A 288,358-nucleotide genomic window follows, 5' to 3' on the forward strand; every position below is an offset into this window, starting at 1 on the left:
TTTTTTCCTCATTATTTTGAATCCGTTTTTATTGCTTTATTTTAAAAATGGAAAAAAACACTCTCATTAGCTACAGAGTTAAATAGATGACATATAGAAAACAGGTGTTGTTGTGCTGGATGAGAAGATCTTATTGGCATTTCTTCAAGATAACCTCATATTTTAATTGTGATTTTGCTTCTCTTGAATCACTCCGAATCATGAGCATAAGATCTTCCATATTACCCTACCTGCTTGAAGCACTCTGGGTCTTTGATTTTGTGTACTGTGTCCTCTAAGAAGGTCATAAAACATAATCTCTCAGATGCCTGAACAAGGTAGCCCGCATTTACAAAGCCTGCTTAGTTCCCTTCTGCCATCCTAGAAACCCCATATCTCAGATTTGGAGGACATGAGGACTGAAGTCAATTTCTGGCTGGAATCTACATTTCTTGAATTTTGAACTGACAGTCTAGGCACTCAGTCCGCATCTTCTTGACTGTCACGTTGACAAAATACTGATGTAGGTTACCGAGAAACGCATCTCCATCCCTGAACTTACTTGGAAAAAAAGAACAGGTCACCATCTGTCTTGGCTGGCCTCGGCAGAAGGGAGAGAGCTGTACCTCATGAGCATTTGAGTATGTTTTTCTCACCTCTTCAAACCCACAAGCCTGGCTGAGCCAGAACACTCTTTATCAGATACCATCAAGGGGGAGTTCTAGTTGAAGAGTCTATGTGCTTAATCTAGAATCATGCCTGATTTCCTCTAGACTGTGAGCTCACTGTGAGCAGGGATTTTCTCTCTTCATTGCTGTTTTGTACTTCCCCAAGCGCTTGATACAGTGCTCTCCACACGATAAGCACTCAATAAATAGGATTGAATGAATTTCCATTTGTCATTAGAAGCAGTGTGCCCTAGTGAAAAGAGCACAGGCCTGGGCATCGGAGGACCTGGGTTCTAATCCCGGTTCTGCCACTTGTCTGCTGTGTGACCCTAGGCAAGTCACTTCACTTCTCTGTGCCCCAGTTTCCTCATCTGTAGAACAGGGATTCAGTGCCTGTTCTCCCTCCTACAATGATGGCATTTATTAGCACTTACTATATGCAAAGCACTGTTCTAAGTGCTGGATTGTGAACCCTGGTTGGGACAGAGACTGTGTCTGACCCGAATGCTTTGTATGTTCCCCAGCATCTAACTTAGTACAGTACTTGGCACATAGCGAGCGCTTAACAAATACCACAATTATGACAGACTTGACTGTATTCTAATCTTAGCTCTGTTTGGTAAAAAAGCTTCCAATGTGGTGTTGCTTCAGCTCAGCCTTAGGCTGCCCATTACAGTTATCCAGCATTCTCCCCCAGCAGATATCCAGTAACCATTTCCAGAGCAAAAATGTCTGCAGATTAAAAAAAAAAAAACAACTCAAGCAAAGATGTTAATATGGATGAATAAAATGAAGGCTACCACTCTTGTTGCTTCGAATGCAGAAAGGAGGGGGAAAGCTCTTCAGAATGAGTGGGCTCTTCTCTGGGATCAGAGGGTTGATATGCAGAATTCATGGATTTTGATGGAGGCAGGTGTTTGCATGGAGAGGATAAATGAAATCCTATTGTTTTGAAATGATATCGCCCCCTAGTGGCTAGAAACCAGAAAGGTGTAACGCTGTAATTATTACCAACTGTTCAGAGAAATCTTTCTATTGTTCCCTGGCTGCAGGCTCACCAGCGGCCGCGTCCTTTTTGAGCCTGAACGACAACTCTATTCTTTTATTCTTCGGATAGTGCCACTGACTTTAGACCAAAGTGGTTCCTATTGAAAGCCACCCTCTCTGCTGACTCTCTTGGGTGTTCTTTTTTCTTTCTCATTCTGATCTGTTGCCCTTTTTTTCTCTTTTATGGTATTCGTTAAGCCCCTACTATGTGTCATGCACTATACTAAGTGCTGGGGTAGGTACAGGCTAATCAGGTGGGACACATGGCACTCACAGTCTTAATCCCCATTTTACAGATGAGGGATTAAGACTGCCCCTCACCCTATAACATCTAGTAGTGAAAGTAAAGAAAACATTTCTAGCGGGAACCGTTCCCACCACCCCGGAACGCCCTTTCTGAGACATTTTCTTGCATCGGAGTTGCGTTCTGCTTGGTTCCAGCCCCTATATCCAGCCCCTTTAACTCTACTCCATATTTACCAAGCCTTCTTAACAGTATAAACCAGAGATGGTAAGGGAGAGGCTTGTGTTCCTTGTAGAAAACTCCTCCATGCTTGGGTCTGACACACAGCTCATCACAGGCATTGTTATTGTGTTCTCAGCTGTGACAGTTCTCTCAAATGAGCTTCCCAAGAACTCTGTACAGATGGACATTTCGTGAATGCTACTCCAGACCCTCGTTTCTCCTTCCCCATGGTTTGCTGTCCTATTTCTCTTTCTAACTGTTCTCGTGGGATCAAATGTCAATTTCCAAAGTGGTTAACCGGGATAAACATTCATTGTACATTGACTCTATACAGGCCCATTTTCCTCAAGGGATGCTTTTACATCCATCTTCTCATTTATTCTTTCCCAGCCCTTTGAGGAAGGATGAGGAAGGGCAGTGGTATTTTATAGGTAGGGAAACCAAGGCACGGCAGAGAGGTTACACGATTTGCCAAGGAGTTACTCAGGGGCAGGGGTGGAATAAGAAACCTGATTTCTGACTCCTATGTCAGTGCTGTTTTCCCCAGACCCTGACTCATTGACTTCCCCTCTCACTCATTGAAATTAAATAAGAAAAACACTCCTTATTGAAGCTCAGAATGCAAAACCATGAATGTTTGCTAATGTTCTGTAGTGATAAATCAAATCGTATTACAGCCCATGAGTGGCCTCCCACAGACTTCCCCTTTTGTCTGTGGGTTTCACATCAATATCGTGACTTCTGGTCTGATTGAAAAAGTTTGAAAACAGAGATCGAAAAGAGTTTTTTGGAACATCAGCAAAAGGCAAATCCATCATCTGAGGTAAGGGTGACCAAATCGTACTAGAAAAATAAATGAGGACATAGAAGTCTATAATCAAACAGTAGTATTTATTGAGCATGTACTCTGTGGGGAGTGCATAAACTAAGCACTTGGGAGTGTATAATAGAGTTGGTAGGTAGACACGATCCCTGCCCTCGAGGAGCTTACAGTTTAGCTGGGGGGACAGACGCTAAAATAAATTTATGGTAGAGGGAACCAACAGAGTTTAAATGTATAGACACAAGTGAGATGGGGAGAAGTAGGTGCGATGAGTCCCTAAGTGCTTTGGTGAAGTGGGGGCGGGCAGCGAGAGGATGGGGAGAAGGCTTCCTGGAGATTTTAGTAGGGCTTTGAAGATGGGAATGTCTTCAGATATGAAGTGGCAGGCTATGAGCAAGGAGTTGATGGCGAGAGAGATGCGGGATTCAGGCACATTAAGTAGACCAGTGTTAGAGGAGCAAAACGAATGACCTGGGGTGGAGTGGGAGAAGAGTGAAGTTAGAGAGAGTGCTGATTGAGTGCCTTAAAGCCCATGGTGAGGAAATTCTGCTTGATGTGGAGATGAATGGGTAACCATTGGAAGTTTATGAAGTTGGAAGACATGCACAGAACATTGTTGTAGAAAAATGATCTGGGTGGCAGGAAGGTCAGTGAGGAGAAGTGTTCATTGATTTTCTACTCTGAGCAGGGACATACAAATGGACAGAGGGCAGGGATCCCAGGTACTAGAGCTCGTGAAGGCCTGACTAGTGTGTTCCGAGCCTATGGAGCCAAATTAGACCGCTATAATGCTGTGAACCCAGTTTTAACCCAAGTTTGGATGCCCTTCTGTTGCCCCTGCAGCCCCCCATTTTGAGGTATTGGAAGTGAGTCTTGACCAAACCAAAAACAACCTTGACCGCATTCTGAGGGGACATCGCTCTGCATGTGTGGTAATTAACAATAATAATAATAATAATAATAATAATCGTATTTGTTAAGCACTTACTATGTGCTAGGCATTGTTCTAAGTGCTGGGGTAGATACAAGGTAATCGGGTCGTCCCAGGTGGGGCTCACAGTCTTAATCTCCATTTTACAGACGAGGTCACTCAGGCTCAGAGAAGTTAAGTGACTTGCCCACAGTCACACAGCTGACAAATGGCAGAGCTGGGATCAGAACCCACAACCTCTGACTCCCAAGCCCGTGCTCTTTCTACTAAGCCATGCTGCTTCTCTAATTGAATCAGAATTGGAACTGGGACTGCAATTCCCAGAAATCCAGAGGCCCAGCAGCAGCCCCTGGAAGTGAGTCCTGGGCAGTTCCCCAGAGGCTGGGACATGGGCCAGATTTAGCCGACAGAGTCAAGGGCTCCAGATGGGTTGGTCAGGCGGGGTAGGGGCAAAGGTAGAGGTAGAGGCTGGAATGAGGCAGGCTGGGTTGGGGCAAGATAGAGATTTCCATCCCACACAGGACTCTCACAGCCCTCTCAGTCCAGCTTATGTCTGCAGGCTCAAAATAGCACCCACCTGCTCAGTTCCCCCTGACACTTCACCACGGCTCTGGCCACCTTCTGCTACATCATTTGGCACAGCTTGTGCCCCTATCTTTAAACCAATATTCCAAGAATTTGGACTAAAGTACTTAAAACCGGGACTGCCCCTACCTGAAGGGAGAGGGGTTTGTGTCTTTCCCTGGGAATGGGGTGCAGATATTGAGTCTTTCCTTGTTTCAAAAGAACCGGTAGCAGAAACTAAATAGACCGTAAGCCTGTTGTGGGTAGGGATCGTATCTGCCAAGTGTGTTGTAGTGTACTCTCCCAAGTGCTTAGAACAGTGCTCTGCACACGGCAAGTGCTCAATAAATTCCACTGATTGACAGATTTACTGTCTGAGGACATCTTAAGTTCCAACTGCAGAACCCATTAGGATCTCAACCTAAATTTCATGATGCCTGCCTGGCCAGGAGACCCCTAAATCTTTCTCTGTGGATAGAGCACCAATCCTCAAATGCAGGATCTCTCCTTCTCCCTCCCCAACTCTCCCTCTCTCTGTTCCCTGTAGTGATGAGGCCTCCCTCAGTGGGGAACTAGCTTGGGGGAAGCAGGAAGCTGTCTCTGTCTCTGTCCCTGTTCTTTGGATAATCAGAAGGTTTATATCCCCAAAAGGAAGTCTAAAACATGTCATCATGGAAGTTTGTTGTTACAGATTATTCTGTGCAGTAAAACCTCACATGTCATTGAAGATACCTCCTTAGAAATCACCGGGTCTTAGGAAATCACTTTTTCTGAATCACTGAGTCCATGGGAGAGGGGAGGTTAAGTTCTCAAGGACTCAGATGATTCCTAAAAGACTTAAAAACTAATTTTTGACCAATATGTAAGTCCAGTGCCTGAAATATATGTGAGAGAGAAGAGGTTGGTCGCATATCCTACGTATCTTCTATTCCCCACTTTCTGTCTCCTCCTGTTTCCTCACTTGTCTTCTTCTGACTCATGGTCTGAATGCTGACCTGCCCAGAAAATACACAGACACCATTTCCCAGGACACCAGCCACGGAGGGGAGAATGACTCCTAACTCTACCCCTGCACTGCCTCCCCAACCGCCCACACACCCCACCTGCTTCCCAGAGCCAGAGGATTTAGCTCAAGGGCAATACTTACTATGGCCCAGGACAACCCACTGGCCCAGGCCAGAGAACAGATTTTTAAGCAAATATTTCCCTTTAGCATTCCTCTTAGGGGTAAATGATTTTCCTCCATTTTTTTCAGGTTTCATAATAATAGTAATAATTATGGTATTTGTTAAGCGCTTACTATGTTCTAAGCACTGTACTAAGCACTGGGATAGCTACAAGGTAATCAAGTCAGACACAGTCCCTGTCCCACATGGAGCTCACAGTCTCAATCCCCATTTTCCAGATGAGGTAACTGAGGCACAGCGAAGTTAAGTGACTTGCCCAAATCATTCTGTTCCAGCTGAGGCTTTAAAACCAGAGCGAGTGAATATTGCAGGAGCTCTCTCACATTAAAATTTTAAAGCACTGACAGAGAGTCAATCAGTCAGTGTTATTCATTGAGTGCTTACTGTGTGCAGAGCACTGTTCTAAGCACTTGAGAGATAACAATACAATAGAGTAGGTAGACATGATCCCTGCTGGCATGGAGCTTTCAGTCTAGAGAATAAAGCAGACACATATGTTGCCAATTTGTACTTCCCAAGCACTTAGTACAGTGCTCTGCACACAGTAAGTGCTCAATAAATACGATTGATGATGATTACAAATATTATAGATAGGGGAAATGGGAGAGTACTGGGATATGTACACCAGTGCTGTGGGGCTTGGTGTGGGGTAAATATCAAGTGTTTTTTTTAATACGGTACTTGTTAAGTGCTTACTATGTGCCAGGTACTATACTAAGCACTGGGGTAGAGATAAACTAATCAGATTGGACACAGTCCGTTTCCCACATGGGACTCACAGTAGTAATTCCCATTTTACAGATGAGGTAATTGAGGCACAGAGACGTTAAGGGGTACAGTTAAAGGTGCATAGTCGATGCAGAAGGGAGAGTAAATAGGAGAAATGAGGGCTGAGTCAGGGAAGGCCTTTTGGAAGAGATATGATTTTCAGAGGGCTTTGAAGGTGAGGAAAGTGGTGATGTGTTGGATATGAAGAGGGAGGGAGTTCCAGGCCAGAGAGAGGATGTGGGCAAGGGGTTGAGGGTGAGATAAATTAGATCAAGGTACAGTGAGTAGGTTGATGTTAGAGGAGTGAAGTGTTTGGGCTGGGTTTTAGTGGATCAGCAAGGAAAGGTACAGGGGGCCGGGGGCAGTGTCTTAAAGCTAATTGTAAGGCGTCTCTTAAGCAAAGGGGGATGGTAAACCACTGTAGGTTTTTAAGGAGTGTGAAGATGTGGACTGATCTTTTAGAAAAATGATCTGGGCAGTGGAATGAAGTATTGACCGGAGAGGGGAGAAAAAAAGGCAGAGAGGTCAGTGAGGAAGCTGATGTAGTAGTCAAGGTGGGTTAGGATAAGTGCTTGAATCATCATGGTAGCAGTTTGGTTGGAGAGGGAAGGGCAGATTCTAGAGATCTGGGGAAGATAGAACCAATAAGATATGGTGACAGACTGAATATGCAGGTTGAACAAGATGAGTCAACGATAATTCCAAGGTTATGGAGGATGGCATTGTCTACTGTGATGGGAAAGTCTTGGGGAGGATAGGGTTTGGGTAGGAAGATGAGGAGTTCTATTTTGAACATGTTAAGTTTGAGGAGTCAGTGGGATGTCCAGCTCAAGATGTCCTGAAGGCAGGAGGAAATATGAAACTGCAGAGATGAGAAAGAACAGGGCTGGAGAGGTAGATTTGGGAATCATCCACATAGAGTGGTAGTTGAAGCCGTGGGAGTGAATGAGTTCCCCAAGGAAGTGGGTGTAGATGGAGAATAAAAGGGACCCATAACCGAGTCATAAGGGACTCCCACAGATAGGGGGAGGGAGGCAGAGGAGGACCCGGTGAAAAAGATTGAGAAGGGGAGGCCAGAGAGGTAGGAAAAGAACCAGGAGTGGACAGTGACAGTGAAGCCAGATGTTAGATAATGTTTCCAGAAGAAGGGGGTGGTTTAGTGTTGAAGGCAGTTAAGATGTCAAGGAGGATTAGGATGAAGTAGAGGCCATTGGCTTTGGCAAGGAGGAGGTCATTGGTGACCTTAGAGACGGCAGTTTCCATGGAGTTGAGGGGGTGGAAACCATATTGCAGGGGGTCAAGGAGAGAATCGGAGGAGAGAAGGTTGATGCAGTGGGTGCAGACAACTCCAACTCACTTGAGTAGGTTGTAAATGAATGGTAGGAGGGAGGCAGGGTGATAACTGGATGGTGCCATGGGGTCAATCAATCAATCAATCAATCGTATTTATTGAGCGCTTACTGTGTGCAGAGCACTGTACTAAGCACTTGGGAAGTACTAGTTGGCAACATATAGAGACAGTCCCTACCCAACAGTGGGCTCACAGTCTAAAAGGGGGAGACAGAGAACAAAACCAAACATACTAACAAAATAAAATAAATAGAATAGATTTGTACAATTAAAATGAATAAATAAATAAATAGAGTAATAAATATGTACAAACATATATACATATATACAGGTGCTGTGGGGAAGGGAAGGAGGTAAGACGGGGGGATGGAGCGGAGGACGAGGGGGAGAGGAAGGAGGGGGCTCAGTCTGGGAAGGCCTCCTGGAGGAGGTGAGCTCTCAGTAGGGCCTTGAAGGGAGGAAGAGAGCTAGCTTGGTGGATGGGCAGAGGGAGGGCATTCCAGGCCCGGGGGATGACGTGGGCCGGGGGTCAATGGCGGGACAGGCGAGAACGAGGTCGGTGAGGAGATTAGCGGCAGAGGAGTGGAGGGTGCAGGCTGGGCTGTAGAAGGAGAGAAGGGAGGTGAGGTAGGAGGGGGCGAGGTGATGGAGAGCCCTGAAGCCCAGGGTGAGGAGTTTCTGCCTGATGCACAGATTGATTGGTAGCCACTGGAGATTTTTGAGGAGGGGAGTAACATGCCCAGAGCGTTTCTGGACAAAGACAATCCGGGCAGCAGCATGAAGTATGGATTGAAGTGGGGAGAGACACGAGGATGGGAGATCAGAGAGAAGGCTGATGCAGTAGTCCAGACGGGATAGGATGAGAGCTTGAATGAGCAGGGTAGCGGTATGGATGGAAAGGAAAGGGCGGATCTTGGCAATGTTGCGGAGGTGAGACTGGCAGGTTTTGGTGACAGCTTGGATGTGGGTCAAGGGAGAGTTGTTTTTTTTTAACCTAGGGGATACATAGGCATGATTGAAAGCAGTTGGGAAAGAGCCATTAGAGAGTGAGCATTTGAAGATGGCAGTCAGAGAGGAAAGACTGGAAAGGGCAAAATTTTTAATAAGGTGCAAAGGGTTGGGGTCGGAGGCACAGATGGAGCGGGTAGATTTTAAGAGGAGGTGGGAGATCTCCTAACATCCTGTAGGGTTGAAGAGAGGGCAGGAGGAGGGTGGGGCTGGAGAAATTTTAGGGAGATGGTATTTAAGTGCTTACTGTGTGTCAAACACTGTTCTAAGTGCTGGGGTAAGTACAAATTAATTAGGTCAGGCACAATCCTTGTCCCACACGGGGCTCAAGGTCTAAATAGGAGGGAGAACAGGTATTTAATCCCCACTTTACAGTTGAGGACACTGAGGTACTGAGAAGTTGTGACTTGCTCAAGGTCAAACAGCAAGCAATTGGCAGAGCCGGGATTAGAATCCAGTTCCTCTGACTCCTGGGTTTGTGCTCTTTCCATTAGGCTAAACTGCTTCTTTGAAGAAATAAGTGCCAAGGTCATTAGAGGAAGAGGTGGGAGAGGCAGGGAGATGGGGTTTAAGGAGGGAGTTAAAAGTCTGAAACAGTTTTCATGGGCAACAGACATGGAAGTCAGTAATGCTGGAGGAGGATTTTTGCTGGGTGGAGGAGAGGACAGTTAAATCAATGGAGGATGAGATTGAGATGAACAAATTCAGCCTGATGTGTGGAGTTCCACCAGCAGTGTTCCACAGCTTGAGCCCAAGGAAGCATACTGTGGAGGTGATCCAGTGCTGTGGGTTCATTCAATTGTATTTATTGAGCGCTTACTGTGTGCAGAGTACTGTACTAAGCACTTGGGAGAGTACAATACAACAACAAATAGACGCATTTCCTCTCCACAATGAGCTTACAGTCTAGAGGTGGGGAGACAGATATCAATACAAATGAATTAATTTCAGATATATATATAAGTGCTGTGGGGCTGGGAGTAGGGAAGAACAAAAGGAGCAAGTTCGGGTGATGCAGAAGGGAGTGGGCGAAGAGGAAAGGGTGGCTTAGTCTGGGAAGGCCTCTTGGAGGAGATGTGCCTTCAATAAGGCTTTGAAGGCAAGGAGAGTAATTGTCTGTCGGCTTTGATGAGGGAGGGCCTTCCAGGCCAGGGGCAGGAGGTAGGTGAGATAAGCCAGGGGCAGGAGGTGGGCGAGATAGGCGAGTTTGAGCAACAGTGAGAAAGTTAGCATCAGAGGAGCAAAGTGTATGGGCTGGGTTGTAGAAGGAGTAAGTGGGTCAAGATCTGTAATTTTATTTATTTTTTTATTATTGATTTATATTGATGTCTGTTTATTTGTATTGATATCTGTCTCCCTCCACCCCAGATTGTCAGATCACTGTGGGCAGGGATTGTCCTTTATTGTTGTATTGTACTTTCCCAAGCACTTAGTACAGTGCTCTGCACACAGTAAGTGCTTAATAAATACAATTGAATGAATGAGATGGATGGAGGGCAGGAGAATGAGAGCATTAAGTTCAGTGGAGAGGCAGAATTAAGGGTATTTGTGCATCAAGAGAAGGTTGGTAGACAATGTACCTAGGTTCTAATTTCTCTTTCCCATTCTTTTCCCCCAAATGAATTTTGCAAAATTCAAAACCATCTGCATAGTGAGTGAAATAATGAAAAGACCAATAAATGTTAAAAAAACCACGATCCCTACCTTAAGGTAGCTTACAATCTAATGGGGATACAGGCAACGCAGACTTATTTACAAATAATTGGAGCAGAGGGAAGAAACAGATAATAATAATAATAATAATAATAATAATGGTATTTAAGTGCTTACTATGTGCAAAGCACTGTTCTAAGCGCTGGGGAGGTTACAAGGTGATCAGGTAGCCCCACAGGGGGCTCACAGTTTTAATCCCCATTTTACAGATGAGGTAGCTGAGGCACAGAGAAGTTAAGTGATTTGCTCAAAGTCACACAGCTGAGAGTTGTTGGAGCCGGAATTTGAACCCATGACTTCTGACTCCAAAGCCCATGCTGTTTCCACTGAGCCACGCTGCAGTTTGGTGGTATCCAGATTAATGGAAAAATGAATAAATGGATAAATAAGTGATTAAAACATACATACCAGGGGTGGCTGTTGGGATAACCCTATCTTGGGTGGTAGAAAGTTAAACAGTGAATTCTTCCTATAAGAGGCGAGATGTCAGGAGGGTTTTGAAGTTGGGGTGATGTAGAATCTGGTGGATTTGGAAGGGGAGGGAGTTCCGGGTAGGGAGAAAGGTGTGAGTAACAGGCAGGAAGCAAGCGAGTCAAGAATGTGGCACAGTAAGGTCACCTTCTTGGAAGTAAAGAGCGTGAGCTGAGGAGTTTTGGGTGAAGAAGGTGGATATATAAGAAGGAGGAAGCTGGTCGGTAACCTTGAAAGAGCAGGAATTTTTCTTGATGTGGAATGAAATGGGTAGCCATTAAGGGTTTTTGAGGTGTGCAAAAGGATTTGTTGAATGAAGTTTTGGAAAAATTAATTTTTGGTATTTATTGAGTGCTTACTGTGTACAGAGCACTGTACTAAGCACTTGGGAGAGCACAGTACAATAGAGTTGGTAGGCATGATCCCTTTCCATATGGAGCTTGCAGTCTATAAGGAGATACAGACATTAAAGTAAATTACAGACAGGGTAAATTCATTCATTCATTCAATCATATTTATTGAGGGCTTACTGTGTGGAGAGCACTGTACTAAATGACACTGTAAGGATGTGTATATAATTTTTGTGGGGCTGGAGTGAATAGCAAAGTGCTTAAAAGGTACAGACCCAAATGCATAGGTGACACAGAAGGAAGGGCAAATGGGAGAATTGAGGACTTAGTCAAGGAAGGCCCCTTGGAGGAGATATGATTTTAGTAGGGCTTTCTGACGACAGGGAGAGTGGTGGTCTGTTGGTTAAGAAAGGGAAGGAGTTCCAGGTCAGAGGGAGACAGACAAGATCGAGGTACAGAGACTAAGTAGGTTAGCTTTAGAGGAGGAAAGCGTGTGGGGTGGGTTGTAGTAGGAGATCAAGTAGGGAAGGTCGGGGGGGGCCTGATTGAGTACCTTAAAGCCAATGATAAGGAGTGTCTGTTTGATGTAGAGATGGATGGGCCACCATCGGAAGGTTCTGAGGAGTGGGGAGATGTGGATTGAACTTTTTTTTAGAAAGATGATCTAAGAAGCAGAGTGAAATATGGACCGCTATGGGGAGAGACAGGAGACAGAGGTCAGTGAGGAGGCCGATGCAGTAGTCAAGGTGGGATAGGATAAGAGCTTGAATCAGCATAGTAGCAATTTGTACAGGGAGGAAGGGACAGATTCTAGAGATGTTGTGAAGGTAGAACCGACAGGACCTGATGACAGACTGAACGTGCAGTTTGAATGAGGGAGATGAGTCAAGAAATAAATGAGTGAGATGATCCAGGTAGAAGAATGTAGAACAGACTGAAGAGGGAATGTATAGAACCAAGCAGAATTGTCTCCCAGCTGCCAAGTGGGGGTTGGAGTGAGAGAGGGCTCTTGAGCTGGAGCAGAGGGCAGGTGAAAAAGGCAGGGCCTCTGTCAATATTTAGACAGTTGGGGACTTGGCTATTTCTGGACTGGGACGGGGGAGGGAGAGGAGAGAAATGGGTTAGTTTTGTTGTTTTAAATTTATTCCTCTGGGGTTGTCTTCCCTCCTGTAAACGCCTCATGGGCAGGGAATATGTTTTTTGTTGTATTGTGGTACAGTGTTATGCATAAGGTAGGCACTCAGAAAATATTAGTAATAATGATAATAATACTAGCAACTTCTCTGCTTCTAGACCCAAATGCCTGCTACAGACTTTGCATCATCTCAGATGCAGGGAAGCTGAGTTGTGTAAAGGCTCAATTACCGGCCATAGTAGATTGGTTTTGTCTGTTCCCGTTTTGTGTCAATTTCCACATTAGTGTTCCCAGGGTTCTGCCCACAGGTCTTGGGACCGAGCTCTGGCAGAAGTTAAATGCTGGTTGAGTCCCACTAGAAGGGTCCTGAAGTGGGGTTTTTATGGTATTTAAGTGCTTACCATGTGCCAGGCACTGTTCTAAGCACTGGGGTAGATACAAGTTAATCAGGTTGGACAGTCCATGTCCCACATGGGACTCACAGTCTTAATCCCCATTTTACAGATGAGGTAACTGAGGCCCAGAGAAGTGAATTGATTTGCCCAAAGTTGCACAGTAGACAGGTGGTGGAGCTGGGATGAGAACACGGGTACTTCTTTCTTCCAAGCCCGTGCGTTATCCACTAAGTCATGCTGCTTCTCCAAATGCTCCAAAGAGGTCACAGTGACTGGAATTCTGAACAACTGAGTGGTGGCAGCCATGTACTGTGGGTTCATCAAACAAGGTGAGCTGACCTTTTCCCCCAGATGTCCTTTTGACCAGTAAGATATTCGGTGATGCCAAGGATAGTATAGGGAATGGAGAGGGTGCTCTCAGAGGCTCACTGGGCAATTGCCCTGGACTAATCACCCTCAGGATACTCCCCATGGTCATTGGGATGGTCCACTGTGGTCTGGCCAAAATTCTCTTCTCAGCTCTTACCCTCACCATGGACCTGCCCCAGATTTTTACAATCACCCTAGTCAACATGGAGTCACAGGCACAAGCCATCCAAGGACGGGGAACAGAAGGTGAACTTTACTTTCCACTGCTCAGGGCCTCACTAGTCCTGTTCAGGGGCGAATCACTTCCCCAAGCAAAAGTTCCAATGCACTCGACTCCTTTTGCTTATTTAACCGGCCTTCAAAATGCCAAAAGCCCTTTCCCTCTAGATTGTAAACTCCTTGTGGATAGGAATGTGTCTACCAGCTCTGTTGTACTCTCCCAAGTGCTTACTACAGTGCTCTGCACACAGTAAGGGCTTTATCAGTGCCATCGATTGATTGGTGGAAGAGAAACCTTCATTGCCTTGCCAGGGCTTGATTCTGGAATCCTAATCCTAGGTCAGCAGAGCTGTAAGCTATATTCTATGACCCCTTAAAGGCATGAAATAGGAGGAGGAAATATGAGGCCTCAGGGAATTACTTATATTCCATTCTGGGGTGTATCTTATTCTGACTGCTCTGAAAAGAAGTTGCTCGGCAAAACTGTCCTCAGCAGCTATTGTTGGCAAGCCTGAGCTGTCCTCACAAGTGGCACTTAGCAATATAGCTCTTATATTCCGCTACTTGAGTTTGGCCTTAGATCTCACCCAGTCCATTTACCTTGACCTTCATCTCCTTGACCTGGTGGAGGCAGAGCCCACTTCACTCCTGGGATAGTATGGGGCAGAAGACCCAGGAAAACAACCAATGGAACCAATTATCATTCATTGAATAAAATAGCATCACTTTAAAAATCCATTCCCTCTGAGCTTGTAATGATTTACAATAGGGGCCACAGAGCAGCAAAAGCTATTTTCCTAGTTGTTTTATCTGTGCACCGACCACTGAATATAAACCAAAAAATTGACCCTGGGATTTGAGACCTTGCTATATTTTCCGCCCCACTTCTCTCCCACCTGTGAATGTCTTACCCACACCCCCCCGTATATATACATATATATATATATATATATTCAAATGCACAGTCAATTATTTATTCTGCTCTTTCTATTTGTAAATACTTCTGTTTGTCTCCCCTGTTTAGAGTATAAGCTCCTAAAGGTCAGGAATCGTGCTTAATACATTGCTCTGCACACAGTAAGCACTCTGTAAATACCATTGACTGATAGATTGATTCTTTCTGACACACTTTCCCAAGTACTTAGTACAGTGCATTATACTCAGAAATACTGTTATTACTACTTCTACCTTTTGTATCAACCTCCAAGTCTCCTGGCTCCCCTCCAATGAGAGTGCCTTTAGCGGCTGGGCCCAGTTCAGAAAGAATGCTCACTAGGGTAATTAAAATTACCCATATCCCTCCTGCATTTGTTTCCATGTTGGCCTCAAAATAAAGGAAAAGCTCAGGAAGGAATACAAATGACTTATGTTTGTGCTTAATATTGTATCACCCAATATGTGTTATTAAATAAAAACGCAACGGGCCGACACGACTTTTCCACAGCATCTCTTTGCTCAACAGCAAAGTTCTCCCCAGGGTCATGATTTTCAAAGAAGGTTGACTAAGTAAGACACCTGCTCTTTACTCAGGCCCCAAAGAAGAGCTCACATTTTGATGTCCAGCTTTAGCCCTACAAGTAGATTGGGGTTGGCCCAGATGGCAACACAGTACTGGCTCTTCTAGAGAAATCAATCCTACAAATGCAGTGGATTCTCTAGAAAACAAAGGCCAAGGAGGAGTGATCTTTTGGTACTTACCACCCCATAGGAAATAGGGCTGTCTCCCATTCAACACTGATGTTATCATTCCCCTGACCTCACTGTCAATTTGCAGTAACATTAAAAAGGGTAACATGTGACACACCTTAATGCCAAAGAATGTTGAATACAATGTACTCACTTCCTTGGACTTTCTCTTTCCTCCAAGATCAGTTCTATTTCACTACTGTGAGCCTATTTTTGGGTAGGGATTGTCTCTGTTGCTGAATTGTACTTTCCAAGTGCGTAATACAGTGCTCTGCACACAGTAAGCGCTCAATAAATATGATTGAATGACTGAATACTGTCATTCATTCACTCATTCATTCAACTGTATTTTCTGAGTGCTTACTGTGTGCAGAGCACTGTACTAAGCGCTTGGAAAGTACAAGTTGGTAACATATAGAGACGGTCTCTACCCAAAAGCGGGCTGACAGTCTAGAAGGGGGAGACAGATAATAAAACAAATCATATTAACAAAATAAAATGAATAGAATAAATATGTACAAGTAAAATAAAAAAATAAATAAATGGACTAATAAATATGTACAAATATATATACATATATACAGGTGCTGTGGGGAGGGGAAGGAGGTAAGGCGGGGGGTTGGGAAGGGGGACAGGAAAGAGGGGGCTCAGTCTGGGAAGGCCTCCTGGAGGAGGTGAGCTCTCAGTAGGGCTTTGAAGGGAGGAAGAGAGCTAGCTTGGCGGATATGCGGAGGGAGGGCATTTCAGGCCAGGGGGAGGACGTGGGCCAGGGGTCGACGGCGGGACAGGCGAGAACGAGGCACAGTGAGGAGGTTAGTGACAGAGGAGCGGAGTGTGCGGGCTGGGCTGTAGAAGGAGAGAAGGGAGGTGAGGTAGGAGGGGGTGAGGTGATGGAGAGCCTTGAAGCTGAGGGTCAGAAGTTTTTGCCTGATGCGTAGGTTGATTGGTAGCCACAGGAGATTTTTGAGGAGGGGAGTAACATGCCCAGAGCATTTCTGCACAAAGACAATCTGGGCAGTGGCGTGAAGTATGGATTGAAGTGGGGAGAGACAGGAGGATGGGAGATCGGAGAGGAGGCTGATGCAGTAATCCAGTCGGAATAGGATGAGAGATTGAACGAGCAGGGTAGCGGTTTGGATGGAGAGGAAAGGGCAGATCTTAGCGATCAATCAATCAATCAATCAATCGTATTTATTGAGTGCTTACTGTGTGCAGAGCACTGTACTAAGCGCTTGGGAAGTACAATCAATCAATCATATTTATTGAGCACTTACTGTGTGCAGAGCACTGTACTAAGCACTTGGGAAGTACAAGTTGGCAACGTATACAGTCCCCACCCAGCGATGTTGCGGAGGTGAGACAGGCAGGTTTTGGTGACGGATTGGATGTGAGGGGTGAACGAGAGAGCGGAGTCGAGGATGACACCAAGGTTGCGGGCTCGTGAGACGGGAAGGATGGTAGTGCCATCAACAGCGATGGGAAAGTCAGGGAGAGGGCAGGGTTTGGGAGGGAAGATCCGTTCAGTCTTGGACATGTTGAGTTTTAGATGGTGGGCAGACATCCAGATGGAGATGTTCTTAAGGCAGGAGGAGATACGAGCCTGGAGGGAGGGAGAGAGAGCAGGGACAGAGATGTAGATTAGGGTGTCATCAGCGTAGAGATGATAGTTGAAGCCGTGGGAGGGAATGAGTTCACCAAGGGAGTGAGTGTAGATAGAGAACAGAAGGGGACCAAGAACTGACCCTTGAGGAACCCCTACAGTAAGGGGATGGGATGGGGAGGAGGAGCCCGCAAAAGAGACTGAGAATGAACGGCCGGATCAGTGGGGAATGAATTGCTTATTCTCGGTCGTTCATTCAATCGTATTTATTAAGCACTTACTGTGTGCAGAGCACTGTACTAAGTGCTTACAGTTCTTTTCAAGTGTCACCTAGTCATCCCTGTGTCCTTGATTTGCCCAAACCTTTTTAAAACAACAGATTTTTTTTCCAGCATGGTTGTGGCTTAGTCTTTTTTCAGACAGTTTCCATTATTTTCCTTATCTGCCCTATTAGAGTGTAAAATCTGCCAGACTATAAACTCCCCGAGGGCAGGGATGGTGTCTTCTCTTTCATGCTCTCCCAAACTCTGTACACAGTTGGCACTGTTGGTACATGCTGTTGATAATAATAGTGATAAACTTCTTGAGCCAGAAACACTCCTGTATGTTCCCCAAGCACCCTGAACAATGCAATGCTCTGCATAAAGTAAGTGCTCAATGAAAACCGCTGATGTTATTGATACGGGCAGTACTGGAGTTAAGATCTTTCAATGAGGGTGAATGAAACTTTCAGCACTTCTAAATTTACATACTGTTTTGATTTAACAGCACCATACTCCTTCTTGTTCTGGAGGTGAGGGTTGTGGTCGAGGTGACATACAGGAGCTTCAGGTAAATGGGGAAACAATTTTAAAAGCTGTACTGGGAGGAGGGAGAGAGGGGAAAAAGTTTAAAGAGGGCAGGAGAAGTAGAGTAGGAGATGCCAGGGTGATGGAAAGGGGAGTCACCTGATCTGCCAGGCAGATCACCCGGGAGGGTCCACACATCCATTTTACAACCGGTGAAGTCAAAGTTGGCTACCCTATCTTGGAACTTCTCTGACTCAATATAAATACATTAATGAATTAATGTAGCTATATTATTCATCTAGAATTGAGTACTCAATTCTGGGTAATTTTAGTCAAAGTAACGTATCCAACTTTGGTTCAAGAATCAATCTCCTATTTATACCATTATCTCTATGGGTAAACTGGTTCCAATGTTCATTTTTGTATGGTATTTGTTACGCATTTACTATATGCCAGACACTGTACTAAGTTCTGGGTCAATACAAGCTAATCAGGTTGGACACAGTCCATGTCCCATATGGGGCTCACAGTCTTAGTCCCCATTTTACCAAATGAGGTAACCAAGGCACAGAGAAGTTAAGTGACTTGCCTAAGATCACACAGCATACAAGTGGCGAAGGCGAGATTAGAAGCCAGGTCTTTCTGACTTCCCAGGCCTATGCTCTATCTACTAAGCCACGCTGCTTCTCTAATTTTATCTACATTTCAACTGATCCATAGTTTTCAGGAATCAATTGTGTCATAAGCCCAAGTATTACAAGGACTTCTCTCTGTCTTTTATTTATTTTTTGTTTTCACAATGGAGTCCGTCTTCAAGCACTTTTACGTTTCTCCCTTTTGTCTTCTCCTCTCTGTATCTTATATTTAAGATGTCATCAAGAACACTGCACACAGGTAGTGTGAGAACTGAATGAAAGGCAGCTATTAAAAGTATAAAGTTACCTTACAAATTAGCTCCGGCTCCCAAGCTCATAGGTTCCATAGGCCTACAGCCCTAGTGCCTGAAAGCAATCAGGCTGTGGGCAGGTGGGAGAGAGGACATTATGTCCCAGAGGAGTGAGGTGGATATTATTAATCTAACCTTACTATTGCTTATATTCCTTCTGTATGTTTGTTTCAGGCCCAGTACAGTGCACTGAACACAGTAGGTGCCCAGGAAATACCATTGACTGACTGTCAATTGCCCCTTTAAACATACAATTCAGTCATGTGATGTGCACAAAAAAGTACCATCCCTTTGAAAAAACTGATGTCTCTGCCACTGATTTTACCCCTGAACAATGAACTATAACGTCAAAAATACTGAAGTTGCTAGTCAATGATTTGGTAGAATAAAATAATTTTTTAATGGTAAAGAATTGTGTTACTGTGACCAGGTTGCATTAGAGAGGGACTGTACATATGGACTGTGCAGTAATGTGGTTTATGATACTGCTACTAATAATAACTATGGTATTTGTTAAGCACATTCAATGTGTTAAGCATTTTACTGAACGCTGGGGTAGATATAAGATAATCAGGTTGGACACAGTCCCTGTCCCACTTGGGGCTCACAGGCTAAAGAGGAGGGAGAACAGCCCGTTGTTGGGTAGGGACTGTCTCTATATGTTGCCGAATTGTACTTTCCAAGTGCTTAGTACAGTGCTCTGCACACAGTAGGTGCTCAATAAATATGGTTGAATGAATGGATAGTGAATCCACATTTTAACTTGAGGAAAACGAGGCACAGAGAAGTTAAGAGAAATTAAGAAGTTAAGTAAAACACCATTGATTGATTAAATGACTTGCCTAAGGTCACACTGCAGGCAAAGGCAGATCTGGGACTAAAAACCAGGTCCTCTGACTCCTAGGCTCACACTCTAGTGATCACTGATATTGCTTAGGAAACTCAACCTGATGTTGAGGGTCAAACATCATGTGTGTGTTTTCTAGGACATGGTGTTTGCTTTTCAGTATAGTATTTCAGCATACAGCTCTGTCTAAAAGCAACGGTACAGTATCTAGAATGTGCATTACCTCCATGCCTCTATGGCTGGGGGTGATAGGGAATTTGGTTGGAATAATTTGGTTATTTCCCATCGAAACAAAAGTTCTCAAAATGCCTATTTTAACAAAAACAAAATTTTCCAGGAAGCCAGCCTAGCCTTATCCTCAATTGCTTCCCCTACGGTTAATGTATTTTAATATTTCTCCCCCATTAGACTGTAAGCTCCCCCAGGGCAGAGATCGAGTCTACCAGTTGTATGATACTTTCCCAAACGCTTAGTATAGGCACAGAGTACAGACTCATCAAATATCATTGATAAGCAAACTCTTATGAATGCACTGGAAGGCATTAGAGAGGGACTATTGCCCAATAAATACTTAAATACATAGTATGAATACTTCATTCATTCAATCGTATTTATTGAGCACTTACTGTGTGTAGAGCACTGTACTAAGTGCTTGGGAAAGTACAATACAGCAATAAAGAGTGACAATCCCTGCCCACAACGAGCTTACAGTCTCGGGTGGGGGAAGAGGGGGAATGATCGAACCTGATGTTTGTTCAGAGGATAAGTCTGCCTGTAACACGTTTGCATGCATTACTGTGGTTAGTTTTAGTCTGTAAACTCCTAGTCAGAGGGGCAGGAAAATTGGGTGATCCCATCCCAGCAGCGGGGCAATGGTAGAGGCCAGTGTAGCACAGAGTAGGGGCAAGCCAGGCAGAGAGCTGGCATAGAGTAGCAAATACACATATCCACAGGTGCAGAGGATGGGAATACATAAATACACAAGTACTAGAAGTAGCTTTTGGGTTGATATGATTCGGAGTCTGGGGGATTAATCGGGAAAGTCTTGCTGGAGGAGATGCAATTTTAAAAGGGTTTTGAAGATGGGGAGGGTGGGGGTTTGGAGGGAGTTCCAGGCCGACTGGATGTGCATTGGCTGCAGTTAGGATAGGAAGTAAAGGATGAGACTCTTTAAGCAGGACTTTACTGACGATCTCCGAGAAGTGTTTCCTTGTTTCCCCAGCCTGCCCTCTGGGCCTCTCCCCAGAGTATCCGAGGAATCGTACACCCCAGAACCCTCCTTTGTTTTGTCTGCACACGTTAGAGAGCTGGGGTGGGGAGGGGAAAGAATATTCTTTTAAGACGATTTGAAACTGCGGTGAAAAATATAGCTGTGCGGGGATGGGGGTGGGGGGAGACGGAGGAAGTGGGGGAGGCAAAGGGTTTCTCCCACTACTTTCAAGATGGGAGCTGGACTGTCTGGTCAGAAATCCAGCCTGTACAAAAAGTTGAGGCAAAGTACTGAACAGTAATTGCTCTTCTGTCTTTGGAGCAGACTCCTTCCCTTCTCCTCCTCGTTCTTTCTCTCTTCGTCTTTCTGCTCTGAACCCAGTCTCTAGTTGGCTCCCTTTCTTCATCTCCCTCCATGTAATTCGGGGATCGCAACTCGGGGTTCTCCTTATCGCCCCCCTCCCCTTCTCTGTTCCACCCGCAGCCTCTCGGGCGGGAGGAGACGGCTCCAGTCCCGAGAGAAGAGACGCAGGGAAGGGGGTGGGGGGGAGGCGAGGGAGAAGGGCAGGGACGGAGCCCGAATCCCTCCTTGGGAATTTTAGGAGAAGGGGTGGGAGGGGGCGCCCACGGAAATTCCCAATCGAGCCCCCCACCGCTCAATCCAGCTCCTGGATAATCTAGTCCCAACAGAGGAAATGCTACAATGTTGCAAGCTGACGTAAGGAGTTGAGCAGCCGGAGCGAGCGCGGCGCGGGTTCGGATGCCAGGACTCCGCTCTCCGCTCTCTGTCATCGGCGCCCGTGCGGGCGGGCGGGCGGGCGGGGGCCCGGGGGGTCCGTGGCTGCGCGCGCCCTGCCGGACCGGGGACAGACCCCTCACCATCCAAGCTCTCGCCTCTCCCCGCCTCGGAAAACTTTGTAGTCTTCATAGCCACCCCCTAAGTCGCTTCTGCAGATGCATTTTCCCCTTTCTATTATTATATTTTTGGTTTCTTCGAAACACTAGGCACGCATTCTTTTCTTGCCCTCGCGTGCCTGAGGTCCGGGCGAGAGTCTATCATCGCAATCTTTAAATCTGGGGATTTAGTCGTCATTGCCGAAACGAAACCCATCAATCTATCTAGCTCGCTATCAATCTGCAGATCTAGAATCTATTTACATCCCTCCCCCTTTTCCGGGGGGCTGGCGAGGGTACGGAGAGCGGGGGGAAGGTTTGTTTGCTTGTGGGTTTTTTCCCTTGCCCTCCCCCCTTTTGGAGGCGAGGAGGAGCGGCGGCGGCGGGGGTAGCAGGAGCAACCCGCCTGCCCGGTGGCAGCAGCAGCAACGGCGACGGTGGCGACGGCCCCAGCCCCTTGTCCGCCGCTGCCTGAGGACCGAGCTGTTGTTTCCGAAAGCGAGAACCGGAGCTGGAGCGGTGCAAAGAGCGGTGGCGGCAGCGGCAGCAGCAGCAGCGGCGGCGGCGGCAGCAGCGAACAGCAGCAGCAGCAGCAGCGAAAAGCAGCAGTAGCTGCAAGCTAGCTAACATGGCGACTGTGCCTGTCTATTGCATCTGCCGGCTTCCCTACGACGTTACCCGGTTCATGATCGAATGCGACGCCTGCAAAGACTGGTTCCACGGCAGGTAAGCTTCGCCCGGCCCGACCCAGCTCGGCTCGCCTTGGACCCGGGTTACATAGGGACAGAGAGGGTGGTGGAGGGGAGATAAAGGAGGGGGGCCAGGAGGAGGACGGGGGTGACGGCTCTCCCCCGGGAGTTAAGCTTCCTCTCCCGATTATTTTTTTGTATTCATTGAATTTATTAATTTAGGAATTACGGTGGCTTTTAGTATTTGGACGCTCTCCCCGTCCATCCTTTCTCCTTCGTTACCTTCTACCCTCTTCTCCGATGCCCACATAAAATAGTAATAGATCAATCATCGGTCCGCGGTGCTGGGAGCCCGTTCCGATTAACAGAGCCCCCTCCTCCTTTCACTCGCTCTCTTCCTTTTCTCTGTCCCCCACCGGGCCCATCTCGGAGAGGAGAAAGGGAGGAGTTATTGTCCTCCCCCCGCCCCGCTAGTGTGTTTTTGGGGGAGGGGGGTAGAGTCCGTGGAGCCCCAGCCTCCTCCTTCCCTTCCCGTCCCCGACGGGCGGGGCTCCCCTTTGTGCCGGGGGCGGCAGGGTTATTGTCTCGCCCAGGGAGGGGGACGGGTCCGTCCGCCCGGCTTGGCTCCTGGTTTTCCCCTTCTTTCTCCTTCTCCCTGGAAAGGGGTGTCCGGGCGCTCACTGGGAGGGTGGGGTTGGGGGTAGGAGTGGATAGTTGAGGGGGTGAGGAGGTTGCAGCCCCGAGCCCTGCCGCGCACAAAAGCAAGAGGAGGGAGGCGGGGGAAGAGGGAAGGACGGAGGGAAGGCCGGGGAGGTGGGTTGGGAGTGAACAGTGTAAACAGCGGGGCCGGCTCGGCCCGGCCCTCTGGACTTCGGTCCCTCCCCGAGGGCAGCCAGCGCCTCGGCGGCTCCGGGGAGGGCGACCGGAATCCCATCAGATCGGCGGAGCTCTGCGGGGAAAGTTCGGGGGTTTTTCGTCTGCAGGGGCGGGGAAGAGTGGGTTCCCCCGCACCGCGTCCCGACCGGGCTCGGTCCGGCTTCTGGGCGGCTGACAGCTGTTGGGAGTGGCGGGGGGCCACCTGGGAGCCCGGGGTCAGGGACGGGAGTTGGGGCTGGCTTGGGGGAGGGGGTACCCCGGCAGGGTGGGTAGCCAATAATTCGGCTCTTCCTTCCCGCTTCCCCTCCCGTCTCCTCCCCCTGCGAACTTGCCGTAACTTTCCCTGCGAGGGGTTTGGCTGGGTCAGGAGCTAGGCAAGTGCGCTGCGACCGGGGGGCCCCGGGAAGGCGGGAGCTGAGCGGCGGCGCCGCCCCCCCCCCCTTTGGAGCCCCCGAGGCTGGAGCGGGGGGAAGGCGCCTTCCCGCTCTCCAGCCCTGCCAGTCCGGCCTTCCAGTGCCGTTCCTCGACTTCGGGAAGGGAAGGATGAGAGGAGGGTCCGCCGCAGGGACGGTGGGGGGCGAGGGTGTGTGTGTTTGTGTGGAGGGGTGTGTGTGCGCGTGTATGTGTGGATATGTGTAGAAAGACACCCCCCCCCCCCCCCGCCGGTCTCCTCCCCCTTCCCACACCGGCAAGTCTCACGCTTGTCCCTGCTCAAGGTGCCAAGATTCCCCTCCTCTTTAGGCATCATAGGGTGCCCCTCTTAGCTCAGACCTCTGCCCAGCCGAATGGGTAACAGCCAAACAAAACCCCCACTTGCCCGTTTGCTACCTCAAGGTCAGGGTCTTGGACGGAATCAAATACTGGAAGCCCCTTATGGGCAGGGGACGCGTCTGCTAATTCTGTTGCCTTGGGTTCTCTCAAGCGCTAGTATCGTGCTCCACATCTGTAAGCGCTCAATAAATACCACTGATTGATTACGATTGGTTCTCAATGTTGTCTGTTGCAGTTCTCTCTTCTCTCCCCAGGGGAGGTGCGGTGTGACCTGGTGGGAGCTGAAATCTAGTAGGTTTTGAAGGGGTGTGCTGGAGTGAGGAGGTGGGGAGGGATTTGATCGTGGGCTCATAGAGTCGCTTTGGTGTTCTTGTTGTTTTCCCACCTCCTCGCTCATTCCTTTCAGCGGGAGTGAATAATTTCATTATGACACTATTGCTGGGTGGCATTTCCGTGGGTTTACAGGGTCTGGGCAAAGGGATGGGGTCTCTCTGTGGACCAAGGCTGATCACCCAGGTAGCCTAATAGCCTGGAGCATGAATCTTCCGGGGGGTGGGGGTGGGGGCAGTCTGAGCTGTGTGTACTCAGGATCGGGGCCCTCACGCTTACCCTTTTTTGTTGTTGTTGCTTGGAGCCTCAGGTTTGCCAAATCCTGGGTTCTTTCCAGAGGAGAGCAGTTAGTGTCAGAGTAGTAAGAGGGGGTGGCAGAACTCCGTGCCCAAACTGCCCAGACTGGTTCTGTATGCAACTCATTCTGCTATCAGGATGTTGCTTGCTGGGGGATGGTAAGAAAGAAGTGGGGGCCAGGGGTGGAGGTGGGGGAAGAGATGAGAGGGGAGGGATATAAACTGGGGTGGCCCATTTAATTTATCCCCTTCCTAGGTGGGGAGGGTGTTTAGAAGGGGTGGTGGTGTTAGGATTGTTAAGGCTCCATTCATCACCCTGCCTTCTCCAGCATTTTGGAGAGAAAAAGTCAAAAGTACGTGGGTGGGGGTGGGGATTCCCGGTGATTTCACTGCCGGTTTGAACAGTTAAAATTCTCCTCAATAAATTAGGTCCCTCAATGCAGTTATGAGGCTGGGGAGATAATGACCTTCTTTGTTATCCAACTTCCCAATCCCACCAGTTCTCTATCTCATAACCGGACCGATTAAACTAGGGGAAGGTGGGGGATGAATGGGATTAAACTCTTCATTTGTTACCTAATGTTCTATTGAGCCCTGGCTGGATTCCCAGGGCAGGCCTGAGATGGTGGCAGAAATGGTGGGGCCCAGATTCTGAAAAACAATGGTCAGGGGGAAACTGTGATCTTTCTTTCCATGAAGCTTTGGGCTTTTTCTTTTAATTGGATTTGCTATAGGAGTTTATCCAGAAATGTTGGGTGGTCATAAATGCCAAGACCCAATAGTCCTTTTCCCCTGCCTCTGGTTATCTGCAGGGAAGATTACATTCCTATGGTTGATTTGAAGCTACCTTTTGAAGATCACCCTGCAGTCATAGCCACAGCTGCTGCCTATGTCCTAAATGAGAGGTTTGCTTATCCTAAACTCCTTGGGCCACCTGGCTTTGTATCAGCTGCTTAATCCACTTTTGGGTTCTATTCCACAGACTTCTCGTGTTCGCGGGATCCTAGTTTGAGAAGCTAGATTGGACCGGGGAGGCAAGAGGAAAGGGTTGCTATCCGTGGTTTTTAGGATGATCCTCCCAGGAGCAGTGGGAGGGCATTTTTTGGAAAGAATTCTTCCTTGAAAATCTCATTTCTTCGGGGTGGATTGTTCTGAACTGGTAGGCTCTGGACCTCTTTTTCCCAACCCCTGCCATAGAGAAAAGCTTTGTTTAGCTTTCCCAGGAGATGTGGAAGAGTAGAGGTCCCTCTCCATCCACCCAGTGCAGTGTATTGAGCTCAGACTTCCAAAGGTGGGTGTTATCGGTAGATGTAGCTGCTCTGTTAATTCTGGGGCTGTCAGGGTGTTGGTAGCTGCATTATAAGATCTGACCCTACAACACATTTGATTTTTCCATGGGATTGATGTTTTGTAACACCACCATTGTTGCATCACCAGTAAGTTTTCATGGAATGCCAATAAAACTATTATGAGTCGGTCGGATATTCATTGTGTTTCTGCCAGAGGAACGTGAGAGATGGAGACAGCATTTTCATACCTTGCTTGTTTGGGTGGGAGTGACTTGAACTACACTGAGGTTGAATATGGAGAGCCAGGGTTCAGTTCGGAGAAGCCACTTCTTAGAATGGCTCCTTCCATGTCCCCTTCTTTTGGTCTTAGATTTGAATTGGGCCTCGAGGGAGGCATGTTGTAGCACAAAATAATAGCAACTAATGTATAATTAACTTTTGTTGTTTTCCCTCCTATATGGAAAAAGGCAACATCATGAAACCAAACTTGACAAGCAGTATCAATGTATGTTTGTTTTCAAATGCTATGCAGTCACTCATTCTTTGATCAGGTTTCTAATTCTCGCTTACTGTTAGCTTTCCTTTTTACAATTTAAGTAATTTTTGCTCACCTGTTTGCATCTACTCTGCCTTTAGACCCATTTATACATGTTCACATACTCAGATACACACAGACATGTTCACACATACACTCTTATAGACATAGTCCTATACACTCATATTTGTACATTCAGACACTTAACAGTAAAGCACATGCACAGACATCCTCACAGCCATGTTCGCAAGTAGAGACCTGTTTATACACAGTCATACACTCACTATGCCTGTGCACGTGTGCTCATACACATTCATGGTCATAAGACCTGCTAGCTTATTTTCAAATCCCTCTAATTCAAACATACACACACATCCATATCGGGTCCTAATGTAGCATGCCTAGGAGTGCTGACCCAGGGATTTTTGTAGAGAAGAGATTCTAGGGGATCTACAGGACCGTTTGAATGTGGGTAGCATTGAAGTCTGGAGAGAGACGTGTTCCCTCTGTGTCTAGCTGGTGACTGCTTCTCTCAGAACCTCAATGCTACTGATATGGTTAAGACTTTCCAGGGAGTGTCTTTCACTCCTTGTGTGCCCAAGTTTCTTTTCAGGGATTTCCCTGAGTGTGGTTGCCACTTGGGTGTGAAGGGGGAACACACTCTTTGGGTCTTTTCTGTGCTCAAGCTCTGAATTCAGGCGTGCACATTTGACTCAGGATTGGATGTCATAGCCAGGCAGTTATTTATTTTAAAAAACAGTAACAATAACAAAAACATTGGCTAGAATTATATGGAGATGAATACGTTCCAACTAGGAAAACTCAGAACAGTAAAAACTATGAGACCAACTATTCCAACAGACCTTATTAAAATCACATTGCCTCAAATCTTCAAAACCCAGAAAAAAGGGAACAAAAAGATGTGGGGAAATTTGGAGCACCTGAATTAGGTAAGTGTCGGGGTATGCTGGTGGTAAGACCTAATATTTAAAAAAATGTGAGTTTTGGTGATTGGAGAGCCAAAAGGAAATGGGAAATTTTAAAGGTAAATATGGAAACAGTGGAAGGTAAAATAGGCCCTTTGACTACACTGGCAAGCACTTCCCAAATAAAGTGTTTTTTGAACTAAACATTTTGTTCGGGACACATCTTAACAGTCAAAACATTTGCATCTGTTGAAAATGTTTGTTTTGCTGTCAAACAGATCCATTCTAGAAACATTTTTTTTGGAACATTTTGGCAGAGAAACAAATGCTTATTTTGAAGCTATGTAAGGGTAGCCAACATTGTAGCAAATACTTCCACCTTTCACTTTGAAGGGAAAGTGTTTCCACAGGGCAGCATTCACAACGTTGGTGCAGTTACGTCAGCCCAAAGATTTGCAAAGGTGTCTGCTTGGCAAAAATACAGGTCCAGTGAGAACACAACCAATGAGGAACTTGCTACATAACGCATACTGGGAGTCTCGTCCCTCACTAGGCTGTGAAAGAGGAGAAAGAGATAGATCAGAATGATTAAAACGTTTGATATAATCACCTTAGCAGAAAGCAGTTGGAAGCCGTGCAAACTAGGTGACCATCTGAATGTAGCAGAAATCAGTAATTTGGGTACCCTGCCCAGGTTTAGACTAGTATTTCCAGGTCCAGGCCTAGCCCGCTTGTCTGTAGCGAGGTAGCATCATTTTGGCATTTGATAATACTATTTTACCATTGGTCGAGCCTATAGGTGCAGTTCCTGTGTTTTTCATCCTGATCCCTCTCACCAACTGCTTTGGGTGCTAAAGTGGGAGAACAAACCAAAGTAAGTCTGTACTGGGCAGAGCTCTTCCCAGGTGAGAGTTATTCAGGACCCCAGTTTCTATTTGGTTCTTCCTGTAGCTGCATAGTGATCAGTAACCTTTGCGATCCATGTCCTTGAGATGGAGATGCTGGCCCTCTATTTCTTCTGAATTCCTTACCTCTCTATCAGATGACAATCAATTCCTGAAATGACACACTTGCTGTATGCGCACTTATTTTGACTAGTGCAATGGAATTATTCATTTCTTTTAACCTTTCCCAGGCTTAGTGGCTAATTTTAAAGTCTAATAGGATTAAATAGGACTGGTTCTCATTTATTAGCAAACCCTTAGAATTTTTTAAAAAACAACAAAAAGCAAACCAAAACAAGAAAACAAGCCTTTGCTGAGAGCCCAAGGACAGCTCTCCAGTCTTGCCACTTTTGGTGTTGTTTTTGGGTTACAATGTGTAACACGTATACCCTCTCTCATCTTCAGACCACAATGAAATGGGGGCATTTCCCTGCCCTCCGAGGGTCCATGTCTTCAGAGCAGATGGGCTGAGGAGTTTCAAAGATGCCCGGCGGTATTTTCATTCAACTGCCTCTGGTTTTGTTGGGGCCTCTGTGACACTGCCCTTCCCGGGGCCCTTTTGTCTGAGGATTTACAGGCACTCATTCACCGACTCTCACCCCATGCCACTGAAGGGAGTGGGTGGCAGACCTTGCTAGTTTCATTTCCCAGAGGGAGAGGGAGACCGAGAGCCAGGATGGAAGCGTGACATGCCGGCGGGACACAAAGAGGCCAACTGGTGAAGGGGCTAGGGACTGGAGAGAGGTATCTCTTTGAATCAGCAGCCAAGCAGTGCAACAAAATGGCTCTAGAGTTGGAAATTAGGATTTATGGAAAAAAGGTCTAAAGGAACTGAAATTATTTCGTTAGAGGAAAGGAAGCCTGGGGTTGGGGTGGCAGGGGAGAAGCCATGACTGAAAAACTGTTTTCAAGTGCATGAGGGTTATTAAACAGAGGGTGGCGAGCAGCTGTTCTCTACTTCCTTGAAACCCGAACAAAAGGAAATGAACTGAAATAACAGTAGGAGGTGTTTAGGTTAGACTTCAAAAAGAACTTCCTGACAGTGAGGGTTGTCAAGCACTGCAATGAATTACCAAAGGGAAGTGGTCGAATCTCTTATTCTGAAGGGCTTAAGACACCCAGGGAAGCCAGTCTGGCAGGAGGAGGTTGAATTTGAGGTTGGGGGTTGGAGGTCTTTTTCAGCCCCAAGAGTCCCAAATCTGTGGCCTACCACTACACCTCTGAAAGAGAAAGGTGGATTGATTATCTCAAAATAGCCATTTCTGTGTTGATGTATATTTACACAAGCACACACTGAGCTTAGTCTCGCTTGCTTTCTTTTTGATTCGCTGCCCAGGTATCAAGCTGGCCTTCAGTATTTGTTACCAAGGTGCCAAGGGCTGTGGAATCAGAATGCTGACCTTTAAGTAGAGCAAACTTGCTACTCCTGAGTGATGGTTTCTTTGTTATTTAGGTTCTGGCATGGGCATTTGCTGGGCATCTCTTGGTGTTTTTGTGATTGTCAGTGGAGGTAGGGATGCTCAAACATCGTGAGAAACCACGCTTTCCTGTTGGAAGGTATGGAGTTGGAAGTGCAGGTGCCCGGATGTTATATAACCTCCGGCCCATTAGAGGAGGAAATCTTTTAGAGCACCTCCAGTCTCCGGTCTGCACCCCTGTAGAGTGACTGTGCTTAGGGTGGCAATAGCTAATGTGCATGAGACATCTCTATTTCAGACTTTGTTGGTGCCCTGTGGAGGATGGTAATTTGGGGAAAATGCCTACAACTAATGCTTAGCAACGGCTTAAATCACATTTTCAGATCATTGTCATTATCGTAATAAAGTACTATATTGCGAGATCTTGCTGAGAAACCACTAGTTGCTGGTCACTTTACAAAGTGTAGCTATGGTCAGGGTTCCTATTCTGGAAGGAATTCACAGTCTAAACTGGATACAGACCAGCCTAGCCTCATCCACATGCAGAGTTAGGCTTTCTAGAGTGACAAAATGTAGTGTTTTTCAAGTGGACATTTTTCAGCTCCAGGCATCCTATAATGACATCTCTTAGGGGTGGGGGAAAGAATTCTGCCACAGTGCAGGTAAAAAATGACTAGCCTGGCCATTTGCGGCACCTTTAAGCCCCTCTGTTTCTCTAGTGGTGAGACTGTTAAGAGACCTTTGTCCCTTCTGAAAAGGAGTGAGCACAATTTGAACCTTATTTGGAGATGGGGAAAAATGCGGTATTGATGCTAGGCTTGGAACTGGCCTCCAAAGGGGTTTAAAATGATAAAAAAGTCCCTTGTTAATTCTTCCAAATTCATTTCTTCCTGCTCATGTCTTGCCCCGAAACATTCCACCAGTGTGTTGGTCTTGATGAGCTCGTGTGGCATGGCATGCTTGGGGATGTGGGGCTTGGTGACTTCTCCCTGTCACACTAACTGCAAATTCACTTTGGATTATTGAGAATCGAAATTCAGTTGGGATGCCTGGAACAGCCAGCCTCTGGTTGTTCCGGATGAAAAGTTGTGGCTTTCACTGAGTGAATGCAGTTGGCTGGGCAAGTGCCGGGGAGGGGAGCGCTAAGGAAGGCCAAAGGAAGGTGCAGCGGTATTGTTTGGTTTGCGGAGCAAATACACATCTGTTTTCCAGAAATTGTCACTGTAGGTCCCTGTGTGATTTTAATGCAGAAGGTGGATTGGCGATTGAGAGGCTGTAGGTACCCTGTCCTGCTTAATTGGGTCCGTAGTAAGCTGACTACCTCTTTTTAGGCTGCTGAAATCACATGCTGCTGTTTGTGTAGCCAGAGTGAGTCAATTTATTAGCAAGTTGGAAACCGTGCTCAGTGACACCATGTTAAACCAGCTTCAGCGACAGTTTCAAAGAAATTAGTCTCTGTCGACATTCACATCAGCTTCCTCCCAAGGCCTTCCTTTCCAGGCCATTTTGGGATGGCTTCTCCATGCCCCCTCGCACCTTCGGTATTTGCTCAATGAGAAATAACATGCTGGCTGTGCTTGCGTGGCAAGTTGATGGAATTTCACAGAAATTTCACAAAATCTAAGTGCGTCTTAACAGTTCCTGTTCCATCTCACAAATGAACTAGGTACCATCAGGTTCATTTGATACTGGTATGTTCGTGTGAGCCTGTCTTCTAGACTGTGAGCCCGTTGTTGGGTAGGGACCGTCTCTATTTGTTGCCGACTTGTACTTCCCAAGCACTTAGTACGGTGCTCTGCCCACAGTAAGCGCTCAATAAATACGATTGAATGAATTTGACCTGATGGGAGTCCTAAGTGTCAAAATAAGGTGCTTGTGGCTGGGTGCTCTTGCCATGAAATTGCATCTCTGGGTGGGTCTCCTCCATCTGCTGCTCAGTTTGCCTGACTGACAACTGCTTTGAGGAGGTGCTGGCCCCAGGAGCTGATTCGAAGAGGGCAGTTTACCCTGTGGCCCAAAGAGTGGGTGGTTGAGTGCCATTTTGCCCCTTACATTCCCTCCTGCCCCTGTGGGTGCAGCCTCTGGCTCCTTCAATGCCCTTCCCTACAGAACTAATTGGAACACCCAGGGTCTCCTCTGAACTGGGCACTTACATTCTAAATAAAGTGCCATAGAGGGGAGGGCATGTGATGAACTGGGGGGTGGGAGGGAAGGGGCACAGGGTGTGCCCCTTTGGGGACAAATTTCCCCAACAGTCAGCCGGTCAGGGGGTGGTTGAGGCAGGGAGGGAATGCCAATGAGCGGTTCATCCCCTAGAGTTCATTTGGGTTAAAACTGATGTGCTCCCCACAAGTTCTGGCAAAAATGGGCATTTCCTACAGGAGAATTACTTTTAAAAAATGTGTCCAATCGAGGGAGATATGGCTAAAGATGCATATATTTGGAGTTCAAATGTAGTAGTAATAGGAATAACGGTGGCATCTGCTGAATGCATTGCCTAGCATTAAGTGTTTGGCAAAGTGCAACAGAAGCACAGGATGCTTTCCCTGTCTACAAGGAGCTCACACTCTAGCGGGGGAGGTGGACTGAAATAAAAAAATAAAATTGAACATTCAATCAGCTACATAGATACCAAGTGCGAAGGAAAGACATAAATGCATAAGGTCAACATTTTATTTGTGTGTGCGAGTGTTGCTAAAAGGATCCATGTATGGCCAACATGTGTGTGAAATATCCTTTGTAACACTGGCACATTTTCTACTTGCAGTGCCTGGTGCCTTTTTTGACTCTGCCTTTTCGTGTCACAGTATTCTCAAAACCCAGGTTTAAGAGAATCACCCCATTTTTATTTGTATTTGCAGGCATACCCCATGGTGTAGCTGGACTGTGTTCCTTTAAAGTATGGTTGAATTGTGAATGACTGTTTTGTGGGGTACATTTTCCTGTAGAATTGCATGTTTTAAATTAGGATCCATCCCAGAACCTCTGGAAAAATAATATGAAATCCCCTCACGTGCTATATACTGTAATGCGAAACATCCCTAAACTATTGTTCAATCTTTGTTAAAGTGATTTAAAGCCTAGCATGCCATTAACACTAGCATTGCATTTTTCAATGGCAAAATTCAAAAATCTTAAAACCCAAAACAAAACAACCTGCCCTGCCCAGCCTCTAACCCAACCTTAGGATGAAGCACATTGCTCAGGATTGTCTTTCTAGATGAGGTGATTGGAGTCAGGTGGGGGACGTTACCAGTGACTGCCACGCTGGTCCCCTCGAGCCACTGCCACCCCATCCCACCCCACCCATCCCGCCCCCATTTGTGGCTGCCTTTGTCCCTGCAATCCTGGCTGGGGGAGGGAGCAAATGGGAAGGGATGGGTTGGTGCAGCAGCAGTGATTGTCTTGGCAGCTGCAAGGGCTAGAATGAAAGGTACCACACAACATAGTTCACCCCTAAGGGAGGAGCCTGAACGCTCTGTTACCACTGTCATGGTGGAGGTGAATCTGATGGTAGTAAATGTCAGTGACCTAAACAAGTGCAGTGCAGCAGTCAGTCAGTGGTATTAACTGCTTATGATGTGCTGAGTACTGTAGACTCTAGACCGTGAGCTCCTTGTGGGCAGGGAACGTGTCTACTAACTCTGTTATATTGTACTCTCCCAAGCATTTAATACAGTGTTCTGTACACAGTAAGCATTCAATAAATATGACTGAGTACTGTACAGGGTGCTTGGGAGGGCCCTGTATTGTATTCTACCAATATAGTAGAGTTGGTAGAGGTGTTCCTGCCCACGCGGAGCCTATCGTTTAGAGGGAGAACCAGACATTGAAATAAATTACTAATGGGGGAGTGGGTGAGTATAGGATTATATACTTCAGTGCTGTGGGGCTGGCGGGGGGTCAGGGAGGGAGGGACTAATAAGGGGTACAACTTTGAGTGCATAGGTGATGTAGAAGGGGGCGAGGGCGAATGGGAGAAATGAGAGCCTGGTCAGGGAATGTATTGGAGAGGCTGGACAGGGCACGTTGCTGAAGCATCTTGGAGCATAGAAGGGCAGTTCTGTTGAGGTTCTTTTCAAAGCTGACAGTTGCTCCTTTGCGTAAAGGAAGCAAAGGGGAATCAGTGAGTAAATTCTACCTTCCTTTGGAGGAGTTGGCCATGGCAGCAAAACTGTTCAGATTTGGTTAGGTTCCCTGCCAGGGTTAACAAAATTCTTATGCATTATGAGGAATTTTCCAGGCCTCTTCACTGGCTGGGCAACCTTTTATTTCCCTGACTGTTTTCAATCAGTTTGGGTTGTTGTGTCAGAGTGTTAGCACACTTTCAAATGGCATGGATTAGCACCTGGGTGGGTCCCTGGTTTAGCTTTGACCTGGTTAGAGAGGCGCTTTTTGGGTCATGGTTGAGAACTCCTAGTATGGGGGAAGCTTCTTGAGGTCTGTCCTGGGGTTGACTTGCACTTTGGCCTACTGCTTGGAACATATTTCCTTTCCCCAGCTCCTAGTTCATCTAATTTGATTTAGCTATTAATCCCAAGAATATGTGGCCATTTTCTACCAGCCTTCTCATTTTTCTTGCATCCTGGGGAACACCCATAAATTATGCTTTCCATTGCATCTAATTTTTTGATGGCCCTCTTTCCTTACTCCAAACTTAGAATTGCCTAAAACGTTTCTGATGTGCTTAATGGGCTGGGCAAAAATAGGATGCTTACCTACTTTAAAATTCCCGGGCAGGGAATTCCTGGTACCTGGTATCAGTACCAAAACAAATATTGTGTGTCGTAGGGCCCTTGAAAATTCCAAGAAATGTACTTAATGCTGGCAGATATACAATTCTATTGCACTAGCTGGGATTTATTAAGGTTCCCACTTTTTCTATCTCCTGTGGCTTGTGGAATGGTGGACTGATTTTTTTTGGACTTTGGCATCCCTCAAATTTAAGGGTGATAGAGTGGAAACTCCTTGTGGGCAGGGAATGTGTCACCTGTTTTATATTTCCCAAGCAATTAGTACAGTGCATTGCACTCAGTGGGCACTCAAGAAATGCACTTGCCACTCCTTTAACTACTGTTACTACTGCTAGTACATGCTTGACAAAATGTGGATTTTTTTTTTTTCAGAACTCAAGTTTTCGTTTTTCTTCCTCGCTCCTTACAAGAAACCCAGAGTGAACACCACTGGTGGAAGTTTCAGGATCTAAGTAATAATAATAATAATAATGATGGCATTTATTAAGCGCATACTATGTGCAAAGCACTGTTCTAAGCGCTGGGGAGGTTACAAGGAGATCAGGTTGTCCCACGGTGGGCTCACAGTCTTAATCCCCATTTTACAGATGAGGGAACTGAGGCCCAGAGAAGTTAAGTGATTTGTCCAAAGTCACACAGCTGGCAATTGGCAGAGCTGGGATTCAAACCCATGACTCCTGACTCCAAAGCCCGTGCTCTTTCCACTGAGCCACGCTGCTTCCCAAAGTGGTTGCAGAGCTATATTTGTCCAGCTAAACTTTCTGAAAATGCCTTTTATTCATAGAAAAAGCATGTAACTTAGCCCATTGCTTTGGTAGGATTTCTACTGACTTCAGCCAGAACTGAATTGACTGAATGACAATGCCGTAACTTTGCACCTTGATGATGGCTTGCCTTCAGGCAAGGAGATAGTTCAAGCAACGCATTGGGGGACCTCCATTAGGGGGCTATATCCAGGACAAGTGAAGTATGGGGAACTTCCCATGCAGTTTTAATGCTCATGGTAGTCATGTGTCTGAGTGCTGGAAAAGTCCCCAGTGTCTTAAATTGTCTTCGTTAGAAATAACAATGCCAAACAGTGTCTTGGATCAGCGTTTAAACTGCAAGCAAGGCACAATCTTCAGAGCTTGGAATTAGGTTCAGCAAAGAGCACAAAGGTATGATTTTAGGGCTAAATATGGTATTTACTCGCATGATTCCCCCCCCCCCCCCACACACACACTTTTTGAGGAGAAAAGATTATTTTTATAAGCAGTGATAGCAGCACTGCCTGGGAAGGAAGAGAAGGGTCAGAATGCCTTTATGCCACATGCAGGCTTATGCAGGGGATGAACTTTTTTTCCTGAGGGTGTGAACTTTAGGGTAGGAAGGGGAGGGTTAATACATTAGTATTTTTTGTATGCAGTCCTTGAAGGGGTGCAGTAGAAGTAAGAGATGCAGTCTCAATTGCCCACTTAGCTTTCTCTTCTTTCTTCCCTCTTTACCTATTTTTATCTTCCCTTTTTTCCCTCTGGCTCCCCTCATTGCTAGTAATTCTTATATCACCCCCAATTCTTTGCGAATAGTGGGCCAGTTATGCGAGTAAATGTGGTACACTGTATTGTGAGAGCACAACACAATCAATCAAAGGTATTTATTGAGCACCTACTGTGTGCAGAGCATTGTACTGAGCACTTGAGTACAATACAGTGTAATTGATAGTCACAATCCCTGCCCCTAAGGAGTTTACAGACTACAGTGAAAGATCAATATTTGAGAATCCAATGTAAATATTACAATGCCATTTCAATAGTTCACACAATATTGGTTCTTAATGAGAACAGTTCCCAAACCTCAGTACCAAAACAAATGTTCTGTGGCAGAATATAATGGTACTGTAGTGGAAGGATCCTGATGTGAAACTAAATTCCAACTAAAGCTGAAATGCTAAACATTCGGCAAAAAAGACTTGTCTTCCATTCCACCTTTCTTTATGTGCCTTTGTGGCATTCTCTAGGTCTCTGTCTCCTGACTTTGTCAGAGTAAATTGGACTTCTTTTTGATAGCAAAAGGACAGCACACCTTCCGATTTTCTCTCCATTAAAGCTCTCCAGGCTTTATTTAGTGCAATGCTTGTGGGAGGAACCCTGACAAATCCCACATAACCCAGACCCATCCATTTCCGTACCAAAAGGAGATAAACCATTTGATGACTTCCTGGTGGTAAATGGGAGACCATGTAGCAGACTTGGAAGTTTTCTATACAGGCTGTTTCATGGCATGGCAAGTGTTAGGGCACTGAATGGGCAGCACTGCCCACTGGTTTGGGGTTATTTTCCTAGGGGAAGCAGCGTGGCTCAGTGGAAAGAGCACGGGCTTTGGAGTTAGAGGTCGTGGGTTCAAGTCCCGGCTCCGGCACTTGTCAGCTGTGTGGCGTTGGGCAAGTCACTTCATTTCTCTGGGCCTCAGTTCCCTCATCCGTAAAATGGGGATGAAGACTGTGAGCTCTTCGTGGGACAACCTGATTACCTTGTATCTACCCCAGCACTTAGAACAGTGCTTTGCACATAGTAAGTGCTTAACAAATACCAACATTATTATCCCTTAGGTCTTTGCCAGGGTTATCGCTAGGATATTTACTGCCTTGCGTTTCAGGGAGTGTGTCTGTTATATTGTTACATTGTACTCTCCCAAGCGCTTAGTACAGTGCTCTGGGCACAGTAAGCGCTCAGTAAATACGATTGACTGACTGACTGATTTCATCAGGCTTCTACTACCTGTGAGCCCTTACAACGAGCCATGAAAAACAAGTGCTATCCCCATATTTAAGCTGAGCAGTTGCCAGTAGTTCAACACTAATAGCACTCCTGATCAGGAGGCAAGGAGACACCAAAGCAAAGGTTGTTTTAGGTGCTTTTGCCTGGAAGTTCAAGTTTTCACCATCATTTTCCAGAGAGGAAGTGATATTTTGGCTGGCCTCTCTTTTCTAATGAGGTCATAGCCCAAGATTGGTGAATGCTGCTACTGATGAGGAGGACCGGAATGCATTCTCTCTGAGTTCATAGCCTTGGTCATTTCACTGATGGAGCTGAGCTGTATAATTCCACAATGTATGCGTATAATGTATAGAAATACCTTGAAGGTGGAACTATTAATCTGTTAAGTCCAAGAGAGTACCCAAACACCTTCCTTATTCAAACTCGAGACCACAGCACTGTGGTGCATGCTGCCTGAAAAAGGCCAGTTATAACATTTCAGCCACTTTTTAGGGCCAGATGCTCAGTTTTTGACACCAGGGTCACAGAGTCTGTGGTAGTTTACCACCATGGTAAGAACTCTCTTGGGGCTGCAAGTTAGTGCACCCAGAAATTGCCCCAGTGGTTTGCCTCCACCATCCCCTGACTCTTCTGTTTGGCATTCCCAAAAGGCACAGGAAGCATTTGGGATTCAATTGCTCGGTTCTGCACCCCAAGGGCTGGTTACTGGGATTTGGAAGGATTCCCTATTCCCGCCCCCTTCCTTTGTAGTAAGCACTCAATAAATAGCATCGATGATGGCAAGTCTTTCCAATTTAGCAGGTTCCACACACATAGATTACTCAGACATTCTATTTGGCTAACTGGCGTTTCCCTGGGTTAAAAGGTTCCAACAGCCGTAGTAGAATAAAATATTTAACAGATCGAGGAATATGCACTTAAGCCTGATTGGCACTTGTGTCGTACTTCCGTCCTGGGGTTGCCTATCCCCTGAAATCACCGCTATAGTTTCCTTAGCAGCTCCTCTGTGATGTGCAACCACAAGTCTTTCCTTGGTCATTGATCACTGCTTTCTTGGTAGTCCCTTGCCTGAAAGCAGTGCCCGTGATTACAGGGCCATGGGCAGGGATTAGAGAGGCTCTGGAGAGAGGTGAGCGAGGCAAGAGTCATCCTGGGATACACTTTAGGGTCTGAGGATTTCTGTCAAAAGTGCCATATGACATCATTATGTGATGTTGTGTAATCTTTGTGGCACATGATGTAGTGTAAGGCTGTGACATCAGTGGGTAAAGGTGCATCCTGGATCCTGGAGGGCCATCAGGAGCTGTGAAATGTGAAATGATTAATATGTGTGTGTGTATGTGTGTGTTTTGCTCTGGCCCAACCCATGTGGGCATCTTGGTTCATTTTGAAAGAAGCTAATGATAGAATCATTTGCCATTCTGCTATTTTCTGTGTTCCAGTACTTATATTTCAAACCGTATTTTTCTCAACATGGCCACAGCATTGGTCCTCTTATTGGGCTGCAGTTTTGCCAAATCTGGACTGTTTTTAATGTGTTCAAATTTATTTAGTGAAGGAAACTTGTTTTCTTTTATCTCTAATAGAACCAGATAATTGTTGTTTTTTTTTTTGCTAAACCCTTTTGAGTGTACATGAATGGTAAAACATATTCCTAAAATGAAACAAAGATGTTGCACACCATCATTTCAGTTAAAACCCAACCATCATTCAGCAGTGCAAATCATCATCAATGGCATTTATTGAGCGTATACTGTGTGCAGAGCGCTATATTAAGCACTTGGAAGAGTACAACAGAGTTGGTAGACTCGTCCCTTGCCCATAATTGTGCTCCAAAAGTGTGATAATGCAAGTTTAGACTTTGGGGTCACACTTCTGCCCACCTCCACTCCAGTAAGGAAGATCACTCTCCTGAGGACCAAGATTCCAGCCCACAGCAACAGTGTGGGAGAAACGAGCTTGATTAGACAGTTCTTCTGTCAGCCTGTTACCCTTGAGGGCAGGAAATGTGTGTCTCAAAGGCTTAGTACAGTGCTTTGCACACAGTAAGTGCTTAGTACCATCGATTGACCCATTTTCTCACTCAGAGCATTTTCTGATCTGATTGATTGATTATCCTTGCAGTAATGCCCAAACCAGGGAATGTAATTAAAATGAGGCTCAAGAAAATCAACTAATGCCAGCTTATCAGCATATAGCTGGAAGACATGGAGAGAGGGTATAAAATACCTTACTTCAGTAGTGCGTACTATGTGTAGAGCACTGTACTAAGCGCTTGGGAGAGTACAATACAACAGAATTAACAGACATGTTCCCCTCATAATGAGCTTACACTCATTCACCCATTCAGCTGTTTCATCCCAGTGTTCTTGTACTATTTCATGTTTTGTACTCCTTCTTCCTCCAGCTTTCACAATTGGTAAATAGTTTTTGTCTGTCAGACTGTAAGCTCCATGAAGCCCAGGAATGTGTCTTGCTACTGTTGTACTCTTGCAAGTGCATAGTACAGTGCTCAGCACTTGTTCAGTAAATGGCATTGATTAGTTTGAGGGGACATAGTAGACCATGTCCCTCTTTCAGTTATGATTCTAGACTTAGGGGCTTAGAATTTGGACCTCTGACTGATTCCCGTGCAAAAGATGCATTGCTGTTTGTTGTGGATCCTCTATTTCTTTACTAATTATCAATCAGTAGTACTTGTTGAGCATCTGTTGTTTTCAGAGCACCGTTTTAACCACTTTGGGAGAGTATAACAAAAAGCAGCACACAATCCCTGCCGTCAAGGCATTTAGAAATCTATCAACTCAAATTTATTATTTTCCATTACTTATTTTAACTGGCAACACAAAGGCTATCTTTTGCTTTCCAGGCTACCAGCTTCAGCAGTGGCTGATGAATGCTTTACTGATTATAATGGTCCTTGGATCCAGAGGCAACTTCTTGAAGATTACAGTTTTAAAAACAACAAAGGAATATGACAAGGGGAGAAAATTATTTCCAGGATCTTGTACGAGACGGGCATCGAGGTTGTTATTTTGTACTCGGGGTAGGGGTAATGATCATAAAATTAACCAAAGTACCGTTATAGTCGATTCGACATAATCACACATTATCAATCATTAGTATTTACTGAGTGCCTGTTGGGTGCAGGGTACTATACTGGGCGCTTAGGAGAAGACAGTAATATTAATAGACATGGTTAACCTAAGGAGCTCAAGCTAACAATCTAGGGAGAAACAGACCCTAAAGTATATTACAGATAAGAGGAAGTAATAAAGATACTATACATAAGGGGGGCATTGTGGGTGTTTGTGCTGACATGGGAGTTGGGGATTATAAAGTGGGGAGATTAGGAATTGATTGGGGAAGACCTCCTAATAATAATAATAATTAATAATTATAATAATAGAATAGTGGCAGCATGGCCTAGTGGCAAGAGCACAGGCTTGGGAGTCAGAAGACATGGGTTCTAATTCCGGCTCTGCCTCTTGTCTGCTGTGTGACTTTGGACAAGTCACTTAACTTCTTTGTGCCTGTTACTTCATCTGTAAAATGGGGATTAAGACTTTGAGCCCCATGTGGGACAGGGACTGTGTTCAACCTGATTACCTTGTATCTACCCCAGTGCTTAGATAAGTGCTTGGCATATAGTAAGAGCTTAACAAATACCATTATTATTATTATTGTTATTATTATTATTATTATTGGAAGAGAATGAATAAGTAGGCAGGAGAGAGCTGATTGAGTGTCCTAAAACCAATAGCCAGGAAATTCTGCATCACGCCAGGACCAGCATGGTGGCCATTTGGATGGAGAGTTTAGGGATGGATTCTGGATATGTTGTGGAGGAAGAAACAACAGGACTTAATGATATTCTGAATGTGAGGATTGAAAAAGGAGGTGTCAGTGATAATGCCACAGTTGTGAGAGGAGGAGGAGGGTGGCACTGTCAGCTGTGATGGGAAAGTTATGTGCAAGAGAGGATTTGGGTGGAAAGATGAGTTCAGATATAGGCATGTTTACCTTGATGTGCCAGGAGGGCCATCTATATAGAGATTTCCTGAAGGCAGGAGGTAATGGGAGATTGCAGAGATGGAGAGAGTGGTCAGGGCTAATGAAGTAAATTTAGGAGTCAGTCACAAAGAAATGGTAGTTGAAGCTGTGGGAGGAGATGCGCTTACCAAAGGAGTGAGTGTAGATTGATAATAGAAGGGGACTCAGGACAGAGCCTTGAGGGAAACCCACAGGTAGGTGTTACAAGGGAGAGGAAGAGCAAGTGAAAGTGAAAGCATCAGACAGAGATGTAGGAGGAGAATCAGGAGGGAAATGTTTTAGGGGGGGAAAAAAGTTAAATAGTGTTTCCAGGAGGGATTGTTCTCAGTGTTAAAGGCAGCCAAGAGATCAAGGAGGATTAGGATAAAGTTGGTTAGATTTGGGGAGAAGTAGAGTATTGGTAACTTTGGAGAGAGCAGGTTCAATGGTGTGAAGAGGGCGGAAACCAGACTGTAAGGGGCTCAAAACGGAAGTTGGAGTCAGTGATCATATACAACCTGTTGGAGATGCTTGGATGGGAATGAAGGTAGGGAGATGGGGTGGTAGCTGAATATGCAGTGGAGTCCAGAAAAGGCTGTGACTCTAGAGCTTCAATACCTGGCCCATTGTCGCCGGATCTGGATTGGAGGGGTGGGGGGCAGGCGGAGAGGCAGGTAGGTAGCTGGTTCCTTCTCATACAGCTTTCAGGTGGGTGTGAGAGGTATGCCTTGAGTCCAGCTCCCATTTACACTCAGTCCTACCTTCCTTATAAGGACTGGAAATGAAGCATCAGTGTCCTTACCTGCCTCTTCCTCTCCCTCTTCAGCAGGAGGCAAGAGGTAGAGCCGCGATCTTGACTCCGCCTCAGGTCCCTTTCCAGGACCAAGGGGTGGAGCAGGTTATCTCTGGTAGACCACTCTACCCAAAAAATTGTGGAGTTGGCGTCTATGCCAGGTCATTTCACATGCATAGACGTAGCTCCATATTCTCCTTCTCTTCCTTGTCCTCCTCATCAGTATTTATTGAGCATCTTCATTGTGCATTATGGGGAAATTACAAAAGAAGAATAAGCTATGGTCTCTGCCCTCAAAGAACTTTAAAGGCCATGGGGGAGACAAACACCAAGACACTATTAGGTAAAAGAACAAGAGAATAAATAAATCAAATGTGAGAAAAATTCAGAGAAATATATGTAGCTGTTTTTCAGATCTGCAGATGATGCTGATTTGGAACTTTAAAAAAAATCAGTATGTGGTAGTGTAGCTGACAAGACAAATGTGCGACTTTCCATGTGACAAGCATTTAAAGATTGTCCTTTGGGGCACTGCTGCAGTTGCTACTCACCATTCCAAGTGCTGTTTTGGTTTCTTCCCCTTGGTGTGAAGATCTTCCTAAAGCTTATGTTCTCCCATTTCTAACTTCTCTATGCCAGTCTGATCTGTCTTCTGTCTCTGTCCCACCTGTCCATGGCTGGTCCACACCATTTGAGGTTTTATTTCACTGTGACTTCTCAGTATTTCTTTCATCTACATAGTTTATGGTAACCTTATTTTCAGCTCACTTTAGGGAGCTGGATACAGTTTGGATACAGTCTGCTGTTGTCCATATTTTCCTCACATTATCTGCACAGTGAAGGTAAGTTGCTACGAGCATTGCTTCAATATTGATGGATTCATGGTGTTCCCAGACCACATTACCTTGTGTCTTTTTTGCATTGCTACCTTGGTTTGATAGGAAGTACAGAATAACAAAGTGACCCTTTCATTCCTCACAAAGAGCTCAAACTGTAAGATGGCAATAATCTTAACACACCCTTCACCATGGAAAATGAGGGCCTTCAAAGGTAAAGAGAAGTTATATACAAAGAATAAAGAACCTGTCATCATGTGAGACTATGGCCCTTATTTCAACCTTTGAGGAACACCCCCCTCCACCCCCACAGTAAGTACCATGAAGAATGGTGAGGAACTAGTGGCGTACTTTTTTTCCTGTATGTAAAGCACCGTACTAAGCACTTGGAAGAATAAAATATAATAGTATAATGGACACATTCCCTGCCCACAACAAGCTTACGGTCTAGAGGGAGAGACATACATTAAATTGTCGCACACCCCCAGTCATACCTGTCAGGACTTTCCTGGACCTGGGGAGCCTCAGTAACATGTCAAGCCACATCTGTGATCACCAAGGTTACTGTGGAAAGTTTTTTACTTAGTTTTACCAATGTGCAACGGAGTGACATATACACACACTCACTCCACCAAGGGTCTAATGCCAGTGTGCTGGTCAAAGGAACACGGTCTGTTGATGCTTCTTCTTTCTACTTCCAAGTGCTGCTCTCCTGCTGCTTCTGCTCTCTCTCGGTGCTTCTGTGTGGGCCTCTGTACTGCCTCCTGCATGCCTCCTCGCAATTCAAAATGACCACCTTTTATCTGCCTTAGGCGTCGCAGCTGGGGCTCTATGTGGCAGTCATGGATTGATCAAGGCCCGCTACCGGGTAGAACAGGGAGAGAGAGCCATGCCTCCCTCCGTGTTCCACCCTCACAGGCCAGCAATCACCTGCCTCAGGTAAAGCCCATCAGTGCCTTCATGAGTCTCTTCCTTGTTGTTCGCGGGGATCACAGACAGTCGGTAACAAGGCAGCTTGTTGTGGGCTCACCACAGAAATAAATTACAGATGTGTACATAAGTGCTGTGGGGCTGGGAGGGAGGTTGAATAAAGGGAGCAACTCAAGGCAATGCAGAAGGGAGTGGAAGAATAGGAAAAGAGTGCTTAGTCTCAGAAGACCTCTTGGAGGAAATGGGCCTTCAATAAGGCTTTGAAACTGGGGAGAATCATTGTCTGTCAGTTACGAAGAGGGAGAGCATTTCAGGCCAGAGGCAGGACGTGGGTGAGAGGTTGGCTACACGATAGATGAGATCGAGGTGTAGTGAGTAGGTTAATATTAAAGGAGTGAAGTGTGTGGGCTGGTTTGTAGTAGGAGAGTAGCAAGGTGAGGTAGGCGAGGGGGCAGGGTGATTGAGTGCTTTAAAGCCTATGGTAAGGACTTTCTTTTTGATGTGGAGGTGGATGGGCAACCACTGGAGGTTCTTGAGGAGTGGGGAATCATGGACTGAGTGTTTTTGTAGAAAAATGATGCGGGCAGCAGAGTAAAGTACAGACTGGAGTGGGAAAGAGACAGGAGGCAGGGAGGGCAGCAAGGAGGCTGATCCAGTAACGGAGGCAGGATAGGATAAATGCTTGGATTAATGTGGTAGCAGTGGCATTTGTTAAGCACTTACTATGTGCCAGGCACTCTTCTAAGTGCTGGGGTAGATAGAAGATAATTGTGTTGGACACAGTCCCTGGGGACAATCTTAATCCCCATTTTACAGATGAGGAACCCGAGGCATAGTGAAGTGAAGTGACTTGCCCAGGGGCACACAGAAGACAAGTGGCAGAGCCGGTATTAGAACCCAGGTCCTCTGACTCCCAGGCTCACGCTCTTTCCACTAGGCCAGGCTGCTTCTCTAGAAAACAAAGAGCATAGTTTTGTTCATATTAAACTATGGTACCTGGACTCCTATAATACTGCATGCAGTTCTGGTCACTGCATCTTACAGCTGGAGAAAGTGCAGAGAAAAGCAGCCAGTATAATCAGAGGAATGGAGTAGTTCTATGAGGATAGGCTGGAGCGATTAAGACAGTTTTAGTCTGGAAAGTTGAAGGTTAAGAAGGGACATGATTGAAGTTTACAAAATCATGAAGGGTGTGGACAGGGCAAGGACAGAATTTTACAAAATCCTACAACACCAGGCCTAGGGATAGTCAGGGAAAATTGAAGTTGCTAGGTTCACAACAAACAAAAGGAAAAACTACTTCTTGCAGCTGGTGACAAACATATGGAAAAGAAGCAGCATAGCTCAATGGGAAGAGCACGGGCTTGGGAGTCAGAGGTCATGGGTTCAAATCCCTGCTCTGCCAATTGTCAGCTGTGTGACTTTGGGCAAGTCAGGGCCTCAATTACCTTATCTGTAAAATGGGGATTAAGACTGTGAGCCCCACGTGGGACAACCTGATCACCGTGTATCTTCCCCAGCGCTTAGAACAGTGCTTTGCACATTATAAGCGCTTAACAAAAACCATCATTATTATTATTATTGTTATTGCCACAGGAAATGATGAGGGCCAAAAATATAGTTTCATAAAGGATTTTTGAAATTGCAAAGATGTAATTATATAATTAACAGTGTTTTGTGCTTTCAGGAGGAAAAAGGAATCATATCAATTGGAGGTACTATTATGTGCCCTAGTTCCCTTTGTTCTGGTAATGATTTTTCAGTATTTGATTTGTTTATTTTGTTTGAGGTATTTGCCCACTAGGCAGCGGAGCCTGGTGGAAGGAGCCTCGAATTGGGAGTCAGGAGACCCAAGGTCTAATCTCAGCTTTGTCACAGGCATGCTGTGTGATCTTGGGCAAGTCACTGAAGTGCTCTGTGCCTGTTAAAGAAAGCTTGCATTTCAATGTAGCTTTGCAAGGCAGAATGTGAGAAAAATAGGTGGCAGCATGCTAGCCAAGAAACACTGTTGAACTGTCAACACCTCAAAGACAGGTGCGATATCATTTATTTTTATCATATTTTCCCAAGAGTCGGGTGGAGTGTTTTTCATACTTTTGGAGCACTGTTGTGAGCAGGGAACGTGTCTACCAACTCTGTTATATTGTACTCTCCCAGGTGCTTAGTACAGTGCTCTGCACACACAGTAAGCACTCAGATACCATTGATTGATTGGTGACTCTGCACACCTTCCTTCTCGGTTCAGAAAAGACTAAATAGATCACTTCCCTGCTCCAAATAACACAAACCTCTTAGCCAACTTGATGTGCTCTGTTTAGATCTTCCTGCTCCATACCATTTGATCAAATCTTATGTCCATAGTATGGCATCAGAAAAAAGCAGTGTTCTGTCCACCAGTTATCACCTTCGAATAATCAATTTTCTTCTAAGTCTCTATTGAGGACCCTTATGAACTTCCTACAATTCTCTAAGATGAGTAGTATGCCTTGCCGACTAGGTGATCTTTGCCCACTAGATGTTCACAGTCTGAAGTTCACAACTCCCCCTCCCCATCCCCCGCCTTACCTCCTTCCCCTCCCCACAGCACCTGTATATCAATCAATCGTATTTATTGAGCGCTTACTGTGTGCAGAGCACTGTACTAAGCGCTTGGGAAGTACAAGTTGGCAACATATAGAGACGGTCCCTACCCAACTATGGGCTCACAGTCTAGAAGGGGGAGACAGAAAACAAAACAAAACATATTAACAAAATAAAATAAATAGAATAGGTATGTGCAAGTAAAATAAATAAATAAATAGAGTAATAAATACATACAAACATATATACATATATACAGGTGCTGTGGGGAAGGGAAGGAGGTAAGGCGGGGAGGATGGAGAGGAGAAGGAGGGGGAGAGGAAGGAGGGGGCTCAGTCTGGGAAGGCCTCCTGGAGGAGGTGAGCTCTCAGTAGGGCCTTGAAGGGAGGAAGAGAGCTAGCTTGGCGGATGGACAGAGGGAGGGCATTCCAGGCCAGGGTGATTACGTGGGCCGGGGGCCGACGGCGGGACAGGCGAGAACGAGGCACGGTGAGGAGATTAGCGACAGAGGAGTGGAGGGTGCGGGGTGGGCTGTAGAAGGAGAGAAGGGAGGTGAGGTAGGAGGGGGCGAGGTGATGGAGAGCCTTGAAGCCGAGGGTGAGGAGTTTCTGCCTGATGCATAGGTTGATTGGTAGCCACTGGAGATTTTTGAGGAGGGGAGTAACATGCCCAGAGTGTTTCTGGACAAAGACAATCTGGGCAGCGGCGAGAAGTATGGGTTGAAGTGGGAAGAGACAGGAGGATGGGAGATCGGAGAGGAGGCTGATACAGTAGTCCAGACAGGATAGGATGAGAGATTGAACGAGCAGGGTAGCGGTTTGGATGGAGAGGAAAGGGCGGATCTTGGCAATGTTGCGGAGCTGAGACCCGCAGGTTTTGGTGACGGATTGGATGTGAGGGGTGAACGAGAGAGCGGAGTCGAGGATGACACCAAGGTTGCGGGCTTGTGAGACGGGAAGGATGGTAGTGCCGTCAACAGTGATGGGAAAGTCAGGGAGAGGGCAGGGTTTGGGAGGGAAGACAAGGAGTTCAGTCTTGGACATGTTGAGTTTTAGGTGGCGGGCAGACATCCAGATGGAGATGTCCTGAAGGCAGGAGGAGATGCGAGCCTGGAGGGAGGGGGAGTGAGCAGGGGCAGAGATGTAGATTTGGGTGTCATCAGCGTAGCGATGATAGTTGCAGCTGTGGGAGCGAATGAGGGAGTGAGTGTAGATCGAGAACAGAAGGGGACCAAGAACTGAACCTTGAGGAACTCCTACAGTAAGGGGATGGGAGGGGGAAGAGGAGCCTGCAAAAGAGACTGAGAATGAACGACCAGAGAGATAAGAGGAGAACCAGGAGAGGATGGAGTCTGTGAAGCCAAGGTTGGATAGTGTGTTGAGGAGAAGGGGGTGGTCCACAGTGTCAAAGGCAGCTGAGAGGTCGAGGAGGATTAGGATAGAGTAGGAGCTGTTGGATTTGACAAGCAGGAGGTCATTGGTGACCTTTGAGAGGGCAGGGTCCGTGGAATGTAGGGGACGGAAGCCAGACTGGAGGGGGTCAAGGAGAGAGTTGGTGTTGAGGAATTTGAGGCAGCGCATGTAGATGACTCGTTCAAGGAGTTTGGAAAGGAATGGTAGGAGGGAGATGGGGCGATAACTAGAAGGTGAGGTGGGGTCAAGAGGGGGTTTTTTTAGGATGGGAGAGACATGGGCATGTTTGAAGGCAGAGGGGAAGGAACCAGTGGAGAGTGAGCAGTTGAAGATGGAAGTTAAGGAGGGGAGAAGGGACGGAGCGAGAGATTTCATGAGATGAGAGGGAATGGGGTCAGAAGCACAGGTGGCCGGAGTAGCGCTTGAGAGGAGGGAGGAGAGCTCCTCTGAGGATACTGCTGGGAAGGATGGGAGAGTAGCAGAGAGTGTTGAGAGCCGGGGGGTTGGAGAAGGGGGGGAGTGACTTTGGGGAGGTCAGACTTGATGGATTTAATTTTATTAATGAAGTTGGAGGCCAGATCGTTGTGGGTGAGGGAAGGAGGAGGGGGAGGAACCGGGGGCCTGAGAAGGGAGTTGAATGTACGGAAGAGCTGACGGGGATGATGGGCATGGGTGTCAATGAGGGAGGAGAAATAGTTTTGTCTGGCAGAGGAGAGGGCTGAGTTAAGGCAGGAAAGGATAAACTTGAAGTGAACGAGGTTGGCATGGTGTTTAGACTTTTGCCAGCAGCGTTCGGCAGCTCGAGCATAAGAGTGAAGGAGGCGGACAGTGGCAGTGATCCAGGGCTGTGGGTTAGTGGTACGAGAGCGGCGAAGGGAAAGGGGAGCGAGTGAGTCTAGCTGGGTAGAAAGGGTAGAGTTGAGAGCAGTAATCTGATCATCAGGATTGGGTAGAGAGGAGAAGGAGGCGAGGTGGGGTGTGAGGCACTCAGAAAGATGAATGGGGTCAAGAGAGCAGAGATGTCTGTGAGGGAGTAATATGGATTTACAGTAATATGGATTTATATGGATTTATATATATATACGTATATATGTTTGTACATATTTATTACTCTATTTTACTTGTACATAGTTATTCTATTTGTTTTATTTTGTTAATATGTTTTGTTTTGTTGTCTGTCTCCCCCATCTAGACTGTGAACCCACTGTTGCGTAGGGACCATCTCTATATGTTGCCAACTTGTACTTCCCAAGCACTTAGTACAGTGCTCTGCACACAGTAAGCACTCAATAAATACGATTGAATGAATGAATGAACTCAGATGTTGTGGAGCTATGAAGGTGACAATTCCTGGCCACTCCCAAAAGAGAACATCTTGGACACCCTTAAAAGCAAATCAACAGAGTCAGAAGCATATTACAAACAGTAGATTGCTGAAACTAAAGGTTGGCTACCTAGGTGTAAATGGAACTTCCCTCTCAAACCTTTTCCTCCTCCTACCTCTCCTCACACTGTTGACAACACACCTGCCTCTGCATCTCAGAAGTTTACCATCCTGGTTTCATATTTGACTCCTCTCATTCTTTTACTTCCCACATTCAGTTATAAATTTATTGTATTTTTTGAGCCCTTACTGTGTACAGAGCACTGTACTAAGGGCTTGGGAGAGTACAGTATAACAGAGTTGGTAGACATATTCCCTGCTCATGAGGAGCTTACAGTTTAGAAGAGTTCTCTAAAGGCTTGGGGTTCTTCCTCTGCAATACTTCACTGATCTGCCCCTTTATCTCCATCCTTACCAGCTCCACTCAGGTTAACTACTTCATCACTTCCAAGCTTGTTACTGCAACAGCCACCTTATCGGTCTCTCCTCTTCAGTCTGTCCTTTCAACAGCTGCTCAACTGTTGAAGATGACTTGTTCAAACTTTCAAAACACCTCTCTCACATCCTTAAAAAAGTCCAATGTCTACCCATTTTTCTCTGTAAGGAAAGCAAACTCCTAACCATTAGCATCAAGGCTCCCTATCTATCGATCAGTGGAATTTGCGTAAAACTTAATTGTGTACTAAGTGCTTGGGAGAGTGCAGTAATTGGTAAACATAGTCAGTGCTCACCAGGATCTTCTTCATTCTGTTCTCCCACTACACCTCAGATCACATTCTTCACTCCTCCTAAGGTAAATTTCTAAGTGCAACTCTCCATGTGTGACCCATAGTTCATGCTTTCCTCTTGCATGGGACTCTCCTCCCCCACCCCCTCCCCCACCCCCAATTTGCTCAGCCATAGCCCTCTCCACCTTCAAAACCTCTCTGAAAAGTAATCTTATCCAAGAGGAATTCCCTGATGAATAATTTGCATCTTTGGTCTTACTCTTTTACCCATTATATGTTTCAATTTCTATCCATTTATCTCCCTCACTAGATTATAAATTGATCAAGGGACACTGATTGCAGATGACTAAATTCATTTTTTAGTAAAGGATGGGACAAACTCCACAGTACATTTCAGGGTGCTGCATGCACTTGTTGTGTTTGCAGGAGGCCAGGAGTACTTTTTGAGACTTTTTATAGAGGTAAACTTATTTTTGTTCCTGACTCTGCTTTGGGAGTAAGACTAATTTCAAGGGCCAAGCTAATGTTAGTGGGGATTGGCCCATACAAACATTACTGTTATCTCACCTCAGAACCTGTCTCAGACACCCTGACATCAGCATGTCCGGTAGACAATCGGTAGATTGCTGGATAGCATTTTGAGGTTTTCCAGTTCCCAGCTCTGTCCTCCATCTCATCCCCATTTTACTGAGGAGGGAAGCAACATCAGGTATTATCACCCTTTATTGCTGTTTTGTACTTTCCCAAGCGCTTAGTACAGTGCTCTGCACACAGTAAGTGCTCAATAAATACAATTGAGTAAATGAATGATAGCAACTAGCACCCTAGATGACAGCAGGTGTTATCACCGCCCCCCAAGCCTATCAGGCACAAGAACATAGTCTAAGAGGGGGAAAAAAAAAGCAAACCAACTAGCTGGAAATTGGCTAGGGAATCAGCGGGGTAAGGGATGCTCTGAGAGAGGAAAAAGAGAGAGCCAGGAGGCTCAGGTTTAGTCTTTACTGAGAGCCATACACCCAAATTGTTTTTGTGGCAGATAGCTCAGAGGAAGTGAATCAAATTATGGTGACCACATAAGATGTTTTAGACCAGATTGATAAACTAGAGACAAGCAAATAATCAGGATTGGTTGATATCCTTTAGAGAATCCTGAAGAAACTTGGAGGGGAGGTTATAGAACTACTGGCGAGAGCATCTAACTGATCTTTAATGTTCTTGATTTGTGGACATAAGATAAAAAATGATGCCAGCATCCAGTTCAGGATTCTGTCTCAGACCGTGGCAGCAGGAAGCTTGGAAAAATCAAATGAAGATTGCCCTCCTCTTCCCCTCTATCAAATTCCCAATTTTACCTGTAATACATTATGTTTATCCAAATCCCTCTCAAATCTGCTGATATTTTCTTCCTGCACAATGTACTGAGGTAACAGATTTCCACATACTGACCACCAATTGTATGGAGAAGTGTTTCCTTTTATTTATTTTGAACCTAGCACCTTCAAGCTTCAATGGGTGCCCCCCTCCTCTTGGAGTTCGGGGGTTTAATGAACAGCAATTCCCTGTTTGCCCTGTCCACACACTTCGTAATTTTATCGATTTCAGTCATGTTAGTCTGTGCCTTGGGGGCCCAGCCACTCTATTCATGACATTTGGAACTTTGTTTTATTGTTCATGTTAAGCAATTATGTCAATACTAATGCAGACCAGTTAGTATATTTTGTAACACGAGAGCCTTCCTTGTTTGAGCCATTTGTACAGATTCCTCCTATTAAATCTTTGCAAAAAGGCATAGAGAAACTGCTGGTTTGTTTTGGAAGACACTAGTGATTTTGAAGGTTATTGATGTAAAAATTAACCAAGTTGAAAGGTGACTTCGAGAACATACTGTGTTACCTGATCCAGATATGATTGAAAAAAATCAGATGTAGTTTGCTTGTGCTAATTAGAGCTGTTAATAGATAGGCTGTTGTTCTTAAATTATTCTGATTTTTATTTCTGGAATTTTAAATAGACTCTTCACCACCCCACCCCATCCTCCACCCCCTTTAAAAAATGGTGGAGGTTGGGCCAACATCATAGCAGCTCCAAAATCACGATGAGCCACACTCCTCTTCAGTTTTCACTATTTCCAAGTTTCCCTAATCCTGCAACACTAAATTCTTATCATTGATTGAAAAACAGCATGCAGTCAATTCATTAGGATGTCAGGTGCAGATATCTGAATTAAATTAGAAGTAGAGACTAATATTGTTCTCTTTGTAATTCACCTATGAATTAGACACAGTAATTTTGTTCTTTATAGGAACACTGTGTCACTTAATGTATCTGAATTAGTCAAGATGCTTGGATGCGAAGCTATAGAATATTATTAGTGCAAGTACTAAGACACTGCACTGAATCCAGAACACAGATGGCAATTAGGGAGTGGTAGATGTCCTCTAGGAACAGAAACTGTAGGGATTTTACCAATATGTACATCCAGTTCTCTTAGAATAATGCTCTGCATACAGCAAACGGCTCAATAAGTACCATTGATTGACTGATTATAATGCAAGCATTACACTGATGAAAACCTTGCATTAAGGAGAACTCGTGCTCATAGTACTCACTTGTTCCAATGCTACGCATATGGGCACGAGCAGTTTCCTTGCTAATGCAGCACACTGAGTCCTTTTAACAGGTTTGTGTCAACAAAAGAACGTTCCCTAGTTCTTTAATCATGGTCTGACCAAAATGACAGAAATGAATATATTGATTGTAAAATTGTACAGATTATTTACCTTGGCTTGAGGCATTGAACTCATACTCTTCTTTACATCCTCATATGTCCTCATATGTTCTTGTACATGATTCTGTTTCCCATAGAAATTACTGTAAATTATGGAAAAGATTTTAATCCTCTTGGTGTTCAGTAGCTTGAACTGGATAGTTTGGTTGTTAACTTGCAGCATATTAGAATTTTAGCATTAATTAGTGCCCTAAGCAAGGTCAACCTAATTTTATCCAGCATTTTTCTTGCTACAGAAAAATCTGTGAATCTAAAAGGGAAGTTTTTTTTTTTTCCACGAAGTGTATGTCATGGATTTGGTTGCCCGTTGTTTGGTAGTGATGTGGTGTAGGAGATAAATGACAGTATACTGTGTTTCCTGAGAATGCATCAGAAGATTTAGCATACATGTTGTTATTGATTTTGTTGGTAACAAAAAATCAGTATTTGGAGTTCTAGGGCATGGTCTCCCTCCTGCTGAGACTGTGAGTCCCATAGGGCACAGGAACTTTGTCCAACCTGATTATCTTGTATCTACCCCAGTGCTTAGTAGGGTGCTTGGCTCATAGGAAGCTTTTAACGGATATCATGGTTGTTGCTATTATTATTATTGTTGTTGTTGTTATTATTATTAACTCAACTGTAATCACCTAGACTTAGACTGGGTTAAGGTAGCACAAGATGTTTAACAGGATGTCCAAAAGGCCAAGAGTCAATGAATCAAAGGTATTTATTGAGCACTTACTGACCTAAGAGTTTGGGAGAGTACAATAAAACAGAGTTGGTAGACACCTTCCTTGCCCATGAGGAGCTTACAGTGTAAAGGAGGAGACAGACATTAAAATAAACAATACGCACGTACACAAGTGCTATGGGGCTGAGAGTGGGGTGAATATCAAGTGCTTACAGGGCACAGAGCCAAGTGCATAGGCAATACAGAAGACAGAGGGAGTAGGGGTAATGAGGACTTAGTCGGGGAAAGCCCCTTGGAGGAAAGGTAATTTGATTTTTCTTTCCCATTTTATCCAGTGCCTCTAGAGCTTCATACAGTGAATATCCACTCAAGGGGAGCCCAGTAAATATTAATCGATGGGGATTTTATATTCATACTTTATAAGATGGTAAGATAGAGTCAGGCCCCCTAGAATGTGAGGGTCACATTTTGGATGAACCCTGTGTTCAAAGAAAGCTTGCATTATGGTACTCATACTATGACCCACATCATGCACATTCACTTTGCCTTTAGTTCTGAATCCACATGGTGTACCCAGGCAGACTTGCATTGACGGAAGAGCTTCCCTTAATTCTGCCATTGTGTTCTAGCCAAAATATATAGTGAAAACGTGTTCTAGGAGAACTGACTACACTTCTCCGAAAGGACTGAGGCAGTTGGTTTTCTGCAGGAGTGAGTTCCTAAATTGCCTTTTTAGGTCTGGATGTTGTGGAAGAACTGTAGAGTGTGTGCCAGGAACAAAGAGAATTACATGGAAGAGCAAATATATTCAGTCAATTGTTGTACCTCTAATGGTATTTTAGCAACCTTGTCTTAAGCCCTACCGAGGTACTAAAATCTATTCAGAATCGGATATCTTCATGTAATCAAATTTGGTTGATGGAGATACGAGAGATGTATCGTTAATTTAGGTAGACCTTCCTGTTCAGAACTGACACAGCTATTTTTTTCCTGCAACATTATTCATTATTTTTTATCTTCAATCTCTTTTCAAAAGCCTTTTGAGGCTTCAAGCTCTCCCCTTTTTGTGTCAATGAAAGAACATTTGTTTTTCCACAGGCGACCCGTTGCAGGATCGACTGAAGCAGTACTTTGCACTCTCATCACTCCCTTTTGCCTGTTGTTTCTTCCAAACCTGAGACTAGCATCCCGATTGGAGTACAGTGAGAAGCAAAAGCTTTTCATGATCGAGCCTGATTGATTCTCGTCTCATCCAGGAGGGATATTTTAGCTGCGTCAGTTTGGTGGCTCTTGGAATATGGGGCAATAGTGAGGAGACGGGATGAACCCTTGGGTGGGAGCTGCCAGAGGAAGGGAGGGAGAGGGAGGGAGGGAGAGAGAGAGGGGTCAGGAGTAGCCGGTGCTTATTGTACTTTTATGGGAAAGTTCCTCAAAGATGAACCTGGTTGCAAGCACGGGAAACTACATAGGGTGCTGCTGTGGAGAGGATCTCAAAGGAATTTAAACATTAACCTGTGCCTCATAGCTGCCCTGGGGCTGAGGTTTGGTTTGGAGTTCTGTTTGGTTGAGAGTGTTTAAGCTTTTTTTTTGTGGCATTTGTTAAGCTCTTACTGTGTGTCAGGCACTGAACAAGCACTTGGGGATAGATACAAGCTAGTCAGGTTGGACCCAGTCCCTGTCCCACATGAGGCTCACAGGCTTAGTCCCCATTTTACAGATGAGATCATTGAGGCACAGAGGAGTGGAGTGATTTGCCCAAGGTCACACAGCAGACAAGTGGCAGAGCCGGGATTAGAACCCACGTCCTTCTGATTCCAAAGCCTGAGATCTATCCGTTAGGCCAAGCTGCTTCCCTTATCCAGAGTTAGACAACTCCCAGGCAGTTCTAGAAGTAACACCCAACATCCTGATTTCCAATTCATTCATTCAATTGTATTTATTGAACGCTTCCTGTGTGCAGAGCACTGTACTAAGTGCTTGGGAAGTACAAGTCGGCAACATATAGAGACGGTCCCTACCCAACTACGGGCTCACAGTCTAGAAGGGGGAGACAGACAACAAAACAAAACATGTAGACAGGTGTCAAAATCATCTGAACAAATAGAATTAAAGCTATATGCACATCATTAACAAAATAAATAGAATAGTAAATATGTACAAGTAAAATAGAGTAATAAATCTGTACAAATATATACAAGTGCTGTGGGGAGGGGAAGGAGGTGAGGAGGGGAAGGAGGTAGGGTGGGGGGGATGGGGAGGAGGAGAGGAAAAAGGGGGCTCAATCTGGGAAGGCCTCATGGAAGAGGTGAGCTCTCTAGGGCTTTGAAGGGAGGAGGAGAGCTAGCTTGGCGGATGTGTGGAGGGAGGGCATTTACTGCTTTACTTCTTAGATGCAGAATTCCTTAAGGGTAGGTTCCATTGTTTTCTTCATGCCCTATAAACTCTTGAAACCCCTAGTACAGTGCCGGGCATGGTGGGGGCAGCGGGGCACTCAGAAGTGAATTTGGGTAAATGCCTCTTGCAAACAGATTCCAAGAAAATCTCAACCCACAAAAAGTCTCCCGAGACCCCATCATACTTATGATTCATTCATTCATTCATTCAATCATATTTATTGAGCGCTTACTGTGTGCAGAGCACTGTACTAAGTGTTTGGGAAGTACAAGTTCGCAACATATAGAGACTGTCCCTACCCAGTAACGGGCTCACAGTCTAGAATGATGTGCAGGTGGCTAGAAGTCTGGTACCAGTGCTGTGATTTGGCTCTTCATTTGTAGTTCAACTCCTTCCTTACCTCAGTTTGGTTCTTGTAGCCAAAGACTATCGTTCAGGCCTGGAGGCCCAAGCTAATCTGTACAGTTGTGTCATCTAGGCTCTCGGTTTGTTCCTAGTTCATTCAAATTCTGTTTCAGTAGAAGACTTCCCGGGCTTAGTTTAGGATGGATAAAATCCTGAGCAGTTTTGGAGTGATACCCAGGTGATTCAACCCTGAATCCACCAAAATCCAAACATCTCTTAGAATCTGAGTGCTTGTCATGGGGGAGGACATCATTCTGACTCCCAGAGCATTTTGTGTTGGTAATCTGTGTTTACTGTGTTTTTGCTCTATTTTTCTCTGGATGTAGTTAGTGCCAACAACCACATTCACGAGCTGCTCAAACCCTTCTGGACATGCTGTTTTGATGCAGAGCAACACCATAAGCCCTGAAGGTTTAGCTTTAAGCTTCAGGATACTCTGGAAAATTATACTCCTTGGGTAATGTTGGTGCGTTACTTGGATTTTATTTGCCCCCAAACGTCCATGGAAATCAACCTGAACAAAAATGATAATTACCATTTTTTGCATTTTGAATGAGCTTCATTAGCAATTAATTTACATGAGCAGCACTAGGGACACACAGACGCGGCTTTTGCAGGCCACAGCTGCTTTGCTCCCTCTCTTGTCCATCTGCCTCCTCAGCTGCCTCAGCCTCTATCTTTGTTGCATCACTTTCCTGATCCCACTACTTGAATTCAAAATGATCCATTTCAAATACCAGACAGATTTAGTTCTTGGCCCTTCCAGCCCCGGGTTCAGGGAGGCTGCCAGAAAGACTATGCAAATATAAACTCCATGAGGTCAGGGGTAGCATCTTGTCTGTCCACCATAACTATCTCAGTGCTTAGCAAAGGTGTTTGCACACAGTGGATAGTACATACTACTGGCTTGAGATACCCTCTCAGACCGAAGGGACTTGATCTCAGTTACAGTCATACAGTGTTTATACTGGGGGATCAAGACATCTTCAAGCCTTGAGAGTCTGGGGGCTAAACAAGGAAAAACAATAAAGGAACTCATAGAAAACAATCAAATTGAAAGGTTAGTGTTTGGAAAGTGCATTGAACATAGATGGGAGAGGTCCTCTATAAATAAAAAGTCTTACGATTTTCCCCCTCTTCCACCCCACCCCCCCACAGTTAGAATGCTCTACTTCTAGTGCTTTTCCACAGTAACGCTGTTGAAATCCTGGATGTACTCTTTCACTTTGTGATAACGCTCTGGTTCTGGCATGCATGCACTATGAGCAGCATCATAAGTGTATGCTATGTGTTATGCAAACGTGGGGCTACTTCTTAGCAGAATACACAGCTGCTACATTTTGCATTAATGATGGTATTTATTAAGCACATAGGGTGTGCCAAGCACTGTGCTAAGTGCTGGGATAGAAACAAGCAAATCACTGAAATTAGTTACCTCTGAAATAGATATAGTACCTCCAGGATATCATGGCCTTAAATAATGCTATAGAGTAACATTCTCCTGGAAAATAGCAGAGATCTATAGCCTGGCATGCCCCAGGTTAAATTAGATGTACTGATGTTTCTGGACTTAGACCAGCATCACATCAACATGAAAAACTTTGGGAGAGGACAATTTTTTAATATATACATATGTTGATATTTAATTAAGTTCATAATCTTTTATTATAGGTTACATATTTACATTAGTAAGAGTCCAAGAATCCATTTTTTGGCTCTTGGGAACTCAATGCACTTTTACATGATTTTCTATGAAAAATTATACTTTCCATGCTCTTTTATTTAACCACTCTATTTTAATGGAACCAATTAAGAGAGCTAACAAGGTTTTTCAGTATTTTTTATGGTATTTGTTAAGCTCTTACTGTATGTCAAACACTGTTTTAAGTGCTAGGGTAGGTACAAGTTAATTGTTAGATTCAGTCCCTGTCCTGCACTGGGGCTCACAGTCTAAGTAGGAGGGTGAACAGGCATCCCCATTTTACTTGCTATTTAAGATGTTAATTTTCACCTATAAATGTAAATGAAAAACTTGTTGGAGAACACCAAAACTTCTCTGGACTTTGTCCTTGTCACTAATATGAAGAACCACGGTTGGTTTCCTTTTCAGGGTTTCTGTGGCCTTACTAGTACTCAGAGTGGCCAGTTTTCCTTATAGTGTGGCATTTAAAAGAGATAGAAAGCGTATTTTCAGGTGGCCTACAATAGACCATTGTTGGCGGGAAAACTGTCTTGTTTATATACCGTTTGGCTTTCCAAACTGAATACGACTAATTTCAGGAACATTAAAACATTGCTGCCCATCTGTGGGTTTCGTTTTCTGGTAATGACTTTCTTCGAACCCTGAAAAAGCCATCAGATTCCAGGTAGCACTGCTTTTTTTTTCACAATTAAAAATAAGAATTCAGTAACAAGTGCTACAGTAGAGACAAACTTTTTTTAAGTTATATTAAGTGCTTACTATGTGTCAGCCACTGTACTAAGCAGTGAGGTAGGTACAGGTAATTTGGATGGACACAGTCACCATCCACATAGGGCTCGCAATCTTAATCCCCATTTTACAAATGAGGTAACAAGCACAGAGAAGTGAAGTGACTTGCCCAAGGTCACACAGCAGACAAATGTTGGAGCTGGGATTAGAACCCAGGTCCTCTGACTCCCAGGCCTGGGCTCTTTTCACTTGGCCATTCTGCTTCTCATTCTCAAGGAACTGAAAACTCAAGGGTTAGGGATGTTAAGAATTTAAGACCAGTAATTAATTGAATCCTTTTTGCTGCCTGTGCAACTGTGTATTGCTAGGTCCAAGCACTGAAAGGTGGTGGAGAGACACAAGTTGAAATAGTGTTATTTGTGCATTAGAGAAACTTCCCAGTCCCAAGTATGTACGTCGGGGGAGGGTGGAGAGAGGGGAGAGAAGGGACCTTGGAGAGTGGGTTCTTTACACCTCTCTAAAACACTCAGTATTGAGCTTCCCTTCTGAAGCCAGAGAATACTGCTGCCATGCTGAATCAGGTACTTATCCTATCCCGTCTTGATTACTGCATCAGCCTCCTCATTGACCTCCCTGCCTTCCGTCTCTCTACCTGTGCCACTCCTTACTTCACTCTGCTGCCTGGAACATTTTTCTAAAAAAAAGTTCAGTTTATGTCTTCTCACTCAAGAGCTGTCAGTGGTTGCCCATCCATCTCCATATGAAACAGAAACTCCTTACCCATTGGCTTTAAGGCATTCAATCAGCTCGCTTCCTCCTACCTCACCTTGCTGATTTTGTACAACCCATCCCACATGTTTCAGTCCCCTATTGCCAGTCTACTTACTGTACCTCAATCTCGTCTAGCTCACTGCTAACCCAGCCCTCATTTCCCCTACTACATCTCCCTTCTGCGTTGCTTATGCACTTGGATCTGTACCATTTAAGGATTTGATATTTGCCCCACTCTCAGCCTCACAGCACTTGTGTACACATATGTAATTTATTTAAATGTCTGTCTCCCTTTCTAGACTGTAAACTCCTTGTGGGCAGGGAATGTGTCCGTCAGCTCTGTTGTAGTGTACTCTCCCAAGTGTTTAGTACAGTGCTACCCACACAGTAAGCCCTCAATAAATACCATTGATTGACTGATTAATGAATCACTTTGTTGCCCAGTGAAGGAAAAGCAACTCCCAAATGGAAGGCAGTAAAGTGGCAATGACCCACATCTCCATAAGATGGTGAGATTTGTTGACCTGAGCCATTTTGTGGAACCAATATCGGGAGTAAGTCAAATACCTTTATGATATAGCATGTGCTAAATTGATAACAAATGTATGTATGTGTACACGATCTTACCCTGCAGTGCCATTCAGGGATGAGAGCTCCACAGGGTATCTGTTGAGGATAAAGCTCAGCTTAGTCTGCCAAGGTGTCAGGCTACGAAGCCTAGACGCTCTATCTTCAGTTCTCAGCTCAGAACAGAAACCTGCTTGTTCAACGGAAGCATAATTCTTCATGTGCTTCAAAGACCTCAGGAAGACCACTCTGCTCAGAGCACATTGAACACAGCAAGAGCCGTACCTGTAAAACTGTAAAGGTTATCTGGCAATGTTGATAAGGCTGGGAGTGGGATTTGGAATGCAACTTGGATCTTTAAGTCAGTTTCAGAACTTGTTGGTAACACAATAGCTGTCTTTTGGGGGTTTTCTGAAACCTGTAAGTGAGACTAACTTGGAAAAATGGGGTGCCTAATTTCAATTCTGCCCTGCCCTACAGTTGTGAGATTAGGGCAGAGACTTCCGAGGAGGCCAAGTGCCAGATTGGGAAGGGGGCTAGAGTGCAGAAGGAATGGAAGGAATTTTAATAGGGAGCAAGTTTTTTCATGATCTCCTTTCAGGCTCAGAAGTTGAAAGGTCAAAATGACGTTTCACTTTTTCCTGTCCCAAGTTGTTTTCTGTTTCAGCTATTCTTCTGGTTTGATTTGTCCTCTTCCTCTTCTGGAACTTTGAAACCACGTGAGATTCAAGTGAAAACCTCTTTTATCCCTTTGAGGACATTCATGATTTTTCATATTTAATCTCCCAACTCCACTCCCTGGCAGTTTAATCCCCATCCTTTCATGAAAGTGAACAGGCAAGCATAAAACATTCACCTCAGCTTTTTGAACATTCCGACAGTGTGGTCTTAAGGGAATTGAAAAAAGAGTTTCAAAAGGGTGAATTCAAATTGTGGGCATGAGGCATTTCCTCCAGTTCTGTCCCTGAAGCTTGGTTTACTTACAGAAAACCTTTCAAAACCCCACCATCGTTGGAATGAAAATGTATTGTGCTGTTGGAAAGATTATTCAGTGATAGGGCTACAGACCACTTTGTTCCTACTCTCGTGCTCTTGAGTGGGAGAAAAGCAAAGGTTTAGATAGTTGCAGGTGAATTGGCTATTAGCCATCTTAGCACTCAGCTACTTACCCCTCATTAGGAAGGTGCAGGTGGCTGGTTATCTCTCTTGGTACCTGCAGGAATTGGGTTCACAAGGAGCCGCTCTTTTAGACTGTGAGCCCACTGTTGGGTAGGGACTGTCTCTATATGTTGCCAAATTGTACTTCCCAAGTGCTTAGTACAGTGCTCTGCACACAGTAAGCGCTCAATAAATACAATTGATGATGATGATGATGACTGCTTAGTTCACCGAGCTTGATAATATAGTGGTATTCCAAGTTATCACTTCCATGCATTTTGGCAGGGCCAGAGCAATTCCAGCATGTCATTTAAAGCCTGGTGTATTATGATTCTGACCGTATTCATTTTAACATGCTTGGTGTATTATGATTCTGACCCTGTTCATTTTAACACGGGGCACAGGTCGGCTCCCCATTTGGTGTTGAGAGTTTGGTGTTGGCCTGAAAAATAGATAGGAGGGCCCATGAAGAAGTCCATTGGAAAAGGCAGCATATGTACTTTGGAACTGTAGGGAAGGGTGGAATCTGGACCTCATTGACTACAGCTGGGTGAATGTGTTCCCAGACTTTAGCATTTTTACTTAGATGTCTTATTTCTCTCTATGAGACTAAATTAACTTTTAATTCTGTATTCCAGGATTTATGAGAGTGCATGAAAACTGACCTGAAATATGACAGGATTTATTGCTTCCCTGATGATAGCTTAATAACTTTGTAAATGTGGTGTCCTTGTTGAAAGAGCTTTCCTCTGGCAATTCTTATTAACTGTCCAAATAACGTTGCCCTTGAACAAGTGTTGATAGTTCTAAGATCAGTGCAGTGGGAGGACTGTTTAAGCACCCCCCTGCCGCCCCCAAAGAAAACAAACAAAATAACCCTCTTTAACAAAAGCAGAATATTTACATTAGATGCTTTAGGAAAATACCAACTTTACCCTTACCAGAAGTAATCAGCATTGCACATTGAAGGGCTCCAAGAATCCAGGTGTGTGAACAATCAAACATATTCATTGTGTTTGAGACATTTAATCTATATTTCAAAATGTAACATGATTACATTTTTACAATTCTCTGGTAAATGGAAATCTGCTATAGAAATTGCTTTCAGTAAGTGTCAATTTGCAGGCTTCTGAATCAGTTATAGCAAATAGCAATTTAGTACAGAGAGGACCAACATCCATAACAATATGTAATCGTGCCAACATCATTCAGTTACTCGTGACAGCTCACGCTACCAGGTATTTTAGGTTGTACTTGAAAATGTGCCTCTGGAATTCAAAGTAATGTCTCATTAAGAAATATTTAGGTATTTGTGTACCAATGTGGAGAAAGAGAATTTCAGAGTTCCAAGAGCAGCAATTTTGGAGGCATTAGCAATAATGTATAAAGAGTTAAGAGTCGTAGCAGGTTAACACACTGTGTGCTTTAGAATGTAATAAAGTTGATTTTCCAAGGTGTTTTGGTTTACTGCAACAAATGCAAAGGAATAAACTGGGTTTGGATTGAAATATGGAATGTTTTGCATTGTTCTTTTAACCAAACAATTCTTCCCCTCCCGCAAGGAAAAAAAATCCCAAACCTCAAGCATCAGGCAGCACTATTACTTATTCAAATAAAAATTTCAAAGAGGAATTTTGTCCAGTGACAATTAGTTGGGTTTGGGCATGAATCACAGTGAAATGGAAATTCACAGGTGTTTTGAGGAATTGGAGTAGGACCCCTTATTTGATTCCTCTTTTTAGCAATCAGCCAGAGCTTTACCAACTAAATTCCCCAGCTCTCCTTTGTGGTAGCTAAATTGTAGTGTCTGACTAGTCTGCAGATGAGGACCATGAGACATTGGAAGGTTAAGTGTTTTGCCCAAGGTCATGGAGGAAATGAGAGGAAGAGGTGACATTAGAGCTCTGATTTTCTGACTCGACTCCTTGGATATGACACTTCATTATTTAAGTCAATGTATTTGTAACATAAGGTATCGTTTTGAACAGTTTAAAGTGGTGGTAACGAGTCATTTGGGACATTTTTTGCTAAAATTTCATAACAAATATACATCTTCATTTTGAGATCTCTGATTCTGTAGAGTGCATGTCAGATTGCCTAGAATATATGCCCTCCCTTTAAATTGCTACTGCTCTAACCCTTTGTGGAAAAAGTTATTTACATGCTGTCCTTGATATTTCTATAGCACCAATCTCTGAGAGGTTTGGAGTCCTTTCTCAATTATGTTTTGTGGGTCCTCAACTACATCCATTTCTGTCAATGGCTGGAAGTGGGGAAAAGTAGAAACTCCTTGTTGACCTCCCAGCTTCCTGTCTCTCCCCACTCCAGTCCATATTTCACTCTGCTGCCTGGATCATTTTTCTACAAAAACGTTCAGTACATGACACCCACTCCTCAAAAAACTCCAGTGGTTTCCCATCCACCTCTACATTAATCAAAAACTTCTCACCATTGGCTTTAAAGCACTCCACCATCTTGCCCCCTCCTACTTCACCTCACTGCTCTTCTAGTGCTAACCTTCTCACTGTGCCTTGATCTTACCTTTCTCGCCACCGACCCCTAACCCACGTCCTACCTCTGGCCTGAAACACCCCTCCTCCTCAGATCCACCAAACATTTACTCTCCCCCACTTCAAAACCTTATTGAAGGCACATCTCTTCCAAGAGGCCTTCCCAGGCTAAGCCCCACTTTTCCTTATCTCCCTGACTTGCTCCCTTTGCTCTTCCCCCTCCCAGCCCCATAGCACTTATGTATGTATCGTGGCTCAGTGGAAAGAGCCCAGGCTTTGGAGTCAGAGGTCATGGGTTCAAATTCTGACTCTGCCAATTGTCAGCTGTGTGACTTTGGGCAAGTCACTTAACTTCTCTGTGCCTCAGTTACCTCATCTGCAAAATGGGGATTGATTGTGAGCCCCCCATGGGACAACCTGATCACCTTGTAACCTCCCCAGTGCTTAGAACAGTGCTTTGCACATAGTAAGCGCTTAATAAATGCCATTATTATTATTATTATTAATTTAATTTTATTTATTTGTATTGATGTCTGTTCCTCTCCCCTACCCCGAGACTGTAAGATCGTTGTTGGCAGGGAATGTGACTGTTTACTGCTGTATTGTACTCTCCCAAGCGCTTAGTACAGTACCCTGCACACAGTAAGTGCTCAATAAATGATTGAATGAATGAATGAGACCGATTAGCTCCATTTTGCAGACAGGGAAAATTGGGACACAGAACAGTTCTCTGAGGCTCCCCAGCAGAGCCAGTTTCCTTTTGTTGTATAGTTTTGCCCTTGGCCCACCAGGTTGGACCGCAGTTCAAAAGGCAATCAAATCTAGTTCCCTCTCATGCTGAGAGGTGTGAGATTTTGGCCCAACCAACCTTTGATTATCCCTGATGCCAAGTGAGAGTGAAAATCCCTAAGCTGCATTTTAGAAAATATGTAGTTTCAATCCCCTACCTTCTGCTCATGATAAGCAAAGGGAACTGGGTTGAGTGTCTTCTGGGTTTTTGGATTTTTTTTGTCTTCCTTCCCTATGATGGAGGCGCTTATGAGCAGGGACTTAGCCAAAAGCACAACTGGGTTTGGGCGTTTCCAGCACTTGGGGCATAGTAAGGATTTTAAGACCTGGCTTTTCCTCAACACCAAGTTAGGGGGCGTGGGGAGGGCTGTTGGGTGATCTGTTGATTTGTAGGGCACTGCTAACTAGCTGGTTGGAGAGATGATCTGTGTTGGGAAAGGAAAGGGATGGTGATTGGGGTAGACCTTGTGCCCCTACCACCCATATATGTACTCTTTTCTTTATCTCAAATGTATAACTCAACCACCCGCACCCTTCCACACACCACAGCAGCAGGGGAGGAGATAACCTTTTATGCCCCTAAGGATGTGGTAAGTGTGTAGTCAGAGGGTGAAGCCCACAGTCAGTCAGTGGTATTTATTGAGTACTTGCTGTGTTCAGAGCACTTGGGTGATAATATAATACAAGAGTAGGTAGACATGATTTCTGCCCACTGAGAATTTACAGAGTAGAGGAGGAGACATATGATAAAATAAATTACAGGTAGGAAAAATGGGAGAGAATGTACACCATCCCACATCATTCAGCAGAAGATTCCATGATGACAGGCAGCATGGCCTTGTGAAAAGAACACAGGCCTGAGGGTCAGAGGACCTAAATTCTAATCCTGCCTCTGCCACTTGTCTGCTGGGTGACCTTAGACAAGTTATTTAACTTCTCTGTGCCTCAGTTTCCTCATCTGGAAAATGGGGATTAAACCCTTCTCCCTCCTATTTATACTGGGAGCCCAGTGTGGGTCAGGGACTGTGTCCAACATGATTATCTTGTATCTGTCTCAGCACATAGGACAGTGCTAGGCTCATAGTAAATGCTTTATACATACCATAATAATAATTATTATCATTTGCCAGGAAATGTGGTAGCATCACCACAAGCGCAGGGTGGATTAGGATTATGGAATGCTTAGCTTCTGTCTCAGCAGTTTAGATTGGGAGCCCTATGTGGGACAGGGACTGTTTCAGACCTGGTTATGTTATCTACCCCAGCATTTAGTACATAGTAAGCACTTAACAAATATTATTATTATTTTTTATTAACTAGGTAAATGTAAGACATTTATTGTTTTGGGTCTCAGTTTATCTGTTTGTTATGTGGAGTCAGTGAAGCCCCTTTGTTGTGCTTACCTGGGTTAATCGGAAAAAAGAAAAAGAAATCCCAAACAGTTGTTTTTACTCAGTCGATTTACCTAGGACTATGAAGCCCTAGTCTAAATGATGCCAGAAGAAAAACATGCCAGTTTCTTTAATCTGCCTAACTTGTTGGGAATCAGTGCTGCTAAACATGCTGAGAGCTCTTCAGATGAAAATACTCTAATTAATCATAAATACAATCTGTTATTTTAAGGCTCTCCCCAAACAGATGAGGGGTGGTGATTTTGGGGGGCTTTTTTGGGCAAGGGGGAGCCAATTATATTTCATGAGAGCATACATGTTATATAAAATACAACTGCTACTTACTCATTTTGAAGCTCAGTATATTTTAATGCCTTGTTCTCATCTCTCCAACCACTGACCACTTGCTCACGCCCTCCCATCTGCCTTCACAACCGGCAGACCACTGTTCTCCCCATCTTCAAGGTCTTCTTGAAATCATCAAGAGGCATCTCCCGATTAATTTCTCATCTCCACCCTCTATATCCTCCCCTCCATCTGCCACTTCACTTCTGCATCACTTAAGTGCTTCAGTAACTCCCTCCCACCCCTTAGCATTTATGTACATCTCTTTATATTCTTCAGCTTCCCTCTGCCTGTAATTTGTTTTAGTGTTTATCTCCCCTGCTAGACTGTAAGCTCCTTGAGGGCAGGGATCATTCATTCATTCATTCAGTCGTATTTATTGAGCGCTTACTGTGTGCAGAGCACTGTACTAAGCGCTTGGGAAGTACAAGTTGGCAACATATAGAGACGGTCCCTACCCAACAGTGGGCTCACAGTCTAGAAGGGGGAGACAGAGAACAAAACAAAACATATTAACAAAATAAAATAAATAGAATAAATATGTACAAATAAAATAGAGTAATAAATACACACAAACATATATACATATATACAGGTGCTGTGGGGAGGGAAAGGAGGTAAGGCAGGGGAGATGGGGAGAGGGAGGAGGGGGAGAGGAAGGAGGGAGCTCAGTCTGGGAAGGCCTCCTGGAGGAGGTAAGCTCTCAGTAGGGCCTTGAAGGGAGGAAGAGAGCTAGCTTGGCAGATGTGCAGAGGGAGGGCATTCCAGGCCAGGGGGATGATGTTGGCCGGGGGTCGACGGCGGGACAGGCGAGAATGAGGCACGTTGAGGAGATTAGCGGCAGAGGAGCGGAGGGTGTGGGCTGGGCTGTAGAAGCAGAGAAGGGAGGTGAGGTAGAAGGGGGTGAGGTGATGGAGAGCCTTGAAGCCGAGGGTGAGGAGTTTTTGCCTGATGCGTAGGTTGATTGGTAGCCACTGGAGATTTATGAGGAGGGGAGTAACATGCCCAGAACGTTTCTGGACAAAGACAATCCGGGCAGTGGTGTGAACTATGGATTGAAGTGGGGAGAGACAGGAGGATGGGAGATCGGAGAGGAGGCTGAGACAGTAGTCCAGACGGGATAGGATGAGAGATTGAACGAGCAGGGTAGCGGTTTGGATGGTGAGGAAAGGGCGGATCTTGGCAATGTTGCGGAGGTGAGACTGCCAGGTTTTGGTGACGGCTTGGATGTGAGGGGTGAACGACGGAGCGGAGTCGAGGATGACACCAAGGTTGCGGGCTTGTGAGACGGGAAGGATGGTAGTGCCGTCAACAGTGATGGGAAAGTCAGGGAGAGGGCAGGGTTTGGGAGGGAAGACAAGGAGTTCAGTCTTGGACATGTTGAGTTTTAGGTGGCAGGCAGACATCCAGATGGAGATGTCCTGAAGGCAGGAGGAGATGCGAGCCTGGTGGGAGGGAGAGAGAACAGGGGCAGAGATGTAGATTTGGGTGTCAGCAGTGTAGAGATGATAGTTGAAGCCATGGGAGCGAATGAGGTCACCAAGGGAGTGAGTGTAGATTGAGAACAGAAGGGGACCAAGAACTGAACCTTGAGGAACCCCTACAGTAAGGGGATGGGAGGGGGAGGAGGAGCCAGCAAAAGAGGCTGAGAATGAACGGCCGGAGAGATAAGAGAAGAACCAGGAGAGGACGGAGTCTGTGAAGCCAAGGTTGGATAGCGTGTTGAGGAGAAGGGGGTGGTCCACAGTGTCGAAGGCAGCTGAGAGGTCGAGGAGAATTAGGATAGAGTGTTAGCCGTTGGATTTGGCAAGCAGGAGGTCATTGGTGACCTTTGAGAGGGCAGTTTCTGTGGAATGTAGGGGACAGAAGCCAGATTGGAGGGGGTCAAGGAGAGAGTTGGCGTTGAACTATATTCTATCCGGAAAAGCTAGGAAGAGAAAGCTGCATCCTGTCTGTCACTTTATTGTACCCTCCCAGAAGTTTAGTACAATGTTCTGCCCAGAATGAACACTCAGTAAATATTATTGATTGGCCTTGATCTTAGTCTTTATTTCTCAGGCGCTTACAAACCTACTTGGAGGTCACTGTGGGTACTCACACTCCTCTCTCCCAGCTACTTTGGCCATCAGGCACATTGAAGTGGTGAAAGTTATTACAATGACTTCACACTACCAAAGTGACAATACTGAGCATAGAAGCATGAGGTGCAGAAGGTTGGGGAGGAAATGGGTCAGACAGCAAGAAGACACTCACAGAGGGTTCGAAACAAGGAGGTGAAGCTGAGTGATATTTAATTTTTCTCCATGTGTCACCTGCTCATTAAGGGCCCTGGTATTGGCTTGCTTATCACATGGCACAAAATCAGCTGCATTGTCAGGGGGCCAAGCCGATACCACTAGCAGGCTCCGAGGCAGCAATGATCTGTGCAGGTGTATGTTTACCAGCTTATTAGTTGGTTTCATTCATACCATCTGGTTGTACTGTTTTAGGGGGAAAAAAATATTTGCAGTGTTTAAAGATCAGCGTCCATCATAAAGTGGCACATTGGTTTGTCTTTAAATTACTCTGTGGCTGCAGATCAGGATCTTCCATGAAATAATTAGCCTCTTTCATGTACTCGGAAAGGCTATGACACAGCCTGGAAACTTTAGGGTCACCCTGCCGAAGATGAGAGTCATCTCCATTGCCAGTCAGTTATCATCTAGCTGCCTGGCACAACTCTCACCTAGTTCCTGTTGAATTAAAAAAATGGAAAGAAAAGCTTTTTTTTAAAGAAAAGAATATTTTATATATATATATATATATGCATTAATATATACTCTGTGTGTGTATATAAGCTATTGTCCCCCTGCCCCCCAGCAATCTCTGACCATGATCCCTCCTTGGGGCTTCTAACCCCCAACCCTTGGCTCCCTGGAGTCAAGGATCAATCAATCGGTAATATTTATTGATTGCATACTATGTGTAGAGAACTGTACAAAGCACGTGGGAGAGTATAATATAGCAGAGTTGGTAGACATGTCCTCTTCCCAAAAAAAGGATGGTTGGGGATCGCCAAAGCCTGGGGAAAGATGCAAGGATGGACAGCACCTGGATCCCAGAAACTCCTGGGATCAGTCAGACAATCATATTTATTAAGCACTTACTCTGTGCAGAGCACTTTACTAAGCGCTTGGGAGAGTACAGTATAACAGACACATTCCCTTCCCACAATGAGCTTATAGTCTAGAGGGGGAGATGGGCATTAATATAAATAAATAAGTTGCAGATATGTACATAAGTGCTGGAAGGCTGGGAGAGGGGATAATAAAGGAAGCAAGTCAAGGTGACACAGAAGGGAGTGGGAGAAGAGGAAAGAAGGGTTTAGTCAGGGAAGGCCTCTTGGAGGAGATGTGCCTTCAATAATAATAATTATAGTGTTTGTTAAGCACTTACTATGTGCCAAACACTGTTGTAAGTGCTTGGGAAGATACAAGGTAATCAGGTTGTCCCATGTGGGGCTCACAGTCTTAATCCCCATTTTACAGATGAGGTAACAGGCACAGAGAAGTTAAGTGGTTTGCCCAAGGTCACACTGCGGACAATTGGCAGAGCCGGGATTAGAAGGCTTTGAAGGTGGGGAGAGTAATTGTCTGTTAGATATGAGGTGGGAGGGTGGGGAGGAGAGGTCGAAAGCAAGGTAGATGAGCTTGAAGTCCAGTGAGAAGGTTAGCGTTAGAGGGCTGAAGTAGGCAGGCCCCTCCCCATAGCACCTGTATATATATTTGTACAGATTTATTACTCTATTACTTGTACATATTTATTATTTATTTTGTTAATTATGTGCATAAAGCTTTAATTCTATTTGTTCTGACAATTTTGACACCTGTCTACATGTTTTGTTTTGTTGCCTGTCTCCCCCCTTCTAGACTGTGAGCCTGTTGTTGGGTAGGGACCGTCTCTATATGTTACCGACTTGTACTTCCCAAGTGCTTAGTACAGTGCTGTGCACAGTAAGTGCTCAATAAATATGACAATGAATGAATGAAAGGAGAGTAGCGAAGTGAGATGAGAGGAGGCAAAGTGAGTGAGTGCTTTAAAGCCAATGGTGAGGAGTTCTGTTGAATGTGGAAATGGATGGGTAACCACTGGAGGTTCTTGAGGAGTGGGGAAACATGACTTGAACGATTTTGTAGAAAAATGATCTGGACAGCAGAGTGAAGTATGGACTGAAGTAGGGAGAGACAGGAGGCAGGGCGGTCAGCAAGGAACTGATACAATAATCAAGGTGGGATAAGGTAAGTGATTGGATTAACATGATAGCAGTTTGGAGAGGAAAGGGAAGATTTTAGTGATGTTGTGAAGGTCAAGTGTTACCCGGACCTTGTTCTTTCCCCTGAACCCTTAGGAAAGAAAAGGAAAGGCAGAGCCAGGGGCTGAGAGAAGGAATGGAGTTGGAAGGACACTAACACCCAGGTCCCTGATCCTCACTCCTTGTGCCCTGCTTCTCCCCTCCTTCTTTGACTGCAGGGGTAGTGTGTGTCTGATGGTCACCCCATTAGCTGCCAAAATGACCTTCAACTGAAAATGGTACAGTTCGCCCCCTGCCCCTCCCCCGACTGGTCACCCAGTTGATTGGGCTAATTGAACCCTTCCGCTGGGAACGGTAAATCTTGGGTGGCCTTCTTGAACTCAAAGGTACTCCTCCTCGTGGTTTCTTAATTTCCTCAGCTGTAATAATAGGAATAACATGTCTGTCTTTATGGGCTATAGTCAAATCTTGCCATCAACTGTGCCATTTTTGAACATGAAGGAAAGCTGAACAGAGTGGTGATCATTCTAGGAGGTACTTTGGGTGTAAAATAAATGATATCTATTATTTCATTGTTGGGTTAGGTGGGCAAATGGACTATATTTTCCACATGCCCTAAGGGTTAGTTTGTTTCCAGCTGGTCCCACGCAGAAGTATTCCTGGGGTCTTTTCTGGGGAAAAACCAAGTCTCTAACAAGGATTCACATTCGTTTTTATCACCAGGATGTGGACAGTGGCTGCTCTCAGGAAGATTAGTTATCCTACTCCCCAGAGCATGAGATGTTTAACAGATTTAGGTACTTAAGTACTTCTGCTTAGCAGGCCTGAAGGGACACACACACACACACGCGCGCACACACACACACACACACACACACCCAATTTATTGTCAATTTATTGTTATATTGTACTCTCCCAAGTGCATAGTACAGTGCTCTGCACACAGTTAAGTGCCCAATAAATATGAATGAATGAATATATGTTTCTATCTATCTAGCTCTGTGATAGATATACCTATGTGCCCACAGGGTAATTTTAGTACTTTACAGAGTCGGACTGAGTCTGTGGGGAACCACATCACTCCCACCCCCAGCTTTTATTCACATTTGAGGAAGAAAAGTATGTCCCTGAGATTGATTAATGGTGATATTAAAAATTAAGGAAGATATCTAATCTATACTTCGGGCATATCCAGAAAACCCATCTCCTTATGTTTTTACATTATCGGTTATGTTCTTTATTACTTTTAATAACATATCTTTAGATTTATTTAGCGCAGGGGCTGTGGTGCATTTTTAGAATACAGTTTTGGAATTGCTTTGCAGTGTTCTGGACACAATTCTCAATCAATCAGTGGTATGTATTGAGCACTTCTTTGTGCAGAGCATTGAACTTAGCATTTGCGAGAGGAAATACAACAAAATTAGCAGACAGATTCCCTGCCCAGAATGAATTTACAGTCTAGAGTCAATAAATACCATTGATTGATTCTCTCTGAAGGTGTCTAGCTTGATTGTGATTTCTTGGCGACTTTGAGCCCGTTAAAAATCAGAACTTTAGAAAAGATTCGGGTGCTGGGCATCGGATATGCCAGGGAAGTTAAATGTCTTTGTGGTGGCTGGTCCTAAACCTGGGGAACCAATTAGTCAAAGGAGAGTGACTATAATCAGCTTTTGATCTGTTGGGAAGTAGGCTCTGGCTATTTAGAAAGGGAAAATATCTTTAGAAGCCTTTTTTTCCCCTTCTCCCGTCCCACGTTGCATTTCCCTTCTGGATTTTCTCCCTCCAGCAGCTGATCTCTGGCAGAAATAAAAACCTCCATTGTGGCACGATTCTTGCATTGTCGAGAAGAGAGAAGGAGCTACCTCTGCAGGAGAAGCAGCACGTGACTCCAGCCAAGAGGCCGCCATTAACAAGTAGTTTGGGATGGCTGTCAGGAATTCAGAGACCTGTCAGTGATAAACCTATACAGTAAAGAGTGGGTAAAGTCTTTCAATGAAGGGAGTGGGTTTGCAATTACTTGCCTGTCATTGAATCTGCTTCTCACAGCTAAACATTGGCATTTTCCCCCCGCCTGAGCCATGAGAGTGCCTGAAAAGAATGATTAAGTCCAGAAAGTATTTAGATTGCAAATAAAATCAAGTTCTACTCTGAGTCTTTCTCTTCAACTCTATTTTATTCTTATGGCTGGTATAAATATTAGACTTAAAGATATGTAAAGATGATCCGGGGAAGGAAAGAGTGCATTGTAAGTTAGAAGTCTTGAGGCATTGCTCATTTATTGAATTTGCTTTTTCCAAAAATATCTGGAAGAAGAAAAAAGGACTCTGAGAATTTCCACTATCTCCCTTTCATTTTCAAGGACCTGGAAAATCATCAGCTGTCTGAATATCCACCGATGGAACAGGTGCCTGGGAGTCACTTCAGAAGGGTTGAGCAGATGGGGTTAAGTGAAACAGGAGAAAATCATCATTATGATAAGGCCTTCAGTTTCTACAGCATTTTTCTTGCAAAATGTCCATCAGACTGTATATATTCTCTCTTGTCTTTTCACAGAATCCTTGCACATTTGGGAACTGGGCATATTTCCCTGAACTTTACATCTGGAGGATCTGAAAAGGGAGGTTAAGGAGTTTGCTCAGAACTGGAACCCAGGACTCTAAATTCCCATAGCTCTTAGAAATTTTTTAATGGAATTTATTAATAAGGGTAATAATAATAATAATGATAGTACTTGTTAAGTGCCTACTGTGTGCCAAGCACTGCTCAAAACACTGGGATAGATACCAGTTAATCAGGTTGGACATGGTCCCAATCCATATGGAACTCACAGTGCAAGTAGGAGGGAGTAGGATTTAATCCCCATTTTACAGATGAGGTAACCGAGGCCCAGAGAAGTGAAGCGACTTGCCCAAGGTCACACAGCAGACAAGTGGAGAGCTGGGATTTGAACCCAAGTCCTCTGATTCCCAGACCTGTGCTCTTTCCACTAGGTCACACTTCTTCTCAGATGTCCTGAATCCAAATTGTTTGAGGATGAAATTTGGGAACTTTGTGTTCTTGTTTTTTTAGAGGGGAGGTTGGGGTAAAGTTCTTGAAGAGTCTAGAATGCTGATGAGAAAATAACTTGTTAATTCATATGTTCATCAGTGACATCCCTACTTGCTTAGTGATTCAGGGGCAAGGCACGTGGAGGAGAAGCTGTTGAGAGGAAATGGTGAAATTCCAAATCAATCAAGCCCTCAATCAATAGCATTGATTGAGTACCTACTATGTGTAATTCACTCTACTAAGCACTTGGGGAAGTACAATAGAATTAATAGACATAATCCCTGCTCTCAAGCACCATGCAATCTAGCCATGAAGACAGATTCTAAAACAAATAACAGTGGAATAAGCAATAGAGTTCAAGGAAAGTAGCATGGCCTAGTGGAAAGAGCATGGGCCTGGGAGTCAGATGACCTGGGTTCTGATCCTGGCTTTGCTACTTGCCTCCTGTGACCTTGGGCAAGTCACTTAACTTCTCTGTCCTTCAGTTTCCTCATCTGTAAAATGGGGATTCAATACCTGTTCTCCCTCTTACTTAGACTGTGAGCCCCATGTGGGACAGAGACTGTATCCAACCTGATTATCTTTGAATCTATCCCAATGCTTAGTACAATGCTTGGCACAAACTAGCGGTTAACAAGTACCATTAAAAAAATATGTAACTCTGAGAGGTAAAGTGACTAGACATTTTTAGGAAGCATTTACTCAGAAGGAGATCAGGCCAGTGTTGAGATTGCTTTTTAATAGCACCGGACAGGTTTTCCATTGTATTTTATTCCCATTACCATCCGGGGGTATAGTGGAGTATGCCCTTTGGCTTTCTTTTTTCCTTCTTTTTTTGACTTCATTGTAAATGAACTGAAAAGCTCAGGAGTGAAGCACAACATATGATAGGACAGAACATTGATTTTTACAAACTGGAATTATGAATTCACTGGAATACGCTGGAGGATCTGGCAAACTGTGGGTAAGGGCCAAAGGTGTATTTGGCTTCTAACACTTGAGAGGGTTTTTATTTATCTTTCCCCTCCCCCTTTCTCTTCGAGAAGAGTTAGTGCATAAGTCCCAGACAAAAAACTGTTCACCTGGTTTTAAGACTCTGGGCAGGTTCCTGTTGACAAATCCTTCTCCATCCCAGCTCTTAATACTGCATGCACATTAAATCTATGGTATAATAATAATAATAATAATGGTGGCATTTGTTAAGGGCTTACTATGTGCCAAGCCCTGCTTTAAGCGCTGGGGAAGATACAGGGTAATCAGGTTGTTCCACGTGGGACTCACAGTCTTAATCCCCATTTTACAGATGAGGTAACTGAGGCACAGAGAAGTAAAGTGACTTGCCCAAAGTCACACAGCTTACAAGTGCCAGAGCCGGGATTAGAACCTACGACCTCTGACTCCCAAGCCCATGCTCTTTCCACTGAGCCATGCTGCTTCCCCATAATAATAATGATGGCATTTAAGTGCTTACTATATGCCAAGCACTGCTCTAAGCACTGGGGGCGGGGAGGGGATACAAGGTAATCAGGTTGTCCCACATGGGGCTCACAGTCTTGATCTCCATTTTACAGATGAGGTAACTGAGGCACAGAGAAGAGAAGTGACTTGCTCAAAGTCACACCGCTGACAAGTGACAGTCGGGATTAGAACCCATGACCTCTGACTCCCAAGCCCATGCTTTTTCCACTGAGCCACACTGCGTCTATATCCACTTGTTGGAATAAAGGCATTTAATTAGAGAAGCCAAAATTTGGAAGAGTGGGAGTGAATGGCTAATTAATGGATTCACACTACATATAGGGTTTTGGATTCTTTCAGTGGTTGCTAGTAAAACCTTATAAAACACTGAAATTGGGTTAACACAGCCCCGACTCATTCACTCTGAGGACCTCTTCAAATGGAGTCATGCCTAAGAAAGCTTGGCTTTTCCTTGTTTACTCTTGGGCTACTCATCATCATTCAAAGAGACATTCAAATAGGGAAGCACTGTGGCGTTGTGGAAAGAGCACAGGTCTGGGAGTCAGAGGACCTGGATTCTAATCTTGGCTCTTTCACTCTCCTTTATTTATTCACAGCGCTTACTGTGAACCGAGCATTGTACTAAGTACTGGGGTTGGATACAAGCAAATCAGGCTGGATGCAGTCCCTGTCCCACATAGGGCTCACAGTCTTAATCCCTGTTTTACAGATGAGGTAACTGAGGCACAGATAAGTGAAGTGACTTGCCCAAGGTCAAACAGACATGTGGCAGAGCCAGGATTAGAACCTAGGTCTTTCTGACTCCCAGGCCTGTGCTCTCTCCAGTAGGCCATGCTGCTTCTCCTGCTGTGTGACCTTGGACAAGTCATTTAACTACTCTGTGCCTCATCTGTAAAATGGGGGTTCAATACCTGTTCTCCCTCCCACTTAGACTGTGAGCCCCATGAGGGACAGTAACTATGTCCGACCCGATTAACTTGTATCTACTCCAGCACTTAGAACAGTGCTTCAGACGTAGTAAGTGCTTAACAAATTCCACTATTATTATTGTTATTATTAGTACTGTTCTGGCCATCAGCCAATTTAAATATTTTGATGATGGCCTGAAGCTTTTTAAAGCAATGTGTGCAATTTCAAAATGCAGCAAATAGAAACTATCCAGTAGGGAAATATATCTTCCTAACTTGATTAATAGTACTTTGAAAAGATGACTGGGGATCGCTTTTCCCCCCCATGAGACAGATAGGTGCTATTTTGTACATAAACGGGAGGTTAGGTTCCGGTCTCTCCTTTTCCTATCATCTTAATGGACTTGACACTTGCAGAGCAGAAGAAAGGGTGAGTTGTTTAGATGATTCGAAGTCTGGTAACAGAAAGAGAGCTGCTTGTTTTTAGGTCATCAGTCCATGTCCAACTGCCATTGAAAAGAGTTGAGAGCTGACAGGAAAGTTTGATTGGTAGGAGATTCAGCCCTCTCTGGTGAGGGGGGAATGTAAAGGAAGCAGAGGTTGCTTGAAAGACCCACCTCTGTTTTACAGTGTCTCTTGAAAATGTTGCTGTTCAAGGGGCCTGGAGGTGGACAGGAGCAGAGCAGCCTATTTCCCTTCTTCCTTCCTTCCTTCCTACCTTCAATCGTATTTATTGAGCGCTTACTGTGTGCAGAACACTGTACTAACCGCTTGGGAAGTACAAATTGGCAACATATAGAGACGGTCCCTACCCAACAGTGGGCTCACAGTCTAGAAGGGGGAGACAGAGAACAAAACAAAACATATTAACAAAATAAAATAAATGGAATATGTACGAGTAAAATAAATAGAGTAATAAATACGTAAAAACATATATACATATATACTGGTGCTGTGGGGAAGGGAAGGAAGTAAGGCAGGGCGGATGGAGAGGGGGAGGAGGGGGAGAGGAAGGAGGCGGCTCAGTTTGGGAAGGCCTCCTGGAGGAGGTGAACTCTCAGTAGGGCCTTGAAGGGAGGAAGAGAGCTAGCTTGGCGGATGTGTGGAGGGAGGGCATTCCAGGCCAGGGGGATGACGTGGGCCAGGGGTCGATGGCGGGACAGGCGAGAACGAGGCACGGTGAGGAGATTAGCGGCAGAGGAGCGGAGGGTGCAGTCTGGGCTGTAGAAGGAGAGAAGGGAGGTGAGGTAGGAGGGGGCAAGGTGATGGAGAGCCTTGAAGTCCAGGGTGAGGAGTTTCTGCCTGATGTGTAGGTTGATTGGTAGCCACTGGAGATTTTTGAGAAGGGGAGTAACATGCCCAGAGTGTTTCTGGACAAAGACAATCCAGGCAGCGGCGTGAAGTATGGATTGAAGTGGGGAGAGACAGGAGGATGGGAGATCGGAGAGGAGGCTGATGCAGTAGTCCAGATGGGATACGATGAGAGCTTGAACGAGCAGGGTAGCGGTTTGGTTGGAGAGGAAAGGGTGGATCTTGGCAATGTTGCGGAGGTGAGACCGGCAGGTTTTGGTGACGGCTTGGATGTGAGGGGTGAACGAGAGAGCGGAGTCGAGGATGACACCAAGGTTGTGGGCTTGTGAGACGGGAAGGATGGTAGTGCCATCAACAGTTATGGGAAAGTCAGGGAGAGGGCAGGGTTTGGGAGGGAAGACAAGAAGTTCGGTCTTGGACATGTTGAGTTTTAGATGGTGGGCAGACATCCAGATGGAGATGTCCTGAAGGCAGGAAGAGATGCGAGCCTGGAGGGAGAGAGAACAGGGGCAGAGATGTAGATTTGGGTGTCATCAGCGTAGAGATGATAGTTGAAGCCGTGGGAGCGGATGAGGTTACCAAGGGAGTGAGTGTAGATCTAGAACAGAAGGGGACCAAGAACTGAACCTTGAGGAACCCCTACAGTAAGGGGGTGGGAGGGGGAGGAGGAGCCTGCAAAAGAGACTGAGAATGAACGACTGGAGAGATGAGGAGAACCAGGAGAGGACGGAGTCTGTGAAGCCAAGGTTTCTCTCTGTTCCCAGACAGAGAGAAAACAAGTTAGGGCATCTTCAGCCTAATGGAAGCGGAGAGAACGAAGCAACTGTCCAGTAAATCTGCAACTGTACAGACAGTTTAATCCAATCACTCAGGCCAACAACTCTGCTTTCTGCTTGCGTGATATAATTTGGGCTGCCTACATAGACTTGAGTTCTCGTTCCCTTCTTTTGGCCTGAACTGTTTAAGTCTGACTTAAGTCTTCCAGTTTTAGAATACTTCATGCTGGTTCTGAGCGCTTTTGTGAAGCTTAGAAGATATACTAAAGGTTTTATATTGCATTACTCTGCTTGAACCTTTGTTTTCGTTTGGAAGGTTGAAAACAATGTCTTGGTTGAGATTTAACTGATCATTTTTCCAGAATATCTGTTACATCTCAGGCTTTAGAGGCCTGCAGTTTTTACCAGTGTATTCTGGTTTCACCTAAAAAAGACCAGTAGAAATCACAGATAGAAAGAGGCTGGTTTCAGTATTGCCTTTCTCCAGTTCATCTGGTGTATTTTGGTTCTATAAAGACACATCACCACCTCCCGTAGCAGGTCACTGCCTTGCCCAAAATGTAGCTTCTTGTTGAGCCCAGCCAGGTTGGTAGTAGCAGGCTGCCACAGGCTGAAATGTCTTTGGTTTCCCATGTTCTGTACGGAGTTCAGTAATTGATGGTTAGTGACTAACTGACTGACTGGCTGAAGATACAGTATGCCATTTAGCCTCCCAGATGGCAAGATATCATCTTGGAGCCTGGAAACCCAAATTCAGCAATAAAAGCCCAAATGCAAGATCAGTTCTTAATAGAGCTGTGGGATCACCCTTTTTGGTACCCATATATTTTTGTAAATGGATCTAGGCTCCTCAAAACAAAATGCATTTTCTAGTTTCTGTTTCTGGAGTGAAGTTCAAGGATCCTAACATTTCCTACAACCTTGGACCCTGGATGAGTTAATGGGCCAAAAATAGCCCCCTTCCGTCCAACTCAAAGAATGTAATGATCCAATGAGACCTCTCTGAACTAGGCAGGTTCCAGCATTCCTACCTCCTCTGCAAAACTCACTTTGGGATGGAGATGCTCCCAAAAGCTCTTTCCAGTACCGATGGAGCTGCAGTCTGAGTCTCTCTACCTGGATGTCCCATCAGAACCTCAATATCAATATGTCTAGAACTCAACTAATTTTTCCTCCCAAAATCTCTACTTCTTGTGACTTTCCCATCACTGTTGAAAACAACACCATCCTTCCTGCCTCACAATACCACACTTCTGTATTATCCTCTCCATCCAAACTGCTACCATGCTGATCCAAATATTTTATCGTATCCTACCTTGACTACTGCATCAGCCTCCTCATTGACCTCCCTGCCTCCTGTGTGTCCCTCCAGTCCTTACTTCATGCTGCTGCCCAGATCATTTTTCTAAAAGAGAAGTTCAGTCCACCTCTCTCCACTTTTCAAGAACCCCCAGTAGTTGTCCGTCCACCTTTGCATCAAACAGAAACTCCTTACTATCAGCTTTAAAGCACTCAGTCAGCTCTTCCCTGCCTACTTAACCTCATTAATTTCCTACCACAACCCACTCTGAACACTCCATTCCTCTAATGTCAACTTAACTCCTATACCTTGATCTCATCTGGCTCACCACCGTCCCCTTGCCCACATCCTCCACCTGGCCTGTGACTCCCTGCACCTCCATATCCATCAGACAGCCATTCGCCCCACCTTCAAAACCTTATTAAAATCACATCTCCTCCAAGACGCCTTACGTAAATCATCATCTCCCCTACCTTCTGCATTGCCTATGCTCTTGGATCAAATGCACTTTAAGCATTTGATATTTACCCTACTCATAACGCCACAGTACATATCCTTATTCTCTCCCACTTCCCCTGTCTATTATTTATTTTAATCTCTCTCTCTCTGTCCAAATTACAAGCTTCTTGAGGCCAGGGATCTTGTCTACCAACTCTATTGTATTGCACTCTCCCAAGCGCTTAGTACAGTCCTCTGAACACAGTAAGCACTCATTACAAATAATTGATTGATCGACTGATTGATAGTTTGTTACAGGACAAACTCACCAGTGATGCAGTGCCCTCGTAAAAGAGGAATACTGCTAGTTCCTTCAGCACCTGGGATGACAACTGCACAGGAAGCTGTTTTCCCACCTCATGAAAAAGAATGCTTTAAATGAGAATAACTGCTCTTTGTAGTTTCTCCTTGGAATTCATTCCTGCCAAAATTTGAGTGTAAGCAGTGATTACTGATCAAAATGGCATTCTTTGTAGCATAGAGATCTATTTCTCAAAGCAATCAAATTGCTGTCCTCATTGATGAAGGGGGCAAAGAGAAGAAGTGGAAACAGAAGGACTAGGAAAAGGGTTTTGTATAGGCTCTTGCTCTGTGCCAGCACTGCCCGATGGAAGTTAGGAAGGGAGTTGGCAGTTGGAGCGGTTGGAGATGTAAGTGAGAGAAGCTGGCACTGAAATGTTAGCTCTGCTAGGCTACACTTTTGCTCCTAAGTCACCATTTTGGTTGTATAGGAAGGAGGCCAAATTTATTTTTCTGTATTTAGGTTTTCCTATGGTCTGAGTCACAGCAGTGAGCAATCAATCAATCAATCATATTTATTGAGCGCTTACTGTGTGCAGAGCACTGTACTAAGCGCTTGGGAAGTACAAGTTGGCAACATATAGAGACAGTCCCTACCCAACAGTGGGCTCACAGTCTAGAAGGGGGAGACAGAGAACAAAACCAAACATATTAACAAAATAAAATAAATAGAATAGATATGTACAAGTAAAATAAATAAATAAATAGAGTAATAAATATGTACAAACATATATACATATATACAGCTGCTGTGGGGAAGGGAAGGAAGTAAGAAGGGGGGGGGAATGGAGAGGGGGACGAAGGGGAGAGGAAGGAGGGGGCTCAGGCTGGGAAGGCCTCCTGGAGCAGACCCCGGCCCACATCATCCCCCTGGCCTGGAATACCCTCCCTCTGCCCATCCGCCAAGCTAGCTCTCTTCCTCCCTTCAAGGCCCTACTGAGAGAAGGAGAAGAAGAGCAAAGACCAGTATTGAACAAAACAAATATCTAAGTATGTGGAGTTGCTGTGTAATTAGGAAGATGAATGAGACCAGTTGTCATTTCTGAGAGACATGGAGACAGAGATGATTGTAATTTTTTTGAACTTTCAAACCTTGTCTAGTTTGACAAGGTTTGGGTAGAGCTGCATTACAGGCAATATTTATTTCAGTTTCAAATTTTCTGGGCAGGCATGATTAGCTGACAAAATAATGATGATAATGTTTTTTAAATGTTCTCTAGTGGTCCTTGATGCTGCAGGGACATTGGGCTGGTCCTTGTCTTTGAAGAGATAAATAGCACCAGCTTTTAGGCTTAACTTCATTCAAAACACACAAAAAGAAACTGAAGGTATTGGCAGATTGTATTTCACAATGACTGGTTAGGATGGAAATGCAGTTTTTAAGAAGCCTGCATAAGGTTGATCTGGACCAGAATGAATGCAAATTCAAAGGGTGTTTGAATGGAGTGCATTTTTTAAGATGATTTCCTTTTGAAATATTCTTTTCCTTGTATAGCTAAATTACTTTGTGTCTGTCATTCCTGATTAGTCCTTGAGGGTATGGATGGTGTCTTCTATAGCTATTGTATTCTCCTAAGTGCTTAGTTCAGTGCTCTGAATACAATAGGAGCTCTGTAAATGCCATTAATTGATTGATAGTGCTCAATTCGAATTCTTATGATTTAAGAAGAAATTCCTCAGTGGGTGGAAAATACCATAGAGTAGATTTTAGTTTTAGCTAAAAATATTAGGACATGAAAATGGATAATTGTTTTACATATGATACACACACACACATATATTTTACTTTTTTCCTCAGACTACATTTAAAATGACTCCTTGGAAGCTTTTTTTAAAAAGTGCTTTCTTCCTTACCCCATCAAACCCCACGCCTTTCATTGTTGCCCACGGTGATGGATGGCTTAAACAGGCACGAGTTTTGGACTTAATTCTTCCTTTTTAAAAGGAGAAAGGAGCATGATACGTTCAGAGGAAAACAAGGAGATTTGATGAAGGGGAATTGTTTTGTCAGTAGTGTGGACTCAAGTTAAAAGAGCGAGGGCTCTTGGTAGTTAACTGAAGATGAGACAGGACTTGTGAGGGCGGTAGTGAGATTGTGGCAGCAAGGTATAGCTGTCTCCTGTAAACCTTCCCATTCAGACCCCCCAAGACGTTTTACTCTGACCAGCTAGAGTCGTTTTACACATTTTCCATCTGCTACCTCTGAAGTGTTGTCAGACTTCATTTTGAACATATTCCAACTTGGATTTCTTGTGTGGATGGAGCCTATTATTCTTTGGCTCTAATGATGCCTGTTAATTGATCTTGCATCTTTATCTGGGGAACAGTCATTTTGATGCAAAATTTTAAGTGGCAACAGTCCCCTGCGATCCATGTGATTATTGCACTGTTTACATTTCCATGTTGTTTCCTGTTGTTCCCGTCTGCAAGGCTGGACAGACATGTAGGCAAAATGTTTTTTTTTTTTCTGTATCCTGGGGGGTCTAGGGACCGTTTTTTGGGTTTTTTTTTCTGTTTGTTTGTTTAGTCTGATCTTGGCTATTTAAGAATTAGAGAAGAGAGTCTTTTTTAAACATACAAAAGAAGCTTTAAAGCTACTGTTAGGTAGATCTAATAAAAATAGAGGCTTCTATAAAGCAAAGAGAGTTTTTTCAATTTTAGAACTATTTTGGGGCCTTCTTTGTAATTTTTATATTTTATAGTGTATGGTATCCTTTATTTTTGGGTGTGTATTTCTCTTGTACTGTTGAGGAAGTGTCCATGCCATAGGCCATTAATTAAGCAAGTCTGTTCTTAATGGCAAATAAGTGCCAACACATCACTAGAAGTACACATGCTTAGACCAGTAATCAATCAGCCAGTCCATCATATTTATTGAGCACTTACTGTGTGCAGAGCATTGTACTAAGTGCTTGGTAGAGTGCAATACAGCAGAGTTGATAGACACCTACAATGAGTTTAAAGCCTAGAGGAGGGAGGCAGACAATAATATGAATAAATTATGGATTTGTACATAAGCGCTTTGAGGCTGAGGAAGGGGTGAATAAAACGTGCAAATCCAAGTGCAAGGGTGATGCAGAAGGGAGTGGCAGAAGAGGAAATGAGGGTTTAGTGAGGGAAGGCCTCTTGGAGGAGATGGACTTTTAATAAGGTTTTGAAGGTGGGGATGGTGATCGTCTGTTAGATGTGAAGAGGGAGGGTATCCCAGGTCTAAGGCAGGGTGTGGGAGAGAGGTGGACGATGAGATCAAGGTACAGTGAGTAGGTTGGCATTAGAGGAGTGAGGTATGCGGGCTGGGATGTAGTCGGAAATCAGGGAGGTAAGGTAGGAGTGGGCAAGGTGATTGAGTATTTAAAACCGGTAGTAAGGAATTTCTGTTCGATGTGGAGGTGGATGGGCTACCACTGGAGGTTCTTGAGTGGAGAAACAAGGACTGAACGTTTTTGTGGAAAAATGATCTGGGCAGCAGAGTGAAGTATGGACTGGAGTGGGAAGAGACAGGAGGCAGGGAGTTCAGCAAGGATGCTGATGGAGTAATCAAGGAGGGATAGGGTAAATGCTTGGATTAACGTGGTAGGTTGTATGGGGAGGAAAGGGTGGATTTTAGTGATATTGCGAAGATTAAACTGACAGGATTTGGTGACAGATTGAATATGTGGGTTGAATGAGAGAGATGAGTTGATGTTAACGCCAAGGTTACAGGCTTGTAAGACAGGGAGGATGGTGAAGTGAAAGTCATGGGGAGGAGAGGGTTTGGGTGGGGAAAATAAGAAGTTCTGTTTTGGACATGTTAATTTTGAGGTGTCACTGGGACATCAAAATAGAGATGTCCTGAAGGGAAGAGGAAGTGTGAGACTGAAGAAAAGGTGAGAGATCAGGGATGGTAGATGTAGATTTGGGAATCATCTGCATAGAGATGGTAGTTGAAGCCATAGGAGCAAATGAGTTCTCCAAGGGAGTGGGTGTAGATAGAGAATAGAAGGGGACCCAGAACTGTGCCTTGAGGGACTCCCACATTTAAGGGGTGGGAGGCAGAGGACGAGCCTGAAAGAGATACTTGAGAATGAGTGGCCAGAAAGAAAAGAGGAGAACCAGGAGAAGACAGTGGTAGAAAAGCCAAGGTTGGATAATGTTTCCAGGAACAGGTGGTGGTTGACAGTGTCAAAGGCAGTTGAGAGGTCTAGGAGGATTAGAATGGAGTAGAGGCTGTTGGATTTGGCAAGAAGGAGATCATTGGTGACTTTTTAGAAGGCAGTTTCTGTGGAGGTAAGGGAGTGGAAGTCAGATTGGAGGGGATCAAAGATAGAATTGGAGGAGATTAACTGGGCACAGCGGATGTAAACAAATTGCTCAATGTGTTTGGAGAGGAATGGTAGGAGGAAGATGGGACGATACCTGGAGGAGGCTGTGGGGTCTAAGGAGAGTTTTTTTTAGAATGGGGAGACATGGGTATGTGTGAAGGCAATGGAGAAGTCACTGGGGTGTGAAGTACACTTTCGAGTAAATACAGTTTTCCAGTGATTATGCAGTCAGTTCTGTAAGTGCTCCTCAGAGAGACTCCTGTGAGCATGTAAACTCCTTGTAGGCAGAGATTGTGTCTTGTGCTTCTGTTGTATTTGTCCATAGAGCATGGGCCTGGGATTCAGAAGGACCTAGACTCTAATCCTGGCTCTGTTACATGTGTGCTGTGTGATCTTGGGCAAGTCACTTAACTTCTCTGTGTCTCAGTTCCCTCATCTGGAAAAAAATGGGGATTAAGAGTGTGAGCCCAATGTAGGACAAGGGACTGTGTCCAACCTGATTAACTTGTATCTACCTCAGTGCTTAGAACAGTGCTTGGCACATAGTAAGTACCTAACAAGTACTATTATTATTATTATTATTATTATTATGAGCTTATTACTCATAATAATAATGATGGTATTTGTTAAGCGCTTACTATGTGCCAAGCACTGTTCTAAGTGCTGGGTTAGATACAACCTAATCATGTTGTCCTACATGGGGCTCACACTTAATCCCTATTTTACAGATGAGGTAACTGAGGCCTAGAGAAGTTATGTGACTTGCCCAAGGTCACACAGCTGACAAGTGGTGTAGCCGGAATTAGAACCCACGACCTCTGACTCCTAAGCCCGGGCTCTTGCCACTGACCCACGCTGCTTCTCTACTCAGGCATTCAATAAATACCATTAGTGCAACTAAAAGAAACCTGCATCAACATTGGGATAATTTTCGAAAATGATGGAAAAAGGGTTTGAGAGGAAAGCTAAGATTTTCTTGATGTTTGGAGAAAAATATGAGGATGTGGGATACACTAGGAATGAAGTATGAAGAGTTGTAGTGCACCCCCTTATAAAAAGTAATATCTTACTCCCATTGACTTTCAAGACATTGCTATAGGGTAAAATGGAACTTAGGAAGATGTGGAGTAATTGACACCCCCTTGCACACTTCTCTCCATTCACTTATCTCAATTTACTTAAACTTGCTATGGCTAGCTCATTTGTTGCAAATTTCTGTATCCTTCCATTTCCTTGGTGTGGGAGTCAAGACAAGATAGGAGCTAAACATACAAAGCAACAAGAAAGTTCCTAAGTCCTTTTTTTTAACCGGGAAAATAGGATTTTTCTCGTTCTTAATCAGTTGCAAACTCTCTCTGCAAATTATCTGGAAATGTCTACACATGTGAGGGTGTACTTTCCAGTAGTGGAAGGGTCTGCGGAGCAGGTTGAGTGGAAGTACAAATCACTGAAAACTGGAGCAAAATCTCCTCACTATTGGCTTCAAAGCTCTCCATCACCTCGCCCCCTCCTACCTCATCTCCCTTCTCTCCTTCTACAGCCCAGCCTGCACCCTCCGCTCCTCTGTTGCTAATCTCTTCACTGTGCCTCGTTCTCGCCTGTCCCGCCGTCGGCCCCCGGCCCACGTCCTCCTCGTGGCCTGGAATGCCCTCCCTCCGCACATCCGCCAAGCTAGCTCTCTTCCTCCCTTCAGAGCCCTACTGAGAGCTCACCTCCTCCAGGCCTTCCCAGACTGAGCCCCCTCCTTCCTCTCCCCCTCCTCCTGCTCCCATCCCCCCGTCTTACCTCCTTCCCCTCCCCACAGCACCTGTATATATGTATATATGTTTGTACATATTTATTACTCTATTTATTTACTTGTACATATTTATTCTATTTATTTTATTTTGTTAATATGTTTTGTTTTGTTGTCTGTCTCCCCCTTCTAGACTGTGAGCCCACTGTTGGGTAGGGACCGTCTCTATATGTTGCCAACTTGTACTTCCCAAGCGCTTAGTACAGTGCTCTGCACACAGTAAGCGCTCAATAAATACGATTGAGTGAATGAATGAATGAATGCGCACTTAGCTCCTCTTCCACTAACCTCCTCACTGTGCCTCGTTCTCGCCTGTCCCGCTGTCGACCCCCTCGACTCCGCTCTCTCATTCACCCCTCAAATCCAAGCCGTCACCAAAACCTGCCGGTCTCAGCTCTGCAACATTGCCAAGATCCGCCCTTTCCTCTCCATCCAAACCGCTACCTTGCTCGTTCTTGCTCTCATCCTATCCCGTCTGGACTACTTCATCAGCCTTCTCTCTGATCTCCCATCCTCGTGTCTCTCCCCACTTCAATCCATACTTCATGCTGCTGCCCGGATTGTCTTTGTCCAGAAACGCTCTGGGCATGTTACTCCCTTCCTTAAAAATCTCCAGTGGCTACCAATCAATCTGCGCATCAGGCAGAAACTCCTCACCCTCGGCTTCAAGGTTCTCCATCACCTCGCCCCCTCCTACCTCACCTCCCTTCTCTCCTTCTACAGCCCAGCCCGCACCCTCCGCTCCTCTGCCGCTAATCTCCTCACCGTGCCTCGTTCTCACCTGTCCCGCCATCGACCCCTGGCCCACGTCATCCCCCTGGCCTGGAATGCCCTCCCTTTGCCCATCTGCCAAGCTAGCTCTCTTCCTCCCTTCAAGGCCCTACTGAGAGCTCACCTCCTCCAGGAGGCCTTCCCAGACTGAGCCCTTTCCTTCCTCTCCCCCTCGTCCCCCTCTCCATCCCCCCCATCTTACCTCCTTCCCTTCCCCACAGCACCTGTATATATGTATATATGTTTGTACATATTTATTACTGTATTTATTTATTTATTTATTTTACTTGTACATATCTATTCTATTTATTTTATTTTGTTAGGATGTTTGGTTTTGTTCTCTGTCTCCCCCTTCTAGACTGTGAGCCCACTGTTGGGTAGGGACTGTCTCTATATGTTGCCAACTTGTACTTACCAAGTGCTTAGTACAGTGCTCTGCACACAGTAAGCGCTCAATAAATACGATTGATTGATTGATTGATTGATTGATTGGCCCATGTCCTACCTCTGGCCTGGAATGCCTTCCCTCCTCACTTCCACCAAACTAGCTCTCTTCCCCCCGTCAAAGCCCTACTGAGAGCTCACCTTCTCCAGGAGGCCTTCCCAGACTAAGCCTCCCTTTTCCTCTGCTCCTCCTCCCTCCCCATCGCCCCTACTCCCTCCCTCTGCTCTACCCCCTTCCCCGCCCCTCAACACTTGTGTATATTTGTACATATTTATAATTCTATTTATTAATGATGTGTATATATCTATAATTCTATTTATCTATTTTGATGCTATTGATGCCTGTCTACTTGTTTTGTTTTGTTGTCTGTGTCCCCCCGTCTAGACTGTGAACCCGTTGTTGGGTAGGGATTGTCTCTGTTGCTGAATTGTACTTTCCAAGCGCTTAGTACAGTGCTCTGCACATAGTAAGCACACAATAAATATGATTGATTGAATGAATGAATGAATGGTGCAAAAGAGATGGCAGTTTTAAGCTCACTCAAGGAATTTGGAGAGGAATGGTGAGAGGGAGGTGGGCAGTAACTTGAGGGAGTTGTGGGGTCAAGGGAGGGTTTTTTTAAGGATAGGGGAGACATGGACAAGTTTGAAAGCAGTGGGGAAGAAGCCATTGGAGAGCGAACAGTTGAAAATGGTGCTTGGGGAGGGGACAAGTGCTTTGATAAGGTGTGAAGAGATGGGTCAGATGTGTAGGTGGAGGGGGAGGATTGAGGAAAGGCAGGAAATTCATTCATTCATTCATTCAATCATATTTATTAAGCGCTTACTGTGTGCAGAGCACTGTACTAAGCGCTTGGGAAGTACAAGTTGGCAACATATAGAGATGGTCCCTACCCAACAGCGGGCTCACAGTCTAGAAGGGGCAGACAGACAACAAAACACAACATGTTAACAAAATAAAATAAATAGAATAAATATGTACAAGTAAAATAAATAGAGTTAATAAATATGTACAAACATATATACATATATATATATATATATATATATATAGGAGATCTCTTCTTGAGATACTACTGGGAAAGATGGGAGAGTTGAAGAAGGGGTAGTAGGAGGGAGGGATGGGAGAGGAGCAGGGGAAATTTTAGGGAGATAATGCCTGATAATTTCAATTTTCTCAATAAAGTAGGTAGCCAGGTCATTAGGGGCAAGAGATGGGGGAGGCAGAGGAACGGGGGTTTGAAGGAGTTAAAGAACATTTAGTGAGGGCAATGGGCATGGTTATCAATAAGGATGGGAAATAAATTTACTGGGCACAGGAGAGGGCAGAGTTAAAGCACACAAGGATAAACTTAAAGTGGACAAGGTTGGCCTGCTATCTAGATTTCCACCAGCCGCACTCTGTGGCTTGTACGCAAGAACGAAGGAGGAGGACTGTGGTGGTGACCCAGGGCTGTGGGTTAGTGGTATGAGAATGATGAAGGGACAGGGGAGTGAGTAAGTTGAGTTCAATAGAGAGGGTGGTGTTGACGGCATCGATTTCATTCGTTTATTCATTCAATCGTATTTATTGAGCACTTACTGTGTTCAGAACACTGTACTAAGCGCTTGGGAAGTACAAGTTGGCGACATATAGAGACGGTCCCTACCCAACAGCGGGCTCATTGATTTGGTCATCAAGGGAAGGTAGTTTGGGTATGGAGGTTAAATGGGGCATGACTTCCCTGCCTCCTATCTCTCCCCACTCCAGTCTATTCTTCACTCTGCTGCCCGGCTCATTTATTTAAAAAAAAGCTCAGTTCATTGGCTCACCACTCCTAAAGAACCTCCAGTGGTTACCCATCCACTTCCACATCAAACAGAAACTCCTTATCAATGGCTTTAATCAGTCAGCTTGCTCCTTCCTACCTTACTTCACTCATCTCCTGCTATAATCCAGCCCTCACACTTCTCTCCTCCAGTGCCAGCTTGCTCTTTTTTTAAAAATCGTATTTATTAAGCTCTTACTGTGTGCAGAGCACTGTACTAAGCGCTTGGGAAGTACAAGTTGGCAAAATATAGAGACGGTCCCAACCAACAATGGGCCCCCATCACATCGCTGACCCCTTTTTCACATCATTCCTCGGGCCTGGAACAACTTCCTCCTCCATATGTGCCAGATCACCACTTTCCCCACCTTTAAAGCCTTACTAAGGTCATATCTTCTCCAAAAGACCTTCCCCAGTTAAACTCTCTTTCCCCCGGTTCCCTCTCTGCGTTGTTTATGTGCTTGGGTCTGTGACCATTTGACATTTGATATTTGCCCCACCCTCAGCCCCACAGCATTTATGTACATATCTATAAATTATTCATTTTAAAGTATTTATTCATGTTAATATATGTCTCCCCCTCTAGACTGTAAGCTTGTCGTGGGCAGGGAACGTGTCTACTAACTCTGAGGTATTGTATTCTCCCAAGTGCTTAGGAAGGGCTCTGCTTACAGTAAGCATTCAATAAATACCATTGATTGTTTGACAAATCACCCAGGATCTAGCAGAGTATAAGGCTCTGGAGAGTTCTAACTGAATGTGTGTGGTGGGGAAGTGCTTTGTGGGATTCTCACAGTGCACTTGCTACTGTTGAAATGTGGACTGGCTAGGCACATCAGCTGTCATGCTTTTTAGATAATTTAATCGCTAAATCGCTGACTTTTCCCAGGGTGTAGGCTACCCTTTTAAGAACAAAGCCAGAAAGACATTGCATTGAGGTGGTGTGAAGCAGGGTACTTGCGGACAGAAAGAGAGAAGTAAAGCATGGGGGATCATTACAAATCCCTGTCCTGGAGAAAGAAGAAAGAGGGCAGAACATGAAAGGAGTCCCAAATGGATCACTCCCAGAAGCTGTTTTTGGGTGAAGTGGCTCATTTTAAGTTGCTTTAGGTCATACTATATCAATTCAGGTTGGAATATTTTATTTCCATTTCAAGCCTTTAAGAATTGCCCCTCAAATCTTGATGGAGTTTGGACCCAAAAATGTCCCTTCTGGTTCCCTCAGCCAGGTCTGGAAGGTGAGGCTATCTGGAGAGTCATGAATATCAAATCACTTCAATGCTCTCCCGCTCTCTCTCTCCCACCATCTCTCTCTCATCTTTTCTACTCCCCCCCCCCCCCCAAGAACAAATAACCGTGAATTACTGAAATTTAGAATCACACTAGTTGAGAACAGAAATGAAATATTAACTTGATCCGTGGTGGAATTGGCCTCCCAGGGGTTCAGGAATCTTATGTATTGTCATTGTTCTGTGGAGCTAGGAGATAGCCATTATAGCCAATTTACCACTGAGACATTACAATCAAAGAGAACAGTGTTCTGGAGAAAAGGGATGAGATTCCAGGGAAAGCTAGGGAACGGAACTCACCATGTGATCTTTCAGGATGAGGCTTGAAGTTTGAAGTCATTCTGGCTAGGGAGAAATAAGTGGGCCCTGAGTTCTGAGACCTCCCAGAATCTGACTTAATTATTATGCTGGGTTTCCTTCCCCTTTGTCTCAATCCTGAGGATACTACTTTCTAACGAAAATGTGGAGAGGAAGGAACTTGGAGGGACTGGTCAGTCTTTACATTTTGGTAATCAGAGAGGATTCAGGATGTGTGTTTTAAATGCGTTGAATTTAGACACCTGTGCTTCTGCTTCTTCACTAGGTTAAAGAGCAGCAGGAGCAGTAACTTGGGACTCATTTGCTGCTGAGGGGTGATGATTATTTAAGATTTCTAAACCTTGTGGCAATGTTTCTTATTTTGAACTTCTCATTCTGAGCATTCATGTGATACTTTTACCGCAAGATCTCAAAGTAGCACGTTCTTATCTATCTCCCTTTGACTGCACTAAAAACATGAAGTTTGGGTGTGGCCAGGAGATGACAAATGCAGAGAGTTATGAATATTTGGCCTTGTGTGATTTACCAAAACATGCTTATTCCAATACTCTAGTAATTCCAATACTTCCCCCCGCCTACACTGTAAGTTCCTCCCTCTAGACTGTATGCTCCTTGTGGGCATGGAGCATGAGAAGCAGCATGGCTCAGTGGAAAGAACCAGGGCTTGGGAGTCAGAGGTCATGGGTTCTAATCCCGGCTCCGCCAGTTGTCAGCTGTGTGACTTTGGGCAACAGTGCTTAGCACATAGTAAGTGCTTAACAAATATTATTATTATTATTGTTATTATTATTATTATTATTATTATTATTATTATTATTATTATCTGTGCCTCAGTTACCTCATATGTAAAATGGGGATTGACTGTGAGCCCCATGTGGGACAACCTGATGACCTTGTACCTACCCCAGCGCTTAGAACAGTGCTTGGCACATAGTAAGCGCTTAACAAATACCATAATAATAATTAATTAATGTCTAACAACTCTGTTATATTGCACTCTCCCAAGCACTTAGTACAGTGCTCTGTACATAGTAAGTGCTTAATAAATGAATGATTGATTGATCTGTCCCTTCCTCTCCACCCAAACAGCCACAACCCTAGTTCAAGCACCTGTCAAAGCACGGGCAGAATACTTTATTAGTCTTTATGCTGATCTCCCAGCCTTTGTCCCTGAAACATTGCTCAACATGCATCTTTCCTCTCCTCAAAATCCCCTGGTAACTACCCATCTCTCTGTGCATTAAGCAAAAGCTCCTTACTATTGGCCGACTGTGGTATATTGTATTCTCCCAAGTGCTTAGTACAGTGCTCTGCACACAGTAAGCTCTCAATAAATGCCATTGATGGGCTTTAGGGCTCTTCTCCAGTTTTCTTCATTTTACATACTGTCTCCCTGCACCTGCATCTCTGTAGCTGGCACTCTGTTCTTTTCAAGCTCATCTACTAACTTCACTTGGCTCTCAACTGTTCCACTTTTGATCAGGCCTGAAATTCCCCTCTCACTCCAAATCCAGCAGACTACAATTCTCCAAAATCTTCAGAGCCCTCCAAAATTCCACTTCCTTCAGGAAACTTTCCCCAATTAATTTCCTACACTTCCAAGTTCCATTAACCCAACAGTTTTCTTTAGCACTCACGTACTTAAACCCATCTTCTACATTTAGGTACGTATATAGACAATTGTACCTTCAATTATTTATTCAGCTAATTCACCGTGTTGCTACTACCTGTTCCTGTTATAGTCTCGTTCTTTCTCTTGCTCCCCCAATTTGTAAGTAATTTGTGTCTGCTGGTCTCCTCCATTAGATAGTAGCCCCCCCCCCGTAAGGTCTGAATTGTTTGCTCTTGGATTCAGACCTTTGGTTCACTAAAATGAAATGATGTGTAATATGAGTCCTTGCAAGGTTTTCCACTTTGTGCAGAAATTGAGGTGCCCTCCCCACCCCCAGCTACTCTTTAGACAGTAAACGCTCTGTGGGCTGGGCTCGGGTCTGATTCACTATCCTGTGCCCATCACCTAGTACCGTCCTTAGAACAAAGTAAATGCTTAATAAATATCCGAAACAAGCACCACAGTATTCAGTTGCCATTCGTGTTGATTTGGCATTCCTAGACCTGTCTAATCACTCTGAAAAACATTTTTGTTTTTGAGGTGTCCTGTTTGAAACATACTTTTCTGAAACTACCAAGCTGCAGGCATCTTTGATTGTGAAATTATGTTAAATTGGTACTAGAGCAGAAGCTTGACTCTCTGATAGCTGGAAGCAGGTTTTCCATCGTATGGACTTTTCATTCATGAAACAATAACATTTTTGTTTTGGTTGGGAAAGGGAAATGCCGCACATAACACTTTCTTCTTCTGAATAAATGATGAGTCAAATGGCACCCTCACAGCAACTTTCAGATCAAATAGAGAGCTCCTGCCCCCCAAACGATACTTTTTTCTAGGTCACTGTAAAGACTGGCATTGTCCATTTCAGGCAAGAGGGAGCGGTCATATTGATCAACACCCTCTGGTCCCAGTTTTGTGACTGACATGTCAGTGGACTGAACAGAACCTGCCTGTCTCCTACAGGGCTTTGTGGACTGATGAACTCAAATTTGCAGATAGGGTTGAGTTGCCAGTAGAAGCTGACTCATGTTATGGGGAGAATGCTGAAGCAGAGACTCCTAAAGGAGAAAGAAATGATTCATTTGTTCAATTGTATTTATTGAGCACTTACTGTGTGCAAAGCACTGGAATAATAATAATTATGGTATTTGTTAAGCTCTTACTGTGTGCCAAGCACTGTTCTAAGTGCTGGGGTAGATACATGCTAATCATGTTGTCCCACATGGGGCTCACAGTCTTAATCCCTATTTTACAGATGACGTAACTGAGGCCCAGAGAAATTAAGTGGCTTGCCCAAGATCACACAGCAGACAAGTGGTGGAGCCGGGATTAGAACCCATGTCCTCTGACCCCCAAACCCATGCTCTTTCCACTAAGCCATGCTGCCTAAGCGCTTGGGGGAGTACAGTATAACAGTAAACAGACACATTCTTTGTCCACAATGAGCTTACAATCTAGAGGATAATAATTGTAGTATTTAAGTGCTTGCTATGTGCTAGGCATTGTACTAAGCGCCAGGGTGGATACAAGCAAATTGGGTTGGACACAGTCCCTGTCCCATAAGGGACTCCCAGTCTCAATCCCCATTTTACAGATGAAGTGACTGAGGCATAGAGAAGTGAAATGACTTTCCCAAGGTCATGCAGCAGGCAAGTAGTCAAGCTGGATTTAGAACACATGACCTTCTGACTCCCAAGCCTATACTTCATCCACTATTTTGAAGATGAGTCAAGCTATTTTAGTACCAGTAGACCAACTAAATGCTCAGTATTCTAGAAATCATTTCAGATAGCATTAACTTCCACTAACTGGAGTCCCAGTAATTTATTTTCATGGAAAAATCTGCTCACTCAAGCAAACTCAAATTCTTATCAAATATCAGCTAAATCAGTCACAACTAAGGAAAAAACTACTATTTTGCATGTTTACAAGTTTTTTTCTTGGACCAGAAGTAGCATGACCTAGTGGGTAAAGCGTGGGTCTGGGAGTCAGAAAGACCTGGGTTCTAATCCTGGCTCCGCCCACTTGTGTGCTGTGTCATTTAGGGTAAGTCACTTAATTTCTCTGTGCCTCAGTTACCTCATCTGTAAAAGGGAGATTAAGACTGTGAGCCCCACGTAGAACATGAGTGTGTCCAACCTGATTAGATTGTATCTACTCCAGTGCTATAGTAAGCATATAGTAAGTGCTTAACAAGTACCATAAAAAAATGAGAAATGCCTGTAATAAAGTGATGCATCTATTTCATTCTAGCCAACTAATTTGAACGATGGTATTTATTAAGGACTTATTCTGGGCCAAAGAGCTGTGCAAGATACTGGGGTAGGTACAAGATAGGATCTAATCCCTGTCCCACATGGGGCTCACAATTTAAGAGGGAGGGAGTGCAGTTACTTCATCCCCATTTTACAGATGAGGAGACTGAGGCACAGAGAAGTTCAGTGACTTGTCCATGGTCCCACAGTAGGGCAGAGGTAGAGTTTCTGACTCCCATTCCTATATTCATTCCACCAATAATCATAATGATGGTTATTCATTCATTCATTCAATTGTATTTATTGAGTGCTTACTGTGTGCAGAACACTGTACTAAGTGCCTGGGAGAGTACAACACAACGTTAACAGACTGCCCACAACGAGCTTACAGTCCAGAGGGAATTGATTAAGCCCTCCCTATATGCTAAACTCTGGGGCAGAGTCAAGATAAACCGATTGGGCTCAGTATCTGTCAGACGTGAGCCTCCCAGTCTGCGAGAGAGGCAGGGTGGGTATCATCCCCATTTTACAGCTGAGGAAAGTGAGGCAGAGAGAGGTTAAGTGATTTGCCTAAGCTAAGATAGCAAGCCAGTGCAGAGCTGAGGCTAGGTCCCTTAACTCCCAGGCCCATGCTCTTTGCACTGAGCCACTCTGCCCCCCATGGGCTGCAAGTATGTGATAATGAGCATATTTCTGAGCTTTTTAGTGAAACTTCATTCAGCCTTCAGAAAAGCACTATCTGGGTTTCAGCATCAGTGATTTTTAAAGGGAAATCTTTAGCATAGAATGTCATATCTCTATTAATGTCTGTCTCCCCCTCTAGACTGTAAGCTCATTGTGGGCAGGGAATTTATCTGTTTATTGTTACATTGTACTCTCCGTAGTACAGTGCTATGCACACAGTAAGCGCTCGATAAATACGATTGAATGAATGAATGAATCCTGGTTCTCCAGTGAATTGTGGTTCACTGCCACAAATAGTGGAGATGTGCTTGTTCACCCTAGTAGGAATAGACTCTCTCAAATTGAGTTGAAGTTGAATTCCATTATCATCGTTATTCTGATGGGAGGCAAAACAAGCATTCTGGGGAGTTTCTGGGCTGACCTAAATGTCTGGGCTTTCTCAAAAACTGAGACAAACATCAACTCTGCCTGTGGGTAAAGTTGCCGGGATGTTCAGATGATCTCATCACCCAGTTAAAGGCTGCACTTGGTGAATTCTCACACCCACACCCTACCCAGACTTCTGGTCTCGATTTCTTTGACCATTGCAGAATATGTAGGGTGAGTTCATTTTGGTCTTTGTGAGTTTGGGTGTTGAGGCAAAGCTGTGGCAAATGTAGAATTGCTTTTATCCTGCACATTAACACATGTGGGTTTCTTCCTTTTCTTAATTTTGCAGCCTACTCTGAATTATCCAGGGGCTGATTATCCAGTTTATGGGTAATCCACACCCTTGCTGTCTCCATTTTTGCTCCTCTGCTGCCTGTCCGGCAGTCACTTTTTGCCTGTTACCCGCTCTAGCTGCATGCTGTCACCAAGTCCTCCTGGCGTCCTTTAATTGGTCAACAATAGTCTCAGAGCAGAAGAGCTTCCTTTCTGACAGGTTTATGCCTTGACAGAGTGGGGAGATGATGCCTGGGAGCCATCTGCACTGACGGCAGCCCCGGGTGGTGTTTTAATAGCCCTTAGTCTGTTGCCTTTCCTTAAAACGCCACTGACACTCAGCTAAATGGTAGCTCTTTCAACTGCAGCTGGAGAATCTCCTACCAACAGAGAGCTGTGTGTGTTCACCAAGAAAAGGGGACACATGTTTTTGAACAGAGAGAGGGCAAGTGGACAGACTAAGCAACTCACACGCTCCGATCAGCATACTAGGCTAGCGTCAAGGAACATTGTACATCTGGCTTCTAGCTTACAGGGATGGGCCTTTTTGCTTCTGTAAGTCGTGTACAAGGTGAGAGTCACTGATGCTAAAGGGAAAGTATGCAAGGACCAAACAAAAGAAAAGGTTCTGACATTCTGGTAGACTGAAGGTGTCCTTTGCTGCTAGATTCCAGCAATGAGTGCAGTGACAGAGGTAAATGAGTTGGCTTTTGTCAAGAGCAGTCATCTTTATTGCAGCACAACTGTTCTATTTACAGAGATTCCAAGCAGAGGAGGGTCTCTGGAGCATCAAATGCTAATGGACAGACTCAGAACAAAAGATAAAACATATCCCATGGCTGCAGAAACCCTTTTATTTATCTAAACGCTGCTGGCACTTAGAACCTTCATTCTTATTACCCAGAACAGGGCACATTCCCATTTCCTTTATGTCACTAAACCTACTTTGTTGTGCCACACAGTTTCTCTTGCATTGTTTAGTCAGGTAGCAAGATAATTAGTGGTGGTATAGCCTAGAAAATGTGTAGGTGGGCCATCTTTCAGAACATTTGAAGACAAACTGAATATCTGGTTTAGCTATTGGTCCTTCCAACTCTGAAATCCTCTCTCTGTGGTTATATCATCTCCACAGTAGTTCTTACTCAGGCACTTCAGGCAAGGAGTTCGTGGTTTTCAGGTTGTTAAGATTGCAAGTCAACCAGGGCAGGAGCTACGTCTAATTCTGTGATTTGTGATTTGTTCCTTCCTGGCACTTGGTGAATATTTGATTGTGCAAATTATGTCAGTAAAGTGAGAAATTTGAGCCCTGGCTCTATGTTGAGTAAATCACTGTTCCACTGCACTCAGTGATACTTGATTGGCCTGAGAAAATGCTCTTTTCTAAGGGACCCCATCAACCTAGAAGGTAGCTTTTTCACACAGCAAGATGTGGTCCAACAATCATAAAATATCCATCGATCGATCAGTGGTATTTTAGTGCTTACTGTGTGCAGAGCCCTGCACTAAGTACTTGGGAGAGTACAGTACAACAGAGTTGGTAGACATGTTTCTTGCCCACAACAAACTCACAGCCTAGAGAGGGAGACAGACACTAAAATAAATAAATGAATATGAATATGAAATATGAACATGAAATGAATATGAATATGCATATATATACACATACATATGCTGTGGGACTTGGGTGTGGGGGAATATCAAGGGCGTGAGGATATAGAAGTAAGTGCAAAGGCAACAAGGAAAGGAGAGGGTGTAGGGAAATGAGGGCTTAGTCGGAGAAAACTTGACAGACGTGATTTGTAATAAGGCTTTGAAGGTGGGGAGAGTGATGGTCTGTCGGAAATGAGGGAGGAGGGAACTCAGGCCAGGAGGTGGATGTGGACAAGGGGGTGGCGATGAGGTAAGATGAATGAGACTGAGGTAGGGTAAGTGGATTGGCGTTAGAGGTGCTAAGTGAGCAGGCTGGGTTATAGTAGGAAATTAGCAAGGCAAGGTAGGATGGGGAGATCTGATTGAGTGCTTTAAACTGATGGTAAGGAGTTGCTGTCTGAGACAGAGGTGGATGGGCAATCTGAAGAGATGATGATGATGATGGCATTTGTTGAGCACTTACTATGTGCCAAGCACTGTTCTAAGCACTGGGGTAATCAGTAATACAAGATAAGGTAATCAGGTTGTCCCACGAGGTGCTCACAGTTTTAATCCCCATTTTACAGAAGAGGTAACTGAGGCACAGAGAAGTTGTGACTTGGCCAAAGTCACAAAGTTTATAAATGGAGGAGCTGGGATTAGAACCCATGACCTGTAACTCCCAAGCCCATGCTCTAGATGTGGACTGAAGGTATTTTTTATTTTTTTTAGGAAAAAAATGATCCAGTCAGCAGAGTGAAATAAGGACTGGAGTGGGGAGAGGCAGAACACAGGGAGATCAGCAAAGAAGTCTGATGCAGTAGCCAAGACAGGATATGATAAGTGCTTGGATCAGCACAGTAGCAATGTGGATGGAGAGGAAAAGGCTGATTTTAGTGGTGTTGTGACGGTAGAACCTACATGATGTGTTGTATGGTTATGTGTTGAATGAGAGATGAGTTGAGGATAATACCAAAGGTACAGGCATGTAACATAGGGAGGATAATGGTGTTGTCTGTAATGATGGGAAAGACAGGGGAAGGACAAGATTTGAGTGAGAAGATGAGGTGCTCTGTTTTGTCCTTGGGGAACTAGGAAAATTCCAGTGCTTAGGCTCTTCTCTGCAGGCTACTGTTGAAGTGTTGTTGGTGCATTATGACTTGTTTCAGGTTAGGATGTCATCCATTCTGAGCTGATACTGAGGGCATCCCCACTGATTTTGAATGGCTAACCCCTGTCCTGTCACCTCAGACTTAAACATGTCCAAAACAGAACTCCTTATCTTCCCACCAAAACCCTGTCCTGCCCCTGACTTTCCCATCACTGTAGACAGCACCACCACCCTTCCTGTCCCACAAACCCATAACCTTGGGGTTACCCTTGACCCCCTCTCTCACTCAACCCAGATATTCAATCTATCACTAAATCCTGTTGGTTCAACCTTCACAACATCACTAAAATCTTCCCTTTCCTCCCCATCCAAAATGCTACCACATTATTCCAAGCATTTATCCTATCCTGCCTTGATTACTGTATCAGCCTCCTTGTTGACCTCCCTGCCTCCTGTTTCTTCCCACTCCAGTCTGTTGCCCAGATCGTTTATCTACAAAAATGTTCAGTCCGTGTTTCCTCACTCTTCAAGAACCTCCAGTCGTTACCCACCCACCTATGCATCAAACAGAAACTCCTTACCATCGGCTTTAAAGCACTCAATCACCTTGCTCTCTCCTATCTTACCTCACTACTCTCCTACTACAACCCAGCCCACACACTTCACTCCTCTAATGCCAACCTACTAACTGTACCTCAATCTTGTCTATCTTGCTGCTGACATCCTGGTTCTGTCCTGGATTGCCCTCCCTCTTTATATCCGACAGACAATTACTCTCCCCACCTTCAAAGCTTTAGTTGAAGGGCCATCTCCTCCAAGAGGCCTTCCCTGACTAATCCCTCATTTACTTTTTTCCCACTCCCTTCTCTGTCACCCTGACTTGCTCTCTTTATTCACTGCCCCACACCCTCAGCCCCATAGCACTTATGTCTTGTCTTATACTGTTGTCATCTCCGACCAATAGCGACACCATGGACACATCTCTCCCAAAAGGCCCCACACCTCCACCTGCAACCGTTCTAGTAGTGTATCCATAAAGTTTTCTTGGTAAAAGTACAGAAGTGGTTTACCATTGCCTCCTTCTGCACAGTAAACCTGAGTCTCCGCCTTCGACTCTCTCCCATGCTGCTGCTGCCCCCAGGTGAGTTTTGACTTGTAGCAGATTGCCTCCCACTCGCTAGCCATTGCCCAAGCTAGGAATGGAATGCCTCTGCTTGACTCTCCCTCCTGTAGTCGAGAATGGTAGAGTATTGTAAACTCTCCAGGTGCAACCCTGAGAGGGGCAGTACTTATGCTCATATCCATAATTCATTTTATATTAATGCCTTTGATTTTTTTGTGGGCAGGAAATGTGCCTGTTATTGTTGTCGTACCCTCCCAAGTGCTTTGTACAGTGCTCTGCACACAGTAAATGCTCAATAAATATGATCGACTGATTGTTATGAGTAGAAGCACGTGCCATCTTTGACTTGCTTCTAGGCTCCAATGGCTGATCACATCTTTTTACAGTGGTTCATTTTCTTCTTTTCTTCCTGTTGGCAATGGTTTTTGAAGTTGTGCTTGTCTCAGGAAGTGCTGAAATGGAGGGGACTAGAATCCACTAGATTGAACCTCCTTGTGGGCAGAGATTTTGTGTACTACTGTACTCTCCCAAGTGCTTAGTATAGTGCTCTGCACACAGTAAGCATTCAGTAGGTGCCATTGATTGAAATGGTGGAAGACACGTGGATGAACCTCTCTGCTGAGTCTGGCTGCAGTCCCCCATCCATGGATTTACAGCAATGATGCAGTTATCTCTCGAATTCTTCACCGCAGACCAAGCCCATAACAAGCCCATAACAACAATCTACATCTCTGCCCCTGCTCTCTCTCCCTCCCTTCAGGCTCGTGTCTCCTTCTACCTTCAAGACATCTCCATCTGGATGTCTGCCTGCCATCTAAAACTCAATATGTCCAAGACTGAACTCCTTATCTTCCCTCCCAAACCCTGTCCTCTCCCTGACTTTCCCATCACTGTTGACGGCACTACCATCCTTCTCGTCTCACAAGCCCGCAACCTTGGTGTCATCCTCGACTCTGCTCTCTCGTTCACCCCTCACATCCAATCCGTCACCAAAACCTGCCAGTCTCACCTCCACAACATCGCCAAGATCCGCCCTTTCCTCTCCATCCGAACTGCTACCCTGCTGGTTCAATCTCTCATCCTATCCCTACTGGATTTCTGCATCAGCCTCCTCTCTGATCTCCCATCCTCCTGTCTCTCTCCACTTCAATCTATACTTCACGCTGCTGCCCGGATCATCTTTGTGCAGAAACGCTCTGGGCACGTTACTCCTCTCCTCAAAAATATCCAGTGGCTACTAATCAACCTACACATCAGGCAAAAACTCCTCACTCTCGGCTTCAAGGCTGTCCATCCCCTCGCCCCCTCCTACCTCACCTCCCTTCTCTCCTTCTCCAGCCCAGCCCGCACCCTCCGCTCCTCTGCTGCTAACCTCCTCACCGTGCCTCGTTCTCGCCTGTCCCGCCATCGACCCCCCCCGGCCCACGTCCTCCCCCTGGCCTGGAATGCCCTCCCTCCGCACATCTGCCAAGGTGGCTCTCTTCCTCCCTTCAAAGCCCTACTGAGAGCTCACCTCCTCCAGGAGGCCTTCCCAGACTGAGCCCCCTCCTTCCTCTCCCCCCCCCCATTCCCCTGCCTTACCTCCTTCCTCTCCCCACAGCACCTGTATATATGTTTTACATATTTTTTACTCTATTTTACTTGTACATATTTATTCTATTTTATTTTGTTAGTATGTTTCGTTTTTTTGTTTGTCTCCCCCTTCTAGACTGTGAGCCTGCTGTTGGGTAGGGACTGTCTCTATATGTTGCCAACTTGTACTTTCCAAGAGCTTAGTACAGTGCTCTACACACAGTAAGCGCTCAATAAATATGATTGAATGAATGAAGTGCTTCCATGAATGCTCAGCTCCTTGGAGTTGTCTTTTTGTAAGTAGATTGAACTGCAGATGAAAGCTGACAGAATCCTGTCTAGGTGTATGATGTCATAAGCATAGTTGCCAAGAGCCCATGTCCTGACCTTCTCATGAAGAAAAAAAATATGATGGGGCTCTATTTCAGCATTTTATATGTGAAGTGGCTTCTTCGTTGCAGGATAAGTTTTCAAAGTGTGTACAAATTTTGAGCCACTTGTATAGCAGTGAAAGAGTTGTGTGCCCAAGTCAGCAGAAATCTTTGAAACCTGAACTGTGATTGTTTTTGTGTCAAATCATAGCACTTAACATTTTTTAAAAAAAGTAGTTAAACAATGTGCCATTGACTCCACCACCTGCACCCCCTCCAATCTTATAGTGGTTCTTTTGTGTTCTAGTGGCTAGGACGAGGGTGACCCTGTCTTCTGCTTAACCAGAGTGCAATTCTCTCAGGGGATGAACTCCTTGATATGAGCTATATAATCCCTGTGGAATGAGGGTGAAGAAAAGGCATGTTTTTAAATAACAAATATGTGAATTGGGTCAAATCTTTCAGGAAACGAGGGCATGTCCTGGTAGGTCCATGCTTGTGTTATTTGGAGAGAGAAAAAAATGGGATTCTTCAATTAAGTTGTTTTCATTTCAGTCTTATTTGCCAATGAGAGTAGTTACTTTAATCTTAGATAAGAAAAAATATGTAGCAGTATGCCAGGCAGTTTTTACTCATTATTACCTAATCTAATGCTATGTGACCTAGCACCTTCCATAAAGAAGATAATCAATCAATGATATTTATGGAGTGCTACTAATTCTCTGGAGAAGACACTAATGCTAGGAAAAGTCCAGGGAGAACATGGAGGAAGCAGACCAGCAGCTAAATGGATAGAGACCATCACGACGATAACGGAAGAACAATTACAAAGGTTGCGGATTATGGCAGAGGACAGGACGTTCTGGATAAAGTATATCCATGGAGTCATTATGAATAGTAAAGGATTTGACGACACTTAATAATATTAGTAATAATAATACTGTGTACAGAGCACTGTACTCCGCACTGGGGAGATTGCAGTACTATAGAGTAGATAGACACAATCCCTGCCCACAAGGAGCTTATTTAGCAACCAAGAACTGATTCATCTTCACAGTGCCTCAGGGAGAAAGTGGCAGATCCTGAAAGATCATTCATTTTATAGATCATCATCAGTAAGTATTAATTGCTCACTGTGTGCAGAGCACTATGTCCCTCTTCCTTAATAATAATAATAATAATAATAATAATAATTTTGGTATTTGTTAAGCGCTTACTATGTGCCAAGCACTGTTCTAAGTGCTGGGGAGGATACAAGGTGATCAGATTGTCCCATGTGGGGCTCACAATCAATCCTCATTTTGCAGATGAGGTAACTGAGGCACAGAGAAGTGAAGTGACTTACCCAAAGTCACACAGCTGACAAGCGGCGGAGCCGGGATTTGAACCCATGACCTCTGACTCCAAAGCCCGGCCTCTTTCCACGGAGCCACGCTGCTTCCTTAGATGGTTAGCCCCCATGTGGGGAAAGGGACTGAATCTGATCTGATTATATTATATGCACCCCAGTGCTTAGCACAGTGCTTTGCACGTAGTAAACACTTACTAGTAGTAGTAAACCATTATTATTTTTATTATAATTATTAAATAGTTCCAATATCCCTTCTGTCATGGAGCTTACAAATTAAAGGGGGAGATAAGCAGATACAAATTACAAACATCAAAGAGGAATAAGAGTAAGCATAGATACAATGTTAAGATCAAAATTAGATGATTTATAAATGAATAAAACAAATCAATATGTACATGAGTATTAAAGGTGGCTGTTGAGATGACATGAGTAGGAAGGTGGAAGTTTATCAGTGGTTGGCTTTTGGAGGAGGTGACTTTATAGGAGTGCTTTGAAGATGGGAAGGATGTGGTTTGGTGGATTTGAAGGGAGAGAGAGATCCAGGTAGAGCAAAAAGCATAATCAGTGGGTTGGAGGCGGGAGAGTCAGAGGTCAGAAGGTGGGAACGCCCTAAACCCTTGCATACTCACTCCTACCTCTGCCCTTTACATACATATCTTTATTCTCTATTGCTTCCCATTACCCATCCTCTAGACTGTAAGATTGTTGTGGGCAGGGAACGTGACTGCTAATTCTGTTGTATTGTACTCTCCCAAGTGCTTAGTACAGTGTTCTGCACATAGTAAGGGCTTAATAAATGCATTTGATTGATTACTGGGAAGTTATCTTGGTGTGTGCCTCCACCACTAGATTGTAAGTTTCTTGAAGGAAGGGATCCTGTCTTCCAGCTCTATTATACTTTCCCAAGCAATCAATCAATTGTATTTATTTAGTGATTACTGTGTGCAGAGCACTGTACTAAGCACTTGGGAGAGTACAGTATAAGAGACACATTTCCTGCCCACAACGAAGCACTCAGGACAGTGGTCTGCGTAGAGTAGGCAGCCAATAAATACTCTTATTATTATTATTAATAATAATAATAATAATAATAATAATGGTATTTGTTAAGCACTTACTATGTGCCAGGCACTGTACTAAGCACTAGAGTGGATATAAATAAATTGGGTTGGACACAGTACCTGTCCCACATGGGGCTCACAGCCTCAATCCCCATTTTACAGATGGGGGAACTGAGGCACAGAGAAGTTAAATGACTTGATTGATTGTTAGCTTGGGAAGAGCAAAGAGTGCAAGTTGGGGGAGAGCAGGAGAAGAGAAGGGAGAGGAAAGACTAAGGCAGCTGGTGGCTAGCATGCCTAAGATGAAGATACTTGCTAAAGGAGAATTAAGTACTCTCTTAAAGAAGCAGCATGGGCTAGTGGAAAAAGCATGGGCCTGGAAGTCAGTGGATATGGGTTCTAATTCCAGTTCCACCACTTGTCTGTTGTCTGACCTTGGGAAAGTCAGTTAACTTCTCTGTGCTTTAGTTCCCTCATCTGTAAAATGGGGATTCAGTACTTATTCTCCCTCCTACTTAGACTGTGAGCTCCATGTGGGATCTGATTATCTCATATCTATTCCAGAGCCTGGTACAGTGCTTAGACATATAGTAAGCACTTAACAAATACCATTATTGTTATTAATGAATTGAATTGAAAAAGAGTCTAGGAACCAGTTTGAGTTTCCACTCTATTAGTTTAGAACCCTAGTGGATAGAGCATGGGCCTGGGAGTCAGAAGGACCTGGGTTCTAATCCCCGCTCTGCCACTTGTCTCCTGTGTGACCTTAGACAAGTCATTTCACTTCTCTGTGCCTGTTACTTCATCTGTAAAATGGAGATTAAGACTGAGCCTCATGTGGGACAGGGACTGTATCCGACCCGATTTGCTTGTATCCACACCAGTGCTTATTACAGTGCCTGGCACATAGTAAATGCTTAAATTTACAAGAAGCAGCCTGGCTCAGTGGAAATCAATCAATCAATCAATCGTATTTATTGAGCGCTTACTGTGTGCAGAGCACTGTACTAAGCGCTTGGGAAGTACAAGTTGGCAACATATAGAGACAGTCCCTACCCAACAGTGGGCTCACAGTCTAGAAGGGGAAGATAGAGAACAAAACAAAACATATTAACAAAATAAAATAAATAGAATAGATATGTACAAGTAAAATAAATAGAGTAATAAATACGTACAAACATATATACAGGTGCTGTGGGGAAGGGAAGGAGGTAAGGCGGGGGGATGGAGACGGGGAGGAGGGGGAGAGGAAGGAGGATGGGACCCAGGGGTGGAGTGGAGAGATTCCCCTGACCAGACCGATAATGACCATTCATATTTTTGGGAAGCACTAGAAAGGGGCCTCTCATTTTCCTTCTCTAGGCTAAATACTCCCTATGCCTTTATCCTTCTTCCCAAGACATTTCATTCTTTCCCCAGGTAGTGGGAACAGAAATTGGAAGCTGAATATGCTCCACAGCAGACGGGTATAGGATATCTTATCACTTAATCCCTTAAGGGAAGTGCTCTTTGTCGATGTAGCACTTTTCACCCCAGTCTTACATTGCTTCCTTCTCTAAAGCATCTCCGGGCTTTGGAGTCAGAGGTCATGGGTTCGAATCCCAGCTCCACCACATGTCTGCTGTGTGGCCTTGGGCAAGTCATTTAACTTCTCTGAGGCACAGTTACCTCATCTCTAAAATGGGGATTTTTGTCCCTATGTGGGACAACCTGATCACCTTGTATTCCCCCCCAGTGCTTAGAACAGTGCTTTGCACATAGTAAGTGCTTAACAAATGCCATTATTATTATTATTATCATTAAATACTACAATTATTATTATTATCATTGTTTCTTATAAAGGTAGCAAAACTAAAGTTGGGGCTTGATGATCTGTCATCGCAAGACTTGTAGTAGCACTTCTGTGATTCCACAGTGGTCTTGGATCACGTTGGTTTGGCTTTCCACACTGTCATCCTCTGAGGTAGGCAGCAGCACTATCTCCCCTTGCATTACAGGCAAGACGATCCAAACCCCATGATTTAGGTGACCTGTTAGGAGGTCTGAGAGCAATTTCGTGAGAGATCAGAAATAGAACCTAGAATCCTTCCCCACCTCTCTGACCCAGGTTTGCCCTGTGAATCATAGTGTGGTTGACAGCCTATTATTTGGGCTGTACCAAAAATGGCATGGCCAAGCTTGCTGTGTTTGGAGAGTTGGCCTTTCCCTCCAAAGATCAAGACCAGGCACTGAATCATTTAGCCAAGTTCAACTTGGGTTCCAGAATGAATTACTTAGGAGTGCACAGGGAGGGAAATTTGGAGCTGACATTAATGTTTTTGTCGTGTACGATTCAGAGGGCACTTAAGGAATGCTAAAAGAGCGGCAATTCACAAATGAGATGAGCCCAAATGTTGAATAATTATTTTTTTAATAGGTTGAATTTAGAACCCTTATCTATACGACATGAAGTATTCCTTATAATTGGAATGACAAAAAATCAACCAGTGATGGGCAGATTTATTTATTATGCTAAAGTCATAGTGAAGAGATAGGCAGTGATGGAATCTTTTGCAAAGTACAAACTCATTTAAAGGAAAAGTGGCCCCCATTAAGCTGATATTGCCAGTCAAGGCTCAGAATTTACAAATACAGTTGCAGTATTAATGGTATGTATTGGGAACATAGTGTGTGAAGAACACCATACTAGGTGCTTGGGAAGATATCAAAAAAAGTAAATCATAATCCCTACCCTCAAGGAGCTTGAAATCCAGTAGCAGAGCAGTGGGCATAATTGACCTCCATACTAGTCTTTATCTCATGTTCTCTCTGGGTATTTTTCTGAGCACTGAAATAGAGAGGTTCATCATTTGTTCATTTGCATCAAGGTTAGTGTAAAGGTGGACCATCGCACTAAGCAATGCTCTCTTGTATTTATGGCGCTTTGTACTTATACTGTAGATTCAAATCCTCCCCCCTCCCAACTGGGCCCGTTCCTTAATACACTAAACTGGGCATTTTTTTCAAAGCGTGAAGAGATGAAGCAGCATAGCGTAGTGGATAGAGCATGGGCATGGGAGCCAGAAGGACCTGGGTTCTGATTCCGCTTCCACCACTTGTCTGCTGTGTGACCTTGGGCAAGGCACTCCATTTCTCTGTGCCTCAGTTACCTCATCTGTAAAATGAGGATTGAGCCTGTGAGTCCCATGTGGGACAGGGACTATGTCCAACCCGATTTGCTTTTATCCACCCCAGCACTTAGTAAAGTGCCTGGCACATGGTAAGTGCTTAACAAATACCACAATTACCATTATTATCATTATTATTATTATAAAGCTTACAAGAAATCTGGAGAGAGGGTTTTCAGATGGAAAGGGCATAGTAATGTTTCTGAATTTGAGATGCGGTAGATTACTAATATTAATTTTGTTGGTATTATCTTTTTACCAGGCAGGGGTGTTTTTAACCCACTCAAAATGCCCCTGTTGGTGCTCGGAAAAAAAACTTGCCTAATTGACTCATTTTCTTGTTAACACCTCCCACCCTACTTTTTTCCCCCTTTGTTGAATTTCTCTGTTACTTATCTGACAGTGAAACAAGCCCTGGATTTCCTGTTCTCTGTCAACTAACAGTTGCATCAAGCTGCACTCAAGGAGGTCAGAACCTCAGCACTTTAAGAAAACACATACCTCCATGTGTTAAGGCTTTTTATATTGTTAGACTAATTAGTGTTGTACAACAAACATGTCAGCCTCGATTTGTTTATGCTGATGATTCAAAAGGATTTTCTCCCATCAGTGTTCCTGAATCAGTGGTTGCTTTTTGACCCCTCTGCAACTTTCCCCCATTGTAGGTGAAGGATGGTGCCTTTCTTTTTTCCTCTTGTTGCCTGTTTAGGTGCTGTTGAGCTCTATTTGCCATTTGTTGGGGAGGGTGTGTGTGTGTGTTGTGTGTGTGGGGTGTGTGTGTGTGTGTGTGTGTTTTGAGGGTGAGAAGAGAGAGGGCATCTAAGGGGGTGATCATTTGCCATTTTAACCGGGTCAGGAGACTGTTTGCTGCTGATGACAGATAATCTAAATTAAATTGTCTAAATATAAAATAATCATCAGAATTTCTTGAGCACTTAGTGAGTGCAGAGCATAGTATTAAGCACTTAGGAAAGCACTCTACAGGAGTGGGTCCCTATGTCTAGAAGTTGAGGATCTAATGGGGAATACAGGGAGATGCAAAATGTATATGTACAGTTGGGACAAGAGTAAAAGCAGAGATATAGCTGATAAAAACAAAAGTAAACAAAAAAATAACTAAATAAATGGAATAAGTAAACTGGAGTTTTGAAATCCTTTAAGACTTCAGAAAGTGAAATGAACCCAATCACAAAGCCTGCTATGGATGAAAAGTCATGGAAGATATGGTAGAAAGTGTTTTTATGTAAGAGAAAAGTCTCAGGACACTGGACAATTGGAAATTTTGATCTCAGTTGCTTAATATTTGATGATATGTTAGGCAATGCCTGAGGACATTGAGTGAGACATTGAGTGAGACATTGAGGTGGTAGTCCTGGGGTAGGGGAGAGAGGTTTGTTTCGAGTGGAGGAAGATACTGTGGGACAAAAAAGGCCACCAGTGTGAACTTTAATATAATAATAATGATGATGATAATAACTGTGGCATTTAAGTGCTTTAGTGTGTGCCAAGTACTATGCTAAGAACTGAGGTAGATACTGTACAATCAGATCAGACACAGTCTGTATCCTACACAGGACTCACAGGGTAAGGGTGCAGGAAAACGGGCATTTAATCTGCGTTTTGCAGATGAGAAAAATGAGGCACAGAGAATTTAAGTGGCTTGCTGAAGCCACAGAGAAGGCAAGTGGTGGAGCCAAGGTAAGAATCCAAGTCTCCTAACTCCCAGTCCTGTTCTCTTTCCACTAGACCCCCATTGCATTCATTCATTCATTCATTCAATCAGTCATATTTATTGAGCGCTTACTGTGTGCAGAGCACTGTACTAAGTGCTTGGGAAGTACAAGTTGGCAACATATAGAGACGGTCCCTACCCAACAAGGGCTCACAGTCTAGAAGGGGGAGACAGACAACAAAACAAAATATATTAACAAAATAAAATAAATAGAATAGCAAATATGTACAAGTAAAATAGAGTAATAAATCTGTACAAACATATATGCAGGTGCTGTGGGGAGGGGAAGGGGGTGGACGGGGGGGATGGGGAGGGTGAGAGGAAGGAGGGGGCTCAATTCTGGAAATGCCTCCTGGAGGAGGTGAGCTCTCAGTAGGGCTTTGAAGGGAGGAAGAGAGCTAGCGTGGTGGATGTGCAGAGGGAGGACATTCCAGGCCATGGGGAGGACGTGGGCCGGAGGTCGACGGCGGGACAGGCGAGAACGAGGCACAGTGAGGAGGTTAGCGGCAGAGGAGTGGAGGGTGCGGGCTGGGCTGTAGAAGGAAAGAAGGGAGGTGAGGTAGGAGGGTTGCGAGGTGATGGAGAGCCTTGAAGCCGAGAGTGGAGTTTTTGTCTGATGCGTAGGTTGACTGGTAGCCACTGGAGATTTTTGAGGAGGGGAGTAACATGTCCAGAGCGTTTCTGCACAAAGATGATCTGGGCAGTAACGTGAAGTATAGATTGAAGCATCTCCAAAAGGAGAAATCGCCAAAAAGGAGTGAAGTAGGATTAGCCACTGAGACTGTACCAACCCCAGACCTTTCTGTCAAAGCCTTTATTTACCCTTCTAAATTGACCTTGACTGCCCCTTAGAGCCCACACTGACTGGAAATTGACAAATGGGCTCAATCCAGCTTCTATTCAGTGAGCCAGTATACTGTAAGTTCACTGAAGGCAGGAAGTCAATCAATCAATCATATTTATTGAGCGCTTACTGTGTGCAGAGCACTGTACTAAGTGCTTGGGAAGTACAAGTTGGCAACATATAGAGACGGTCCCTACCCAACAGTGGGCTCACAGTTTAGAAGGGGGAGACAGAGAACGAAACCAAACATATTAACAAAATAAAATAAATAGAATAGATATGTACAAGTAAAATAAATAAATAGAGTAATAAATCTGTACAAACATATATACATATATACAGGTGCTGTGGGGAAGGGAAGGATGCAGATGGTCACTTGCCCAACCATTCCTAGCCCTAAGCCTAACCCTAGTTCCAAAACGGCTCTGGGCAAGCTCTGAGGAGCAGTGTGGCCCAGTGGAAAGAGAAGGGGCCTGGGATTCAGAAGACCGGGGTTATAACCCCGGATTCTGCCAAGTAATAATAATAATAACAATAATAATGGCATTTATTAAGCGCTTACCTTGTGCAAAACACCGCTGTAAGCTCTGGGGAGGCCACAAGGTGATCACGTTGCCCCACGGGGGGCTCCCAGTCCTAATCCCCATTTTCCAGATGAGGTAACTGAGGCCCAGAGAAGTGAAGGAAATGAGTCTGTTATTGCAATATTGTACTCTCCCAAGCGCTTAGTACAGTGCTCTGCACACAGATCGACTGACCGAGACTGAGGGTTGCTGCCATCCATGCACCATCAGGTTTTGGACTGTAGATAGTTATCCTGTCTCCATCAGCACTAGGGGAAGGGGCTGATTTCTGTCTCCTCCAACTCCTGGGCCAGAGCATCTCTCCCAACTGCTGTCTCAGAAGGAAATGTTTTCCAAACCCAGACCTATCCTGGGGAGGACAGATGTACAATACATACCTTTCTTTGAACTAGTTTTGCAGACAGAAATACTTCTCTTGGGGAGGCTTTTCCATAGCGGTCAAGGGGGCTCACGCTGTACTATGGTTACCATGAATGAAAAATGAAAAGCCTGGGTCCATTCTCCAGCTCCAGTTTATCCTCAATCCAACTCTCGTTTCCTAGGCAGGTCAGAGGGGATGGAAAAAGCCATTAATCAATCAGTGGTGTTTATTGAAAGCTTACTCTGTACAGATCATTGTACTAAGCACCTGAGAGACTGTAGTAGAATTACTAAACATTATCACTGCCCTCAATAAATTTACAATCTAATTGGGAAGATCGTCACTGAATTTACAGATAAGGAGAAGGAAGAAGGGGATAGGAACTATCAAATGAGTTAGTAATTAAGTAATAAAGGAATGTAAGATAGTAATTTTTGAGTGCTTACTATGTGCACAGAACTGTACTAAGCACTTGGAAGAGTACAGTACAACAGATTTAGTAGACATGTTCCCTGCCACAAGGAGCTGAGCTGATATCTAGAGGGGGAGGCAGACTCTGCACACAGTAAGCGTTGAATAAATACTATTGTGTGAATTGAATGAATTCATGTAAATACATAAATTGTGGATATGTTCATAAGTGCTCTGGGACTGAGGGTGGGGTGAATAAAGGACGCAAATCCAAATGCAAGGGTGATGCAGAAGAGGAAATGAGGGCTTAGTCAGGCAAGGCCTCTTGGAAGAGATGTGATTTTAATAAGGCTTTGAAGGTATCTGTAATTTATCATGGCTGTTACCAACAGTACCCACCAAAATCTTTTCTATATACCTATTTTGACTCTCTTGCTTCTTTCCACATATTTTAGCGTCAGTCTCTCTCACTAGATTGTAAGGTCCTTGAGTCCAGAGGTCATGTACTCTCCCAAATGCTCATTTCATTGTTCTGCACCCAGTAGGTGCTCAATAAATACTACTGATTGATTGATTGTTTGATTCGAAAGAGCACAGCTCTGTGAATCAGGAGACCTAGTTTCTAGTCTGGCCAGCTACAGATGGAACTAAGCAGCATGAGAGGCAGCATGGCATAGTGCATAGAGCACGGGCCTGGGAGTCAGAAGGTCATGGGTTTTAATCCTGACTCTGCCACTTGTCTGCTGTGGGACCTTGGGCAAGTCACTTCACTTCTCTGGGTCTCAGTTACCTCATTTGTAAAATGGGGATTGAGACTGTGAGCCCCACATGGGACAGGGCTGTGTCCAACTCGATTTGCATCCATCCCAGCACTTAGTACGGTGCCTGGCACATAGTAAGCACTTAACAAATACCATAATAATAATAATAATAATTATTATTATTATTAACTAAATGTGGGCAAAGATTGCTTGTGCACTTCATAATGTGCTCCACCCCTGCCTGTTATAGAAAAGTTCTACAAAAAAAGTAATTTGTAATTGGAATAGTTTATTTTTAATGGCATTTTTTGAATGCTTACTATGTGCTAGGCACTATGATAAGCGCTGGAGTAGATGCAAGCTAATTTGGTTGGACGCAATCCCTGTCCCTCATAGGGCTCACAGTCTTGATCCCCATTTTACAGATGAGGTAACTGAGACCCAGAGAAGTGAAGTGATTTGCCCAAGGTCACTCAACAGACAACTGGTGGAGCTGGGATTGGAACCCAGGTCCTGACTTCCAGGCCCGTGCTCTATCCATTAGGCCACGCTGCTTCTCAGTTAACATTCATTAATGTCCACAAAGTACTGAGTATATAATAAGGGCATGGTTTCTATGTCATGATGCAAACATGCTAAGAAAGTAGTACAGGCATGCCATTAATTCCGAACGACCTCAATAAGTAAAATCTGGAGATATGTCATATGCTAATTTATGATGTAGCCGAGGATTCGTAAGTACTAATAGGAATAATAATAATTGTGGTATTTGTTAAGCACTTACTATGTGCCAGGCACTGTACTAAGCGCTGGGGTGGATACAAGCAAATTGGGTTGGAAACAGTCCCTGTTCCACATGGGGCTCATAGTCTTCATCTCCATCTTCATCTCCATTCATCTCCATCGAACTGAGGCACAGAGAAGTGAAGTGACTTGCCCAAGGTCACGCAGCGGACAAGTGGCAGATCCGGGATTAGAACCCATGACCTTCTGAGTCCCAGGCCCATGCTCTATCCACTGCACCATGCTGCTTCCTCCAAGTGTCACCCAGTGTTATGTCCAATTTCTGCAGAGGAGACAATTCCCACCCCATCCATTTCTCCTCTCGCCCTGCTTTGTCACCCCAATTTGATACTCTGAACTTCTACTCTTACTGTGGGTGCCCAAGCAGACCAGTAGCAGCTGGTTTCCCTTTGTTGGAAAACAAAGGAGGGAAGTGGGGAGGGAGTGTGTGGACAACTAGGGAGCTGGGTCAGTCAGAGCTGGCAGAGATCCCCTGCCATTTCTATCCTGTTCTGATTCTGTTGTAGCCTTGGCTGAAGTGAAGAAACCCCCACTCAGCCACTCCCCTCTCCCACCTGCCCCTTCCCTTCCCCACCACTTTCCAATCCAACTGCTCCAGTGTCTCCACCCTCAGCCCCCACCCACATAGTTCCCAGCTCTGGTCTCACAGTCTAGAAGGAGGAGACAGACAACAGAACAAAACATATTAACAAACTAAAATAAATAGAATAGTAAATATGTACAAGTAAAATAGAGTAGTAAATATGTACAAACATATATACGGGTGCTATGGGGAGGGGAAGGAGGTAAGGCGGGGGGGATGGGGAGGAGGAGGAGGGGGAGAGGAAGGAGAGGGCTCAGTCTGGGAAGGCCTCCTGGAGGAGGTGACCTCTCAGTAAGGCTTTGAAGGGAAGCCCTTTCCCTTCCCCTTTCTGGCTGAGGATGGGGCTGTGACTGGGCAGTGGGCAGGATTGGAGCAGCATAAACAATCCAAAAAACTAGAGCTTGGAGGTGAGGAGACAGGGGAAACAGGGAGCAGAAAACGGGAACGAGAATAAACAAGGGGAGGGGAGCCATGGGGAGGGAATTGCATCCAGGTCTCGGTCATCATATCGATATTGGCTCTGAATTGGGACCTAACAAATTATATGTAAGTTTATGGGAAAACACACACCCCACGATACACCCATGTTTTTGAGAAACCCACAGCAACTATCGTGAGGCACATCTGTACTCAGTCTGGGGAAAATGGATTCATTCACATCCACCTACCATTAAATTTATGACGACTTGAGACAGACCTGTTGGAAAAAGTCACTGTCCGTGGTAAACTCCTTGAGGGCTGGATCCATTCTTCTCTATGTGTTATAGCCTGGACCTGGGAGTCAGAGAACCTGGGTTCTAATCCTGGTCCTGCCACATGCCTGCCTTGTGACCTTGGGCAAGTCACTTAACTTCTCTGTGCCTCAGTTTCCTCATCTGTAAAAAAAAAAACCTGGGAGTTCAGTACCTGTTCTCCCTCTTACTTAGACTGTGAGCCTCATGTGGGACAGGGACTCTGTCCAGCCTGATTATCTTGCCACACAGTAAGTGCTGAACAAGTACATTTATCATTTATTAAGCACTTACTGTGTGCAGAGAACTATACCGAGTGTGCTTGGGAGAGTTCAATAGAGTTGGTGGACACGATCCCTGTCCCCAAGGAGCTCACAGTGTAGAGGAGGAGCTGTATTACAGTCTTATTAGTTAGTATGGCTCCAGGTGCTCTTGGGGTGCTTGGTACATATTAATTGATACTCGATACATTTTATGATATTGATTGATAAAGGAGAGATTTGGGATCTTGTTCAAGAGAAAGTGGAAGGTTGTTGGGAAGAATGAGCCTGTGTGGAGGGATCCAGAAGTGGAATATAGGGATGTATATATGCCTAGATGGCAGCAAAATCTCAGAGGGGACTGGAGATACACCCAGTTCTCCTATAACACGTTAAGGAAAACTCACCTTAGTATTCACCCGTTCCGACCACATGCAGAAGCAGTTTTTTTTTACTAGATGGAACGCGGAGCCCAAATAGGTTCACAGTGTCGGAAGATCGTTCCTTAATTCCCTAAATGCAATTTATCCAAAACCCACATCGAAAACATGCATTATGACAGATTCGAGTGTACAGGGTGGAGAAACGTAAGCCAGTTGTCCTCTTACTGGCCAAGACCCTTGATTTCTCTGAACCTCCCTGTCCCTACTTATAAAGTTGTCATTTTCTTCTTGAGTTAAAATCTAATAAGAATATAAAGCACCTTGCAAGTTAAAGAGGGACTAGATAAATGCTCAAGTCTGTAGCCCAAGGTGTGTGGTTGTAGTTTCACCTTGAAATTGATGTTAGTCCTCCTTTTAGCACTCTACATATAGGTCATCAGGTGAAAACTGATTTACTAATGAAAAGGAGGGCAAGGATCATGTGTACTAATTCTGTTGTACTCTCCAAAGAGGTTAGTACAGTGTTCTGCAGTAGGTGCCCAATAAATGCTATTGATTGATTGGAAGATTGTCTGTTTTAATAGTGTGGTCCAGTGAAAAGAGCATGGGCCTGGGAGTCAGGAGCTATGTTCTATTCCCGGCACTGCCACTTGCCTGCTGGGTGACCTTGGGTAAGTCACTTTACTTCTCTGTGCCTCGGTTTCTTCATCTATAAAATGATAATTCAATGCCTGTTCTCTTTCCTACTAAGACTGTGAGTCCCACGTGGGATAGGGCCTGTATGTGACCTGATTCACTTGTATCTTCTTAGCAGAGTTATTGGCACATAGTAAGCACTAAAAATACGACAGTTATTTATTATTAGTACTGTAGTTCTGTTTCCCTTGAGATGACTCAGGTTTGAATAATATAAATGATGCTGGACATATTCACCAGGACATCCCCTATAGATAATTCAAGCCCTCGTCAACTTTGCTTTTTCAAATCCTATTGTCTGTGTTTTCCCCTTGCAGGTTCCAGTGTGTATGTTGGGTTCTGCATATCTGGGTATTTCAAGGCGAGGCGCCGCACAGAGAATCAGGACTCTTAGGGCGGTTTCCTGTGGGTTCGTATTTTCAGGAAATCCCATTTCAGCCCCATTTCCCTTTGAGTCTGATTGAACCTCAGCTTGTTGGGCCTGGGGAAGAGAAGTCATTTGCCTTTCCAAGTTTGACCCATCAACTTGCAGAGGATTTCTAAGGGCAGTCTGCCTGTACCAGCAGGGGTGTTTCCCATAGAGCACTCAGCTTGCACCAAATCAGTTGCTCTGGTAAGTTCGACTGGGCTTTGTGGTTCATGTTTCCTCCCTAGGGAGATGAGCTACATATCTGCAAGCAAAATACCACAGTGGAACAACTCTGAACCATTTGGAGGGGAGACAGCTAACCACAGGGTCTTATACCTCTAAGAAAATGAAATGTACAGTTGAAGCAAGGGTGAACGTTAGGAACACCGTGACACAAAGAGTCATACAAAATGGCCTGTGGTCTCTACCCAGTCTTAACCAGCTTCTGTTTTTGTTTCAAAAGCGTTTGAAGTAGCATCTGTTGGCCCCTATTTTCAAGGTGGTTTGACCTTCGTATTCGCCCCCTTTCTGCAAGAGCTACCCGCAGTTGGGTTGGGGTTTAGAGGAGGGGAGCATTGATGTGGTAGCTAGTCACCTGGGACGGGATTTAGGACACCCAGTTCCTTTCCGAAAGGGACCCTGGATTTCCATAAGGGAATGAGAATGTTGGGTCAATTTTGGAGTTAGATAGATATACTTTTCCTCCAAGTATTTTGCTCTACCTTGCCCTCATAAGCAACCATCATCTTATTTGTCTAGAGGAGGAATCGAGGCTACGAGATAATCAGTTGCATTGGTGAAGTCATACTCCAAGTCACTAGCAGTGTTGGAATAGAACCTCCTGGCCTTTGCTGCCTCTCCAAACTCTCAATCCCTTCAAGTTTCTCTGCCTTTTGCAGTTGGTCGGTGGCCACCTCATTGAAGAGGCCATGGCTAATAGTCATTTTCCCCAGATGTCTTTACTGTCCATTTGAAATCAGGATGCTGGGAATCCAAGTCCCTCTTCTCATGTGTTGGGTGGGATGATGGGTCAAATGAGCAATTGTTTAAAAACCATATCCAGTGTGCCTTTCTTCCAGGTCTTGCTTTATCCAGCTAACTATGCAATGACTGTTGGTGTGAAACCTATTTGACTTATTTCTACTTTTCATTTCATTGCTCTTTGTAATTAGACAGCTTGTTCTAATAAAATGATGTCTGAAAAGCAACAGCTGTGTTCGGTACATGTGCTCTGATATTTAAGGTGCTATATAAACAAACACAATGTAATCTTTTTAGCTGAAGAACATCTATTTAGGGAGAATTGCAAGCATGTGATAATGTCTTCTCTTCTTTACCCCAAAGAGTTTATTATATCTAATGATAGTGTAAGTTGTAGTAAGAAAGGAGCTGCTGCCGGATTCATTCTGTCCTATGTTGTTGTTCATAATTGTGACCTAAATTTTGTAACCCACCAGAAAGGCACTATAGTAGCACGAATGGAGTTCCTGTTTATAAGCTGCACCTGCAGTTTCTTGCAGTGCACGTTATGTACAACTAATAATTTACAATTGAGTTAAGTGACCTTGTATGGTAGTCAAGAATCCATTCTCCCTTTGATGTCTTATCACCATCCATTAGCAGTCTCATTATTAGACCTGATCTGGGACTGTACATTTATTTGAAAAAAGCAAATGTAGACCTGGTCCTTTTTCTCTAGTGTAGAGATAGTTACCATCCATTTTTGCATCCATTGCCACTAATTGGTGAAATGGGGGGATATTGAGTCTCTACAGTCCTTTTCCTTCCTTGTAATATAATACCAAGTTTCATGACCATTTAGGATAGAATCCTCCCCGCCCCTGACCCCCCCGCAATGCCCCAAATACAATAGACTGCCCAGAGCCATAGTTAGATATCTGGGGTTGGTAAAATTTGCTTGGCACATAGTGAGTGCTTAACAAATACCATTATTATTATTAAAATGGAAACAGTTGAATATTATGAGCTAGTTTTGAGGGGTGTGAAATGTAGTAGCAGCGTGGCTTAGTGGAACGAGCATGGGCTTGGGAGCAAGAGGTCGTGAGTTCTAATCCTGGCTCCGCCACTTATCAGCTGTTTGGCTTTGGGCAAGTCACTTAACTTCTCTGTGCCTCATTTACCTCATCTGCAAAATGGGGATTAAGACTGTGAGCCCCAGGTGGGACAACCTGATTACCTTGTATCTACCCCAGTGCACAGAACAGTGCTTGGCACCTAGTGAGCACTTAACAAATACCATTATACCATAACGATGGTTTTATGTACAAAGATGACAAGTGGTGGAGCCGGGTAGAACACATGACCTCCGACTCCCAAGCCCGTGCTCTTTTAAGTGAGCCATGCTGCTTCTCAACCACTGGAGATTTTTGAGGAGGGGGTGCTGACATGCCCAGAACGTTTCTGTAAACAGGTAATCTGGGCAGCAGAGTGAAGTATAGACTGAAGTGGGGAGAGACAGGAGGTTGGGAGGTCAGAAAGGAGGTAAAGCCTGATCACGTACAAACAGGGCAGGTAGAGAGCAGCCTCTTGGACAGGATTTGGGAACAACAGCTAAAAAGTGGCAAGCCAGCATGCTAGAGATATTGGGGGACACCTGTAGTTTTAGTGAAGTGTGTCCTTGAATCTTTAGGGAGGCAGTGTTTCCTCAAGATCTAACGGCTACTGGCTTCCTTCCTCTTTGCTGGGCCCCCACTTCTGCTTTTGAAAACAGAGCTACTGGAGTCAATGAATCATGCTTTGGTCATCTCTCAGTCGCTCCCTTTCCCTTCTGTCACTGTTGCTTTGGTGTGGTGACTGCTGGACCTAGTATTTAGATTACATTTTTTTTTTCAAGACTGGCAAGGCCCAGAGAAGTCAGGACAGTCATTCGAACAGAAGAATGCAGCAATACCTTAATGGGTTATACAGATGATTCATCCAGCCCACTATTCTGTCTTCACAACCCTGGCAACAGGATATTTGGAGGAACCATGTGATGGTTGCCCTCTTTGACATCCATCCTAATGTTTTAGGATGCACATTTAATGTTCCCACCTTTTCACTCTGATCTCTAATGTTCCCTCTAGTAACCCATTTTGGGCCACCAATTCTTGAGTTTATCCAAGCCTCTCAGAACTCCTGGATTCCATGTGCTTATAATAATAATAATGATGATGGTATTTGTTAAGCGCTTACTATGTGCAAAGCACTGTTCTAAGCACTGGGGAGGTTACAAGGTGATCAGGTTGTCCCACAGGGGGCTCACAGTTTTAATCCCCATTTTACAGATTAGATAACTGAGGCACAGAGAAGTTAAGTGACTTGCCCAAAGTCACACAGCTGACAGTTGGCAGAGCCGGGATTTGCACCCATGACCTCTGACTCCAAAGCCCATGCTCTTTCCACTGAGCCACGCTGCTCATGACCTAATGCCTGAAGAGGTTCTTCCTCCTGTTTGTTTTGAACCTGTTGCCCTCAACCCCAGCAGGTGTCCCCTTCTCCTGGTGTGGGATCTGGTGTCCTCACCAGTCTTGATGTTGTAGACTTCCAATCATTTCCCCTCTCAGCCTTTGTCTTTCCAGATTGAAAAGACATATTGCTTTCCGTCTCTCCTCATTTAAAAACTTCTACAGCTTCCCCCATTCTGCCAGAACGCAGGGTGAACCATGTGGGGAGGAAATGACTGTGGGCGCAGTATGCAATTTAATATTTTTCTGGTTTTCTAGAGAAAAAGGATTGAAAGGGTGTAGGCTACAAGGACTGGGATGTATGGGATCTCTTCCTGGTTTCACTGTTGAGTTGCTGTTAATGGAGACAAATGCCCTTGCCCTAATTCTCCCTCTGGCCTGGAACTCCCTCCCTTTTCATATTCAAAAGGTCATCACTCTCCCCACCTTCAAAGCCTTATTAAAATCACATTCCCTGACTAATCTCTCATTTCCCCTACTCCCTCTCCCTTCCATTGCACTTGGATTTGTACCCTCTAAGCACTGTATATTCACCCCACCCTCAGCCCCACAGCACTTGTGTACAAAGCTCTAATTTATTTTAATGTCTTTCTGCTCTTTTAGACTGTAAGCTCCTTATGGGCAAGGAATGTGTCTACCATCTCTGTTGTTGTACTTTCCCAAGTGCTTAGTACAGTGCTCTGCATACAGTAAATTCTCAACAAATACCACTGATTGAAGATTAATTGAAGACAAATCATTTTAACCTTTCTTTCCTTCAGTTTTCTCATCAGAACTGATGGGGAGTGTTATCCATGATAATGATAAACAGGGATAGCCTGGGTGACTGAAAACTAAATAGAATCCAGATATCTTATTTTAGATAATAACTTCACCCTTCTTCTCCATCCCCAATATTTTACTAAAGGAAAATGGAGTAATTTGAAATTTCCCTCCTTTCTCTTCTGTCCCACCTTCTAAGGGAAGGACTACTAAGCAAGGAAGTAGCCAAAGTGTGACCTTGGTGTGAAATCCAGTAGTTGAAAGATCCACTAATTAGGCTTTCATTTCCTGGTCTGTTCCTCTTAAGCACAGTTCTATCCTTGGCCTTCTTTGGTTACAAAGGCAGATTTCTCGGGGATCTTCCTCTGTTTCTGTCAATCAACCAGTGGATAGGGGGCTGGGGGGTGGGGGTGGGGGCAGTGATGGTGATGGGCCAAGGGGATGCTCTTTAGCATTTACAGCTTTCTCTTCATGGGGGTGTGCTGGCATGGGTGACTATGTCACCATTCAGGTCAGTCATTTCCAATGACAGTGCTAATCACATTGCATGGTGTATATTGCTGGAACTCACTCTTCTGATGGAAACATGTCCGGTCAGCCACATGGTGACTCTTACAGACTTTCCCATCCCGGAAGAAAGCTCTATTGGTAACTGAGGTGATGAAGTCTCCTGTCAAAATGATGACCCTGAGCCTCAGTCCCATCATGGAGAATTCAGGACTGAGACCTAGTGCAAAGCAATTGATGAAAGTGATAGAGGTTTGTGCAGTGTCACATGCACTCTCTCATCTCTGCCGGTCATGTTCTCGCTGGGGCACAGAGTGTAGTGAGCGAGTAAGGGGTCGGGGGTGAGATTGCTTAAGACACTAGGGGCTAGGCATGGAGGGAGGACAGTCAGAGAAATGCTTTCAGGCAATGTATTCAAGTCAGAGGCTAGAACCATTGTGTATAGATCAGCTTCTTATAATTGGACCACAAAGGACAGAAGATTTTATCTCCTTCCTGGAGGATGGAAAAAATATCAGCAGCAGACTGGCAGAAGAGGCTGCAGAGTCCCTCAAGGAGCTATTCTAAAACCTGAAGTTCTTCAGCCAGTTCTGTAGTAAGTGATTTCTCAATCATCGGTTACTTCCACAAACGGGAAAACTGAAATGCTGGGCTACAAAGAAGGTCTTGGAATCTGAGATCTCACCCAAAGAATCAAATCACTTCTGCTGCTATGGGCTGGGTTATTGGTGTTTTCCTCTGTGCTGAATGGATGCAGTTACAGAGCAGCACTGCAGGGTGAGGGGTGAACCGAGAAGCCAAATTTCTTGTTCAGCTTTGCAGCAGGAACTACAGGAGTCTTGACTTCGGCAGAATTTCTGAATTCGTGTTTTATTTTTTTGCATTTTCAAAAGCGGAAATGTGTCTCCACTAGTCAAAAATAACCGTGGTGTTGCGTTAAGAAGAAACTGAGCTGAGGTCAGGCAGGCTTCCTTTGGAGCAGTTGAGATAGGCGGAGTGGCTGAGACCTGTTTGATTATCCAGCTGCTATGGTAAGCTGCCATTTACAGTGCCCAGGTCATACTGTAGGAAATACCTACATGCTGCTGTGACCCCCACTGAAGTTCTAAACCTCATTCTCTCCTCTGAAAAGCTACCTCCAAATACAGTATGACCTCATTATAATGAACTTGAATTTTGGAGGGCCTCTGATATGGACATTCTTTGTTCAGAGGCCTTTGAGAAATATTAAATGGCACAGTCACTTGCCAAGAACAGTGGAAAATGCTCATTCCAAGTTGATTTTTATTAGTGAGGCATTTATTACAATGAGGTTTACCATAGTGCTACTACTAATGACATTTATTAAGCACTTTATATGTGCCAAAGGACTGTCCTAAACTCTGGGGTAGACAACAGAGTATTTTGGGCAGGGAGTGCTTAGAACAGTGCTCTGTACAGTCAATCAATCATATGTATTGAGCACTTATAAGTGATTGATTGATCAGATTGGACCCAGTCCCTGTTCCACGCTGGGCTTATAGTCTAAGAAATGGAGAAAGTGAGCAAGTATTTTATCCCCACTTCTTACCGATGAGGAAACTGAGGCTCAGAAAAGTTAACTGACCTTTTTTTGGTATTTGTTGAAAAAAATGATGGCATTTATTAAGCGCTTACTATGTGCAAAGCACTGTTCTAAGTGCTGGGAAGATTACAAGGTGATTAGGTTGTCCCACGGGGGGCTCACAGTCTTAATCCCCATTTTACAGATGAGGTAACTGAGGCCGAGAGAAGTGAAGTGACTTGCCCAAAGTCACATAGCTGACAATTGGCAGAGCTGGGATTTGAACCCGTGACCTCTGACTCCAAAGCCCCTGTTCTTTCCACTGAGCCACGCTGCTTCTCTAGCCACGCTGCTTCTCTTAAGTGTTTATGTGGTAGGTGCTGTTCTAAGTGCTGGGTAGATACAAGGTAATCACATTGGATGCAGTCCCTCTCCCACATGGGGCTTACAGTCTCAATCCTCATTTTGTAGGTGAGGTAACTGAGGCACAGAGAAGTGAAGTGACTCTACCAAGGTCACTTAGCAGGCAACTGGAGAAGCTGGGACCAGGTGTCCTGACTCCCAATCCTGTCCTCTTTCCACTAGGCTCTGCTGCCTTTCATCATTCCCGGCAACCAGAGTAGAAGTGTAAAAGTACTGTTCCTGAGGATTAGGATTTTCAAAATACGGATTGGACATTGGTCTGTTGGAACATAGCAATGTAGAAAGTCACACCTACATAGAGATTGACTTACTGTTGTCTGGATGCGATTTAGAGCAAAAGAAGTCCCAAAAACATTTTCAGCAGGCCTCTCTCTCGGCTAACTGTCCAGCTTCGCTCCCTTCTCCTTCTCCACCCAAGCCTCCCTTTGACCTTTTCAGTGTTACATTACACTCTTTGCCCCCTGCTGGTCAGCTGATGAAATATCATTGGACCCATGTACTTCTCAGACAAGCAGCATAGGCCAGTGGATAGAACAGGGGCCTGCGAGTCAGAAGACCTGGGTTCTAATCCTGGCTCCACCACTTAGCTGCTGAGTGACCTTGGGTAAGTCACTTAGCTTCTCTGGGCCTCAGTTTCCTCATTTGTAAAATGGGGATTAAGACTGTGAGCCCTATGTGGGGCATGGACTGTGTCCAACCTGCTTAATTTGTATCTACCCCAGTGCTGGAACATCATGCTCAGTGGAAAGAGCCCGGGCTTTGGAGTCAGAGGTCATGGGTTCAAATCTCGGCTCCGCCACTTGTCAGCTGTGTGACTTTGGGCAAGTCACTTCACTTCTCTGGGCCTCAGTTCCCTCATCTGTAAAATGGGGATTAAGACTGTGAGCCCCCCGTGGGACAACCTCATCACCTTGTAAACTCATCAGCGCTTAGACCAGTGCTTTGCACATAGTAAGTGCTTAATAAATGCCATTATTATTATTATTATTATTATTATTATTATCATAGGCACTCAACAAATATCATTTTAAAAAAACAAGCTGTGCTATACTTGACATGCTTCTGAGCAGCCACTTCCACGTTAATGAGTGCCCATGCTAATAGACACATGCCAGGAAATACCCTCGACCTACATGTATCCCATAGAAGCTAGAGCAAAGAAGAGAGCCAGGAGTTTGCTTTGTGCACCTGTGGACCTTTCTATAGTTCAAGGATGACTTTGAGCTGGTTAGGCAATTCTTTGTCTCTCAGGCTACCCAGCAGGAAGGTTAACTACTCAATAAGGTCAATGCTGTATCATATTCTGGGAAGGGAGCTAAGTTTGGTTCAAGTGTTGTAGAGATTGATGGGGCATTGCAGAACCAAGTGAGTGGGTTTGGCCGAAAATGTTGCTCCCCTGTCAGGTGGGATGAAAAGGAGAAAAAGCAATTTGATCACAAGGCTGAAACAAAGGGGGGAAAAGCAACAGACTGTGAAAGAGCAAATGGGCTTCCTTTCCGGGGCTGAGAAATTCTTGTTTTCCTTGCTCTTTCTCAGTATAGTGAGAGGATTCTGAAAATGTGGTGTTCCATCAAAAGACTAAGGGACTAGGTTGCCCTCTTTTGCAGAGAAGACATAAGGTAGTTTTTCAGAGAAAAGGTTGTACTGTGTATAAAACAAGAGTGACCTGCATGGAAGCATGTGTCTTGGCTTTGCATTCCTCCTAGTGAATGGAAATTTTGGTTATTTTCTGATTTTTGCTGTTATTGTAGGATGAAGTTAGAAGCAACAGGAGGCTGAAGCTGGCAGTGGTTGTCACTAAAGCAAAAGACTGGGACTCTGGTTCCTGTTAATAGATCCCGGAGCTATGGAAGCAGCATGGCCCAATGGAAAGAGCACTGGCCTGTGTTAGAGGACCTGGGTTCTAATCCCAGCTCTGTCATTAGCATGCTGTGTGACCTTAGGCAAGTCATTTTACTTCTCTGTACCTCAGTTTCCTTAATTGTAAAATGGGGTTTCAATACCTGTCCTACTTGGACTGTGAGCCCCATGAAGGATAGGGACTATGCTTGACATGAACTTGTATCTACCCCCCTGCTTAGAACTGTGCTTGACACATAGTAAGTGCTTAGCAAATACCATAATAATGATAATAGATCTGACATCTAGACTTAATTTGCTTACATTAATGTGCTGTGTGACTTTGGACAGCTGTTTGCTCTTTGTGTGCCTCAGCTTCCCTCAACACTTGCAAACATGATACCCATTTCCTAATTTCCTGCTTATGATCAGCAAGACACTTTGCAAGTCCAAGGCAAAAAGGGCTGTCGATATGCCTAACAGTATAGAATATACATAGTTCCTGTAGAGAAAAATGCAGATATAGTATCACAAAATTCCTCTAAAACAGCCACTTGGGACCAATATCATTTCAAGGTATTTTCAACCTAGAAAAACCCAGGGATATTTAAAGTATGAGTATGCTCAGGGGTGACCTTGGAAAATAAAGGAAAACTGTAAATTTTCTAGCAGAACTATAAAGTACCGTGTACTGCAGTCTAAGTCATGTTTTGGCTGAAAGTTGGACACAAGCTTAAGTTGTTTGAAATTTTGCTGGTCACTGGGCAACATGTACTTGTAGTCTACCTCTTTTCCTATTGCCATTCCTCCCCACTGCCTTTACAGAAGTTTGTGTATCTGAGATCACTGTTCATGTGTTTGAGAAGGTACTGTTCCTTGAAGACTGGGGCTGTAAAAACCCTCATCCTCATTGTAAATTTTAAAATACAGCTGTGCCTTTCTATTGTCTTCCTTGATTGCTAATATTATTTAGGGGTGTGTGTGTGTGTGTGTGTGTGTGTGCGCGCACGCGCGTATGTATGGGCGTACATTTGTACACATAACATTTTTATTCTAAGTGCAATTTATCCACGGGTGTGGGATTAGCCATAAAGGCCAACCCAGGACCAACAGTCCCATCCACACCGTGCACAGCCAAAGACAACCCTGTGTTGTGCTGATGAATTTGCTGTTTGCAGCTTCTAGTGCATGTTTTCATAGTTGCCTCTTGGTTGAATGATCCTCTTGAAGCTTCTGCTCGCAAAGAGCCCCATCTTCTTTGATTGCGGCAAGTTAAGCTGATCTGTCTGCCTCGCCCAACATTCAGATGTTACGCTGTGTTGTCTGAATCTGTACAGCTCTTCTTGACAGCCTTAAACCATTTCCTCTGTCTCCTTATTTTCTATTGCCCCATCTCAGCTCCCTTCGTGCAGTTTGTTTGGATCTCGTATTGTCGTCGATTCTTCAAATGTGTCCTCTGTTGAAGTGGACATTAGTCTGACTGTGTTCCAGCTCTAGTGTCATCCAACCTTCTGTTTGGTTGTGAGACCTGGACCCATCACATGCCAGATCTGGCTTCTTGAGTAGTTCCCTCAGCATCACCTGTGTACCGTGCTCACCAGCAAGGGGGACAACAAGACTCAATTGTAGCATGAGTACACAAAATGAAGTTGGGCAGCAGGATTCTGTTTAGCTGTGGGTGGCAAATGAGATGTGACCTAAATGTCCATGTTCTGAGAGCTCTTGTCCTGTGTTGGTAGCTTATGTAGCCACCTTCCCTGCAAGAGGCTCAAAGAAACCTGAGCCAAGTACAATTTGTCAACTGCAGAGGCAACAAGCAGGACAGTGAGAAACTTGGAGGAAGAACAGATCCACCCTCCTTGGTCACAAGGCACACAAGCTATTCCAGATGTTCCCAGCTTCCCTGAGAACTAAAAACTTGGTGGCAGCACATCTTTGCTCTCTTGCCTCATAACAAAGCCAAAGAAAAACAATTCCTCCATACTGGAAGAAAGCACACATTCAGGATTCTCAGAGGAAGTGAAAAATAATAAAATCATAAAAGTACAGCAGGACCTTGCTTTCTATGGCTCCTGAAACTCCAGATCCCATCCTGGTAGGGACTGGAATTGGAGCCACAGGGGCTTCTGGGACCTGCACCTCTTCTGAAAGTGTCCTTGCCACCTTGGAGGTGGCATGGGCATGGTAGAGTGCTGCCAGGTGCCAAGATAGGCAGCACAGGTTTTCAGATGCTTGAAAATCCCATATGGTCATTTGTCCTTAAGTTACCCGGAATTGATGCATCAGGAATTCTGGAGTGCCCAGCCTTGACCTGTATTCCTCCATCACTGTTCCCTGCCTGCAACCACAGGAGAGCTCTTGGGACTTAGGGAGCTGCACCAGGAACTCGGGTAACCTCCAGCTTTCTCCCTCACAGGAAGCAGTGACATCTCAGGGGGCCAGCGCTAAGCCTGCTCCTACTCCAAGGTCGCCTGCTGTTCGTGGAGGTAGCAGGGGCAGGAGAAAAGGCTTGTGGAGGGAGAGGCGGGTTATGCGGGAAGTGCCTGGATTGCCAGTGTAGATTCCTTGCTCCCGAGAACTTCCATAAAAACTAAGGATCCAGAAGGTCCAGTTTTCTGTTTTTCCAGGTTGGGCACAGTTCCTAGTTTTCCAGAGGATTGAAATCCCATTGTAGTTGTCACTGCCAATGCCAGATGGTCTCACTAGAAGCCCTAAGCCTGGGATTCAAGGGAATGTGGTTTTAAAAGTGTTGTTGATAGTGGTTGGCAGGGTAGAGAAGAGGGAAGTTGGACTCCAGAGCACTACTTTCACCCAAACCACTAGACCCTCCCCAAGTCATGCATAGCTGAAGGAGTAGTACTACCCATCAGTCACTGCTGTCATTATTTTCCTTCTGCAGATCACTGGAGATCAGAATGCTATTTGAAAAGGTCCCTTAAGTTCATGGCGGGGTGCAAGGCACTGTAACAGGAAATAAACCAGATGGAAGCAGCCCCCCCCACCCCTCCCTCTCAAAGCATTTACCCAGCTTCCAAGTCCCATAGGCTTAAGGGATTGATTCTCACACCAAGTCGAAGCTGTAGTAGTTAACCTACTTCTGCCGTCCCTAGGTACTATCTCACTCTCCATCCTTATCAGAGATAAGGGGGTGCTGGATGCCCACAGTTTTCAGCTGTTTAGTTGGGGTGAATGTAGAGACTTAGGCACACTCATATGGAACCTAATCCCCTCCTGTAGTAAATTTGTCAAATTTAATCCAGCAGCATAAGGAATTTTTTCTGGCCTTTTTTTGTTGTGTTTTTGTTTTTTGTTTTTATAGAATCTGGGATCCATGATGCTTTGTGGGCCATTGTTTCTCATTTTCCTTTTTTTAAATTAGTCTGGGCCACTTAATGGCTGAGGCTTGTATAGGCAAAATAAATGTTTTTTTTTAAATTAGAAAAATCCACATTTCTCAGTGGCACAAACATTTTCAGCCTTGTCTTCAACTAAACAAGAGGGAAGTTTGCAGCTAGTGCTTTTTGTTGCAGGTTAGCAAGGAATGTCAGAAGCTAATTCAGATGAGACTCTGAGGCTATTTTTTTTTCCCTGTGAGATTGTGTCCTCAAACAGGACTTCTAATTGTCCTAGGACCATACCTGATTGACAGCTGCTGCCTAGGGGAGCTGATTTCTTGCTCTTTTCTGCTAAGGATATGTAAGGTTTTGCAGTTTCTATGTTTGATTTGTGCAGCAGTACCATATGGGAACAAGAGAAACCCTTGGGGAAGCATTGTGTTGTTAAACAGAAAACATCTCTGGACATAGCCCCATTGTTTGAGACCAGAGGAAAGAGCAGAAGCCACAGCAGCAGCTTTAGTAACCTGCTTCAGCCTCCTGTGTTGCCTATTCTCTCCCAGTTGGAGGAGGTGGGAGCAAAGCCGCTCCCATTCCTACCCCACCCAGCCTTTCTTGGGCTCCAGGTACCCAGCGTGGCAGTGGGGTAAGTGGACAGGGATGGAAAAGGCTCAGTGGGATCAAGAAGCCTGAAATTCAGCTTGCCACCCTGGCAGACCATGCTTACACCAAGGTTCCTGAAGCAGACTGAGGTGGAGTTAGTAGTGACGGCTGCCAAACACAATACTTTTGTCTGCATGGAGCAACCCTTGCTAATGTTAGCTTGGTGTTGATGGGTAGGCTCGTCTTTGGCAGATTTGGGACAAAGTCTAATTTTTCCACTGGAAAGATTCTTTCAAAAACTATTCATGCTTCATGCAAACTCAGCCAATATGTTTCCTTATTGCTTAGAAATTGCTTAACAGAAAGACCAGACTGGTAGTGATTGTGTTTTTGTCTTTAGGTTCAGTCTTGGGTTTTTAAATCACCAACTTGCTAACCCAGGGAGCTTTGGAGGGTTTTTGGTCAGGAGATGGAGTATTTCAGGGGCACCAGAAGTTCTCTCTGTTAATGCTGCTTCATTTGGTCACTACTCTAATGCTTTTCAACCCTTTCTTTATTTTTTGAGAGTAGCCTGCAGATTGCATTAGGACTTGCCCTATGCCCTTGGAAGCCCTCCAGTGAGAGTGAGGGAAGGAAACAAGGCAGATAGCAAACTTTCAAAATAAATGCTTCTTTATATTTGAAGAGAGCCAGCAGTTATGTAAAGCAAGCAAGGCCATCAGCCCGGCCACATCCTCCCTTAATAAAGCGAACACCATAGTATTTTATTTAAAGGGCTTTCAGGAAGTATTACCTGGGGTACTGTGAAGTACCCCAAGTATCACCGGTTGAAAGCACAGCACTAGCATTGATATCCCCCTCCTTTCTACTTGGAGGAGAAGCTAAATGAATACTTAGGGATTCCTGAACTCAGAGGGCCAAAATGGGGGTCAGTCTCTACTGCTTTTGGTTGCACTCTGGAGTTCAGCCCTATCCCTCAGAATTGAGAAACATGTGTAGACTGCCTGAAATGGGGGATGGCTACCACAGATTGGAAATCAGCTGTACCTGCTGAGAGAGGGGTGAGACAATGAGAGACAGGCTAGTGCCCAACCCCACTGCAGTGACTTGGTGAGGAGTCTATCAGTCACCAGGTCTGGTTCCCACACAAATCCAAACTTTCCGGTTTCATCAGGGTCTTGCTCTGCCTCCCGAGACTGCTGGGCTGAGTTTAGGCAGAAAGAGGTGAATTGAGGTTCTGCTTCTCCCTCACCACCCAAGTAAGAGCGATGGTGCCTCAACTTGGGACAGGGACAATAGCGCCTCTCATTTTTGGCGCAGCATTGTTTTTTGCTTAATCTTGGACTCATTCTCTGGTAATTTAGCTTTGCTGTTCCCCCAGCGCCACATCCTACCTCTGCATCCCATTCACAAAACAGCCTTGCAGGCAGCAGCCCTATTGTTGCATATGTTTTAACATACGCACTTGTCTCAGTGGGTGTTCCGAGCATCTGCCGCAAGGCAACCCATCGTCTTGGCAGCCGCTCGGGCTGTGAACTCTTTGTCCTCCCCGTTAGGTCCCCTTACCTTCCTGCATGCCAAACTGGCAGAGAGCTGACATGTCTCCGAGGCTGGGCCAAGCTCTTGGTGCCACTGGTCCTCCCACCTCTTTGGCAACTGGGGCTCCCATGCCAGTGGGCAGCTGAGGCAGTGGTGAATAGGTCGCCCTGTTCCCTGGGAGCTGCATTCAGTGGTGGAGAGGCGTTCTCTGGCTCTGCAGGAGGCAGCATTTGTCTCCTCTGAATCAGGCACTGTGATGGATGTGGCATGGAAGCAGAGAATTTCTAATGAAACGTCCATTCCCCTTTGTGCCTCTGAGAGACCGGCCTGCATAAAACAGGCCAACAGGCTTCTGGGGACCAGCTCTCTCAGCTCAGTAGACAAGCAGGATGCCCATCCAGATTCAGTCCTGGGCCAGGGATGGCTTCTCTTTTGAATTGAGCCCTCCCTAATTAACCCTGCTGAAACTCATGTGGCAGAAAACAAAGTCGCTGCCTTCAGCCCTCAGACAGCTGTCTGTTCTCCCCTTTCAAGTCAGGAGTCACAAAAGCAGGGAGAGTGATCCAGTGTCTGTTTTTCAATATTCCAGCTGTGTTGGTGTAGAAGAGGAGGAGGCACCAGATATTGACATTTATCATTGTCCAAACTGCGAGAAAACTCACGGAAAGTCTACCTGTAAGTACACCCCCCTGTTATCTCTTTGCCTATCTTAAGTAGATTGTTTAATTGTAAAACCCCCATAATTAAAGCAGTTTTCTCTAATTTAAGATTCTAGCAAGGTTCTTGGCAAACCAGTACTTCAGTTCATCCAGTGACTGCATGCACATTTATGCCGTTTCTACAGAATATAATTTCTGTGCGGTTCTAATCCCATCGTACTGAGGGGCCTGATCTTTGAGCAACTGTGTGAGCTCTGGCCGTTCTGGCTCAGTATGCAGACTTTCCCAAATGTTAAAGGGTTAAGACTCTAGAACCAAGTTCTCTGAATTCGCTAATTATCCTAATATCCTAACTCCCAGATGGTGGCCTTTAAAAGCTTGGGATCTTTTTGTCCCGGGAAAACTAATTAACAAATCATTTTCATTACTGCTTTTAAATAGACAAAGCAAAGAACGTTTGTAGCAATTGATAAAATGGACCATTTTCAAGTCACTTATTCTAAGTGCTGCATCCTAGGAACTGGGCAAGCTCTGATACACTTTCAGGGATTCGAAAAGATTTAATCCATGTTTTCCTCCTTCAGGATTTGAAAAGGGTGTGGGATTCTCATTTTCTCATTTGTGTATTTTTTTTTCAATTTATTAAACTCCTACCTGGGCATGTCTAGAAAATGAAACAGCCAATTGAATTCAGACTGTTGCTAAAGTTAATTGCTCCCTGTTAGAGCAACTTGGGTGGGTTAAGTCAAGTGAAAAGACCTACAGTATTGATAAACAGCTTGAGTAAAATTGGGGGGTTAAAGACTGATCTGGGGAGTAGATTGAGATTAAAATCAAATTGATGTTGCAGCTGAAACAAAAAATCTGACTTTTGCCTCAGATGATTTTCACTACAGGGTCTTAGCCACAACAAAGACCGAAAAAGATAGACTGAGATGCTAACTCCCAGAGGGACAGACAATGCAATGTGCCTTTAAGAGAATTACAAGTGTAAAATGCCAATTCTGCCAAGAATGAATTGAAATACAGTACTGTGTATAGCTTCTTGGTTTTTCCTTATTTAACAAGCTCTGCCTATGGCAATATGTCTGTCACAGTCATTGTCAAAGGAGAAAAAAAATACAGGTTGCCTACCATAAACATTGTGATTGCGATATTCTTCAGAACATATGCTGTTCAACAGGATTGAAAATGTGTAGCTCCATTATCACTTTCCAACAGAATGGGGAGGGGAGATTTTTCCACAAGTGTTTTAGCTGGCTTGCTTAGCATTTTGACCTTAAAATGCAGTCATTAGTATAAACTGATATTTTTCTGTTAAATGTTTTGATCAGTTATTGTATTAACACTTGGAGCCATTTCCTAGGGACCCAGGTACCCCTGTGATACATGTGTTAGAAATTGATTTATTTCTGGATGCACTTTCTCAAAATGCTCCACAAATTCCAAGAAGCCTCTCTGAAAATAAATAAATGTTATCGTAACACAAGGAATTTAAAACTGGCTGTAGTAATATCAACACAGAAAAGATATTTTCCAGCCAATGCATACTCTGTATTTAAAGAGCCATTCAAAGTCTGCTCTGTTTGCAACCCTTTGGGTTTTTTTTAATAGGGTGAGGATGATTATGGAAATCCACCCATTTTGCTTTTTTGTAGGCTATTAAAGTCTGTGTTTAAAAAAATTCAGTTATTTAAAGTGTCAATTGTAAATTAAAATGAACATGCTATTCTAGATCAGATCATTTCCAGCCAAGGTGTACTTGCTAGGTTAACAAAAAGAGGCTCATATCCTGATTTTCTTTGTTATGCGATTTTTGCAGAATTTTAAAAATATACTTTTGGCTCCTACCTTCCGCGATGTATGTCTTCCAGATGTGTAATTAAGAAGACATTTTCCTCTTTCTTTTATTTTCACTTCAACAGAGTGGCTTGGTGACTCCTGTTTCATGCAGCCATTTTTCTTGTGGCATGAAATCTAAAGTCATTTTGCCTTTTCCAAGTCTGGAGAGGGTCCTGGGCAGAAATGATAGAATTAGGATGGCTTTCCTGTAATGAGAAAACATGAGGTGTGCTGGACTGACTCGCTTGATAGGTATAGTTTTCTTGTATGTCTGGATAGACAAATGTTTAACTAGCCAGTCAGGGTGAGCTGCAGTTTAGGCTGGGCAAGTAGAAGAGAATGCGGGTACCATTCATTCACTGTACCCCTAGTGTCCCTCTGAAGGGGAGGATGGACTGGCTAAAAAGAATGTCTGGAATGGTAGCTTTTGGGTTCTTTTTTAAAAACCTAGAAGAAACATAAAGCTTGGTATTATTAGTGATCATAAAGGTGAGAAACGTAAGTGCTTTGTGGCCACAGAAATTGGCCTGAAACATTTCCGTATCCCTTCTGGGACTCACCGTATTGTGCAAGAGAAAATCTGGAACATACACAGGTAACTTCACCATGCATGCCTCTGGCTGCAGAAGATGCACTGATTCCCATTTCACCTACTGTGGCTTTTTATAGTTCACCCCACAACTTCTGGGTTTTGAGCTGCTGCTACGTAGTTCTTTGTGAGGGCTCTCGGTGCCCCCTTCTCTTCCCCCTCTCCCAATCCACAGCTTCCTTTTATTACCCTATTGTACTATGGTAGAGAAACTTGGGTGGGTAGTAGGGGAATTGTAAATGGTAGCCTGAAACTGGATGCAGCAAAGGTGTCTGAATCGGGACTGAAGGCCCAGCATAGTCCCTATACCCGCTGCCCAGATCTCCCCAGAAATGCCAGACTAACCCTGGGGGATGCTTACCCACAGAGATGGCTATGGCTTTGTAGAAGGACATTTTAAGTAATTCTGTTAAGAAGAGTTACTGTCAGGTAAATCCCAAGGGGAACACAATAGGTCCTATTGGGTAGACACTTAGATAAAGGACACACCCTTCTGAAGAAGATGGGGAGTCTGAGAAGCAGAATTAATGCTCAGGAAAAGGTGATGTTTTTGGAGGTAGCTATTGAGGAGGAATCCCCTCTCAGGGTCACACTTGGAGAGTTTCCAGTACTTTGTACCTGGAGAGTTTCCAGTACTCTACCAGTCTTGACTATGGGAGGGAGACTCAAGCAGAGGCCTGTCCATTCCATTCCTAGCTTGGGCAGTGGCTAGTAATAATAATAATAATAATGATGGAATTTGTTAAGCGCTTACTATGTGCAAAGCACTGTTCTAAGCGCTGGGGAGGTTACAAGGTGATCAGGTTGTCCCACATAATAATAATAATGGCATTTGTTAAACGCTTACTATGTGCAAAGCACTGTTCTAAGCACTGGGGAGGTTACAAGGTGATCAGGTTGTCCCACATAATAACAATAATGGCATTTGTTAAGCGCTTACTATGTGCAAAGCACTGTTCTAAGCGCTGGGGAGGTTACAAGGTGATCAGGTTGTCCCACATAATAATAATAATGGCATTTGTTAAGCGCTTACTATGTGCAAAGCACTGTTCCAAGCGCTGGGAAGGTCACAAGGTGATCAGGTTGTCCCACATAATAATAATAATGGCATTTGTTAAGCGCCCACTATGTGCAAAGCACTGTTCTAAGCGCTGGGGAGGTTACAAGGTGATCAGGTTGTCCCGTATAATAATAATAATGGCATTTGTTAAGGGCTCACTATGTGCAAAGCACTGTTCCAAGCACTGGGGAGTTTTACAAGATCAGGTTGTCCCACGGGGGCCTCCCGGTCTTCATCCCCATTTTCCAGATGAGGGAACTGAGGCCCAGAGAAGTGAAGTGACTTGCCCAAAGTCACACAGCTGACGCCCTTTATTCACCCCTCCCTCAGCTCCACAGCGTGTATGTCCATAGTACTAATAATAATGATAAGGGCATTTATGAAGCGCTTACTATATACAAAGCACTGTTCTAAGTGCTGGTGAGGTTACAATGTGATCAGGTTGTCCCACGGGGGGGCTCACAGTCCTCATCCCCATTTTCCAGATGAGGTCACTGAGGCCCAGAGAAGTGAAGTGACTTGCCCAAAGTCACACAGCTGACCCCCTTTATTCACCCTTCCCTCAGCTCCACAGCGTGTATGTCCATAGTACTACTAATAAGGCAATCTCCTGCAAGTCAAAACTCATCTGTCCTGGGCCGCAGCAGCATGGGAGAGAGTCTAGGGCAGAGACTCAAGTTTACTATGTGGAAGGAGGCAAAACCACTTCTTTATTTTTACCAAGAAAACTCTATGGATACACTACCAGAGTGATTGGTGATGGAGGCGGGGTATTCTGGGAGAGATGTGTCCATGGCGTCGCTATGGGTCAGAGATGACTCGACAGCATAAGTCAAATTGAGGAGGGAAGTCATGACTCAGTAGTGCATCTTTCCCCTTCCACTCATGACTTTTTGTCTCTTCCCTCTTTTGTTCTATTAATCAGTGGTATTTATTCAGTGCTTACTATGTGCAGAGCACTGTACTAAGTGCTTGGGACAATATAGTACAATGGACTTGGTAGACGTGCTTCCTGCCCACAAGGAGCTGACAGCCTGGAGGAGGGAACAGACTTGAAAATAAATTACAGATAGCAGAAATGGCAGACTGTAAGGCTATGAACCTCAGAAAAGCGGCGTGGCTCAGCAGAGAAGTGGCGTGGCTCAGTGGAAAGAGCCTGGGCTTTGGAGTCGGAGGTCATGGGTTCGAATTCCAGCTCTGCCAATTGTCAGCTGGGTGACTTTGGGCAAGTCACTTCACTTCTCTGGGCCTCAGTTCACTCATCTGTAAAATGGGGATTAAGACTGTGAGCCCCCCGTGGGACAACCTGATCACCTTGTAACCTCCCCAGCGCTTAGAACAGTGCTTTGCACATAGCACTTAATAAATGCCATTATTACTATTATTATTATGAACATAAATGCTAGTGGGCTGGGGTGGGATGAATATCAAAGTGCTTAAGGGGTACACACCCAAGAGCATAGGCAGTGCAGAGAGGAGGACAAATAAGGGGTGAAATGAGGAAGGCCTTTTGGAGGAGATATGATTTTATGTAGGCTTTGGAGATGAGGAGAGTGGTGGTCTGTTGGATATGAAGAGAGAGGGAGTCCAGGCCAGAGGGATGATGTGGGCAGCAGAGAAGCAGCATGGCCTCATGAAAAGACCACAGGCCTGGGAGTCAGAGGACCTGAGTTCTAATCCCTGCTCCACCGCTTGTCTGCTCGGACAAGTCACTTAACTTCTTTGTGCCTCATTTTCCTCAACAGGGATTGAATACCTGTTCTCCCTCCTACTTAGACTGTGAGCCCCATGAGGGACAGGGACTGTGTCCAACCTAATTAACATGTGTCTACCCCAGCTCTTAGAACAGTGTTTGCACTTAGCACTAAACAAATACCATAAAAAAGGAAATGTTGGCAAGATAGACAAGATTGAGTTACAGTGAGTAGGTTGGGGTTGGAGGAGCAAACTGTGCCACCTGGGGTGTAGTAGGAGATCAACAAGGTAAGATAGGAGAGGCAGAGCCGATTACCTCTGTAAAGCCAATGGTAAGGAGTTTGTTTGGTCTCTCTCTATTCACTTAAGGTAGGATGTGGAGTGAAACCAGGAAAATGATGGAAAGGTGTATGTGACAAGTCAGGCTCAGTTACATTGATGATGGGGGCAAAAGTTTAGGTTGATTCTTATGTTCTAGTTCTAGGGAAAGCAAACATCAAGACCAACATACTAGGAGGGCTCAGAAATCAACAAAAAGGGCAGTTGACTCACACTGGCAGTCTCTACTTCAGAACAGGTTGCACTTTTAACAACTCTGACACTGTGGTTTGGTTTTTCCAGAGTATAACAGAGAGAACATAAAACTTGACTTCACAAAGGTGCCAGTTTACCAAGGAATCATGCCTCCCCCTCCCCCCGGCTATTTTCCATAAAGAGGGAGACAGGCAATTATGGGAGCGCTTGCTAACTTGTCCCTGTTACAAATAGTCCTTGTCCTCCCACAGTTGGATTCCTGCATTTTGGGGCCATGGTGATGGAGACCTTTGAAAACAGAAAAACATTGGCCCTGAACTTGGTGAAGAGAGTTGTGGCTATTTATTAGGAGCAATGATCGAACGAAAGACATTGGTTTAATTTGGCCGTGCTCATGATGGTCAACCTCGTCAGCTGTTAGGCTTTGAGAATGTGGGTTGGAGCAGAGTGTTGTGATGTGTGTTTTTCTCGTTAACCAGCATTTGAGCCTGGCTCCTTTCCCAAGGCAAGCTCTCCAGTCTGATTCCACATTAGCCTTTACTGTTCGCCTTCATTACAGAGGTTTGGCTGGGAGCATGTCTTCCTGTATTGAAACATTATGCAGTTAGAGTAGCAGGGACACAGAATAGCCTTTTCATAATTTCTTTATTGTAAATTGGGTCATAAGAAAAATAGCATCTTAAGTTTATAATAAAGATGATGCGTGTAGTCTTGGGGAAACTCAGAATGTTATCCGGAGCTGGTGCCGATATTCAACTTGATATGGCTATGCCAGGCAGCAATTATCCTTCTGCTTGTCCTTATGCTGCAAAGTGAAATACACTCAGCTGGGAGAGGATTGTGTCATTGGCCTACAGCAATAAAAAAAAACGATATTCAAACCATGGGGTTGAAGTACTGGGATTCCCTTTACCTCTGCTTGCAGGTGACCCTGATCTTTGGTTATGGAAGGGGTGAAGGTGGCCTGAACAGTTCTTCAGACTTCTTTATTTTCCTCTGGCCACACTACCCTGGCTGAGCTTATGTCTTTCTCATCTCAACCTTTTGTTGTTCTTTGTTGGAGAGACCCACAGTCAGTGAGAGTGAGTGAGCGACACATCGATTTGGAGATGCAGAATCATCATGGCATCAGAGCCACTTGAGCTGCATGCTGGGTGTGGGGGGTTGGAGATAGGAGGTGTGATAGATACTAGAATTGTAAAGCTGAAAATAATCTCAAGGAGGTTTACAGGTGGGATTGCACCTCAGCTGTCTGAAGAAGAGTGTCTGTCCTAATCCTCATGTTCTCATGAAAAGAAATTTTTTAAAAATGGTATTTGCTAAGCGCTTACTATGTGCCAGGCATTGTACTAAGCGCTGGCGCAGATACAAACTAATCAGTTTGGACATAGTCCCTCACACACATAATAATAATAATAATTAATAATTAGTAATTATGGTATTTGTTAAGCGCTTACTACGTGTCGAGCACTCTTCTAAGCACTGGGGTAGATACAAGGTAATTAGGTCATCCATGTGGGGCTCACAGCCTTAATCCCCATTTTACAGATGAGGTAACTGAGGCACAGAGAAGTGAAGTGACTTGCCCAAGGTCACACAGCAGACATGTAGCAGAGTTGGTATTAGAATCCAGGTCTTTCTGACTTCTAGGCCCGTGCTCTATCCACTGGGACACGCTGCTTCTGGATAAATGTCTTCTGTGACCTCTTCCAGAAATTAAACGAGATTTATGTTCCCCTCTGTATAAATCCTAAATCCCTCTTCTTGTAGTGTATCTACAAGTTTAGTTATCTATTTTCCTCATGTCATGTCATCACTGGAGATGGAGAACAATTGGTCACCTTATTTTGTGTAAAAATTTAACTCTCTTTGCTCCTGCAGGGTAGCCTCTTAACTGTACCTCACTCTTGACGTGCCTATCTTTGACCCATTGTGCATTCCCTTCCCCTTGCCTGGAAGTCCCGCTCCCTTCAAGTCCACAGCTCTCCCCATTGTCAAAGCCCTCATGGTAATTCACCACCTTCAGGAGGCATTCCCCAACCAGTCCTCATTCATTCATTCCTTCATTCAATCATATTTATTGAGTGCTTACTGTGTGCAGAGCACTGTACTAAGCGCTTGGGAAGTACAAGTTGGCAACATATAGAGACAGTCCCTACCCAACAGAGGGCTCACAGTCTAGAAGGGGGAGACAGAGAACAAAACAAAACATATTAACAAAATAAAATGAATATAATAAATATGTACAAATAAAATAAATAGAGTAATAAATGCGTACAAACATATATACATTTATACAGGTGCTGTGGGGAGGGGAAGGAGGTAAGGCGGAGGGGATGGGGATGGGGAGGAGGGGGAGAGGAAGGAGGGGGCTCAGTCTGGGAAGGCCTCCTGGAGGAGGTGAGCTCTCAGTAGGGCTTTGAAGGGAGGAAGAGAGCTAGCTTGGTGGATGTGTGGAGGGAGGGCATTCCAGGCCAGGGGGATGACGTGGGCCGGGGGTCGATGACGGGACAGGCGAGAACGAGGCATGGTGAGGAGATTAGTGGCAGAGGAGCAGAGGGTGCGGGCTGGGCTGTAGAAGGAGAGAAGGGAGGTGAGGTAGGAGGGGGCGAGGTGATGGAGAGCCTTGAAGCCGAGGGTGATGATTTTTTGCCTGATGCGTGGGTTGATTGGTAGCCACTGGAGATTTTTGAGGAGGGGAGTAACATGCCCAGAGTGTTTCTGTACAAAGACGATCCGGGCAGTGGCGTGACGTATGGATTGAAGTGGGGAGAGACAGGAGGATGGGAGATCAGAGAGGAGGCTGATGCAGTAATCCAGACGGGATAGGATGAGAGCTTGAACGAGCAGGGTAGTGGTTTGGATGGAGAGGAAAGGGCGGATCTTGGCGATGTTGCGGAGGTGAGACTGGCAGGTTTTGGTGACGGATTGAATGTGAGGGGTGAACGAGAGAGCGGAGTCGAGGATGACACCAAGTTTGCGGGCTTGTGAGACGGGAAGGTTGGTAGTGCCGTCAACAGTGATGGGAAAGTCAGGGAGAGGGCAGGGTTTGGGAGGGAAGGCAAGGAGTTCAGTCTTGGACATGTTGAGTTTTAGATGGCGGGCAGACATCCAGATGGAGATGTCCTGAAGGCAGGAGGAGATGCGAGCCTGGAGGGAGGGGGAGAGAGCAGGGGCAGAGATGTAGATTTGGGTGTCATCGGCATAGAGATGATAGTTGAAGCCGTGGGAGTGAATGAGTTCACCAAGGGAGTGAGTGTAGATCGAGAACAGAAGGGGACCAAGAACTGACCCTTGAGGAACCCCTACAGTAAGGGGATGGGAGGGGGAGGAGGAGCCCGCAATAGAGACTGAGAATGAACTGCCGGAGAGAAAAGAGGAGAACCAGGAGAGGACAGAGTCTGTGAAGCCAAGGTTGGATAGTGTGTTGAGGAGAAGGGGGTGGTCCACCATGTCGAATCTCTGGGTATACTATCCCAATGGCCACCCATAGCACTCATATGTGTATCAGCTTATTTCTTTTATTGATTCATTTTTCCATACTTGATCCATTAAATCTGCTTTTTTCCCCCTCCAGTTCCCTTTCCCCTCCAGTTCCTACTGTCAATATACAATTTGCATCTGCCTGTCTCCTCAGTTAGATTGTAAGCTCCTCAAGGGCAGGGAGTATATAGTCTTCCTTTATTGTGTTCTCCCAAGGGCCTGATGCAATGCTGTGCACACAGTAAGTGCTCAACAAATACTCTTGAAATGAATGAATATCCTATTAAACTGCCTCTGTGTCATTTCATCTCCAACCCAAATAATCCCAATTCCTTTCGCCTTTTATTATGATCCTATCCGGGAGCTCTTTGCGTATTTTTCACTGCCTGTCTCTGGATTGCGCACATTTTCTATATCCTTTTTATAAAATGTGTCAAGCTTAAAGCTCCTCATAGTAATTTAACAGGTCTGACTAATGCTAAGCATGCTGGGAGAACAACACCCTACCCAAAGCAGTTTCACTTGCTGACTCTCTTATGATCCTTCTTGAACCCTAGGCGTTTCCTTTCTTTAAATGTATTCCTCAGCTTGAATCTTGATAGCTTGTTTTTCAGGTGAGTTGTGGCCCCAAAATACTTCATGACTAAATCTTTCAGGACAGCATTAACCTAACTTTTGTGGTTCATTCCAGTCTGGTAGTGGCATTCTGCCTGTTCAAAATTTCCTAGAAGAGTCCTTTGGGAACATAGTGTCTCCCTCACTAGACTGTAAGCTCCCTGAGGGTAGAAATTGTGTCTTCTAACTATTTTGTACTCTTTGAAAGACCTAGTGCAGTGCGCTGCACAGAATAAGGCATTCAGTAAATGTGATTGATTTGATTAATAAGATTTTCTCTTTCCCTTTCCTTAAGTGATGCTAGAGAATTGCTATTGCTGTTTATGATGAAGCGTTAGAGCCTGGAAGTGGAGTGGGGAGGGATGCTTCAATGAAGAGTGAAGTGCTTTTTGTTTATATGCATGTTGTTGAAAGCTTTATGATTGCTTTCTGGTGGTTCATTTCATTGTTGTTATTCTCTTCTACAACAAGTGCGTTCTCTCTCCTTCAGTGAAAAAGAAAAGAAGTTGGCATAAACATGACACTGGACAGATGACTGATGTCAAACCTGTTCAGAATGGAAGTCAAATTTTCATTAAAGAGCTACGAAGTCGGACTTTTCCCAGGTAGGTGGGCTGGCCTTGGGGACAGATGTGGAATGAAGTGACCAGAGTTTTAGGAGCCTGCAATGGGACCAAAAAGACAGGAAAAAAATAGAGTCATCAAAGAGGGAGAGGGGAGGGACAGATTGAGGCTTTTTGGGTTGTGGGCAGGTACCCTGAAACTGATTATCTTATCTAGTGGGGGATATCTGATCACTTTCATGTTGGGGGCCATGTAAAGCTTTAGAAAGTGTGCAGGTAAATGTTCTGGGGATGACCACCACCTAGATTGTAAACTCCTTGAGGGTAGGGATTGTGTCTGCCAACCCTGTAGTCTCCTTGAGGGCAGGGAGTGTGTCTGGTATATTGTTATATTATACTCTACCAAGTGCTTAGTACAGTGCTCTGTACACAGTAAGTGTTCAATAAATACCATCTGTCAAATAGGGAATTAGACTGTGAGTCCCGCATAGGACAACCTAATAACCTTGTATCTCCCCCAGGGTTAGAATAGTGTTTGGCACATAGTAAGTGCTTAACAAATGCCATTATTATTATTATTATTATTATTATCATTATTATTATTATTATTATTACTACCATGGGGTGATTGATTGATTGATTGACCAACCCCAGCCATTTTATGAATTTTATGAATGAATTTTTAAATTTATAGAAGGCCTGCTGTCCAGGAGCAATCTTTAGTTTCCGGATTCTATTTTTGTTATTAAGAAGATTTTTTTTTTTGACTTGGGATTCATTTCACACATTTTTTCCCCTCTCCACTTTGGGTGAGCAGTCAAGAGTTTAATTATAGTCAAACAAACTCTGTTGCTTGTGGTTAGAACATTAGAATTTTGCATCAGCGATGTATGCCACCATAGAAGAATTTCCCATGTAATGTTGGGGTATTTGTTTTTGGAAAATCACATTCAATCCATGTGACTTCGAAAGAGTTTACGTTTAGCAACATCCAGTTGAGGCTGCAGCATCAATACACTTGACAGAAACATCCACGTATCTGCATTTATTTGGGCTTGGAGAGCGAGTCACCATCACCTTTAGGTTGGCAGGATGGTGAAAGCTACTGGAGCTGAAGGGGTATCAGCATGAATTATATTTAGTAGATTGTTGGCTATCATGACTATCATCACAAAAACAGCAGACTGTTAATCGAATTGTTACTCTCAGCAGAGTAGGATCTAAGCTCTTGTTCCACCGAGGCCCCATGAGATTGGTTTCAATCTCTGGTTAAAACCTGTGAGCTAAGACAGTCTCTGCTGTATTCAGTAAATGAAGGGGATGGAATTGATAGAGATTGCTTTACTCTGGGGGCCAGTTTCTGAATGCTTGTGCCCTAGCCGAGAATTGAGAGGGAGTCCTTTTACATAGTTTGCCATCTTGTGCCTAGTATGAAGGATGTTTCCATGCCACATCATCCTCTGTTGTTGTGCTAAGTCCACATTATGCTGAAACAGTTTCAATATGGTTGTTTTTCTGTATTGAGATCTTGAGAGCCTCAAGTAGCTAAACCAACAAATTTCAACTACCAACACAGCTCATGGAGTTGACTTGGATTGAGTCAACAGCCACTTGTAAGATACTTTAATTGTTTTTATCTTGAGCACCTAAAGACCTGAGAGCTGTTCCATTGGAAAAGGCAGTGAATGAGAACTACTTGGTCAGGTGGTCTTCTCGGGATTAAGCGGAAATGCAATATGGCCTAAATTTGGATGGGCCCATTCCGAATAGCACACCAGATAGGCTGCCATAAGATAAAACAGTGGTAGGAGCTATAAAGTTCAAGTACAACAGCTCTTTGAAAGGGCAACCTTTCTGGGTGCCCAATGTGACCGGGACTGTGGATCCAGCATTGGCCTTTACAGCCACACATGCACGCAGAGGTGTCTTTCTTCTAATACAAAGGACAACTACGTTTAGGTTGTTACGGCCTACCGTGGGATAATTATTACAGATGAAACATTGAGTTCAGTTGTCATTTAGCATGAAAACAGACAGAAACAGAGGTCCTATTGAGGAGGTAAAGCCAAGCTGGAGACTGATACTTGATAGTCACTTTTTGTGAATGGGGCTCATCCTTTTGTGTTTTAAGTGGTTTCCTGGTTGGTGTGCACAGAAAATTTCCCTACATTAACGCAGAGCACTGTCCATTGAAGAAGCTTTCAACACCCTGAACTGAACCTGAAGTTCTTTCTGTCAACTGAATTTAGTTTCTGACTGGAACTGTGGAGGCTTCTTTGTGCAATATCTTCATATTTTTCCATTTCTAAGCAAATGGAGCAATAGAAAAACTTATGAGTAAAGACTGTCTGAATTTTGGGCACTGTGAACCCCAAAATAAGCATCCTGCTTAAAAGGTCACTCCTTGTTCTGACTTAACTTGGATTGACCAGAAATGAAGGCCTCAATTTAGCAGCCTCAAACTCAGGATCTGAAATGCAGTACCCTATTTCTCCCTCAAATTTTGCCACTTCAACATTTCCATGTCACCAGAGCACTTGAGTTCTCCTCCTTTCCCTCCTCTTCAGAGCACTTGGGTTCATATCTTTAAATGCTGTTGCTTTAGTGTCTGTTTCCCCTGCTAGATTTTAAGCTCCTCGAAGGCAGGGATTGTGCTTATTAACGCTATTGTATTCTTCCAAGCACTCAGTACTGTGCTGTGCACAGAATAATTGCTTAATAAATACAGTTGATTGATCGATAGTAAGCAGGTTGATCTTCATGGTCCCAGGTTTTCTGAGTGGCCCGAGACAAAGTACAGTAGCAATAGTAGCCACTTTTCCCATCCTGGTCCCCTGCCTCAAGCTCTAAAGGCTGCTGACTGATAGCCTAACCTGTATTCAGGGTTAGTTTGGTCTTTGCCTGCAAGGTGCAAGTGCGTTTTGTGAAGTGAATTTGTCAGTAGAAAAAGCAGTTTGGGGCCGGGATCTGCTGGAGACAGACCTAACTTTCAGCTTTTAATGTTAGTAGGGATCTGGCCTTGCAGATGAAATTAATATTTTTGGAGCCATGAGCCTTCCCTGGGAACCTTGCTATTATCACACCCCGCCTTATTGACAGGCAGAATTTCAGGCTTTTTTATACTCCAGTCCTGTGCCCTCACTCACCAAAATATCCTGGGGATTTCCAGGGCACTTTCCAGAGTACAGTGGATTTGTGGTGGGGCAAGAGAGGGGGTACACCGGCTCCGCAGGCTCCATCTTCCTCAATGTCATCTGTGTTTATTCAACTCTATTTTGTGCACTAAGCAATGAGCTGGAATGAAAAGATAAGTGTAAGGTGACGTCAGTTGCCCTCATGGAACTTCCAATCTAATGTGGATAGTGGAAGTGATGACCAGTGAATACAAAATAAGTGCATCAATCTACTGATTACAAATGTGTAGTACAGTACATTGCACACAGTGGGCACTGGATAAATACCATTGATCTTACTCTATAGCCGTCCTGTGAGTTAGAAGGTGATGGGGAGCTTTTATCAGTATGGGTGGTTATCGTTGACAGGACCAGTGAATGGCCGACAGTTTTTTCTTCAACATGCGCTAGTAAGTCTTGTCCTGTGCTGCACTGTTGCATTCATTACCCACAGTGCCAATCAGTCAGTTGTATTTTTGAGTGCTTACTGTGTGCAGAACACTGTACTAAGCACTTGAGAGAATGCAACGTAACAGTAAGACAGACACATTCCCTGCCCACAATGAGCTTACAGTTGAGAGGGGGAGACAGACATTATTGTAAATCAATAAATTATGGATATATACATAAGTGTTGTGGGGCTAAGGGGGAGGTGGTGAATAAAGGGAGCAGATCAGAACAATGCAGAAGGAAGTGAGAGAAAAGGAAATGAGTGCTTAGTCAGATGAGGCCTCTTGGAGGAGATGTACCTTCAATAAGGCTTTGAAGGTGGAGAGAATAATTGTCTGTCGGATATGAAGAGAGGGGGCATTCCTGGTCATAGGCAGGATGTGGGTGAGAGTTCTGGAGCAAGATAGGCAAGATCGAGGTACAGTGAGTAAGTTGGTATTAGAGGAGTGAAGTGTGTGGGCTGGGTTGTAGTAGGAGATTAGCGAGGTGAGGTAGGAGGGGGCAAAGTGACTGAGTGCTTTTAAGCCGATGATAAGGAGTTTCTGTTTGATGCAGAGGTGGATGGGCAATCACTGGAGGTTCCTGAGGAGTGGGGCAACTAGACTGAATGTTTTTGTAGAAAAATGATCCAAGCAGCTGGGTGAAGTATGGACTCAAATAGGGTGAGACAGGAGGCCGAGAGGTCAGCAACAATGCTGATACAGTAATTAAGGCTGGATAGGATAAATGCTTGGGTTAACATGGTAGTAGTTTGGATGGAGAGGAAAGGGCAAATTTTAATGATGTTGTGAAGGTTGAACTGACAGGAGTTAGTGATAGATTGAATATGTGGGTTGAATGAGAGAGAAGGGTCAAGGATAATGCCAAGGTAATGGGCTTGTGAGGTAGGAAGGATGGTGGTGCTGTCTACAGTGATGGGAAAGTCAAGGGGGAGGGCAGGGTTTGGGTGGGAAGAGTAGGAGTTCTGTTTTGGAGCTGTTAAGTGTGAGGTGATGGTGGGACATCAAAGTAGAGATGTCTTGAAGGCAGGACAAAATGCGAGACTGCAGAGAGGGAGGGAAATCAGGGCTGAAGATATTGATTTGGGAATCATCCTCATAGAGGTGGTGGTTGAAGCCATGGGAGTGAATGAGTTCTCCAAGGGAGTGGGTGAAAATAGAAGAGGACCCAGAACTGAACCTTGAGGGACATCCACAGTTAGGAGGTGGGAGACAGAGGAGGAGCCCTTGAAAGAGACTGAGAATGAGCAGTCAAAGAGCTAGGAGGAGAACCAGGAGAAGACAGTGTCCATCAGGCCAAGGTTGAATAATGTTTCCAGGCAAAGGGGGTGATTGACAGTATCAAAGTCAGGTGAGAGGTCGAGGAGGATTAAGATGGAGTAGAGGCCACTGGATTTGGCAAGAAGGAGCTCATCAGTACTCAGTGTCATTTTCATTTCTCCCTTTTGGTGTTTGGATCTTCCCTTGACGGTCAGCATACCATAGATCAGTTGTGTGGGTATTTTGCTGTTGTGCATTCTCCTCATTCATCCTGTTCAGCATAGGTGTGATGTGATGAGGATTGCTTAGAAGCTGGTGGTCTGACTGTGTTCCAGGACCTCTTTGTTTGTGATCATGCCTTCTCCACTTGTATGGAATGTAGGTGGCATTTTTGGAACTGCCACGTGCTGAGGAAACAGTAATTGAAGTGAATAGGGTAGCATGTTGAGTAGTAAGGGAATTTGTGTATCTTGGAGTGATAGTCGCTGTCTTAAGGATAGACTTCTGGGCAAATGAGGAGGCACAAAGGAGGTGGTGTTTTCACACTAAAAATACCATTTCTATGAGTTCATCCTAATGTTTTCCTGCCTTTCCACGCTGAATTTCAACACATATTACTAGTAGTAACCACTGCCCTAGTATTATCGGGCTAATGAATGCACCTGTTCATCAGCATTGTTAAGATAAAGGTGGAATATATGATAGCCTTTCAATTTATCAGTAGGCTTTCCCCCATGGAGTTCCAGAAATGCTCTCCTAAGACTTTCTTGGGTGACCATTACCTCTTTCCAAACCCACTTCTTGAAACGTCCTTAGCTATAGGATCGGGAGAATAGTAAGATTGTCCCTGCTATGTTAATTCATCCTGTGTTAACTTTCTCACGGCCCTCTTTGAGAATATTTCCTTGTCACCCTTCCTTGAGCCCTCCTTGAAAAAATGGGAATGATGAAAATTCTGCACCTAGAATAACCTCTTCGTTGCCACTTCACCACATGTAGCTTGGTCACAACCACCAAAAAATGAACTTCTCTCAATCTTATTGCTGAACCAACACTACCATGGTTACTGGATTTCTTCTGAGAGGATCAGAAAATTCTCCTCAGGCCATCAGATAAAAGTAAGAGGAGCTTCAACTATCGTCCAAGTGTAAGGGCTTCACCTCCAACTAGGCTGAATCAAAGACCCTTTTTCCTGGTTAGTGATTTGACGGCGGTGGTGTAAACTCATTTCCCCTGACAGTTCTCAACTCTCCTGGCTGTAGTTTAGAAAAACACTCAGTAGAGGGCAGCCAAGTATTAGTCATAGCTCTTTTTTGAGTTTCTTTCTCCACGAAATACTCTGGCACCTATTCTCTCAGGCTTGTCACACACACACACACACACACACACACACACACACACACACACCCTCCCCCCCCCCCCCCCCCCCACCTCCCTTAATTCTCATCTCTGTGTTAATGGAAACCACATGCACATTTCTAGAGGACACTCCCTTCGGATTATTACACTTTCTTAAAACAATAGGAGCCTGGGAACAAGGAATTTGCTTTGGAGCCTTCCAGAATCTTCCCATTTGTTTTAATTCAATCCATTCAGAAAATGGATGTTGCTTTGCTTTGCCCCTTTGAAAGGTCCTTTTAGCCAGTTTTGGTGAGCTAGCCCTCTGAAATGAATTGACCTCTTTGATCACCTTTTTGAGCTTAGTGGTACCCAGCTGTAATAGTAATATCTCTTCATTGATTATGGCTAGACAGTTTAACACTTGTGCATTAACAAAAAAAGGGACCCAATCTCAAAAATGGGTACGTAAAGGTATGTTCTGCTTTCCCAATCCCTTAGGGAATTGTGTACCTTTCCAGGCAAGCACTTGAAGAATTATTTTGTCTCACTTAACCAATCCCGCTTCAATTTGTTCCGGAGATTTGCAGCACTGAAAATGCACTCTAGTAATGTACTGTTTTGTAGCCTTTGTTCTTGCTGTTTGTTGCTCAGCTTCGAAATGTCACTCTCTTTCACTGTGTGAGTAGGAAGATGTACACTCTGAGACCATATTCAATAGTGTTTCCCTTTCTAGTGCTGAAGATGTGGTGGTGAAGGTGACTGGAAGTCAACTCACGACAGAATACATGGAAGAAAATGGATTCACAGAACCCATCCTGGTTCCCAAGAAAGATGGCTTGGGCTTAGCTGTTCCAGCCCCTACATTTTATGTCAGTGATGTTGAAAACTATGTTGGTATGTATTGCATTTCCTGATACCATAAAGCCAGATTATCTGGTCAGCACACACACACACACACACACACACACACACACACGTGTGTGTACCATGATTTTTTAGTCAGAAAGAACAGACTAGAATTTTTTGATTCGCTTTATCTATTTCCAATTGAAAATAAGCACCAGCTCATCTTTTTGGCCCTCTTGGTCGTTTTTGTGAAGTGTCAATGATCCAAATTTTGTTTTTGTTCTGGGTGCAAGTCAGTTTGCTGAGGAACTCTTATTTCATGCTGCACTAAAGTCAGAAATAAGCTTTTTTTCTGATTCCTGAAATTTGAGTCACATGTGGTGTAATATTGCCTGAGAACATTTTAAGCATGAACAGGAGCTAAGGTGATGGAGAATCCACTGAAATGCATCCAAAGAAAATACAGCTTTCCTAGAAATAGCTTTAGGGCAACAAAAGGATGAAACTTGAATAGGTAATTGGAACCTACTAAATGTGTTCAGAGAAAAAGGGAAAACTGGGGGCAGGGGCAGTAGCGGGGCAGGAAGAATAAGCTTGTGCTGGGTCTAGATTGCATTTTTTTTATTTCAATAAATACAGAGTCATACCTTCGCCAAGGAAAAAATTGCTCTTTCTGTTGTCCTGGGAAAAAGCCAGTTGGGGTATCCTTCAGTATTTAAAAGGTGTTGAAATTTAGAAGAAGGAAAATGCAGACCTGTCCCTCTAAATTGAACTCCTGTGAGTTGGTGTTGAAGATCAACACTTAATAATGTCTATTATTCAGTTTTTACTGCTGTTCATGTATTGTCATGTCTGTGCATCCTGAAGTAGTTTTTTCAAAAAGGGTTATGTTTTTAAAAGGGAAACAGTAGAATGTAACAAGAATTCTCTTCATTACTTCATTTAAAAAATCTGGTAGGGCAAAGTGACCAGATTTCTCTCAGACTGTGGTAGTGGTGGTAGAGTGGGGTGGGGGCGGTGGGCAGGGCATCCAGGGGGTGAGGTTAGAGAAAGTTAGAAAGGTGTAGAGAAAGTAGGAGAGAAAGAAGGCAAGAGGGAAAAGAAACAGAGAGAAAGTGTAAATGAGAAGGAAAAGAGGAGAAGAGGAGAAAGGAAATAGGGGAGGGAGAGGGAAAGGAGAATAATAGGGAAGAAGAGGAGAATATAGGGTGAAAAGAGACAGGAAAAACATGGGCGGGGGAATTGCCTCCTTTCCCACTGCTGCCACCACTGCTGTCCTACACCCCTACCCCCTTGCCACTGCCTAGCTTAAAAAAAAAAGACTGCCATGCCAGTGGCTGCAGCAGCAGGCGGCAGTGGTAGCCATGCCAGAACTGACCTTTCCAGGTAGTTGATGGGAGTTTCTGGTGCATCCACTTGGCATGTATGGCATAGTGGAGAGAGCCCGGGCCTGGGTGTCAGAAGGTCATGGGTTCTAATGCTGGCTCCACCACTTGTCTGATGTGTGACTTTGGGCAAGTCACTTTACTTCTCTGTGCCTCAGTTTCCTCATGTGAAAAATGGGGATTGAGACAGTGAGCCCTTTGTGGGACAGGAACTGTGTCCAACCCAGTTTGCTTGTATCCACCCCAGTGCTAAGTATAGTGTCTGACACATAGTAAGCGCTTAACAAATATCATTTTTATTATTATCGTCTTTCTGGCCATTCCTGAAACTTCCATGAAAGGCCCCACGAGCCTGTTCAGCCATGGAGGTGACGACAGCAGAAGCAATAGCAGTATGGCTCAGTGGAAAGAGCCTGGGCTTGGGAGTCAGAGGTCATGGGTTCAAATCCCAGCTCCGCCGCTTGTCAGCTGTGTGACTTTGGGCAAGTCACTTCACTTCTCTGGGCCTCATTTACCTCATCTGTAAAATGGGGGTTAAGACTGTGAGCACCACGTGGAACCTGATCACCTTGTATCCTCCCCAGTGCTTAGAACAGTGCTTGGCACATAGTAAGCGCTTAACAAATGCCATCATTTTTTTTATTGCTGCCAATGAAAAAGAGGAGGCAGAAGAGTCTGTTCCTTTACTTCTTTTTTCTGCTGCCCTGCCATTACCCTCACTACTGAAGCTCTGGAGCGTCTCAGGACCATAGTAAAGGAGAATGAGGGTGGGACTAGGAGGGGGCCTCCAGTGCTGCCTTACAAAGGGACTTAGACTTGACCAGAATCTTTGGGACATGCAGAAAGTGCAGCACTGGGCCCATTTGAAATAGCTCAAAAGATACTTCATAGGATGGGTGGAAGTAGAGAATGGCTGATGATCTTCCCATTAGTGCCCCCACGCCCTGCTTCAGACCTGAAACACCCTTTATTGCAGTCCCTGGACAGAGACTTCTGGACAGAGGCTCACTCCTCCTTTGGAGCATAATTCCCCTTAGACACAACCGCAGCACTGCATCTCACTTTCAACTCTTCAGCTTTTTCCTCTTTCACATCCTGTCGTCATGTACTCCATCTTATAGGAGTCCGAGGGCTGCAGAGCTCCCTGTTCAGGGTTCCTTGTAGCATGGTGGAGTCCAGGAAAAAACATTTTGGGGACTGTTTTCCTCAGTGTAAGTTTCCTTTAAACTCATTTTTACTTGTTACTCTTTTAGACTGTGAGCCCACTGTTGGGTAGGGACTGTCTCTATATGTTGCCAATTTGTACTTCCCAAGCGCTTAGTACAGTGCTCTGCACACAGTAAGCGCTCAATAAATACGATTGATGATGATGATGATGATGACAAGAGTCCTTCATATTAACTTCACAGAATCATAGCTGGAAGAGGCCCAAAATGCACCTGACCTCAGACAGGTCAATGTCTGAACCATCCAGAAAATATGACTGGGTATTTTAAAGGTTGGCTGTTATTATTGTGCCCGTTTTCCTGTTGAAGAGACTGAGACATGAGAGATTAAATAACTTGACAAAAATGACTTTGTCCTACCATACCAACATACACATGCCCAAATCGGTTTATTTCATGTAAGCAATACAGGTTGCTTATTTTATATATTTTTTATTAGGGAACAAAGGAAGCTGGAATCTTTCTTTTGTGTCCTGTTGATCCTGTCAGCTAGAGAGTCAGATTTAAGAAGTAGAGCCATATTTGTTGCTCAACTAAATCTTAGTACTTCTCTCTTGTGAAAAAAACACATTCTTGGCTTTTGGGGGGAAAGAATGCTGGTGACCACATCAGGCAGGGCAGTGCTCCCCTTCTGAATGTAGTTTCAGTCTTGACTATATGGGCCCAGGCCTCCCAAATAGAGAAGTGGCTAATCTTTCTCTTATCTGGATCCCATAGGACCAGAGAGGAGCGTAGATGTCACCGATGTCACCAAACAGAAAGACTGTAAGATGAAGCTAAAGGAATTTGTTGATTATTACTACAGCACAAACAGAAAGAGAGTCCTGAATGTCACTAACCTGGAGTTTTCAGACACAAGGTAAGCGAGAACTGACATTTAGAAATGCATTTTTGAAGGGAATGTGTTTAATTTTCTCTGGCAATCTTCTGTTGGCTTTTTCTTCATTTAAATAACAAAACACACACAAAGGATAATCAGTGGGGAGTTTAACTAGGGGTCATTTTCTGCAGGACTATGCCACGTCAATCTGGAACCCTTTGAACTGTGCCAATCACATCTTGTTTTGGCTGTATCACTTGTCTGTTTGTAAGTACAGCACTGCCAACCAGGAACCTTCTTCCTTTTCTTTTATAGAAAATTCTTCCTGATTATAGCAAATTGACATATTCTTTGGGGAGAAATTACCGTCTGTAATAGCTTAATTTTTTTTCCAGTTCTTACCATGAAACCTCACAGCAGTTTGAGCTAGATAATCACTCTCTCCAAATCATTCGCGCCCATTCTATCTTAAGAGTTTCTGTGAAGAGAGATCACTTGTAATGATGTGTTTAATTGGTTCCTCTTTATCTGTCATGTCCACATTGGGGCATAACACTAGCCACAGTTTACATATTGTTTAGACCCAGAATAATATAACTATGCTCCCAAATACTCCACATGAGTCGACAAACTATAATGAAGATGGAAAAAGAGTGACTGGATATCATTTGGACTCAGGCAAAGCCTCTGAAATTATAATGATAAAAAGGACAAGATTAAGGAAATGCCCAGTCAGTTCTCCTTAGGGCATGAAGCCCAAGGAGAATCAGTTAGATTCACTTGAGCATGGAAGTTAGAGATAGCTCCATCATGCAGTCTTTGGTTGTGCTCCACTCTGATTGATTGAATATTTAATAAGTGTTTGCTAGATAGTACATGATGGACCCAAAACACTTGACTGGCTTAGAGGGAGGATAGGCCAAATCCAATTGGAATCGCAGCTTGAATTTTAATATAGTAAAATGAGAGGAGGAAATCTTACCTCTTCTTCCTGTAGCCTGGTGAGCACAGTCAATCCAGGAAGGTCTCAGGACGGGCCCATAGACTGTGAAGAAAAGGTGGTGGTTAGCACCAAATAATTTTATTTTGGCCAAGGTCACTAAAGTCTCCCGACTCCTTCCCCATTTCCTGATCAGCCTTCTTGCTGATCTCCTTGCCTTCTGTCTCTCTCCCAACTTCAGTGCATACTTCATCTTGCATATGTCCAAGACTGAACTCCTTATCTTCCCTCCCAAACCCTGCCCCCTCCCTGACTTTCCCGTCACTATAGACGGCACTACCATCCTTCCCGTCTCACAAGCTCGCAACCTTGGTATCATCCTCGACTCCGCTCTCTCGTTCACCCTTCACATCCAATCTGTCACCAAAACCTGTTGGTCTTACCTCTGCAACATCGCCATGATCCGCCCTTTTCTCTCCATCCAAACCGCTACCTTGCTGGTTCAATCTCTCATCCTATCCCGACTGGATTACTGCATCAGCCTCCTCTCTGATCTCCCATCATCCTGTCTCTCCCCACTTCAGTCTGTCCTTCACGCTGCTGCCTGGATAATCTTTGTGCAGAAACGCTCTGGGCATGTTACTCCCCACCTCAAAAATCTCCAGTGGCTGCCAGTCAACCTACGCATCAAGCAAAAACTCCTCCCTCTCGGCTTCAAGGCTCTCCATCCCCTCACCCCCTCCTACCTCACCTCCCTTCTCTCCTTCTACAGGCCAGCCCACACCCTCCGCTCCTCTGCCGCTAACCTCCTCATGTACCTCATTCTCGCCTGCTCCGCCATCAACTCCCAGCCCACGTCATCTCCCTGGCCTGGAATGCCCTCCCCCTGGCCTGGAATGCCCTCCCTCCCCACATCTGCCAAGCTAGCTCTCTTCCTCCCTTCAGAGCCCTACTGAGAGCTCACCTCCTCCAAGAGGCCTTCCCAGACTGAGCCCTGTTTTTCCTCTCCTCCTCCCCATCCCCCCTGCCTCCTTCCCCTCCCCACTGCTCCTGTATATATGTTCGTACAGATTTATTACTCTATTTTACTTGTACATATTTACTATTCTATTTATTTTGTTAATGATGTGCATCTAGCTTTATTTCTGTTTATTCTGATGACTTGACACCTGTCCACATGTTTTGTTTTGTTGTCTGTCTCAATCAATCAATCAATCAATCAATCGTATTTATTGAGCGCTTACTATGTGCAGAGCACTGTACTAAGCGCTTGGAAAGTACAAATTGGCATCACATAGAGACAGTCCCTACCCAACAGTGGGCTCACAGTCTAAAATGGGGAGACAGAGAACAGAACCAAACATACCAACAAAATAAAATAAGTAGGATAGAAATGTACAAGTAAAATAAATGAATAAATAAATAAATAGAGTAATAAATATGTACAACCATATATACATATATACAGGTGCTGTGGGGAAGGGAAGGAGGTAAGACGGGGGGATGGAGAGGGGGACGAGGGGGAGAGGAAAGAAGGGGCTCAGTCTGGGAAGGCCTCCTGGAGGAGGTGAGCTCTCAGCAGGGCCTTGAAGGGAGGAAGGCTCACAGTCCCCCTTCTAGACTGTGAGCCCGTTGTTGGGTAGGGACCATCTCTATATGTCACCAATTTGTACTTCCCAAGCACTTAGTACAGTGCTTTGCACACAGTAAGCGTTCAATAAATACGATTGAATGAATGAATGAATGAATTTTTCTTCAAAACCATTCAGTCCATGTTTCCCCAGTCCTCAAGAACCTCTACTTGTTGCCCATCCACCTCCACATCAAACAGGCACGCCTTACCATTGGCTTTAGAGCACTCAATCCCCTTGCCCCTTTCTATCTTACCTCTCTAATTTCTTACTGTATCCCAGCCCACACACTTCACTCCTCTAATGTCAACCTACTCACTGTACCTCGATCTCGTCTATCTCGCTCTGATGCCTCGCCCACATCCTGCTTTGGGTTTGGAACTCTCTCCCCCTTCATATTCAAAAGATGATGACTCTCTCCACCTTCAAAGTCATATTTAAAGCACATCTCCTCCAGGAGGCTTTCCTGACTAAGCATCATTTCCTCTTCTCCCACTCCCTTCTGTATTACGTTTACACTTGGATTTGCATCCTTTATTCACCCCGCCCACAGCACTTATGTACATATCCATAATTTACTTATTTATATTAATGTCTGTCTCCCCCTCCAGACTATAAGCTTCTTGTGGTCAGGGAACATGTCTACCAGCTCTTGTTATATTGCACTCTCCCAAGTGCTTTGTACAGTGCTTTGCATACAGTAAGCGCTCAGTAAATACAAGTGATTGATTGGTATTGCGTCTTGCTTCGGGAATGGCTTGGGTCTGAAGTCTCTTTCTGTCTCTGGCTGCCCACCATCCCCCACCTGCATTCAGCAAGAGGCCAAAGAAAGCAAAAGAGAGGGGCAAGTCACCTAATGGGGGCTCCAGCCTAGCCCAGGTGCAGCTTGTCTTGTATTATGTGACTTGAGCATGGCCTGTGGAGGACCTGGTCAAATGCAGGCCTATAATTGGTGGCATTCCAGTTAGTTTGAAAATACAGGCTGGTTTATGGAGTAAATCCTACCTGAATTGAGATTTTAAGGGCAGGCATTGAGAGTGAGTAGGGAATGGATTTGTGTTATTCTGAGACAAAATGTAACCAAATTAATTTGGAGGATTTGCCTTCCTGATCTCCTGGGTAATTATTGCATCTACAAAAGGAATGATTTCTGTAATAAAGACCTTTTTTATCAGCATTTCATGGCCATGGGTAAGCTGGAACAGAAAAATAAACACTGGGTGTTGCAAAAAGAATTCTGTCTTTCCAAGAAATTCTAATTAACAGAGTCTGAAATAAGGTCAAAGGATAATTGCGACTCTCTTTCTATTCATAGGTTTGAGATTTGTGCTAACTTGTATTTATTGTTTTAGTGGTGTCTGTCTGTTTCCACATAAAGAATTGGCCACAATTTCAGAGTTCAGTGATTATAAGTATTTTCAAATAGGGATTTTATAGCTTTTCTTTTTTCCGGAGACAATAATAATAAGTCTTTATTCTTAGTGATAGTTGAAACTGCCATTCATATGCTGCTGAGTTCAGCATTTGCTATAAAATATTTTACATCTTAACGGTGACATTTTAATTGAATAAAAGGTTCTCCCTTTCCTTGCTCATTTTAATTGGAAATATATTAACCAGATTTGACATTAAACAGAAATGGCACATTGCAACTGGGTTCCTTTCATTTCAGCTGGAAGAACAGATGCTTTCGTTTAAGAGACATTGAAAAAGGCCCCATGTTGTGGAAGAAAAAATATTTATTCCCAGTCCCACATTGGTTCAAAATCAAACATTAACTTAGTCCAAGAAGGAAATTGTTGCCTTGCAAGTCTCCAAGAGAGTAGATAACTAGAGGGTAGATTCTCTACCAAAAGACCTAAGTATCTAATCCTCAACCTGGGCACCTTCCTCTGAATGACTTTTCTAAAACATGATTCCCTTTCCCTTTCACTAGAATGTCCAGTTTTGTGGAGCCTCCTGAGATCGTTAAAAAGCTCTCTTGGGTGGAAAATTATTGGCCGGATGATGCCTTGCTGGCCAAACCCAAAGTGACCAAGTACTGCCTGATCTGCGTGAAGGACAGTTACACTGACTTCCATATAGACTCTGGAGGGGCCTCAGCCTGGTACCATGTTCTGAAAGTAAGAGTTCGGTTCTCTGTTCTTGTCAAACTTGTCCAAGGCTTCTGGACACACTTCTCGAAGAATCCAAGTTTTCTTTTTTAAATTCCCTCTCCTCCAGCCCTTATCATTGTGGGCAGGGAGATGTGTCTACCAACTCTGTTGTATTGTATGCTTCTGAGTGCTCAGTGCAGTGCTCTGCACACTGCAAGTGCTCAATAAATGCCATTAATTGCCCAATTAGGGAGCTCAAAATTGGGTCCTGGCTTTTGAAGTTGTTGGATTAAAAATGTGGGCTATTTCTCTGTTACGTTAAGATATTTAGTTGTCCACTGTATTAGAAGACGCCGCTGATGGTGAATTTCTTCTCTGAATCCTTGTGCACACAAAAAGGCTGTCCCTTGTTGTGTGCATTAAGTGGATTCCTCATCTTCTCCCAGGCTGAAGATCATTCGGAGTAGCTTCCAAAGACATAAACTGACAGTTCTTGTTGTTTGCCGGTGAGCCAGTCACTGGTGCTTATTGAACGCCCACTTTTGGTAAAGCACTGCGCTAGATGTGGCAAAGAAGAAGACACAGCCCTTACCCTCGAGGTGTTGTCAACCCAACTGGGAGACAGCATTATAGTAACACATTGGATGCAAGTGCAGTTCAAATGCAAGTGACCCCAAAATAAACACATTTGTGCAGGGAGATCTTTACGGGTGCTGGGCAATTATTGGAGTGATTGGAGGGCCTGGAGTGAGATAGGGTTAATCACACAACTGGTTCAGGGACATGCCCAGCACCTTTAATTGTACCTTTTCTAATTCAGGGAGAAAAGATCTTTTATCTCATCAAACCAACCTCAGCAAACATTTCTCTCTATGAACGTTGGCAATCTGCAGCGAACCACAGTGAGATGTTTTTTGCAGACCAGGTGGATAAATGCTACAAGTGCATGGTTAAACAAGGACAAACTCTCTTCATTCCATCAGGTAAGTCGTCTACAGGGAGCATTTTCCCAAGACCTAAAATGAAAATAAAGTGTCTATTTTGACTTCATTCATGCTGCCTTGTTGTTTAGGATTCTCTTGTTTTGGGGTTGATCCTTAAGTCTCATGGTATGCCATGAACCTGCTCTGCTGTCATTCACATGCTCTATACATGTCATTCGCATGCCACACACATGCTGCATATGGTCTTATCATATGTGGGAGTAATTTAGACTGGGCAAGCATAGTGCTGGTCTTTCTACGTTTAAGCAGTGGGAAAGGATGCCAGATCCTTATTTTTTTGACCAAACAAGGGGAGGGCAGGAAAAATTCACTTAAAAGGGTATTTCTGTATCTACTCTGCTTTCCAAATTGAACAAGGAACAGTTTAGGTGGGGGGAGACTCTAGCTCATTACTTTGTTCATTTCCTTGGGCACACGTAATATTCTCCCTCAGGGAACCTCAAAGGGCCAGGTCAGTGTTAACATCTCCCACTTGGAAGTTAGTCACAACCCCCTGCTAACAGTCCTGTGAGATTTGGGCCTTCCTGAGCACTGACCTCTCTTCTCTGGGAATGCAGCTGGGGTGTTTCTGGGGGCCCTCTTGTGCTGCTGCTGCTGCCTCTAGAGATGGGGCGGGCAGGCATACACATACCTCTTTTCCTCTTTTGTAGGTTGGATATATGCAACACTAACCCCTGTAGACTGCTTGGCATTTGCAGGACATTTCCTACACAGCCTGAGTGTTGAAATGCAGATGAGGTATTGTGCTTAAAAAGTATTTGGTGTTTCTCCCCACTCCCTTGAATGTCCCGTCTTTGACTCCCTTTCCAAAAGGAAGTTTGGTATTCTGAAAACTCTGAAGTTTGGTAGGTTTTAGTTCCCTTTGGCAACATTTAAACAGGTAATTCCATCCGACATCCCCTAGGAGAATTAATGTAATATTTCCCTCTGTTCTGACACTCACATTCAGTGATACCCATCGCCAATGGTCAGATTAAAATGGTATCCAGGTAGCCGTCGATTCAAGGGGAATGGCTTTTTAAGGGCTTCATTAGAAAGGGATGAAGCTGTGCTATTGCAGACATTGATAGTTCTTGATTTTCTCTTTGATTTTTTCAGAAATAAGAAATTGAGTCATTCCCTCACTCAAGAATTAACATTGATGTCTCATAATTACACCACGATGCATTTTGTCTGCCAGCCAGCATGAGTTCTTTCTGAAATGTGAAGCAACTGAATCAATTTAACCCACAGCTTTCATTACATGTTGTTTTAACATTGTACTTAAGGTTCAAGCACAGTTGACAAGAAATCCAAATATGAAAAGTAAAGTCATAAAACATTTGCATTTATATGTCTTGCTGCTCTGTTGTTTTAGTGCTGATTGCCTGGTTTTGGCTTGGATGTTTTATTTTTATTATTTAATGTTGCCTGTGATTCATTATACTGAAGTGCATTTTGCTTTGGATCACAGAGCATATGAAGTGGAAAGAAGACTGAAAATTGGCAGTCTCACTCAGTTTCCAAACTTTGAAACTGCATGTTGGTATATGGGAAAGCATCTGCTAGAGACATTCAAAGGTAGAGAACTATTCCTTTGTTTTTCAAACTTCAGCACTCTTCAGCTCATACTGTATGTGGTATCTGCTAAGGATGCAATTCCCATTTTTTGCTCTCACTACAGAATGCAGAAAATCTGCAGGTCAGAAGGTGCAAATTCTCATCTTTCACCCACTATGACCTATAACCAATCATGGCTGCCAACTCCATGGGAGCAACTGGTCTGCAGGATGAAGTCTATCATTTTGCTCCAATAGTGCTTAAACCCAATCCCTCTCTGACACCTTTATGTGTGCACACTTCCAGGGTACTCTGCAAATACCTCCCCACCCCACCGATTGCTTGAGAAGGTGGTCGGCTGGGCACTGATATTTTAAAATGAGTGGCGGGCACATATGGATCCAGGGGATGTGAAAACCGGTGGCGGGGGTGGGGTGGGGGGAAGAATGTAGGGAGCAAAAACTTTTTCCGAATGCAAATGATAGTTTTGCCTTGGGTATCAGTTGGATGGTAGTGAGTCAAATGCAGCAGTAGTAGTAGGAGCACCTGTTGGGCAGTGCACAGTACTAGGTGGTTGGGAAGAACAGAAATAGCAACTGACACCTTCCCTGCCCACAAATTTTCTGGGGGAGAAAACATGAAAGTTGTTACAGGAGTAGTTAAATTAATTGAAAGTTCATTTGACTAGACACACACACATATATATATATATGTATATAAATATATATATATGTATATGTACATAAATATATATATATGTATATGTACACACACACACACCTATATATATATATATATATATATATATATATATACACATAAGAGTGCTGAAGATGAATGCTCTCAAATGCTAGAGGTGGCTGATAGGTGCTGGGAAATGAATCAGGGAAAGCTTGTTGGAGGAGATGGGATTTTAGAAGGGCATTGAATGCGGTGAGAGCTGTGGTCTGTTGGATTTGGGAAGGGAGGGTGTTCCAGGCTGGGAGAAGAGCGTGAGTGAGGGGATGGAGGTGGAAGATTCGAGAGCAAGGGATGACTACAGGGTTAGCTTGAGAGAAACAATGGTAGCGAGTTAGGGAATGGTGGGGAAGAGAGCAGATAGTTGGTGAGGAACCTTGATGCCGATTGGGAGGAGTTTGTGTTTGATGTGGAAAGACCCAATAAGTCAGTGGAGGGTTTTGAGGAGAGGAGAGATTTGGGTCGAAAAAGACTTGAAGATAATCTACGCAGCAGTGGGGCATGTAGATTTGGAGGGTCGGGGAGAGGCTGGTTTGAGGGAGACCAGGCCTGAAGGCTGATGCTATAGTGCAGCAGTGATATAACCAGAACTTGTTGCAGGTTGGGTGCAGAGAAAGGAGCAAATCTTAGAGATGTTAGCAAGAACCAGCTGGATTTGGCAGTAGACTGAATGTGAGAGTTGAAAGACAAAGAGGAGTTGAGGCTGACACCAAGGTTTCAGGCTTCTGGGACAGTTTCAGGGAGGAGGGTGGTGTTGTTGACTAAGATGGGAAAGTTAGCCGGAGGAATGGGTTTAGGGGGAAGGATGAGTAGTTCTGTTTTAGACATGTTGAGTTTAAGGTACCAGTGGATCATCCAAGTTGGGATGTTCTGGAGATGAGATTAGATGTGGGATTGTAGGTCATATGGGAGAGCAGTGGGTGGAGACCTGCCAATGAGTAGAATCTTTTTCTACTTTGTAAAATTCTGCTGCCCCTCTCTCCCTCCTCAGCTGAAAATCAAGGCCTGATACCTGTGTTACCTACCAAATCCCTGAACTGTAGAGAGAGGGGAAAAATGTATTTTGGGTGGCAATTTGGGCTACAAGGGCATCACCATTATCTTCTAGGCCCTGTCAACTTTGAGAACTTTACCTCAGAACCTGGTGCCCAGATTTTCAGTCATTTCCTATCTACTGCCAATTTTTTTATAAATTCAAAACCTGTGTTTCTCCCAGTTGTTACGCCAGGTTGCTCAATCTGGAGCCTTTCAACATTGTGGCAAATGTAGGTTTGGTCTGGTGTTTGTACTTTTATTGGTAAATGCTTTTTCAGTGAAAACTTTACAAAGAATTGTGAGCAAATAGACATGGAGGGGTCAGGAAAGAAATAAAAACCAAGTAGGGAGCATAAGGTCATGGGTTTGAATCCCAGCTCTGCCAATTGTCAGCTGTGTGACTCAGGGCAAGTCACTTAACTTCTCTGTGCCTCAGTTCCCTCATCTGTAAAATGGGGATGAAGACTGTGAGCCCCCTGTGGGACAACCTAATCACCTTGTAACCTCCTCAGCGCTTAGAACAGTGCTTTGCACATAGTAAACACTTAATAAATGCCATTATTATTATTTTATTATAAGAAGTCTACTTGGAATCAGCAGCATGGAATCAAAATCTGAGGGGCAGAAGTAATTTATAATTTTCCATGTGCCAGGGAAGAAGAGACAGCTGGTAGATTAAAAGCAAAATCATTTTTTTCAAGAGCCCACTTAGGTGGTGCTTTGCTCCATAACAGATTAAGGAGACGTGTTCCCTGCAATTCCCTGCTTACAGTCTAAGACAGAAAACACTGATCTGGACAGACATAAGGACACACAGAGAACTTAACCAATTTTGAGAAAACATATAAAAAAAGAAAATAAAGAATTGGGAAAAACTGTATTCTTAAAGGATGGTAAGTGAAAAGAGGAGCCATGAGAGTTATATGTAGAATCAGGGTGGCATTTGGGAAACAGTTGCACTCTACCAATTATTATTATCAATATTGTTATTATGTTTTGGTATTTGTTAAGGCCTTATTATATGTCAAGCACTGTTCTAAACTCTGGGGTAGATACAAGTTAGTCAGGTCAGATATAGTCCCTGACCCAGATGGGGCTCAAAGTCCAAGGAGACCAGGTATTGCATCCCCATTTTACAAATGAAGAAATTGAGGTCCAGGGAAAATAAGTGACTTGGCCAAGGTCACACAGCAGGCAACTGGCAGAGCCGAAATTAGAACCCAGGTCCCCTGACTCCCAGGACTGTGCTCTTTCCACTAGGCCACATGCTGCTTCCTATTGGTCACGGAAGGATTTATATAAGGGGTAGGGTTTCAGAAGCCATCTAAATGATGGACTGGAGAGAGCATGATGATCTGGGAGAGGACTGGTGCTACAAAAATAAATGTAACATGTCTTTTGCTACTATTTACTCCTTGCTGACCAGCAGACTAGTGCTGGAAGTAAGAGAAGCAGTGTGGCCTAGTGGATAAGAGCATGGGCCTGGAAGTCAGAATGACCTGGGTTCTAATCCTGGCTTCGCCACTTAACTGTTGTGTGACTGGGCAAGTCGTTTAACTTCTCTGTGCTTCAGTTACCTGATATGCAAAATGGGGATTAATGCTGTGAGCACCTCATGGGACCTAGACTGTGTCCAACCGGATGATCTTGTATCTACCCCAGTGCTTAGTACAGTGCCTGCCACATAGTAAACACTTAATACCATAAACAAAGTAATCCAGAATCCCCCGCAACTCAGCCCCAATCTAAGAAAACTCCCAGAGTGGGTGTTCTGGGATGGCAGGGGGGCAGTGCCTAAGAGGAGCTGAGCCAGGGAGGGGCAGTTTGTGAGCCGCCCCGTTCCCAGCCCCTGCTCTCTCTAGGGTTTCCAAAAGAAGCAACCTCGGCTCCCATTTTACTATGCCCCGAGGCCCTTAGCTATAGCATCTTCCACAGTGGTTGACTGGCCACCATCCTAATCCCAGAGCCCTCTTGTGTTCTGCTTGCATTCAGGCAGGGGCTGTCAGCATTCTGCTTCAAATCGTATTTTTCTTTTTACTTTAAACATTGCAGCAGTCCTCTTGGAATTCTGTAGTCAGAGGCTCTGATGACTGAAACTAACAAAGTGTTTCCGTTTCATAGGTTTGCACAAATCTGGCCAGCAGCCACCACCTCATTTAGTTCAAGGAGCTAAAATTCTCAATGGTGCTTTCAGGTCTTGGACTAAAAAACAGGTAAGGAAAGATCTTTATTCTGAATCTTATTGGTGGGTAAAGTAGAGGTAGCAGTTAATGAAGACAGTGAACTAGACCTGGGAAAAAGAGCCCTGGAAAAAGGGAATCTGGACACTAGTTAACATCCACTGGGATATTTTTCACATTATGTTCAAGAAGGTCTCCTTTGGAAAGGATGTAGCTTTTGGCTGGGATCTTTAGAAGCATCTTATGTACTAAAAGATATCAAATGGAGAAATATTAAAGCACCTTCAGTGAGGAAATAGCTAATTTGGGGCAAATTTCATAATGAAATGTTTTGGTTTTAGCAATAGGAAAGTTTGCCATTTGGTAGCAAAGTGACTTGGGTATTTAAAGGAAAGAGAAGTTCAGATGCTACTGTCAGTCAATTGTATTTATTGAGCGCTTACTGTGTGCAGAGCACTGCACTAAGCACTTGGGAGAATGCAGTACAACAATTAACAGACGCATTCCCTGCCCACAATGAGCCGCCAACCTTTTGTTGATTATGTGTTACTGTAAAGGTGGAAATGCAGAGGAGGCTTTCCTAATAAAGGTATTTGGAACCACAAAGGGTTTTTTTAAAAAAAAATTAAATAAACCTAAACCTTAGATAGAGCTGGTAGCTGAAGTTGAATAGTTTTAATCATGATTATTAGCCATGGGTAATGTTTCGGTGCAGGCAAACCTGGGGTTCGGGCAAGATACAATACTAAAGTTGGGTCTGTATTTGCAAAGTATATGGATAATTCAGGTGCAAACTCCATTTAGCCTCACGAGAAGCAGCGTGGCCTGGCAGATAGAGCATGGCCTGGGCTCTAATCCTGGCTCTGTCATTTGTCTGCTGTGTGACCTTGGGCACGTAACTTAACTTCTCTGCACCTCAGTTACCTCACCTGTAAAATGGGAAATAAGACTGAGCCTCATGTGAGACAGGGACTGTGTCCAACCTGATAAGCTCGTATGTACCCCAGTGCATAGTACAGTGCCTGGCACATAGTAAGGGCTTAACAAATGCCATAAAAAAATTATGTGGCTATTTAACATGTTTTGCCGTCAAGCATGTGGATACATTTCTGAGACCTTCCTCACCCTGAGCTTATTTAGAATCAAGCAGAGTGGGTGCGACAAGCCTTCTGGAATTAAATTCACTTCCTCAGGCCCATCATCACACTTGCAAGTCTGGCTGTGAGGAAAAAGGGCAGTCCACTGAGAAGGTGGATTTATTGTCACTGGTCAGATACAAAAGGCAGTGTCTACACCTACTTGGCCAGTGGAAAATTTTAATGGAATCAACTGTGCAGTAGGGGATGAGGAGAAATGTGATGGATGCTCATTTGACACTGATGGCCAGTGAGCAAATCAGGTGTGCAGCCCCTTCAGGTGCACAAGAGGAACCAAATGAACAGGGCTGGCATCTGGCAGAGATTGAAGTAGGATGGGGTCCAGGGTTGCAGGTCCATTTTTTTCCCTTGTAGGTAACCGTGGAGCCCAAACAAGGGAAGGCAAAAAAGGAAGGGAAATCCCTGCCGTGTCCTGAGGGAGCGTCCATCAGGACAGTGTCTATGATGGGAAAACCCAGATGCCAGTTTTGGTAGGGAGAATGAACGGTCCCTTCCATGCTGGTAGCCAGGGGATTACTGCATTACCATTTCAGAAATTCTCGGCAGATGTTCTACTCTCTTGCCTTTCAGTGAAGTTGTAGGAAAGGGGAAGCATCAAAGGGAACAACATATGGAGGGGAGGAAAGGGAAGAGATGCTAAGCTGGTAAAATCACAGCTTAATAATCAGCAGGACTCATCCACAGAAACCTCTTCTGTATGCAGATGGCTGTGTGTTTTACCCTTCTCACTAACCTCTTGTGTTTCTACTTTATGGATTGGGAGTTGAAAGGGAGAGGAACATGTCTACAATCACACTAATGTCACAGCTCCCAGACCAGTTATATTTCCTGTAGAAAATTCCAGTTTTGGTCTGAAGCCACATAGAGCAAACATAGCATTTAGTGCAATTTGATGTTAGTGAGCATCAAGCTGAGAAGACTTAGTTCTGCATTTTTGCTAGACCGAGACAGCAGAATTAGGGAACTTTCTTCCGGCAATGCGAGCCTGTGAGGATTCAGTGCAACGTGGTGTCGGAAGAAATGGCCGTATGTATGCACGTGGCATTGGATACAGTGAGTACTACAAGACGAGTTTTTTTTAATACAGTGTCCTGCTTGTTCCAGGAGAACTGGGTGTAAATGCTTAGTACAGTGCTCTGCACAAAGTAAGTACTCAATAAATACAGTTGATCTCAACGGATTTGGAGCCATGCACCACCAATCTCACATAATAATTGGCCGTCTCTATACGTTGCTGACTTGTACTTCCCAAGTGCTTAGTACAGTGCTCTGCACACAGTAAGTGCTCAATAAATATGATTGAATGAATAATTATAATAATTAGGGTATTTGTTAAGCATTTACTATGTGCCAGGCACTGTACTGAGCACTGGGATGGGTACAAGCAAATAGGGTTGGGCACAGTCCCTGTCCCACATGAGGCTCATAGTCTCAATCCCCATTTTACAGAGGAGGTAATTGAGGACTAGTGAAGTGACTTGCCCAAGGTCACACAGCAGACAAGTGGCGGATCTGGGATTAGAATCCACAACTCTCTGACTCCCAGGCCCTTGCTCCAAGAAAGCCCTGGGACATTAATTGTCAGATTGTGTGCTGGAATTTTTAGATCCTGGCTCCCTCACCCTGCTGGGCACTATGGAAATGTAGGATCAGAAGAGTCCCAGAGCCCAGGGATACTGGAGGTTGGGTAATGGGAGTGTAACAAAGCTGTGGTGTGGCCTAGCAGCAAGAACACAGACCTGGGAGTCAGAGGACCTGTGTTCTAATCCCAGCTCCTCCACTTGCCTGCTGTGTGACTGGGCAAGTCACTTCACTTCTCTATGCCTCAGTTGTCCCGTCTGTAAAGTGGGGATTAAGACTGTGAGCCCCATGTGGGACATGGACTGTGTCCAACCTGATTACCTTGTATCTCGCCCAGCGCTTAGAATAGTGTCTGGCACATATAAAGTGCTTAACAAATGCCATAAAAACAAAACAAAAGCAAAACCTCCCTATGCCTTAGCTTCAAAATGGGGATTCAGTGCCTGTTCTCCCTCCCGATCAACCCCATATGGGACAGGGATTGTCCAACCTGATTAACTTGTGTTTACCCCAAGGTTTAATCCAGTGCTTGGCACATAGTAAGCGCTTAACATATATCACCATTATTATTATTATCATCATCATCATCATTATCAATAATTCTTAGGAGCATCTCCAGATCATATATCATTAATGGAGTCCTTGAAATTTTTCTGACCATCCCCTGTCAAGATGGCATATGTGAGCACTGAAGCTTAGCAAGTCAGACCAAAGTTCCCCATTCCTCAGGGCTTTCTCCAGCCATATTTCTCAGGGTAAAATTATTGATTCTATAAGAAGTTAAATGAACTCTCAGGGGAAGACTAACTCCACTGGTTTGTCCATATGTCCACTATTTTTGGCACTCCCATGGTTTAAGTGGAGGTGGAAATAGACAAATGCTTTGACTGCTTTGAAATCAAGTGCCATGCATGAAAGTAATAGAGAAAATCTTCTATTGTAGGCATTGGCAGATCATGAAGATGAGCTCCCAGAGCATTGCAAGCCAGCACAACTTATTAAGGACCTTGCCAAAGAAATAAGATTAAGTGAGGTTTGTGTTCTTTCCAGATTATTAACTGTGCTGTCTAGTCTTAATAAAGGATGTGATTTCTTCACACATGGGAATTTAGACTCGCTCTTTCCCAGGGAAAAAAGAAAAAAAAATCAAGGCAGCAGGGAGGTGCCTTGAAAGGAGCAACAGAAATGTGTCAAGGGATTCTTGAGCCCATGGCAGTACTACAGTTCATAGTCTCACATCCAGTGTTGCCTCACCTCTACATTTACGTTGAAGGCCTCAAATACCAGATCAGAGGTTCTCAGCATTGCTGCCACCCCCTCAGAATGGCTCTGAGGAATAACCTGGCCTCAGAGTCCAGATATGATCCCCAGGGACACACCACAGGTTCTGGGGAGCATTCCTCTGTGGTTTCAGAGATGATTGAATTGCAAATCCTGTTCTGGGCTCTTGCTGAACCTTGGTACCACCTGTGCTGACTCCAGCCTCTGTTGCCCTCCAGCTAGAAGCCTGGGTTCCTGACTGCTTGCCTCCCTCCACCTTGCCTCCAGTAAGAAGAAACCCCCCCGCACCAGCCAGCCAGGGGATTCTCAGGGAAGCAGATTTACCCTGTTTTCCTGGAGCCTGGGTCTCAAGTGAATCTGACCTGGCTCAGATTACCCTCCCAGCCCCAACATCCAAACTGCTCCCCACACCCCCAACTCCTGCAGTTTCTCATATCCCTTTTCCTAGAGTTTATGCTTTTGCTAAAGAAACTTGATTACCTTGTATCTATCCCAACTGCTTAGCACAGCAGTTGGCACATAGCACTTTATCCTTGTAAAACAAAAAACAAAGAGAAACATGGGCCTGGTAGGAGACCTGGGAAGCAGAATGTCTGCTGCCTTGAGAAGCAAGATACAGTGGGTGCCTAATGCCCACTGAACCCACCCTCCTGGGTTCAGTCCCGTGGGATTTACCAGGCAAATTTGACCAACGATCAGATCCCTCCTGGAGGAACCAACCAGGGGAGGGGCGGATCATAAAAAAAGTAATAATTGAAGGAATCTGAACACATTTATTAAGTGCTTACTGTGCGCAGAGCATTGTACTAAGCTCTGGAAAAGAATGGAAAGATGGGAATTAGACACAGACCCTGTCTCTTGGGGGAGACTCACAATTTAAAAATATAAAGGGCGAAAGGAAACTGGTGAGAGACACATAAAGAGAGCCGAAACAAAACACTTAAGTGAACATAAAGACAAAAAACAAAGATCAGTAGGGTACCGTGGCTAGAGGAGCAGAATTTCATACTCTTCATAGCTCAGAGTCCACTGTCACAACCGTGGCCACAATGACTGCTCCAGTAGCAGCTGCCACAACCTTCTCCAGGTTTTGTGAAGGCAGCAGCAGGCCGTGGCTACCTTTTCCTCTTCCTGTCCAGGTAGTGCAAGGCAGATTGGGATGGAACCTCTGGGGAAGAGTAGTATAAAGAAGAGGAGGTAAAGCAGACAGCCTAGATAATCCACAAACTGGAAATGCAAGACCTGGAGTAATGGAGAGTTGACTCAACCTCGAGGGGGGAAACAATCAAATCAAAGTCCAAAGAAGTTAGGGCAGCTTTGAGAGACCATTTTTGGATTGGAAACAAACACAGCAGATGTTGTTCGTCTAAGTGATTACCAACAGATGGAAGAGCTGTGAGAATAGGAGAAGCTAAACCTGTGAGGGGCAGGGGTTGGAGTTGGGGCAGGCACAGGGAGGGTTCTGTGCCAGCAAGCCAGTTATCAATTTGTTTGTCTTGTGGTTATTTCTCTCCCCTTCTCAGAATGCCTCTAAAGTCAATAAACCTGAAGTCAGTGCCAATGTCACCCCCGAGGAAACCTGTCCAGTGAAGAAGGAGGAGCCCCCATCTCCCATCCAAATCCCCCCACCTCCACCTCCACCTCCAGGAGAAAAAGCCACTAAAAAAAAGACTCCCAAGACTGTAAAAATGCCCAAGCCACCCAAGCCTCCCAAGCCACCCAAACCCCCCAAGCCTCCCAAACCCCCCAAGCCTCCTAAAGTGCAGAAGGTCAAGGAAGGAGGTAAGAAGAAAGGGAAGAAAACCAAGGAGAGTGCTCCTCCCACCATTCCCAACCTCGACCTGCTGGAGGCGCACACAAAGGAGGCATTGACGAAGATCGAGACACCAAAGAAGGGGAAGGTATGTCTTTGAACTACTGGCTCTGAAACATTTCTGCCATTTTCCACTTTGTTCTTTCTTCCGTTTATTTATTCATCCTCTCATTCGTTCATTTAGTGGTTTTGATTGACAACCTACTGGAACCCAAACACTGTACTAAGCACTGGGAAAAAATACAAAGATTGAAATTAGACAAACAGCTCACGATCTTGGAATAAGCAGGGAGGAGGGTGATGACAGACATATAAGGAAAAGATTAAATGATGAAGACAAAAAATATAAAAAGATAGGGACAACCATAAATCCCTCCCTCCAGGCTCGTATCTCCTCCTGCCTTCTGGATGTCTGCACGCCGTCTAAAACTCAACATGTCCAAGACTGAACTCCTTATCTTCCCTCCCAAACCCTGCCCTCTCCCTGACTTTCCCATCACTGTTGACGGCACTACCATCCTTCCCGTCTCACAAGCCCGCAACCTTGGTGTCATCTTCGACTCCGCTCTCTCGTTCACCCCTCACATCCAATCCGTCACCAAAACCTGCCGGTCTCACCTCCGCAACATTGCCACGGTCCGCCCTTTTCTCTCCATCCAAACCACTACCCTGCTTGTTCAATCTCTCATCCTATCCCGACTGGATTACTGCATCAGCCTCCTCTCCGATCTCCCATCCTCTTGTCTCTCCCCACTTCAATCCACACTTCACGCCGCTGCCCAGATCGTCTTTGTCCAGAAACGCTCTGGGCATGTTACTCCACTCCTCAAAAATCTCCAGTGGCTATCAGTCAACCTACAAATCAGGCAAAAACTCCTCACGCTCGGCTTCAAGGTTCTCCATCACCTCCTTTCTCTCCTTCTACAGCCCAGCCCGCATCCTCTGCTCCTCTGCCTCTAATCACCTCATCGTGCCTCTTTCTTGCCTGTCCCGCCATCAACCCCCAGCCCACGTCCTCCCCCTGGCCTGGAATGCCCTCCCTCTGCACATCCGCCAAGCTAGCTCTCTTCCTCCCTTCAAAGCCCTACTGAGAGCTCACCTCCTCCAGGAGGCCTTCCCAGACTGAGCCCCCTCCTTCCTCTCCCCCTCCTACCCCTCCCTATCCCCCGCCTTACCTCCTTCCCCTCCCCACAGCACCTGTATATATGTATATAAGTTTGTACATATTTATTACTCTCTTTTACTTGTACATATTTATTCTATTTATTTTATTTTGTTAATATGTTTTGTTTTGTTCTCTGTCTCCCCCTTCTAGACTGTGAGCCCGCTGTTGGGTAGGGACCATCTCTATATGTTGCCAACTCGTACTTCCCAAGCGCTTAGTACAGTGATCTGCACAAAGTAAGCACTCAATAAATACGATTGAATGAATGAATGAATGAATGAATGAATAAATGCAATGAGAGTTACTGAACTTTGGAACTCGAACAGTTTAAGGGGCCTACTACTCAGGCAAGGCTATATATAATTATTATCATTATGGTATTTGTTAAGCACTTACTATGTGCCAGACACTGTACTAAGCGCTGGGGTGGATGCAAGCAAATCGGGTTGGACTGTGAGCCCGTTGTTGGGTAGGGATTGTCTCTGTTGCCAAATTGTACTTTCCAAGCGCTTAGTACAATGTTCTACGCACAGTAAGCACTCAATAAATATGATTGAATGAGTGAATGAATGAATATAGAATGGAATAGAATACAATCCTACTGTCACAACTGCCATAGCCTGCCCAACATTTGAACTTCAGCTTCCACATTGGAGTAAGGCAAGATAGGTGTCTGTTGCATATCCAGGGATGGGTCATAGTAAATAGTCAGTGCCTCTCATCCCCTGAAGCTGTTTGTCCCCTCTCCTTGCTTTCTATACAGATTTCTAGATCCTGTCTCATTAATTCTCTTAGGGATGAGGCTCTGAGCCCAGTATGGCCATCCCCATTGTACACAGATCGGAGACTGAGGCCCAGGGAGGTTATGACTTACTCAAGGTCATCCAGGTTCTGCAGGGTCAGCAAGACAGAGCTTGGATCCTCTGGTTAGGTTGGACAGTGAGAGCCCTCTCGGATATTGACTGTCACGTGATGCTGAACAACACCAGGCGTGCAGTGTAACATGTAGGCCTCACTTTCTGGGTGTCTGCCTGAAACTTAGAATGGTTTTCCAAGAGGTCCGCTGACCTCCCCAGCTTGCTACAGAGCCCTTGCTTTCCTCTCCCAGGACCCCATTAACATGGTCATTGTTTCCAAGCTGTGGAACTTAGTAGCAGGACCTGAGGTGGAGACAGTTTGGGTGCTTAAAATACTGGACATTAAATGCATCCAGTGCTAAATAATACCGGCAGGGGACTAAACAACTCAATACGTCTGTTGACAGTCCCTCTTCCCAGCATTGTCATCTGAGAGTGGAATCAGAATTGGGCTATCAGCAGAGGTCTTTCAAGTTCTGGGGACATGTGATTGACTTCTCAGGATACATCAGAATGATGGCAACCCACTAGAATGGTGCTATTATGCCCCTGTGTATATGCCGTACTTGCTTGTTGAGTGACTGATTGACATTCCCTCATTTCAGAAGCTTACTTTATATCACAACTTGCCAATACTGAATGATTGGAGGGAGACAACAGAAGCAAGACACATGCCTTCTGCCCTTAAAGAGCTCACAATTGAAAGTGGGGAGACAGACACAAGTTACTTACGAGTAGTGTGTGTAGGAAGATATAATAGGAAGCAGTATTTGAGTGCTTACTGTGTTCAGAACACTGTGCTAAGCGCTTGGTACAGTCTAGTCTAAGTACAATAGCGTAGGTAGACACTATCCCCTCAAGGAGCTTACAGTGCAGCATTGAAGATGGACACTAAAATAAATTACAGGTATGGAAGGCAACTAACTATAAGGATGCACACACAAGTATCGAGGTTTAGGGGGTTAAGGGAAAGAAGTACCTAAATGCTGAGGAGGTATAGTCTCAAGTACATAGGTGATGCTGGAGTGTAGGAAATAGATTGGGGCGATGAGAGAATTGTCAGGGAAGGCTTCCTGGAGAGGATGTAATTTTAATAGGGTTTTGAAGATCGGGAGAGTGGTGATCTGTTGGATATTAAGGGGGAGGGAATTCCAGGCAGGAGGGAGGGTTTGAGCAAGGGGTTGTTAGTGAGAGAGATGAGAGTGAGGTATGATGAGTAGGTTGGTATGAGAGGAGTGAAATGTTCAGTTGGTGTTGTAGTGGGAGAGAAACCCTCATTTCCACCTCTCCCACTCCCTTCTGCATCACTCTTGCATTTGGATTTGCACCCTTTATTCACCCCTCCCTCTGCCACACAGCATTTATGCACATATCCGTAATTTATTTATTTACATTAATGTCTGTCTCGTCCTCTAGGCTGTAAGCGCATTGTGGGCAGGTAATGTGTGTACCAACTCTGTTACATTATACTCTCCCAAGTGCTTAATACAGTGCTTTGCACTCAGTAAGTGCTCAGTAAGGACTTGGGTTCGAATTCTGGCTACACCACTTGTCTGCTGTATAGCCTTGGGTAAGTCACTTAACTTCTCTATGCCTCAGTTCCCTCATCTGTAAAATGGGGATTAGTACTGTGAGCCCCATGTGAGACATGGACTGGGTCCCACCTGATCATTCATTCATTTCATTTTTTATTGAATGCCTACTGTGTACAGAGCACTGTACTAAGCACTTAGTAGTACCTTGATTAGCTTGCATCTACCCCAGCGCTTATTACAATGCCTAGTGAGCACATAACAAATACAATAAAAAAATACCATTGATTGATTGATAGTGGGGAGAAAGCCAATTGAGTGTTTTAAAGCTGATGGTGAAAAGCTTTTGCTTGATGCAGAGTTGGATGGGCAACCATTGAAGATTCTTGAGCAAAGCTGATGGTGAAAAGCTTTTGCTTGATGGTGAGATGGATGGGCAACCATTGAAGATTCTTGAGTGGGGAGACATGCACAGAAAAAGGTTTTAGAAAAGTATGGGCAGCTGAGTGATTAATGGACTGGAGAGGAAAGAGGCTGGAGGTAGGGGAGGCTAGTGAGGAGGTTGATGGCAAAAGTGAGATGGAATATTACAAGTGTGTGGGCCAGAGTGGTACCAGTTTAGATAGAGAAGAAGGTACAGATTCTGGAGGTGTGCAGTAGGGCCAAGGAAACTTTTTTTTTTTTTTTTTAAGGACAGGCGATATGTGAGTGTGTTTGAAAGTCAAAGGAAAGGAGTCATTGGAGTGTGGGCAGTTGGGGAGGGAAGAAAGGTGGGTGCAGTTTTATAAGTTGCAAAAGGATGGGTTGGAGAGTGGATAGAGGGGATAGATTTCAAAATGGAGGCAGAAGATCTTTTGAGAGACACTTGGGAAGGATGAGGAGTGGATGGGGAGATAAGAGAGAGCAGGAACTGAGGAAGTAAGGGAAACTTTGGGGGAGTTCATACCTGATGTTTTAAATTTTGACAATGAAGTAGTTGGCAAGGTCACCTGGGGCAAGAGATGGGGTGAAGTTGGAGCACTGAGGTCTTAAGAAGGTTGTTGGAAGTCAGAAATAGTTGGAGAAATATTTAGAGTGGAGAGATATGTGCCAAGTAATGCTTCAAGAAGGTCATCCATGCAGCAGCGTGGAGTATAGATTGGAGCGGGAAGAGAAAGGAGGCAGGGACACCAGTGAGGGGACTGATACAGTAATTTAACTAGGATATGATAAAAAACTGTAATGCTGTTTGGTCTTAAGACAAATTTGGATTCAGGTAGTGCATGTCAGATTATTTTCTTTGGTAGTCTTTTCAGAAGTCCTTTGGCAAGAACCTTGCCAGCAATGATAATCAGGGAGATTCCCCTATAGTTTCCACAATTATTACTATTATTATAATCATTATAAGCGCTTACTATGTTCCAAGTACTGTTGTAAGCACTGGGGTAGATGCAAGATAATCAGGTTGGACATAGTCCCTGTCACACATGAAGCTCACAGTCTTAATCCCCATTTTACAGATGAGGTAACTGGGGCACAGAGAAATGAAGTGACTTGCCCAAGGTCACACAGCAGACAAGTGGAGGAGCCAGGATTAGAGCCCAGGTTCTTCTGACTCCTCGGCCCATGTTCTACCAGTCAGTTTACTCTCCTTTCTGCTACCACTCCTGTTGAGGTGTAACCCAGAGAACAGAGACCACAGTTTGCTCCAAGTCAGGCACCTTTAATTCCACTCCCTCCCAGGAGGGCTCAGACACTGAGCAGTCCCCATACTGAGCATGGGCCGTTTACTCATGGGCAGGGTTTTAACATATTCTTTCAGTTGCATAAGCCCGCCCCTGGCTGACACAGTCAGCTCCCCTTGGCCCTCCCAAAGATGCTCCCACAGAAGCAAGCCCTCAGTCCTGTCCATTAGATTCTGTGGCTTCTCATTGGCGGTGAGCAGGAAGTTGGCATCCCTTGTTCTCCAATAGTCCCTGTTCCTCGCTGTTAGTCCCTCCTCTAACGGTCCGTTGGTCTTCACCTCGTGGCCCGATCCACCATTTTGGAGTCCTGTGGCCTGGTTGGGAAGGGAAACGTTACCAAGATGTTGGGGAGCTAGGGTCACTACCCAGCTGTCATAGGGCAGGGGTTGGAGGGGTCCTGAAGTGGCTTCAGAAGCTGCTGCGGGTCGCACTTGGGCTGGGGGTCCCACTGTGACACCTCAGTGTTGGGGGGGGGGTGTGTTTGTGAGGGGGTGGCAGTCCTGGGCCTCTGGAGCCAGTCAGACAGCAGAGCACTGATAGTGGGTAGGAGGCTCTGAACGTGGGCACAGAGACACCTGCTGCACACCGTGGAGTCGCCCTGAAGAGTGCAACAGGTGAGAGGGGGCGGGAGAGAGGAAGGGAGGGGAAGGGCGGCATTAGCAGGTTGTAGCATCCTCTGGGCACTGGGGGGGGCACCTTATATTGTCAGGGCAACAACTTGGCTTAAATCTCTTTCTCCACATCGCAGCGGAGTTCAACTCAGGCAGCCATTTTGGAGCCAGGGAGGAGAAGGAGCAATTGGGAAAACCGCCAAGTCAGCAAAGGCTCTTTGTGCAGGGCTCCATATTAGAAGTAGCCTGGGCCTTTCTCTCTGCCCCAGAGCCTGAGCCTGAAGAGGGCAAGGGTAACACTGTCTTCTTAAAGATGGGCTTATTGTAACATCTTTTGACATGTGACATTTCTTCAGTTGATCCAGAGGTTGAAAAATCTGACTGTGGAGTGCAACCCTCCTTATGGGCAAGGATTCATTCAGTCGTGTTTATTGAGTGCTTACTGTGTGCAGAGCATGGTACTAAGCTCTTGGGAAAGTACAATACAACCATAAACAGTGACATTCCCTGCCCACAACGAGCTCACAGTCTAGAGTGGGGGAGATACACATCAATACAAATAAATAAAATTACGGATATGTACATAAGTGTTTTGGGGCTGGGAATGGGGAAGAGAAAAGCCACATCTCCCCTGGAAGTTGGAGATTCAAATGGGGCAAATGAATGATGATGATATTTGCTAAGGGGTTACTATGCGCCAAGCACTGTACTGAGAGCCGGGGTAGATACAAGATCAAGGCTGCCAACTCTATTTTATTGTGCTCTTTAAGTGCTCAATAATCAATCAAACATGGATTGATCTGAGAGATAAGGTCCTCTCAGTGCTTGTAGATTTCTGCAGGAATGCCTCCAGATCCATGAGTTTGTCCATTTTTCATGGCTTTGATGGCAGAGGTTATTTTTTCAAAAGTAGGGACTAAGGTCATGTCTCCACTTCTGGGTGATATTTTTGTTCAGCCTTTTCCTCAGTGGTGGATGACATGTTTCAGCACTGCATTGGAGGGGTTTTGCTACCTGTGGAAGATCCCTTTTTTGTCCATGATTGGTGGGTTGGGGGTGAGTCTATCTTCATTCAGCAGTGGTGTAGTAATGTTTATGAGACCATTCAAAAAAGGTAAAAGATTTGGAATATGCCCTTTCATTCATTCATTCATTCAATTGTATTTATTGAGTGCTTACTGTGTGCAGAGCACTGTTCTAAGCACTTGGGAAGTATAAATCAGCAACATATAGAGACGGTCCCGACCCAGCAATGGGCTCACAGTCTAGAAGGGGGAGACAGACAACAAAACAAAACAAGTAGACAGGTATCAATACCATCAGAATAAATAGAATTATAGCTATATACACATCATTAATAAAATAGAGTAATATGTACAAGTGTACACAAGTGCTGTGGGGAGGGGAAGGGGGTACGGCAGAGGGAGGGAGGGGGTGATGGGGAGGGGAGGAGGAGGAGAAAAGGGGGGGGCTCTGTCTGGGAAGGCCTCCTGGAGGAGGTGAGCTTTCAGTAGGGCTTTGAAGGGAGGAAGAGTGCTAGTTTGGCAGATGTGTGGAGGGAGGGCATTCTAAGCCCTTGAGAAGCTTCCACTCTGAGGGAGAAAAAAAATATGAAAAGAGGAATGTACATGTACTAAAGAATATGTAAACATAGATAAAATTTACAAGTTGATACATTAATCGATGGTACTTATTGAGTGCTGGATGTATGCAGAGCATTGTACTAAGTGTTTGGGAGAGTATAGTAAAACGGAGTTAGTCGACACATTCCCTGCCTATAGTGAGTGTAGAGTATAGAGGAATAAATGACAAAGGTACGAAAGGTTGATTACATAAGACCTGAGATAGCTGAAGAGATAGTATGATCATAATAATTAGAAGATTAATCAGCCACATAAGGGAGATGCCTTTTCAAAGGAATTTGAAGAAAGGGAGAAATGTGGTTTGCTAAAATTGAAGACAGAGGTGTTCCAAGCAAGGGGAATGGCATGAGCAATGTGTTCAATGTGAAACAAGCTTGGTCCAGGGTTCAGAGGTTTGCTTGGGAGGAGCAAAGAATACAGTCTGTGAGAAGAGAGCAAATAGGAAAGAGGAAGCCAATTGGCAGAGAGTTTTGAAGCCAGTAGTCAGAAAGTTTGTGTTTCATGAGGCATAATGCTGCAAATGGAGGTTTTTGTGATCTGATTCCAATTTCAGAAAGATGATTAATGCATCTATATGTAGGTTAGATTAGAGAGGGGAGACACGATCCAGACAGGAGGTTTTTAGGTCTTAAACTGGGGTAGTGGTTAGAAGGGTGTAGGTGAAGGAGCAGGTGAAAGGGCTGGAAAAGCAGTGTGGCCTAGTGGAAAGAGCATGGGCCTGTGAGTCAGTGAACCTGGATTCTAATCCCGGATCTGCCACTTGCCTACTGTGTGACCTCAGGCAAGTCACTTAACATCTTTGTGCCTCAATTTCCTCATCTATAAAAAAGGGATTCAATACCTATTTCCTTCCTACTTAGACTGTCACAGGGATTGTGTCCAACCTAATTTTCTTATATCTATTCAAGTGGTTAGACACTGCCTGGCATGTAGAAAGCACTTAAATACTATTAATAGTATTGTTAGGTATGTGAGATATTATGGAGGAAAAATGACATGAGAAAACACTACATCCTTCCTTTCCTGTTTAAGATTGTGTGATCTTTCCCTCTCTCTCTCTCTCCCTCTCTCTCCCTCTCTCCCTTTTCCCCCTCTCTCTCTCTTTCTTTACAGACTGCAAAGAATGTTTTAAGTGTTCCTAGTAAGGAAGTTGTTAATAAACAGAGTGAAGTGGAGAGATTTGAAATTCGAGAGCAGAACAAGAGCAAAACAGAAGCCAAGTGGAAATACAAGGTAAAGTTAGCTTGTACTTTGTCAAAAGAAAACTAGAACATTTGAGTAGTATGTTCTGATCCATAATTTTAGGCTGTTACTGTCTGTAAAAATGAATTGTCTTTTCAATGTGTTCCTCTCTCAAGTTAGGAAAAGTGACTGAACCAAAGCATAATTGAAAGAAAGTATTGTATTCTCCAGAAAAAGTGCTACTTGAACTATATACTATCCTTGTGTATTAGATGCAAACTCCAAGGGTATAGAGAGACTAGAATTCATTGACTTGGCAATCAACTCTCCTGACTGATTGTTTTTAGGTCTTTAGTGTGGGCCAATCTGCCTTTCTAAAGCTCTCCAATGCAGCAGGCATCCCATTAGTAAGACATGAGGAAAGAATTTCAGTGCATGTTCTGTCATGTTACCCACTGCCATAGAAGCCGTGACACCTAGGAGTAATAGTAGTATTAGTATTATTTTGTACGCGCTTAGTACAGTGCTCTGCACACAGTAAATGCTCAATAATTACGATTGAATGAATAGTAGTAGCATTTACCGAGCATGCATCTGGAGTAGCACACTGTACTAAGCACTTTGGGAAGTACCTGCCCACAAGGAGCTTATGAGGATTAATAGAGAAACCTGCTTCAATAGCATCTACCTATGCCAGTAATCAGGGACAGGTGTGTAATTGCATCACCATAAGGACCAAGTTTAGTTCCACCCCTTAGCTTAAAATAAAAACAGCCAGACACCAATATTTTCACACACTTGTCTTCAGTGTTCTTGAGGTGATCTTCTCTTTTAAACTGCTGCAGTTGTTGAAAGGATCTTATTATTTTGGGGCCTCTCAAGGCTCAGTTCTGGGTCCTCTTTCTATTCTCCATCTACACCCACTCATTTGGAAAACTTATTCACTCCCATGACTTCAACTACCATCTCTATGTGGATGATTCCCAGATCTACATCTCCATCCCTGACTGCCCTCATCTGCAGTATTTCCTCCTGCCTTCAGCACATCTCTACGTGGCTGTCCCACCAACACCTCAAAATGAACATGTCCAAAACACGACTCCTCATTTTCTCACACAAACTCTGTTCTCCCCATGACTTTCCCATCATTGTAGACAGAACCATCCCTCCTCCCTGTCTTACAAACCTGTGACCTGGACATTATCCCTTACTCATCTCGCTCACATTTGGCACATTTGGTCTGTCACGAAGTCCTTTCAATTTTATCTTTCCAATGTCTCTAGAATCCTCCCTTTCCTCTCCATTGCAAACTGCTACCACAATGATCCAAGCACTTAATATATCCCACTTTGCTTACTTCATCAGCCTCCATGCTGATTTCTCTGCCTCCTGTCTCTTCCGTATCCAGTCCTTATTTCATTCTGCTTCCCGGATCATTTTTCTGAAAAAAACATTCCATCTGTATCTCCCCAACACCTCAAAAGCCTGCGGTGGTTGCCCGTCCACCTCCCCATCAAGCAGAGTCCTTTGGCTTAAAGGCACTCAATCAGCTCTCTTCTTTTTTCCTTACTTCGCTGATCTCCCCCTACAATGCAGTCCACATACTCCAGTTCTCTAACACCATCATACTGTCTGTATCTTGATCTTGTCTAGTCTGCTGCCAGCATCGTCCCCCTGGCCTGGAACCATATCCCACTTCATATCCTACAGACCACCACTCTCCCTACATCTTAAGCCCCCCTAAAAGCACATCTCCTCTGAGGCCTTCCCTGACTAAGCCCTCATTTCCCTTATCTGCCCTCTCCTCTGTATCACCCATGTATTAAGCACTTTGGTTCTCAACTCAGACAAAAGCATTTATGTACATGTGTTTTTTCTCTACTATTTCCCCTATTTGTAATATAGTTCAGTGTGGATTACCACCCCCCCCCCCCCCCAACTAGGCTGTAAGCCCTTGTGGGCAGGGATTGTGTCTGCCAACTCTATTATATTGTACTTTCTCAATACTTCAGTGTTCTGCACACAGTACGCATGCAATATTAATACCATTGATTGATTGAAAAAATGATGCACAGATCCCTTGTATTAGGACTGTGAAAGTTTATTCTTTTTTTCTGAAAAATTGTCACCTCCTGTGGACCAGGACTTTTAGAGCCTATTGAGAAATTCATTGCTGTCAAAAATGCTAATGGTGCCATTCAGAATTCTCAGACGTTCAAGACTTCACATCCTCCTAGAATGGGAGGCAACTTCTGTGTCACTCTTGCACTTGGATTTATACCCTTTTAACCACTTGATACTCACTCTACCCTCAACTCCAAGGCAGTTAGGTACATTCTGTAATTTATTTTAATGTCTGTGCCCCCTCTAGACTGTAATCTCCTTGTGGGCAGGGAGCGTGTCTGCCGACTCTGTTATATTGTACTCTCCCAAGTGTTTAGCAAAGTGTTGTGCACATAGTAAGTAGTCACCTACTACCAACTGACTGATTGATTGAAAGTCAGGAGTTGGGAGACCCAGTTCTAATCCAGCTCTGCCCCTGACCTCTGTGTGATCTTGAACAAGTCACTTAACCTCTCTCTGCCTAAGTCTCTTCATCTGTAAAATGGGGCAGCGATTCCTGCTCTCTCTACATCTTAGATTGTGAGCCCTGTGTAGGATGTGCACTGAATCTGATCTGATTCTCTTGGGTCTCCTCCAGCTTTTCACAGTGCTTGACTCATGGTCACTAAGCACTTTAAGAAGTACTGTAGTTTTATCTGTTTTCATCCCATTTTAAAATGTTCCCAGGGATGAGCCCATCTGTCATTTCCCAGAGAGGTATTGGAAGAGCCTATTGTAGATCTTACTGAAAGAGAATGCTTTTTATGATATTCAGAATAAATTCTCCATTTCTTACTTTCATGCTATTATTTTAAGTTGCATGAAAATTGCTTGGGGTCAGTTTTGTTGTCATTGAATTGGCTGGTTCTAGGAGATGATACTCAAGTTTTCATTTGTCAGATCTATTTCCCACAGAGACTGAGGGACTAACTGGAAAATAAAAAGCCAGTACATTTAACTGACTCAGAGACAATTCCTCAAATGTCATGAATTCCCTCTCATTGTACATACCGTCTTTGACTATTGATTGAAGATATCTAATTTTGCAGCCAATTGAAATCCAGGCAATTCAGCTTTTCAAAGCTTGAATAAAAACAGTATCCAGAGCCAACTATGAGCAATACAAAGTGCTAAGAGATGAAATAGGTTAAATCAGTCTGTGGATAAGTAAGACTTCTGATGTAAAATGAAAATATGACCTTCCCACCCTAGCACAGATCCATCCCTCCTTCTGGTTATTGAGATACTGCTGAGTGTGAGATGGGTTTGGGGAATATTTCTAGACTTGAACTAGCTCCCAGGGCATATTTTGGCTTAACTGACTCTGTCCTCTCCTGGTTCTCCTCCTATCTCTCTGGCCGCTCACTCTGTCTCTTTCGTGGGCTCCTCCTCTGCCTCCCACCCCATAACTGTGGGAGTCCCTCAAGGTTTAGTTCTGGGTTCCCTTCTATTCTCAATCTACACTCACTCACTTGGAGAACTCATTTGCTTCCATGGCTCCAACTTTGATATCTATGCAGATGATTCCCAAATCTACATCTTCTGCCCAGATCTCTCTGCTTCTCTGAAGTCTCTCATTTCCTCCTGTCTTCAAGTCCTCTCTACTTGGTTGTCCTGCTGACACCTCAAACCTAACATGTCCAAAACTCCTCATCTTCCCATGCAAATCCTGTCTTCCATGTGACTTTCCCGCCACTGTAGACAGCACCACCATCCTTCCTGTCTCACAAGCCCCTAACTTTGGCGTTATCCTCAACTCATCTCTCTCATTCAACCCACATATTCAATCTATTACTAAATCCTGTTGGTTCAGCCTTCACAACATCACTAAAATCTGCACTTTCCTCTCCTTGCAGATTTCTACCATGTTTGTCTAAGCACTTATCCTATCCTACCTTGATTACCGCAGCAGCCTTCTTGCTGACCTCCCTGCCTCCTGTGTCTCTCCACTCCATACTTCACTCTACGCCCAGATCATTTTTCTACAAAAACATTCAGTCCAGGATTCCCCCCTCTTCAAGAACCTCCAGTGGTTTCCCGTCCACCTCTGAATCGAACTTAAACTCTTTACCATCGGCTTTAAAGCACTCAAGCACCTTGCCTCCTCCTACCGCACCTCGCTGCTCTCCCACTGCAACCCAGCCTGCACACTTTGATCCTTTAATGCGAATTCACTCGCTGTACCTCTATTTCGTCAATCTTGCCGCCAACCTCTCGCTCACATTCTACCTCTGTCCTGAAACGCTCTCCCTCTTGATGATGATAATGATGGTATTTAAGTGCTTACTATGTGCCAGGCACTTTAGCAAGCACTGGGGTGGATATAAGCAAATCAAGTTGGACACAGTCCTTGTCAGGGCTGTCAGTCTCAATCCCCATTTTACAGATGAGGTAACTGAAGCACAGAGAAGTGAAGTGACTTGCCTAAAGTCACACAGCAGACAACTGGCAGAGCTGGGATTAGAACCCATGACTTCTGACTCCCAGGCCCATGTTCTGTCCACTACTCCATGTTGCTACTACATACCTGACAATCACTCTCCCCAGCTTCAAAGCTTTGTTGAAGGCTCATGTCCTTCATGAGGCCTTCCCCAACTAAGCCCTCATTTCTTCCTCTTCCACTCCCATCTGCATCACCCGTACATTTGGATTAGTTCCTTTTTTCATCCCTTCCTCAGCCCTTCAGCAGGGATCTAAATGTCCTGTTATTCATTTATTTATATTAATGTTTGTCTCCCCCCTAGACTGTAAGCTCATTCATTCATTCAGTCAATCATATTTGAGCGCTTATTGTGAGCAAAGCACTCTAGTAAGCGCTTGGGAGAGTACAATACAATAGGGTTGGTAGACACGATCCCTACCCACAAGGAGTTCCCTCATTCTTCTTCCTTTCATTTCATTTGGCCATAAAAGTTTGTTACCCATCTTCATTATCCTTCTGTGTTAAAACTTAACATAATTCAGTGAGCTCTAACAATATTCTTTTTGGATTTCCTGCTTCTCTAACTTTTTTCATATCCTTATTCGACTGTGTCCAGCTCTGTTTCTTGGGCCTGAGGAATTAGTTTGCAGGCATTTAGTCCTGCACTTTTCCCCAAGGAGCAGTTTGGCCTCTAACAGAACTGAGTAGTTATTTTACCAAATTTGGGCCTTCAGTGTTTTGGCCACCTGCCCTTTCATCCCTGAGAAAATGATTAAGCCTACGACATAACTGCAGCAACAGTTTTTCTGGTAAAGCCCCAGTGACCAAGTTGGAACATTGCCTCTAAGTCCTACAGTAATAGCCCTGGTTATAAGAGCCTTATATTTCATTGTTTTGGTTGAAGATTTGTGAGTGCATGCAAGCGAGTTTCTTGCTGACCAGTCTCCAGCTGGGCAGGGTGAAGATGCAGCGGCAGTGGTGGCATTTAGGCCCCAGTCACCTGCTGCCTGGGAGAAATGAGGCCCAGGACCTCCTACTTGAGTCCTTCTCCAGCCAAGCAGGGTATGATTGCAGAAGCAGTGTGCATTCCCAACTTTAAGACTGTTAGGACTTGTTGGACTCTGAGCAATGAGAAGCCTGAAACTCTCCTTCTTAGTCACAATGTTCTGTCACTCTTTTTGTATTCATCGCTGTCCTGGGCTTTTTAGGTTGTATTCATGTTTTTATTATTGCAGTCTTTCCCTTTGAGTCCATCACCAACTTCTCCAAACCTCAGTCTTAGACTGTGAGTCCCTTGCGAGCCAAGCAAAAAGTCTGGTGCTCTGCACACAGTTGGTGCTCAACAGATGCTATTGATTGATCGATCCTGACAGGCACTTGGTGAAACTATTGAAGAATGAATGAATGAGCCACCTGAAAGTTGGATCCATCAGTGAATGTTGAACTAGCCTGGTACTGGGCAGTGTACGAAGGAACCCGAGTAAGGGATGGGGGTGCTTAGGGGTCACAGGTAGATGGAGAGGGAAGGCGCAGTTGATAGCCCGTCCCTTTGTGTTAGGGCAAGTTGTTAATATTCTCACATTTCTGCTTTGCCATACACCTAGATCCCAATAATTGGTTTTATGCTTGTTCAGTTGATGGGATTTTTCCCAAGTGCCCCCGAACCCTTTTTGGGTGGTCTCAGCTTGCCCATGTGAAAACTGCCATTGTGGTGTTTGAAGCTTTATTCATGAAGTTTTCAAGCAAGTGAACTGTTCATTTTGATTGCCACACATTTCGGAGCTGGAAAAGGTGGGGTGTGAGGGGGATGCAAGTGCTTCATCTGGTGGTTCTGCAATCTCTTCCCCACCCTATAAATGACATTAAATCTGTCAGTTTGTACATTAATCTGAAAATGGCTTTGATTTGGGCTGCTTTGTCATGTTTCTGTTTCTGTGCTTTTCAGAACAGCAAACCCGATTCATTATTAAAAATGGAAGAAGAACAGAAGTTGGAAAAAAATTATGTAACAGCAAATAAGGACAATAAATTTACCTTTTCCTTCACCAACAAAAAACTGCTAGGGTATGTAAAATGTGTTAGTTACCTGAATATTAATGAACCTAAACATCTATCTTCACTGTACTATCTCAGAAAGGATGATTAAAACTTCAGTCCAGCTATTAAAAACTTAAACTTTGCTCATATTTAAAGTGCTTCACAAGTGCATGAAAATCATGTTGTTGATTGAATAAGATAGGTCATTTTATGGATTTATGACACTGTGGTAGTTGTGATTTTTGGCATGTACAGTTTATGTACAGTCTTTGCATTTGTTTTAGAGTGGGGATTGTGTTGGTTGCAAACTTGCAGTGCCAAAAGTTTATAAAATTTGCTTTAAGGCAAAATTCATATCCTGGCCAAAAATCATTTTCTTTAATACTCTGAAGTGAAATTTGCATTTTTAAGTTTATGCAAGTGAAAAAAGGTAAATGTTTATTGATTTTTTAAAAATCAATGTTTGTATGCATTTGTTTACAATAGCTTTGTGACTTACTATGGCTGTTTCCTGCCTATTATTCTAACACTGTGGTGAGTTTGTTTGCTTGGTTCTTTTTTTTTTTCTGCAAAAAGTGAAGCAATTAAGTTAGAAAATCATGCTTTTAACACGCCAGGATTGACATAACAGTCCATCTAATTATTTGGTAGTCTCCTAATGTGGCTTGTAGTGTGGCACCTTGTATTTTAGTGGAGTTATTAAAAATGCAGCTTATTTCAGTGACATGATTTGTATATGGCTCTAGTATGTCCATATAGATTTGTTTACATATATATGGAGTAAATATTCAAATACCCATGTACTCATGCTTAGACATAAGCAACATACTTAATTCATATGTATTCTTTATTACTTTAAAAATGACACTGTTTTCCCCCTTCATGCTCTTCATTTTCCCCAAGCTAATCTCTTAGCTGTACTTGACTCTTAACTGTTTTTCGTTACTGTCCCATTGCACACATCCCTCTCCCTGTAAAGAACTCCCTTCCCCCTCAATTCCTGTAAACTATATCCCTCCCATCTCAAAAAGCTACCTCTTCCAGAAGGCATTCCCTGATTTAATAATGATAATAATGATTATGGTATTTGTTAAGTGCTTACTAAGTGCCAGGCACTGTATTAAGCGATGGGGTGGATACAAACAAATCGGGTTGGACACAGTCCCTGTCAATCAATCAATCAATCATATTTATTGAGTGCTTACTGTGTGCAGAGCACTGTACTAAGTGCTTGGGAAGTACAAGTTGGCAACATATAGAGACAGTCCCTACCCAACAGTGGGCTTACAGTGTAAAAGGGGGAGACAGAGAACAAAACCAAACAAACTAACAAAATAAAATAAATAGAATAGATATGTACAGGTAAAATAAATAAATAAATAAATAGAGTAATAAATATGTACAAACATATATACATATATACAGGTGCTGTGGGGAAGGGAAGGAGGTAAGGCAGGGGGATGGAGAGGGGGATGAGGGGGAGAGGAAGGAAGGGGCTCAGTCTGGGAAGGCCTCCTGGAGGAGGTGAGCTCTCAGTAGGGCCTTGAAGGGAGGAAGATAGCTAGCTTGGCGGTTGGGCAGAGGGAGGGCATTCCAGGCCCGGGGGATGACGTGGGCCGGGGGTCGATGGCGGGACAGGCGAGAACGAGGTACAGTGAGGAGATTAGCAGCAGAGGAGCGGAGGGTGCGGGGTGGGCTGTAGAAGGAGAGAACGGAGGTGAGGTAGGAGGGGGTGAGGTGATGGAGAGCCTTGAAGCCCAGGGTGAGGAGTTTCTGCCTGATGCGCAGATTGATTGGTAGCCACCGGAGATTTTTGAGGAGGGGAGTAACATGCCCAGAGCGTTTCTGTCCCACATGGGGCTCACAGTCTCAATCCCCATTTGACAGATGAGAGAACTGAGGTACAGAGAAGTGAAGTCACTTTCCCAAAGTCACACAGCAGGCAAGTGGCGGAGCCGGGGTTAGAACCCATGAACTTCTGATTCCCAGGCCCGTGCTGAAGCCACTGTGCCATGCTGCTTCTCGATAAAGGGAATAACAACTTGAGTCTGGCACCTTAGACTACTTGGCCATCCTGACACCTACTGATTTATCCCCACTTCCCTAATCAGGTCATCCCATTAGAAACACTTCTGTGTAAGTCAGTTTATTTTTTCCATTTCATTATCATCAGTGGTATTTGTTGAGAAGGAGCGTGGTCTAGTTAATAAAGCGCAGGCCTGGGAGTCAGAAGGACCTGGGTTCTAGTGCTGGCTCTTCTGTGTCTACTATGTGACCTTGGGCAAGTCACTTAACTTCTCTGTGCTTCACTTAGCACAACTGTAAAATAGGGATTAAGAGTGTGAGCCCCATGTGGGACAGGGACTATACAGGTCCAACCGATTTGCTTGTATCTACCCCAGTGCTTAATTCAGTGCCTGGCACAGAGTAAGCACTTAACAAATGCCACAGTTATTATTACTGTTATTATTAATATTATTGTTAGTGCACACATCCTCATTCATTTGTTCTGTCATATTTATTAAGGGCTTACTGTGTGCAAAGCACTGAACTAAGCACTTGAGAGAGTACAGTATTACATGGGAGAGTACAGTATAACAATAAACACATTCCCTGCCCACCATGAGTTTACAGTCTAGAGGGGGGACAGACATTAATATAAATAATTTATAATATATAATTTATACTTATTTATGTATTGAATTCCTTTTTTAGTTTACTTGTTTTACCAGTTGAGTCAGTTTTCCTCTACTTCTACTAAAGTCCTAGTATAGTGCTCTGCAAACAATAGGTTCAGTTAATACTGATGGTGAATATTTCATCATTTTCTGCCTATCTAAACAGATTATGAGCAAGCGGTACACTGTATAGGGTCATTGCAGATTGAAAATGTGTCTGTCACCTGTGAGCGGCTCGGACGGACCAACCGAAGGACGGACGGACAGACGGAGCCCACGCCTGCCCCGCCTCCCGCCCCGCAAACTAGGGCAAAGGTGGCGGTGCGCAGGGGGGGCGTGCGTGGGGTGTGGGGAGGGGGAGGGGGCGGGTGAGCCCCCCATGGGACAACCTGTTCACCTTGTAACCTCCCCAGTGCTTAGAACAGTGCTTGGCACATAGTAAGCACTTTATAAATATTATTATTATTATTATTATACTCTCTCATGTGCTTTATCATGGTGCATAGTGTATATGAGAAGCAGCGTGGCTCAGTGGAAAAAGCACGGGCTTGGGAGTCAGAGGTCATGGGTTTGAATCCTGCTCCGCCACTTGTCAGCTGTGTGACTTTGGGCAAGTCACTTAACTTCTCTGGGCCTCAGTTACCTCATCTGTAAAATAGGGATTAAGACTGTGAGCCCTTCGTGGGACAACCTGATCACCTGATATCCTCCCCAGCGCTTAGAACAGTGCTTTGCACATAGTAAGTGCTTAACAAATGCCATCATTATTATTATTATTATCACACTCTGTAGGCACTCATTACTACTACTACTAGGCATTCAATAAGTGCTTGGTGATGATCGCTACAGTATTGGATGGTAAAACCTGCTTTCTATTTTCTAGACATTTTATTGGCATGTTTGTTTTTCAGAAAAATTCTATTACCATTCACCCTTATAGTTAGGCAGACCTACAGGCTCTGCAAAGCAAACTCATGCCCAACACAAACCAAATCATGCCAATAAAATGTCTAGAAATCTAGACATCTAGTACCATTGTCATGATTACCATTGCCAATCATTTATTGAGCTCCTACAGCGTGTGACCTGGTAGTAGGCACACTGTCGGATTCCAACCTCTGTGCTCATTTTCACCCCAGTTTAATCAGAGTAGTTTGAGTAGTTGAAAGAAAGAAAAATCATTCTCAATTTCTTCCTTGCAATTGTACCATCTAAAAAATTATCTGACTCACTAAACAAGTGTCAATGAGTAATGGAAGGACAGGAGAACTCAGAAAAACAGCAGGGTGGTCAACAGAATTACTAGTTGACCTCCTCTTGCTTCTAAGTGGTGCTGTAGAAACTCTGAGAGTATTTCCTGTATATTTCTTTTTTCCAGGAAGTCTACACCGTAATCGCTAACGTTCTTGTGTGTGTTTAAACCTAAGTGAATTCTTCATAGGGTGATGGTGGGAGAGTGAAGAGGAGGAGGCACTGTGTTGCCATGTGCAGCATAGGTTCCTGTTGTAGACCATGAAATTATTTGTTGTTTGAAAACATTACAGTATTTGATTATTGTTTATCCTTTGTTGGAACAGTTCCAAGGGAATGAAAACCCACATGAGTCCTGGACTGTTTGGTTCCTTACAAAATTTCAAAGAAGACAAAACAAAGCCAGTACGGGATGAATATGAATATGTCTCAGATGATGGAGAACTGAAAATCGATGAATTTCCAATTAGAAGGAAGAAAAATACTACAAAAAGAGATTTGTCCTGTATGTCTCTTCTTTCTGTTTTTATAATCTGAACAGTTCTATCATATGATAAAATAATGTCAACGTTAATCCAAAATATTCTTACCAATATGCAATTATATCCTATTTTATCGAGTTAAAGTCAGGGTTCGTGTATCATTATAGTCTTATCGTGCCTTCAGTCAGTGAAAGATCTATGCTTTATCCATGGAAAACCTAATGATTTGATTCTTTTTCATCTTTAGTTCTGTCAGATAAGAAAGAAACTTTACAGCACACTCCAGTTAAGAAGCCAAAGGTCGAATCAATGTTATACAAGGTAGGCGAGGAATTCTCATATGTGAATACACCTTTCAAAAACTGTGACCAAGGAAGGAGGAAGGGAAGTTGTGCAGTTACCCCTGACCCCATGCAAAGTGGAGACCCACAGTTTGGACAGGGCCAGTCCTGCTACCAAGATGTTTTAGAATGTGCAGGGTGGGGTTAATGTCTTTCTGTGCCATTGATATGTAGTAGTGCAGCCTCAGTGGGCAGGAAACTGCACATCTGCACTTCATTCAGCCATCCCCATCCCCTCCTTAGCATTCTCCAGACTGGAAGCAACCCTCTCACACGAACCCATCTACTCTTCTTAGGCCCCACAACAGAACCCGGCCCTGGCTGCATCTCACTCTTCAGCCAGCCTTTGTCCTCACACAGTAAACTGACTAGGAACATTGTGCCAGCATCTCAAATGGCACTATCACTGGCCACTATCTCTCTAGGCATCCGCATGCATAATTGGTCATTGAAACAGTTCTCTTCTCTCCCCTGTTAGATCAGTTTGTTCCCCCAAATGCATTTGCATTTGTCCACGTGGCAGTTTGATTTCTAGGTCTCATGATATCATTTCTCTGCCCTAACGTTTCTCCCAGTTTTGGCATCATTGTCACGTTCCCATTAATTGACTTTTATTTCCCTTTGTCCGCCCATTAGTTAAACTGTGAAACCAGACTGATCCAAATTCTGAGCCAGCAGTGCTAGGGATAGCTTTTTTGTTTTGCGGGGGGGAGAAGCCTTTGCCCAAGTCTTAGGAGCTGATTAAGGAGAAGCACCTTTTCGTTGTCTCCCTTTGGAATGCTGCTCTTGAATGAAAGGGAAGCCACCCAGTTTTCTCTCTGAGTAGCTGCGATAGCTACCGATGTTTCCAAACCAGGACACAAACTCAGGGAAGCTTCTTTGAGCATGGAGAAAAGTCGGGACATTCAATTCCCCACCTTGTTGGCATTCTCCTTTCCAGTCAGGCAGTATGGCTTTTGGAAGAAAGTTTGTGTCCTGGTTTGGAGACATAGGGAGCTGTCGACAACAGCGAGAAAATTCCTTTAGCAACATTGTTATTCTTTTGGGTCATTTTTCACTCGGAGCTCAACTAAACAACAATAGTATTAAACTGCATAGTAGCCATACTGATACCAAAGTTAAAGCTTTCATGCCTATTGTTGGGTTTGAAAACTGTTTTTCCATGGCTCAATTATTTTCCAGAGAGAAAACAAGATTTCCCTTTATACAAAATAGTCATATTTTGCAGTTCACTGACAGTGCTTTTTTTTGCTTTGGGGTCGTTTTTGGGTCTTTCCCTTGTTCTAATAGAGCGATGACTCATCGGATGAGGACTCTCTCCATATCGACACAGAGGCAAAGCCATGCCGCAATTCCAAAGTAAAGAAGGAGAGTGGGAGTTCAGCGGGAATTCTCGATCTTTTACAGGCGAGCAAAGAAGTGGGCGGATTAGAGTATAACACGAACAGGTAGGCCATGGTAATTTACACATTCTCAATCCTCCCACATCTTCATCGAACGTTCTGGAAACCCAGAGTTACTATAGCGTGTGCAGTTAAATAGTTACGTTTGTAATTTAGATGTTGATTTACCTGCCAGCACAATGCATTTTTCACATGGTATGCCTTGGGGAAGAACAGCTGGTAAAAGGTGGCCGTGGTAGAATAATTACAAAGTACAGACTATCCCCAGTGTGCATAGTGAAGATGTATATATGACAATGACAGAACAATAGGAGAGCAGATTCATTTGGATAGACTAGTCAGCTAGAGCTGCTTTGGTTTTTTTTTTCATTCATTCATTCATTCAGTTGTATTTATTGAGCACTTACTGTGTGCACAACACTGTACTAAGCGCTTGGGAAGTACAAATCGGCAACATATAGAGATGGTCCGTACCCAACAGCAGGTTTTTCTCTAATCAAGTTTGGCAAGACTCCCTGTATTACTCTTATCATTATTATATCTGTTAAACTCTTACAATGTGTCAAACACTCTTCTAAGCACTAGGAGAGGTACAAGCTAGTCAGGTTGGTCACAATTCCTGTCCCACATGGGGCTCACAGTCTAAGTAGGAGGGAGAGCAGGCATTGAAACCCCATTTTACAAATGAGGAAAGTGAGGCCCAGAGAAGTTGTGATTTGCTCAAAGTCACAGAGTAGGCATCTTGTAGAGCTGAGATTAGAACCCAGGCCCTCTGACTCCCAGGCCTGTCTTCTTTCCATTCTGCTCCTCCTGATTATTGAAGCTTTGGGGGTACCTCATTAACCCTGAAAATGGCTGACATTTGGGAATGTTAATTTCATAGATCTTAAGCAAGTTCAAGCTGCTTGTACATTATACACAGTAAATATTTGACTCAGTCATAAAAAGGGAGAAAGCATAATGTGCTGATAAAATCAAAATCCTGCAGTTCAAATAGTAATGAAAAATGGTATAAACTGAATGGGATCTTCTAAGTTGTAGGTGGCATGGCCAGAAACATAAGAAACGGAACTTCAAAGCAAGCTGCATTTGTATTCCAAGGAAGCCATTCATCAAAATCTGTTGATTGCGTAAACAATTACAAATTGTACTTTAAAATCTAATGAAACAGTTCTACAGATGACACTCCAGACCACGATAACTTTTTAAGTGTCACCCATCCTTTCCTTTTGCATCTTTGTTGCATACCCTGGATGGGAATGCAGCTGGGAATGAGAAATTGAAGAAAGTCTTTCCTTTCTGGTCCCTGCTTTCCAGCGCTTAGAACAGTGCTTTGACACATAGTAAGCGCTTAACAAATACCATAATTATTATCATTACCTACCCTCTTCAGTTCTTCGCCCCTGTTGCTTTATACCTCCCTGGAAAGTCAAGGCCAGGTAGCCTTGATTTCTGCCTTCAGAGTTTAGCAGGTATAAACGTGCAGTCATTATTCTGGGAGGTATAGATGCACAAAAGCTAAACCCTTCGTGTTCAGCCAGAATGAAGGATGGCATCTGTCTTGATACTTCCACTGGGGAGGTCAGTTAGACATGGTGCAACCTGGGGGAACCTTGAAAGATCGGCTTTCATTGCATACTCTGATCTGACATGTCCTTCCACTGACTTAGCTCAGAGAAGTGGGAGGCTTCTGGGGAAGAGGGGTTCCCCTGTCCCATACCTCCTGGCTAACCTGGAGAAGAGTGTGAAGTTCTGAGCACACTCAACTGTGTACAGACTCTGCATATTTAAACTCAGATTTTTCTTTACCACTCTTTCACTATCTACCCCCTGGAACTTCCATTACTGAACCCCCTGTAAATGCCAAGACTTTGTATATTGAATAATGTACAGACTGGTTCCAGGCAAAAGGAGGGCAGTAAGCAGGGTAAGCCATTTATCTTTTCGTGTGTTCTTCCACTGGCCAGACCCAGAAAAGGGGATTTCTGTGGAAGTGAAGTTCCCCTGCACGTGTGGTGTAGTGTTCGCTAGGTTCTTTTTTTAAGATTTTTAACACTTTTTTAAAAATCCCACTCTTTCACTTTCTGTGAGAATCTGCATCCATATTGTTTCTTTCTTGTGATCAGGATGCCAAGTGACAATGAGAACAGTCATTGGCCATAAAGGGTGGTGGCCCATGTATGGCCTTGTATGGGCTGGCCAGATGTGGAGTGGACAGCCCTCACCCAGTGCTGAGGAAGGCCAGCTCAAGGAGATGGGTGCGGGAATGGTGGCTGTGGCGGGTGGTTTCGCAGTCAGCGAGATGGTCTCTGGGGATCCAGCCTTGCCGATCAGCCCAGAGAGAGAAACTGACTTCCTGGCAATGCCGTGCTGCCCTCTGAAACCACCCAGACCCGCGGAGACCCTGCCCTTGTATGCCTGCTGTCTTCTGCCTCCGGTCTGGCTGGTTGGGTGAAGAATAACTGTACACTTGTGTTGCTACTGCTCTTGTTGTATTTTTCCATTTCTTCGTTTTTGGATTTTCACCTGGTTTTCTCAAAAAAGTGGTAAAGTTCCTCCAACTCTTGCTAAGCTTCTCTGAATGTCATACTCAATGATTACTTTTGAAACAAGTGAGGATACAGGGGTGCCTGTCATTGATGAGATCCCAGTATCTCTGTTCTGTGACCACAAACCATGCTTCTTCTCCTTGCCAACCCTCTTATAGTGAGTGCTGCTGGGCATAGACGGACCGGACGAGAGAGTGCAGGTGGCTCAGCACAAACTGTCTCAAGTGCATATCTGGTTGGTGGTAGGACATATCTTTGTAGGACACCTCGTTTCCCTCTTCACCACTGGTGTTGGAGCAGTGTTCATCCTGAGCGGTAAGGGGACAGAAAGGCTACACTGCTGTATTTTCATGGGCACAGTGTGCAGATGCTCTCTTAAGACACTCACACCTCTGGATACAGTCTCATTTTTAGGAATGTCATCTTCAAATCTAAGGACAACTACTGCTCTTCCATCAATCTACAGCATTAAGTGCTCACAGTGTACAAAGCATTGAACTGAATTCTGGGAAAAATACATGGACACAGATTCAGAAATGGTCCCTGTCCACAAGGGTTTTTTTTTAATTGCATTTAAGTGCTTACTATGTGCAAAGCTCTGTGCTAAATGCTGTGGTAGCTTCAAGTTACTCAGTTGGACACAGTCCTTGTCTCACAGGGGGCTCACATTCTACATAGGGAGTATGATTTAATCCCCATTTAAACTGAGGCCAGAGAGAAGTTAAATGAATTGCCCAAGGTCACACAGCAGGCAAGTGGTAGAGCCGGGATTAGAACTCAGGTTCTCTGACTCCCAGGCCCATAGGCCAAGTTACTTTGATTGATTCACAGTTTAAAGGGGCCGGAGAGGAGGGCAGATATATGGTGAAAAAAACCAAGAAGCTAAATCCAACAACACAAATAGTATAACAGAAAAAATTAACAGTTGGTTACTGCTAGGCAGGAAGAGCCCTCCACTTCCTCACCTCTCTAGGTAGGATTGACCTTGGTCCAAACCACCACAGCCTTCCCATCGTTCCAGATATTACTCAAGTGCCTTCCATCAACCCTCTGTTCCTTACTGTCAACTTACTGTGTAGCTATAGAGGACAGTGAGGTGTTTAGATGATGGCCAGTTAGTACGTTCATTAGGAAACAGGGAACCTAAAACAGTATAAGCAGGTCAGGAAGCTGTTTGAAAAGAAAGCTGTATGAAGGGAGCTATGGAAATGGTTCCATGAAAATAGAGCTGACTTTGGTTTAAGTGATCATCATGCCAGTCTAATTTTCATATATAGACTGATTTTGAGACAACTTGGCTTTCCTAGAGAACAGGGGGCAGGATGGGGGAGGAGGCAGGGAGGATTTCAAGATAGGAGGGACTGGCCCCCCTCTGCTCAGGATGCTCCCCCCTCCCAGGTCAATGAGATGTTTCCCATCCCACCTCCCCCATCTGCTGGCATCTCAGCCTTGCTTACACAAACTTTTTCTCCTTTGCTCAGGCTACAGCTGTCCGTAAGAAACATCTATTTCAGCAAAAATGTTTAAGAGTTCTGAATTTTTCAGGGTACAGTTTATTTTGTTTTCCCTCCCATCTGTTCTTCCAGGCCACCAGTTGGGAGGGGTGGGAACAGAGGGAAGGAAGAGGGGATCTGCTGGCTTGAGGAGAGGGGCGAGGGTGCTTGGCCTGGTGTGGGGAGAAGCGGATTGTTTCCCCTCGACTCTCCTGCTTGCAGCAAGTTCTGGGGAATCAGTTTCCTGCTGGGGAGTGGGGAAGGAATGGTCAAACCTCCTGATCCCCATCCCTCAGGAGAAGGCTCCTCCTCAGGGGTAAGGGCAGCTGCATAATATGATGGTGCCTCCTTGCGTTGAGGGAAACAGCATTTCAGATAGAGAAGAGGGGAAACTGGAAGAAGCACTCTGAACTCTGCTTCTCTTGGACAGCAGCTCCTCTCAGGTTTAATTTAAGCACATTTCCCTGGGGGAGAAAGAATTACACTGTTGCCCCAGCCCTCCAGACCCCTCAACATAGCCCCTTAGCCCCCTGGGTGGCTGGCAACTACCAGTTTTGCCAGTTGCCCTCCCTGCCTGATCTGAGATGCTGGTTCCCCATCTTTTCCACACTGGGAGTGTCTTATGGGATTACAGGATCGCTCTCATCCTATTTTTCTGGAAGCAGGAGAGCCAGGAGGAAGCATTCTGCCCTTCCCATCCCATCACCCCCCAACTCTATTCTTCCTCCCCCACCACCTGGAGCACTTGCTCCTCTTCCCAGTCCAGACCCTCCCATGGAAGCTGGGTTGGGAACTGGGAGGTCAGACTCTGAAATTGAGTGTGTGTGGGGGCCGGGGACAGAGTCGGGGAATGGGCTGGGAGCAGGCCGGGGACATACTACTTGCCAAGTCAAAAATCAAACTGCTCTGCCTAGTGTTACTTGAGTCTAAAATGTTGACCAAACACCTTTCATTTCAATCAATCAATAGTTTTTTTGAGCACTTATTATGTGCAGATTACTTGGGAGAGTACAATATAACAGAGTTGGTAGATACATTCCCTGTCCACCACAAGGAACTCAAATCAAGCCCATGCATGCAGCCGTCATGCATCTGTGGAAATGTGGATTTTTTTTGAAGGCCAGCCGTTCACCTGGGAACATTTATTCATTTACTTACTAGGTCTGTGTGAATTCAAAAGTAAACCTGGTTGCAAAGAAAATGAGCTACTCATGACACCAAACATCAGTTTCCCAGGATGCCTTGAGTGCACTTATCCTAACTACACTTGGAAAAATCACAAACTTTGAGGGAAAATCTGGTACTAACTAGATTCTTATCTGAGACATCTAACTAATGCACATTCTCCAGTTGAAAGCAGTGGGCTGGAATTTTCTACGACCACCTTGTGAGACTCTGTGTCATTCTGGCCATAGCCAAGTTTCTGCAGGTCTTTGTCTTTCAGCCCTTGGAAATATGGTCGTTAAACTCCATGTTTCAGGGATGATTTTGGCCTTTTTCTCATCTCCGCTCATCTTTTCTATCCCATTTGGCTCAAGGCAACTTTGTGGCCAAGAACTGCCCCATACTGCCTCATTTGATTAGACAGGAACATTTGATTCATTTTGTTTTTATTTTACAGCAAGCATGGGGCTGGTATTAATTACTTCTCTGACAATCAGTGCCAGAGTGAGCAGTGCCAAGCACCCTGCTGTTGCAGGCATTGTCTTGACAGATTTCTGGGAAAGATAGTAGTGTGAGGTTGGGCATTTGGCCTTTCAGCCAAAATTCAGTTGAAAAAAAAAACCCATCCTGATCCTTAGTGCAATCTGGTTCAGCCATTTGAAGTGGGTAGAGTAGGTGAAACAGTTCGGAAGGTTTGCGGCTTTGCTTGCAGTTCAGCTCCCTCCTGAAACAAGGAAGACAGAAATGTTTTTTGTGAGTTACAAAGAATCTGCAAGCATCTTAACTCCTGTCGTTTTCACTCTGATCCCTGACTCTGCCTTCAGAGTCTTTGTGGTTTCTGAAATCAAAGTCCAAACAGCAGTAATAGCTTGGTATGAAATCCAGTACTGTGTGTGGTTGGTAGCTTGGTGAGAATATGTCATATCATTCCCTGTTGTTAAATAAACAGTTGGGTTCTGGCAATATGGATTAAGATCTTGATTGAAAATAGCTCATACTAAATGAAATGACTGTATTTCATATCATAAATTACTATTTTTTATGAGATGTACTTACGGGCAGCCATAACATGCTTTAGTTTAGTGGGAAAGAGACATGACAGGGACATTTTTAGTGTTTTGCAATACGAATGTGGGGACTGGGAGATTTTCTGCCAGGTGTTAGCGGTTTTGTTTCGTTTGGCTTTCTTGAACAAGGAACCACAAAAGAAGCCATCTTTACCTTGGATATTACCTACGTCAATATCCAGTAATGTCCTGTAGTTGCGCTTATTGTCATATGAAACTTCAATTTAAATTTTGAGCTCCCCCTTCCCAGCCCACCTTTCCATCTTGATCAGAGTTTTGCAGAGCACATTTTATTATTCCATGCTGTGACACAGATTACTTCCGTGCCTCCTTTTTTTTCTATTATTTTTTTTAAACACCAAGTGGGAGATTTCCTTTAGCTGTGAAGTTTGCAGTGGCTGAACCAAATTTTACTAAATTTTGCTATGTTTTCCAGATCAAGATTCTGTGTGAGCTGACAATTTTCAGTGCAGTCCCACTTTCGGTTGCTGAGATGTAAGCAGCTGAAAATCACCAGATGCTTATTACACAGTGAACAATTATTGAAGTAAGCTAACTCCCCTGTGATTCCAAGGGTGACAACTTTCCATGTCCTAGAATGGTGCTTTTTACACTTAAAAGGTTACAAAAACAAAGATCTGCTTCCGCAGTCAGAAAATGCTTAAATGAAACCTCTTTTCTAAAACATAAAACCAGACTCTCCCTAACAACTGTTCCACCTCACTCACCATCCAAGCTTTCCCCCCCTTGTCCCAGAGTAAACAGAAAGATAAACTAGTTAATCGCAAGCAGTGGGGAGAGATCATTTCATGTCTCATTCCTTAACATTTTTGCATTGTTCTTCCAGCAGTACCCTGGAGCTGCCTGGTCCACTTAAGTCTGAGGGTCCAAGTTTGGAAGGTAGTCTAGCAGGCTGATGTATTGGACTTAATAAATCTTGTTCATGAACTTAACCAGGGAAAATTAAGACTTACAAACAACAGGGGGAAAAAATCATTTATAGAGCCATAGTAGGACGGTATAGCTTTCAAAAGCATAATGATTGTTTCCTGTTTCTTGTCTTTATTCTGTATATTTGAGAAAGTGAAACCAGGAAAGGAGTCCTGCAGTTCTGCAGATAAATACCCTAATGAGAAACACTTTGCCTTCTACTTACCCGCCTGTCTCTTTAAAAGGTCTTTACACACACACTTCAGGTCTGTGGTTTGACTTGGTTTTTTGATCAGATTCCACAATTTATTTGCTGAGGCTCGAGTTGCTTAAGGCAGTTCCTTTCATAATTCTACCATTTGGTGTTTAGGGTCAGTTTTTGATGGTCCATTTCCACTGTTTTAAGGATTCACTGTTTTGAGAAAACAGTGGAAGAAAATGGGAAGAAAATATGGTAATTTATTCTATACTGTGTGCTGTCCCTCTAATATTGAGGAAACAGGTTAAAGACTTTGGTGTAATTGGAAGATTAAAGTATTAATTTGATAAGCATTAATTGAGCCCGCAGTTGCTAAAATTGGGTTATCTTATTCTCAGAATGACAGCTGAATAACAGTGGGTTCTGTAGTGTTTGAGCACATACTTTAGGTACATGTGGATTCCAGACTGCAGTATTTGTCATTCAATCAATCAGCATTTATTGAGTGCTTACTGAATATAGAACAATGTGCTAAGCACTTTGGAGAACACAACAGAATTAGTAGACATGTTCCCTGCCCACAATGGGCTTACAGTTTAGAGGGGAACACTGACACTAAGTAAATAAATTAAGTTATGGATATATGCATAAGTGCTATGTGGCTGAGGAAAGGATGAATAAAGAATACAAATCCTAATGCAAGGGAAGCATGGAAGGGAGTGGGAGAGGAGGAAATGAGGGCTTAGTCAGGGATAGCCCCTTGGAGGAGTTATACCTTCAAATAAGTCTTGGAAGATGGGGAGAAGTGAACATCTGTCCAATATGAGAAGGGAGGGCACTTTGGGCCAGAGGCAGGAAGTCGGTGAGGGGTCAGAAGTGAGATAGACAAAATCGAGGTACAATGAGTAGGTTGGCACTTGAGGAGTGAAGCATGCAGGCTGGGTTGTAGTAGGAAATCAGGGAGGTAAGGTAGGAGTGGGCCAAGGTGATTGAGTGCTTTAAAGCCAGTTGTAAGGAGTTTCTGTTTGATGTGGAGCTGGGTGGGCAACCACTGGAAGTTCTTGAGGAGTGGGGAAACATGGACCCAGTGGTTTTATAGAAAAATGATCTGTGTAGCAGAGTGAAGTTTGGAATGGAGTGGGGAGATACAAGAGGCAGGGCAGTCAGCAGGGAGGATGATGCAGTAATCAAGGAGGAGTAGGATAAGTGCAAGGATTAATGAGGTAGCAGTTTGGTTGAAGTGGAAAGGACAGATGTCAGTGATGTGAAGGTTGAACCAACCGGATTTGGTGACAGTGAATATGTGGGTTGAATGAGAGAAATGAGTTGAGGATAACACCAAGGTTATGGGCTTGTGAGACAGGAAGGATGGTGGTGGTACTATCTACATTGATGGGAAAGCCAGGGGGAGGATAGGGTTTGGGTGGGAATATGAAGAATTCTGTTTCAGACAGATTTTAAAAAGTAAAATATTTTAGGGTTGGAAAAGAAAGTGTGTATCCTGCTTATTTGAATTGATCCAAGGAAGGCTCCATCTTTACATCTTTCCATTATTCATGGGGATAAGGGCAGGGAAAGTATGATTGTTGGAAATCCATAGATAATCCAAATAACTCAGTTTAGTTAGCAGTTTCAATTACCTCTTCCAGAGCTGTTGACAAAGAAGAAAATGGACTGATATGGGTTTCATCTTTTTGTTGTTCCCCTGCCTACCCTCTGGGGGAGCTGCTAATAAACCCTCAAATGGCCAAAAGGTGGGGAGCTGGAGGGAACAGGAGAAGCACTGGGTCTGGCATAAAATTAAACTGAAAAATGAGCCTCTGAATAATTGAGTCATTTGAATTAGCTATTATACATTAAAGAACCTTTTGCATTTCATTTGTTCATTGGTCCCAGTGTTCCATAGTTGATGCTTGGCTTGAGTTTTGGAGTGTGAGAAATTTGTCTGGAATATCTGCTCTTGGAGAAGTCATCTGGGGAATGAAAGAAAAGTTGACTTTGGCATTTTAGGGACTGACTATTTTTGCCTGGTATGTGTGTGCCCTCTCCCATTGCATTGATGGGAAACGGGGTGCTGATTGTATTTAGCCCTATTATGTTGCTACCCCTTAGAATGATGTTGCTGTCTTGATTTAATGCCACATACCACATTTCAGCAAAGGGAGGTCAGGTACAAAAATGGGCTGCATGTAGGAGTGACCACATTTGAACATGTTTTCCTTTAGTGGCTGGCAGGGTTTTGTGCTTTCAGGATTGGTGGCTTCAATTGTGGGTTTTTATTTTATCTTATGGTTTCTGTCAAGTACTGTTCTAAGCTCTGGGATAAATACAAGTTCTTCAGATTAGATCCAGTCCCAGTCCCACAAGGACCTCACAATCAGAGTAGGAGAGAGAAACAGGTAGGCATTTTACAGGTGAGGAAACCGAAGCCCAGAGAAGTTAAGTGACATGCCTAAGGTCACACAGCAGGCAGTTGGCAGGTCCAGGTCCTCTGACTCCCAGGCCTTTGCTACTTAAAGGAATGTTCTGTCTCTGTGAAGTATTCTCATCATATTCACCTTTGCCTTCATTATTCTCTAGGGCAAGTGTGACTTTCTTAGGAGGCAGATCAAAGCCAGATATGATGAGGAACAGTTAAGGCAATCAGAACTTTATATATTAGGGGAAGAACACCAGGATGACAATATAATAATAGCTTCTGTCTTCCCCAGGACTTAGTACAGTGTCTGGCACATAGTAAGTGCTTAACAAATCCCATTAAAAAAAAGAAGCAAAGCTTTGTTATTGGGCATGCTGGGGGAACAGAAGCTCAATCAATCAATTGTATTTATTGAGCACTTACTGTGTGCAGAGCACTGTACTAAGCACTTGGGAAAGTACAATATATCAATATGAAAGACACCCCCTGCCCACGATGAACTTACAGTCTAGAGGATGGTATTTATTGAGCACTTACTATGTGCTTCTAGACTGCGAGCCCGTCTTCTAGACTGTGAGTGCATTGTTGGGTAGGGACCGTCTCTGTATGCTGTCGATTTGTACTTCCCAAGCACCTAGTACGGTGCTCTGCACACAGTAAGTGTTCAATAAATACAATTGAATGAATGAATGTGCAGAGCACTGTATCAAGTGCTTGGGAGAGTACAATACAGTGGACTGTGCAGACACGTTCCCTGCCAATAACAAGCTTACAGTCTAGAGGAGAAGATGCCAGTTTGTGCAAAATGCTGGGTATCTAAGAATCAGGGTTGACCAGTAAGGAGTTTTGTGTAATCACATCATGAGCTTGAAAAATGTTCCTCTGGAAATTCCTGGAAGGTTGCAATGAGGGGTGGGAGAAGACTTTGCTAATCACATGAGAAGAGTGTAACCATGCTAGTACAGTGCTTTGCACATAGTAAGCGCTTAATAAATGCCATCATTAAATGCCATCATTAGTACTGTTTGCTTCCAGAAGAGCAAGCCCAGCCAGGACTCTGAACAGATTGAGCTGAAGCGATTTGCTAATAGATAGCAGAGAGTTTATTAAAATGCCTCAAGGGAGAGGCATGCCAGGGGCAATTCAAATATTGTAAATTCTTTCTCAACAAGGAGTCAGCCAAGACTGCCCTTGTTTGGGGAATAGCCAAAGTGCTGGCTTTCCTGTTAGTAAAATGATTTACTCTATGATTTGTTTTGCAGCATCAGATCAGTTAGCACTACTGGTACTACAAGTTTCAGTTACTACTATTACTACTGATACTTTGGATTTAAATAGGAACCTACAGTAGAAAAGGCTCGGTTACCCCGTAGCTGTTAGAACCCATCAGGGTGGCACGACTCATTTTCCAGATCGCACCTGAACTAAGGTTCCCGATTTTCTTTCCTCCTAACAAGCTTTTGGGACATCTGACAGTTTCACCCAACCCCTTTCAATTTTTAGTGGCAAGAGCATTCCATTTTTCTTCACATCCCACTACTGAGCTCCGGAAGCAGTGAAGAGAAGAATTCCTGGCTCTCCATCATGCCTGGCACCTTGATAAAGCTCTGGAAGCACCAGCAGTGTCAGTCAGTGGTATTTATTGAGTTCTTACTGTGTTCAGAGCACTGTGCTCTGAACACATGTTGCCAACTTGTACTTCCCAAGTGCTTAGTATAGTGCTCTGCATAAAGTAAGCGCTCAATAAATACAATTGAATGAATGAATGAATGTGCTTGGAAGAATACAATTCAAGATGATCCCTGCTCTCAAGGAGCTAACAGCCTACAGGAGGAGAGAGATATTGAAAGAAATTACAGTTCTGGTAGCAGCAGAGAATAAGGATATGCACATAGCTGTGGGGGTGGAGTGAGTATTGAAGTGCTGAAGGGGTGCACAGCTAAGTGCATTAGTGATTCAGAAGGGAGAGAGAATAGGATGGGGAGTACTCTGTTCCCTTCACCCCTACCCCTGGATGCCAAGAACTAGACATTTAACTTTGTGGTGATCTGCAGGGAGCATAGAGCAGCAGAAGGCGCCGGCACAGCTGTGTTGTTTATCTACGGGTTCAGTGGGATATTTGTATTTCTAGTACTGTGTCCCTGAACTGGGTGGCATTGTTTGAGAAGTGGTTGTTTTTTTGTGTCGCCCTCCACTTGGGCATTTGAAATGATTCAGAGTCCACTATAAGTGGAAGGGAGGATCTAAATTCTCCAGAAAACATTTGTTGATTTGGTTCCAGATATTCAGGATGAAAATGTGTGTCACTCCCTTTAACCTTTTCAGTAGTTGTTTTCTCTAGGTGAATTCTCAGAAGAGCAGGTGGTCTTGGCAGTAGGAGTGTGCATTACCAAATAATGATAGAGATAGAGGTGGAAGTCAAAGGGTTCATTTTGTGTATGCGCTCTCTCTCAAGAAAAAACGCAGGCCCTTTACCCTCTAGGCATTATCTCTGTGAGGTCTCAGCTTACTCTCCTGCAGAGGGAGTCTCATCTGGCTGCCTGCCTCATCAACCAGCTTGGGTGGTGTGATGTCATGAAAGGCAGGCGGATTAATCATGAAACTAAAGCATTTGAGGTTTCTGAATTTCCAGCTTGTTTCATCTCAAACTTGGATCTGCCTTGCAGCGCTTGGTCCTTGATTTCATAATTGGTAGCAATTGATTTTGTGTATGGTGCACTGGCATTGTAATGAGGACATTAATCAAAACACCAGGCCTCTTCTGGCCAGCCGTGGAGACAGTGGGCTATTTATTCTGCTGGGTTGCTTTGGCAATTAGCTGAAAGTGCTTTATCTTTTCCTATGTTCCCCTCAGCCAGCCACCTGCCTCCCCCAGCACGCAGGAAGCCATTCAGGGAATGTTGTCTATGGCAAACCTCCAGTCCTCAGACTCCTGCCTGCAGACTTCATGGAGCACCAGCCAAGCGAAGAACAACTCCATCTCAGCCCAGAACTCCAAGAAGAATGGAGGTGGCAGCAACAAGAATACGGGAAAGCGACTCATTAAGAAAAGCACAAAAAACAGCATTGATATCGAAGATTACGACGAGGACCAAGATCATCTGGATGCCTGCTTTAAAGACTCGGATTATGGTGAGTGTCGAGAACCTAGAGCCCTTGGCCTAGTTTCCTGGGCATGGGGGAATGTCAAGCACAGACTGATGTGCTTTGTGACAGGGCTGGAGAGGGGATGACTCTATCTAATAATAATAACGATGGCATTTATTAAGTGCTTACTATGTGCAAAGCACTGTTCTAAGTGCTGGGGAGGTTACAAGGTGATCAGGTTGTCCCTCGGGGGGCTCACAGTCAATCCCCGTTTTACAGATGAGGTAACTGAGGCACAGAGAAGTTAAGCGACTTGCCCAAAGTCACACAGCTGACAATTGGCGGAGCTGGGATTTGAACCCCTGACCACTGACTCCAAAGCCCTTGCTCTTTCCACTGAGCCACGCTGCAGTCTGGTCAGAGGCACAGTGTGGGTTTGTCCTTCCCCAAGTCCTTCAGTTTCCCAAGACCCCGAGTCATCCCTTCAGCCACCTATAGCAGTTAGGAACTCATCACACCCTCCTTAACCTTCATGTATATGTGTCTGCTCAATTTATAAATGTGGTAAATAGTTTTATGTTTGTCTCACACATTAGAGTGTAAGCTCCTTGTGGGAAGGGAACATGTCACTTTATTATTCTGTACTTCCAAGGCCCTAGTAAAGTGCAGTGCTCCAAAGTAAGCATTCAATAAATAATTACTACGACTACTACTATAGCTACTCCAGTGTGGCTCAGTGGAAAGAGCCCGGGCTTGGGAGTCGGAAGGACATGGGTTTGAATCTCGGCTCTGCCACATGGCTGCTGTGTGACCTTGGGCAACTCACTTAACTTCTCTGAGCCTCAGCGACCTCATCTGTAAAATGGGGATTAAGATTGTGAGCCCCACGTGGGACAACCTTCTCACGTTGTATCCCCCAGCGCTTAGAACAGTGCTTTGCACATAGTAAGCGCTTAACAAATGCCATCATTATTATTATTATTACTCCAACCCAAGAAGGAAAAAAATGACCTGGACACCAGGCCATGGTCCCCCCACTTATATTTGGTACAGAGAAATATACTGACCTGAAGATTAGAATATTCTGAAGGTCACTACTTCTCTCTTCATTAATCATTAGAGGTTAGCACAGCTCTTGGGAGAAGACCACTGGGGTCACCCCCTCCTCAATATAGGGTTATCAGCAGGGGTCATTGGACAGTATTGTATTGAAGAGATTGCAAAATATTCTGCAAGACCTTGACTAGTGCCATTAGAATTTTCACATGTAATTAAAGCCAAACAGAAGTTCCTGGTGTTTAATGAGCAAGACCCAGTTGACAGTTCAGCTAATATGTATTTCAGAGGCTTTGCCAGTGTGTAAAGTTCTGTGCCATAGAAGGCAGGGAGGGGAAAAGAGACATGGTGGGAGGAGGATGGTCCACTCCAGGGAGCAGAACTGCCTCATTCTCTGGATCCTTATTTCCCTGCGTGCCTTGCTCTACTCTGACTCCCCAAAAAGTCTCTTTTTCTTGGCCATTTGCCCAAGATGTGGCCTATACTACTGAGAGGACATTTTGCTGTTTTCTTCGAGATGAAAGCCAAGCACAGTTCTTGGGGTCTGGACCAGGGTGGCAGAGGTTGGTGTGCATAAAAGTTGAGTCGGAGGGGTTAAGATTCACTAAAACTTCAAGATGACAATAAGTATCTTCACTGCTTTTTTCCCTTCTCTCCCCTCCCTCTCTTCTGAATCATCTCTTCTCACTTCACCTCTAAGTTTAACAAGTTGTTCATTTTTAGAATCTGTTTGGAATGCAATATTTTTGAATGTCATCTAATAGTGTTCTGAGTCTGCGGCTTTCTGCCAGAAGGGCTTAGGTGCCTCTATGTTGTGGAGAAGAGTTAGTGGAACAGCATTACTACATTCTGGGAGGAGTTTCTGAATAGTCAAAAGGCTATTTAGTTCTTTAGCCTTTCCCAGTGATTTTATATCAGAGGATGAAAGTATCACCCTCTCCATTTGATTGATGGAATTGATCAAAATGATCCAGAGCCCAGCCTGGAAAAAGCAAAACCAAACAAAAAAAACTCTGTGACTGCTGATTCCCCACCTCATTCATTTATTCATTCAATTTTATTTATTGAGCGCTTACTGTGTGCAGAGCACTGTACTAAGTGCTTGGAAAGTACAATTCGGCAACAAATAGAAACAATCCGTGCCCACAATGGGCTCACAGTCTAGAAGGGGGGAGATAGACAACAAAGCAAAACAAAACAAGTAGACAGGCATCAATATACATAAATAGAATTTTAGATGTATACACATCATTAATGAAATGATGTGTTTGTTCTCTTCAGGACCATACTTAGCCTGACAGACCGTGGTCTCCTATTAGATATAATTAGAACAGGTAAAACAACCAAGGGAAAAGGGCAAAGGAGCCCAGGATGGCAGTACATTGGTCTCGGGAATCATATACATTCCTGGGCAATGAAATGAAAATGTAACTCCAAAAGTATGGCTGTCGGCTACAACAGCTTAAAATACAAGTTATTTCTGTCTTGAATTAATATCTGGTTTCACTATTTGGTACACAGAAATATATTGAAGTGCGAATTGGAATATTCTGAAGGTTAATGAAAGCAAGACTTATTTCCATTTACAAAATGTTGTGTGTTCCAAAGATTTTATGTTTGTTGAGAGTTTGCAATTACAGCACCTGTAGGCATATCAGTCAAGCTAAATTATATTGGAAATCTTGTGAAAGTATAATTCATAGACACGATCTGCAGATGATACTGTGAAAATGGATAGGGATATGTTTTAAACACTGGAATTCATGTTAATTATGTATTTATGCTACTGCTTAATGCGTTTCCTTTCTTGTATGCAGTCTTGATTTACAAAGACTGGATTTATTCTGCATCTGGTCAGCAGATTTTTGGTTCAGTGGCTGAATTATGCAGTTACTTTAAGGCCATATATTGGTTTAGCAAACAGAAACTGAAAGCAAAATGAAATGCACATTTTTAGAGCCATATCAGGTAGACTCAATATAGGGACGATTGAACAAACTCAAACAATATGTGGCCGTTTACCTCAGGCAGCTGTAAACTGTTCAGTGGGGGGAACCCATCTATGTGGGATAGGGCCTCTTACCACTAACAGCAAAGAAAATCATTTTCAGAGAGCCCATGAACAGCAACCAGCTCTTCCCTCCTTCTCTCGCCTCCCTTTTCCTTGTCTAGGGATCCATTTACTGAGGGAAAATCAGATGGATGTGTTTTTGTAGAGGGAATGGGTTCTAACAAGGGGGCCAGATGGGGTTACCTCATATTGGATCTGCCTGGAAGAAAAATGCTATATTTTAGCTCACTGAAAGGCCTATGCGTAGGTAGAATAATAATAACAACTGTGTTATATGTTAAACACTTACTCCGTGCCAAGCACCGTACCGAGAACTGGAGTGGATGCAAAGTTAATCGGGTTGGACACAGTCCCCTCTCCACATGGGGCTCACAGTCTAGGAGGGTGAACAGATATCGAATCCCCATTTTACTGATAAGGAAACTGAGGCACAGAGACGTCAAGTGACTTACCCAAGGTCACATAACAGGCAAGTGGTGGAGCCAGGATTAGAACCCAGGTCCTACGCTCACTCCCAGGCCTATTCTCTTTCTACTAGGCCACGCTGCTTCTACAGAAGTGGGACTGGTGGAGAAAAACTGCTCCAACTAGGAGGAGAAGGCTGAAAGATTCCCATACAATAGATTGATTCCAAATCATTGGAACCATGATATTCACCCAAGAGTTTTGAAGGAACCTGAATGAGAAATTGTAGCACTCCAGGCAAGAGTGTGTAACTCATTTTTATAAATAATCACTGTACCGGAAGACTTTTGGATTGCCTATATACCTTCCATATATAAAAAGGAGCCGAGAGGAATTCTCGACCTATAAATTCACTCTATACTTGGAAAAGTAGATGTGCTAAGTGACCATTTAGTAGAATGTGATATGTTGGGAGAAAGACAAAATGATTTCTATAAGGGAAAATCATGCCTTGCCTCAAGCTCTTGGAATTCTTTTGAAGGGATCAACAAACGTTTTTAAAAGGGACTTGGGAGACACAATATATTCATATTTTCAGAAGACCTTTGACAGGAGCTTGAAAATAACAAGTAACCAGGATTGGAAGAAAGGTTCTGTCATGAATAGCAAACTCACTAAAAGAGGGGAACAAAGGCCATTTATAAATAACACTCTTCAAAATGGTGATGTGTAAATAGGGGACACCCTAGGAATCTGTGTTAGGACTGGATTTGTTTTAGCATTTTCATAGAGGATACGGATGAGGCAGTGTCACAATATAATGTCCAAGTTTGCAGATGGCACTAAGCTTCCCCAAGTGGTAATTGTAGACAGTAAGCCCGTTGTGGGTAGGGATTGTCTCTCTTTGTTGCTTTATTGTACTTTCCAAGCACTTAGTACAGTGATCTGCACACAGTAAGAGCTCAATAAAGATGATTGAATAAATGAATGAATGAAATGTCATGAGGATGGGGATAAGCTTCAGGAAGGACCTGCTGAGAAATGGCAGATGAGCTTCAGTGTAAGCAAGTGTAAGGTAATGAACCTGGGGGAAAAATATTTCGAACTACATGATGGTGGGCCCAGAGCTCTCAGTTGTGACTTTGGGAAGAGATCCTGTAGTTGTCGTTGACTGTTTTTAAAACTCATCAGTCTAATGTGTGGCAGTAGTCAAATGGCCAGTTGAATTTTGGACATTATTTGGAAAGGGAGAAAAAAAATTCAAGCCCCAGTTTTGTCAGTAAATGAAATCATAGTTCACCCTCACCTGGAATATATTGTGCAGTTCTGGTTGTGGCTTCTTAGGAAGGATATAATTGAGCTGGAGAAGGTACAGAAAAGGGCAACCAAGATGATCAGGGAAATGGAGAAGCTTCCTTATGAAGCTTTTGTCTGTCTGGGATGGCATAGGCTGAGAGAGGACGGGATGGAAGAGTACAAAATCTGGAAGAGTGTGGGCAGAGTGAATTCAGGATGATTCACTGTTGGGACAGAATACCACAACAGCGCGAGTCGGGAGCACCCACTGAAGCTTGATGGTGGTAGCTTCAAAACAGATACATGCAGGTGATAAACATATGGAATTTGTTACCATAGGAAGTCATGCCAGCAGAAAATTTCAGCAGATTTGAGAGAAAGGTTTGGATAAATTCAATGGGCACATGCTTCATACTGAGTTACTAGGGGGAAAGTTAGGAATGCTAGATGGTGCATCCCTAAACATTAGGTTCACTGTCAAGGACAGCAACCATCAGACAGTCCTTCCAAATTTCTTATTACCAATGTAAGAGACAGAATATTGGGCTGTATGGACCAATGGCATTACATATGTTATAAAATATACAGGAATTGCAAAGTGAACAATTTTCCACTGGGGATGGGAGTTGGAGTACTTGTTCCCAGTATTTTTTCATGTGGTTTTGTACTTGATGTATTTGTATGTTGAGGTTGATTTGTGTGGAATTTTCAAGGCACTCTACTTATTGTCCAGTAACCTCAGCTGACATGTCACAGGCCAGAGAATCAAGTTACAATGTGAAGCCTAGGAATAATGCGCTGGTACCTATTATTAGCCTCACAGCCATCCAGACTAACCCAACTTCATTAGCTCCACAGAAGCCAGTGTTCAATGGGACCCAGAAATTTCCTTCCGAAGCTTCCTGAGCATTCCCTGTCCTGCTAGAGAGCTATGCTTTTAGAGCTTCCTGTACCTCATGGTGGGTAGGGAGCTATCACTTTCCAGGATTGACTATCCAGCTTCTTAGGTCAAGGAGTCCCAGATCCCATCCTATCAAGATGAGACATGATGTTTGGGGAGGAGTACAATTCTGGTTCTAGACTGTGAGCCCATTGTTGGGTAGGGATTGTCTCTGTTGCCGAATTGTACTTTCCAAGCGCTTAGTACAGTGCTCTGCACACAGTAAGCACTTAATAAATACAATTGCATGCATGAATGAATGAATTTCTAAATTTCCCGGCTAATTTTGACTCCAGATAGGTTTTCATTCTGAAATCAGCAACTCACCTGGGTTTTGGGCTTGATTTCTCATTGGGTAGGCTAATTAAAATGGAGGTTTTCAGCATGTTTCCAAAGTTAAAGAACCATCAGGAAGGTTCTTGACTTTAATAAAATTGTGTGGACTTCATATTACAGTATCATTTCTTAATACTATTATTAACAATGGTGTGGGTTTTTTTATAGTGATTTGTTTTGTTTGTTGCTCCTCACAATGGCACTCAGAGGTAGATGGTATTGCTTTTTCCACTTTACAAAGGTCCAGTGTGCACAGCAAGTTAGTGACCAAGTGGGGATCAGAAATCATAGCTCCTGGTTTCCAATCTATGATGAAGGCAGGAAGCCAAGCATCATCTGCAAGAATAAAGGTGGCACCCAGTTTTCCTGTAGCTGCTTCTTTCAATGACTGAGGTGGTGTTATCTTTTCCTATGTTTAGTTTACCCCTCCCTCGAATCAGATGAAGACAATCCGGTATTCAAATCACGATCGAAGAAAAGAAAAAGTTCAGATGATGCCCCCTATAGCCCGACAGGTAACTTTTGATGTTTGGATTTGACAGATATCATTCTCTCAAAGTTCTCCAAAATGGAAGTCCTCTGGTAGCCCTGTTTTGCACCTAACATGACTCCTCAAAATTCCCACTGTGGGCAGAAATGAACCATTTTGTTGTGACCACAATTGAAGTTTACCTCCAGAATGGCCTGCAGAATGGGGCCCATTTGTGAATATGGTGTCATCCTCCATGTCTGTCGTAGTGCCATTTTGGAATGTAGTGCCATCATAGAATGTTCACATTTTAAATGGATCATGAAGCATGTTTGCTTTGGAAACAATAGGCAAGGACTAGTGGATACTAGGTGAAATTTGCTGGCTCTTGCCTCAGGATAGAGAGTGGGAGAAGGGAAAGTGACTCCAAGTCTAGTAGCACGAACTGTTGGGTCTGTTCACAGTGTGCTTTAGAATAAAGCCATTGGGTTTGAGTAGTTATAATAATAATAATAATTATAGTATTTGTTAAGCACTTACTATGTGCCAGGCACTCTACTAAGCGCTAGAGTGGATGCAAGCAAATTGCAGTGGACATAGTCCCTGTCCTGCTCAGGGCTCACAGTCTTAACCCCCATTTTACAGATGAGGTAATTGAGGCACAGAGAAGTGAAGTGATTTGCCCAAGACCATGCAGCATACAAGTGCAGAGCTGAGATTAGAACTCATGATCTTCTGACTCCCAGGCCCATGCTTTATCCACTACACCATGCTGCAGTGACTTGACAATGACCAGTCCCGTTGTCAAAGAACCTTACATTTTCACTCAGGAGGGTTCTGTTTTAGTGACAAGCAAGATTGAAAGGGACTGGGGATTCTTCCTCCTTGAAATATATTCCAGCCTACTGAGAGCAAGTCTATGAGTTCATGCCTCTCACTTTTTACTAGTTGGATCCAGCGAAGAACTTGATTCTTCAGTCCCTTCCTCTCAGCTCCTTCCCCAACCACACTCTCACTGAGGCTTGAGGGTACTGGCCTTTGTGTGAGAAATTAGGGTCTGAGGAGTAAGAGGCTTTTTAGCAGATGGTGCAAGAAATGCAAATGGGCTGGTAGAGTCTGAGGTGGGGAGTCTGTTAGCATGTGTAAAAAGTTGATAGGCTGCACCAAAAAGACTAGCAGAATTTGCCACCCAACTGTAAGGCTAAACATTTCTTTCATATTTAGCAAGGGTTGGTCCATCAGTACCTCGGCAAGACAGGCCAGTGCGAGAGGGGACAAGAGTGGCCTCCATTGAAACTGGGTTGGCAGCAGCGGCAGCCAAGTTATCCCAACAGGTAAGATGCCTTCGATCTCATACATCTCCTATGTGGGTTCACCCAGAAGAATAGTAACAGAGATACATTTTCAACAAAGAAGATTTGGATTTTTCTGGCTTTTTGTTCCCTGTATATTTTGTCATATGCTGAGCAGCTTTAGTTGCAGTTGATTTCAATTCCCTTACTCCCAACTGCCATTCCCATTCCTCACCTTCCCCTTCCCCTCTCCCACCCAGCTTTTTCCCCTCCCTCTCCCCCACCAAGACCACTCCCCCTCACCCCCTACCAAGGATTCCTCTGTACCAGCGCCAATCTTCCACTCCTCCCTCCCAGCCCCCTCCCTCCCCTCCTCCCCGCCCCCACCCCATCCCAGTTCTCCTTTCCCATCACCACCCCTCTTCCCACTCTCCCCGCCTAGGCCCCCGCCAACTCATCCCAATCCAAACCCTCCCCACCCCTTGCACCCTTCCCCCTCCCTCCCCTAGCACCCTTCCCCCTCCCTCCCCTCCCTCAACAGCTACTGCCAAGTGTGGCCTCTGGAACCCCCGCTCCGTTTTAAGTAAAATCCCTTTCATCCTGGACCTATTCCTTTCCAGCTCTCTACTCCTCCTCGCCCTAACTGAAACATGGTTGTCTCTGGATGACACGGTCTCTTCTGCTGCTCTCTCCAGTGGAGGCCTCTTCTTCTCCCACTCCCCCAGACTCACCGGAAAAGGAGGAGGTGTCGGTTTCCTTCTCGCCCCCCAATGTCGCTTTCGCACTATCCCTTCTCCCCCTTCCCTTTCCTTCCCTTCCTTTGAAGCCCACATTATTCACCTCTACCACCCCCTCCAGATTCTTGTAGCCGTCATCTACCACCCACCCCGGCCCCACCTCCAACTTCTTTAACGATTTTGACCCCTTCCTCACCTTCCTTCTCTCCTTTTCCATGCCCACTCTGATCCTCAGAGATTCAACATCCACATGGATATCCCTGATGACTCCTCTGCCGCCCGCCTTCTATCTCTCCTTGACGCTGCCAACCTCTTGCTCCACCCCACCTCACCCACTCACCAACTTGGTCATACCCTCGACCTCATCATCTCCTACCGCTGCACTGTGTCCACCCTCACCAACTCTGAAATCCCCCTCTCTGATCATAATCTTCTCACCTGCCTCCTCACTCACACTCCTTTCCCCTGTAAATCCATATTACTCCCTCACAGAGATCTCTGCTCTCTTGACCCCATCCATCTTTCTGAGCGCCTCACACTCCACCTCGCCTCCCTCTCCTCTCTACCCAGTCTTGATGATCAGATTACCGCTCTCAACTCTACCCTTTCTACTCAGCTAGACTCACTCGCTTCCCTTTCCCTTCGCCGCTCTCATACCACTAACCCACAGCCCTGGATCACTGCCACTGTCCGCCTCCTTCGCTCTTATGCTCAAGCTGCCGACCACTGCTGGAGAAAGTCTAAACACCATGCCAACCTCGTTCACTTCAAGTTTATCCTATCCTGCCTTTAACTCAGCCCTCTCCTCTGCCAGACAAAACTATTTCTCCTCCCTTATTGACACCCATGCCCATCATCCCCATCAGCTCTTCCGTACATTCAACTCCCTTCTCAGGCCCCCAGTTCCTCCCCCTCCTCCTTCCCTCACTCCCAACGATCTGTCCTCCTACTTCATTAATAAAATGAAATCCATCAGGTCCGACCTCCCCAAAGTCACTCCCCCGCCCTTCTCCAACCCCCCGGCTCTCAACAGTCTCTGCTATTTTCCCATCCTTCCCAGCAGTATCCTCAGAGGAGCTCTCCTCCCTCCTCTCAAGTGCTACTCCGGCCACCTGTGCTTCTGACCCCATTCCCTCTCATCTCATGAAATCTCTCGCTCTGTCCCTTCTCCCCTCCTTAACTTCCATCTTCAACTGCTCCCTCTCCACTGGTTCCATCCCCTCTGCCTTCAAACATGCCCATGTCTCTCCCATCCTAAAAAAACCCTCTCTTGACCCCACCTCACCTTCTAGTTATCACCCCATCTCCCTCCTACCGTTCCTTTCCAAACTCCTTGAACGAGTTGTCTACACGCCCTGCCTCGAATTCCTCAACACCAACTCTCTCCTCGACCCCCTCCAGTCTGGCTTCCATCCCCTACATTCCATGGAAACTGCCCTCTCAAAGGTCACCAATGACCTCTACTTGCCAAATCCAACGGCTCCTACTCTATCCTAATCCTCCTCGACCTCTCAGCCGCCTTCGACACTGTGGACCACCCCCTTCTCCTCAACACGGTATCCAACCTTGGCTTCACAGACTCCGTCCTCTCCTGGTTCTCCTCTTATCTCTCTGGTCATTCATTCTCAGTCTCTTTTGCAGGCTTCTCCTCCCCCTCCCATCCCCTTACTGTGGGGGTTCCTCAAGGTTCAGTTCTTGGTCCCCTTCTGTTCTCGATCTACACTCATTCCCTTGGTGACCTCATTCGCTCCCACAACTTCAACTATCATCTCTACGCTGATGACACCCAAATCTACATCTCTGCCCCTGCTCTCTCCCCCTCCCTCCAGGCTCGCATCTCCTCCTGCCTTCAGGACATCTCCATCTGGATGTCTGCCCGCCACCTAAAACTCAACATGTCCAAGACTGAACTCCTTGTCTTCCCTCCCAAACCCTGCCCTCTCCCCGGCTTTCCCATCACTGTTGACAGCACTACCATCCTTCCCGTCTCACAAGCCCGCAACCTTGGTGTCATCCTTGACTCCGCTCTCTCGTTCACCCCTCACATCCAAGCTGTCACCAAAACCTGCCAGTCTCAGCTCCGCAACATTGCCAAGATCCGCCCTTTCCTCTCCATCCAAACCGCTACCCTGCTCGTTCAAGCTCTCATCCTATCCCGTCTGAACTGCTGTATCAGCCTCCTCTCCGATCGTCCATCCTCTTGTCTCTCCCGACTTCAATCCATACTTCACGCCGCTGCCCGGATTGTCTTTGTCCAGAAATGCTCTGGGCATGTTACTCCCCTCCTCAAAAATCTCCAGTGGCTACCAATCAATCTGCACATCAGGCAGAAACTCCTCACCCTCGGCTTCAAGGCTCTCCATCACCTAGCCCCCTCCTACCTCACCTCCCTTCTCTCCTACAGCCCAGCCCGCACCCTCTGCTCCACTGCCGCTAATCTCCTCACCGTCCCTCGTTCTCGCCTGTCCCGCCGTCGACCCCCGGCCCACGTCATCCCCCTGGCCTGGAATGCCCTCCCTCCCAACATCCGCCAAGCTAGCTCTCTTCCTCCCTTCAAGGCCCTACTACTGAGAGCTCACCTCTTCCAGGAGGCCTTCCCAGTCTGAGCCCCCTCCTTCCTCTTCCCCTCGTCCCCCTCTCCATCCCCCCCGTTTTACCTCCTTCCCTTCCGCACAGCACCTGTATATATGTTTGTACATATTTATTCCTCTATTTATTTATTTATTTATTTTACTTGTACATATCTATTCTATTTATTTTGTTTTGTTAATATGTTTGGTTTTGTTCTCTGTCTCCCCCTTCTAGACTGTGAGCCCACTGTTGGGTAGGGACTGTCTCTATATGTTGCCAACTTGTACTTCCCAAGCGCTTAGTACAGTGCTCTGCACACAGTAAGCGCTCAATAAAAACGATTGATTGATTGATTGATCAACAGAGGGAAAAATGCAGGAGATCTAGTAGCTGAAGGTGTGTGACCACATCATTAAAGACTATGAATCTACTTTACAAGGCTTTTGAGCATTATTTTGACAAGTGGTATTCCAAACATCACTTGCTAGGCGGGGAAAGTCAAAATTTTTGAGACAAGTTTCCCATTTCTCAAATTTAACCTGTTAGGAAATGGAGAACAAACAGCTTCTCAGAATCAAGAACTAAGCTGAAAGTGTGTTCTAAAGACACTCTTGAGGAGTGAATCACACTTAAAATGCAGCAGTTAGTTCCATTTTAGAGCAAGATGATATTGCATAATGGTTCCTGGGTCCATATCAGGAGAGTATTTTGAAGAAGCAAGGCAGAACCATCAACGCGTTCTAAAAAATAAAAACCCTGAAATTTTAATTACTGGTAGTGTATGTCTAGATGGCCATGAAGTGACTAGAGCAATATGGATTTTTTATTAAAATGTACCTCGCATAATTAGTGTACCATGAAACAGTGGAGTTGATCACAAATTAAATTGGACACTCCTGGCTCCTGAGGTGTGAGTTTGGTTCCCTTTGCCCATCTACTTGAGAAAAGACAAGTATTAAGAACTATTTGCATCCATTTGTGGCAGTAAGTTTTGTTTACAAAAGTCTCCACCGTTTATTCTTTAACTAAAGAATGGATGATTACTTAGAAATCAGTTGGTTCTGTAGAACCTGGCTTTTAAAATGAAAGACCTGAGAAATTCCATGTTTTTCTCCCTTTAATCAAGCATAAAGGCTGCTAGATCACAGGGGCAACATGAGGTCCAAAACTCTGTGTTAGCAGTGGTGTGCTAACAGTCTTCTAGACTGTGAGCCCGCTGTTGGGTAGGGACCATCTCTATATGTTGCCAACTTGTACTTCCCAAGTGCTTAGTACAGTGCTCTGCACACAGTAAGCACTCAATATATGCAATTGAATGAATGAATGAATGAATGGTGTGCACAAAACCTCCAGGGGCCATCAAAGGCAGGTTTATTGCCTTCCTTAACTGCTCTTCTGCTAGGCAATGAAAAGCAATCCCTTTAGCTTGGCTTGGAGAAAAGGTGTCTGTCTGTGCTAGCCCCATTCCCTGTTTAGCAGCCCAGTCAGGCTGGGCAATAATGTGATTCCAACATGCTAACTGCAGCATTGTTAAGCCATGGCGACTGGTTCTTCCAGAAGGGTGATGGAAGATGATGTGCTTTATTCAAAGGAGGAACAAAAGGGAAGGAAGAAAAAGACTGCCAAAAAGAAGCTGGCTCCCAACAACTCCAATAAGGTCTCCCAGGAAAGCAGCTCCCCAGAGCCCAAGCTAGAGTCCCATCCCAGCAGCCTAACTGATCACGAGTACACTGCAGGAGCCAGCACATTTGGAGTTGCCCAGGTCAACCGAGGCTCTCAGCCTATGGCCCCTGGAGTTTTCCTCACACAGAGGAGGCCGTCCTCATCATCCCAGAACAATGCAGCTGCCAAAGGTACAGTGAGTTCACATACTGCTAAAACTCTGTTTTGTAATATGGTGGAGCATGTGCAGGACTTGAGTGCTCAGAACTCTCCCGTGTAAAAAAAGTTGCATTCCTTCACCGTTTCTCCCTTCCCTCCATCTGCTTCTCCCCTGATCTCTTTTCTCCACCTATGAAAAAGTGCTGAACAGCTTTTGATCCTGAGTTGGGAAGAGGCCATTGGGGTTATCTCCTGAGTGGGGAATGTGGAGGGGGAAAGCAGATCCCTGAGGATGTGCCCTTAATAATAATAATGTTGGTATTTGTTAAGCACTTACTATGTCCCAAGCATTGTTCTAAGCACTGAGATAGATACAAGGTTACTAGGTTGTCGCACTTGGGGCTCACAGTCTTGATCCCCATTTTACAGATGAGGTAACGGAGGCACAGAGAAGTTAAGTGACTTGCCCAAAATCACAAAGCTGACAGGTACTCAGAGCCCTGTAGAGGGTAAAGAACCAACACCAGTTCCTGTCTAAAGGACTTTGAATGGGAGATTGCATCCTATCAGTACTTACATTCTGTTCTACCTTTGCTTCGGCTCTCTTTCCCATAGTCACTTGACTCAAGAATTTAGTAGTATTTGTCAACTGGCTATATGTTAAAGAAAACACATCATATGAATAAAAGCCGAATACCTTGCTCAGAATAGTTAGCATATTTATCTCCATCACGTTTGATGGCTTCCTGAAAATACATAAAATTGTAGAGGAATCCTTTTTTCCTTTTTCTTAATTAGCAGTTTGCAGTTTCATTAGCCGCATTTTGGGTCCCCTTTGTAGCAAATAGTGGCACTTAAACAGGCTGTTTTCAAAGATTATTTCTTCAGTTCCTTTGATAGTACAGTTATAGGCCACTTTTCACCTGACAACTTTGTCAAGTAACACTTTTTGAGTTAAAGAGGAAACCCAAGGAGAAATTGAAAAGAATCTGCCATTACCTTGAGTGATGGTTTAGTTTGAGCTTTTCTGTCTTAGACATGTTGCATTTCCAGGACAATGCTATTGAATGCAATGGAAATGTGTGAGAGCTGTATTTTTACACAAGGAATCCTATGCTAACATGGAAAGTTGAAGTCAGGTCACTAGCAATGAACATGATGGTAAAGGTTTTACCCTTTCTAAAATACATTTTGTTGTAAAATATCATATGATTTGGAACAGGAAGGTGATCACTGCTCCAAATGTGTGAAGAAACAGTAATCTACTCATTGACACTATCTGCTGGGGAATGGAAGTTCATAAGAAAGTCCTTATTTCATTAGTGCTCTAATTCACGTGCTTGAGTAATAACACAGTTAATTCTACAAAGGAGAATCGAGGTGAGGATTGGAACTGCCTGAATAAAGGCATTAGCATGAATGATGCTAGCAGTAATAATTGGATTTATTAGGCCCTAAAGATCCAGGAGTTGTCATTAGGAATTCAGGAAAATATATGTGCCTGCTGATTTGCCTGTGCCCTCTTCTCAACCAGCCCTGAATGGTATTTAGTCTGATAAACAGGGATTCATGTGAGAGAGGGACAGAGGGACAGTTCTTTCAGTCAATCAATCAACCAGTCAATGGTATTTATTGAGCACTTATGGTCTACGTGTAGAACACTGTGTTAAATGTTTGGGAAAGTACAGTAGTGCAGGTAGACCTGATCCCTGCCCTCAAGGAGTTTACAGCCTAGCAGGGGTTACAGACATTAAAATAAATCATAGGTAAGGGAAGCAATTCAGTATAAGGATAATTACCTAAGTGCTTAGGAGGTAGGACTAAGTGCATAGGTGACAGATTGGGGAGGGAAAATAGGATGGGGAGATGAGGGATTAGTCAGAGAAGGGTTCCTGGGGGAGATGAGATTTTGGTAGAGCTTTGATGATGGAAAGAGTAGTGGTCTACTAGATGTGAAGGTGGAGTGAGTTCCAGACAGGAGGGAGAGCTTAAGCAAGGAATCGATGGTGAGAAAGACGAGAGCCAAGGCACAGGTTGAAGGCCAAAGGAACAGAAAAAGGGGTACGCACAGGCCCTGCCTCAGTGGACCTACTGGAATGATTCTTCTCAGCTGGTCAGAGAAGGAGCTGAATGTAAAGGTGGGTGGGAATGTATTGTCTTGTGCTTAAGGTGTTCAGTGAGAGGTGCTGGAGCACTGGGCCCAAATCTCCATCTCTCCTGAGTTTGCCCTCCGTGAACTGGCTTTCAGTTTCAAGGTACAAGTAGTGGGGAAAGTGGAAATTCTTCTGCTTATCCTGCTTGAGTGCTCTGTCCCAGATCTTGCAACGTACCTCTCAGCAGGAGGAAAGCTGAGTTTTGTTAAAGGAAATAAGCTCCTTCTGATGATTATTGGAGAGGAGAGTTTGTGGTTCATTATGCCTTTTTGTGGAGATTTTGCACCTTCTTGGTCCCAAGCCTCTTCTCTCGGGACCTAAGGCTCCTGCACACCTGCCCAGGCTGAAACCCAGCACTGATTCAGCACTGATGATGTCTAATGAAAAGTTGAAAGTATCAGAGAAGAAGAAGAAGAAAGAAGTTCAAACCCTTCCCTTCATGGCTTCCGATGAAGTTCCAGGCCAGGTCAGGCTTCTTGGAATTTAGAAGAAAGGTACCATTGGTCCATGATGTTGATAATGGTGAGGACGGAAGGAGAGGTGGAGAAAGGTAGTTTTGAGGTACATAAAGAAAATTAATAGCCTTGTAAATAGCCTCTCACCAGGGCAAGTTAAAAATTGGTATCTTTCCCTTTTCCTCCCCCCAACCCCAACACATACACATACACACTCTCACACTAGCACACTAATGAATGGGAAAGATGCTGATGACTGTGTTAGCATAAACCTCCCCCTCCTTCCTGCCTGGAGCATGCTGCTGCCTGGGCAGTCTGTACTATTTTTAAAAAAGTCAGAGAAAAAGGGCATATGAACCTAGAGGAGAGGGGAATTGGGTGAAAGTGCTTCTGGGGAATTCCTTCATTGGGCCCCCTTCATTTATAGGCTACCCCACACAATTTAGGGGCTACTTGGTTAGAACTGACAGCCTAGCATGTCATCCAGTCCCTTAAGACAAGTACCACTTTTCCCAGACCCATGGAAAAGCATGTTGATTTTATTAATTTTGCTCCCAATAGACTTCCTGTAGGGATTGGCGGGGCGGGGTGGGGGTGTGGGAGCGAGGGAATGGTGGGCTATACTCACTAGAAAAGCTGGGCTACATTTAATTTAGCAGTTAGGTGTTTCACCAATGGATTAGGGCTCATCATGTTGTCATAGCACATGATGAGCCCTAATCCATTGGTGAAACACCTAACTACTAAATTTGGTGTTTCACCAATGGATTAGGGCTCATCATGTTGTCATAGCACATCCCACTAGATGGTAACACAATAAATAATGAGCATTACTGTGCTTAAAACAATACTATACAGCTCCCAGTTACACATGGAAAAGTAAAGTCACCGGGGATTTGGCTGCTTTACTGCTCAGGGGCTGTTTGATGTGTTTCAAGCTAGTTGACTTCTTCATCAGAAGGTAAACAGTGCCAGTCAGGGCGTGCAGCTGAGATGTTAGTTACTCAAGAAACCACAGTAAAGATGCTCATGCCTTGGACAGAGAAACCCAGGCAGCATAAACAAACACCACCTGTAATTTTATCCATGAATACATTTCAACTCTAACCTTTTACAAGCTGGCCTACACAGCTAGCAAAGAGGGGCCTGCGATTATATTCATGACATTTAAAATACTTTGGAAGCAGACTCTTGTCTTGTTTCTGTTTCAAATTAGCTTCTCAGGGCCAGTGTAAGCTACTGTAAAACAGCAGAGTGTCCCTAATCTTAGAAGTTAGGGTAGTGCAACTTGGATATCCGGATCTAACAAGCACTAAGAAGCCTCTTCTGTCAACAGAGAAGACAACAAACACACTTGGGTATGCAGTGGTATGTTATTTAAGTGCTGTTCTCTACTGTATTAGGACAGACACTCATCCTCATTAGACCCATTCCTCTGACAAATCCTTGCTCTCTGGGCATGAATTAATGTGAGAAAGAAATTGCAGTTGTAGAGTTCAGTACTGGTTTTGGGGTAGGAAGAACAATTCAGATAAGGCATTTTGGGGAGAGTCCCATCCATCTGAAGTTGTACAAAATAAGATGGGAGTAAGTCCCACACTAAGTTACAGCTTAGACATGGAGGAGAGCCTTTGAAGTCATACCAGCACTATTCCTCTTCCCTTGTCGTGGGCCTAGGCACCTAATGAGGAAAGAGCCACTTGTTCAGTGCCGGTTTAGGAACAGCTGATGAAAGACGTCCATGTTGTGGGAGAAAAATAACAACTGTGTCTTCTTCTTACCAGTGACTCTCTCCTCCTCCCCTCCACTCCCCACAGAGCAAGTGTAATTTAGAACTTCCAAAACTAGCTGAGTGTATTGCCAAGTTTTGTGATGCACCAGCACAGTCAGGAGCATCCTGCGTAAATAAATGCATGAAAACATTGGGAATTCTCTCATGGATCAGCCTCTCCTGACGTCTGCCCACATGGATGAATGAAGATTCATTCATTCATTCAATCGTATTTATTGAGCACTTACTGTGTGCAGAGCACTATACTAGGCACTTGAGAAGTACAAGTTGGCAACATAAAGAGACGGTCCCTACCCAACAACGGGCTCACAGTCTAGAAGGGCATTGCTGGCTTTCATGTAGCAGTAGCATTGACCCTTACCTAGCACTTACAATGTGCAAAGTGATATTTGTTTAGCACGTACTGTGTGCCAAACACTGTACTAAGCACTGGAGCAGCTACAAGATGATCAGTTCAGACACAGTCTCTGACCCACAAAGGGCTCACAGTTTAAGGGTGAGGGAGGACAAGTATTGAATCTTCATTCTACAAATGAGGAAACAGGCCCAGTGAAGTGAAATGATATGCCCAAGGTCACACATAGAAAGCAAGCGGCAGATTCCTCTGACTCCCAGGTCCATGCTCTTTGCTGTAGTCCATGTGGCTGCTTTAATTAATGAGACCTGGAAAGGCCAGGATCACTCATTCATTCTTTCAGTTGTATTTATTGAGCACTTACTGTGTGCAGAGCACTGTACTAAGCGCTTGGGGAGTGCAAGTCAGCAAAATATAGAGACGGTCCCTACCCAACAACGGGCTCACAGACCATTCTGGCCCACAGGATATTTGCAAGCTCAAGGAAGAGAGACAGGGGAAGAATTTCAGGGACAAAAAAACCACAGTAAGAACAAGAAGCATAGCAGGATATTACTGCTGGTAGGGAATAGCCCTGATGCTCATAATGGCTCCAGGCTATGACCCACATCCTAGCTCCAAAAGGTCACGACCTTATCAGCATTCCAAATCCTGGCCCGCTCTTTTCCCACAAAGGCAGATCTTCTCCTCTGAAGGGCAGACAGGTAGGGAGAGGACCACAGTTCACTCCTAGTCTCTCTATAGTCTGGGTGGCTAAAATCACCATCGGGATGGGTAGGAAAGGGGACTTCTGGCTTGGGTTCCTGGGAGGGAAGGGAAAGGGGTTTGTGGATTTGGAAATGGTCCATTTCTTAGGACTGCTGTGTTGATGCACCACTTGCATTGGAAGATGTCTGGCCAGTTAAACACCTCCAAAGGCGAGCTCTTTTGGGCTGCTTGATGGGTTGCTTGAATCATTTGCTGCTGACTTTCTGTATTTCAATCTATTTTCAGGAAAACGCACGAAAAAAGGCATGGCAACAGCTAAACAGAGGCTTGGGAAGATTTTGAAAATACATCGGAATGGGAAATTACTTCTTTAATAGTTGGGAACCTGGGACTTTCTCCGAAGCTCAGGACTTCTTGAGCTGACACTAATTCTTCAACTCTTGGAGGACTTGAGTGTTATTGTGCATCATCATAGGGACAATACCAGTTAACTTTTTGTCACCACTTTAATAATTGTTTTTAACTTTCAGCAGTTAAATTGTACAGAATACTGCTATAAATATTTTTTCATAGAGATGTCCTTTCTCAAATTGCTGAGAGTGACAGTTCGCAAAAAGTTAATCCAAGAATTTGAGGATCATTCCAGTTTTAGGAAAGTATCCCTTGAACTTGTTCATAAGTACAAAACTGTGGTTTTAAGAGAATGCACATTGTTTCAATTACCCTTCCTTTAAGAAAGAACGAGTGTACCAACTCTGAAAGGTATCTGGTAAAGTAACATATACAATGAGGTCTGAGTTTGAAAAATTCCGTACCCAACAGAGTTAAAAAAACAACAAAAAGAGGTCTCCTCTTTTTCTTTCCAAATTGTTTTTTTGGTTTTTTTTTTTTTTTTGGATGCTATAAAGAATGCGGAGAGCACTCCACTTAATTTATAAGTTCATTTTGCATTGTCCTTTCCTGTTAACTAGATTTGCTAACAGGAGTGAGTGAAGAGTTGTAACTGCACAAGAGCACTTCTCGCCTCTCAAAAACTAATTTTGAGAGGACCGTGGAGTCTAGGGATTGTGTTTGTTTATGCACGGGAGCATAGGTGCATGAGCATTTCACCAGCCCACGTAGAGTATGGAGGGGTTATCTGTAGTTTGTGTTTGTAGCTAAGGCTTTTGTGTTCCCCTGAGCTCAGAGGCCAGGTTTCTTGCCACCTGACACATGTGCTAGACTAGAAGTGAGTTTGCCCAGTCCTCCTCTCTCATAGGGGTTGCAGTCTCACAAACACTCGTGTTTGGGAAAACTCATGTTGTAGTACTTGCCATGTGCCACATGGCACGCCATGTCCAAACAGGCTCTTGCTGGGGGAAGATTGTTTCCTGATTCCTTAACCAAGTTCTAGCTAAGAGGCAGTCAGAACCCACCTTCTGGCAGAACTTTGTGTACTGAAATCAGTGCTCAGTGGGCAGTGTGGGGCTCACTCTGCCTGCACTTCGCTGCAGGATAGGAGGTCCACTCTCATAACTGGCTCTTATCATGGCACTTCTTAGTGGTTATGTTTGCTTAAGCTCTGGAACTAGGGCTAAGTGTTTGAAATGGGAATGTTGAGCTTATTGACAATTTGACTGGATACTTTTGTCTTTTAACTCTTTTAGTGTTTGGTGTAGAGTGCATTTATTTTACATTAAATTGCTTGCCTGCACATAAACACTGAGGGGTTAAATTTGTTTCTCAGGCAATCCCCTATTTTAATTTTCAATGTGTTTACTAAGGCATATTTTTCATAGAATGTAGCTTGTAAATAGCTTTTTAAATAACTTCTTTTTTATAAGAGTAAAGTATCTTTAGAAATTTCTTTCTATAGAATACTTCATTAACATTTATACAAGTTTTTGCTGAGTATGATAAACCGTTGTATTTTAGTTTGATTCTACAATTTTTTTTTCCTTTGGGAATTCGGTGTTGCCTGAAAAACAAGCCAAGTTTGTGCAGCCTTATACTATATCTTAGAATCAAATAGTACAAAAAAATCTATTTAAGACACATTTTGAAGATAAATCTTCAATTTTAATACCAGCTCTTTGTTTTAATTCTTGTATTATGAGGGGGATACAGTTATTTTACTAGCACCTTGTGAAGTGTTTCTGTGTTTTGTGATGATGTAATTTATTAATGTTTGTAGCTTTTTATATTTGTACATTTCTTATGAGCTTTGTTTATATACCATTTACCTGGATGTAATGTCCATAAAAAAACAGCTACAGGAAACAACTGAGGCCTTATTAACTAACATTTATACTGTTATAGTGGGACATAGGTTATGAATGCTAGAAGTCTATGAAAGTTAGTTAAATAGGGCCCCAGACTTATGCAGAACAGGTTTTTTTAAGCTTCCCTTGACACTGTTCTTGTTGAGCATTTATATAATATAATCCAGTTATCATTGCTGTTTTTTATTATTATTTTCGCAACATGTACATTTCTAACAAAGTTTATTGTGGCTATTACAGTGTTTTATTTACCAATTCATATCAAATGTTCTTGTATCAAGTTCATGAAATCTAAGTAAACTTAGATCAAAGTTTAAAAAAGTAAAATATTTCAGGTTTTTTACGGAACAGTGTTTTTGTAGTTTTCTACTGACTTGATCCATATCATTATAAGTATCTAGACTCTTACTTTAAAGGAGAATTCCCTCCACCCCCCACTAATTACACACATTCAGGCACACTCCCCCTCACATGTGATCCTTTGGATCTCTTGTTTTATTCTCCCATAGCAGCTGCCACATCAATCTGCATTGGAGAGATCCTATAGCTGAACTTTCAACTCCCAGGTGAATAAAAACCTAAGTGGGCTGTGAGATCTACCACAGGGTTCAAAGCCCATTTTGAGGTGGTTTTGTTCTGGCAGCAGAAAAACTACACTGGCAGCAGAGGTGGCATGTGGGAGGCCAGCTACACTATTAATAGTGGCTCTGAGGCAGGATCATTTTCTTAAACACTGATTCTAAGAGAGGGCCCATAGTTCCCAAATTTTATCCTAGTCTCAGAGTAATTCAGGAATTCCAATTGCAATCACTTATGTGTTTCTCCTAGCACAGAAACTGTAAAGAAGAAGGGGTAAAGAGAAAAAATATTAGGCATGGTGATCCTAGAGGGGGGAAAATAGTCTCATTTCTTATCTTAAGAAGCACTTGTTATTATAATCTGATGCTCTTTAAATTTTAGCTGTCTGTCTCTGGCTAATTATCTCCTGATCAAGGGAGAGCTTGGGAAAAGGCATTGTTTTTTTAATTGATGTTCTTACCCATAAAGACTTAGAACTCATTTAGTCTCCCGATTCTGCATTTTCATGTCCTGCCTCTCCATTCCTGTTTTCAGCCTCTCAGAATTCAGATGCTACAGTGACAACTACTGGTGAAAAAAATAAAATCCATTTCTGGGCACATATAGCAGCTCAGAGTTTGCCTCACAAGCAAGGTTGACAGTTCGGTGGCCTCCTCCGTTCATGGTAAATATTAATTAAGATGGACATGTTTCTGAGAGGTGCTGTGAGAAATTGAAGCCACTTTGTTCCAGGAGTTGAGATAAAAGAGTTAAGTCCCATTTATGTGACCTGAAGGAAAACTATGGGAGTTGAAGGCATACAGGAGACTTCCTAGTGGCATTTATGAAACTTATCCATTAGGACATTCTTTGAAAAGTTGAATAATAATAATAATAATGATGGCATTTATTAAGCGCTTACTTTGTGCAAAGCCCTGTTCTAAGTGCTGGGGGAGGTTACAAGGTGATCAGGTTGTCCCACGGGGTGCTCACAGTCTTAATCCCCATTTTACAGGTGAGGTAACTGAGGCCCAGAGAAGTTAAGTGACTTGCCCAAAGTCACACAGCTGACAATTGGCGGAGCCAGGATTTGAACCTATGACCTCTGACTCCAAAGCCCGTTGCTCTTTCCACTGAGCCACACTGCTTCTCTGTGCTTCTTTCTGAATGTGAACATGCCATCTACAAGAAAATTGGGGTGGGAGCCATGTCTTTTTCATTAAGTTGTCCATACAGACACTACATTCTCATTGCTAAATTAATTCTTGTTAATTCTTGTTAATGAAACCCAATTTTTCATATAGCCCAGTGGATTTAGAGTTTAGGAGACAGCCTTTCACAAATTGGGAGAAGCTGACTGAGAGGAACGTAAGTTAGTAGCCCCAGGTCACCAATGGAGTGAGTGGGCTCCCCTTTACTTAGATGCTCCGCCTAGATTACATTACTAAAACCACATCATCACAGTCTCTTAATCTGAAAATCTTTCTTGGTAGAGGGTCCAATTCCAAATGTAGTAAATTGTATATTTTTCAAGGGTAGGGACTCTATTATAAACAGGTTTTTTTGCATAAAAGGCTGACTCAAAGTATGGGACTTGTATTTTGCTGCTGCTGATGGACACCTAAAAAGATTGGAAATTGCTGGGATTAAAGTTGGATTCACCCTTGTTTTATGTTCTTGCTTTTTCAGGTTGAGGCAAATTGCAGGTTCCTGGTGTAACAGTGATGGGCAGCGTTAGTCCCGTGATGCAGTTTGGGCACATTGCAAAGACGTCAATCACTGGGACAGCAGATATCAGTGGCTGTCTTGACCACAGTGTATTAAGATGAGGGCACTGGCAGCCATCTACTGCTGGCCAGGTACTTTCCAAGTGCTTAGTACAGTGTTCTGCACACAGTGAGCACTCAATAAATACGATTGAATGAATGAATGAGATACTCTGTTTCACAGCCATAAACTCCATTTGCCACCTCAGCCTACTGTCCTGAAGCACTTGCAGTTCATTAAAGGGGGATTTGGGCAAGAATTTGGGGACACAGTATATCACTAGAAAAACAATGCATCACGTTTCGTGTGGCATACCCCAAAGCAAAAGTTTTATGCAAATAGGTGATTTGGGATATTGGTTGCTGAATAGACAGCCCCATTTAGCCACATCTTGGTGTCTGAGTAGCCGTCTCTAGGAATTATGGCACCTAAGCTAATCAAATAGAGACTCTTATTGAGCAAAATCAGACTTCCTCACAGAAGCTTAAGAGTTCGGTCCTGGATACTTCTTCGGGAGAGTCGCTTTCAGAAGTTGGTATGCAAGGTTCCTTGGCAGGTTGGCGGATTTTGCTCTACTAAATGTTAATCAGGCAAAGAACCCATAAAGCGGCACTTTACAAAACCATCTGAATGTGTCCCTGCAAACTTTAAATTATGAAGTCACCAGGCCTTCCGAGCAGGGGACGGCGTCAGGGAAGAAGGAGGTGGGCTTTCCGTGGATCTCGGGAGGAAGGAACCCAGGCTGATGGCGGGCGCACACAAGTGGGCGCACACAACTTTCCACCTTAATCACGGATACCAATCCTGCTTCTTGGGCAGTGACCTCAGGCTCAATCAATTGATTGACTGTCACCTATGATCCATTCTTAACAAGAAATGATGAGGTAGAGTGATCAAAATTGAGATCCTAGAATACAGTCAGCCACTAAGGACCATGGGAATGCTATCATGACATAATAATAATAATAATGATGATGATGGTATTTGTTAAGTGCTTACTGTGTGCCAAGAACTGTTCTAAGCACTGGGGTAATCAGGTTGTCCCATGTGGGGCTCACAGACTTAATCCCCGTATTACAGATGAGGTAACTGAGATACAGAGAAGTTAAGTGACTTGCCCAAAGTCACAGAGCTGATAAGTGGCAGAGCCAGGATTAGAACCCACTTCTGACTCCCAAGCCTGTGTTCTTGCGACTAGGCCATGCTGCTTCTCTAAACTAATTGGGTGAACCATGTGAGGAGATTGAATAGCAGAAGACTATTTGAGCAGTTCAGTCAATCCATCAGTCAAAAATATTTATTGTGTGCAGATTTATCAGTCAATAGATAGTATTTATTGTACACCTACCACGTGCTGATCATTCTGTCAATATCATTAACTGAGCACCTACTATGTGCGGAGTACTGAACTAAGGGCTTGGGAGATTACAATAGAATTATTGGACATAGTCCCTGCTCTCAAGGCATGTACAATCTAACAGGGAAGGCAGATGCTAAACTACCTTGTTGGCAAGGAATGTGTCTATCACCTGTTATACTCTCCCAAGCATTTAGTACAGTGCTCAGTGCGCAGTAAGCACTCAATAAATGCAATTGATGGATAAATACCAAATAGGAGGAGAAGAAAATGGGGATATGTGTGTGTCTTGTCTTATGTTGTCAAGTCGTTTGCGACTCATAGCTACTCAATGGACACATCACTCCCAGAACACCCCACCTCCATCTGCAGTCATTCTGGTAGTGTAGCCATAGAGCTTTCTTGGTAAAAATACAGAGGTGGTTTACCATTGCCTTCTTCCATGCAATAAACCCGAGTCTCCGCCCTTGACTCTCTCCCATGCTTCTGCTGCCCAGCACAGGTGAGTTTTGACTTGTAGCAGATTGCCTTCAATTCGCTAGCCACTGGCCAAACTAGGAATGGAATAGTATGCCACCGCTTGACTCTCCCTCCCGTAGCTGAGACTGGTAGAGTACTGGAAACTCTCCAGGTGCGATTCTGAGAGGGGTTATGTATGTGAGTGAGTCCTTAAATAATAGTCTACGTAAAATGGGTAATTACGTGTTGTGGGTGGTTGTGTGTACAACAGTCCTTGGGAGTTGTGCTGAGGTGGGAGTTGGGGGTAGTTAACCTGAAGATATTAGAGAGTAAATGGGGAAGACCTCTTGAAGGAAATGTGACTTCAGAAGAGCCTGGAAAATGGGGAGAGCAATTGTCTGTGAAGTTTGAGAGGGGAGGGAGCTTCAGGTAGTGGGGTTAGCATGGGCAAAAGGTCGATGTAGGGAGAAATGAAAACAAGGCACAGTGAGTAAGTGGGCTTGAGTGAAACTAAGAGTGCAAGTGGGGTTGTAGTGGAAGGAAGGAGTGAATACGTGGGAGGGAGAAAGTTGATTGAGTACCTCAAATACAGCAAATGGTCAGGAGTTCCTGGTTGATGCAGAGAGGAATGGGTAATCACATTTTTTGAGGAGTGGGGAGATGTGTGCACATTGTAATTTTAGAAAAGAGATCCAAGCAGCAGAGTGAAGTATGGAATGAAGAGAGGGGGAAGACTGGAAGCAGGAAAACCAATGAAAAGGCTGATGCAGTAGTTAAACTACGATATGACAAGCATCTGGGTCATAGTGGTGGTTTGAATGGAGATGGGGTGGGTCATGGAAATATGGAGAAAAACCAACAGGAATTGGTGGCAGACTGAGGGAGCAGTTGACGATAATGCCATGGTTATGGGCTTGAGAAGTCTGGCAGATGATGGCCTTGTCAACTGTGAAGGGAAAGGTAGAAGGAAGAGAGAGTGATTGGGAGGGAAGGTCAGTTTTGGACATTTAAAACTTGAGGCAGGACATTCACATAGGTTCTGGAGGTAGGAGGAAATGTGAGTTTGCCGAGGAGAGAGCTTGAGCCTAGTATGGTAGATTTGGGTCCCATATAAAGATGGTACTTGAAGCTATGGGAGGGAATGAGTTCCCCAAGGGAATGTGTATAAAGTGAAAAGAGAAGGGGACTTTGAGGGTTACTCTTAGGGAATGAAAGCTAGAAGATGAGACAGCAAAAGAGACTGAGAAATATTGGCCAAAGAGATGAGGAGAATCAGGAGAAAACTGTGTCAGTGAAACCAAGGTTAATTTTTCTAGAAGGGAGTGGTACAGTGTTGACGGCAGGTGAGAGATCCAGGAGAATTAGGCTAGACCATATTGTGGACAGTGTATACGTCAACACTTAACCCTAGGAATTTTTCTTGGGTCTGGTGCCTTTAGAGCCTTCTTTTATTTTTATTTTGGTTTGATTCTGGCTGCTTGTGCAACCAAGGCTAAAAAAAAAAAAGTAATAGGGGTTGAACATTTTTTATGGTATTTATTAAGCACTTACTACGTGCCAGGCACATAGTAGATACAAGGGTAGATACAAGCTAATCAGGTTGGACACAGTGCTTGTCCCACTTGGGGCTCACAGTCTTAATCACCATTTTTCAGATGAGGTAACTGAGGCTCAGAAAAGTAAGATGGCAGCATACAAGGGAATAGAACTCAGGTCCTTCTGACTCCCAGGCCATCGACTAGGCCAGACTTGCTTCCAAGAGGGCAGTAAGGTAGTTAGGGGGAAAAGGAGAATGGGTCTTAGAGGCTAAGAACATAAGGCTGACAAATACGGAGACCACAGAGGATCTGAAAGCTTAGGTCGTTAAAATCATTACTGTTGTTTGACATTCCTGGTGGTCTTTGTGGTTGTCCATCAGTCAATCATATTGTGCACTCACTGTGTGCAGAGCACTGTACTAAGTGCTTGGGAGAGTACAACAGAACAGAGTTGGTAGACATGTTCCTTGCCCACAAGGAGCTTACAGTCTAGAAGGGGAGGCAAACATTAACGTAAATACATTATCGATCTGAACATAAGTGCTGTGGGGCTGGGGGTGACTTGAATAAAGGGTCCAAATACAAGTGCAAGGTGACACAGAATTGAGTGGGAAATGAGGGCTAAATCAGGGAAGTCCTCTTGGAAGAGATGTGATTTTAAAAAGGTTGTCAAACTAGAGTTTGGGAGTTGGGCAGCAGCCACGAGGCTTTCTGAACAATCAGATGGACAAAGGGTGAAGAGCCCAGTGGGAGGTTGGGGGCAGTGTGGTATGATGAAAAGAGAATGGGTCTGGGAACTGAGCTTTAGTCCCAGCTCTCCCACTGGTCTACTGTGTGACCTTGGACAAGTCACCTAACCTCTCTTCCCCTCAGTTTCTTCATCTGTAAAATGCCTGCCTTTCCCTGCCTCACAGGGATGCCGTGAGGATAAAACAATGAGGTAAGTAAAGTGGAAGGGCTCTTGGAATAAAAATGCTATATAAAATTTAGACACTATTTATGTATAGGTTACTGATACAGGCACAAGGGTTTGAGGAGGTGGCAGTAGTGGTATTTATTCAGAGCCTGGGTGCAATGCATTGTACTAAGCTCTTGAGTACAAAATAAGCAAATGACACATTCCCTGCCCACAAGGAGCTGACACTGTATTGGGGAGACAGACATCAAAATATTTGCAGAGTAATTAAGATAAATAACTGAGTCTTCTGGGGAAATGTTCCATTCCTTTGGTCTCTGAAAAGAGATGTTGGCACAGGGCTAATCCCTGTCTGATCACCACACCACCTGATTACTTCTCCAGATTCCCTGTGACATTTGACACATAACCTCATCATGCCTCACCCTCCAAAACGAGAGTGAAAGATGAACACTGATATAACTGCCACCCAGAAATCTGTGGGATTCTTGTCTTTGGCTTTGTTTCATTTCTGTGAGCTCGCCTCCTCCCCCTATGTAAGGAAAGGGTATCAACCAATCAAAACACTGATGTCCAAAGGACTTTTTTCATAAACATGCCAAGTTACAGCAGTGTACTCCCTCTGAAACTTGCCTTTGGGTTGATCCTCTCCCTTACACCCTTTACTAGATGACTCCATAAGAACAGTAAAGGAGGATGATTAAACAGTGTGGTGGAAACGGTTTTAAGTCAGTGAACAAATTCTATGTTTCAGGATAATAAAAACAAGAAGGAAGAGTACTGGCCTGAAACTCTATTGGTTTCTCCACTGATTCATTGTGCAACTTTGACAAATCACTAAACTTTTAGAGCCTGAATTTTCCTTTCAGTAATATGGAAATCATAATGCCATCCCTGCTTACCACTTAGAGATGGTGAGAGAACCAGTGAGCTATGTTATAGTTCTTTGAGCTCTCCCAAGGAAAATATATTCCCTTCCAGGTGGTATAATTGAGCCTAAAATTCCCATCTTAGGTTCCCAAGGACCCAGCGACCCACCTTCTGTGCTAAGCAAGGAAAGTTCCTTCTACTCTCTTCCTTAGATTTCATGTGAATCAAATGTTTACTTCAAATGGAAAAATCACTGCCCAGTCAGCCACAGTCTACACGACTAACTTCTCTGGAGACACTCAACCTGATTTTTTAAAGCCCTGTGAAGGAGATGTTGCAGAGAATTGCTTTTCTCAGATTGCTTGCAGACCGCAAATTAAGTCCTCAGGTGCACACTCTGTATGCAATATGATGGAATGTCCTTGTGCACATCTCCTTGCTCAAAAGCTTCCACAAGTTGTCCATTCCCCTCCGCATCAAGCAGAAGATCCTGACCATCAGCTTTAAGGCACTCAATTAGCTCTGTCCTTCTAACCTATCCTCACACTTCTACTACACCCCAGCTTGCAGGCTTCATTCCTCCCAAGCCGACCTACTCACTGTTTCGTTTTCTTCTCTCTCACCATGAACCTCTCGCTCACTCCTGTCTGGAACTCCCTCTGCCCTCAGAAGTGGCAGACTACTACTCTACCCACCCACAAAGGTCTTCTGTCCTCACGTCAGAAACTCCATCAGCTCACATTCCCTCACCTATCCACTCTCCCCAACTAGCACTCCAGGTTCATCTTTTCACTGTGACTTGTTCTCTATTCTCCCTCTGACTCCTGATTCATACCTTCTCCCATTTGCCTGGAACTCCCTCCATCTTCAAAGCTCCTTGTCCTCAGCTCTCCCCCATCTTCAAAGCCCTTCTGAAATCCTATCTACTTCAGGGAGTTTTCCCCGATGAATTTTTCTTCTCCCTATGCTGCATCCTTCCAGCTATCATCTAGTCTGTAAGCTCATTCAGTGCAGGGAACATGTCTACCCAACTCTGTTATATTCTCCCGAATGCTTAGTACAGGGCTAAATAAATACGATTGATTGACTGATCACCTCAGCATCACCTAAGCACTTTTGCACTCCCAACCTCCCGCAGTACTTTTGTACTCGTCAATTTATATACTCTACCATTTAAGTACTTTTTTCACCCATCTGTATATCATTATGTGCCTGACCCTCCTGTTAGATTGTAAGGTCCTTGTGAGCAGGGATCATTTCTCCTATACCTACAGGATATAGCTATCTCCCAAGTGCATGGCACTGGGCTTGGAACACAATAGACAATCAATAAATACTGCTGATTGATTGATCCTTCAGCTAGCGGAACCATTATGAATTAATCTGGGAAGGATATACACTTATTCTGTCTTCAGTGTTTGTCTCATTGTTATCTGTTGACATCCTTTGATGTAATCTCATCCCTTATATGTTTACACTTTCAATCATTCAATCAGGTATAGTTATAGAACCTCTGCCATGTGCAAAGCACTGTACTGTTTGGGAGAGTGCACTAGAAGTGGAATATAAAGTGCTCTCCAAGGACTCCCATTGTGTTTAGCTATAGGACCATCATTTTCTAGGTATTTTAAATTTTATTTCATTTTGCTGTTACTCCTTTATTCCCTTAGAGAGGCTGAACTGAACTGCTAAAATATTTTTAAAAAACCCACCCAAATGCATGTAACATTTGTGATTTAAGGACAATATTTATTTTAGGATTTCTTCTGAGGATGGTATTATTTTTAGCCCTCTCTCTGAATTAATTTTTTTCTAGTCCCCTTTCTCAACATTCATCAACAAAAATAGATCTATACCTGCTACTTTCTATTTCAGTATTATCTTTGTCCCAGAAATCAGTTACCTGGATTTCAATTATTTAGCATTCATCTCATTTTGGCACAATGCTAAATTTGACTTTTTTTATATTCTGTTATCTGAAACTGGTTTCTACTTGCACTTTTCTCTGGTTTACTAGGTTGTAGAGATGAGCAATGAAAGCAGGAGGAGTAAATGAAAATGAGATATTGAGATCATCAACAAATTTCTTTATTCAACCCAAATGTAAGGACTATGTTAAACTTGTGGTTCTGCCTCCAGGTTAGTAACTGGAGCAGAAAATGACACAGCATTAATGGCTCTATCAGGAAAGCCTGTGAGAATGAGAATGCAAACTTTAGTCAATTTCATTCTGACCTCAGTTTGGTGATCTTCAGGGCCTCAAGCCCTGTGTAGCTTGCGGGGGGCAGGGGGTGGGGGTGGGGGTGAAAAAAAGAAACCCTAAGCAATATAAAAAATTATCTAAATGGGTATAAGGGCTGGGAAAGTAGTAAAGAGGAAATTATCCATTTAGATGGCAGATCCAGAGAAGCAGCGTGGGTCAGTGGAAAGAGCACGGGCTTTGGAGTCAGAGGTCTTGGGTCCAAATCCCTGCTCCACCAATTGTCAGCTGTGACTTTGGGCAAGTCACTTGACTTCTCTGGGCCTCAGTTACCTCATCTGTAAAATGGGGATGAAGACTGTGAACCCCCCATGGGACAACCTGATCACCTTGTAACCTCCCCAGCGCTTAGAACAGTGCTTTGCACATAGTAAGCGCTTAATAAATGCCATCATTATTATTACATCTCCAGGGGGCTTTCCCTGATGAATCTCTCATCTCCCCACCTTCTTCTCCACCTGCTATTTCAGCACTCCTACTCTACTGAAACACTTGGGGACTCACACTCCCTCCCCACCACTCCTGTAGCCCCTATGTAACATATCTTTAAACTCTGTTGCTCTCCCCTTCTGGTAATTTATTTCAGGGTCTATACACTATAAAATCCTTGAGGATGGGGATTAGGTCTACTTGATTGTATGCTCCCAAGCACTTAGTACTGTGCTTGGCACAGAATAAGTGCTCAATATTCATTCATTCATTTAATCGTATTTATTGAGCGCTTACTGTGTGCAGACCACTGTATTAAGTGCTTAGGAAGTACAAGTTGGCAACATATAGAGACGATTCCTACCCAACAGCGGGCTCACAGTCTAGAAGGGGGAGACAGACAAAACAAAACATATTAACAAAATAAATAGAATAGTAAATATGTACAAGTAAATAGAGGAATAAATATGTACAAACATATATACAGGTGCTACTGACTGATTGCAGGGGGAGGATGCATGCAAACCCCTCACGCACACAAGTCTCACAGGTGTCACATTCCACAATAATATGGTAGGCCAAGCCAGAAATAGAGGACTCTCTATGGAGTAAAATAGGGTTGTTTACTAGGTCCATCCTTGTTCAACCCATTCTGTGTGGTCAGGTTAGAGGATACAAGTTGGTGTCAGGATAACCTTCCTGTCTTTTAATAATTAATATTAATTCTGCCACTTTTATAGTGCTTATTTGTGCCAAGCACTGGTCTAAGCACTGGGACAAATACAGGTTAATCAGGTTGGACACAGTGCCTGGGGCTCACAGTCTTAATCCCCATTTTACAGATGAGGCAGCTGAGGCACAGAGAAGTGAAGTAACTTGCCCAACATCACACAGCAGACGTGGCATTCATTCATTCAATCGTATTTATTGAGCGCTTACTGTGTGCAGAGCACTGTAGTAAGCGCTTGGGAAGTACAAGTTTGCAACATATAGAGACGGTCCCTACCCAACAGCGGGCTCACAGTCTAGAAGGGGGAGACATACAACAAAACAAAACATGTAGGCAGGTGTCAAAATTGTCAGAACAAATAGAATTATAGCTATATGCACATCATTAACAAAATAAATAGAATAGTAAATATGTACAAGTAAAATAGAGTAATAAATCTGTACAAATATATAAAGTGCTGTGAGGAGGGGAAGGAGGTAGGGTGGGGGGGATGGGGAGGAGGAGAGGAAAAAGGGGTCTCAGTCTGGGAAGGCCTGGAGAAGGTGAGCTCTCAGCAGGGCTTTGAAGGGAGGAAGAGAGCTAGCTTGGCGGATGTGTGGAGGGAAGGCATTCCAGGCCAGGGGAAGGACGTGGGCTGGGGGTGATGGTGGGACAGGCAAGAATGAGGCACAGTGAAGAGGTTAGCAGCAGAGGGTGTGGGCTGGGCTGTAAAAGGAGAGAAGGGAGGTGAGGTAGGAGGGGGCGAGGTGATGGAGAGCCTTGAAGCCCAGAGTGAGGAGTTATTGCTTGATTTGTAGGTTGACAGGCAGCCAGTGGAGATTTTTGAGGAGGGGAGTAACATGCCCAGAGCGTTTCTGTTCAAAGATAATCCAGGCAGCAGAGTGTAGTATAGACTGAAGCAGTGAGAGACAGGAGAATGGGAAATCAGCGAGGAGGCTGATGCAGCCATCCAGTCGGGATAGGATGAGAGATTGAACCAGAAAAGTAGTGGTTTGGAAGGAGAGGAAAGGGTGGATCTTGGCGATGTTGTGGAGGTGAGACGAGCAGGTTTTGGTGACAGATTGAATGTGTGGGGTGAACGAGGGAGCGGAGTCGAGTATGACACCAAGGTTGCGGGCTTGTGAGACGGGAAGGATGGTAGTGCCGTCTACAGTGACGGGAAAGTCAGGGAGAGAATCCAGATCCTCTGACTCCCAGGCCTGTGCTCTTTCCACTAGGCCATGCTGCTTTTCTCTTCTGGGAAACAGTTTCACCTCAACAGGCTGAGAGCACCAATAGAAGTGTTTGACTCATTCATTCAGATGCTCTATTAAATTGAGAGCTGTGCCCTGGAAGCATTATTATTATTATTATGGTATAGAGGGGATCAAACAGTAAGCACTCATGTAAATACCATTGATAGATGCAAGGATAGACAAAGAAATAGAAAACTAAACCAAAGAAGGCAGGTGTGTCTTTAGGGAAGTGGAAAGAGCCCAGGCTTGGGAGTCAGAGGTCATGGGTTCTAATCCCGGCTCTGCCACTTATCTGTTGTGTGACTTTGGGCAAGTCACTTAACTTTTCCATGTTTCAGTTCCCTCATCTGTAAAATGGGGATTAAAACTGTGAGCCCCATGTGGGACAACCTGATTACCCTGTATCTACCCCAGTGCTTAGAACAGTGCTTGGCACATAGTAAGTGCTTAACAAATACCAACATTATTATTATTATTATTATTAAGCAAGACTAGAATGTGGCACCAACATGATATCAAGATCCAGACTAAACTGAATGTCTACAGAGTAATTTTAGGGTCCAACAATTTTTTTTATAGCTATGTCACCTACCACAGATGCCACATTTGACTTCTAAAAGCAGTTCCACCAGCATCACCTCTGAGCAATATTTGACATCGACTAGGGAGTCAGGATCACAATAAGGCCCTAGAACACCACTACTGAAACAAGTTGTCACTACACACTTAGTGGGTGGGCCATTTGAGGGAAATGGATGACAGCAGGATAGCCTGATAGCTCACTCTAGAACAATTGTATTAGAGTGAACTAAACTGAGATCACTGTAGACAGTATGGAGAGAAGAAACTTTTTAAAGACACAATGAAGTAAAATCTCAAATGTGGCATATCAGTGGACAGTTGGAAGATGCAGCAAATGACAGTTAACCATAGCAGGCCACAGTTGTAAATAGGGGGTTGGCTTAAAGCAGAGACTTTAGAGAAGATTGCATCATCAAGCGGGAGAAACAAAATAGCAGGTAATTTGGGTAATAAAGGCAACTCAATCAATGGCATTTATTGAGCATTTTCGGTGTGCAGGGCACTGTATTAAGTGCTTGGGAAAGTACAGTATAACAGAATTGGCAGACGTGATCCCTGCCCACAAGGAGCTCATGGGCTACAGGGGGAAACATTAAAGTAAGTTACAGGTAGGGTAATGGGTAGAATGGAGCAATATATCCACACAGTGTTGAAAGGATTGTTGCACACATCTGTCTTAATTAGCCACACCCACAGGCACAGATAAAAATTCCACCATCTGTAGCATCATCAGTGCTCGGCACACAGTAAGCGCTCAATAAATACGATTGAAATACGATTGATTGATCATCTTTGTAGTTGCTGGGCAGAGGGAAGCAGCGTGGCATAGTGGATAGAGCACGGGCCTGGGAGTCAGAAGGTCATAGGTTCTAGTCCCGGCTCTGCCACTTGTCTGCTGTGTGACCTTGGGAAAGTCGCTTCACTTCTCTGTGCTTCAGTTACCTCATCTGTAAAATGGGGAGTTGAGACTGTTGGCCCCACGTGGGACCGGAACTGTGTCCAACCCAATTTGCCTGAATCCACCCCAGCGCTTAGAACAGTTCCTGGCACATAGTAAGCACTTAACAAATATCATTATCATTATTAGAGGTATAATCCACCCCACGGTACAGGCAGCCTTTCCCTGCCATGTAAGAAGGACAGTTGAGCTCATTATCATGTTGACTCGGCGCTACCTTCCCTAAGAAAGCACTGAATTAGGTATTTGTTTGTTCACCTGGATGAGCCGCCCGCACAGTTTGTGACTCAGGGCTGGGAATCCATAACCGCGTTTGTAATTTTTGGTTTAGAAGAGAGGTTGAATTGTGACCGGCCACTAGATGGCGCCTTTCTCCTTCACTAGACTGTCACAATTGTGCTCTCCTTCTAGTATTGAATTCCAAGCCCAAGTAAAGCTGAAGTTCATGAAAACCAGGCTATGTGGAGAGTCAGGCTGTTTTTCAAAGGAAAGTAGTTGTGATTTTCTAATCACACCAGCCTCTGCCTCTGCTCTCCCACCACACACACTACCCTGTCTCAGAAGTGTCTAAATTTTTTGACACTTTTTGTGTATTTTTTAACATACTTTTGACTAAGTAGGTTAACAGAGCTTTTTTTTGGCAGAAAATCCCCTAAATATTTTAATTATACAATTTTAGAATATATCACAAGCAAATATGATATTTGAAACCAAAAATTCACTATCACAATGTTATTAATGAAACTTAGAGAGCCATGTTCCCTCACTCTCCTTAATTATCACTTCCTTATGTTCTGGTCCCACTTTAGGTTCTGTTCACCAGCTGCCTAAACCTTTACCACCTTCGGTCAGCCTATCTAGAACAGACATAAAATGTCACTGGATATGCTCTGAGCTAATACACAAAATCATTTTTGCATGTTTGTCTCCAATAGACTCTAGTTTCCCCAAAAGGCATGCTCCCTCGAGTTTAGTAATGTTAAGTAACTTCTATGGGCTGGATTTTCTGGACAGGCTATCCCATCTTTTCAATATTTCTCACATATTTGAAAGTGCTTTCTGTTACCAGCAACCTGACAAGAGTTGGCATCCAGTCTCTGGTTCCTAATGTCTCCCACACTGGGGCAGCAGCAGGACAGAGGAATGCATAAAAAGAAGGAGTTTCGCACACTTGTCAAAACTTCCCAGAACCCGATGTGGGGGCAGAGGAATTGTTCAGATTTCACTTGATCCTAAAGAATCCAATCAGCTCTCTTCCTCTATGAATCACCTTCTGGGTTGATTTGGTTTCTTCCTGTTTGGTGATCTAAGCCATCATGAAGACCCAGTGCACATCCACACAAACACATTTCTCAGACATGGGAGGTGTTTGCTATTTTTTGTACGCTCCTATACCCAAATATCTTGGGATACTAGAGCTGGAAGGGACCTCAAGAGTTAATTTTGTCAATTCCCCTGCCTCTAGGCTGGACTACCCATGGATTTTCTGAGGCTGCTTGTTGCTAATCTAACCCTAAAGATCTTCTGGAATGGGGACTCCAAAGATTATTCCAGAAGCCTATCCTGGTGCTAATGACCTTGCTAGTTAAGATGTTCTTCCTAAGCTTAACTCGGGGGTTGGCAGGCTTTTCGTGCAGAAGAGGTGAACAAAATGAAATCTTCAACTAGTGGGTGCACAAAGAGCCAATCATACAAATTAAACACACAATAATGTGCCTTACTTCAGTGTGAATCTAACAGTTTTAAATGCCGCATTGTCCAGAAACACTCTGGGCATGTTACTCCCCTCCTCAAAAATCTCCAGTGGCTACCAATCAACTTACGCATCAGGCAGAAACTCCTCACCCTTGGCTTCAAGGCTCTCCATCACCTCACCCCCTCCTACCTCACCTCCCTTCTCTCCTTCTACAGCCTAGCCTGCACCCTCCGCTCCTCTGCCACTAATCTCCTCACCGTGCCTCGTTCTTGCCTGTCCCGCCATCGACCCCCACATCATCCCCCTGGCCTGGAATGCCCTCCCTCCGCACATCCTCCAAACTAGCTCTTTTCCTCCCTTCAAGGCCCTACTGAGAGCTCACCTCCTCCAGGAGGCCTTCCCAGACTGAGCCCCCTCCTTCCTCTCCCCCTCCTCCCCCTCTCCATCCCCCCACCTTACCTCCTTCCCCTCCCCACAGCACCTGTATATATGTCTGTATGTATTTATTACTCTATTTATTTATTTATTTATTTTATTTGTACATATTTATTCTATTTATTCTATTTTGTTAATATGTTCTGTTTTGTTCTCTGTCTTCCCCTTCTAGACTGTGAGCCCACTGTTGGGTAGGGACTGTCTCTATATGTTGCCAACTTGTACTTCCCAAGCGCTTAGTACAGTGCTCTGCACACAGTAAGTGCTCAATAAATACGATTGAATGAATGAATGAATGAATGAATGAATGAATGAATAATCCTGTTCCCCATCCCCTCACTTGGGGACAGTTGAGCAGGATTACCGCTCCATCCACACTGCTGGCTGAGGTTTTAAGGGGACTTCCCATGACACGACAGCATAAAGTCACACTGGCCACAGCACAAAGTGATAATATCATTGTGCCCAGTGGCAGGGATGAGGGCAGAGAGGGGACAGAGACAGAGGGGTGAAAAAGGCAGAGGAGAAGAAATCAGGACAGGAGAAGAGAGGGCAAGGGAGGGGAGAGGAAGAGAAAGGAAGGGAGGAAAGGGAGAGTCAGGGAAGCAAGAAGAGAAGTGTGAGGTGGAGTGATGGGCCAGCACAGGCAGAGGTTAGTGCCTTCCCCCTTCCCTCCCCCTTTTCTTCTTTTCCTCTGCTTTTAAGGTTGCTTTAAGTCTGTTTACTCTTGTTCAGCTTTCCATGGGCATGGAGAACGTCACAGAAAACAAGTGATTGGTTTCCCTCATTAAAGCATCTCTCAGCCTTCTTTTCTTCAAGTGAACAATACAAACTCAATGTGTCAGGGGGTAAAGACAAGTCCATTCCATCTTACCTTTCCACTAAAGTCCTGTTTAAGGACCCAGGTTTTGGTATGTAAACAAAAAATATATTCCAAATCTCATTTGGCCCTATTCAATTTTTTCCCCTCTGCTAGGGGACAAAGGGTCTAATGTCGTGATGAAGATGCTTCTGATGGTGAAGAGCAGGAGGAGTCTGGATGTCAGTCCTGGGTGAGAAAGCATATATTTCAGTATTTTTGTAGCAGTCTTACTAGCATGAAGTCTTTTAAATGGCCTGATTTCTTTAAGGGCTAGAGCCTTTGGTAATTTGCAGAGTTAATGTGTGTGTGTGTGTGTGTGTGTGTGTGTGCATGCAATAAGGCATACAGTGATAAGGTGTACAGAGAAGAGGGACTAGCCATGCAAGAACTAACCATTTCTTTAATTTTGTTACTCAGTCATTTTAAAGGTGATAATGGTAATTTGGTTTAAATACCCCAACTCCAAAATAGCAGGGCAGGTCAATTTATTTTCAAAAATCAAGGCTAACTTTTCTGCCCAAGATTTAAGAAAATGAATTCTTCCATTCCGTGACCCCTAGAGTACTCACTTTCCTTGAGAGGTAAGCCTGAGAAAATAGAGTTAATGGAGGAAATGGCCTATTTCCACTAGAGCAATTATCAGCTGAAGCCACCACCAGCACCTGCACATAACCTGGATGAGTCAGAGTCTCGCCTTCAGAAAAGACCAGGAGAGTTCAAAATGTCATCTGAACACATTCTTGATTTGCTGCTCAAATACCAAATAGAGGATTCTTTTTACAGATTGCTTTCCTGACTGTTTTTAACTGTGCACACAAGAGAGCGCGATCTGGGAGTTGAATAACTTAGCAATCAGACAGATGGCATGGAAGTCACCATTGCCTGTGTTTAGGACAAAGGCAGGGAAGTCTTCCCTGCCCAGAACTCTGTCATGTGTACACACACACACACACATACCCCCACCCCCACCCCCTGGTCTCTGGTAAGTGCTGGGTTCAATCCCTTTACTGAAACCTAGAATGTAAGTGAGACCAGCAGGGCCTCTTGCTCTATGAGCTGAAAGCATTTGCAGAATGCATAGGAGGGTTCTTTTGGCTCTGCCCAGAATAGACTGAATTTATTTTTACGAACATTAAAGGTTAGCTTCATTTATGTGCTGCCAGCAGGCTTGGCCTGTGATCTGAGCTTTTATTCAAGACTTTTATTTACTTACTTAGATTAGGCTAAATGAGTGATCTTCCTCTCCTCTTGGGGATCTCGGTCTACTGTCTCCCAGTCAATAAGAATTACTAATACTATACTGAAAGCTATAATGTTTTCCTGTTACAAAAATGATACAAAACTCTAAATTTACTGCAGCCTCATGAGTCATTGGATTTGACTGTTAGAAATGGTTCAGTTTAAGGTTCAAAAGCAAGAGAGACAGCAATTAAATACTTCTGTTTTTTGCTTAGGTGCTGTATTACAATTGAAGCCAGTGGGCTGGTTTGCAGGAAAAATGAGCACTCTTCAGACTTCCAGGCAAGTTAGAAAAGCGCCCCGATCAAAACATTTTCAAGCTGGAAACTTAACTTTACTATTTCACCTAATGGGTGGGTAAACCTTCAGGCTGGGTTCTGTTTCGGTCTCTGCCACTAATTAGAGGCCAACTAGAGGACAACAGGTCTCCATTTGGGTAATGACACCGGATTATTTAGCCAGGTTCCAACATGCAGGGTTCCCTTTCAGTTGTCAAAGGCAAAGAATCTTCTCCCAATCAGAATGCGATGATTGGAATTCCTTCCATGGGGAACAGAGGGGCTCTCTGCCATATGGCCTCAGGGCACATAAATGCACTTTCAAAAATGACACTGTCAGAAACATTGGGAAGTCACTTTGACATGTAAAAGGTGTTGTATGTCAAATGCCTCAAAAGCCGCCAAACCCACAGCATACACGCTTGTTGATGCCAGCCTTTAAAGATGGATCTTCTTTAAGACTTGACGATCAGCATATTAAGGCTTTGACCCAAAGGAGAATTCTAGCGGTAGTCTCCCAAATAAATTCTTCACAGCAACTTCTTCCTGGAAGGTGGAACTGGGGAGAGCTCTGTTGGACTGTATCCTTCTTGAGGGTAGGGATCGTCCTACTCTCTTGTATTGTATTCTATCAAGTGCTTAGTACAGTGCTCTGAACACAGTAAGTGCTCAAAGAGCACCACTGACTGAGAGCAGAGTGGTTAAGTGGCTAGGACACTGGTTGGTAGCAGGGGTCCTAGGCTTTAGCCCTAGTTCTGTCTTTGGCCACTGTGAGCAGGGATTGTCTCTATTTGTTGCCAAGTTGTACTTCTCAAGAGCTTAGTAAAGTGCTCTGCACACAGTAAGTGCTCAACACATACAATTGAATGAATGAATGAATGAACTTGTATAAATCGATATTGTATAATGTGATCTTTTATAAGTAACTTCACCTGGCTAATAATAATAATGATGATGATGGCATTTGTAAGAACTTACTATGTGCAAAGCACTATTCTGAGCACTGGTGAGGATACAAGGTAATCAGGTTGTCCCATGTGGGGCTCACAGTCTTAATTCCCATTTTACAGATGAGGGAACTGAGGCACAGAGAAGTTAAGTGACTTTCCCAAAGTCACACAGCTGACAAGTGATGGAGTCGGGATTTGAACCCATGACCTCTGACTCCAAAGCCCGGGCTCTTTCCACTGAGCCATGCTGTTTCTCTAAGATAGCCCTGCAACATGCCATGACTGTGAGGGCCTCACTTAAATTGACTGAAGCAGGTGAGGGCAGTGCCACATTTGCTACTCAAAAGGACATACCAAGTTATTCTGTTCCATGACCTCAAGCTGCTTCCCTATCTACAATCAACCTTCCCACAAGGCATGGTATTGGTCATAAGGGAACTGGTGAAGAGAAGGCAAATTCCCCCACCGTATCTCTATCAAGCATATGTTGTACTGCTGATGTAGAAGGGATTGTTGGTCACAGGTTAGTCTTTCCAGTCACCACAGATGAAGTTCATGCTCAGTAATGCTGTTATTACTACTCTTTTCATCAAGGAACCCTATGTGTCAAGCACTATTCTAAAAGCTGGGGGTAGATCCAGAATACTCAGTTCAGACACAGCCCTGGTCCCACATTGGTCACAACCTAAGAGGTGGAGGGAGCAAGTATTTTATTGCCATTGCACAGAACAGGGAATAAACGCAGAGAAGTTAAGTGACTAACTCAAGATCATTCAATCAGTGGTACTTATTGAGCACTTTCTGTGTGCAAAACACTATACTCAGCATTTGTGAGAGTATAACAGAGTTGGTTGACATGCTCCTTGCCCTCAAGGAACTTACAGTCTAGATCATAAGATCACAAGTCTATACCCAAGGTCACACAGCATGATAGTGAGAGAGCTGATATTTAGAATCCAGGTCTCCTGATGCCTAGCCCAATGCCCTTTTCACCAGACCATATTGCTTCTCCCTCTATCTACCCACAGAAATATTGATCTATCTCTCAAACAAGAGCCCCACTTCCCTAGGTTTGCTCTGATGCACTCTGTGCATGCATCAAGACATGCATAGGGCATAGGCTCCCTTACCTGCTAGAGATGATGAATGCAGTCACAGCAGCAAAGGTTAGGGGTTCTATTCTTACCTCGTCAAGCTGCTGCTCATCTGCTTCCTGCTGGCATCCCTGGTAGAACTCCAAGAATCCCAGGAACAAGTGGAACAACAGAAGTAGGTAAAAAGAGAAACCATTTCTTACCACAGTGGCTTCCAACTGTCAGCTGTGGTGAGTAAGATGGTGGCAGTGTCAGGGGCTGGCCTATATTCTTTATCTCTTCTTGCTACTGCTCTTTCATTTCTTTCTGGGTTCCCAAGGAAGGCAAGAACTCTGGGGAGTGAGTGTTGGTGGCAGGAACTCCAGCGCTTAGAACAATGCTTTGCACATAGTAAGCACTTAATAAATGCCATTATTATTATTATTATTATTGCTATTTCTACCTGCTCCTACTGTTACTCCTCTCCACCACAAAATCAGCTAAGCTCCTGTGAGTATTTCTGAGTGTGCGTGAGATAGAGTGAGGGTGTTTTTATGGGAGTTTAGTGAATGTGAGTTAGTTATGTCTATGTTTGTCTTCCGCTCTAGCTCATGACCTACTTGAGGGATTTTACCATTTTTTCTCTGTATATCTCAAGAACCTAATGTGTCTTTCTGCACAATTAAGGCAATCAGTAAGTGCAGTGTATCTACCAACTCCATTGTATTGTACTTTCTCAAGCACTTAGTAGAGTGCTCTGCACATAATAAATAATAAATACCACTGATTGATCAATTTATTTATTTAGCGCTTACTGCCCATGGAGCACTGCACAATACAACAGAGTTGGTAGACATGCACACTGTCCACATAGAGCTTACAGTCTAGAGGGAGAAAATAATAGATAATCGGATAAAAAAAGCTCACAGTCTCAGCGGTGGGGAGAGTTGGTATCTTCTCCCCATTTTACAGATGACAAAACTTTGAAGGACTACCATATCACTTTCCTTAAGCAGCGTGGCTTAGTGGAAAGAGCACAGGCTTAGAGTCGGAGGTCGTGGGTTCTAATCCTAGCTTCGCCACTTGTCGGCTGTGTAACTTTAAGCAAGTCACTTAACTTGTACTTCCCAAGCACTTAGTACAGTGCTCTGCACACAGTAAGCACTCAATAAATATGATTGATTGATTGATTAACTTCTCTGTGCCTCAGTGACCTCATCTGTAAAATGGGGGTTAAGACTCTGAGCTCCATGTAGGACAACCTGATTACCTTGTATCTACCCCAGTGCTTAGAAGAGTGCTTGGCACATAGTAAGTGCTTAACAAATACCATAATTATTATTATAGTAAGTGCTTAACAAATGCCATTATTATTATTTATTATAATAATAATTATGAACGGAGGCCCAGGGTATTTAAGTAACTTGTCTAAGGCTACTGAGCAGTCCAGGAGCAAAGCTGAAATTTTTTAAAAATCAGGGTCTCCTGACTTCCAGTTCTGTATTCTCCAAACCTCGAACTTCCACCCAGTCCTGCCCCAAAGCTCCGGTTTAAAGGTGGGTTAAGGAGAGTCTTCTCACTCTTGTTGGGGGTCCTCTTCAGTGGGATGCAGGGATTTGTCTTGCCTTTTGTTTTCCAGATTCCAAACCCTGGGTTCTTTCCAGTAGGCCACGCCGCTTCACTGTCAATACAAATCAATCGATAGTTTTTATTAAGTATCTTCAATATGCAGAGCACCATACTAAGGACTTGTGGAAGTACAATAAAGGTATGTGACGTGTTCTCTAGTAAGAAGAATATTTATGAGGTTTATTCAGTGCTTTGTGTCAGAGTACTGAGCTTAGCACTGGGTAGGTACAAGTAATCATCTTGGGCATACACAAAATCTCTGCCCGCTCATTTCCACTGTCTAAGAGATAGTAAGAACAGGTCTCATTCACAGAGAGATGAAGTAATTTGCCCAAGGTCACCCATAAAGTCACCAGTAGGGTGAGAACTAGAACCCAGGTCTCCTGAGATGCCCAAACGCATCATTTTCCATTATACCTTACTGCCTTCCTGTCCTCAAAGAACTGATAATCTAATGGCAATAAAGAAGCCAATCTTTTCTAGCAGAACCTTTGAGAGAATTGTGAAAGATGGTGGCAAGAGCAGAACCAATACCAGGCATTGCAAACTACAAACATGACAGCACAACAATGGACATTATTTGTGGGGGAACGATTGTAGTTGGGATTGTGGGACTAGCTGTCAGCTCTTTGTCTCTAGTAGTAATAGTATTTATTAAGTGCTTACTGTGTGCAGAGCCCTGTACTAAGTTCTGGGAAAGAGTGAACAGGTGGGAATTAGACACAAACCCTCGTCCCTCAAGGGGCTCACAGTCTATGAGGCAAGGGAGAGCAGGTACCTTCTCCCACTTTACAGATGAGGAAACAGGCTGAAGCAGTGTGGCCAGATGGTTAGAGCATGGGCCTGAGAGTTGAAGGGCCTGGGTTCCAATCCTGACTCCACCTCTTGTCTGCTGTGTGACATTGGGCATGTCACTTAGCTTCTCTGCGCCTCAGTTATCTCATCTGTAAAATGGGGATTAAGACCATGAGCCCCATGTGGGACAGGTACTGTGTCCAACCTGATAAACTTGAATCTATCCTAGCGCTTAGTTCAGTGACTGGCACATAGTAAGCACTTAACAAATACCAATTAAAAAAAGTGACTTGCCCTGGGCCTTCTGCCTCCTAGGTCCATACTCTTTCCAGTAGCTCTTCCCCACTATAAGAGATCTTATCTCTCCCAGATAGCTCTGTTTCTGGTGGAAAAGGAGGAGAGTATACCCATTTACTCCCTTGCTTTTATGTGCCCTCTGCTTCCCTGCGCACCACCCCTAGAGAGCTGTCTAGGTATAATATTTAGAACCCATCCATGTCCACCTCTCACCCACCCCAGCCTGATTTGTTATTTTGCTGCTCCAGGCATGGGCTCCTGTGGATTGGGCCAATACTAGGGTCAGCAGAAGGAGCAGTGAGTGGCCATCTGCTTCTTCTGGCCCTCAGAGCAGCACTGTGTTGGCAGCCACAGAGAAGGCCAGTGCCAGTCTTTACAAATCCCCTGGGGTGAAAGCAAAAAAATAATCTTTTCCATCTGCCCAGGCCCTAGGTTGGCATCTAGGTTGAGAAGCAGTGTGGCTCAGTAGAAATAGTACCGGCTTTGGAGTCAGAGGTCATGGGTTCAAATCCCGGCTCTGCCAATTGTCAGCTGTGTGACTTTGGGCAAGTCACTTAACTTCTCTGTGCCTCAGTTACCTCATCTGTAAAATGGGGATTAAGACTGTGAGCCCCCCGTGCAACAACCTGATCACCTTGTAACCTCCCCAGCGCTTAGAACAGTGCTTTGCACGTAGTAAGCGCTTAATAAATGCCATTATTATTATTATTATTATTATTATTATCTCCTTTAGAGTTTAAGCTTCTTGTGGGCAGGGAACGTGTCTACCAACTCTGTTGTCCTCTCCCAAGTGTTTAGTACAGTGCTCTGCACACAGTAAATACATGAGTAGCATTGATTGATTGGTACTTTCACCCATCGGTAAACTTCACTGTCAGTACAAAAGCCAATGAGATTATATATATTAGGAGAAGCAACGTGGCTTAGTGAAAAGAGCATGGGCTTGGTAGTCAGAGGTCATGGGTTCTAATCCCGGCACTGCTATTTATCAGCTCTGAGACTTTGGGCAAGTCACTTAACTTCTCTGTGCCTCAGTTACCTCATCTGTAAAATGGGGATTGAGATTGTGAGCCCCACGTGGGACAACCTGATTACCTTGTATCTACCCCAGTGCTTAGAACAGTGCTTGGCACATAGTAAGTGCTTAACAAATACCATAATTGTTATTATTATCATATAAGAGCATATACATATCCATACAGTCAGTTCTCCTTTAGCATAGAATTTCTGTACTTGAACAACCTTGTATTAAGAAAAAAAGGCTGTGGTACCTATGCCTTGACTGATGATGCACAACTGTTTCTTCTAATTACTGTGGTATTTGTTAAGTGCTTACTATGTGCCAGGCACTGTACTTTCTTCTGCCACCTCATCTCATTCTCTCCTGACAGACACGTGTGGTCGGAAGAGCCTTTGCTAATTCTGCAGAAGTTTTCTATGTGAAATGCATAGTGGATCTGGCTGTCCACTGTAGTCACTCAAATCATTTTTTTGATGTGTGTGAACACGTTTTTTAATTATCTTCTATCTCTCTAGACTGTAAGCTACCTGTAGACTGTAACCTCCCTCTAGACTGTAAGCTCATTATGGGCAGGGAACATGACTGCTAATTCTGTTGTACTCTCCCAAGTACTTAGTACAGTGCTCTGCACACTGTAAGTGCTCAATAAATACCATTGATTGATTGATCTATATAAAATATCTGAGTAGCTTATAAAATTGGATGATGATCCCTGCCCACCTCTCCATTTGTGGCTGTAGAGACCCTTATCAACCCAACTCCCTTCTCCAGGGAATATTGTGAGGATAAGATAACTGATGAGAAAGTGCAGAGAGGAATGATTAACCTTAGACTTTATAGTGTATCTATTTATTCATTCATTCAATTGTATCTACTGAGCGCTTACTGTGTGCAGAGCACTGTACTAAGCACTTACTGTTGTATTAAACTCTCCCAAGTGCTTAGTACAGTGCTCTGCACACAATAAGCACTCAATAAGTATGGTAAATAAATATGATTGACTGCTTGGGCAAAATAAAAGCACTAGGCTATTATGATTACTTTTGACAGGCAGGAAAATGAGCATCTTTTTCAATGTCCTCCCTCCATAAACCAAAAGCATTGGCGTATCCTCATGTGGGAGAAAAGAACTGTGAGACTAAGTGTCTGGAGGGCCACCTACTGCCAAGAAACACACAGGGATACATGTCTGTGCATAGTAATATGTGTGTACAGTGTGTACATCCACAGTCATCATTTGTAGATTCAGCTTCAAAAATAAACACTGTAATCATTTCCATTTGGTTTTTATTTGAGGTTTGCTGTTTAAATGTTGAACATTGCATGTGGAGTTTGGGTGGTGTTTATTTGGGTATGAGGCACTTAGATGCAAAACGAAGGCAGGAACAGAGGCATAGGCAAGAGGATACTATGTCAGCCTGGACACTGCCTGATCCTCATTAAGTGATTTATAAAGTGAAAAATGCATGTGTCCCTTGAAATGAAAGACCCAGAAGCGAATATTTAAAAATACTAACATGTCTAACAATTCAGAGCTGGCGAGAGGCATAGTGAAGTAGTTAACTATTTAGGATCGCCTCGTTCTCCTTCTTTTTTGGGCAGATGAGTTAAAATCATCCTTTGAAGTCATTTTCCTTGTATTTTGCCCAGCTCAAGCTTCATCCTCACTTATGCTTTCTCTCTTTTTTTTAATGGCATTTTCATTCATTCAATCATATTCATTGAGTGCTTACTGTGTGCAGAGCACTGTACTAAGTGTTTGGGAAGTACAAGTCAGCAACATATAGAGACGTTCCCTACCCACCAACGGGCTCACAGTCTAGAAGTATTTGTTAAGCACTTACTATGTGCCAGGCACTGTTCTAAGCACTGCAGTAGATACAAGCTAATCAGGTTGGACACAGTCCCTGTCCCACATGGGGCTCTCAATCTTAATCCCTATTTTACAGATGAGGTAACTGAAGCACAGAGAAGTGAAGTGACTTGCCTAAGGTCATACAGCAGGCAAGAAGCAGAGATGGAATTAAAACCCAGGTCCTTCTGACTCCCAGGCCCATGCTATATTCACTAGGTCATGCTGTTTTCTCTCTTTCATCAGTCAATCACTGGTATTCATTAGGGAAGCAGCATGGCATATTGGATAGAGCACAGGCATGGGAGTTAGAAAAGCATGGGTTCTAATCCCAACCCTGCCACTTGTCGGCTGTGTGACCTAGGGCAAGTCATTTCACTTCTCTGTGCCTCAGTTACCTCATCTGTAAGGTGGGGATTAAGACTGTGAGCCCCATGCGGGACAGGAACTGCATCCAACCTGATTTGCTTGTATCCACCCAGCGCTTAGTATAGTGCCTGGCACACAGTAAGCACTTAACAAATAACAAATTATTATTATTAATGGAGGGCTTGGGAAAGTACAGTACAAGTTTGCTGTGCGCAGGAATCATTTTTACCAACTCTGTTAAATTGTACTCTCCCAAGTGCTTAGTACAGTGCTCTGTTCACAGTAAGCACTCAATAAATATGATTGATAAAATAGTAGACATGATTCCTGCCCAGAAGTATCTTATGATCTAGCTCTTCCACATTTAAAGCAACTACCTCCAGTTTGCTGGTTGCTCTCAACACCACCATTCTCTATCCCACTCTCCAGGTCATTCCCTTGGTCCTCTCACTCTACACTCCTATGTCTCTATCTTTGGTCAATAGGCTGTCTAAAATTGACCTACTTAGAAAATTCCCCTACCCCAGCATAAGATATGAAATGGATACTTGTAAGACCAAAATTTGCTTTAAAACTATCCATCCCTCCCTTTCCCATCTAATGCACCATGAAATGTCATGGGTTTCCTATTTAATTGTCATTACATTGTTTCCTCGATTTAATAAATGTCATATGCCAGTCTGGGGGCTGGAGACCAGTTCAATATGGGCCCTGACTTTGGAGGTCTCTTGCTAGGCTTAATTATATTTGAAAAGTAAGGTCATGTTGCAAAAGCACACATTTCACACTCCCAGACTGTTTCTGTAGCAGGGTTTATCTGAGAGTGATGACAATCCACAACATCTGCTGGACAACACTTATGGGTTATCGCCTCTCATTCTGGTTATGCCCTGAAATTCTGAGACAATCACCAGAAATGATTAGTGTAAAAGGAAAGACTCTGCTCCTCATGCTGCAAAAACGATCTTGAAATCCCAGAGTTTCTGCTGGTTGTAAGAACAGTGAAATCCTTATCAGATACCTCCAGGGGAATATGGAATGTAAACCACACTGTGAGCTCCTTGAGGGCAAGGATTGTGTCTACCAATTGTATTGTAATCAGTTCCTACCCTCTTTAATTCCCCCTTCCACTCTCTCATCCTTTCCAAGTGTCTCTCAAGAGCTCTTCTGCCTCCTCTTGAAATCTACCCCCCCCATCCCATCGTAACTTATGAAAACAATTGTGCCCACTTTTCTTCCCTCCCAACTGCCTTCTATAACTGCTCACTCTCCTATGGCTCCTATCCCTTGACTTTCAGACACACTCACATATCTCCCATCCTGAAAAAAACAGCAACCTCCCTTTGCCCTATTGCACATCTCCAGAATCTGTCCCTTCCTCCCCATTCAAACTGCTATCACTCTGGTCCAAACAATTGTAATATCCCCTTTCAATTTTTCCATAAGCCTCCTCACAAACCTCCCTACCTCCATTCTCTTCCCTCTCAAGTCCATACTTCATTCATTCATTAATTCAATTCAATTTATTGAGTGCTTACTGTGTGCAGAGCACTGTACTAAGTGCTTGGAAAGTACAATTCAGCAACAAAGAGAGACAATCCCTGCCCACAACGGGCTCACAGTCTGAAAGGGAGAAGACAGACACCGAAACAAGTAAACAGGCATCAATAGCATCAATAAATAAATAGAACACATCAAAACAACTGCCCATATCATTTTTCTAAAAAAATCATCCTGTGCATGTTTCCCCCATTCCTCCAAAATCTCCAAGGGTTGCTCATCCATCTCCAAACCAAGTGGAAACACTTTACCATCAGCTTTAAAACACTCTAAAACTCTCTCCCCACTATCTAGCCTAGCTCCTCTCCCATTTCAACCCAACCTGCACATTTCACTCTTGAAATACCAACCTACTCACCATATCTCACTCTCATTGCTTTCACCAGTGGCCCCTTGCTCATACCCTCCTTTCTGCCTGAAATTCCCCTTCTTTGTATCCAGCAGATCACCACTCCCACAATCTTCAAAGTCCTACTAAAATCACACCCTTTTCAGGAAGCCTTCCCTGATTCATCCCTCACTGCTCCACCTCCACCATTACCTATGGACTTGAATCCATATCTCCTAAGCACTTAGGTGCTTTTCCCTCTCCCCTCCTGACCTAGGCACTTGTGTATGTATTCTTATAGTTGGTTGCTTTCCATACCTGTAATTTAATTTAGTGACTGTCTCCCCTGCTAAACTGTAAGCTTTTTGAGGGCAGGGATAGTGTCTACCTATGCTATTATACTCTCCCAAGGGCTAATTACAGTGCTTTGTGCAGTGTAAGCATTTAATTAAAGACCACTGATTTATGAATTACATTTATTTTAAATTTATAAAGTGCCTATATTTCCTCTGATGAATTCTGGGTTAGATACTCACAGATTCCTTTTTCACTCTTCCAGCATTCAGTGAGGAACTACAACATCATGCTGAAGGGATCAGTAGCACCATGGTCTAGTGGATAGAGAACAGACCTGTGAGTCAAAAGGACCTGGGTTCTAATCCCGGTTCTGCTGCTTGTCTGCTGTGTAACCTTGGGCAAGTCACTTAACTTATCTGTGCCTCAGTTACCTCATCTGTAAAATGGAGATGGAGACTGTGAGCCCTATGTGGGACAACCTGATGACCTTGTTTCTACCCCAGTGCTTAGAACAGTGCTTGGCACATAGTAAGTGCTTAGCAAATACCAACATTATTGTGTGGGGACTGTGTCCAACTTGATTAGCTTGTATCTACCAAGCACTTAAAATAGTGCTTAGCATATAATAAGCATTTAACAAATATCACAAAAAAGTACCCTAGAGAAGTGTGACCTGGCTGATTGCTGGTGCCTGGGATGGGAGAAGAAATGACTTCCTGAGCTCCCTAGGAATGAAAGCAGGCACTCACTCAGTGCCTGTGAGCAGGCATATTGTTCTCACTTAGTTACTATCACTGAGTTCTCTTGACAATAATTAAGCTCCTCTCTATGCTCCTTTCTCTTCCCCTTGCCCTGGGTGGCCTGTGGTTTAAGCAGCAGCACATGAAGTGGAGGGAGGACCAGGTAGACTTTCCTTTAATGTGCTTGGTTATGTTTTCCCTAATTAAGACACCTAATGATTAATCAAAATATCAAGATTGAAGATGTGACAAGATGATACCCCCAAGACAGGATACATTTCTGATGCACCAAGACATTTTTCCAACTCATTAGCATATGACCATTATCAAAAGCCTTGGAGACATTCATCTGGGAGTTATTGCCTTCCGGTGACTGTACTATGGAAGCACACACCTAAGAAATCATGCTGGTGACCCATGAACCACTTTTCATTCAGTCATATTTGTTCATTCAATCATATTTATTGAGCACTTGGGAGAGTACAGTATAACAATAAACAGACATATTCCCTGACCACAGTGAGCTTACAGCCTAAAGGGGGAGAAAGACATTAATATAAATAAATAAATTACAGATATGTACATAAGTGCTGTGGGGCTGGGAGGGGGGATGAATGAAGGGAGCAAGTCAGGGCAATGCAGAAGGGAGGGGGAGAAGGAAGGAGGGCTTAGTCAGGGAAGGCCTCTTGGAGGAGATGTGCCTTCAATAAGGCTTTGAAGGGGAGGGAGAGTAATTGTCAGATATGAGGAGAGAGGGCATTCCAGGGCAAAGGCAGGATGTGGGTAAGAGGTTGGTAGTGAGATAGATGAGATTGGCCAAGTACTGTGGATTAACAACAGACTTGAGGAAGACTGGGGTTAGATGCCAGCCTGCCCCACGGTAACCTTACACACAAATGAAGATTTGCAACACAAAATTTAATATTGTCACCAAAATTTGCTACCTAAATAGTATATAAATTTGAGTGTGTGTATGTATATAGATATCATCCAGTCCTTGTAGAACTCCACGTTAAGGAAAACTTGCAGTAAAATTGTCACCTTGTGTTTGATGCTGTGCACATGTGCATAACTATTTCCCTAATTCTGCCATCACCTTTTAATCAAAATGCTTTATGAAAATTTGCTTTTTAGGGGGGCTGATTTGTGTATCTAAATAGAGCTGTATCTATATATAGGTATGTGAATAAATAAAACGAAGGACAACTATATATCTTTCATTTTAAAAGATTGTGCTACTGACTGTGAGGTCTGACCTACACATGCAAATGTGGCTAAAAAGACCAATGCAAGATTGGTAATGATTCCATATTGCTTATCATAAGTAAGCCCTACTGAAAGCTCACCTCTTCCAGGAGGCCTTCCCAGACTGAGTACCCCCCCTTTCCTCTGCTCCTGCTCCCCTCCCCATCGCCCCTTCTCCCTCCCTCTACTCTACCCCCCTCCCTGCCCCACAGAACTTGTGTATATATGTACATATGTATTATTCTATTTATTTTGTTAATGATGTCTATGTATCTATAATTCTATTTATTTATTTTGATGCTATTGATGCCTGTCTACTTGTTTTGTTTTGTTGTCTGTCTCCCCCCTTCTAGACTGTGAGCCCATTGTTGGATAGGGATTGTCTCTATCTGTTGCTGATTGTACTTTCCAAGTGCTTAGTACAGTGCTCTGCACGCAGTAAGCCCTAATAAATATGATAATAATAATAATGGTATTTGTTAAGCACTTACTATGTACAAAGCACTGTTCTAAGCGCTGGGGGGATACAAGATGCTCAGGTTGTCCCACGTGGAGCTCACAGTCTTAATCTCCATTTTACAGATGAGGTAACTGAGGCCCAGAGAAGTTAAGTGACCTGCCCAAAGTCACACAGCTGACAAGTGGTGGAGTCGGAATTAGAACCCATGACCTTTGAATCCCAAGCCCGTGCTCTTTCCACTGAGCCATGCCATTAAGGACAGAGCCAAGAAGCAATGTTGCCTAGTGGATAGAGCATGGATGTAGAAGTCAGAAGGACCTGTGTTCTAGTCCCGGATCTGCCATTTGTCTGCTGTGTGACTTTGGGCAAGTCATTTCATTCCTCTGGGCCTCAGTTCCCTCATCTGTAAAATGGAGATTAAGACTGTGAGCCCCATTTGGGACAGGGATTGTGTCCCTGTTAGTGCTTAGAACAGTGCCTGGCACATAGCACTTAACAAATACCATAAAAAAATCGATCATATTTATTGAGCAGCTACTGTGTGCGGAAGCACTGTACTAAGCACTTGGGAAAATACAATATAACAGATTTGGTAGACATGTTCCCTTCCCACAAGGAGTTTACAGTCTAGAAGGATCCTTGTTGTACTTGTGCCTCTGCCACTCCCACCAAGTCACTCCCTGTTACTTCCAGCTGTGAGAAGAAATTGTTTTTTTCTTCACCTTGCTCATCCTTCCCATGTCACCTGTTCTCACTTGCCCATGGGTGTATAATTGGGAGAATAAAGAAAAAAAAATGTTTATCCGACAACAGCTGCCAGTGACATGAAGTTTGGGACACATCTGGGTTTTTCTAGCAGCCTCATCACTATCACCTACAAACCATTTTCAATGCACCAAAATGGCAAGACAGGTTCGCTCCCAATGAGATCCTGGAATGCAGTCAGTTCACCAGGACTGAAGAAATATTTATTACAACACAACATCACTGGGTGAGACATGGGAGGAGAATTCAGGATGCCCAAGCAGGCTACGGAAAGAGAATACATGAGAGCTGGCAGGACAGGGTAAACATTTTAAAACCAGAGTGAAGTCTAGTCTTAAACAATGAACTGCGGCAGTAGGCTGCTGGGAGACACCTGAATTAATCTATCAATCAATCTATAGTACTTACTGGGGGCCTACGTCTATTCAGAGCAATAGAAGTAAAAAAAAAAACTTTATCCCTACCCTTGAGGTAGACAGACCAGGCTGATGAGTACTAATCTGAAAGGGGTAGGGGGAGTTTCTCTTCTCAAGTAGGGGTTTCAATCAGTGAATCAATGATATTTCTTGAGCATGTATTGTATGGGGAGCATTGTATAAGGCACTTAAGAGGCTAAGGGATACGTTCTTGCTCTTAAGGGGCTTACTTCTAATGGGGGTGGCAGTTAGACATGGAAAAATGATGGGAGATGGGAGGAAGAACAAGGATCCTTCAAACCTTATGTTAGTTCTTCAGTCTTGAATGCTTGGATAATTCACATAAAAATAGGGTTTTCTCTGCCTGAATAGGTCAGATTGACTTTGGTTATGCAAACTGATGATAGACAGCAGGAAAGCCCATGAGTGATGACAGAGGTCAAATGAAGCATGAAGTCTGGATCAATCAATGGTATTTATTGTGCTCCTACTGAGTGCAAGGTACTGTACTAAGCTCTTGGGAGATTTAGACAGAAGCAAGACACATATTCTCATCCTATCCCGTCTGGACTACTGCACTAGCCTTCTCTCTGATCTCCCATCCTCGTGTCTCTCTCCACTTCAATCCATACTTCATGCTGCTGCCCGGATTATCTTTGTCCAGAAACGCTCTGGACATATTACTCCCCTCCTCAAAAACCTCCAATGGCTACCGATCAATCTGCGCATCAAGCAGAAACTCCTCACCCTGGGCTTCAAGGCTGTCCATCACCTCGCCCCCTCCTACCTCACCTCCCTTCTCTCCTTCTACTGCCCAGCCCGCACCCTCCGCTCCTCCACCACTAATCTCCTCACTGTACCTCGCTCTCGCCTGTCCCGCCATCGACCCCCGGCCCACGTCATCCCCCGGGCCTGGAATGCCCTCCCTCTGCCCATCCGCCAAGCTAGCTCTCTTCCTCCCTTCAAGGCCCTGCTGAGAGCTCACCTCCTCCAGGAGGCCTTCCCAGACTGAGCCCCTTCTTTCCTCTCCCCCTCGTCCCCCTCTCCATCCCCCCCGTCTTACCTCCTTCCCTTCCCCACAGCACCTGTATATATGTATATATGGTTGTACATATTTATTACTCTATTTATTTATTTATTTATTTATTTTACTTGTACACTTCTATCCCACTTATTTTATTTTGTTGGTATGTTTGGTTCTGTTCTCTGTCTCCCCCTTTTAGACTGTGAGCCCACTGTTGGGTAGGGACTGTCTCTATGTGATGCCAATTTGTACTTCCCAAGCGCTTAGTACAGTGCTCTGCACATAGTAAGCGCTCAATAAATACGATTGATTGATTGATTGATTGATTGATTCTCTGCCCTCAAGGAATTTACAATATGATGGGGGAAGACAAACAGGCAAAAATTATTTACAATAGTGGGAGAAGAACAAAGAGGAGGAAAAATAAGGTATAACAGATAGTAGTACACATATGTCAGGATGAAATATAACAGGATAAAATAACTAAATAAATAATTGAGCATATAAATAAATTTACATATGAACATAAGTGCTCAGGGTGGGAATTAAATACATCAATGCCAAAGTGGCACCTGGTTGTTGTGACTTCAGTGCTGTTAATTAATCAACGAAGACCTCCTGGATCTGTTTGAAGAGACAGCATAAAACGGTGATGTCTCAGGCACCAAAAAAATAACCTTCCTAATAGAGAAAAAGAAGCCCTTCCCTCTTATAAGGAATGTATTAGGGGTGAATACTCTCTGGGGAGAAATCTTATCCTGTTGACTTTGGGTATGCATGAGTACCAAGCCTGCTTGCTGGTCAGCTCCCTGAGGACATTAGCAAACCAGTTTGGGGCTCTGATGGTTCACCCTGTAATTGCACTTCGTAGCCAGCTGAGGGCGTGCTTAATTTACAAAAATAAAAAGTAAATGACCAAAAGGAAAACAATCTGTTTCCGTTAGAAATAAGCGTTCCCGTTAGGTTTGTGGCTTGCTGATGTACATCTACAAAGTAGATGGTTTTGTTCCCCTAAATTGGTGCAGGGGTTTGTGGGACAGGGACTGGGTCTGGCCTACTTAACGAGAATATACTCCGATGCTTAGGACAGTGCTTGGTACGTGATAAGTGCTTAAAAATGCTATCATTTTTATCATCATCATTATCATCATTATTCCTATCCAGCCCCAAGTTGATTGAGAATCGATTGCTCTGGGCTGTTAGGAACTTGAGTTCTCTCACTCAGGAAATATCAGGATTTCAATTAATCAATCAGTCATTTGCATTTATTTGAGCACTTACTAGGCACAGAACACTGTAAGTGCTTGGGAAAGTACAATACAATAGAATTAGCACACACGTTCCCTGACCATTGCAGCGAGGCCTATTGGAAATAGCATGGGCCTGGGAGTCAGAAAGGCCTGGGTTCTAATCCTGACACCTCCACTTGTCTGCTGTGTGACTCTGAACAAGTCAGTTCACTTCCCTGTGCCTCAGTTACTTTATCTGTAAAATGGGGGTTAATACTGTGAGCTCTATGTGGGACAGGGCTCCCTTAACCTGATTAACTTGTCCAACCTGATTAACTTATATCTATCCCCGTGCTTAGTACAGTGCCTGGCACATAGTAAGTGCTTAACAAATACCATACCCCCCCAAAAAAAAACCCCAAAAGAGTTTACATCTAGAGGGGGAGACAGACATTAGTATGAATAAATAAGTAATTTCAAATGAACTGAGGGCTTTCTGTGAAGATGAAACTCTCCAAAGGATCCATTCACATGTCACTAAAAAGGTAATCTCTACACAGCAGAGAAAATAAAGGATCTCTCCAGCTCTTGTATCTATCACAGTGCTTACTACAGTGCTTGGTACATAGTAATCACTTAACAAACACCACTATTATTATTATTATTATCACTATTATTAACTCCAGTCAACTCAGAAAGAATATCCTAAACTCATTTTAACCATTAGTTTGATCCCCATTGCCTTTCAGTTAGTATAGTTATGAGGTCATGCATGGAGGAGAAGAAATCTCTAAATGTCTTGGGGAGGTCATTAAAAAATTCAACAGTATTGCAATTACTCTTGAAGCAACAGCATGAATAAGGCCAAGTGTTGTCTTCTCTATTAAAAGGGACTGATTCTGAAGAAGGTTAATGGATCCAAAAAAACAAGTCACCTCTCTGAGACAAAAAGATGGCAGAAAATTCTCCCATTCTCTCCTACTCATTAGACACAGTCACAGCTCAGCAAACCAATTTAGTTGAGGTTTTCACCCACCTGCACAAGTGCAGTATTTTTTAAGCATCTTCACTGAAGCAAGGAGGCAAAGACAAATACTGGGCCAAGAGCTGCAAGCAACAAGCATGTCTGTACAACAAAGGTCAGCTCCTGTGTGTGCACAGTGTAGCCAGGACTCATTTGGCTTTTCGGTCATACATTTACTCATAGGTGAATTTCACCATCAGTAGCTGCTTCTTTGAGTATGAAAGTGAACTCTCACATTATTTCTCTTTTTCTCAATATATATATATATATGTATATGTGTGTGTGTGTATATATACATATATATATACACACAGTGTGCAGAGCACTGACAGGACTTTTGCAACTTTTAAGGCCCTCTCTCTAGACCCCTGAACTCATAAAGAAATTTGTCTTCTCCCACGTACTGCATTAGCTCAGCAGATGAAAGAAGGCAGAACCACTTGAATTTTCCTGTGTTCTATATGGAGCCAGGGGGGCGGGGAGGGGGGCTGAGCAATGGCTGAAGGTAAAGGGGAAATACCAAGGCAGCAGGAGGTGTGATACTCCCTTTTCTCCAGCATCATTTGGTGCCAAGCCAGTGCCAGAAGGCCAGCTGCCACACTCTTAAACTGGTTGTAGCGGGAAGGCCTCTTGGAGGTACAGGGCCCCGTTGTGGCAAACTGTTAGTACTGTCCTTCCCATGGCTCTGGCCCAGGCCCTCAGAAGTTCAATGAATCAAATAAAACATAGTCCCTACTCTCAGAGTGTTTATAATATAAGGGAGCAACACTACTACATGGAACATAGAAACATTCAGCTTTTACTAACAGTGAAATAGGAATAATATCAAGAAGAAACAAAACACCGCCCAGAGCAAACATATTTTGTCCCCCGTAAGCTTTATTTTTTCAGCCCACTGACTTTTAGTTCTAAAATCAGGCAGTAGTGCTGGTCTGAGGGGAAACTTCAGCCTTGAAAAGGGATCTCTGGGAGGCAGGGAGCAGTTGGGGGGAGGAAAGCAAAGGATACACATTGAAAAGAATGGTTCAGAAAGTGTTGGAAATATTCAGTTCTTCCTGGGAAGTTTTCAAACCAGAACGTTCTGAAATGGAAATGAATAGAGAGGTATTATGACTTATTCGGGGAAGTATTAACGTTTTAAGCCTCTAAGGCATTAAGAAGTTGAGCTCTTGGATTAATCCAGCTTGTGGCCAGGATGTGTGGAAAGGGTGTATTCCATGGGTAGATGTGTCCAGTCTTCAGTATCAGAACAGAAACCTTTCCCTGCTCAGAACAGAGTTAGTTGTCCAAAGGTGGTATCCAGCCAGAAGAAAAATAAGGGTCAGGTATTCATGAAAATAATTTGGGCCAAGCAGCTTTTTCTCCTACTTATCTAGGTGATTGTCTCAGCCCAACTCTGTTATACTGTACTCTCCCAAGCATTTAGTACAATGCTCCACATGCAGTAAGTGCTCAATAAATACAATTAATTCCTTGCTTTAGGTATGTATATCTAGGCTGATACAACAGTACCAAACTCCACTACATATCTTAGTCATTCCCCCAGTTTTAACATTTATGCCTCACCTCCTTATGAATTACTTCCAAAGCGACAGTCTATTGTGTTGTGCCATGTAGTACAATAACATAGAAAAGTGTCCTGGGTCCAAAACTTACTGTCAGTAAAAATAAAAAAAGGTTACAAAGATCATTGGTTATGTAAGAATATAAAACCACATGGCTTTGCCCCTTTATGTTATATAGGGTCTAACATGCAGTCTGTGAGAGTTGAGTTTATCCCTATACTCTCTCAGTGGAAGAGGAGAAAATCATCCTTATCTTTCTGGTAAGAAAACTGAGTTTCAGTGTGGCTAACTGACTCATCTCAGGACACACAGTGGCTAAATGCCAAAAGAGGGGATTAAAATTTAGAACTAGACTGTAAGATCCATCTCCTCCAAGAGGCCTTCCCTTTCCACTTCTCCCACTCCCTTCTGTGTTGACCTGATTTACTCCCTTTATTCATCCCCCCTCCCAGCCCCAAAGCACTCATGTACATATCTAATTTATTTACTTTTACCAATGTCTGTCTCCCCCTCTAGACTGTAAGCTCATTATGGGCAGGGAATGTGCCTGTTTATTGTTACATTGTACTCTCCCAAGTGCTCAGTACAGTGCTCTGCACACAGAAAGCACTCAATATCTGTAAAATGGGGATTAAGACTGTGAGCCCCATGTGGGACAGGGATTGTGTCCAACCTGATTAGCTTGTATCTACCCAAGTGCTTTGAACACTGCTTGACACATAGTAAGCACTTAACAAATACTATTGCTAAAGAAGCAGCATGGATATAGTGGATAGAGCATGGGCATGGGAATCAGAAGGACCTGGGTTCTAATTCTGGCTGTGCCACTTCTCTGCTGTGTGACCTAGGGCAAGTCACTTCATTTCTCTGTGCCTCTGTTACCTCATCTGTACAATGAGATTAAGATTGGATTAAGAGTGTTAGCCCCATGTGGGACAGGGACTGTGTCCAATCTGATTAAATTGTATCTACTCCAGTGCTTAGAACAGTGTTTGGCCAATAGTAAGCACTTAACAAATACCTTAATAATGATAATTATTATTAATAAATATGACTGAATGAATCGAATGAATGGCAAAAAATAAGTCTTCCAACTCTATTTTATTGTATTATCCCAAGTGCTTAGGACAGTACTCTACCCAGAGTAAGCACTCAGTAAATACAATTGATTGATTCTTTGGGATGAAAGAATGAGCTTGTCTCATCAGTATCATTGAAAACTTTATTGAGCACCTATGAGTGCATAACTGGTCTAGTACTATGGGGACCAGTGGGAAGAGAAAACCTGGTTCCTGTCCTCAAAGCATATAGAGTTGACTGCTTGTGGTTATATAACTCTCCCCCACTGCCTCTCCTGGCATAGAGACAGAATGGCCGAAACCATGGCATCTCCCAATCTGTTGTAGGAGAACACTGTTAGGAATGGAAGTCAGCTGGAAGCAATCTGCAATTATTCTGAACCAGCACCTGTTCAAAGCACCTCCAGAAGTGGTCAGCCCCTTCCAGCTTGCTGGGCCAGGTTTGTTTTCCTTTTCCTCTTAACCTGGATGGCTAAAGAGTTTGGAGAATGTACCTGAGAGCTTTATAAAGTTAATTTCAAGGAGGTGGGGAGCAAGGGGAAAAAATGTGTCCCCAAAACAAAGGATCTAGAATATATCAAGAGGCATAAGGTCCTGGGTTGCCTCATTTTGAGTCCCTGGAAGCCAAACCTAGTTAAATGATCTTGTGCTTCTGGGAAAGCTTTCTGATCTAAGCTGGAAGTGGGGGTCGATTGCAGGCACACGGTGAGTCAGCATAGAACTAGGCCTGGAACCCAGGGTTGGAAAACCTCCAGTCTCCTACTACAACCACGAGATGATCCTATAATTTCAGGGCCTGCTGCTCAAAATTGTGCTCAGCAATTGTGTGTGGGAAATGGGTAATTAGAGAGCTGCCCTAGCACTGAGTTTGAAAAATGAAGGTTGGGAATCAAGCCGGTGGCATTTGAGGTTGAGCAATGGCTGTGAGCAGGCCTCTTCTACCCTAAGTCGAGTGATGTGGAAAAACCCAGAGCCTCCAACATGAAGGTAGTGAAGAGGAAGACTTAATGGTTTGTTTGCATTTATAACAAGCACTCTTGCCTGCCCCCTTTTACTCTGATGCATAAGCAGTGTCAGTTGCAAGCCTCTTTCAATCTGCATATTCATTGCTGTTTCATATCTTTGGTAACATTTTCTGTTTGTGTGACTGAGGGAGTCCCTGGAATCATAAGACCTGGTTTTACCGTTGCCCTTCCCTGGGCCTTTGGTAAGATCCCTGAAGGCAGGGAACATGTGCCTTGATTTTGTTGGACTCTTCCAAGCACTTAGTACAGTGCTTTGCATTCAGTAGGCACTCAATAAATACCATTGATTGATAGATTACTTAATCTCTCTTGCTTCAATTTTCCACTCCTTAGAATGGAAACTTCTGCCATTTCTTATCTTTTAAGGTAAATGCTCATTGAAATGAAAAAAAAGAATCTTCAAAAAAGTTTGGCCTTAGGGGGCCAATGAAGCCAAGATGGTGTAGTGGATAGAGCACGGCTCTGGAGCCAGAAGGTCATGGGTTCTAGTCCCAGCTCCGCCACTTGTCTGCTGTGTGACCTTGGGCAAGTCACTTCACTTCACTTCTCTGTGCCTGTTACCTCATCTGTAAAATGGGAATTGAGACTGTGAGCCCCACGTGGGACAGGGACTGTATCCAACCCACTTTGTTTGTATCCACCCCAGTGCTTAGAACAGTGCCTGGCCCATAGTAAGGGCTTAACAAATACTATAATTATTATTAATTATTATCCTGTACAAGGATAACATTTGTGTTGGAATGACAATTGGCTGCTCTTCTGTAGGTTGTGTAGCTTCGAACTTCTGAAACCAGAAACAGGACAAATAGGAAGAATAGCCCTAATTATTGCAAAGGCTGGATAAGGTTTCCAGATGGAACTAATTGGATGTGTGTCAAAGTTGTTAAGTTTGATAAGTGTCTTTTCCATTTTAAATGGCTTTCTTATCTCATTTGGTCTGTAACTGATTGCCAGATTTCAACACTGGCATTACAAATGCCCAACAACAAAAGGCTTTCATCAGCTTATTATGGGATGACATTTTGGGTCAAAGTAGGCTGGATATCCCGCTTTGCTAAAGAGCTGATTGATGTTCTTTTATCTTTCACCTCTCTGCTTCCCCAGCTTATGTTCCTGTAGAAGGAACATGCAGTCTCACAGATTCCAACTCAGCAATCCATCTTTCTCCTTTCTGGATTTTTCAGTGGCTTTAATAGGGGGCACATGTTCATGTTGATTATCTAACTCATTTTTCCCTCTCTTCAGGAGTAGCAGCATGGCCTAGATGAAAGAGAGCGGGCCTCGGAGTCAGAGGACCTGGGTTCTAATCCCAGCTCTGCCACTTGCCTGCTGTGTGATCTTGGGAAAGTCACTTGCCTTCTCCATGCCTCAATTTCCTCTTCTGTAAAATGGGGCTTCAAAAAGTGTTATTCCTATTAAACTGTAAGCCCCATGTGGGACAGTGATGGTGTCCAATCTGCATACCAATCGATGGTATTTATGCAGCACTTACTGTGTGCAGAGTACTGTACTAAGCACTCGGGAGAGTGCAAAGTAACAGAGTTGGTAGACATGGCCCCTGTTACAAAACTGTAAAGTCTAGTGAGGGATACAGATATTAAAATAAATTACAGGTATGCACATAACTGTTGTGGGGCTGGGGGTAGGATGAATAAAGGTACAAATACAAGTACAAGGGAGAGGGAGTAGCAGAGATGAAGGTTTAGCTGGGGAAGGTCTCTTGGAGGAGATGTGATCTTTAATAAGGTTTAGAAGGTAGGGAGAGTAATCACCTTTCAGATCTTCTCCCACTCCCTTCTGCATCACCCTGACCTGCTCCCTTTTGCTCTACCACCCCCCACCCCCGCAGCACAGCACTGATGTATATATCTAATTTTATTTATTTCTATTGATGTCTGTTTATTTGTATTGATGTCTGTCTCCCCTCCACCCCACCCCCCACCAGACTCTGAGCTCGTTGTGGATAGGGATTACCTCTCTCTTTTGTTGCATTGTACTTTCCCAGGCGCTTAGTTCAGTGCTCTGCACCCAGTTAGCACTCAATAAATCCTATTGAATGAATGAATATGAAGGGGGAGAAATTTCCAGGCCAGAGGCAGAATGTGTGCGAGGAGTTGGGATCCCAATAGAGGATATCAAGGTACAGTGAGTAGGTTGGGGTTTGAGGAGTGAAGCATGTAAGCAGGTTGTAGTAGGAAATCAGAGAGGTGATTGAGTGCTTTCAAACCGACGGTAAGGAGTTTTTGTTTGAGGCAGAGTAGATTGGCAACAATTGGAGGTTCTTGAGGAGCGAGGAAACATGAACTGAACATCTTCTTAGAAAAATGGTCTGAGCAGCAGAGTGATGTATGGACTGGAGTGGGGAGAGACAGGAGGCAGGGAGGTCAGCAAGGAGGCTGATGCAGTAGTCAAGGGGATAAGATAAGTGCTTGTGTCAATTTGGTAACAGGATGGAGAGCAAAGGGCAGATTTTAGCAGTGTTGAGAAGGTAGAACCGGTAGAAATTGGTGACAGATTGAACAGGGGTTTGTGAGAAAGGAAGGACGGTGGTGCTGTTTACAATGATGGGAAAGTCAGGGAAAGGACAGGGTTTAGGTGGGAATATGAGGAGTTCTGTTTTGGACATCTTAAGTTTGAGGTGTTGCTGGGACATCCAAGTAGTGATGTCCTGAAGGAAGGAGGAAATATGAGACTACAGAGAAGGAACAGTGTTTGGCACAAAGTAAGTTCTTAATAAATACAGTTATCATTATTATTAGCTCCATGCTTGCAGATGACTGATTCTGTACCTAACCAATCCAAATTTTGCAACCTGATAAGGGCACCCCACACTTAAAATTTCCATCTGTTGACAGTTTGCATCAGAAGCCAGAAGGACAGAATCTAAACTGAGGGTTCCAGTTTTAATGCAAAATGTAATTTCCCTAAAGTCAGTAAGCACATGTTCAGCTGCGTGGCTATTAACCTTGACCTATGAAGTGAGTCCCATAGAGACAAGTATACTAGGGTGATCAGTAGCCCCACTCATTTTCTGCCCTGGTGTGGAAAGAGAAGTATTTTTAAAAGTGTAGAAGACATTTATCGTGGTAGGATGATTGAGAGTGAAATAAAATCAGGAGTCTCAGGTATCCCATAGTTCCATGGTGTAGTGTGTGCTTGGAAGAGAGCAAAGCTGGCGAATGAATGACAAAAAGGCCTGAATCATCCTCCTCCCAGCTGGTTAAGCACAGGATATCTGCCACTGGCCAGTGTGTCATCACATCATTAGCAAGCAGAGTCTCCCTTCGGTGCTTTCCTCAGGGCTGTGAAGAGCATTAGCTGTGAACTTACTGAAGCAGCAAGAAATAATAGTTTTCTTATGTTCATTTACATTTTGAAAATCTGTATTGGTCTGGGGAAAAACCCAGAGATAGGCTGTTGTCATTACATAGTAAGAAAAAACACAGGAACTGTTAGCTTTGGAAATAGAGCAAGGGTTCCAGCCAATTACACAGTCTTTCCAGCAGGTAGTGTCTGGTGTCAGAAAATGGTGAAAAGAAAATGAAAGAATTAAAGCTCCTTGCCAGACAGACTCCAATTTCTAAGCCCTTATACATACTTGCCTTTGCTTTAGGATTGACGCGTTGTCATTATTTCCCAGGATACATTGACGTGATGCCTCACCTTTTCTAGTTCTCTTTTTTTGTTCAGAATATTAATTACTCTTTTAATATAAGGTTAATATAAGGATAGCACAACTCCAAATAATAACACAGAGAAATCACAAAATTGACCTTTCTTAGGCCCCAGGAGGTAGGACCTGAAGATCATTTAGTTCACATCTCTGATTCCAAACAGGAATAAGCTTAGCCAATCCTAGTCAGGAAAAAAATCTATTTTTATAGATCTCTTCTAGAAGAACAGATCCTACAGTCTGTCACCTTTTTCCAATGTTCACGTCTCACAGTCAGGAAAAACTTCTTTATAGTGTACTTAAGTCTTGCAGCCACAGTAATTGTCCATTTCTTCTTCCTAGATCCTCAGTGTAGATGATTCCCTGTAGGGTTTGGAAAAGAGGAGAATCCTGCTCACTAGAATTTTACAAAACAGCTAATTTGAGGATGTGACCCATAACTTTCCCCCACCTTTGTTTATGTGATTGCTAAGATCATGCAAGGTTCCTATCTCTCTGCATGTGTACGTACACACACACACACACACACACACACACACAGTTTTTCAGACCAACTCTCCCTTCCCAACGGTCTCTCTATATTTCCTGTAGTTGAGAGCCAGTAGCAACATGCTGGATTGAGAGAGGTCATGGTTGGGCTCAAGTGTCATCTAGTCCTCAGAACCCAACCCAATTATAGGTGAAACTAGAAATAACAGGATATGTATATATGTATATATATATATATCTCCTGTTAATTATGTATATATATTCTTTATAAAGCATTACTCCCAGGGTCACAACAGTTTGGTTTGGTGCCTGTGGAATGGTGACCCATTCTCTGTCATCCTGGGTGGTTGCCTTGGAGGGATAAACTAATTGGGTCTGACCCTTGTTCTGTCTCTCCCAGTGGTTGTGTTTGCATGATGGAGGTCTCTTGGGCAAAGGGAAGGATACCCGGCCCTGTGATGATGGACCTGGGGAGCTGGGGCGATCTGATTGGCTCCTACTTGGTCCCCTCTGGCTTGGGATTGCTGGGTATCCAGGGCATCCTCCAGCAGGGGAGCACCGCAACAGTATTGCCTGAGCACATGCTCGGCGCAGCGCCCCATCTTCACAGCCTGGCAGAAGCAAGCAGTAGAAAGAAAAGGTGCGCAGTCCCTGCCCTTGAAGAGTTTACGATTGAGGAGTCATGGGGGTGAATGTGGCTGGCCCACCCTCGGGTGGGGGGTGGTGCCCATGCTTTTCTGGACCCATCAAGGGAGGTTGAGCCCAGGAGAGAGAGAGACAGACAGACAGACATGGTATTAGTAGGAGTAGAGAAGGGGAAGTGGCCTGGCCTAATAGAAAGAACCCAGACTTCGGAGTTAGAGGACCTGGGTTCTAATCCCCACTCCACCACTTGCCCCCTGTGTGACCTTGGGCAAGTTACTTAGCTTCTCTGTACCTCATTTTCCTCAACTCTAAAGTGGGGATTCAATACATGTTCTCCTTCCTACTTAGACTGTGAGCTCCATGTGGGACAGAGGCTGTTCCAGATCTGATTATGTTTTATCTACCCAAGGGCTTATAATACAGTGCTTGACACATAGTAAGCATTATATAATAATACAATAATAATAAAAATAATAAAGGAGGATCGTTTGTGCTGTGTTTTGGAGGAGGAGTTTGCAAAGTTAAAATTGCTTCTCAAGGGTTGTCTTTGAAGATTCTCCCCACAACCCCAAGTGGCCATTCTATGGGGAAAGACCCTGAGAAACAATTTTAGCTTTTGCCACAAAATTTGGAAAGCTACAACTTCTCCCTCTCACGTTTGCCATTCCTATTGGCGGACAAGGAGAATATGTCACTATTTCCTGAGCAACAACTAGTCAGGGACTGGTTACTGTATCCCAATATCACCTGGAATAGAACAGATTAAATCTTGGAGCTGGCTTGTGCGTGCGCGCGCACACACACACACATGCGTGCCCCCTTCCCCTCCAGGTAAACATATGCAATCACCTGTACTGTGGCACCTTCCCTTTCCTTACCCCTGGATAGATCAATCAATCACTCAATCAATCGTATTTATTGAGCGCTTACTATGTGCAGAGCACTGTACTAAGCGCTTGGGAAGTACAAATTGGCATCACATAGAGACAGTCCCTACCCAACAGTGGGCTCACAGTCTAAAAGGGGGAGACAGAGAACAGAACCAAACATACCAACAAAATAAAATAAGTAGAATAGAAATGTACAAGTAAAATAAATAAATAGAGTAATAAATATGTACAACCATATATACATATATACAGGTGCTGTGGGGAAGGGAAGGAGGTAAGATGGGGGGATGGAGAGGGGGACGAGGGGGAGAGGAAAGAAGGGGCTCAGTCTGGGAAGGCCTCCTGGAGGAGGTGAGCTCTCAGCAGGGCCTTGAAGGGAGGAAGAGAGCTAGCTTGGCGGATGGGCAGAGGGAGGGCATTCCAGGCCCGGGGGATGACGTGGGCCGGGGGTCGATGGCGGGACAGGCGAGAGCGAGGTACAGTGAGGAGATTAGTGGTGGAGGAGCGGAGGGTGCGGGCTGGGCAGTAGAAGGAGAGAAGGGAGGTGAGGTAGGAGGGGGCGAGGTGATGGACAGCCTTGAAGCCCAGGGTGAGGAGTTTCTGCCTGATGCGCAGATTGATCGGTAGCCATTGGAGGTTTTTGAGGAGGGGAGTAATATGTCCAGAGCGTTTCTGGACAAAGATAATCCGGGCAGCAGCATGAAGTATGGATTGAAGTGGAGAGAGACACGAGGATGGGAGATCAGAGAGAAGGCTAGTGCAGTAGTCCAGACGGGATAGGATGAGAGCTTGAATTAGCAGGGTAGCGGTTTGGATGGAGAGGAAAGGGCGGATCTTGGCAATGTTGCGGAGCTGAGACCGGCAGGTTTTGGTGACGGCTTGGATGTGAGGGGTGAATGAGAGAGCGGAGTCGAGGATGACACCAAGTTTGCGGGCTTGTGAGACGGGAAGGATGGTAGTGCCGTCAACAGAGATGGGAAAGTCAGAAGACCCTTGGAACAGTTTCTCTTATCTGCACTGACATCATTAAATTTAAAGAGCGGAGAACTGAAAGTAATTGAGTCCTTGTGCCCTGAAAGTGAGGTTCTGAAGCAATGACTTTCACTTTTACCCATTCTTGGTGCTATGTAGTTTTATCCATTTGATGCTGCTTTTGATTTTTCTCAGTATAATGGATTTCTCTTTGTAGGCCCTATTCATTTTGTCAAGTTTTCACTGACTCTCAAATCTGAAAGTGCTTCATAAGAACCATCTTGCAGGCACTGCTCACACTATATGGTGCAATAGATGCTGTTCCCTGAAGGTTCCTGGGGAGTTTATATTGAGAGCTGAATGATGTCCAGCATCTGTTCTGAGTTTGAGTCTCTCAGGGCCAGTGGAAGGGCTCAAAAAAGCCCTTTGTTAATATGGGGCATATCTTCTTCAATCTTCAACAAGGTGTTGGAGGTGGATAGAATTTCTGGCTGCTGTTAGGAAGGAAATTGGTTGTGTTGAATGTTTTATGCTTCCTGCTGGTGTATGACTCTGTGTGTGTTTGTGTGTGTGTGTGTGCACCCCCCCCATATATATCTTAATCCCTATTTTACAGATGAGGTAACTGAGGCACAGAGAAGTGAAGTGACTTGCCCAAGATCACACAGTAGACAAGTGGCAGAGTCCCGATTAGAACCCAGGTCCTTCTGACTCCCAGGCCCATGCTCTATCCACTATATACATACTGCTTCTCTTATATATATATATATATATATATATATATATATATATATATATATATATATATATATATAATAACTGTAGGTATATAGATAGTTGTCTTTTGTATTCAAAGAAGACATCATTGACTGTGAAGTTTGCCTATGAGTGCATGACCAGCTGAAAAGGCCAATAGGAGGCCCACTGTCCTGATCACACATGTGTGTGACTAACAAGAAGAGAAGTTATGATTTGTTCCGGTTCCTTTGGCTGAAGCTTTCTGGTATGACAATGTCAACCAAAGATTTTATTTTGAGACAAAGTTTCCAGTAGCAAAGTGGAAAATTGAAAGTGATAATTGGACTAATTCACTTTGAATCAATTTTTTGATCAAGCTAAAGCATATTTTTGTCCAGATTATCTAGAAAATTGCCTTAATTCTTAGTTCCTCTTTGCCTTTAGAAATATGACTCTGCTTCTCTCCGGTTCCCAACTAATAGCCAGGCCTTGACTGTAGTTAGTGATGCCATTCATCCTGTTTAGTTCTGGAGAGTCCAGCTCTCATCCAATCTGTCACTTGCCCGCTACAGATTTGGCACCGGGTAGTCCAGGATTTTAATTTTAAGCACCCAGTCTCCCTCTGACTCAGCTCCTGCTACTGATTTCTGCAGTTTTGGAAGCTCCACCCATATTCTCAGAGAACTGGGAGGGGAATGCACACACACTGGAGCAAGTTGGGGGTCAGGTGTTCCACCAGAGAAATGCTCTAAATCTGGGTGACTTTGGATGGATTGCTATAAAATGGCACATATGACATGATTGCATTAAGCTGCATGCCCTCTGTAAGCATATGATATCATGTGTATCTGTCCCGTATCTTTGAATGCCACCAGTAGCTGTCTAAACTGCTGTTTTCACTGAAATCAAATTTCCACATATATGGAGAAATGGCATGAATAGGATTTTGATCTCTGTGATGCTGAGGAGATAATAATAATAAAACCTAAATAATGATAATAATAATAATAGCCTGTTGACCTACATACATTATTTAGGTTTCCTGAAGACCAAGGACCCCTCTCAGGGTCATACCTGGCGAGTGTCCAGTACTCTACCAGTCTCGACAAAGGAGGGAGAGTCAAGCAGAGGCATACCCATTCCATTCCTAGCTTGGGCAGTGGCTAACAAGTGGAAGGCAATCTGCTACAAGTCAAAACTCACCTGTGCTGGGCAGCAGTGGCATGGGAGAGAGTTGGAGGAGATTCAAGTTTACTGTGCAGAAGGAGGAAATGGTAAACCACTTCCATAATGTTACCAAGAAAACTCTATGGATACACTACCAGAACGATTGCAGATGGAGGTGGGGTCTTCAGGGAGAGATGTGTCCATGATGTCGCTATGGGTCGGAGATGACTCGACAGCATAAGGCAAGAGAAGAACACCAAGGCAATGAGGAGCTGACTGATATCCTGTCTATCTTGAAGTGATTCTGCCCCTGTAGTCTCAGATTCATTCATTCATTCAATCATATTTATTGAGCACTTACTGTGTGCAGAGCACTATACTAAGCGCTTGGAAAGTACAATTCAGCAACAGAGAATCCCTACCCAATGGGCTCAAAGTCTAGAAGTGGGGAGACAGACAACAGAACAAACATACCAAGTGGATAAGCATCTTCCCTGTATTAGGCTACATGTTGGAGGAAAAGCCAGTGTGGGAAACAGCCATTAACTGCTTCCATCCTGCCATCGGCCTGCGCCTAGGCCAGAATGTGCAGTTTCGTGGGTCAGTTACGATCTAGTTAATGGAAAGAAGCCATGCTACATTTAGTACTTTTACTTGGAGAAATAATTACTCATTAATTGGTTGCTAACAGGGAGCTTGCTGTATTTGGAAAAATAAAAGTGCTTGCAATTTTACTTTTATGGTGACCAGCAACTGGAAACACTTCATAAATCTGTTGCTTTATAAACAAAGGATGTCATTACCAAGGAGGTAATTTCTGTAAGGATTATATGTGGTGAAACTGTCAGTTGCTCCCGATAAATGATCACTAATAAAAGTTTTGTTTCTACCGTTTCTCCATTTCCACCAATGAGAACCTTTCCAATAGGGACAGTTGGGCTCAGGCCCATGTAAATCTCCCAGATGTTACATTCATCTCAAACTGCTCCTCTCTCCAGCTGAATTAGAGAAGGCATGCTGGTTATTTAAAACAATGGCAGGTTGCCATTTTGACATAGAAATGATGTTATTTCCATTAACATCTGACATGGATTTGTAGTACCAAAACAGTCGAATTCACAGCATTTATGTAAACATTTTGAAGTTGCTCTTGGTGCATTATGAGATTGTCTGCTTCTCTTCTACTCTTAAAAGTATAATAATTGTAATTAATTATATTGCCTTCTGGTGTTAACGTCAAATAAAAGCTGCAGTGTCGGGCCAAAATACAGGCCAATGTTATTTCAAAATTTAAATAACTCTTTCCCCCCTACTAACTGTATTTACCAAACATTTAAATCCATCATTCTCCTGTCCAATGAGTATGAAGAACACTAATAACAAAAAGGCCCCAAAACTATGATTCCCTTAAACTACTGTATTCTGCACATATAAACATATCACATTTAAAGAGTGATTAGTTCTTGTTTTAAAGGCATCAGGGTCTTATTTCATACTGAAATTCACCATATCAGTAGCTGACTCCCCATCATGTTAATAGCCAACACTCACTTGATATGATGAGACTCCATTTTAGAAGGCAGGTTGTAAATTAAGCCAGCCCCTGACCACTGCTTTGAAGGCCTTATCTGGAGATTTGGAGTGAACTGTATGGCTTTTTTTCTGAGGCTCAGTTAGATAGGAGATCTTTACCCATTCTCTCAGTAGGTTAGTAGCTATATGGCTTCTCTGACTCCATCTGTGGACAGGGGAATCATGTAAAATGGCAGCTGTTTGGGATGACTTAGAGGCAGGAAGCCAGACCAGATGGATGGTCCCTGCACTTTTCAAGATTCCAAAATTCAGTCAGGAAATGTGTGTGGGACCAAGAAAAAAAAATCAATTGGGCTGTTCTCAAGTCAAAGCCAAAATAAAAGGCACAAAACTTGAATGAGGGAGGTGTTAATTTTAAAAAGAAAGAGCAATGAAGCTGTGGAGTCAGGTGGCATTTAAGCACTTACTGCATGCTAAGCACTGTACTAAGCTCTGGGGAAGATATAAAATTATCAGATCCCACATGGGGCTCACATTGTAAGTAGAAGGGAGAACAGGTATTGCATCCCCATTTTACAGATGAGGGAACTGAGGCCTAGAGAGGATAAGTTTCTTTTCCAAGGTCACACAGCAGGTAAATGGCAGAGGTGGAAGTATAACCGAGGTCCTCTGACTTCCAGACCCATGCTTTTCCCCCTAGGCCATGCTGCTTCTCACTCAGTTACAACCCAACTTCTAACCTGAGCCATGGATTTAATGATTCTGAATTTAGGCACATGAGTTCTCAGGCTGGTGCTGCAGGAGATAGCGGGTGTGTGAATTATTCTGGTGCCCTTCAGCTGAGCATTTTTCTAATATGATCTCCTTGATTTTGGCAAGTGGTGTCTCGTGGTGACCTTTCAATGTAGATAGAGATTAGGAGACTAGCTGGATTCCAACTCTAGACAATAACAGCACTTTAAGAGAAATTAACTTCTACCCATTAAGCAATATGTTTGAAACTCAGGGAAGCCCAACTGTACACAAGAGATACAGATCATTATGGTCTGGGAAATGAATGCACATTTTAGGATTATCTAAATATGTACTTTATACTATTTACATGACTGATCAGGAAGGTTCCTGAATTTTCTCCAGCAAGGAGGAAAAAAAACCCAAAATGTCCAGGGCCAAGTCAATCAATCAGGTCTATTTATCGAATGTTCTCTGTATGTAGATCACTGTACTAAGCGCTAGGGAGAATACAATGCAACTGAGTTGGGAGACATGTTCCCTGTCCACAATGAGTTTATAGTCTAGAGGACTGTCTCTCATGGTTTGTGGGCACTTTATTTCTGCTGCTGAATTCATTCTCCCTAGGCCACCCCTGGCCACATGGGGCCATGGTTTGGGCCAGGATTGCTGCAAACCATCCTACCACAGCTCCCCTTCTGCAGCTGTGCTACCCATAAATACAGGATTTCTTACCTATCTTCATGATCGCCATCAGCAGTTGTTGAGTGCCTTCATTATGTGGCTCAGTGGAAAAAACACGGGCTTGGGAGTCAGAGGTCATGGGTTCAAATCCCTGCTCCGCCACTTGTCAGCTGTGTGACTTTAGACAAGTCATTTAACTTCAGTGTGCCTCAGTTACCTCATCTGTAAAATGGGGATTAAGACTGTGAGCCCCAGGTGGGACAACATGATCACCTTGTATCCTCCCCAGCGCTTAGAACAGTGCTTCGCACATAGTAAGTGCTTAACAAATGCCATCATCATTATTATTATGCAAAGCCCGAAGCTAGGCACTGTGGGGAATGAAAAAACAAGAGGATATCATTCTTGCCCTTAAGGAGGCGCTCATTTTAAAACAAGAGTAGCACCTGAGCAGTAGGCTGTAAAATCAGGGGGCTAAAGGTCTTAATCCAGACACTTGGACTAATTTGCTGAGTTTGGTGGATAGAGCACTGGCCTGGGAGTCAGAAGGTCACCGATTCTAATCCCGGCTCTGCCAGTAGCTGTTGTGTGATCTAGGGCAAGTTGCTTCACTTCTCTTTGCCTCAGTTACCTCATCTGTAAAATGGGGATTGAGACTGTGAGCCCCATGTGGGACAGGGACTGTGTCCAACCTGATTTGCTTGTAACCACACCAGTGCTTAGTATAGCACCTGGCACACAGTAAGTGCTTCACAAATGCCATTATTATTATTATTGTTATTATTATTATTATCATCATTACTTACCCTTTCTGGGCCTCAGTTCTGCATATGAAATAAGAAATGAATGGAAGAGTGGCCAAAATTCCCTAGTCCTGCAATGATTAGTGATATGTCAATGTATATGGGGAGGTAAAGAGGAAAAAAAATTGAGGATCTGTGTATACGAAGCATGCAAATGGTACAAAGAGCATAATTTAGACCTTTTTTTGTGGAAAGAAGACAAAGGGAGTTTCCCCATTGGTATTAACTTTCAAAATGTTTTATTGGCAATAATAGGAAGCTGTATTCTTATGTGTTAGGAATGAACCACTACCAATTCCGGTACTGGAAATGACAGGGAGAGAGGGAAACGTGTGGAAGGGACAGGATTGTCTGGCCCCATCTGTTTGAATCACAAGCAAGTGATTTTACAGGCATGGAGTCATGTTTTCATAGCTAATAAATTCCATTCCCAACCTGGTGAGCACATAGTTGGATCTCTCCGGCAATATCCAATATGCTGTAAGCTTACAGGGCCCTCATGTCAGAGCCTATCTGGTACATTTTGGATGTCAAATCTGCATCTTGTTTGCAGATGGTAGAATGCTATTCTCTGGACTCCACTTCTAAAACCCAGTTTTCAACAGGCTAGTGGCTGTATACCTGTAAGACTGTTGACGAGGACATGCCACTTAACTTCGGGGGCCTATGTAAGTGCAATATGCCTACTATCTCAAAGCTACCAGTTATGGAACTAGAACTGTGTTTCAAACCTTCAGACTTTACTCCCAAACCTACCCTGGGTGGAACTCCAAGGGAGGGCACACTTCGAAGGTTTCAGATAGGCCCTTGAAAGACTGGGTAAGTCCAGGATTCTGCAGAGCTCTCCCACCAGCCCTGAAGCCAGATTGGAGTTTCTTTCATTCATTCAATCATAGTTATTGAGTGCTTACTGTGTGCAGAGCCCTGTAACAAGAGCTTGGGAAGTACAAGTCAGCAACATATAGAGACGGTTCCTACCCAACAACGGGCTCACAGTCTAGTGTGCCCCAAAGATCCTGGGAATGTTAGCCTTCTGGATTTTGCATTTGCAAAAGGTCATCTGAGAAGTATTATTATTTAGAGCAATTTTTAGATCTCCTTGCTTGTAAAACCTCTTAACCTCGGAAACATTACTGCTTCTCTGTACTGATTCTAGCAAGCTTTTGACATTGTTTCCTGGGTTTCTATGGGACACAACCCCGTGTTTGGAAATCAGTAAAACAGAGGATGCCAAGGCTTTGGATGTGGACTCTTCCTTCTGCTCCAGGAGATTATCAATGGGGGACTATCATGGCAGAGCTCCAGAAAAAATGATTGGGTATTTTTCCTCATTGGCCCTAGGTCAGAGGAGAGGGTCTAGTTAAAAATAGATGTTGACATCGTCTCCCTGACATCTGATCTTTGACTCTTGACTACTATCTCAGCCATGAGCACTCACACTAACTATACCCTGTTTTGGATCATGCCTGTTACTCTCTCCTTGCCTTTCTTTTACCCCAGACTTTTTGGGTCCTTTATTGACCCAACTAGGTTCCATTTCTCTTGCTTGCTTCATGTTGTTTGCTTGTATTCATACCAAAGATAGATTATTTGACTGCAAAAATGCTTTCAATAAATGTATATGTTTCAATGCACAGAGCAATTCACTGCCTGAAGTATTCCGTCACATTTCAGGGCCTAAATAAGCTCATAAACTCACTACAACTTGACAGCAGTAAAGAAAAATTGCAGAAGTCCAAAGGGAATCTCTCACAAGGATGACACAATTTACGGTAAAGAAATTTGCAAATTGCTCTTGTAAAAATGGACTGAGGAAGAGCTTCATCTTGTTGCTGAATAGTGGGCTGGTCTTTCTAATTACGGAGGAATAGGATGCAGTCTATATTTTTGCTGCCAAATCCTAATGGCTCGGAAAGAAGGGGTTTTACAATGGAAAGCTTGAACGAGCCTGAACAACCATTCTTTAAAACACATTGATCCAATAAAATGATCTGGAACTGAAGAAGTTTGGAAAATTCTGTGGTGGGGGAGAAATCTTCCTTTTTAAATAAAAAAAAAGACACACTTAGCTATTCCAAACAATAGCCCAAGTAGTTTTGTCAGTGGACAAAAAAAATCCAAGAAACTTTTTGTTCTCTGGTTTTCCAAGCTCTGTCCGCTGGTCTGTATGAGGGGAGAGATGCCTGTGGGATGACTTCAAACTGACCAGGAGCAGGTCCTGCAGCATGAATTGGTTTGGGGCAGGATTTAAAGGAGCATCTGAAGTCAGATACTTTGATGTGTAGATCAGGATGGGCCAGTGATAGATTAATGAGAGTCATTAGGCAATGCTCCCATTACCATGAATGATGGCTTACATCTAAATCCAGCCTCTGATGACACCCCTTAATTAGTAAACACGTAAGGTTTGTTTTGCCTACTTATGTTGAATTTCAGGAACATCAATTTCAACTTAAGTGGTCCAGTTGCCATAACATGTGGGATAATGTAATCCAGCAATGCACTAAAAGGCTGTGATACCATCAAGAGGCCTTGGTGGTGTCAGTCCACTGGAGAGTGAAGTGGAAGGTTTGTCAGTGTCAGCCCCATCATCAAGTGGATTACTTGCCCTTCTGAGGGGTCTTTGAAAACCACTCACCAGTAGCCCACCCCTGTCTGGGCCCAGTCAGTCCAAGAAAAATACCGGTGTTGGTTTTGCCCTTGTTAGATTGTCTTTTTCTCAGGGATCACTTCTTCATTTTCTTTGTTGGAAAGAAACACTTTAAAAGACCAACTCTACTCCAGAGAAACCATTCCAAGGTGAACTCAAATATGGGTGCCCAAGTCTGAACCATTTACTCTGAACTTTTTTGGGCATGACTGAAGAGTCCCAGGGAGGCTTTGGGGAGAGGGGAGTCATGGAAAGAATGCTCCCACTGTAGCTAGTATTAGAAGTTTTATTATTAAGGTATCTAATGACTAATTGGTTCCATCTAGAAAAGTTTCTGACACCAACAAACACAAGAAGTAGGGTTTCAGGATCTGTGTTTCTTGCTAATGGCTTGGGTCCCAAGACGTGTTCTGTTCTCCTCACAAGAACATTGTCACGATGAAACTGAACATGGTTGCTTAGAATAATATGAAAATCCGCATCTTCCAAAAGGTCACCAAGGGAAAATACACTGGAGCTGACAATTCTAACCAGAGTGGCTGCACAGACCAATTCTGAACTCAATCCCCTCATGAGTGCATAATTTGCCTGTTTCGGTTACAAATCTGTTTCTCATCCCATAGTTACTGTGTAATGCATAGTGCACTTGGCAACCAGATTTGTGCTCCAAAGTAATATTAGCAGTGGGTTTGAAACTTGTATTTGAGGACCATAGATACCATTGAAAATATTTCCTTACTGACCTTTTGGAGTTAATAAAAACCACCAGTCTTCTGCCTCCGCCATCTAAGCAGGAGGCTCACCCCCACTTATACCTATCACCCCTCTTGCCTCAGTTTCCCTGACTTTAAAAGGGGGTAGATTATCACCTGTTATCTACCAGCTTCTCCATTTTCATTCCTTGGGGAATAAGACTATATGGAATGTAATGAAAGAAATGAGCATTTTTTGCAGCAAATCGACTGGTTTGCAAACATCTTAACAAGCCTGCAAAACATGGCTTTATCTCCATAAGCCCAAAGGACAGCTACAAATCTGCATCTCATACAGAGGCTACAGTAGATTCAGTGGATCATGTTCCAGATGGGTAGGGAGAAAGTTGGTGGTTGGGGGGAATGGAGCTACTAAAGTCAAAGTTGGTGGTTGGGGGGAATGGAGCTACTAAAGTCACCAAGACAAGCAGTCAGGTGTTATGACATTTGGTTCCCATTACTGATTGCCAAGATAGTTGCATATCAACCTTGTAAACAAGTACAGACCCTTTTCATCCGAGGTAGCCCTGTCCCCAGAGGATGCAAAAACAGTAAAAGTCTATACCACCTGCCTCATTGAAAGCACTTCTTGGGAGACAAGGCAAGGAAGCTACTTGCAAAGCTACCTGTTGAATTCTTTTACCTACAGAGCTGTCCCAAGGCCTCCCTGTCAATCCTCAGAACTGGTCCTAAGATTGTATTTAGTGAATGCCTACTCTGTATTTCGCTCTTGACATAAGCAAGGCATAGACTGTGTAGAAGGCAAAGTCCCCACCTTCAAGTAGTTTACAGCAATCAATCGATGGCATTTATTGAGCATTTATTGTGTGCAGAGCAGAGTACTAAGTGCTTGGGAGAGAACAGTTCAACAGAGTTGGTAGACACATTCCCTCGCCCTCAAGGAGCTCACAGTCTAGAGGGGGAGACAAACAGATAAATTAGGTATATATACCTAATTATATATATATACACACAAGTGCTGTGGAGTTGAGGGTGGGTTGAATATCAAGTACCTTAAAGGGTACAGATCCCAGTGCAAAGGTGATGCAGAAGAGAGAGGGAGTAGGGGTAGGAGAGGGCTTAATCGGGCAAGGCCTCTTGGAAGTGATTTAACCTTAATAGGGAAGCAGTGTGGCTCAGTGGAAAGAGCCCGGGCTTGGGAGTCAGAGGTCATGGATTCTAATCCTGCCTCCGCCACTTCTCAGCGGTGTGACTTTGGGCAAGTCACTTAACTTCTCTGGGCCTCAGTTACCTCATCCGTAAAATGGGGATTAAGACTGTGAGCCCCACATGGGACAACCTGATCACCTTGTACCCTCCCCAGCGCTTAGAACAGTGCTTTGCACATAGTAAGCACTTAAATGCCATCATTATCATTATTATTATTATTAATAAGGCTTTGAAGGTGGGAAGAGTGGTGGTCTGGCATATATGGAGGGCGAAGGTGGTCATGTGAAAGGGGTTGGTGGCACAATAGTTGAAAGCGGGCCACAGTGAGCAAGCTGGTGCTAGAGGAGCGAAGTAGGCAAGTTGAGCTGTAATAGGAATTCAGTGAGGGAAAGTCTGAAGCATGAGTATGATGGTGTCTGGTAGAGTTATCAACTTGCAGGGTCTGGAACTCTAATCATGCTAACTTAGTACCACTCCTTTATTATTCCAATTACAACTCTTGGTGAGAAAGGAGGATACTCTGCTAAACAAAGTCTAGGTACCCTCATTCTGGGCAGAAGAAAAGGGAAGCCATGGGGTATGGAAATGGCTTACATCATAGAATAGGCTACTGAGTGTGTTCTAAAGCAAAACCCAGTCATATCTCCCTGAGCCAGGGCTAACTAAGAGTACAGCAATCCCCTTGAACACATTCAGCTGTGTAACTTTGGGCAAGTCGCTTAACTTCTCTGGGCCTCAGTTCCCTCACCTGTAAAATGGGGGTGAAGACTGTGAGCCCCCTGTGGGACAACCTGATCACCTTGTAACCTCCCCAGCGCTTAGAACAGTGCTTTGCACATAGTAAGTGCTTAATAAATGTCATTATTATTATTCACAAACAGAATCTCACCATTCTGCTTAATTTTCCTCTTGCAGAAGTGCAAATCTCTAGCCAGTCTCAAGGAGTTACTTGAGACTTGCTTTAGAAAAGACATATTAGCAGGAGAAAAGAATCCTACTGTAAGCTTCATCACTGTGTGGGCTTCTAAGTGAAGCAAGAAGTAACTTAGGACTTTTCAGGAATTAAAGTGCTTCCATTGTATGGGACCTTTGTTTGTTAAATTCCAGTGATTCTTCCTTGTCACTTTTGATAATGACTACAGATTTCACTCAAAGAAAACTGTCATGGCTAAATGTACCCTACCCACTTAAGAGAATATAAGCTATTAACAGGCTTGTTATCTTCTGAAAGTTTCAAACTGAAATTGTTCCCTGTCCACTCTTCACCATAAGCAGTGATGAAAACTTTTCAGCAGATGCTTGCAAAAAAAAATGCTGCAGCTTCGAACCATCTGCAAAGCTTAAACATTCATGAGATGAAGGACATTTTCTGCACTTGAGGACAAAGGAAAATGGGGTTTTAAAAAATTTGAAAGCATTAAATGAGCCAAACTACCACTTTGTACTCAGCTGTTTTCAGCAGCTCTCATCTATCATTTTTGAATCTACAACCACAATGCTAATACCTTAGTTTAGATTCTTTTTGAATCAGCATAAATTAAATGAGATGAGGTGGATTAAGAAAGCACGATATCTTTTGTACAAGAGACCCTTCCATGCTAAGTCCACCAGTCCCTAGTAGCCAGGAAAGATCCCTAGACAATTTGGAAAAGATAGAAGCAGGTTGGGTCAGAACTTGCCTCAAGGAATCCTGGACCTGTGTAATACAGCCTGGTATCTCTAACAAGCCACTACCTTTGCTGCAATAATGTGCCTCACAAAGTAGTAACTGTAAAAACACTGCATCTAGACTGTAAGTTCACTGTGGGCAGGGAATGTGTCTGTTTTCTTATATTGTGTCTATGTTGTTATATTGTACTCTCCCAAGTACTTAGTACAGAGTTTAGCAAACAGTAAGCGCTCAATAAATACAACTGAATGAATGAATATGCACTAGAAATCTCACACAGATTTTTGCTCCAAATTGATATTTGCAGAGCTGTAGTTTACTGTTGAGTTTCTGAAGTATGGTCAAGGAGTACCCAGTTATGGGGACAGATCTTCAGCTAAGTTGTGAGGAAGCTTTTTATGGAATATAAAAACTGGCAGAACTGCCACTTCCAGAAGAGTGGAGGGCAAAGACATGGGTCACCCACAAGATGCACAAACTTTGTCACTTGTCTTTGAATAGTGTGTTGTCAGTCAAGCAATCATATTTATTAAGCACTTATTGTGCGCAGAACACTATACTAAGTGCATGGGAGAGTGTAAAATAACTTTTAATATCTCATTTATTGGTGAGATAGATAAGATCGAGGTACTGAGTAGGTTGGCTTAGAGGAGTGAAGTGAGTGGGTGGGATTGCACTAGGAAATCAGTGAGGTAAGATAGGAGGGGGAAAGGCCATTAAGTGCTTTAAAGCCAATGGAAAGGAGTTTCTTGGTAGACATGGTCCCTGCCACAAGGAGCTCACAGTCTAGAAGGGGGAGGCAGATATTAAAATAAATTACAGAGATATACGTAAGTGCTGTGGAGCTCAGGATGGGGTGAATAAAGGGTGCAAATCCACGTGAAAAGGTGACAAAGAAGGGAGAGAGAACTGGGGAAATGAGGGTTTAGTCAGGGAAGGTCTCGAAGGAGGTGTGCTTTTAATAAGCCTTCCAAGGTGGGGAGAATGATCGTCTGTGGAATGTGAAGTGGGAGAGAGTTCCACGCCAGAGGCAGGACGTAGGCAAGGGGTTTTTGGTGAGATAGATAAGATCGAGGTACGGAGTAGGTTGGCTTAGAGGAGTGAAGTGAGTGGGTGGGATTGCAGTAGGAAATCAGTGAGGTAAGATAGGAGGGGGAAAGGCCATTGGCTTTAAAGCCAATGGAAAGGAGTTTCTGTTTGAAGCATTTGACTTTCTGTTTTTGTCATCCCCTAACTCCCTTCTCCTCAGATTATGTGATTGTCCATCCAGCTGTGTTGCAATATTACTCCTCTTCTGTGTATGAATTCATTCATTCATTCATTCAATCGTATTTATTGAGCACTTACTGTGTGCAGAGCACTGTACTAAGCACTTGGGAAGTACAAGTTGGCAACATATAGAGACGGTCCCTACCCAACAACGGGCTCACAGTCTAGAATGACCCTGTAACAAATTATTGAATAATAATTATCAATGATCAATGACAGTTGGCTTAGCATGTTAAATGTTTGATGATGAGACAGTGCAAGACCTGGAAAACTGCTGCATATATATGGGCAACATCCATTAACTGCTAATTCCAGAAACCCTCAAAAAACTCCTTTCCATCTTTGCCTCCTATCAAGTTCTTGATCATTCTCCTCTCCTGGCTTGGAGAGGTATGCCTTAAGTCACTTACGTGCATGTATGAATGTATGTCAGCGAGGAGGAGGAAGAGGCTGATGTTGCTTCTGAAAATGATGAAAATGACAGTGAGATAGGTGTTCGGGTGGCAAAGAAACCGAGAAACCGATGCATGATTGACACTCCCTTCTGCGTTATATACACATAAAGATAGATGCTTGCGATACTAATGTCTTTGCTCTCCATCCACTAGGGTTCTGGAGTTTGCAGGGAGTGGCCTGAGGTCTGGGGCCATTTTCATCTCCTGCAAGACCACAGAAGCCAAACACATATAGTGTTGGGAAGGTTGACAGTTTAAACCAGGATAACCAGGACTGGAGTAAATAGATGAGAAATTGCACTGCTATTTGTAAAATCTTTTTCCTATGTGTCTGCCATCAGTCCATCAATCAATCAATGGTATTTATTGAGTGCTTACTGTGTGTAGAGCACTATACTAAGCAGTTGGGAGAGTACAATGTAACAGAGTCGGTAGTCATGTTCCCTGCCCATAAGGAGTTTGCAGTCTAGAACTATCCTCCCTACAGTTCGACTATGAGTCTCATTTGGATTAGGGACTGTATCTGATTAAATATATGTGTGTTCTTCCCAGTATTTATCTTGGAGCTCTGCACATGCATTGCATAATAAATATTAGTGTGGGTGTTTGTCTTGACTGACTGAATTTAGTTGAGTGTTGTGCAATTAGAGGTAGCAGGTTTCTTGTGAGAACCTTAGGAGAGACCCTGGAAGAAGTGTTTTTGGTAATTTCCCAAAGACGGAGACCCAGGATCTCTGAAAAGAGTGAGCTCCATGGCCCAGACTCCTGGCCAGAGTCTGGGCCTACTTCAGTCTGAATTAAATTCATTCTGGAATGGGCTATTTCTAGATGGGGGCCATGTCACGGGATTAAATGCTAAGAGATTTAAATGATATTTGTATTGCAGCCCCTATTGCTTAAAAATTCTTGTCAGTACAGGTGTCTTGATTGTTATGACAACCTCTCTCATGCTAAAAATCACATACATGGATGTAGCTAAATAACAAGGAATACCTTTTTAGAACATCTCACTGGGAAAAGTTTGAAAGAGACCCAGAATCACATTGGCTAGGAATGAAAAGCACTTAGCATTGTAAATGTTTTATTTGCTCGAATAGGTGTTAGCCTAGTGTGGTGAAGCGCCATTACAAATTGCTTGACTCCGTGGGTAATGAACAGAAAAGGGAAGAAATGACAGATAAATCATGATTACATTGTGGTTTATCTAATGAGGATGAGATTTCTAAATTCAGATCCTCTGCTAAGATAGGATGACCTCTCTCTCTTTTTTTAAACCTTGGAAGATATTGTCATATTTCTAATACTCTGCCTTTAATTTGAACATTTCTAAAAGGTTGTTTTGTTTTTCAATAGGGAAACCAGTGTGGTTAACAGATTTCTAGTGATTTAAATAAACTAAATAATGATCACTTACAGAAAGTAATACCATAAGCTTTAAACATTTTCATGCTGTTACTGGCCAGAAAATAAATTCAATTCTGAAGGGCTGATTAAGTGTTTCTCATTCATATTTATAAATGTTCATCAAGATGAAGCATCAGAGCTCAGCTGAATTCCTCTACCACAGGCAACTTGCAAGTTCCCTAGTTTGTGCATGGTGCCAAGACCCCATTGAGCAATATTCTATGCTTAGACAACCTCCCCCAGGTCTCACTGGCTTACATTGTTTTCTGAAAACCCATGCCTCCCCTCAGAGGCTCTAGACAAGCTTGTGAGAAACATCATGGCCTAGTGGAAAGAGCATACGCCTAGTGGAAAAAGCACAGACCTGTCAGAGGAGCTGACGAATTCTGACTCTGCCGATTGCTTGCTGTTTGACATTGAGCAAGTCACTTAACTTTCTGTGCCTCAGTTTCCTCATGTTTAAAATTAAATTCTCCTCCCTCCAACTTAGACTGTGCAGCCCCATGTAGAACAGGCGCTGTGTCCAACCTGATAAACTTGTATCTACCCCTGTGCTTAGAAAAGTGGTTGACACAGAGTAAGTGCTTAACAAATATCATTAAAAACAAAAACATAAAACATAAATAACTGTTTTCCATTATTTGGACAGAAGGAAAGCCTAGGATTCATCCACACACAAGAAACCATGACCAGTAACCTTCTCCAGTTGGTCTTTAACATTCAAGGGCAATATTTTCTATATGTTGCCGACTTGTACTTCCCAAGCACTTAGTACAGTGCTCTGAACACAGTAAGTACTCAATAAATACGATTGAATGAATGAATATTTTATAGGATGATTTTGGTTCATATTCTAAATGTTAGAGATGAAGAGCATATTTTTTGAAGATGAAATGATCAATAATATTTATTGAGCACTTATTGTGTGCAGAGCTCTGTAGTAAGCACTTGGGAATATAAGAGTTGGTAGACACATTCCTTGCCCATAATGAGCTTTCATTATAGAGGGAGAGACAGACATTAATGTAAACAAATGAATTATGGATATATATACATATCCATATATATATGGATTGTCTTTGTCCAGAAACTCTCTGGGCATGTTACTCGCCTCCTCAAAAATCTCCAGTGGCTACCAATCAATCTGCACATCAGGCAGAAACTCCTCACCCTTGGCTTCAAGGCTCTCCATCACCTCGCCCCCTCCTACCTCACCTCCCTCCTCTCCTTCTATAGCCCAGCCCGCACCCTCCGCTCCTCTGCCGCTAATCTCCTCACCGTGCCTCGTTCTCACCTGTCCCGCCGTCGACCCCCGACCCACATCATCCCCCTGGCCTGGAATGCCCTCCCTCCCAACATCTGCCGAGCTATAAATATATAAATGTATATATTTATATATATACATTTGTGCTATGGGATGGGGGGAGAATAAAGGGTGCAAATGAGTGCAAGGGCAATGCAGAAGGGAGTGGGAGGAGAGGAAATGAGGGCCAGCGAGGCCTAGTGGATAGAGCATAGGCCTGGGAGTCAGAAGGATCTGGGTTCTAATCCAGCTCTGCCATGTAGCTGCTGTGTGACCTCGGGCAAGTCACTTCACTTCTTTATTCCTCAGTTACTTCATCTGTAAAATGGGGATTAAGACCGTTAACCCCATGTGGGACAGGGACTGTGTCAAACCTGATTTGCTTGTATCCACCCCAGTGCTTAGTACAGTGCCTGGCACATACTTGCTTAATAAATACAACAATTATTATTATTATCATTACTATTCATTCATTCATTCAATCAATCATATTTATTTAGTGCTTACTGTGTGCAGAGCACTATACTAAGCACTTGGAAAGTACAATACATCAATCAATCAATCAATCAATCGTATTTATTGAGCGCTCACTGTGTGCAGAGCACTGTACTAAGCGCTTGGGAAGTACAAGTTGGCAACATATAGAGACAGTCCCTAACCAACAGTGGGCTCACAGTCTAGAAGGGGGAGACAGAGAGCAAAACCAAACATATTAACAAAATAAAATAGAATAGACATGTACAAGTAAAATGAATAAATAAATTAATAAATGCAGTAATAAATATGTACAAACATATATACATATATACAGGTGCTGTGGGGAAGGGAAGGAGGTAAGATGGGGGGATGGAAAGGGGGACGAGGGGGAGAGGAAGGAGGTGGCTCAGTCTGGGAAGGCCTCCTGGAGGAGGTGAGCTCTCAGTAGGGCCTTGAAGGGAGGAAGAGAGCTAGCTTGGCGGATGTTGGGAGGGAGGGCATTCCAGGCCAGGGGGTTGATGTGGGCCAGGGGTCGACGGCGGGACAGGTGAGAACGAGGCACAGTGAGGAGATTAGCAGCAGAGGAGTGGAGGGTGTGGGCTGGGCTGTAGAAGGAGAGGAGGGAGGTGAGGTAGGAGGGGGCGAGGTGATGGAGAGCCTTGAAGCCAAGGGTGAGGAGTTTCTGCCTGATGTGCAGATTGATTGGTAGCCACTGGAGATTTTTGAGGAGGCGAGTAACACGCCCAGAGCGTTTCTGGACAAAGACAATCCGGGCAGTGGCATGAAGTATGGATTGAAGTGGGGAGAGACACGAGGATGGGAGATCAGAGAGGATGCTGATGCAGTAGTCCAGACGGGATAGGATGAGAGCTTGAACGAGCAGGGTAGCGGTTTGGATGGAGAGGAAAGGGCAGATCTTGGCAATAGAGACAATCCTTGACCACAATGGGCTCACAGTCTAGAGTGGGGGAGACAGACATTATTGCCTTTTTTAGGAGATGTGCCTTCAATAAGACTTTCAAGGTGGGAAGTGTGATCAGATGTGAAGAGTGAGGGCGTTCACATAATGACTGTGGATGTCAGAGACATATTAGGCATATGAAAGACAAGCTAATGTGGTTATAACAATCTCTTATCGATTGAGTGTAACTGCAGTTCCTCCAGCCAACTTGGAAAAAATTAGCTCTACGGTTTCTTACGCAGTTGGCTTAGAAGTGATGGGCAATTGAAGCTAATGTTCCAACAGTACCAGACATTTGGGGCCTTTACCATTTTAGACCTGTATTTATGAACAAACTAGATATCATACATCATCATCATGATTGTGGTGATGATATTTGCTAACAAATGATGGTATTTGTTAAGCTCTCACTATGTGCCAAGCCATGATACATGCCATGGGGTAGATATGAGACAGTTAGGTCATACACAGTTCCTGTCCCAAACGGTGCTCAAAGTCTGAAGGGGAGAAAGAACAGGCATTTAATTCTCATTTCTAATGAGGTAACTGAGGCACGGAGAAGTTAACTGACTTCTCTTAAGGTCACACAGGAGGCAAGTGTTGGAACTAGGATTAAAACCCAGGCGTTCTGAATCCCAGGCCCAAGGTCTTTCCACTAGGTCATGCGTTTTCAAGAATCATATTCACAGATACTATTTATACAGTATTTTAAAAAATAAAAATAGAAAATAAGTTTTCCAACTTTTTTATGGAAGAGAATAGTTATAATGTTCAAATTAAATGTGATGTAAAAAAGAGTGGAAGGTAGAGATCAAATCTGATTTTTAGGACATTTTGCTAGGAAAGGAAGCATTTATGTGAATAGGAAGATTCATGACAGCTGTAGGAAACATCACTTCATTACCAATCAATCAGTGATTTTTTTGAGTGCTTACTGTGTGCAGAACACTGTACTATGTTCTTGGGAGAGTATCGTACTATAGAGTTGCTAGACAAAGTTCCTGCCCACAGAAAGCTTACAGTCTACCTATGGGTTAGCCCATGGATGCATGACTAGTGAATCAGATTCTCCAGGAGTGGAAAATACCTCTTGAGGATGAGAGACATACACTTTGGAAGTACTCTCTTAGGCCCCTAAAATTCTGATCTGTGCCCTAAAATAGTTCAGTTTAATGACCCCTTAGGGATCCAAATTGCTAGTCAATCCTGGTGATTCCTTAATTTACACTCCAGCAGAATCAGGCTTTCTGTACTTAGTCTTTCAATAGTACAGAAGGCAAACAGTATTAAATCTCCACTGTATGCTTCACATCAAATGGATCAGTCAGTCAATAGTATTTTTTGAGTGCTACGTGCAGAGCACTTGATATTGTGCTAAGCACTTTATCAATCTACATCAATACTCATTTTTATATGTACCATGGTAAAATCTTTTAGGAGTTTATCCACTGAATGAAAAGACGGTGTGAGTTGTATATACTGAATCAAATATGTAGTAACTCTAATATTTAACATATTATATTATTTGAGAGGCCAACAGATAATAATAATAATAATAATATTGGTATTTGTTAAGTGCTTACTATGTGCCAAGCACTGTTCTAAGCACTGGGGTAGATACAAGGTAATCTGGTTATCCCATGTGGGGC

The 288,358-nt window shown here is 44.0% G+C and overlaps 1 protein-coding gene and 3 non-coding genes across 5 annotated transcripts; 2 read left to right on the top strand and 2 right to left on the bottom strand.

The window, feature by feature from the left end:
• The first annotated feature begins 21,371 nt into the window (after positions 1-21,371).
• On the top strand, positions 21,372-223,682 carry PHF2 (PHD finger protein 2). 2 transcript variants are annotated; one of them, XM_038772093.1, is made up of 22 exons: positions 21,372-22,139; positions 130,359-130,444; positions 140,737-140,851; positions 147,766-147,926; positions 151,207-151,348; positions 155,817-156,003; positions 156,797-156,959; positions 157,631-157,718; positions 158,434-158,540; positions 162,414-162,505; positions 166,154-166,243; positions 168,015-168,392; positions 176,950-177,069; positions 183,489-183,607; positions 187,836-188,014; positions 188,239-188,312; positions 189,623-189,780; positions 202,411-202,688; positions 209,167-209,262; positions 210,441-210,550; positions 215,408-215,669; positions 221,386-223,682. In XM_038772093.1, exons 1-22 carry the CDS (start codon positions 22,042-22,044, stop codon positions 221,472-221,474), a joined length of 3,192 nt encoding a protein of 1,063 aa, XP_038628021.1. In that variant the 5' UTR covers positions 21,372-22,041; the 3' UTR covers positions 221,475-223,682. The 2 variants fall into 2 exon arrangements, with proteins under 2 accessions (XP_038628021.1, XP_038628022.1); XM_038772094.1 differs by lacking the exon at positions 176,950-177,069.
• Positions 99,699-99,830, bottom strand: LOC119920057. The gene has a single exon (XR_005447826.1). It is a non-coding gene; the product is annotated as a small nucleolar RNA SNORA7 (small nucleolar RNA).
• Positions 223,683-227,555: 3,873 nt separating the features above from the next.
• Positions 227,556-227,692, bottom strand: LOC119920037. Its single transcript, XR_005447808.1, has one exon. It is a non-coding gene; the product is annotated as a small nucleolar RNA SNORA7 (small nucleolar RNA).
• A 43,044-nt stretch (positions 227,693-270,736) lies between these two features.
• Positions 270,737-270,873, top strand: LOC119920620. Its single transcript, XR_005448350.1, has one exon. It is a non-coding gene; the product is annotated as a small nucleolar RNA SNORA7 (small nucleolar RNA).
• Positions 270,874-288,358: the final 17,485 nt, after the last annotated feature.

This window comes from Tachyglossus aculeatus, chromosome X1 (assembly GCF_015852505.1).
Source record: "Tachyglossus aculeatus isolate mTacAcu1 chromosome X1, mTacAcu1.pri, whole genome shotgun sequence".
Classification (NCBI taxonomy): domain Eukaryota; kingdom Metazoa; phylum Chordata; class Mammalia; order Monotremata; family Tachyglossidae; genus Tachyglossus; species Tachyglossus aculeatus.

What these genes read in the sequence shown, in the direction of transcription:
- PHF2 (XM_038772093.1), top strand. Translation starts at nt 22,042, where the DNA reads ATGGCGACTGTGCCTGTCTATTGCATCTGCCGGCTTCCCTACGACGTT. An exon ending in CTGGAGTTTTCAGACACAAG is followed by an intron (nt 151,349 to 155,816) that starts GTAAGCGAGAAC and finishes CCCTTTCACTAG; the next exon opens with AATGTCCAGTTTTGTGGAGC. An exon ending in ACCAACAAAAAACTGCTAGG is followed by an intron (nt 183,608 to 187,835) that starts GTATGTAAAATG and finishes TTGTTGGAACAG; the next exon opens with TTCCAAGGGAATGAAAACCC.